This window comes from Ambystoma mexicanum, chromosome 4p (genome assembly GCF_040938575.1).
Source record: "Ambystoma mexicanum isolate Mex_15411 chromosome 4p, UKY_AmexF1_1, whole genome shotgun sequence".
Classification (NCBI taxonomy): Eukaryota; Metazoa; Chordata; class Amphibia; order Caudata; family Ambystomatidae; genus Ambystoma; species Ambystoma mexicanum.
This window is the reverse complement of record NC_090927.1, coordinates 615,037,016-615,325,373: the sequence shown is the minus strand read 5'-3', so window position 1 is coordinate 615,325,373 and position 288,358 is coordinate 615,037,016.

Below are 288,358 nucleotides of genomic sequence, written 5' to 3'. Positions count from 1 at the left end.
CACTTGAAGTCATTAGGTAAGAACCTTATCTTCAGACAAATGGCCTCATTACTACTCACCCGGTATGGAAACAATGGTGGCGGTAAACCCGCCGCCACCGTTGTTTCCATACCGGGTGATCACGACTCCTGCAGGCGGAGGCGTCAATCCCGCCAGGTCTGACCTGGCGGGTTGAACACCGCCCGCCTGCAGGCGGACAAGGAAAATGAGATGGTGCCGGTGTTTCCATGATCCCCAGTCCTATGGGACTCAATAGGAATGGGGATTTACACCATTCCGCCTCCGGAATTCCCGGGTCACCAGGGTTGTAATGCTCCGGTAATTCCAGGAATCACGGAGGCCGAATGGTAATACGAGTCCGGTGGTAACCAGACGGTTTTACCGCCTCGGTTACCGCCGGACTCGTAATGAGGCCCAATATCTTAGATACAGACAGAATTGCACAAGTCTGCTGGAATTTTATTGTCAGGCTATAGATCTTACTGTATGTGTATTAGAAAGGGGTTATTCAAGAGAAATATTGAGAAAAGAGTACACAAGTGCTTGGAACATACTCTGTGATATCACATTAAAGCATTTTAAGGTAAATGCATTTCAGAATGTAAAGGGAGAGATTTTGAGCTAGACTCTACTGTTTCATCCAATAAAAAAAGGATCCATCAAACTTAGTTTGTAAACGTTGGTACACAAACATTACCAGAATCAAGGTTTGCAGTAATACAAAGATAAGACTTAAGATATGATCTTGTATACTCGAATAGCAGTCATTGGGGTGACAGCACATAAAATATATTGTGGTGTCAGACATCAATTATTGACCATTCTGCTTGTGGATCATTCTCCTTATTTGTACAAACCAGTCACACTAAGGAAATGCACTTAGATGGTCCACATCATAGACAATTTAACAACCACAACTCTAGTAATGTGATATGTGGGGATGACAAAAACGCCCATACAGAGGAGGCCAATGGTTCACAATGCACCACTAGTAAATCATGTTATGAAGAAACAACATGTGCCAGACCAACTATGATGGACAATCGTAGAGAAAGTACACAACCTATAGGAGGCAGTGACATTATTTCTTGTTCCAGCAGAAGCAAGAGTTGGATTTCCAGGTTACAAACCAACAAAAGGACTCCAAATGAAGAAATATAATGGCACCAATTGGTGACCTTAATATCATTTGCCAGTCCTTTGTTGCTTACTGGGTTCCTGAGAGAGCCATGGTGATATGAAAATTTGGGATAAACTTGTTATCTCAAACCACTGGATTAGGCTTGAGCAAGATTATCACAACTACAGCATATTCCATTAATTTCTAAACATTTCTTTATTTCTGTCAGGTTCATGTGCAAATATGGCACATATGTGTGTACCAGAAGGAACGATTAAATTGCAAAACACTTCTGGGTACTAAATGCCACCCACTATATTATGCTTAAGTAATACAAACTATACATGATGAACATTGGGCAAAGATGGTGACGGAAACATATAGAGGGCACAAATGATACTTAGTAATGTGAGTGCACTAGGCTTCAACACAGCAATGGCATTACAGACAGTAGCATTTCATTAGAAGCTCTATGCCAATGAAACAGAATGCCACACAAATATGACACACATTAATGTGTGGAAAGAGCTGTTGCTCTAGAGCAAATGTGTGCGCTTAATGTGCAATACCACAACAAAATCAACAGCTCTGAAACATCAAGTGATGAGCCCAATGTGGGACGTCAGACAGGAGTAGTCAGATATTTTTCAGGGACCTGAAAAATGAAGTAATAATGGAACTCGGGTCTAACAAATAAGGTGCAGGGGTATACTAAAGGGTTCATCATGGTCATAGGAATATTGATCATTTGATCATGTTGTTCCGAACAGAGGAAAACATCAGTATCCAAAACTTTGCACCTACTCCAACAAGTTGAAAATCACCAAGTCAACGGCTGACGTTTCTTTGAAGACTTGGGGGCTGATTCATGGAATTATATGCGCCAAAAACGGGCTGTGTGCGCCATTCTGCTCGCAAATCCCCATTTGTGAAACAGGGATTTGCGGGCAGAATGGCACACAAAGCCCATTTTTCAGCGCACATAATTCCATGAATCAGCCCCTAGATTGTTTGCGATGTTGAGGTGAGCTAAATTATATCAGTGCTCAAATTCAAGTGAGAGATTTTTCACATACTTAAAAGTGTTTCATAATATCTATTATTTAGTTTTTTCAGGTTCATGTTCCTAGAAGTATAGCAGTCACACATCTTAACAGCAAAATAATAGCATAATAGTAAGGGCTACATTCTGATGTCTGAAATACTTTGATAAATCCTGCTATAATTTAATAATCCCTGGAAGGTTATACAGTCCTGCAGAATGTAACACACTATCGAGAATGAAGAAGCCAGTTAACCATGTGACAGGCATATGCTTTAACTGCTTGGATACTCTTGTTTTAGAATTACATTCTAACAAATTCACATTCTCATGAATTCATGACTATAACTGTTCAACATGAAATAAAAACGCAGCAGTATTTGGGTCAGATACATATGAATACAGATAAAGAAAAAAAAACATTGCATAACATGGCCAAATTCTTTAGATAGATGGAATGCTAACACTTTCCAGGGTAAGTGCAACAGAAGTGGGGAAAGCGTATGATGCATAAGTGATGAATGCACAGTCATGTATTCAAAGAAGTTTCCCTTCTTTGCATGATGTTTGATTTATTGAGATGGGGGTGCACTCAATACTCACCAGGACATTCTTGATAGAGGTGAAACAGAACCATAAGGAGGAGGAAATAGCAGCAGAGGAGAAGGAATTATAGCAGATTGAAAGAGGGGGAAGGGGTGGATGGAGGTAACAACATAGTATTTGGAAAAGGGTGAAGAAATCAACAGAAAAGTGGTGGCCAGAACCCTAAAAATAAATAGCAGAGGAGACCCAGTTGCAAGGCATGATGATTTAGCAATGGGTAGAAGACAACCTAGGAAAGGAGGTGGACCAGAGCAGAACATTGTGAGATGTTGAGGAGGAAAGAAAGGGGAACACACTTGAAGAGGGTAAAGAGGAGACAGTTAAGGTGGAGGAGGAGCTGTCAATGTCAAATTGGAGAGCAACATGAAGTACATAGTTGGTAATCCCAGGGACTAACATGATCTTGAGAAAGATCAACTGGAGTCTGATGTCTGACCCATTTACAAAGGACTTCAATCAGCAAGGGTGGTGGTGCCTGTGATGCTGGACATGTCCTTGTCCCGTAGTCCTTTTATCATGTGTGTTCTCTGTTATTTTCTGCACACAGGTCCATGTGGAACTCCTGGTGGTGCAGCTCTTCCTCTTTTTGGTTTGGTGAACAGACCCTTGGGATACCCCTAGGGCACCCATGGGTGGGTTTACAACCCTGTACCCCTAGTGTATGTATTCTGGCACCTCTGTGTGACCCACAGAGCAGGGAATGGTCTGGTGGCCGCTCCATGCTGAATTTGACAGGTGCTCTGAGTATCCTCCATTTTGGTATACCCAGGCCCTGCCATTGGAATCAGTTGATTCCTGATAGGAGACAAGATGGCCCCTGTGGCCTCTTGCTTTTTTATTGCTTATTACCTTGTTTCCCCAAAGTCATGGGAAGCCATGACTCTGTCCCTTCCCCTGACTGGCAATTTGGTGGAAGTTCCATATATGTCATAATGGGGGCTGCCCGGAGCCTTCCCAAGGACTGTATGTTGTTGGTAGGACCTTGGGGTGGGACCTAGGTGAATGGAGTGTTTGACCAATATGCATTTCATGTTATGGGTGTCTGTTTTCTGGTATGTGACACAAAGACTGAGATAGCACTGCCCAAAACTGGTATGAATGCAGTGTGGAATGCTGAATGGCTGGGTTCTTGTCCCAATCCACATTCCTTGTGTGAGTGTCTGGATGGAGAAGAATGGCCTTCTGAATGATTGGTTGCCTGAGTGTGACCCAACAGAGTGAATGAGACACCGAACAGTACATCTGGGGCCCTCTCACTGATGAAAATCGTTCAGAAGCTAAAGTCAAAACTTAATGCTTACTCTCGAAGCGGAGCTGGAAGAAGAAGGTTAACTGCTGTTTAACTTTGACAAACTTTGACACAATCTGTGCCTTCAAAAAACTGATCCAAGAGAGGACCTGCTAGGAGACCTCTTCCCAAGATTCGAGGGACCATCCTGTACCAGCTAACCTTCACCAAGGCTCCATGGAAGTAAGCCTTTGAAAGACTGTCGATCGGAGATGGGGACCGCTAAAGAAACTGAAGAGAAGTGCCCGTCCACCATCGTCGACCAGGGTTCAGAGGATCGCTGTAACCACTGGAGGCCCATCAAAGCCGTGTTGCCCAGAAGCGGGGACAGCTTGATGGCGTGCAACCGACGACCGGAGCCGCAACACTCCAATGCCTAAGACCACTTTGAATCAAGGACTCCCTTGCTCATCACCGTCGACCGCTTTGTCCCGCCAGAGAAAGTCAAGGTTGCCGAAAAACCGAGGGGAATCTGCCGGTCGGTGTCCCGCCACCCGAAGACCACAAAGACGCTGACGACCCGACACCCTTGCAATCTATCATCATCGATTTGCACCGCATGCCTCATCTTCGCAGGACTTCCACGACAGATTGTCAATGAGCACTGCCAGGATCGAAACTGCTGCCTCTATGCTGTTGTTCATCTTTTATTCAAGGGATCTTGATGATCCGTGGCTCCTGCCTTAAAGGTTATTCACTCAAGAGGGATCCATCGACAACCCGACGTCAAACTCTGCTAAACCAGGTACATTGGGGTAGTAGAACTTTTATAGAAGGAAATAAGACTCTTATAAACAATATATGGACTGGGCTTTTCAATATTCTTAATTTACAGGTTGCACAGGTGAGGGGATCCTCACACAGAACTGTGTCTATTGGTAGGGGCCAGAATTCTGCCAATTGTTTAACTAACTTGTTTTCCTCTTGAAGTCTATTGTTGGTTCACTTTATTCATTGATTTGTTTGCCCTTTGAAACTGCCTGCAGCGGATGCATTTTAATGGAATTAAAGAAGTAATTGTGGTACCACATAGAGATGGTATATATTTACCATTATTGTAGTACTGTGTTATTATATGTGTACATAAACAAAGCCTTAATCATATGAAGAACTGTGTTTTCACTAACATAGTGTGTGGACATTCCTTTGTGGTTGCTTGAGGACTACACTGTACTTAAGGACCAGCCTGCATCACCTCCTGAGAGCTTAAGCCTTAATTGCTCGCCCATAGCTACCGAAAAGAGAATCTTGGCTGGAGTGCTCTGTGCTTCTACCCTGTCATATAGAGTGCAGGAATACAGATAACCTCCCTCCAGGCTTTACAGGGTCACCTACAAAGGAGGACAGCATCCTGACAGGTGATGTCAATGGCAATAAATAAACCACAAAAGCCAAAAAAGAGGTATTTGGAAACTTCTAAAGACTGAGTGACTAAGGAAAGGACTGAATAATACAGTCTTCCTGAAAGCTTGATTTACATTATTGTTTAAGTGACCCACTGTATTGATCCAGTTCTAGCAAATCACTTAACTTTTATATTGCTTAACAATGTCCTTGAAACTTGAGATCAAGGCTTTAAGTTGTCTGTTGATTACTCAGAAGTGACAGTGCCAAACCTCTATGAGCGGGTCTTTCCTATCCCAACATTCGCAGAGCAACAAAGTCAGTGGTGATCACTTTGACATGCTTCTCCCAGGGAAACTCTCATGTTGATGATCCACCAAACACTCAAGACATCCCGTTCATATTGCTGGGCCTGGCCTCAACCTGTGCTGCATCACGAACATCAAAGTAGGCAAGTCATAACTATGTATGGCTACATCCATGCAACATACACACACACACACACACACCCACCCTCTGCCCATACGAATGACAGCTAGCTGCAAGACGTCACCACTGGATTTTTAGAAGAGACAACTGGTAGGTTGATCCCTGAAGAACAGCTGTCCTGCATACTGAACCCACTAACAAAGGTATCCTTCCAGAATGGAATTGTCACTGCCAGTCATCAAAGTTTACTGGGAACCAATGTACAGTCCCTGGTGAACTCAACAAGGACATCAAATAAATGCATTGACACTTATGCAGAGTTGCAGATTAGGACTTTCAGTTTTACAGTGGGTAGGTTGTGAGATAGTGTTTATTTAGAACATACAAGCCAGAAACTGTAATCATTGTTTCCTGTTAGAACATTAAGAATGATACCTTTCTGATTTCCAATAGTAGGGTGTTTAAATGGGGCGAACATTAAGACATTGACCACTTTGGGCTGTGTTTGATAAGCACACTGGCAGATTTAAGGATCACATAAGGAATAAAGCCAGTCCCATAGATGACGCCAAGGAGATCGACCCTTGTGTTCTTAGACCAGTTAAGCTGTAAATAACCTTTAAATGTGTCTTGGCCTTCTGCAAAACCTTACATACTTGCATTTGAGTCACTTGCTTCGTGCCAAACTTACGTTTGCACCTTTGGAAGTATGCAAGTGTACACACTTTAACACTGTATCTGGGCTGCTGCGTTTACACCTGGGTTCCTGATTTGACTTAACTAGTACATACAATACATATAGATCAATATTTGCAACATAAAAAGCTTGTCAATTGAAAATGAGTTGATATTGTGGTGCACAAATGCATAGACAGTGAGCAAGTGAGCAATACATTTTATGAACGAATAGTGTTTGAACAATGAATACCTGATAAACACCTTACCAGACATGTGCATGTTCAGGAGGTAATATAAAGTATCAATCCCATCACCAGCCACATTACTTTATGGCCAGCAATGCGTGTCTTTTCTCATTAACTCATTATAAAGTTACATTTTCTATTGAAGCATAGCACATTGGATGCACAAGTTGCCATAACCCACACATATTTTTATTTGATTGTAACAAAACGGGCATTGCTCTTGTAATGTAATGTAGTCTTCTATAGTGCCGGTAGCCCGCAGGCATCAGGGCACATTGAGAAAACAGGACACAAACTATCTGAGGATTTTATGGAGACTGCTAGTGTAACAAATACTAGGGAGTGGGATTACTTAAAGAGGTGAGTCTTCAGGAGTTTTCGAAATTGTAAGTGCTCCTCCTGTAGTCCCAGGATCAATGGAAGAGAGTTCCACAGCTGAGCTTCCTGCACCACAAAGGATCTGCCCATTGCTGATTTAAGGTTATGTTTGGGTACTGCAAGCAGATTTTTTCCAGCTGTGCGCAACTGTCTCTTCTGCGTATAGAGTACAATGCGCTTCTTCAGATAATTGGGAGCTTTCCCAAAGAGGCATTTGTGCACAAGAGGGAGAGATTTAAACTTCATCCACTCCAAACCAGTGTAGCACTTTCCTAGCCGTATTAATGTGGTCTCTTTTTGTAAGGTGCTTCACTTGTCTTACAGTATCATTTTGAATGATTTGACAGATGTGCAGATCTTTAGCGCAAGCACCTATGAGAAGGGCATTCCCATAATCTAACCTGGACAACACCACAGCCCTGGCAATGGTGGCCATATTGTTTTCACACAAAATGGGTTTAATAGACCTCATAAGCCGCAGATAGTAGGCTGTGTTCTTTTGCAAGAAATTAGCCTGAGCTTCTGAGTTAACAGAGGAGTTCATCAACATACCCAGGGTTCTGACCTGACTGTATACTGTTATGATGGCGTCCTTGATTGGAAATGATTTATACTCTCCCCCCAGTTTGTCTAGAAGGTGGCTGGATCCAAACAGCATGAGTTCAGTCTTAGTATCGTTGAGGCACATCCAGGTGGCTTGCATCCAGTCATCGATTTTGCTGTATATTAGTCCTATTTTATCAATGTCTGCTCTGTGAGATCCTTCTAGCTCTAGTATTAGCTGCGTGTCATCTGCGTAGTTGGTGAAAAAAACTCCGGATTCCATCAAGATATCACACAGTGCACGCATATACAGATTAAAGAGTACAGGTGAGAGACTTGCGCCCTGGGGCACTTCAAAGAGTATTAGAGTGGTATCTGAGAAATTGTCTTCCCAATGAACTCTAGCTTGGCGATTTGTGAGAAATAAAACTAGCCACTTCTGTGCCATATTCGAGCAGCCCACAATATCTCGCAGGTCTTTAACCAGTAAATCATGATCGACCAGATCAAATGCTGCACTGAGATCTAAAAGCATCAGAATCCCAATTTTGCCCTTATCCATAAGTCCTAGCTTATGGTTCTGGAGATCCAGCATAGCCATCTCCATGCTGTGTGCCATTCTAAAACCGGACTGCTGGTGGTGCAGGGATGCATGGGTTTCTACATGGTCCTGCAGCTGCTGGGTAGTTGGTGATGGGCCGTAGCTTCCCTGGGTCCTTGGGATCCAGCCCAACTTTCTTCAGTAAGGGTCTGATGGTGACCTTTTTAATTTCATCAGGAACTGTTGCCCCTTTGAAGGAGGAATTGAGGATTATTAGCAGAATAGGAGCAAATTGCTCCATATTTTGCAGAATAAAGTTTGGTGGTATAACATTTTCCACACAGGACGTGGGCTTCATATGACCAAGCACCTCCAGTAACTCTGTTTCGGTTATGGGAGTGAATGTAAACGTCTCCTGACCCTGGTTTCTATCAGTCACTGTGGTGCTAATGTCCTGTTTTAGTTTATTCCTGGCATTAATAATGTTCTTCCTAGCTTTAGCTATTTTGGCAGAGAACGTATTTTGCATGATGTCACAATCTTCTTTTGAGGGTGACAAAGGCGAGGAAAGATTTTGCGGTTTCTCTACACTCTTAAGTATTTCAAAGAGTTTGCTGGTTTTATTATCTGCTAATTTAATTTCCTTATTGAAATAGTTGGCCTTGGCTAATCTTATTTTATCTTTATACTTCTTGTTTGCTATTTTCCATCTCTCTTTATTTTCAGTGGTCCTGTTTGAATTCCACTTCCATTCAAGTGCTCTTTTTTCGATTTTAGTGGTTTCTATGTCCGAGTTATACCATTTCTTTTCATTGCTGATTTTCCTGGTTAACTTAGATTTGATTGGGGCTATTTCGTCTACAAATTTTTGTATTTTTGTATGTGTGTGGTATATTTTTTAAGCATTGCATCAAAACTATCCTTCTCCTGAAAGGAGGCGAGTATTGTATCTAAGCATGGCTAATGTCACTGAAGCAAACTGCTATATTTACTTTAGGCTTATGACCAGGAACAAGGTAATTCCTTCTAAAAAAAAAATCTAGGAATATCAGGACACTGAGCCTTAAACCTCAGACTATAACAGGGCCACTACCTGTCACATTCTATGGAGTAAGCTACCTGGATGCAGTGCACCATCCATGAACTGCGCAAACACTCAGACATTTCAACGCCTCTTATTAATTTAACCCAAAACAACATCACATAGATAAATGCTTCCTCCACACTCATGTGTTGCAGCACCAGTAATTAACTCAATAGCAAATCCAAAATGATGCTCCATCGTAGGTGTCTTCCTGATATCCAGTCGGTCTCTTTTGCTCAAGCTCCCCAGATCGATATGCATTAGTACATTATCACATGGCAAAACTGCTAGAGATTTTTTTTAATCTACAGTGAAGTCATTGTGACTAATCTGTTCAATAAACTTGCCCTGGTTTACAATCCTAAACACTAGCACTATAATCGCCCTAAAAAACACTGGTTGAGAGAGGAACTCCGTCAACTGAAATAGAGGGCAGAGAACTAGAGCATTTATGGAATAAAACATACCTCCTAGAAGATTATAAGGAGGGTCAAATCCACAACTAGTGTTGTAAGCACACGTGTTGCACCTCAATGAAGTTAGTACTATCCTCAAATAACTATTAAAGATCTGACTGCACAATAGCAACTACTGTCTGTCTCAGCATCAACCAAATGCCTTTGTGAGATCTAATACTATCCTTCAAAGAGAAAATAAATCATTTCTAGCAAACAAGACCAAGAAAACTAGATTATTACTTAACCCATCCACTCCCCACACCATTGATATTCTAAATACGTGTGCCTTAGTTTGATCCTGTAACATCTAAAACATTATGTATTATTTCACAATTAATGTCTGGCATCTTTCATATGCAATGCAATGGTTCTCAATTTAAACTTACTACATTTGGCCACTTACATTTCAGAATTCATCAATGCTTCATTCTCAACTGGAAAGGTTCCTTCTAAATTAGACATTCCATTATAATGTCACTCTTTGAAAGTCTGACTCTTTACTCTGAGACCTCCAGGCCAAGATTGACATTGCCGTATATCATCAAACCTCTGAAATTAGCAGTGACATCAGGGCTATCATGACACCTTAATGAGCATAAACAACAGATTCCAATCTACGTTCCAGCATCTCTGTGGGACTGAGACCCCCATACTACTCAAGATCAAGACATTGATTATGCATGTTTGCCTATTCTCCTGGATATGATTACCACTAATTATTGATTGGTTGGATAACCATTCTTACTGGATTCAGTCTCCCACCTCCAGGTTAGTACTCATCCTTACAGAAGGGTCATCCCTACGAAGTCAAATTAGCTCAACACACATTGGTAGTCACTCATATCATCTGTGGTGTTCCAGACAAATTGGGCCCTCAACATATCAACATATGAAGTCGTACAAACGCGATATGCACATGCATGCCTAAGGTATTCATTGCCATATAAATGTGCAGAAAGTCTGGTTACCAAGTACTGACAAGCTTGAAACTTATGCAACATTGGTTCAGAACTGTCTGTGTCTGAATGGATACAAGTATAACATTCTTCCGATGGGATGGGTTGATTGACACCCAAGCTTCTTACATTAGTCTGGGAGAATTCCCACAAACCAACTTCTAAACTAAAACAGAATCTCTGATACTTTGGCACTCTGTCTGATAATTATTTGTAGTTTGTGCCATAAGTAAAAATAATGACCAGTCATGCGGTTCATCATCTCCAACTTCTGTGTGGGATTTTAATGCCAATACAACCTTCCCACAGTATCAAAATGATCCTAGTGGGCCATGACTCTGAGGCGAGATTTTTGTCATCTTCACAGATTTACCATGTAGGGTATTCCTCAAACTTTAAACACCACAAATTATGCTACCATCCTCCATTTAGTGGTGTGATGCGCAGGTTTCATCAGGCACACTAATACACACTAAAAACCTCAAATGGGTCAAATTCAGAATTTGACCAAAATGTAAAACTGTTTACATTTTAGATAAGTTTAGTTTATTTATTTGTACTGCGCACCAAACCCTCGGGTAACTGGGCGCTTGAAGCTTATACAATAGTTACAGACAATTTAGAGAAAAGCAGTACAGGAAAAACAGTAGGAAATAAGTGCTGGTCGACCGTGGTTACATAAGGGTCAAGAGGTGAGAGAGACAGTTACAATACCAAGAAGTTAATGCTACAATAGGCAGAAGAGAGAGTAAGCATGCAGGTGTACAACGGGCAAAGTAGCTGATCACTACTGTTTCTTACTGAAGAGCCAGCCCTTTACTTAGGCTCTAAAGGTCCAGAATGATTGCTCCAGTCTGAGGCTAAGGGTAGGGCATTCCACTGTTTGACTGCTAACACTGGGAAACCTGCTCTTTTTAGAAGAAATCTAGTGACGGTCAGGCAGTGTGAGTGCATGGCTTTAGTTGGTCTGGTTGGTTGACGTTTGTTGACTTTATCTGCCAAGTATTTGGATGCAGAGTTTCAGAGGCACTTGTGGGTGATCATGAGTGTGCGAAAGGCGATTCTGTCCCGCACCGGAAGCCAGTGTGCGTCTTGCCTGAAACAGGAGATGTGGGCAGATTTCGGTATGCTTAATGCTGTTCTTAGGGGATTATTTTGAAGGACCTGGAGTTTGTTCTTTGGTCACTTTGATTGGATTTCCATCGATGTTGATGGATGCATAGTGGGGGTCTAGTTTGTTGAGGCGGGTTTGGGAGCCGAGGATCAAGGGCTCAGTTTTTCGTTGTTGAGGCAGAGGCAGTATTCTGCCATCCATGCCTGGATTTCCAGGTAGATCTCATCAACCCTTTTACAGTCATCTTCATAGCATCCTGAGACTGTGATGAGAACATGGGTGTCATTGGCGTAATTCGTGTATGTGGCACCCAGGCTATCAAGATGGTCAAACAGGCTTGGTGAAGATGTTGCAAAGCGTTTGCGAGATGCAGGAACTTTGCGGTACGCCGCAGTGGATGGGAATTGGGTCCGCTGAGGCAGACGGAGCGAATACCCTGGTGGTGCAGTTAGACAGGAATGATTGTATCCAGGTAGAGACATTGCTGGAGAAGGCAGCTGCTGTGGCAAAGTGATCGCTGATGATCTGGTGGTTGAAAAGGTTGAATGCTGCTGATAGGTCTAATAGCAGGAGCATGGAAAGCTTACCCTTGTCCTTGGCCTCATCCATTTGGATTGTAAGGTCTAGGAGGGCTGTTTCCATTCCATGTCTTGGCCTAAGGCCCGATTGTCTAAGGCCAAGTAAATTGTGGTCCTCCAGGTATTTCTGAATTTGCAAGTAGGCCACTGTGTCTGGGATCTTTAGGATGTAAGGAACAGTGGTGATGGGCCTATAATTAGTGGGAACATTGGGATCTAGGTTAGGTTTTTTTAAGAGGGCCATGACAAGGGCCTCTTTGAGGTTATCGGGTACTGTGCTGGTCTCAAAGGAGGAGTTGATTAAAGCCGAGATGAAAGGGACCAAGTCCTTGGCACCTTCCTGGATGATTGTCGCTGTGCAAAGATCTCCTTGGAATCTCAATGGTTTGAGGCTTCTAATGATTTATTTCTACTTCGTAAGCCGAGACAGACGAGAAGGAGTAGGGTGGGCAGTCAGGGGTGCTGATTGGCGAAGGGCAGGTGGGGTTTGGATTCTTGGCTAGGCTGATCTATTTTAGCTCCATTTTTTATTGCAGCATTGCAATTTTGTCAGCAAGAGCTTTCTGTATGTTAGCACACCAGGCTGCATCTTTCACACAGGTTTCTGCATGTGGTGCGGGGACTCAAGTTCCCTGAGAATACTGAACAGCTCTTTAGTCTTGGATTTGGCATTAAGGATACGGTTGTCATAGGTTTCCTTTTTAGCGTGGAGGATAGCCGATTTGTAGGCTGTGGCGGCTGAGGTGAAAAGCTCCTTGTCAATGGGTTTAGGTAATTTTCTCCAAGCAGATTCTGCCACTCTTTTGACAATCCGGAGGCTTTTTAGTTCAGGTGTGAAACATTTGTTAAGGTGGGCATTGGTTTGGCTTTGGTAAGTTTAATAGGGGCAATGCTGTTCACAGCACCCACCAGTGTTTTGTTGTATAAATCAACTAGCTTATTTGAGCACAAATCTTTGAAGTTGGCTGGGTCTAGGAGGTTCTGGATCAGAGGACGTAAGTTGTGGAGCGTTAAGTTTCAGTTGTTTCTGGTGAGGACCTGCGGTGCAATGTGCTGCGGAGTAGGAGTGGTTGGTGCATTCCCCTGGATGTTGAACAAGATGAAATGATGGTCTGACCAAGCAGTGGGAGTGTTTTGGAGGATGGCGGTAGAGCAGCTGAGGTCTGCCAACCAGTGTTCTTCCTTTATTATGCATCAGGGCTGTGACGCGGTGGTTAAAGCCCAGCTGGGAAATGGTGTTTTCCAGGGATGAGGCATTGACGTTGTCGGGATCAGAGAGACCTAAGTTAAAGACGCCAAGAATGATTATTTGTGATCCTGGTTTGGTGTTATTAGACAGTAGGTCAGAGATATCTTCCTCAAAGGAGGGACCTTGACCTGGAAGGTGGTAAATGAGGTGCATGAGGATAGTTTGTGTCGCTGATAGGGGCATCTTGACTGATAACAGCTCTGCCATGGATGTAGGTCTGGCAGTCGGGGGGATTCTGAGGCCTAGGGACCTTTTAGCAATCATTGCAATTCCACCTCCTTTGCTGTCCTCTGTATCTTTCCTTATTATTGAGTAGCCAGCTGGGATGTCAAGAGATAATACAGTGCCTTCTGTTTGATACAGTCAGGTCTCAGTAATTGCCAAGAAGTGGAGATTGTTGCTAGAAATTAAGTCAGCAATGTCTAACGCATGGGCAACTAGGGATCGAGCATTAATGAGTACACCTTTAATGATAGGTTATTTAACTAAGGTAGGTGTTATGGGTGCTTCAAGTGTGGCCGGAGGGCATTGAGGTGAATTCATAGGGGTAGGGGGTGGAGGGTGTATTATTTAGATCTGACCACTCTCCGTGGGTGTGACATGAATGCAACAGAGAGAATGGTTGCAATGGGGAAAGGCTATCAGGTGGTAGGATTGCATTGAAAGGCGGGAGGATGGATGCCATGATTAGAGTGACGCTATACAGGCAGGCCATATGGGCAGGAACATCTCAGAGTGCTAGTACAGTGGAGCAGAGGGTAGCTCAGGTCCTGATTTGGGGCAGTTAGTGCACTAAGGACGTTGGACACGTTCGGTAAGGAGGCTGATTCACTTGGCTGGTTTGAAGAATAATGCAATGCAGTAGGTTAGTTCACTTATAATGCAGTGCTGTAGGCTAGTTCACTTGTAATGCAGTAGGCTAGTTCACGTATAACACTTATAATGCAGTGCAGTAGCCTAGTTCACTTGTAATGCAGTAGGGAAGTTCACTTATAATGCAGTGCAGTAGGCTAGTTCACTTGTAATGCAATTGGCTGGTACATTTATAATGCAGTAGGCTGTTTTGCTAGAAGGCTAGAGCAGTATAGGCGCTACTAGTTTGATTTAGGCGGTGGACAGGCTAATGGAAAATAAATCAAAAGGTGTGGATGCAGTGATTGCCATGGGCAATCCAGACAGAGCATGTGCGCTAAACGAATACAGGTTTCGACATATTATAATTGCACAACCATGGTGCCGAAATCAAGATTGACGGTACATTGGACCATGAGCGGGGCATGTATCGGAGGTCAGGAAAGTATGGCATACATAGCAGTGGTTTATCTGCACATCTGGGGTTGTTCAGTGTCTCGCGAGTGTAGTGGAAGTATGTGGACAGAGTCAGAGAGCGTCTGGATCCTAGAGGGGACCAACCATGTGTGGCAGAATGCAGATCACAAGCAGCAATGATTCGCAGGGGCGCTTACCCAGTAAGGCAGGAGGCGGCTCACCGTGGTGAACAGGGGAAAACAGGGCCTTTTTCAGGCCTTCTTCAGGGCCGCCGACGCTTCCGCCTACCGGCGGAGGGGATTGGCGAACTTAGCTTCTCAGTTGCTAGGCAACATGAGAGTAGCCTCAATTTCATCCTGAGTTGCGCCTGCTATTTTAGAATCAGGCAAGGCTACAACCAGGAAATCAGGCAATCTTTCTTTTGTATATGACGGTGAACAAGGGAGGATCACGGCCGTAGCACGTTGAGGCAGGCAAAGGCAAGTGCTGCCACTGAAGTTGATCTCAGCGCCGAGGCTGAGCTGTGCAGTGCAGGGTGGTCATCGAGTGTGCATGCTGCATGGGAGGTCCTGTGGGTGTGTTGGTCACGGTCGCTGTAGACTGTAGTCTGCTGGGCCTTCTGTTGGTGGGGTGGGGGCTCCTGCCCTCTCCACCGAGGGGATTGTGGAAGTGAGGCTCTGGTGGAGCAAACTGGGCCTTTTTCAGGCCTTCTTCGGGGCTGGCGGCGCTTCCGCCTGCCGGCGGAGGGGATTGGCTAATTGAGCTTCACAGTTGCTAGGCAACATGAGAGTAGCCTGAATTTCATCCCGCGTTGCGCCCGCCATTTTAGAATCATGTGAGATGCCAACCAGGAAATCAGGCGTGCTTTCTTTTCTATATGCCGGTGAACAAGGGAGGATCACAGCCGTAGCACGAAGAGGCAGGCAAAGGCACATGCTACCACAGAAGATGATCTCACCGCCGAGGCTGAGCTGTGCAGTGCAGGGTGGTCATTGAGTATGCATGCTGCACGGGAGGGCCTGTGGGTGTGCTGGTCATGGTCACTGTAGACTGAAGCCTGCTCGGCCTTCTGTTGATGGGGTGGGGGCTCCTGCCCTCTCCACCGAGGTGATCGTGGAAGTGAGGCTTTGGTGGGGCAAACAGGTCCTTTTCCAGGCCTTCTTTGGGGCCACCAGCAATTCCGCCTGCCGGCGGAGGGGATTGGCTAATTGAGCTTCTCAGTTGCTAAGCAACATGAGAGTAGCCTCAATTTCATCCCACGTTGCGCCCTCCATTTTAGAATCAGGCAAGGCTGCAACCAGGTAATCAGGCGCGCTTGCTTTTGTATATGCCGGTCAACAAGGGAGGATCGCGGCGATAGCACGTTGAGGCAGGCAAAGGCAAGTGCTGCCACTGAAGATGATCTCAGCGTCGAGGCTGAGCTGTGCAGTGAAGGGTGGACATCGAGTGAGCATGCTACATAGGAGGGCCTGTGGGTGTGCTCATCATGGTCGCTGTAGACTGTAGTCTGCTGGGCCTTCTGTTGGTGGGGTGGGGGTTCCTACTCTCTCCACCGAGGTGATCATGGAAGTCCATTAATTACTACATGTCCAGGCATATATTACCTTTCTAGAGCAGAGATCTGCAACATGTGGCTCTGCTGATTTATTTACCCTTTCCCATATACTATGTTGTTACCTCCATCCATCCATCCCTTCCCTCTATTTCGGTCTGCTATAACTCCTTCTCGTCTGCTGGTATTTCCTCCTCCTTATGGCTCAGCTCAACCTATATCAAGATGACCCTGTCGAGTACTGAGTGCCCCCCATCTCGATAAATCAAACATCACTCAAAGAAGGGAAGCTTCTTTGAATAGATGACTGCGCATCCATCACTCATGCATCCACATGGAATTGCTACGCTTTCCCTACTTCTGTTGCTCTTACCCCGGAAAGTGGTAGCGCTCCATCTATCTAAAGACATTAGCCATGTTATAAAATTCATTTTTCTGTACCTGTATTTATCTGTATCTGTATTTATCTGTATCTGACCCAAATACTACTGCTGTTTTACTTCATTAGAAATGTTGAACTGTTATAGTCATACATTCAGGGGAATATGAATTAATTAGAATGTAATTCTAAAACAAGAGCATCAAAGTAGTTAAAGCATACGTCTGTCACATGGTTAACTGGCTTCTTCATTCTCGTTAGTGTGTTGGATTCTGCAGGACCGTATAACGCTCCAGGGATTATTAAATTATAGAGGGATTTATCAAAGTATTTCAGACACCAGAATGTATCCCTTACTATTATGCTAATATTTTGCTGTTAAGATGTATGACTGCTATTCTTTTATAAATATGAGCCTGTAAAAAGAGAGATAATATATATTATGAAACACTTTTAAGTAAGTGAAAAATCCCTCACTTTAATTATGAGCGCTGAATATCACTCATCATTCACTATTATAAAAGGGCTGATGGGAGTTGTAGTCCAAAACACCTGGAGAGCCACAGGTTGCAGACCCTTGCTCAAGAGTGTTTCATACGTGCAACCTTAGGTCAGCAACTACCACTGTTCACTTGTATTGAATGACAATTTTGAATGGTCAAAAGCGTAAGACTCACCACTTGCCCACTATTTTCTATTTAGCATTTGGCCTACGGCGCCCTTGTGTGACGTGTTCACTTTGCTTTCTTCTTGGTTCCTAATAAGACTCCCTACTGCAGCTCCTTGTTGTAGAGCCATCTCCAGCCACAAAAACTAGATTACTATCCCGCCCAAAAAGCTGGGTCTTTGTCCTGATTATGTACAACAGCATCACTGTTACCACATTTTACTTCTTTTCACTCTCCTTTATATCCCTTTTGTGGAGCTTAGAAACTTTGTCTCCAGCGGCATACAACACTTTATGAAAACTAAACACATTTAGAAAACATTTCACACCCTATCTTTTAAATCCCACTGAGGGAAAGGTAATGTTAAAACACTTGTTAGGGAGAATTCTCTGTTTAGGCTGAATTTCCTAACCTAGTGAGTCCCCCAGCAGCTTTGCTGGATTTCTGGAGTTTGTTTTTTTTTCCATCCTGCCAAGAGTGGGACTCTTTTCCTTCCACTCTTGGACATGAATGTGTGTAATTCCTTTGAATATCAATGTGTTCTATGGGCTATGGGGTATTTTACTCCATAGGGTCTCATATGTTTTTCTATGTGTGTTACACCGCACCCTACGTGCCGTAACACTGGGGCGTCCTAGCGGACCTCCACCATAGACTCCATACCCGGGGACTGACTACTGTCTCCCCAGGCATGTAAAGTCACCAGTGGCTTTACTAGACCTAAATTTACTAACAGAACTAGTACAAACCATCTTATTGTGGACGTGCTAGTAGGGGTAATTCGATTACTCCTAGATCTGTTACTCGAGGGGGCACTGTCCCGTCCCCCCTCGTCGAGTTTTGACTGGTGGCAGTGGAAACTAGTTATGCTCGACCCCGAACATAACCCTATGGGATTTGTCCCATTGTTGGAGATTGATACTTTTCCTCGTTAATCTCTAACGTACCATCGGTCTACTTATCTTAAATAAGTTTATCGGATGGTATTTTCTGCCAGAACTCGGTTTGTAAAATGGCGTCTGTGTTCGTCTCTGTGACTCCTAAACCAAAGGTTGAGCCCTTTGTTCCACTTTTGGCGGGCCTCTGGACAGAGACCCTCCAAAGTGGTGCCATTCTGTCTGGGTTACCACAGGAGTGTGGGAGGGGGTTTAGGCACCCTGGACCGAGTTGCCTTGCCAACTCCGGTCGCACTCTGGTGTGATTGGCCCAAGTGGTGAGCCTCCCCGCTCACCACTTAGCGTGTGTTGATTGACAGGTAGGCTGAATGAATGGGGGTTTTCTGCATAAAAGCAGGGCTTTTGGGACTGGATCTTCAGAAGTCGCCACAGGACCTAAGAATCCGACGAGGGTAACGCTGAGCCGACCTGCACGACGACACTCCCGGTTGAGCCCTGCGGAACCGACTCACCACTTCCCGACGACAGAGGAGATCTCCCTGCCGGAGAGTCTCTTCCCCTGACTGATGGGAACAACCAGTCCCCTTTTCCTTTTTCTTCGCCTCAGGACGCAGTGGTCGAATTGCCCGTGCAGAGCACCTCCGCGGCTGGTCTCTTCCCTGGTGGTGCACCGGACTTCACTTTTCTTCGACGACGAGATCATCTTTACTCTTGGCAAAGACCCGACGTGCATCCACCACCAGGAACAACTGCCCCCGCCGGAGCTGTCTCCCCACAAACAAGGTACCGTGTCCGCCTGGCTTCCCTTTCTGCCGGATCGAGTGAGGTGTCTTAATCCTCGCCTTTCCATTGGGTCGCCTCCAAGCTTTCTTTAACGTATGGTTCTGAACTGGTTCCAAACTTTCCAATAACAATTTGCTATACGGGCTCGAACGCATTTCCACAAAGAGACTTTTTGGGACAAATCGCCTTCCCTCTCTCCGAGTGGGCCTGGCCTCTGAACTTTATGATCTATTGTGGTTCTTGCATTTTTTTTCCCGTAAATTATTGAACTGTGTTGACTTCGTAACCTGCCTATTTTTCTCTCCCATCCTAACTGATATTAGAGTGCCATCTAGGTTGAGGTATACACCTCTGTCTGAAAATAAGTGATATCGGTAGAACCTAGACTTGTCAAAATATTGTTAGGGGGATTGATCGTTTTCTTCTTCGTAGAGTAATTGTGATTGAAATGTTTGCCGTGATAGTGCCATAGTGTTTTCCATAGATGTTCCGTTATAAATAAATACCTTAATATCTTTACACTGAGCCTCGTTGCGTGTTTGCTTGTCTTACTGTGAAGAACTGCCCTATATTGTATACTCCACATACTGCTTAACTCTTCTTGAGGGAAGTCTGACTGCTCAGCCACAGCTACCAAGTGAATCTGTGTGGTACAGACTGCTACCAAGTGGGTTTACTGCCAAACACCTGTAGTCCTAAATCTTTTGCAGTGGTCCCAGAGGGAACTGCACAGGTTTCCGCCTAACACTGGTGGCAGCGGTGGGATTTGTATTGAGTATACAGTTTAGAGTGCTTTTCGACACTTTAGGATATCTAACCACGAAGCTTAGCACTAAAAAGCAACTTTCAAAAACATGTCTACGATGGAAACTTACAGTCAAGAATCCTTGTCAGGTGAAAATACTGAGAGTTTGCGAGCTCTCTGTAGGCAAGAGAATCTTTCTGTAAGAGGCAAGAAGTTAGAACTAATAGAGAGATTGCTGCCGAACCAAAGTCTGGGTACTGGTTCAGAGGAGCCAATTTCTCAAGCAAATGTAGATAACAGTGATGGTGTTGATCTGAATCATAATTCTGATGATAGCGATGAAGAGGCTGACGAGGACGGAGAGCCTAACAAAACTGTCTCCCCTGCTCCTCTACCTGCCTTACCAGCTGTGCCTACGGGGCCCATACCAGGTCCCACAAGTAACCCTGCTTATTTTGAACTTGAAAAAATGAAGCTCGAATTAGAATACAAACGGTTCTTGGCTCAATCTGAAAGAAACCAAGAGCTCAAGTTCAGACGGATGAATGCCCAGGCTGAGCAGAAGCAAGCTGAGTTAAGACTCAGAGAAATAGAACTTAATCACGAGTTAGAGATGAAAAAGTTGTCTATAGAAAATGCTTCTCTCTCCTCTGGTTCCTCTAGGAGCTCCAGTCCCAAAAGACTCTGGATGCCGAAGGAATTAGTGGGTATGAATGAACCGAGATTGGATGTGTTGGATTGGTTAAAACTGTTTGAGTACAATCATGGGCTGCAGGACATTACCGGGAATGATTTACTTCCCTGGTTGTTCTCTAGGCTCCCTCCTGTTGCGACTGATGTGGTAATGGAGTTGGGGGAGGCGGATAAGACGGATTACGAAAGTGTGAAACTAGCTTTGATAGCTAGATTCGGGAAGACCCCTTCCCAGTATCTTAAGAGGTTTAGGACCCTCAAAAAGCATGATGGTACTCCTTGGGCTACCTGGGTGAGTGAAGGGTTGAACAACTTAGAGGGATGGATTAAGGGTTACAAAGTGAACACTTATGAGGGTATGAAGAATCTTTTTATGTTGGAGTCTATTTATGATGCCTGTTCTCCCGATCTCAGACAGCACTTGGCTGATTCAAAGGAATTGGATTCCCGGACGCTAGCTAAGGCTGCTGACTTGTGGGTTGCCAACAGGGCTACTCACAAGGATTCTGGGGTAACTCAGAAGAAGGATGAGGGAAAACAGCCTAAAAAAGACTCAAAAGAGAATTCGAATAACTCAAATTCCAAAGAGGGCCCCAAACAAAACCAGAAGGGTAAGCCACCGGGAAAACCACAGCAGCATAGTGTGACTTCTGGTGCCAAACCGGAAGGAGGTCAGAACAAGCCACCATTCCAAAAAGCATTCGGTAAATGCTTTGTTTGTGGCTCGACTGACCACGTGAAAGGAGATCCCAGATGTAAGGGTAAACCTTCAGGGGTCCAGCTTGTCTCCTTAGCCTTCGCTCCAGAGGAGGAAGTCCAAATGGTAAGTGGAAACTTTCTACTGCTAGCTGACGAACCCATTGGAGTCTCAGCCAGCGTTTCTTTAGTATCTCTGGGGTTGTGGGAACAACAGAATTTAGATGTCTATAATTCTATCCCCGATAATACTAAAGAGTATTATAAGGACAGTGTCCAGGTGAATGGTCAGGAGACTCCTGCCATTAGGGACAATGGGGCCAGCATAACTGTGGTGGACACATCTTTTTTTCAGGCTGAGGATGTTGCTAAGGCACCCAAATGCCTCACCAAGTTAGCTGGAGGGCCTGTGCAGATGCTTCCCCAATTACCAGTTCTCATCCAGTGTAACGACATGACTGTGAAGATACCTGTCAGCATACAGAGTGAGGTACCAGGACGCGTACTGTTGGGTAACGATTTGAAAACTCTCGGAGTTGTATCGCATACTCCCAGACCTCTTAGTAAACGGTTACAGGAGCTAACCAGACCCGCAAGAGAGAGGACCATGCACGGTACTCTCCAGGAGATGATGAAGAAAGAGATCACTCCTGCTCCAATGGAATTGTCGGCAGCTTTCTCGAAGAAATCAGAAGCGAAAGGGAAACCTAAGACTTCTATCCCGAAACCAGCCGCCAGCATTTCAGTGCAGCCAACACGGATTCCCCGCGGTTGTCCAAAGTTACACCCGTAACTCCACCTCCAGCTGAGGCTGAGAGGGAGGTACAACCCTGTGTGGTAGAATTAGACTCTGAGGAAGAGCTAATGGAAGGCCAGGAACTCATTGGAGATCTGGATCCTGTTCACCATCCTGAGCTGCAGTCTTTACTGGCAGAAGGTGGACCCAGCATTGCAGACTTCAGTAAGGGACAGAGAGAATGTCCAACTCTGGAAGGTCTTCGCCACCAGGCAGAAGCTCAGGCTGAAGGGCAAGAGCCTGGGAAATACAGGTTGCACTGGGAAGATGGCCTCTTCTACAGTGAACTGACCGAGTCTGCACCTGGAGACTACAAACGACTTGTAGTACCCCAAGAGAACAGACCACAGTTCTTGCAGTTAGCCCACGAGATTCCTTTGGCTGGTCAATTGAGTTTCAAGAAGACTAAGGAAAGGCTCTCTCTATACTTCTATTGGCCGAAGATGGGGGCCGAAGTAGAAAAACACTGCAGGAGCTGCCACACCTGCCAGACCTCTGGTACGGTTGGCTCCAAGAATGTGGCACCTTTAGTGCCTCTCCCAATTGTGGGAGTCCCGTTTGAGAGAGTAGGGATTGACATAGTTGGTCCCCTTGATCGTCCAACCTCCTCAGGCAACAGGTTTATACTTGTTGTAGTAGACCATGCTACTAGGTATCCTGAGGCAATTCCTATGAGGACTGTTACAGCTCCGGCTGTGGCTAAGGCCCTCCTTGGTATTTTTACTAGGGTTGGGTTTCCTAAGGAAGTAATCTCTGACAGGGGGTCAAACTTTATGTCCCACTACATGAAAGCCATGTGGAAAACCTGTGGAGTTACTTACAAGTTCTCAACAGCTTACCACCCACAAACCAATGGGTTGGTAGAATGGTTCAACCGAACCATGAAGAGCATGATAGGTGCTTTAGAAGAACCCCTTAAGCGTAAGTGGGAACTTCTACTGCCATGCCTTCTCTTTGCTTATAGAGAAGTCCCTCAGGAGGGAGTAGGTTATTCTCCCTTCGAACTTCTCTATGGTCATCCAGTCAGAGGTCCATTGGCCCTGATTAAGGAGGGGTTGGAGAGTGCTCCTTCCCCCATGCCAGTCAGAGTGACTGACTACGTGATAGGTCTCCAGAGGAGAATGTCGCACATGATGACGGAAGCAAGCGATAACTTGAAAGCTGGACAAGCATTGGTCAAGCACTGGCACGATCAAAAGGCTAACATGGTTGAGTTCGCTCAAGACCAGCTCGTTCTCGTTATGATCCCAACAAGGCAGAGGGCCTTGCAAGATAAGTGGATGGGACCCTTCAGAGTTGTGGGTAAACTCGGAGAGGTCAACTATCTGGTGGACTTGGGCAATCCCAAGGAGGCTCTGACAGTCTTTCACACCAACCGATTCAAAGCGTATGTCTCAAGACCCGATGTAGGGGCATTGCTTCTAGCATCATCCGAGGAAGAAGAAGAGAGTGAAGCTCTTCCGGAACTCCTCAGAGGCTTACCTTTAGATGAAAAAATTGAATGAGTAAATCTCTCCTCCAATCTGACACCCGAGCAACAAGAAGAGTGCAAATCCATGTTGAATCAGTTTGCCTCTCTGTTCTCGCTTTCGCCAGGCTTGACCCCTTGGGGCCAGCACGACATACTCACTGGTGACTGTCTGCCAGTCAAAAGCAGAGGATACAGAATGTCAGAAAACGTACAAACTCACATCAAAGGTGAGGTCAGCAAGATGCTTGATCTCGGGGTAATAGAGCCCTCTACTAGTCCATGGTCTAGCCCAGTTGTGTTAGTACCAAAGGCCGGATCTAAAGAGCTTAGATTCTGCATGGATTATAGAGCTCTGAATGCAGTCACCAAGACTGATGCCCACCCTTTGCCAAGAACAGATGAGTTGGTGGATAAACTTGCCGCCGCCAAGTTCCTCAGCACATTTGACTTGACGTCAGGCTATTGGCAAATAGCCCTGACAGACCATGCCAAGAAGAAAACTGCATTTTCTACCCCTGCTGGCTTATACCAGTTTAAGGTAATGCCTTTCGGATTGAAGAATGCACCTGCTACGTTTCAATGGATGTTAAACCAGGTTCTGAATGGGATGGAGGACTTCTGCATGGCATACTTTGATGACATTGCAGTGTTCAGCAACTCCTGGGAAGAACATGTAACCCACCTGAGAGATGTTTTGCAGGCTCTTGGACGAGCCAATCTGACCATAAAGGCGAGTAAATGCCAAATTGGACAGAGTAAGGTAGTCTACCTTGGACATGAGGTAGGAGGTGGAAAAATAAGGCCTTTGCTCAGTAAGATTGAAGCTGTGCAAAATTGGACAACACCTACTACTCAAACCCAAGTGAGAGCCTTCCTAGGCCTCACTGGGTATTACAGGAATTTCATAGAGAACTATGGGACCATAGCTTCTCCACTGAATGTCATCTCCTCGCCCAAATTTCCTAAAAAGGTTAAATGGAACGAGGAGTGCAATCAGGGTTTTGAAAAGCTGAAAAAGGCTCTTTGCCAAGCCCCAGTACTCAGAGCTCCTGATTACCGCCAACACTTCATTGTGCAGACAGATGCTTCAAATGTAGGGATAGGTGCCGTACTCAGTCAACTGGATGGGAAAGGTAGGGAGCACCCCGTTTGCTTCATCAGCCGCAAGCTGAAGGATCCTGAAACAAGGTGGGCAACAATCGGAAGAGAGTGCTTTGCTATCGTGTGGGCTCTGAAGAAGCTTAGGCCTACTTGTATGGTTCTACTTTTGTCATTCAGACTGGCCACCAACCCTTGAGATCGTTAATGCAAATGAAAGGGGAAAACCCAAAACTATTGAGATGGTCGATCTGCCTGCAAGGGTTTGATTTCACCATTGAGCACAGGTCAGGATGTCACCACCAAAATGCTGATGGTCTCTCTAGGATGTATGTCATCGACTAGAGGTATGAGATTCATCCAGGAGTGGATTAAATCCTCCTGTCCCTTAGTCTGGGGGGGCGAGTGTTAGGGAGAATTCTCTGTTTAGGCTGAATTTCCTAACCTAGTGAGTCCCCCAGCAGCTTTGCTGGATTTCTGGAGTTTGTTTTTTTTTCCATCCTGCCAAGAGTGGGACTCTTTTCCTTCCACTCTTGGACATGAATGTGTGTAATTCCTTTGAATATCAATGTGTTCTATGGGCTATGGGGTCTTTTACTCCATAGGGTCTCATATGGTTTTCTATGTGTGTTACACCGCACCCTACGTGCCGTAACACTGGGGCGCCCTAGCGGACCTCCACCATAGACTCCATACCCGGGGACTGACTACTGTCTCCCCGGGCATGTAAAGTCACCATTGGCTTTACTAGACCTAAATTTGCTAACAGGACTAGTACAAACCATCTTATTGTGGACGTGCTAGTAGGGGTAATTCGATTACTCCTAGATCTGTTACTCGAGGGGGCACTGTCCCGTCCCCCCTCATCGAGTTTTGGCTGGTGGCAGTGGAAACTACTTGTTATGCTCGACCCCGAACATAACCCTATGAGATTCGTCCCATTGTTGGAGATTGATACTTTTCCTCGTTAATCTCTAAAGTACCACCGGTCTACTTATCTTAAATAAGTTTATCGAATGGTATTTTCTGCCAGAACTCGGTTTGTAAAATGGCATCTGTGTTCGTCTCTGTGACTCCTAAACCAAAGGTTGAGCCCTTTGTTCCACTTTTGGCGGGCCTCTGGACAGAGACCCTCCAAAGTGGTGCCATTCTGTCTGGGTTACCACAGGGGTGTGGGAGGGGGTTTAGGCACCCTGGACCGAGTTGCCTTGCCAACTCCGGTCGCACTCTGGTGTGATTGGCCCAAGTGGTGAGCCTCCCCGCTCACCACTTAGCGTGTGTTGATTGACAGCTAGGCTGAATGAATGGGGGTTTTCTGCATAAAAGCAGGGCTTTTGGGACTGGATCTTCAGAAGTCGCCACAGGACCTAAGAATCCGACGAGGGTAACGCTGAGCCGACCTGCACGACGACACTCCCGGTGGAGCCCTGCGGAACCGACTCACCACTTCCCGACGACAGAGGAGATCTCCCTGCCGGAGAGTCTCTTCCCCTGACTGGTGGGAACAACCAGTCCCCTTTTCCTTTTTCTTCGCCTCAGGACGCAGTGGTCGAATTGCCCGTGCAGAGCACCTCAGCAACCGGATAGCCACTACCCCTGTACTGCGACCAAAAGGTGGTGCCTTGTGACGGAGCACTCCGCGGCTGGTCTCTTCCCTGGTGGTGCACCGGACTTCACTTTTCTTCGACGACGAGATCATCTCTACTCTTGGCAAAGACCCGACGTGCATCCACCACCAGGAACAACTGCCCCCGCCGGAGCTGTCTCCCCACAAACAAGGTACCGTGTCCGCCTGGCTTCCCTTTCTGCCGGATCGAGTGAGGTGTCTTAATCCTCGCCTTTCCATTGGGTCGCCTCCAAGCTTTCTTTAACGTATGGTTCTGAACTGGTTCCAAACTTTCCAATAACAATTTGCTATACGGGCTCAAATGTATTTCCACAAAGAGACTTTTTGGGATAAATCGCCTTGCCTCTCTCCGAGTGGGCCTGGCCTCTGAACTTTATGATCTATTGTGGTTCTTATCTTCTTGCCTTGCATTTTTTTTCCCGTAAAGTATTGAACTGTGTTGACTTCGTAACCTGCCTATTTTTCTCTCCCATCCTAACTGATATTAGAGTGCCATCTAGGTTGAGGTATACACCTCTGTCTGAAAATAAGTGATACCGGTAGAACCTAGACTTGTCGAAATATTGTTAGGGGGATTGATCGTTTTCTTCTTCGTAGAGCAATTGTGATTGAAGTGTTTGCCGTGATAGTGCCATAGTGTTTTCCATAGATGTTCCGTTATAAATAAATACCTTAATATCTTTACACTGAGCCTCGTTGCGTGTTTGCTTGTCTTACTGTGAAGAACTGCCCTATATTGTATACTCCACATAGTGCTTAACTCTTCTTGAGGGATGTCTGACTGCTCAGCCACAGCTACCAAGTGAATCTGTGTGGTACAGACTGCTACCAAGTGGGTTTACTGCCAAACACCTGTAGTCCTAAATCTTTTGCAGTGGTCCCAGAGGGAACTGCACAGGTTTCCGCCTAACACCACTGCACTTTATACTCAGCAGATCTTTTTGACCTGCAGTTTGAAGATGCTCGTCTTGTTGCTTCAAATGTGAGTGCCTCTATGGAACACTTGTCTGCCTAAATATGTAAAGCCAAGTAAAAGGCCCAGTAGATAACATATTGCCACTTGCCTTAATGTTTATGCCTTGGAATGTATTGTCAAAGTATCTAAACATCATATAGCACCCCTTGGCATAATGCCTATGAATGATATCGCTTGATGGCAATACATTTTGATTGAATGGTGTGGAGGAAGGTATGTGGTCATTACTTATCTTGCCTTTTGACCATGTCATTCCTATGTTGGTCACTTCGTGGGTTTATGGATTGAAAAGCCACCTGGTCTGCCATTGTTTTACCCGTTCTTCTACATTCGTACAATACAGTCGGTGACATAGTATTATCCTCGATTCAAACCTTGTGTTTGTCCTACATTTTGCAACAACTGCACGTTGGTGTGGCTGTGATGTACGGACAATATTCCAGTTTCCATTGTAGGAATACTTAGGTAAATGGATAAACTGGTGGGTGTTCCTCGATCTCTCCTGGCAGAATCCTGCGTTTCTTTATCAGTGTGCTCTGCAGTCCTTTTAACAGGGATGTTATGGCATGATTTTATGCTATGTCATGTTAATGGATTTATACTGTGCACCGCTACCGTTTGCATCCACAACAATATTGATGCATACAAGTCGTAGTGTTGTAAGGACTATGGACTTTATACTGGTGGGTGAATGATTTTTGAAATTAACTGTAATTAGTAATTGTAGACACTGAATGGTTATGAATGACACAATTAGAAAATAAACGTCCACTGAAAATTGCACACACATTCCACCCTACACGCACACAGCACACCAAAGCATAGTCCTCTGTTGTTTCTATACATATTATTCTTGTAAAATACACACATTTTTGAGAAATCAAGGCTGCAAGCAACATCAACATTAACAGCTTGTGCCACTTTAAACATGATTGTTTAATCAAAGGATTAACATCTCTCAAGGCCATACATCAATCATAGCTGCATGGTCCCATGTTGCATACTCATTACCCTTTAAGCCAAACGAAGTGAACGTGTTTCTACTAGCCCACGTTTCGTTGGCATGACAAGCGAAATACAAAAGAAATGTGGTGTTCACATGTATGAGAAAACATGCAAAATGACCAGCAGTCTGGGCATATTGTTGTTCGTCTGCCACACATGATACTTGCTCTGAGAACCGAAAAAAGGGAAATATGTTGCCAGGTAGGAAAACGTCAGTGCGCAAATGGCAACTGTAAAAAAAAAAGAAAAAAAAAAAGGTTACACATTCTTTATTCTTACAGATTACCAAGGTAGCAGTACATGTAGCAACAGAGGCGCCCACGACCACTACTCTTCATACACCTAGCTTTAAAAAGGATACATTAGCAACACGAATTCACACCACACCACCACATCAAACTCCTGAAGATTTAGTCCAGCATGCACATGAAGCTCCAGTGACATGTACGTTTACACACAGAAAAATATATAACACATCTCCTGGGAATCTGGAATACGAGAGGTCATGCACATCTGTTTAATACATCCTCAGAATGTTTACAAGCATTGGACGTGGTGTGTCTACAGGAAACGTGGTTGACAAAATCACCAGTGGTGGAAGACTATGCATTAGCATTCAATCCTGCAATTGAGAACAAAAAAGGACGTCCAATGTCTGAGCTAATAACATGAATTAAACGAAAAAGTGGGTTTCGGATAACAGAAACATCCAACCCCACACCATACATTCAAGTAACGGTTGTACATCTACATGAAAAAAATCTTAAAGATGATAAAGATCTTTACCTCATTAACCTTCATTGGCAGCATATGGCAGTCGGGGAAGCAAACTTTGTAGATAAGATATGCGACATACTGGATGAGATAATGAGGAACAACTCACAACCAAAGATAGTAATCGGTGGAGACTTGAATCTGGAAATAATACCAAAAGAAGAAAAAAATACAGATTCAAAACAGAAAAAAGCCAGAAAGACAGACATAAAAACTCTTAGGATGGAAGAAATTGATGTTAGATGTATTTGTCTGGTGAATGGAAATATACAGGGTGACATCGCACCGAATGTAACATGGGAAAGAGGTGGACAAAGCTCCATTCTGGATTACGTCTTTGTGTCGGAATCGGTGGCACTATGCACCAACAGCCTAGAAGCAATGAAAACAAGCGAGAGAGACCACAATCTGGTGAAAATGAGTTTGAATGTTGGAAGACCTACCATGGACCCACACAGCTAGAACCATGCAGAAATATGCTAAGACTGAACAACACTGAGGTCAAGAACATAACAAAAGAGCTGAAAGGGTTGTGTAAGGTCCGTGGGTACCTGGAGTATGATTCAAATCTGCAAAAATACACTGAGCTGTAAAGAAAGTGGAAAGTCAAGCTTCAAAAAACATGCATACAACCCAGCGATCCTATTGAAGATGCGAGAGTTACGATAAAAAATATGTGCCCTAGGAAAAATGCAGTCAATAGAAAAAAAGAAGGAAAAAACAAAATAAAGATGAAATATAATAATTGGCTCCAGGGTCACAAACAAATAATGGAACAGCAAGACGCAGAAAAAATGATGTCAACTCTAAGAAATAAAAACACAAGAGATCTTTGGTCCATCATTATTGACTCAGAAGGACTGCAAGGAGCTACCTTGACAAATATGGTAAGGGAAGATCAATGGATCGAACATTATACAAAGCTATGTAGAAAACAAGAAACAAATAAAGAATCATCACTTCCCACTCTAAAGAACTGGAACTTCAAGATCTTAAAAGATGACATACTATCAACAATGAAGAAAATAAGTTTGTCTCGGGTGCCTGGCCCGGACAGCATAACAAACAAAATGCTGAATTGCCAATCAGGTTTTGCGACACCTAACACCATGGATTGTATCATCAAGAACCTTTGATTACAGACAGATGGGCTTTGTAAGGGAAGTCGGGAGGTCTGAACCTTTTCATACTAAATCTTCTTAGGATGGAGGCTATAAAAAAAGAACTACAATCTACTTGGCCTTTGTAGACTTGGCACACACTTTTGATGGGGGCGATCGGGAGCAATTGTGGGCAAAAATGGTAAGGATGAAGTGCCCTCCAAGTTTGCTTATGGCGATCAAAGAGTTGCACTCAAACACACATGTAAAATTTCATCAGGACCAAAGAGGGAGCCTGTCGCGCCCAATAAAAACATCACGTGGAGTAAAGCAAGGGTGCCTCTGGGATCCATCCTATTTAATCTCTTCATCTCGGATGTGGGAGACGCGATGGATGAGGTGGTATTGTTCCCTCTGAAACTAATTGGCCGACGAATAAGCTGGATCATCTATGCGGATGACATTGTCCAGATAAACAAAACTCTGATAGGTCTTCAGCAAAAATTGACGGCCCTAAAAACATACACGGATACACATGGTTTTGAAATAAACGCAGAAAAAACAGAGATACTACAGCGAAAAAACATGAAAGGCAACAGAGGGAAAACGAAGAAAAAATTCCAAACGAAAATGGAAGAGGAGACATTAAAATGTGTAACTAAGGCACCATACTTAGGAGTCATAATTAATGCCAACATAACAGATGATCCAATGGCTCAGAAAATTAAAACAAAATGCAAGGCCTTGGCAAATCAAGGGGCAGTGTTGCACAAGAAGTATGGACAATTTTCCATAAAACCTGTGGGGCAGCAGAGGCCATGTTGGGGGTGCCCATATATATTGTGGTGACTATGTGAAAAAAAAAATTGGAAGAGGATTCTACAATTGCCACAAAGTACACCAATGGCATGTATACGCTATGAACTAGGGCTATCGTCAATCAACGTTTATCATTATTATTGTTATTATTATTATTATTATTATTATTATTATTATTATTATTATTATTAACGTGTGAGTGATGGCAAACACCTTGACACTCTATAGAAAGGTAATGGGAGCAGGTGATTTACATCAATTTGAAATTTTGAGTACACCTGACCCACTTTACTCAGTTGGGGTACTTGAGGAATGGAAAAAAAAATGTGAAAAGATTCTATCACAATTTATGAGCAACTAAGACACACTACTAAATAACCCAAATGAGGTGGAGAGAAAAGTGTGAGAAATCAAATGGATTGAGACATCTGTCCAGAGAAGTCAACATGCTTGTATGAGATCACTTGCGAGCAAGACTAAAGCTTGTGATGAACTGCCAAAGTATCTGGAAAAATTTCCATGCAAAACATGCAGGAAAATCTTTCAAAAATTTAGATTGAATCTGTTCCCGACAAAGGAAGTCGAAAGTAGGAAAAGGAAAAAAGATGAGGTGAGAGATATCACGTGCCGTTATTGCCAAAAAAATGATGTGACACTAAAACATCTGGTGACTCAATGTTCAGAACTAAAAGACTTGAGAATGAGATATCCGGGAGAGGAATGTAAGAAATATGTTGCAATGACGGTGGAAGACTGGTGGAAAAGAATGTTGGAGGGAAAAGAATAGAAGCGCTCTTTGCCTTAAACTTCTTCTTGGAAGAAGGGACAACATGCTGGAAAAATAGTGAGGCTCAAGAGGAAACTAATTGACATAAACATAAATAAAAAAAGTAGTGTTCAGTGGTAGTGAGCACGAATGACCAGGAAGAGTTAGACCTGAGTAATATGATGTATTTTAAGTAATGGTCGATAGTTTGATTCATGAACGATTTACTTTTGCTTTGGTGTGTGGCTCGGATTAATTGGTGTATATTTTTATTTTTAAAAAGTTTGTAACAAACTGTATTAAATAAAAATAAAAAATAAAAAAATAACACATCTCTGCCTTTTCAGACAAACGACAGGAAAACAACAAAGGAACAGAAAAACAACAAAACCAAAAGAACACAACAGGACACACCCCAAAGTCCCACTTTCCCAAGCCTCTAAGCCTCTACAACAAACCAGTGAGCATGGAACATGGCGCAGAACAAATTAACATACTCCTTTAAACAGAAGGACACATAACATTACATAATGACACCGCCCCCATCACTTGTGACCACACCCTGCAGTCAGCCCCCTCCACATGGTACACCCCAGTCCCTATCATCCGTGACCCCACCCTGAAGACAGCCACTTCCAGATTGGACACCTCCAACCCAGCCCCCATCACCTATGACCCCACCCTGCAGGCATCCCCCTCCACATGGTACACCCCAGTCCCTATCATCCGTGACCCCACCCTGAAGACAGCCACTTCCAGATTGGACACCTCCAACCCAGCCCCCATCATCTGTGACCCCACCCTGCAGGAATATCCCGCCAGATGGGATACCCCAGCCCCCATCACCCATGACCACACCCTGCAGGCAGCCCCCTCCAGATAGGACACCCCAGCCCCATCACCCGTGACCCTACCCTACAGGCAGACCCTGCCATACGGTACACACCCACCCCAGCCCCCATCACTTGTGACCACACCCTGCAGTCAGCCCCCTCCACATGGTACACCCCAGTCCCTATCATCCGTGACCCCACCCTGAAGACAGCCACTTCCAGATTGGACACCTCCAACCCAGCCCCCATCACCTATGACCCCACCCTGCTGGCATCCCCCTCCACATGGGACATCCCAGCCCCCATCATCTGTGACCCCACCCTGCAGGAATATCCCGCCAGATGGGATACCCCAGCCCCCATCACCCATGACCACACCCTGCAGGCAGCCCCCTCCAGATGGGACCCCCCAGCCCCCATCACCCGTGACCCTACCCTACAGGCAGACCCTGCCATACGATACACACCCACCCCAGCCCCCATCACTTGTGACCACACCCTGCAGTCAGCTCCCTCCACATGGTACACCCCAGTCCCTATCATCCGTGACCCCACCCTGCAGACAGCCACTTCCAGATTGGACACCTCCAACCCATGCCCCATCACCTGTGACCCCACCCTGCAGGCATCCCCCTCCACATGGGAAATCCCAGCCCCCATCACCCGTGACCCCACCCTGCAGGAATATCCCACCAGATGGGACACCTCCACCCCACCCCCCATCACCTGTGACCCCACCCTGCAGGCAGCCCCCTCCAGATGGGACATCAACTGCATGCTGTACCCTGACATAGTGACACATCATCAGTCCATCGATTGTGTATCATGCACCTTGACTGCTGTGTTGTGACACCATATCCACCAGAACATGTATCCTGCAAACCAAAATGAATGCATTCACCTGGGCCACATCCCAGCATGTGGCAGCTGATCAAACACAATTGTTGTCTGCAACCATCTCCCAACATACACATGTAACAAATTAATGTTAAAGTGAGGCCCTACTGGCCATGTGACAATGTCATGTCATCAATCGCCATGGCCAAATAGTCCTACAATGACAGAATTAAAACTACCCCCAATGTGTGCCACATTCACAAACAGTGGCCAAGTGTCTCAGAGCCTGAGCCTCACTGAGCTGCTATTTCTAGAAGAGATTTCCTAATAAATGAATCACTGGTTCGCCCATGTGGGAAGGACATGGCAATCCGACAGTGCACCACACACAGAGACAGCTGCATTGGGCAGCCAATGTGTAAATACAAAGAAATGCCAATATTGTATCCCAGTGCAAGAGGTCGACCAACACCAGAGATAATGATAAGTGAACAAACACATGCTGGTGAAGGGGAAAGCACTACATGTGTGTTACATAGCATCAAGCAAATCTTGTGGCAATATCCTAAACATGTAACACTCCCACAGTCACCCCAGCCACCTCCCTCACAAACACAGTGAGGGCTAATACACAGTGATGCTGCACATGTGAAAGGAAATGCCATTTGTCCGTGCACACCCAAACTCCCATTTCACACACCACCACCAGTCAGCCACATGGGTTTACTCACCCCACAAATAAGCCCTGAACATGACACATGCATGTAAGGAACCACCCACATGACTACAATGGTCAGTATCAGGTCTACTAAATGGACTAACAAACATCCACTCTGCAAAAATATCTGTGAAAAACAATGACTGAGAGAAAAAAATGTATATATTTAACAGTTGCATTACGTGCATACAGACTGTAAATCAAAATGTCAACAAAGTCCATGTAAAAATTAGAAATCTAAAAATGTTCATGTGTATAAAAATATTTACAACAAAATAAAATAATAAATACCAATAACGCATGGTAAACAGGATCAATAAAACGCACACTAAGCATGGACCTCTCCATCCCCTCCCACTCCCTGCAAGTATCCTCGAGGATGGCAGCCCACCTTCTTGCCCAGCGCAGTGCAATCTCTGCCTTGGCCATGGTGACTCTCGCCTCCCGAGCCTGCTGCCTCTCTGCAACAATTTGCTGCCCGTATCGCACAAATACAGAAGATATCCTCGATCTGAGGTCCATATTTGCATTCTTCCTGATGCCGAATACCTGCCCCTTTGGGATGGTATGCCCTGAGTACATAAGCCTCCTCCTCAGAGCCTGCTGCTGCCATAGCACCTGGTCCCTGCTTCGTATGGACACCCTCCAGCCTGATGACACTATCCAGGGGTGTCTGACCCATGCTCTGCTCCTGGGCGCCTGCTCTCCCTCCATTGTCGTTGGCTGGATCAGCATGGTGATCACTTCAGCTGATCCACTATCGACTCCCAACTCATGCAGGGATGTTTGCCCCACTAGACGGGCCAACATGGGTGGGACTGGTGCTCAGCAAGCCCTGGTGGTATCTGGACAGGAAGGTGCCTGGGAGGATGACTGGAGCACAGAGGAGCAAGACGAGGAGGGGGTCACAACTGTGGTCAGCCCATGCAGCACACTTGAGACCAGGAAGTCTGCTAGCCAATTCAGAAGACACCAGACGTCATTGTGATGATGTGCAAGCACACAAGTGCAAGCCTGTACATCATCACAAATGACGCGGTACGCTTCCCAATACCGACTAGCAGGGGTACCACTCTGTCCTGAATGGCAAAATCCACATTGGGGTGTCGGTTTGGGTGGAAACATCTGACACCTGCGGATGGTTACGGCCTGGGGCATGCCAGGAGGTGCATACTACTGCAGGCGCTGACACAGAGACAGGATTTAGCACAGGCACCTCCACTGTGATCTGCACAGCCTCATGGCCCTGGATCAGGACTGCAGCATTCACACCCACCATACGTGAACATGCACATGCACTGTGGAGCCCAGCAACACATGGACACTGGCTTGACAACTCCAGACGTTGCTGCAAATCTCTGACCTAGGTGTACAGCACTGGGTAGACCTTCTCTAGGACCTGCATGTCCATAGTGTTAATCCGGCCTCTGCGCCCCCCCCGTTTGGCACCAGCCTGGAGGAAGTGCAGGGCCTTGCAGTGCGTCCTGGATTTCAGGTGCTCCCAGTGCTTGTGCATGTGGTGGTTGTCACAGGATGCCACCCCCTCTACGTTGATGGCATCCATGATCTGGTCCCAGATCAGCTTCCACCCTTCCTTGCCGACTTGCATTGGGGAATTGAAGAGGGCATCATAATGCCCCAGGATATGCTCCACCAGGATGTCAACTTCCCTGGCAGTGAAGTTGACAGCCCTCTGCCTCGCTGCCATGGGGTTGCCACTCTCCTCAGAAGATGTTGCTTGAGACGTGGAGGCCCCTGAGGCAAGTGTGGGTGGGCAAGGTGGTCCTGGGGCTGGGCTGTGGAGCGGTCATGATGGAATGGCACATTAGGAGTCTTAGGAATCAGCTGAGGTGGTCACAGGCCCAAGGACAGGAGAATTGGCAATGACTGCACAGCAGGCAGTCAAATTGCAGGGCAGGTGGGCAGCAGGCACACACAGTGGGCATGTATCAGAAGATGGCTTGTGGGAGGCAGCTCAGGGCAGTTGGAGGTAGGTAAAAAGGCTCTTAGGCAGGAACGTGGGTCTTCCGTGTCTCTCGCCTGGGCAGCCAGAAACAGAGTGATGGTTACTTTGCACGTTCGAAAGTAGCGCATACAAGTGAAATTAGAGGAAAGGGCCTCATCATGTAAGTTACGTGACACGCGTTGGGTGTTGGGCGTTGGCGTTCAGATTCGGGATAAAGGAGTGCGTAGGAGAACATTAAATCGCATGTGCCAGTTGGAGTGGACAGACGTGTGGACTTTTTGGGGTGCCACACAATTTGTTCACTACTTTGACAGTGCAAACCTCTTATATTGGTGGGTGATTTGCCTCTGTGCACATGCGCATGTACTTTTTTTTTTCCGAGGCTAGGTGAGTTGCATATGTATTATTCATACTCTGGGTGCTCCTGTGTATCGCATACCCCCATTATTAACATCACTGTTGCTTATCTGGGCTTTGCATATTCATTTTTTGTGTTGCATACCACGTAACGCTTTTTCTTTTCACGGGAGCTAACGAGGGGTCATGTACATGCATTTTTGATATTTGGGGTGCCTTTGCGTTACGCGTCCAGTTCATTATTTCACTCGGGGTAATATTGAGCCTTGCTGGACCACACTAGTATGTTTTACATCACATGCTCTGCCCCCTTACTCCAACTGCCCAGGACAATTGCTTGGTGTGTACAAATCCATCTGTACCATTAGTGGGAAGGCCACAAGAGGGAAAGGTGGCAGAGGTGGCCGGGGTCGGGGACATGCAGAGAGAGCTGTGCCCCACCCCCAATAGGGTCCGGGAGCTGCAGGGTCATCTGCTCTCTCTACCACCCGGGGTTAGGCACCTGCAGATGCAGCTGCTGTCTCCAACACCCAGGGTCAGGGAGCTGCAGGGTCATCTGCTCTCCCCACCACCCATGGTCAGGCACCTGCAGGTGCAGCTTCTGTCCCCAACGCCCCAGATCAGGGATCTGCAACGATAGCTGTAGTCGTCCCAGCCCAGGTAGACGGGCACGCAGAGGCAGATTATTTCTGTCCCTCAAAGGTGAGGGGATGTCCGTGGAAAACACCTGTCCACAGCACCCAGGGTTAGGGAGCTTCAGAGTCAGCTGCTGTCTGCAGCACCCATGTTCAGGCACCTGCAGCTGCTGCCCCCAACACCCAGTGTGAGGGAGCTACAGCAGTAGCTGTTGTCTTCCCCACAGGTACATGGACACGTAGGGGCAGCTGATGATTGTGTATCCAGGGGGTAGGGACATACAGTTAAAGGACCTGGTCCCAGCACCCACGTTCAGGCAGCTGCTGTTCCCAACACCCAGGGTCAGGGAGCTACAGCAGTAGATGTTGACCCCCAGGTACATGGACATGCAGGGGTAACTGTTGTCTGTGCTCCAAAGGGGAAAGGACACCCAGGTAAAGGCTCTGTCCCCAGCTCCCATGTTGAGGACCTGCAGGGCCAGATACTGACCCAACAGCAGTGGGTGATGGCATGGCCCATGCCGCTAGTGGTCCAGCCCCTGCTGCCCTGAGTGGTCCTAGCCACACACGGTCTGTTCCGCATGCCAAGAGGCAAAAGTGTGCAGAACAGGGAAAGGCGCAATACCAAAGCATGGCACAGGACACCGCCACATCGAGGAAGAGGAGCTTCAATGATGAAGAACTCCAGATCCTCGTGGACTACATGCATGAACACAACTGTGACATGTGCACGCAGCCACGGAGCACACATATGCCTGCTCAGCGTATGGTCCACTCGCAGTGAGTCACGGATGGCATCAATGCCTTGTGGAATGAGAGGCGCACTGCTCGTGAGGTCATTCCACTCAGTATCACCCTGTTTCTAGTCATCCCCCGTACCTCTGAAGGAGCTCGCTCCTGCTCCCTCACTGGCACGAAGGATCCGCAGGCCACTCAGATCTCTTTCGCACCGGCCACTGACATGTCGCTGCCGGTGCCATTGCCCATGCTGCTGCCCGCCACACATGGAAAGGCATTGGTAGCCTCCATGGCACATGGACTTGCAACGCCGCCACCTGGGGTTGCCTACATCCGTACACGTGCATCACTTCGAAACGGCCATTACTCTGCACAGACCTTGACTATACCTCTCAAACAGATCCTGCACCTAGGCACTCCGTCATGCCTCAGTGCACCTAGACTCACAACTGTGAGCTTTCACCAGCACCTGCCCACTGCCCATCTCACTACAAAGCCCATATTCCACAATTGCCATGTGTTGTCACTGATGTTACTGTACCTATATCTATGCCTGCTGCCATACACCACTATTGCCATGTGATGTCACTGATGCTACTGCATCTGTATCTATGCCTGCCACCCATATACCACTAGTGTCATGTGATGTCACTGATATGAGTGCACCTGTATCTGTGCCTGCTGCCCATATACCACTATTGCCATGTGATGTCACTGATGCTACTGCACCTGTATCTGTGCCTGCTGCCCATATACCACTATTGCCATGTGATGTCACTGATGCTACTGCACCTGTATCTGTGCCTGCTGCCCATATACCGCAACTGTGCTGCAATGCCACTGTGGCTATGGCACTTTTTGTCAGCCATGTCCTTCTCCTGTCCAAGACCATTTAACCTGACCCTCAGAGCACCGTATCCCCTCCAAGTGCCACCCTGTTTCCCTCACCAGATTTCTCACTGAGTGTGCCTTGGTCAACTCCCGCTCCTTACCAGCACACGCCCAAGATGTGCAAGACCTTATAATCAGGCACAACCTTGACCTACTGTTTCTCAGTGAGACTTGGCTGAATGAGACTTCTGGCACCGCCCTCAACCTCGCCTTAGGCAGGACCGGTCATAGGGGCAGTGGGGTAGCTGTCATCGCCAGGGAGACTCTCTCCATCAGAAGGATTCAAGGGGAACTTGCTCAGAACTCTGACCACCTTCTGCTCAAATTGAAGCTCTCCTCCAACGGTACAACCGCCCTCCATGCCGTCATCCGCCCTCCTGGCCCCACCGCTGATTTTTATGAGGCCCTAATCCATGCCCTATCAGACAACCTAAAATATGCATCCAAAGTCATGCTCCTGGGTGATCTCAATTGAGGGCTTAATGACCATAACGATGCCCACGCCACATCCCTGCATAACGTCTTATCTTCCCTTGGATTTACCCAATCCATTTCTAAGCCTACTCACAGTAAGGGTCGCACGCTCGACTGGGTTACGACCACAATTGTTTCCTCCTGGTCACTGATATTACTCCTATCCCCTGGTCTAACCAGCATTGCATTAAATTTGACCTCAATACTTCTAAAGGGCCTCCTAAGCCTACCATCCCTCTCCTGCTGCACTTTTGAGAAGCTCTCGAAAGCTCACTAAGGAGAATATCACCCCCTACCTTGTGGTGCCCACCCTCCTGCCCCCTTTCTCCAAGGAACCTGAGTTATTGGCAAATGCATTCAAAAGGGTTATTACCCAAGCTGTCGATAATGTTGCTCCACTTTCACCCAGGAGCTCTTGGAGTTTCGTTCCAAAGAAAGGGCAGCGCTTGCTACTTGGAAAAATAACCCTAATGACGCCTCTAAAGCAGCCTTCAAGGCTATGTCCATAGATTATAAAACTTCCATCATTAAGGCTAAATCTGCATCTTTCAACACCAGGATAGAAAATGCTAAATCCGGTACAAAAGACTTCTTTGCCATCTTTAGAGAGTTGGAAACTCCCTCCTGAAGATTGAGACTTGATGTAACAAAATTCAATCTGCCATTTTTGATAAATTGGACACTTTGCATACCAAAATCTTAGCCCAACAACAGGCACTTTCTAACCTGGTAGCTAACAGTCACACTAACCCTTCCCCAGTAACCTACTCTAGCCAATCCCCTAAGTTTGAATTCAAGGATATGAGTGAACTTGAAGTCATTGCCCTCCTCAAATCCATCAAACCTTCCAATTGTAAAGGGGACGCCTGTCCGGCCCAGGTCATTAAAGACTGTACCCCTTGCCTTGCCCCATTTATCACTGCCTTCATTAATTCTTCTTTCCAGTCTGGCCATGTCCCAACTGCACTCAAGGAAGCGTGGGGTTGACCACTCCTTAAAAAGCCCTCCCTTGACCCATCGGTTCCAGGGAACTGTAGGCCTATTACCACTGTCCCCTTTTTGTAAAAAATCCTGGATGAAGCAGCCTACCTCCAAGTCCAAAAATACCTTGAAGATAACCATCTTTTTGGTCTGCGGCAGTCCGGGTTCCGGCCACGACATGGCACTGAAACAACCCTGCTTGACCTCAAAAATCAAATGGACTACCTCAGAGACGCAGGAAAACCTGCGCTCCTTCTTCTCCTGGATTTATCCGCTGCCTTTGATCTAGTGGATCATAAGACCCTTTGCCATCACCTCTCCACCTCAGCCAATTTCTCCCGAGTACCTGTGCCTGGATAACTTTGTTCCTACAGGAAAGAGCGATGAAGGTCTTCTCTGAATCCTCATGTGCCAACCCTAGTCTCATTAAATGTGGGGTCCCGAAGGGCTCGTGCATTGCTCCCACCCTCTACAAACTTTTCACAAGGCCTCTGTTAAAAATTCTGGACACCCTAGGTATCTCATACATAAACTATGCAGATGATACCCAGTTGCTCATCCCCCTCTCGGGAGATTATTTGTCTGACTTGAACACCCTCAACTCCATCTACTCAACGATCCAATCCTGGATGGCAGAAAACTGGCTATGCCTCAACAGCGAGAAGACGGAACTTCTGTTAATTGGATCCCGGGACACCTTGGGTAAATTGGACAAGCAATACAGCTCCTTCACCATTGGTAACATCCCCATCACTGTCTCCCAAGCCGTTAAGACGGTATCCAGTCAATTCATTGAATACAAAGCATTGAATGCCAAAAGCATTGAAAAAAATGCATCGACATAAAAAGCATTGAATGCATTTTTTTCAAAGGTAAAGGTTTTATTTTAAGTATATTGGGTTTAAGGGCTAAAAAAACAGGGGTTAGGGTACCCCATATTAAAATAAATAAGAAAAAATGCATTTAGGGGGCGCTGTTGTGCACGATGGAAATGGCCGCCTGATTCCAGAGCTCCCGCTCCACTGAGATATCCTGCACCATATAATCCGCTTTAAAATTGCCTGCGTATCCTAAACGTTCTGGGAAGGTAGCCCAGCCATCCGTGGAGGGTCAGTCGAACTCCTGTGAATTAGAGGCCAGGAACGCCGGAGATACAGCCCCAGGCAGATCGGCCGACACACGTGGCTGAATATATCCTGAACCGAGCTCCAGAGAGATCCACGTGAGTGCCACTGCGTGACTGAAGGACCGAGGCCCCTGATGGAAGGAGCCTGAACTGCGGCCCAGGCCCTACGCCCTGCTGGTGATACCCTGCGGTCTCTGAGTTGACCGTGACGCGGGTGGTTCAGTCGGACGAACCGACTCGCGTTCCAGTTCTGACCCGGTGTGTGGCGGCCCGTGGCCGTTAAGCTCCAAAAAAAGCCTCTTCCGGAACCTGCATTACAACACGGGGCGAGGCATGTGGCGGGAAGGAGACAAGAACGTCTGGTAAGGAGTTATGGCTGGGCGGCGGATGAGTGGCCGAAAAAGGACACATTATTTTCCGGGGGCAGCGGCTTACAGACCCGGCGACAATCCTCACTGAGCCGATCTACTTTATCTGCTGTCCCGTTGAATACGCAGCACGTCCCGCGTGGGGGACCAGGCTGGGTGGAGACCCCCAACATATACAGCAGCTGCGGACCGGAGCGGCTCAGAAAGCCCCCATTCGGACCAACAAGTTCCGCTGGGGGCTCATTGTGTAACCTTCATAACGCCTCTAGCCCCTTAATCTAATCCACTCCCAGGGCTCGGACACTGCATAAGGAGCAAGGAAGGACGGCGAATAAAAATTCGGCTAACAGTGTACTGCACCGCTTCGGAACACGATTCCAACAGTATCATGGGCGACCCACAGAAGTCGGGGAAAAGTTCCAAAACTCCGGGGAAACCAAAGAAAGGCCCAATGGATGCTTACACGGACAATTCAGATTCTGGCTACGTCGGCTGACGAGGCCCCCACTACTGAGCCTAGTGAGAATTTAGACAACTTAACCACAATAGTGCAGAATGGCTTCCGCACAGTCAACACGAAATTAGACGACATAGTGTCCACCATCGGCTCCTTAAAGGCTAGAGTGGAGAAAGAAAGTTTGTGTATAACAGAAACCGAAAGCAGGATAAGCACTAATGAAGACACTATCTCGCATCACAGCCGTGACATCACCCAAATCAAAGAAAACATGGCAAAACTACAGAACAAATGCGAGGATTTAGAGTCGCGCTCCAGGAGAAACAATATCCGCGTGGTGGGCATAGCGGAATCTTTTGGCAAAGGCCAAATGGAGAAACAACTCGAGATACTGCTTAAAACCTGGTTTGGACCGGAGACATTCTCTGAACATTTCTTGGTGGAACGAGCACACTGTACATTGGCCCCAGCACCCAAACCAGGCGCACCATCACGTACTATAATCGCCCGTCTCCTCAACTACAGGGACAGATTATGCAATCCTACGTAAGGCAAGAGAGGCGGCACCCTCCAATATGAGGAAAGTCACATTCACATTTACCCAGATTTATCCTCGGGGGTGCAGACAAGCAGAATATCCTACGAGCCAGTCAAGAGGCTCCTAGAGAAGAGAAGAGAACGCCAGATCCCATATGCTTTGATGTTCCTGGCAAAAATGATGATTCAGCATGCGGGAAGGGCCCATTTCTTTGAATCTCCGGCCGAAGCCACGCAATATATTGAAACGTCCATACTCCTTCCTCCTAGAGGGGGCATACCGGCACAAAACAACAGACCCAGACATGCAGACTAAGAAACACTTGCTAGTCAACCCTTTCTAAGGCTATATTCAAGATAAGTATCGGATCAAGCTGTACCAGGCAATTTGGTTGGTGGAGTTGTTGGACCTGATCGGCGGCCATGTGAAGAAACATGGCCAACCGCGGAATATTCCATAAGTTTTGTTGGACACATCGTCGAGTTGGGGGTGACGATGAGGGTGGGGGGGTGGCACAGGGTGAGGGGTTTGGTGAACTCAGCTCTTGTATTGACTTATGGTGGCATCTTGTTGGGGGTTGGTGCCACTCTACGGAGCCATGTTCATGTGTGAAGTGGTTCGAGGGGACTTGGTGGTTGAAAAGTAAAATTATGGTGGCATCGCAGCTGGCCGGATTGTGTTGCACGATTACTGTAAACCTGTTGAGTTTGACAATGTCTAATGCTCCATTTCAGAGCCCCGGTGTTGGGCTTACGGTTAAATTCCTGACATGGAATGTGCGGGTATTAAATAATCAGGTTAAGGTCAAGAAGATTTCCAACTATGTTGCCAGGCATAATCCCCAAATCCTGATGCTACAAGAGACCCATGCGGTAGGATTGAGCAATGCCCACATAATGCCAAGGTGGGGTCCCCTGAGGTTCTACACTGACTATTCATCCCAGTCCAGAGGGGTGATCATCCTTATTCATCCAGGCCTTGGGTTCAGGGTGGGTGGTCACAACGCTGATCCCCTGGGAAGATATGTCATGGTCTGGGGGGAGGTGGCTACTCAACAAATACTCCTGGTCAACACGTACGGGCCTAACATTGATGACCCTGCCTTTTACATGGATTTATACCAGATAATTATGTCACTTGAAGTTCCGAATGTGTTATGGGGGGGAGACTTCAATCTGGCCTTGGACCAGGTTCTTGATAGAGCCTCGAAGGTGGTTAGAACCCCACGTAGGGCAGTACTTAATTTGAGACATGTTTTGTCACAAGTTTTGCTGGCAGATGCATGGCGTGAAACTCATCCTGATTGCAGGAGATATACGTTTTATTCCTCGGTACATGACTCGGAGTCTAGGATTGATTATTGGTTTGTTTCCATGTCTTTGATGGCTGTGGTGGGGGAGTGCGAAATCCTTCCTCGAACATTGTCAGATCATTCCCCAGTGATGTTGGAACTAGTGTTCCAGAATGCCCCATGCCCTGCTAGGAGGTGGAGGATGCCGGGTGGAATGTTGGGGGACCCGGGAACAGTAGAAGCACTCCATGATGAGATCACAGAGTTTCTATCCAACAATGTGGGATCAGTTGACAAGTACTCAACAGTGTGGGAATCCTTCAAGGTCTGGATAAGGGGTGTGTTGATGTCCAAAACTACGGGTATGCTGAAGGCTGTGAGAACCGAGTTGTCAACTATCGAAAGCAAACTAGATGTTCTGGAGAAAACATACACAAACATGCAAGACAAAGCAGTATTAGCCAATATACACACGTACCTTCAAGAGTTTGATAAGCTCGTCATAAGAGAGGTCCGATACGTGGCGGCCCCTGTACGCACGTGCAGATACGGGGATGGTAACAAGGTTGGCAGGATGCTTTCCAACTTACTCAAGCACGATAGACAACCTACACAGATCACAAGTATACGCACTGTACAGGGGAGGGTACTGCTCAGAGATGAAGACATTAATGCGGAATTTATGGAATTCTACAAATAATTATGTTCAAATAAAGATAAGGAAACACTCGCAGAAATTAAGATATACCTTGAGGCTCTCTCCCTCCCTAAACTCCCCGATGAAGAACGCCTAGCGCTAGATCACCCGGTGACTGCTGAAGAGATTGTAGAAGCGGTCAAAGCATTGGCTTCAGGCAGGGCACCAGGGCCGGACGGGTTGGGAGCTGAATTCTACAAAGAATTTCACAAGGAGCTTGTTCCGATACTTATGCAGGTGTGGGAGGAGGCACTTGAGTCCGGCAGGTTACCCCCAACTATGAGAGAAGCTATTATAACCGTACTCCATAAGCCTAGGCGACAACCACAGGACGTTTCGTTCTACAGGCCCCTGTCACTCATAAATACTGATGCGAAAATATTTACAGAGGTCCTGGCGAATGTGCTTCTGCCGGCAGCCCCTACCCTGGTATATCCTGATCAGAACAGGTTCATCCCTGCACGATCTCCGGCCCTGAACCTCCAAAGACTCTTTGGCATAATGGCACAAATAGATCCCGCGAGGAGCGCAGTGGCCATATCCCTTGACGCTGAAAAAGCGTTTGATTCTGTCTCGTGGGTCTGTCTCCTTGCGGTTCTGGAGGCTTTTGGGATGGGGCTCAACTTCATTAGATATGTGAAATTACTGTTCACAGAGCCTGGGGCTCGTGTCCTGACCAATAGAGCCATTTCCCTGATGTTCCTGTAGGAGAGGGGAATCAGACAGGGCTGCCCGGTTTCGCCCTTGCTGTTCGCATTAACTATTGAGCAAATGGCGGCCGTGGTCCATCTCAGACATGCGGATAGAGGGATCAAAATGAAGGGATCTACCCAGCTCATATCGCTCTATGCGGATGATACTTTATTATATGTCAAGCAAACGGAACTCAATATAACACCCATTATGGCAGAGATGCAGGAGTTTGCAGATTACTCTGGGTACATGTTAAACAAGGCCAAATCGGAAATATTTCCGCTTACACCGGCCACCCAGTGCCCCACAGTGACAGGTGTACTCAAATGGTCTGAAGACCATAGCAGATACCTGGGAATTCTCGTCTCCAGAAATAAGCTTACATTATATTCAGATAATCACGAAAGCGCCCTGCAAAATCTAACGGCCAAGCTCCAGATGTGGGGGCGGCTCCAGATCTCTTTAGCCGGTCGAGTCGCTATTCTTAAAATGGTTATCCTACCTAAACTTCTTTATCTGTTTGTCAACATCCCTATATGGCCTGGTTCGCCAAACTCAGGTCCATGGCGGTAACATTTCTCTGGAACGGTAAGACAGTGAGGATAAGCTGGGAAAAAATGACAGAACCCTATTCTTCGGAGGTATATCAGCCCCTGATTTCGAGCTTTACTATTATGTGGCCCAGGCTCAATTTGCTAAATATTGGTACAATGACGAGTACAAAACACTCCATGCATGGATAGAAGAATATACTACACACCCCACAAACATACAATCAGTCATTTTTGATCCACACTATAGAGACAAGTGTGAATACAATCCATTTCGCTGCACAGTCAGGGCATGGGAAGCTATATACAAAAGGCTTAGACTTGCGGTCCCCTTTAACCCTGAGTTACCTCTGTGGAACTTTCTGGGAATCCCTCCTACATATTACACAAGCATACAGGAATCCTGGGACCCTAACTGTGAAATGAAGCTTGGTGACATGTTTGTCAATGGCACTTTTTCAGACCTGGGTCTGTTGCTGAGGGCACTGGGAGATGGTCCACTGAAAACACTGCAATATTACTGTATGAGATCTACATTTCAAAAAAGGTCGCCTCTCTTCCCGGACGAACATCCACCACATCCATGTATACAACTAGTGACAGCTTAAAATGGCCTGGGATTCTCTAGGCTGTACACTGAAGTCCAGACCCACACCCCCACAGCGAATCAGATAAGGGAGCGGTGGGAGGCAGACTTACAAGCTCCCATCGAAGAGAAGAAATGGGCCAGATACTGTTCACTGACTAAAAATATTTCCCTTAACTCTGGCCTGAGTTTGATCCAATTTAAAATTCTAAATAGATTACATTACACGCTGGCCAGGATCGCTAAGCTCACGCCGGATGCCTTGGATGCCTGCCCCAAATGCAATGCTCCTCAGGCCGGTTCCTTTCATATGTACTGGGACTGTCCTGTGGTTGGGGGGTTCTGGAGGGCAGTAGCAGAAATGTTGGAAGAAATAACTCAGGGTCCCCCGATTTGACCCCCCAGAAATATCTGTTTGGGGACATAGGCAAGCACTCAGAAAAAATCAGAAGACTATTTAACATTTCATGTGCGGTTTCCAAAAAATGTATTTTATTGAAGTGGAAAAGCTCTCTGCCACCCAGCATGAACCAATTCCTACACGAATTGACACATGTCAATGAGTCAGAGGAGCAGTTTGTTTTGACCCAACCTTCGACGTGCAGACCCAAAGACATTTGGGGCCCGTTTAGAGTTTACCTGTGCAATATGATAACTGATGATGACCTGTCACCATGATACTGTTTTGTTAAACTGCATTGAACCAATGTATTCCTGTTGTATCTGTGAAATGAACTGTGCAATGGTGCTGTTGGCCTTTTTGTTACCACTAATAAAAAAGAGTTTAAAAAAAAAGAAAAGAAATGCATTTGATGCTTTTTTTCATTGCTTTTTAAAAAAACCTAACCTGACTATGAATATGCAGGTTAATGCCATAGCATCCTCCTCAGTGTGCCATTCCAAAATGCTTAATGCAGGTAGACCTTTCTTAACCCAACAGAACTGCCTCACCATTGCTAGGGCAATAATTGGGCCAAGACTGGACATCTGTAATGCCTTCTTTGTAGGGACCTCCTGCAAGAATCTTGCTAAACTTCAATTAGTACAAAATAACTCCCTCAGGGCTGCTACAGGTATCTACCGAAGGGACCACATCTCTGAGGTCAGGAGGCAGGTCCACTGGCTTCCCGTCAAGGAAAGGATTGTTTTCAAAACCCTTGCCCAGATGCATAAGTGTGTCCATGACTTGGCAACCCCTTAACTGGTCCAATGGATTTCCAAACCCATTCCATCCAGGCCAACCAGAGTGGCACACTCCAACAGGATTACCGTACCCAAAACCTGCAGATTAATGCGGGCGGTACCAGCTTCCCAACTATGGCCACCACTTTTTGGAACCCCCTCTTTTCTCATATCAGGGTAATTGACCCTCATGCAGCCTTCCGGAAAGCCATCAAAACCAGGCTCTTTTTATGACACTGCACATGTACTACTGTATGATTATCTGTATATGTAACTAAATAACCTGTACCAAGTATATTTTTGGTTGCCTGCATTCCTGTAACCCTGAATTAAGCCCTCTTACGCTCGTGTTATAGTGCATCGATGCCTGTGGGCTGTAGTGCGCTCTACAAATCCCAAAAATGTAATAAAATAAAGTAAATGAAGCAGTGGAATGACCACCACCATTGAACCAAACACAAGCTAGGTGCTAACCTCGCCTCTGCTCTGGTGACTGGAAGTGGGTCACCACAGGAGCAGGAGCTCACACCACATGAAGAGGCCATGAGTGAGTTGATTCATGTGGATCAGGTGCAAGGCGTGGGGGGCCTGCCAGATTACGAGGAAACGTCCGGTGAAAGATCAAGCGTGTGCATCCTGAACATGTGTATGTAGATTTAACAAATGTGGATGATTGTGTAGCACTTCTCCCTGCATTTGTATGATTGCCATGGGTGAACCATGTCATGGTGTACTGACCCATGCTTGGAGTTCTGCAGAGTGGATACAAGCCATGTGCTGCACATCTGTTGAACATGGCTTTGGGACAGTAGTAATCAACAACCATCAGATACTAAAAGACATTTCCGGCATGCCAGCACAACATGCCATCTGGGTATTTTTATCAGTGATGTCAGTGACTCAGCTATGCCAGTCAAGTGCCTGTGTCTGAAGCACATGCTACACATCATGCACTTCATGTAGTAGACAGTCCATCCACACATGTCTGTAGGTGGTTTCATGATATGATATGATATGATATGATAGGTTATTTATAATGCGCTTAATACCTAGAGGTTTCTAAGCCGGACCCAGGGATCGAACATGTGGTGCTCCATCTCATCTTGCTTCCAGTTCGAGCATGTTACTCCTGAGCTATCCTCCTGAGATGGATACCCATACCATCCATGAGCACTGGCAACAACCGTGACATTGTGCCATGAGGGACATAGCATTTTGTTACACTGTGCAAATCCCAGTCGCAGCTATGTCACTGACCCCCTTGTGAATTATTTGTCAGGCGTCATCCCTGTTGACCTGCCACACACAACACACACTTCATGGGTCCATGGCCCTGTCCCTCTTGTGTGTCACTATCCCCTCTTCCTATCTCCCAGTGCATGTGATTACTCTCTCCACATCACAGACCTGGGACTCCACGCTCGGGGCATTTCCACATTGTGTGCACTTACTGTGCCAGTGGTACACTGGTGTTAGATGTAATTGTAGTGGATTTGTTGTGATTATGTGTGGACATTTTCTCATGTACCTTAATGGCACATTGAATATCCACTTGATGAGTGACAATTAGCATGTTACACTCTACTGTTTGCTGTGCCATGGAACAGGATGTGTGTCCACAGATACATGTGTGTTGGCAATGTGCCAGAGTTGACATGGTCAGGGACATGGCATATAGTGGCAAGTCTGCATACGCCAGGATCTCTGAGCTTTTTGTACATAGTGCGTGTATGTAAATAATGGCATGGTAACATGCATGGCAATGTGTTGCAGTACAGCATTGTGATACCTATGTATGTACGATGCAATTACCATGATTCTTCATGTCCTTATATGTCCATGTGCAGGTGATGAGCCACTAGATGCAGGGGAGGAGGGTGAGGAGGAATGGGATCCTGAGCCGGCACAGAGCACCAGTGTTGTGGCAGCACATGAAAATCCACTGGTGCTACAGGCCATTGAGGGCATGTCTCAGTATGCATCCGATTCTGATGAAGAAAAGTAGCTCTGGTGGTGAACCAGAGGTCCATTCCTCTATGCTATTGGAGGTGAGTGCATCAAGTGGTTGAGCTGTTGTAGCCGGTGCGTCTGCAGGGGGTCACGTCCCCTCACAGGGCCAGTCAGTGTTGTCACGTCCATCTGTGGTGGTTATGTCTGCAGTGTCATGCTCCTCAGTATTGGTTTCTGGTCCTGGGACAGATGACCAAGGGAGGGATGCAGTCCTGCAGCTATAGACAGCAGCATCACATCAAGGGACATGCTCCCTTGGGTCAGGCAGGTGTGGGGCCCGAATGAGCACCACACACCGTGGGTAATAATAAGCAGCGCTCAGATACCTCAGGGTTCGTAGCGCTATATAAATGCCAAATTTATTTATTTATTTTTTATTTATGTGGTGGACGTGTGGCGGCTGGGGAGACAGTGTGGGAGCAGTCCATGTATAGTATTGCACAACAACAGGGTGCTTTTATGAGATGTTGGCTCAGGGCATGGATAGGGTGGCCAATTCCATGATCACCCCAGCAACACAGGTAGAGCACCAGGTGCAGGCATTGCGGTCCACAAGCCACTCACACAGGCTGAACATGGAGGCCAGCAGCAGGAGCCGACGGGCTGAACTAAGGGCTCTGAAGACATCCCTGCTTGCAGAGTGTCGGGCCCACAGGGAAGCCCTGAGGCAAGAGCTTCTGATCCTCAGAGATTCAATAGAAGTGCTAGAGGTAGCCCACAGTACACAGTACTAACAGCAGATGCAACTTTTGAGACATGCCATCTCGGAGGAACTCTGTGCATCCCGTGGTGTGCTGCATGCGGTCATCCGAGACTTCATGTTGCAGATTCATTCATCTGAGTCCTGCCTGGCCGCTGCCATTGAGGAACAGGCCAGGGCTCTACGTGGTCAACCTCCCGTACCACTACCACCTTTGGATTCTACACAAGAAGGTGGCCCCAGCAGTGACAGGCCTCCCAATCTAAGTTTGCTGTGTGGTCCATGAGCCCATGGAGGGAATTGTTTTTTTCAATGTTCAAGTGCACCATTCCCCTCCCCCCTCCTGGGTGTGCCCCCAATCCCCCTGGTCCAACATGTACATTTATATTTTTTTTTATTCCCACCCCCCGGCCAGATGTTGGCATATCATATTTTGTTTTGCCCTTTCCTGGTTGTGTTCGTATTAATTTGTGTATTGATTGCCCTTGAAGTGTGCCATTAACTCCTCTTGGACTATACATGTGCAGTGGTGTACGTGCAAGCATGCCTAGTGAAGTCATCTAGCATGTTTGCATGGGTGTGCACAGGATGGAATGTGCAGGTAATTATAGGTTTGTTGTTCCATCGCATGTGTGTGCTGTGTCTATGATACTGCACAATTGGTGTTTTAATATGTTCTCCCATGTTGTCCCACTAATCCGTGATGTAGCAATGACTGCTATCCCAGGTGAGACATCCTGCACCATTCGAAGTCCGCACTCCTTATGCCCTCCACCAGACACGGTCCTTCCTTTGACGTTTTAGGAAATACCCTTACTGGTGAAGGTCATGTTGGATTTACAACATGCAGACACAGAAATTTGGTAAGCATTTGCACTGTCTTGCATTTTGGGCATGCTTCATTTTTGGGCATCTTTGCTGCATGTGTCGGTAGTCATATATGTCCTTTGTATGCTCACATGGCGTTGTGGTAAACTGATTAGAGCTCATGTCACTGTGTAAGCTACCTATGTGGATACCTCAATAGGCGCACCGACTGTGCTGTGCAGCATGTCATTGTACATCGTTAAACCAGGCCATGGACTCCTTGATCTGTCATTTCATTGGTATTCACTCTCTTTGTCACTCTCTCCCCCTCTCTCTGGGGTGGTACACTGTACTCCCATACAAATCTATTTCTATGATCATTCACCCTGTGTCACCCTGTGTTGCTCCTGCACTCTGTGTTCTATGCATATTTTCTTTCAGTGAACAATTTTGATCATGTATGTGCATGTAGTTTGTGCTGTTACTCTGCATTGCATTCCATTAGGTAAAGCTTCTCCTGATGGCGTGCATCGTATGCAAGTCAGATGAATTCCATTGACAGGTGAGTGCATGGCATTTGCTGACACTTGGGTGGTGTTTGCATGGGCGCCGGGCGCTATGTGTGTTCACTGTGGATGTACTTACCTTGGCCTCTATCACTATTGCTTGAGGGTGAAATTGATCACCCAGGGGTGATTCCAATGATGGTTATGGTCACATTAATTGGATGGATGACTGTGCTTTCTAACTGTGTGTCCAGATTTCATGGTTGTTTGGAAGTGTGCAGCATGGTCAACAGTTTGTGGACTATGTCAGGTGCAGATGTCTGAGCTGAGGTGTGCCTCATTCAACTTTTATCAGGTCTAATGAGTGACACATCTGATCCCTATCAGGGTTTGTGTGATTAGGGATGTTTCTCACATTTACTGGGTCGAATTTATAATTCAACTATTTGTGTGTGCTCACGCATTGTGAATCTACAAACATGTTGCTACGTCTGCTGGTATATGGGCTATTTGGTCTTACAGCACATCAGGATTCTTATTGTTAGCAGGTTTTCTTCCTTTTCTCAGGCATGTCTCAACATGGCGTGTGCAGCTTCTGGTGCAACGGACCTAGGTGTATGGTGGTGCATCATTGGAATAGATGCAGCATTACACCATTGGTATGTGGTGACAATTAAGTCTGCATTGACCATATTTTGGTAGTTTATAGTGTACTTTTACCATTATTTGAATGTTTAGGATTTTATATGTTTGCTTGTTGTTATTGGCTTATGTCTTCCCTTGACGCTCCATCGGTGTGCAGTAGTACTTTGTGCCATCAAGCATGGTTCTGGCGGAGGAGCAAGCGGTGAGTGGCTGATTAATTGTGGAGACATCCACTGTATATTCTCCAAGACCACCATCACAGTACCTTTGTTATGCGCTCGCACCACATATGTAGTGATAATACACGTGACTGAATGAACCAACTACTGCTCGACACTTCAAAGACAACCCTCTGCACTTCGATGCACCCTGACACCCACCATCATCATTATTAATTCTCCTCATTCACTCATGTCTCCCCTGAAGTACTCAACCATGTTGACAAGCACATGAACGTGTCATCCCTATTGGTGTACTGCTGCTCCCACAGAAGCATCATTGCAAACTTCTCTAGATCTAATCCTCTTGCTGATCTACACATACTCTCCTTTACTGGTGTTTAGTTTCAATCCTCCATCAGGCACTCACTTCTGCACAACATTGCTAATATGACATATGCACCGACTTCCTGACCACCAAAATACTGGTGAATAGCTTGATAGCCTTCCGGGAGACACTGCTAGTGAAGTTGGTCCACACACAAATGTACGCACATAAGGGCATTCTTGAGGATGTACGTCAACACCAGTGTGCATTGTAACAGTCCGGAGCAACAGTCACTAGGGTCATATGATGAATGGTGGCATCCCTCCATTCATAATACCCTACTGTCCTCATCATCCTTTGCTTTTCACACAGTGATGCATTTCATCCTCATTTTGATGATCCATGAATGGACATTGGACTTGCTTATGTCATTCATGAAAATATATTCCATGAAAACCCCATACTGTGTCCTTTCTTCTGCCGTACTTCAGCCGCCACCTGTGGCATCATGCAGATGTCAATTCCTTTTCCATGCATCTTTGACATATACATTTGCCTGCTGCAACCCATATTTGGAACATTTTCATTATGATTCATGTGCTATGATGAGGACAGAGTAATCTTCAGCACTGCTCCTACACTTTCATATTGCTTATCTATTCCCCCTGTAGCGTTGGCAGACCCCATCCCGACACGCAACATTCTCAGCCTCGGGAATTGATTCTAAATACTAAAGAATATTGTTTATTTGCTCTATTTTCTTTCTATGTTGAATAGAGGTACAGTTGTACTCATCACTCTGTAGATACTTCTTTGCTTTCTGATTTAATCAAGCATCCCAGTGATAAATAACTGGGTTTTTTGTTTTTTGTCAATATTGAAAATTGCTTTATGTCATTTCTGTATATGTTTTCTCTTTGATGCACTAATTATCATTTTCTTTTTTGATTGTTTGAACATTTCCATCCTCAATTCACAAATGGAAGATCTACATTTATGTTTTTGATTGTATATGTCCCTCCAAGTTGGATTTTATTACATGTACTATTTTTTGATATAAAGTTTTTACATCAATCTTTCCAAATATCTGTTTATTGTTAAGGAGTGTTTCAGTACACATATGTGCATGCAAAATTGATAGCCATCAAGATTATGTGGGTTGAGACCGGGTGAACATCTCTAATTCACTTCTACTTCACATTGGCTAACCCACAACATACTAGTACCCTTTTCTGTTGAGATTATATATTCCGCCCCCTACTGGCATGATAACCTCCGGGGCAGACCACTGTGGCCACAGAGTGGCCCCCATTCTGTACATATATAACCTAGTGACACACTGGCACCCTTATTCACCATATCTGCCACACAGCCATCCTGGAATGGTGCCCACAAAATGACCTTGGCTTGTGCGCCATTTATAAATGTGCATGTCCCTATTGACTCCACTGCAGCCTACTTCTGCCATTGGCTCAGTACTCCTACATGTTCTCACTCCCTGCACACTCATTCCAAGGCAGGAATGCTGCCTTAATGTTCAACTAACCCCTTCCATTACTGCCTCATATTCGTGTGATTGTGAAGGAGTCCAACTTGCAGGTCTTGATGCACACAGTTAATTTACACTTCCACAACATCCCACAGAGGTGCAATGTTACACGTTCTGTGTTACTCTCCAGGCTACACTACAGCTACTGCCTATTGCACCAAATCCATGCTTCTCATCCACACCCTGTGTAATTCATTCGGGACAAGACCGCAAGCATTATGCTTGACGTAAAGGCCAGGGACCACATCTGCATGCCACTGATTGTCCTCCACTGGCTAGCTGTGTCAGACAGTGTCGAGTCATGGGAAGTATGCATAGTGCACTGGGATTTGTGAGGCCTGCTAACTTCCTATCTGCTAATGTTCATTCCTCAATGTTGTCCCTCCCGAGCCCTTTCATCATGCTACTCCGACCTTCTTCAGGTGAAGCAGTTATTGATGGAGATTTTTTCCAGGGGATCTTTATCGTCAGCAGGGGCCAACCTCTGGGATACCCATCCTGCCGCCCTCTGTTTGGGAACTCACATCCTTACTTTCCATGAACTACCCATGTGTTTCATCTTCCATCTTCCTTCTCTCTCCCTCTTCCCTGCTAAGCAATCCCTCTGCTCTCTCACTCTCTCCATTCCTTTTGTCCTTACTGCTTGATGACTGTCTGATGTGTCTCAAGGTCTCACATGCCCCTTACAACCCCAGCAATTTGTGGGGCAGTTGCCTCCGTGACCTGGACTAGTGTCATCATCACTGCACTTGGGGAATGACCCGAGAGAGTTGCATCTCTCTGCACTTACCCGAGCATCCACTGACACTTGAAACACCCCTGAACTTGTTATCACCCTCCGAATACCACACCCCTCTAAACATCTGTGACTTGCTCCTTTTGATTGCACCATGCAGGTACGGTGTCTCTCTGTTCCACCCTGGTCTCTGTCCCTGCATGATGGCACATTGATACACTAGTGAAAATATGATGAATCACTGTCCGACAGATACACTGTTACATCCACGGTTAATAGTACAGTATAGTATGCAATTACTGTTCCTGTCCTGAATATTATGGATTTCTATGAGCGGGTGTATTTTTGTACTTGTTCCATACATTGTTGAGCACTTTAAGACACTTGTATTATGTATTGGCCATTTATCTGTCTCCTTTGACATTACATATCATGCCACAGTCTGGTGATAATTTTACATGGCATGTGGGACGGTTTATGTGACACGCAGGCGAACTTGATGTCTAGTTTGGCATGGTGCTAGTGGCATACTCACTCTTCGATGTGTTTCTTTTGGAAACCCTACATTAAATTAGCTTTAGTTATGAGGGATGCACACAATGTTACACTTCCAGAAACACATTCTCAGGGTGGTTTGGTGGACTTAGATGATTGGCCTTTCGTCATCATTGAATGGCACCTGCAATCTGCCAGGGCTGTGTGCACTCCACAGGGGTTGGATTTTAGGTGACAAAATGTAGCCACAAGCTGGGTATGGGCAGCCTTGCCACATACCCGTTGACCTACCATGCGCAAGCGGCGTGCATGTGGTTGGGGATGTGGGGGCACCACCATGTCCACAGGTACACCACGCCGTGTTGCAACATTGTGCAGGACACATGCTGCCACAATTATCCTGCACACTAGTGGTGGTGCATATAGGAACTCACCACCAGAGTGGCCAAGGGCACGGAAACGTGACTTGAGCACTCCAAATATTTGCTCCACTATGGCTCGAGTTGCAATATGGGCTTTGTTGTATCTTACCTGGGGCGGTGTGGCAGGGTTCTGTATCGGCGTCATCATGTAGGTGCTCAGAGGGTAGGCACTGTCCCCTGTAGAGGTGATAATGTTTGTCATTGGTGTGTATCTGTCTGCGTGTGACATGCATGCATGTGCAGGGCCATTTATACTCACCAATGAGACATGTGTTGCCATGCCTCCCAGCTTTTAGGGCCCGGTGTAGTGGTGACATTCTTAATATGAAACTGTCATGGGTGGACCCTGAATAGTTTGCATAGTCCTGGGAGGATAGCTCAATGGCAACATGCTCGCCTTGGAAGCAAGACAACACAGAGCACCACAGGTTCGATCCCCGGGTCCGTGCTTAGAAACCTCTGGCTATTAAGCGCATTATAAATAACCTATCATATTGTATCATATACAGAAGTAATGATGCCCTTGGCATCACATATAACCTTCACATTGATGGAATGCTAGTGCTTGCGATTGTGATGTATGTGCTCTGTAGCCCTTGGTGGACGTAGAGCCACATGGGTGCAATCAATGGCACCAAGCACTTTTGGGAAGTACACCACCCCATAAAATTCCTGGACCATGGCCTGCCTTTCTGCAGGTGTTCTGGGCATGTAGATGTGCCTGCGGACTGAGGGGCATGCAGTCATTATTGCCAACACCTGGTGTAGGTAGCGTGACTGCGTGGGTTGTGTAATGTCCCCAACTATGGCGGTTGTCTGCTGAAATGACCCAGTGGCCAATAAATACAGTACATTGAGCACCTTTTCCAAGGTGCTCAGTGCTTGGTAGCACAGGGTAAATGATGTAAGGTCATCTCCCCCAACGTGACCAGGTCTAATATGATATGAGGTGGAAACCTATAAAGGCCATAGACCTGGTCATCAGGCATCCCAAAAAGGCTGTTCTTAGGTATATAAAATCCTGGCCTTGGCCTTCCTCCTCCTGCGGTGTCCCACGATCACTGCTGTGACAAATGGTACATTCATCGTAGCTGTATCCGTGCGTTGGTTGATCACGCAGGCTTTTTATGCATTTGTTTTTATTCACATTTATCGCGTGGCGTACGTGTTTCAGGATTTGCACATATTTTTCCACGCGGCGGCGAGCCCTTTTTAGCGCGTGTATGGGCGTTGCAAGGATTTTACTGTGGTACTTCCCTCGTCAAGCCCATATTTTCCCTTGTTGGTCCCCATTCCACGTGTTCCGCCCCCTTTTTAGGTGCCTGGCCTTCGCTTGGAGTCTCACGCAAGGCGTTTGTGGTGTTGCAGTAAAGGCTTGGACCGGCGCGGATTTCTCGCAAGTCCCTGATAAGCCCAGCGCATTGTGTTCCATGAATCGACAAACGGGTACTTGAGCGATTTTGCGCGCACATCCCCTGTTTTCTGCCAAATAATTCCATGAATCGGGCCCATAATGACCACTCCTGCCTTTTAGACTTCTCCATATCTAAAATCACATACACTTCAGGCATGCCTGCTTTCTCTTATTTAACAGATCCACCATCAAATTATCACAATTTTAGTACAATGTACTTTCGACCACCAATCTAGCTTTGACCAGCAATACAGAAACCGTCACCAACAACCCCAAATATTATACAAAAATGTGAGAATAGGGAAATCTTAAAGAACTCTTTCCCTCCCCTGCCCAAGCCAAAGTGACAAGTGTTGTGAACCATTCAGCCAGCCATCAATAACATTTGTCTACATGACATTGGGCCTCATTACGACCCAGGCGGTAAGGGGTTTACGGCGGCGTAAACAGCGCCGACCCTTACCGCCTGATTGCGAGGTCCCTTAGCGCCATGGAGGATTTAACACCTGCTTTTAGCAGGTGTTAAAATCCATGGCGCTAAGGGACCTTGTTGTTAATTACGCCACCGTAATTTACGGTGGCGTAATTAACGCCTTCCCCACTCCCATTATGCCCTATGGGGCAAAAATGGGAATGGGGAAGGGTAAATGGGTTAATGGGGACTTACCGCCCCGCCAACCTCGGAATGGGGCGGTAAGTCCGCCAACCACCACGGCGTAAACGTAGTTGACGCCATGGTGGTAAAGGTACGACCCAGGCGGTAACTTACCGCCTGGGTCATAATGAGGCCCATATTATCTGAAATTGCTTGGAATGTACCTCATGGTGTCCCAGTCAGCATAGTTATCCTTTTTGCTGTATTCTTTGAAACAGGGATCCCCGCTGTCGTTCTTTGGGATTATACAGACAACTCCATCTCCCCTCTTCCCTCTCCCAACTTGAATTCTAATGACTTATTTGGACTTTGTTTTCACAGCATTCCAACCTTATTTCCCTCTACGGTGGAACACCCACACTCCACATCCGCCCCCTACACACACACTGTTTTGTTTATTCCATTGACTCCTATCCTTCTATATACTTATCAAATCCTCATACTCCCTATTTTTCTCTGGGGGGATGGTGGCTGTTTGTCATCAATCTTGATGAATGAATTTTCCGGTACATGTGTCCTGGAGAGGTAAATGTGTTAAATAATTGTGTGGACTATGACAGCTTCTTGTTCCATGGAAGCATCTTCATAGATTTAGCCTTTTCAATCACTTCCAGTTTTTCACTTTGTAGTATTTAAAATGAGCAAATGAGTTTGGACATATGCTCACTAGGACTTCTGCCTTGCATAGCTTGCTGTGTAAGATCAGGAAAGTTGGTTGAGAACAAATTTGAGCAGGTTAAGCACCTCACAGTCCCTTTAGAATACATGGCAAGGAGAGGGCAGGCCCCAAATAAAGCAATAATGTGCTGTTACTTCAAAGCTTACTATTAATGCACCCAGTCTTCATTTAATGAAACATCAGTCCGACTGCACACCTCTCAATGGCATTGTCCTTGAATACTTGTCATGCAACTGTCTCCCATCATTTCCAAACTTTGAAATGGCCATGAGAGGATAGTGCTCATTATTTAGTATTGTGGTTTGTGGTATGACCGGCAACAGCTTTGCAACTGATACAGTGCATTGTTCCATCTTATAAGTAAAGCACATGGTAGAAGGCTGCTCTGTAATGTTAACAAGCAATGTAATTCCTTCTTCTCTGTCGGTATCTGGTAGAGCTTCACTCCACCAAATTTCTAAGGTGCGAGTCTTATTCTAGCACACCAAGCCAACTACGACAGACTCTTCAACAATGGTTGTATTGTTTGCTTCAAGCCTCTTTCCAGGCAGACTCACGCAGCCACAGGAATATAGCAACTTATTTGAGGATGATTGGTGTGATGAAATGAGAATTTCCATGCAGAAGTAAAAAGGTGAGTAGAGGCTTGACTGCTTTCTCGGCCTTCATACTGCTATAAATCAACAGTGATTTCACTCATAAAGGAGAAACAGGCTGTTAGGGAGAATTCTCAGAAATGTGCCAATTCCCTCTACCTTAGAGACCCCCAGCAACTTTGCTGGATTTTGAGGACTTGATTATTTTTTCCTGGAGAGAGTGAGACCCTTGTTCCCATTCTCTCATGTATTTTAATGCAATTTCTTTTGTACTATGTGTGTCTTTTGGTAGTGGAGTCTGACAAACTCCATAGGCATCATCTTTTACATTGTGTCACACAGCACCTTTAGTGCAGTGACACAGGGAAGTATCTTAGATTTCCCCAGGTTTAAATACATTCTCTGGGATATACTACTGTTTCCAAGAGCAGTAAAGTTCACTCCTGTGCACAAAACAAGGACATCCCGAGATGACAGTCCCAAGTCACCCATGTGACTACTACACTAGATGAGGCTCAGTGTGAGAAACCACCAGAGGATGGTGAGTCAGCTACGGATGATACAGAGCTGGAAGAAGACGTCCCTCCTGTAGGCTTGTTGCCTAAAATGCAGAAAGAACGGGATGGAACCCTTTAATGTTCAGCTATGAAATAAGGTTACAGAAGCCACTGACAGCTGGTATTTTCGTTTCTGGCGATTGGGAGCCACACAATACGTTTTTGGCTTAAAGAAAGAAGCGGTGTACAACTGAGAGCTTTATCGAATATATACTGGTTTCTGCCAACCACTGTCTAATTTGGAAGACCGAACTGAAACCCATGACATTTGACCGAGTTGATAAGCTGAGTCCAAATCAATTAGGATTTTCTGTCCAATCCATAAAGCTTTACTTAACCAAACAGATCAATTTACTCGCCTTGAGAACAACCAGTGGTCGAAACATGTGTCGGCTGTTCACCATATTAAAGAACTAATGAATACTGGAGTTTTTTTGGAATAATTTCATGGCATTCAAAAGCCGTTATTTGGACTTTATGCGTTTCTTTGGTTTGAGCGCGGATATCCGATAACCCCCCCCCAGTTTCTATTTGACTGTTTACCCGATACAGAACTTTGTGGGAGGCTTTGTGGGGGCGGTTTTGTCCACCGCCAACAGTCTTTTCCTTATATGTACCAATAATACTAGAACTAATAATTAAACAATTTTAAGAGTGGTCACGAGCGCAGACAGATATACGATCCCACGCTACATACCTACCAACTATATTTGTAGAGTCACTGTTTCGTCCGGATTGGTTGCTCCTTTGGCAGGAAGGTGAACATCACGTAGTCCGGCTGTCAGCGTCCAGGAGGGGTGAAGGTCAGGTTGCTGTGAAGCGGGGTGGCCACTAACTAAGCTAACATAATACATCTTTGTGAAGCATGCACTAAATAATGATCATTGCAACTCTTTTGAACAAGTCATTGTAAACCTATAAACTTCATTCATGTATTTACATCATTACTTATTGAGGCTTATATGGGGCATCAGGTTAAGGGCTTTGACCAATATGATAACATTGATTGAAGCGAGGGTCTGCACTCGTAAAGAATCTAAGGCAGGTTGGCATTTGTTAGTAGTAAGAGACACTATACTGCAACAGAGGTCTAATGTTAGCTGGGGGCCTGCTAGGTGGGCACCATGGCGAGGTCGCATATCTGGTACATCAAGAGAATACCTTGCAGGGACACAGGGTTACACTGGCAGTCATTTTCCAATAGCAGGGATGAGGGGGTATGGACAGATTTGTGGGTATGGATGAGTTACAGAGCCTGGCTCAAGCCGGTTCACACGCGGGGCAGTGATCTCAGAGGAAGAGTGAGATGTTACATTTATTCTTTGTTGCAATTACCTCCAGCTTGAGCGTGAGAATGGGGCTGCAGTGCTTTCCAGACACAGTGAGAGAAAAGGTGGGGGCCATGGGTGCGGCGTGCGCGGCGCTGCAACGGGGAAAGAAGCCTTTTCGTATAATCGCAGTGAGGCCTAGTTTCCAAGATGGAGTCAAGGGGGCACAAAATGGATGCCCTGTGTCCTGCGCAACAGCCCCATCTACGCAAGTGCCAGCCGATGCTGGTATTACATAAGGGCGATGGGGGCACTCCCCACCATTGGAGGCACATGGTCTAAGTTTGTGCTAAAGGAAGGGAGGGACGGGGGGCCTACTGGCCCCTCACTCCCACACATTCCCCACTTTCGTTACATGTAAAGTAACAAACTATTAGTTCTTTTGTTCTCTCTTCGATAATACTCAGCTTCAGCTATTGCTTCATCGCAGGCTGGTGTACCTTTTATGGGAATCCATGCCCTACATACGCTCTTCAGACTGTGCCCATTCCTTGAATACTCATCAGGGGTGATTGTCATATATATCCCTCCATCCCCATCCAGGTCCACCCATACTTCATTGTACCATTGCAGCTCTCTTGGTTCTTTTATGGTGGTGTGATACAAATTGTCAACCCTATCCCCATTCTGGCGGTATATCGCTGTCATGCGATATTTTGGTCGGTTAGGTTCACCAGTTTGCATTTGTGCATCTATCATAGTGGTTACCGTTGCCTGTCGGCCCATCGTTACCATCATCATAGCTGAATTAGGCATACATTTTGCACAACATCGGATACCTAATTGGCACACAGAGAAAAATAGCATTATGAGGACGATGACAGGAACAAAGATTTTCATCATTGTGTTGAACCAGGACGGTATCCAGTTGAACATGTTGTCAAACCAAGTGCTCGGTTATACTCCTTCTTCTTTCGACATCCTTTCTCCCATGCTGTGTACTGGTGAGATCACATGGGAAAGTGTTCCATTATCTGCATCTTCAGAGGGCACAAATGTGCAACATGCGCTCCAGATTTTTTGGCAAACACCGCCGTCCATCGCTGTGAGGAGATCTAGGACGTACCGGTTCTGCATTGTCATTAGGCACAAAGCAGACTTTTATAACATTGAACCCTTCTTCAGTGTCGTTGGCCAGTTGGATCAGCTCCTAGCGGACTATTTGTAACCACTTGGCGTTAGTTCGGGCCCGGAGCCCTGGTGTTAGGAGCAAAGCAAAGAACATCTCTGCGGAGTTAAAGAGCTTATACTTCGCCGGGATCTCAGCAAGAAGAGCAGATGACTCGGAGGAGATGTAATTGGATGATCTTCTTTTGCGAGAGATTCTGGCCCTCATTAGGACTCCGGCGGAAAACCATGGTGCATGGCGGAATGGGGAATTACCATCCCATTCCAAGGTTGGCGGGGCGGTAATTCCCCATGCCACCATGGCCCTTTGCCATTCCCATTTTTGCCCCATAGGGCATAATGGGAATGGGGAAGGCGGAAAGTACGGTACCGCAAATTGTGGTACCATACTTACCTCGAGAGTCCCTTTGCGGGCCTCTACTTTAACGGCTGGTCTTTAATAACCATTATATTAAAAAAAGACAGTCACAAGGGGGCACGGATGGGGTGGTGTTCACCAGCCGTTAAGGTTGGGTCCCGCAAAGGGACCTCGTAGTAAGACGTTAAGGGTTTAACGGCACCGACACCTTTTATGGCACCGTTAACCTCTTAACGCCTGGGTCCTAATGAGGCCCTCTGTCTTTTAAGTCATTTTCTGACAACAGTTCATATGCTGGAGGGTCTTTTACCACTGGTTGGGGCACTGCCGAAGTGCAGCCGATTGCCCTGCCACCGATATGCCAACCGATTCTCCTGCTGCCGATTTGCCAGCCAGTTTCCCCTTTCCACCTTGGATGTGGCTTTCTGGGATTACCATCAGAGCCGAATGTAGGGTGGCTAGGGCGCAAGTGCCCTTCCACAACGCCGGGAGGTGCAGGTATGCTTGTTTGCCACAGATCCAATGCATAACCATGAGGTCCGCTGTTCCTTTCGTCATGTCTGGGATGATGATTGTCTTGTTGCATTGTTTATTGGCACCCATGGGCACTTTTCCTTCTCTGTGAAAGCATAGTTCATGTGGTATTTCTTTTTGCGTCTTGATTGGCTTTTCTAGCGCAGTGAGCCACGTGAGTTTGGAGATGTGCTGGGACCAGACGTGGGTACATGTTTCTTTTACCCATTGAAAGTTCTCTTCAGTGAGTCCTCTAAGTGCCTCAGCTTTGCACTCGATTGTATTGTCATGCCATTTGTTTTCCGCAAATCTTGTTCCTTTTATAACGAAGAATGGTTCTTTGATGCAAATTACTCCTTGGCGTCTGCTTGTTCTCTCGTTCTGCAGCATCTCTATTGTAACTGTTTTTGCCTGGAAGGTGCTCAAGATGAATTAAACATTGGGCGTCTGACAAGGTTACCTCTTGTGGCACCAGTATTTTGGGCTTCCCTGATGCGCGCTGTATGAGTGAGCAGACATAGCAGCTCTCATTCGTAGCTTGTTTTGCTGTGGCACTCATGTCTTAGTACCATTTATTTGACTGGTTGGGGTGGCAGGGGTCTTCTATTTCGTCTAATCCCAAGCCATGGTAGATGTCATATCCTTTCCCACCCACCCCCCTTTTTCCTCTCCTTTTTCCCCCTTTGCGGTAACTTCTAACTTTTCGGTAGTGTATTGGGAACACCCCTGCCCATGCTGTGTTATTAACATTATTCACTGTGTGTTCAGCTAGCGGTTCTGGTGACTCATGAGTGGCAGCAATATAAAGTGAGGTAGGGTCTCTGGTTGTCTGTGCATTAACATTTATTTGGTTGAGTTTATTTGGCCAAAAATAGTCACCATCATACTCATTAGTTTCATTGTCATTATATGAGTATTTAGCAGCACTTGGAAGGAGGGGGTTGCTGTTGTGTCATTAAAGTGCATCATAGTGTAGGTTGTATTAGCATCATAATCATTAGCAGAATAGTTTTCTTTCCATATTGTTTTTACCCCCCGTCCATATTAGTACCGACCCTTCTCGTATTAGCTGTGCCCCGCTTTCCCCTTTTTTCATATCATGGACAACACACAGGATGGTGTAGTACCAGGCCATGAAGAATAACATTACAGACAACAAGACAGCAGAATACTTCAAAGCACACTCGACATTACTGTGCTTATTGGCTCTATTGGAAATCCTATCGCTAACTAACATTAAGCCATTATCTGTGAGCGCGCTCCTTTCGGCCATTGTGTTACCTGGAGGGGCGATATAAAATGGTTAAGTGATAAGCATACATTAATTCTTTACATTACATAGTTCATTGCTGTTTGTGATATTTTCCTTTTTATTCTTTTACTTGTTGCTATAAATCTTTCAATATAATACTGTTCTGCTCATCCTACATTTTGCGTATACTGAACTACTGACATCATTTCTTTATGTACACAATTTATTACCTTTTATTCAATTTGATGGAGAGTGCAGGAAAAGATACTATAAGGAATGTTGTCGAGAGGACATAAGAGCGAGAGATAGAAAGAAAGAAAGTGAGAAAGCGAAAGAGAGAGAGAGAGTCATGCAAAAACATTCAAATTTATTGTCTTATTTCACTCTTTTGCAATTACTTTTCAACTTCGTCAATGATTTCAGTGTTGCTTGTTTGCTCACACTGAGGGAGTGCACTATCGCGTGCTCTCCTCACATCTAAGAGGTGCACCCAATATTTCAATCCCTTGATTTTTACAGTTGTGGGTGTGCAATAAATGACCTCACAAGGTCCATGAAACCTCAGCGAGTTCCACCGCCGACCAAAACTCCTTACATATACATTGTCGCCTGGCATTAACGGCCCCCCTGGACTGTCTGGGGCCACCATTGCAGTGCCTGTCGCAGTATTCTCATTGAAGGGTGGCGCAACCTGTCACGCTATGCTACGTACTGCGCGCGTCAACTGGGTGAGGTATTCCTTAAATTATTCCCCCAGCACTGTGGCAGTCCGGTGGGCATCTGATGCTTTTCTTATTGGGGACAGTGGCGTATGAATACGCCTGCCCGTCACAATTTCATGGGGGTTTAAATGGTGGTCTTTGCTTGGCTGCGTTCTGAGTTGGAACAGTGCTAGGGGCAGGCAATATACCCAGTTTTTCTTAAGTGTGTTGCACAACTTTGACAATTTAATTTTGAGCAGGCCGTTGATCTTTTCCACCAGCCCGTTAGCCATTGTATGATAAATAGAACACAGTTTGTGCTTAACCCCTAGGAGCGATGTTACTTCTTTGAAAAGGTCATTCACAAAATGTGTGCTGTTGTCTGATCTTATTACATTGCAAATTCCCCACCTTGAGAACACCTCCCGTACCAAGAACTTTTCAACACACTTCGCATCCGGGTGGGGACATGGTCCTGCCTCCACCCACCTTGAGAAGGGGCATACCACCACAATCAAATACCTTGCCCCTTTACACCTCTCCCCCATGTCCGCATAATCAATGTGGAGCTCTCTGAAAGGCCCCACAGGTCGCGGTAAAGTTCCTCACAATGTTCTTAGCGTCATCCCTGAACTGTATGTTTGGCATGTGGTGCATTCCATGGTGAATTTTGACAGATGTTCCTGCAGGTTGGGAACGAACCAGTGCTCTTGTATGTCTGCCGCGATATGTTGTTTCGCTACATGGGCCGGGAAATGCAGCTGCTGGAACGCTGCCGCCAATAGTTCCACTGGCATAACTACCTTCCCAGTCACTTCCTGTCTCCAGATCAGATCTGTTGGTGATTGCTTGCACCCTCGTTTGGCCCACAATTCTTGTTCTTCTATTGGTGCTCTTCTCTGTAACTCTGTTATTTGTGTTATTGGTGTATTGCTATACCCTTCTTCTACTGGCTGTGCGGTGGGCGTTCACAATGCATTCAATTGTGGGAGGTACATTGAAATACGAGGCATCTTTTGCTGCTGCGTCTGCTGCCGCGTTTCCCAGTGAGATTGTGTCTGTGTTGTTAGTATGGGCTTGGCATTTCACCACCGCCACTACTGATGGTTCCGCTAGTGCTTCTATCAGTTCATTTAGTAATGCAGCATGTTGTACTGATGATCCATCTGCCCTTCGAAACCCTCTTCGTCGTCATTGTGATAATCCTGAATGTACTGTTGTTGTGGCATATGCTGAATCCGAATATATGGTCACTGCACATCCTTTTGCTATATGCAGCACTTCAATTAATGCCACCAGTTCAGCCGCTTGTGCGGAGTGATGAGAAGGGATGCGTTTTTGGACAATCGTTTCATAGTTGTCTTCTTCCATACTTACCACTGCCATCTCCATGTGTTTGTCCCCAGTTTCAGTATCTATGGATGCTGACCCATCTATGAAGTATATTTCCCCTTTATGTAATGCGTTCTCACTTTCTTTAGGTATATCATCTCCCTCTCCCTCGTATGTGGCACAGTCGTGCTCCTGCATGTCTTCTACAGTGCATGGTTCTGTAATGAACGTGGCTGGATTTACTGTTTTACATCTGACCACATGCACATTTGGGCTGGATATTATTATTTCGTAAGCTGTTGCCCTCTGTGTTGTTAATGTTGATTTGGATCTTTCTAAAATCGCAAAGAGTGAATGCTCCACGTACAGCGTCACTGAGCAGCCCATTACAATTGTGGTGCTTTTTTTTCGATGGCGAAGGCCGCCGCAGCGAGAGCTTCTTCGCATGCAAATTGGCCTTGCATTACCGAGTCCAGTGTTCTGCTGTAGTAGGCCAATGGCATGTGGCCTAGTGACATTTTCTGTGTCAATACTGCAGTCATCAGTGTGCCACTGCAGTGTGAAAATAGGTAAAATTCCCTGTCATAAACTGGGTTCGCAAGAACCGGTGCATGTGCAATCAGGTCTTGTAACTTGAAATATTGCTTCATCATGTCATGTGTCCATTTTATTGGGGCATTATTCTTTTGGGACTCTTTTAGTGCTTGCAGCAGTGGGCGCGTGTATGCCGCATAATCAAGTATCCATGCACGGCAGTAATTACAGATGGTGAGAAACTTTTGCATGTCTTTTACTGTTTTTGGTATTACCATGTGGCGTATGGCAGCTGCTCTGTCAGGAAGTATTCTTTTGCCATCTTTAGATATTAATTGCCCTAGGTACAGGACCTCGGCTAGGCAGTATTGCAACTTTCCTTTATCTACCTTATATCCTTTTGTAGCTAGCAAATTCAACAGTGTTACAGAATGTTCTCTACACTGTTCTTCACTTTTGCTGAAGATGAGCAAATCATCTACATACTGTATTATCGTGCTCTTTACATCAATGTTTCCAAGATCCTCGTGTAGGATCCTATTGAAAATGCTGGGGCTTTCACAATATCCCTGCCGTAACCTGCAATGTTTGTATCTGTTCCCCCCTAGCGCGAATGCCGTGAGGTACTGAGAGCTTGGGTCAAGTGGGATTGAAAAGAAAGCGTTTTTCAGGTCTACCACCGTAAAACATGTGGCCTCTTTGGGTATGCTGCACAGTATTGATGCCGGGTTAGGCACTAATGGAAACTCTTTCTGGATGACATCATTGAGTGGGCGGAGATCTTGTATCATTGTCCACGCCCCTCCTTTTGCTTTTTTGATCGAAAAAATCACCATATTACATGGGGAGTTGGATGGAACTATTATTTCTTGTTTTAGTAGAGCACTTATTGTTTCTCTGATCCCTTCTTCCACTTCTTTTGATAGTGGGTACTGCTTAACCCTTGGGGGTATGGCACCTGGCTTCAATTTTATCTTAATGGGTGTTACTTCATGCAATAACCCTACATCATGCCGGCCTGTTGTCCAAATCTCAGGCAGTACTCTTTCCATGTCTTCCTCAAATATTGTGGGCGGCACATTAACACTGGCCATGAGTGGGTTGTGTATCTCTCTGTATTGGATCATGATGTTGCATGGTATACTTATTTCCATTATTATTTCCCCATCACTCTCATTGTCAGTGAAAAGCTCTTCATCAGTTAAATCGTGCAACATTATGTTTGGGTCTATACACAGTACTGTTCTCCATTCGCATCCATGTGTATCCAGTCCTATCACCGCAATATGTTTGCTTGAGACCTGAACCCCCTCTAGATCAATAGAGAAAATGGTTCCTGGCACAACGTCTGTATTTACAATTGGACGAAAGATAAAGTCTGAGGGCATCCTCCATTCCTTTTTTGTTATTTCTGGCACGACTCGAGCTAACACTCTGATGCCATAAATGAACATGCCCATGTCAATGGGCACCCCTCTTACTGCAACTTGGTTTGTCTTAATACTGATCATCAACATTGCTCATATGGGACATATTCCTGGGGTTGAACACACTATTCCCTGCATGTCAAAAGAGATAGTCATATTAAACTTACTCAACAAATCTCTTCCCAGCAAATTGATTTGCGTGTCTTCGTGATACAGTAAGGGTGCGCGCACTGTTTTTCCCCCGACTGTTACGTCAAGATCTTTTGTGTAAGGAACTATTAAAATAGCCACAGAGAACCCCTGTGTTTCCAAATTTCTTCCCGAGAGTGGAAACCGCCCTTCCATGAGACATGATTTTTTCGCTTATGAGTCTACCATGAAGATAAACTGCTTTTTTCCTATCTGTGCTCCCACTAGTGGTTCCTCTTCTGCACATAGGGCAGTGGATAGGACTGGACACACAAGTGCTCTCTGTGGGCTGTCCTATTCTGCATAAATCTCAGTTCCTGGCACTGAGAAAACATTATCTCCGACCACCGCTGCACCGCAAAAAGGTGCAGGTGCACCATTAGCTGATGTTGCAAAAATGTTATTGTTCGCATTCCATATTGTATTTTGTCTGGTCATAGGCTGTTGTGCTTCCCTCTGTTGTGGCTGTTGTTGGTGGGGTAGCTGACTTTGCTGCATTTGGGGCTCATTATAATATTGATCATTTTGCCCACCCCCTCCCATAGATAACCCGTAAGGGCTACCTTGGTGTGGATGTCCGTATTGCTGTTCATTTCCCATAGGGGGCTGTCCTTGAAAGTAACCCACGGGTCGCATTCTAGAATCTCTTGAATAGTGCCCCAATCTTCCACAGTTCCAACATGACCCTTGTGGTCCTCCTCTCATCCCGGGCCCACCAAATCCTTGGTTTCCCATTCCTCCGAATCCTCTTCTTGGTCCCCTGTACCCACCTCGTCCTCATGTTCGTCTCCCTTGCCATTGGGGCACTCCGTACTGCTCCTCTCCGTCCCACTGTTCTTGTCCTCCTGCATCCAATGTTGCAGCCATTCTGGCTGGTGTGTTTCCCACTCCGTCATCCCCTTCACTGCTTCTATCAGTTGATGTGGTTGCGTTCAGCGCTGCGACCTAACTTATTCTGTACTATTTTCACTTTGTCTGCCAACCTTTTCTGCACTATCTCCTTTTCTCTTTCTTTGATCCTCCTACAATGGTGTACAATTATGCTGTGAATCTCAGGCCAGTCCTTGGCTTCTATCCCAGCTATTTTATCCAAGGCCTTCTGTACCTCCTTCGGAAGCCCTTTTTTAATTATAAAATAGAACAGGGCGGTGGATTGATCCCACGCCGTACCCGTTTCACTTCTCCACAGGTCTTGCACCCGGAGGATGAATTGCATAGGCTCCTCCTCCTCTCCCATCGTGCACTGCATCACTAAGTGTAAATCCGGAATGTCTGGAAACGTTTGCCGCAATGCATCCCATACTTGTGCTCTAACGTTATTGAATGGCGATCCATCATGGCAGTCACAACTCATGGTCACTCCCGGGAACCATGCCTTCACCCACACTGTGTCTGCTTGGTCACCAACAGCAGACACCAACAAACGTTTCACATCCCCTATTGCTAATGGTACTCCTGCTGTGTTCTTTTCGAATGCATGTATCCATTTCCCCGTCCCACCCGAGAGTGGGGGGAGAAGTTTCAACAGGTTATTCTTATCTATTTGGGCCCATGGAATGTAGTGCGGCCTACCAGCCCCTTTGTGTATCAGTGGCATTTGTAATTTGTGATTTCTTCCTGTTTTACTTACTGTCCCCTTCTCTGTCTTCCTCACCAGCATGTTTCCTACTCGTTGTCTTAACCTCCCTTGCCATCTTGGTGGCACCCTTTCATCTAGTTCATCGATTTGGAATGGCAGCAGGGATCCCACCTCCGCTACCCCTTATTCGTATTCATCCAAGTCGTTCCATACCACATCTACCTCTTCTTCCTGCTCCCTTTCTTCTTGTCCTTCCCCACACTGGCTGTCTGGGGTTGTTGGTCTTATTATTCTCACAGGCTTACCATTTATATAGAACAGAAACTCTCCCGATTGGCACTCCTGCTCTTGCCCTCTTGTTATTGGCGTTGACTGTGATAGTGCTGGTGTCACTGATGCCGATTCTAATGCAACACTTGGTGGGGGCGTGAGGTTTGCCACTGCCAATGGTGGCATTTCCACTCCCCCTGGCAACATCTGGCCCCTATCGCATAATGCTCTTAATTGTGTTATTTCTATATGCGCGTGTGCAAGCTGTCTGTCTAGGTCCCCAGTTAGTCATGCTAGATTCACTGGTGGGGCGCTAGTGGGGCCGTAAAGCCCCCTTCTGTCATACGGTGGTGGTGCAGTGGCTGCTGCCTCTGCTGGGGTGGTCGTGGTAGGGCACGTGGGCATGTAATGGGGCTCATTGTATCCTACTGCAGGCCTTGTCATCAATGGGTATATTTTAGTAGTATCACTCTAAGTTGTGGTTGTCGTACATTCTCCTCTTGCTGTCCCACCTATCCCCTCTGATGCCTTGTCTTTCTCGACCATTTTGTCTGTACTTACCTCACCTGCGGGCGTTATCTCCTAAAACATTCGCCACAAATCTAACACTTCCCTCCTGTACTGTAACTGTTTTCCCTTATATCTCGCCAGCAAATGTGTGGATAACAGATCCAGCACTCTCTTATCAAAAGACCCTCCTTCTGGCCATATGGGTGTTACGCTCTCTCCCTTTTTCTCTGTCAACCACTGATTATGGTACTTCTGTATCTTCTCACTATACAATGCGCGATGTTGGCAAATGTGCGCTAATGGCGTTATTCCCCCTCATGATAAACCAATTTCCTGCGTGCAGACAAAACAGACGCTTGGTTGACACTCTTCTCACTTCAATGTTTTATGCAACCTTCTTCTTACCTTTTGGTACCAACACTTTTTCAACAACCTTTCCCCTTTTCACTACTTATTGAGACCGTAAATTACTTCAATTCACCATTACTTAAAACACTTTCGTATACATTGCATTTTCAGTTTTCTTAATCAACCTTAATTTTCTTTTTCAACTTGTATGCACATAAACGGTTACTAGCAGATCAACATGTAAGACCTTGACACACGTGAAAACATGAAACGTGAAAACATATAACATATAACATATATTACCTGCGCGCTTTTACTCCCCTTTTTCCCCTACTTTAGTTTGTTACCCACTGCTCTAGTTTTCTAATGCACTCCCCAACTCTTTGTGGGATGTACTGACCCACTAGGCTCTGCCCTGCAACATCACTGTGTGCTGGTTGCACCAGAACCAGCAAAATGGCTGCAAAAAGCCCTGTGCGCGCTAAACCTAAGAAAATTGCGCTGTGAAACCGAAAAAGATGGCTGCCAATCTACTTGGCCTATGTCACTGGTGGAACAGGAGACCACACTGCTGAAACCTGTCACTGGGCTGCCCACAGAGTGAAAATGGAAACTACATGAAAGGCAGTGTTTTATTGCAAGGAAAACCAGAAGTGCTCTGAAATGCTTTTTTCCTTGGTTGCTGAAATTACAAAATAATGATTCAAAACCTCAGAAAATATCCAGCATCCTTGCTGGGTGTTAGCCATCACTTTATTTAAGGAATTAACATGAGCACACGATGTCAGGAAAACCAGAATCTATCATAAAACTATCCACATTAAAAAAATGTGCTTGTTTGTAAGAATCTGTCAAATATGGGCGCAGTACCACCGGCTGCCTGTATGACAGCTGTCATTTAATTGTATTAGAGGCTTAAACTTGTGCAGTTAAAATCAAATGGTTGGAATTAAGTGACTTGCTATGAAAAGTAATATAGGTTGCAACTATTTAATCTCTATGTTTTAAAAGACTGGAATCAGAGTCCTGTTTTCCTGTTTTCCTGTTTTGAAATTATAAAGTTTATTTTAATCAAAGAAAAATTGAAGCAAAGTGACTTTTAAAGTAACCAATGCAAGCCAAAGAACTACAAAGCAAATTCCACAGCTTGCCCCCTACAAAAGGCACCTTCCTTCTGCTCTCTGGCCCAGATACTCACATTCAGGTGTCAATGAAGAGGGGAGGGGATTTGGGCTGCTGCTCTGGGAGAGACAAAGGACTTCCTTGATTGAAGAGATATGCAGATGCAAGTGTCAACAGAAGCCCCTGCCAGAGGAAAGAGGCGGGGATTGATCTTGAGCCACCAGAAACTTTGGGGCGGGAACAGACAGTTTTGTTTATTCGTAAAGCACAGAAAAGTATATTTTTGAAAAGGACTGACAAAGGACTGTGTGAATTTGTACAAATTGTAAAATTACAGTATTGTTAATGTGACATTTTTTGTCACGTTTTAAAAGTACTCAGAACTCTGTGCGATGTTCAGGGACATAACTGCAGAAATTGTGGTTTGTAGCAATTGTATTGATGCCAGAAACATGAAACTTCATATGATTATGCCCAGATATCATGCGCACATATGGGTAAAATTGTGGACAAATCCGACATTGGGTACCAGACCAAAAGTGTGAAAAATTGCCAAATCTAGACTCAAGCTCTCAACGCGACGGGGCTTGGATGAATACTTTCTCCACAAAATATGGGATAGAAATATGCTATTGCTATCAAGTTTGTAAAATTGTAAATATGTCTTGTGTGAAAAGTAGATTTCACGTGCAGAATCAAAGGGGAGGCTTTCCCTGGATCATAAAACACATCGTCATGATGACACTCTGCTTTCTTCTCAAATCAAGGGAGAGGAAAGACCCTAAACAATAGAATACCTAGGGGTTTGCCTAGTATAATTCAGCATACCCACCCCTTTAAGAAATACGTAAATAGAGACAGCTTAGGACCTAAAAACACAAACACACACATTCACCCACCAACCGATTGCTGGCGGAGCACTTTGAAAGAGAAATCCATATTCCAGACTCCAGACTCCAGAACTTTGAAAGCAGAAAGGCCCATTTCTAAAGCTGAACCCTTCTCAGCTTGGCCTTTAAGAAATCCAGAAACCAGATTTTACCCCAGACCTCTAAGGGGAACAAAAGAACAACTTTGCTGTGCTGTGCTGCTTTCTTGCTAAGGATTATTGCCAGAATACAAAGATCCAACCCAGTAGAACCGTGCTGTGACCAGATAGCTGCGAACCAGAACTTGTCAGATCCAGTCCAGTCCCACCGTGCGGTGTCCAGAGTGCCTTGCTGATTGCAGAACCAGAGCGCTTTGAGTCCAGTCTGGTGTGCTAGCAGAATTCCTGTCCAGAAAGTGTCCCTGACCAGATCCCTGACGGGTCCATTCCTATCATTGGTAGTGAGTATCCATAGCATAGGTTTGTCACTAGTATATGTATTATCCAGACGTAATCCTATCCAAACACATTCTCTTATATCCAGAACTGTATTGCTAAAAATCATTTTATCTTGCCTGAACTCTTTCTCTGACCCTATGGTCCTTTGTAATAGTAGTGTTAAAATCATCTTTGCGCTGATATATTTTCTGAAGAAAGGCGAGCGTCTCGGCAGGCCAAACCATCCAGTGATATCCTGGGCTGGTGGCTGCGCTGTCATGTAGTTTGCATCTTCATAGTCTCCCCTAGTGTAAAGAAACCTTGTTTGTTAATTTTAAAAAGCGCATTCTTGTTTTGCTATTTTGACTCTCTCTGAAAACAACGATGCTCACAAAAACCTTCATAACTTCTTCACCGTTTATGCTAGGAACAAACTTCAAGTGTCTAATTGAAGCTAACATCTCCAGCTTTCCAACAAACCTAAAACTCCTTATAATTGTCCCGTAATCGCGCTTACCGTGCGCATAAAATTTTGCCGCAAATTTTTCGTTTGGCTCAAATCTATCAGGCGTGAAATGGCTGTTCATTGCATCCGAATTCAGAATTAAGTTTTCAACCTGCTAGTTACTCAATAATCATTGCTAGTGTTTGTCTGATACCATACAAAGTGGCTCCCACTAATATTGAAACCATTTTAGTGAATTAAATCCATTTCAGTGTTTTTACCATTCATGCAAAGCCAACTTTAAACCATTTTGACAAGTTTCAATCATTCCTGTTTTTCTCTGTGTTTGCTGGGGGGAAATTGGGATTGATCCTATTTTGTTGAATTCTGTATTCCTGAAACCTGTTTTCCCCCCTTCCATCTCTTTATATTGCATATTGGGGGGATTGAGTAGTGTGGAGGGGGAAAGAATAATCACATTGCATTTTGATTGAACCCACACCAAAGTATTATTCAATGCTGCATTACTTTTCCTATCATTACTCCGTGTGATTAAAGAGATTTATTGTGACATCACCCCATTGGTGATCATTGTATAACTATTAAAGTAGTGTGATATATATATTGTGAAATACCTAAAATAAATATTCTTAACTTTGCAAAACAGCCTGCTTCCTGGTTCAGTGTGACCGGCAGGGATTCAAAGAGAGGGGCGTGATATAAGGGTACATCATTCAGAAATAAAATAACTTATAGGCATAAATAAATAATTAAGGGTTTCAATTGTGCATCCCACCCTAGGCATTGACTTAGGCGAAGTGCCGGGTTAAAATCACTTACATCTTACTCCCTCTCATTACCTTACCAAGAACTCTGTTTACATGGAAACAGAATATTCTAAATTACTACTCCGAGTCTACTACATATACGAGACTCCTACTATTCTCTCTTTATCTTCACTTATTTATCTGCACTGGACGAGACAATGCTACGTGGCGCCGCCTTCTACCCCATTGGGGCTAGGCTTTCTCACTCTTCTCTTACTTCTTTGTCTCCATAAAACCTAATGGCCATATAAAGGATAGATCAGAAAAGCCTCAGTATCATTCACACAGACCCTAACTTCCTTTTTGCCCACTCTGTTACTTGTTCCCTTTCTTCCTTAACCTTCTCTTATCTCTTGTGAACTTTCGCAACCGGTACTCACGTGTTCAGTCGGGTGGTCCGTGAGTCACCATTCACGGTCTATCCAAAATCTGGTCCGCACCCCAACCAAGACGTGGCCCGCCTAGGCGAGCAGCTTTTACAGTTGGGTATTCATTAACTGGGAACCCTTGGCCCCTTCTCGTTGTGCGCACAGGCTGGTCGGCCGCGGAGGCAATGTTTTTGCTGGGGGGCATCCTGGATATCGCCGCATGGCACGGGCCTCGAGGCACCTGTTCCAAATCATGTCGCGGGGGTCACCAAATGTAAGAGCCCCGCCCGTCTTAAACGTGCAATAAGAATAAATGAGACACACCCCAGACGGGCAATGGGGCTAAGAGAACAGGTTGTGAGAGTTCAAAAATGTTTTATATAGAATTGGCATCCAAAGAACTCTGCTGCCTGAGAGCGCTCTGGCAAACGTTTCAATTACATCACATTATAAAGAGAAAAATCGTCAGAGATGATGCAATCAACATATGATAACATTGATTGAAGCGAGGGTCTGGACTCGTAAAGAATCTAAGGCAGGTTGGCGTTGTTAGTAGTAAGAGACAATATACTGCAATATAGGTCTAATGTTAGCTCGGGGACCGCTAGTTGGGCACCAATGGTCGAGGTCGCACATCTGGCACATCAAGAGAATACCTTGCAGGGACACAGGGTTACACTGGCAGTAATTTTCCAATAGCGGGGTTGAGGGTGCATGGACAGATTTGTGGAGATGGATGAGTTACAGAGCCTGGCTCAAGCCGGTTCACACGCGGGGCAGTGATCTCAGAGGGAGAGTGAGATGTTACATTTGTTCTTTGTTGCAATTACCTCTGGCTTGAGCGTGAGAATGTGGCTGCAGAGTTTTTCAGACACAGTGAGAGAAAAGGTGGGGGCCATGGGTGCGGCGTGCACGGCGCTGCAACGGGGAGAGAAGCCTTTTCGTATTATCGCAGTGAGGCCTAGTTACTAAGATGGAGTCAAGGGGGCATAAATGTATGCCCTGTGTCCTGCGCAACAGCCCCATCTACGCCATTGCCAGCCGATGCTGGTATTACATAAGGGTGATGGGGTACTCCCCACCATTGGAGGCACATGCTCCAAGTTTGTGCTAAAGGAAGAGAGGGACGGGGGGGCCTACTGGCCCCTCCCTCCCACACACAATTGCAACCAATTAGGCTGTTTTACCACATCCAAGTGAATCTGTGTAACAAAGTCATCAATGTTCTTCCCCTGTCTATAGGTTAACTGGGCTTTGAATGCAGGACTATTTTTTAAATCAGTATCCTTCAAAAGCAGATGGCAATGTTGACTTTTTATGGACATCTTTGGATTGCAGACCGTATGATGTAATTAACCTTATCCTATCTGGTGTAGATGAAGCACCTTTATTGGACTTTAAAAGGTTTTGTCTAGGTCGCAAGTCAGCTTTATTTGGGATTTTGTATCTTCTTAACATGGATTGAGAGTATGCTCTCTGTCAAAATCTGGCAGTCATGCAATCACAAACAGTTTCAAGGTCCGAGACATGTGAACACGTTCCACTCTCAAAAATACTGCAAATGGAAAATTATTGACAGTACTCGGGGGATGACACAATTTGGCATGCGAGGTGGAAATACCTGCAGTAGGCATGTGGTTAATGGAAGGATGACTCATACCTTCTATTACAGATAGTTTAGTATCCAGAAATTCAATACTCCCCAGACTCATAGAGATAACGCATTTCAGATTAAAATCATTCAAAAATTGATGGAATATGTGCAACTCTTCCAGACTACGCTGCCAGGTTAAAAACAGGTCATCTATATACTTGAGCCAAATATGATGCCAAGGTTACAAACAGGTCAAATATATAAATGAGCCACATAGATATTAAATAAAAAGAAAATAATTATGCTAAAGTGCAAACTTATAATTTCTAAAAGCATACCATTATGCTGATAAAAAGTGACTGATGTGTTTTTTAGAAGAAATGCTGCTGCCCTAAGGCCATTTGATGCAATGTCACACATAAGGTAACTAGGATAAAGTTGTGTTCCCATGGTATGTCTTGTAATCTATTGGGAATGTCCCCTGTGTCCTTAACATAAGAGGGTAAACTGGTTACTAGGGGATGAAGGACGGAATCAACACAATTTGACATAGGTTCAGTAAGCGACTGAAAACTGTAAAACTCTATATACTGTTAGAAAACACATCAATGTGCAAACATAACTGTCTTTAAAACACTAACATTAACCCATCCATGTGGAATGAACACACAATATGCAAAAGTAGGTGATGCAAGCACTCTGGGTCACTTAGTAGGGGTGAAAAGCAAGAAATCACAATATCACCCAAAACAATACGTCTTGTTGAAAAAAGTGCAAATAGGTGACTTAGACGTTAATGAGTTGCAAACGTGTGCGGCCTTTCTGCAGTACCTATCTCAGTTCTTTGGTGGTTTGATGACACCAAACCAGCCTTCGGGATATTGGGGCTCATTACGAGTCTGACGGCAGGCTGCTGCCGGACCCGTAGTAAATTACCGGCGCCGGACTTGCTGAAATTACCGGGGCTTTAGAGCCCCGGTGGAGTGGTAATTCCGACACCAACAATTCTGTAAATCCCCATTTCTGTGGAGTCCCATAGTACTTCATGGGAATGGGGACCGCAGAAACACTGGCACCATGTCGTAATGGTGACCGTGTTTCCGTGCTTCTCTGTGGATGGGTACCGTTCTGCCCGCGGAACTCGTAGTTTGCTGGTCCGGAAAACGGTGCAGGTACGGTTAGACCGGCACCGTTAATTCCGGACTGGCACATTTTTAATGAGGACCATTGTCTTTTTGGGCTGAAGAAGGTTTGGAGTCAGCGATTCATTGTGACCAAAACAGCAAGCTGGCAGTGACTCTGTTCAAAGCAGAGCTCCATGCTGTTCGAAGGTGGTGCTCGATGGTGGTGCTCGATTGCTGAGGCTCGGAGAGCTCACCAGAGTTGGTTCATAGGTGGAGCCAGTTAGAGATGTTGGTTACCACTGGTTTGGTTCAGTGAGTGATGCAAGGCCTCCAGCGGTCCGAGCCAAGGTCTGGGGCAGTCTGAAGCTTTGATCCTACAGGTGACATGCTCTTCTTGTTACGATGTGACTTCAAACCAATTCAATAACTGTAGTAAAAGAGGTTTGAAGATGGATCAAAGAAGTGCCAAAAGCAGCAACATAAGTTCTGGTTGTTGAAAGGTATTCAGAAGTGATTGACTCTGGTTCGATATTGTTTTAACATTTTAGATCTAATCAAGGGGATCGGGAGCAAGATTGGTTCTTGTTCTCTTCACTCCCAACTGGGGGTTGCTAGCACCTGAATGAGACCATTAGGTGAGGAGGCTGGGTAACAGGCAGAGAGTGCAGGTCTTTGCCCAATGGCAGTTGACCAGCATATGCTCCCTGAAACAATAGAAAGAGTGGATGGCCATTTTCAAAAATCCTGTACAGCTGCACCCCTCCTCTGTGCCCCTCCACATCGTACCTCTGGGTGTATATCTGTTCTGTTGTTACCTCTGAAAAGTGCTCCTTTATACAGCTGTACTGTTGTATACCTGTGTAATATGTGCTGTGTATCTGTATTGTTGTATATCTCGTGGGAACAGGAATCAAAGGGCACACCCTTCACAATAGGATTAGCCTCACAACAGGGTACTACATACCAAAAGGGCCTTTGATATTATTTATAAGGGAAGAGGGTGGGGTTAGTGTTGACAGAGGGATCTCAGACAAGCTGGTTGAAGATTCCACCGTCTTTTTGTCTCTTGCTATCGCTCTTCCTTCCTGTCCTCTCCACTTCCTTTAATACAAAGCACTTTGCCTGTGATGTAAGAAGGCTAAATCCACATATTCGTAGAATAGTTATTGGACCCTTAATGTAGGTGTTCTTTTGTCTAATCACATTTAGAATGTTGCCTTTAAAAGTAAGAAGTCTGCCACTCCTTCTCAGAATCATCTCTGAACATCAACCCTTAAAGAAGACTTTGTTTGGACCCTGTTGGGAGAGTAGTCCTTTCCAAAGTCCTTCATTTGTGAGGTGAAGGCAGGTAGTCCAAGGCAGAGGCAAGCTCTGTCCACTAACCATCCCTAGGGCACTGGGTGTTAACTGCTGCTGGAGCAAGACCAGCCTCTCTGCCAGTAACACTATTACCCAGGACCTCATCATGATGAAGGACTCCTGATTGTGTGTTGCAGACTCCCCTGTGTTTGGGAGCCAGAGAACAAGGACTACTCTTGCCCTTGAGACCCTGGAGTGGTACTCACAGCTCCTGAGAACAAAGACATACATGATTCCTGCACCTTCACCATTGACCTGTTGGAAGCCATGATCCATTTATTTATTGTATTTATTTGTGTAGGGCATTTATGTAACACCCAGATCCTGGGGTATCACAGTGTGTGTTACAGCTATAGCATTGGTTACACATATGTTAAGGCATTAGTAAAAGAATAGTAAACATACAATGAGTTATAGCATTGGTTACATGTGTGGCATTAGGTTACAATAGTCATCATTCATACTTATTGAATAGCCATGTTTTGACAAGTTTTTTTAATACATATAAAAATGTTTGCTCATTTCTGATGTCCATCGGGAGGGTGTTCCAGATGGTATGTGTAGTAATCTTGAAGCTAAAACCTCTAGCTTTTTTACTCCGGAAGTGTGGGGAACCAGGGAAATACTGGCGTTAGATCTTAGGAGTCAACCTGCAGGTTTCTGTGTGAGTGTGTCTTTGAGGTAAGTGGGTTTGTTTGTTTGTTTGTTTGTTCATTTATTAAGCGCACCAGACTTGTAAGTAAAAAGGCGCAACGACAAGGAGATGCAAGGCTTACATAGTTACATATACATAGGTTACAGAATTTACATATCAAAGGATGAACAATTTTGCATGACTACAGGATATATACAATATGAACAATAGGTTACATATACACATGCTGCAATATTTGCCATTTACAATATTTACAAAAGAAAGAATATAGCAGGATATACTGTTTCTTAATTGCAGGATAGTGTCCTCGGGGAGAGGGAGATGGGAGGCTAAGGGTTGGAGGCAGTGATGTGTTTTATTAAGTTTTTTCTGAAGAGTGGATATGGTTGGTCAGCTCTCAGCTCCTGGGGCAGTGAATTCCAGCTTCTTCGTAGATACATTTATGTGCCAAGGATAGTTTTGAACTCAATGAGTGCTTTCACTAGCAGTCAATGGATCTTTCGTCTGATGGCAGCGATATGATCCAAATCGCTTGAGCTCCAATGCAGCTCGCAGGGCTTTATTCGGCAGTATTTGTAGTTTGACTAGGTTGTCGGCAGATGTGCCTTTGAGGAGCATGTTTCAGTAATTCAATTATAATATGGTGAGGGCACGTGAGAGTGTGAGGCAATTAGTAGGAGTCAGGAATTGTCTACTCAGTGAGATGAGTTGTGAAGTATGGCTGTGGCTGACAATACTGCATACATGTGTTTTGTCATTGTTAGTGCCTCAAGATGTACTCCCAGGGTTTCTACCTGTTTCATGACTGGGATCATGGTACCATCTATATAGATGGAGGAGAAGGATGGATTCAGGTTTTTTAGGCGAAAGGGAGAACCGACAATGAGTAGCTCGGTTTTCTCATCATTCATTCAAAGGTTGTTTGAAGCCATCCCGTTTGAATGGTACTGTAGAATGAGTTTATTGAGTGGGTGTCCTGGGAGAAGTTACCTGTGATGGGAATAAGTATTTGGGTGACATCAGCAAAGTTGTTGTAGATGGCACACAAGGAATCCAGCAAGTCAAAGAGGGGTTTGGTGTAGGTATTGTAAAGCGTAGGTTAGAGGCAATATCCCTGGGGTACGCATAGCGGCGCCAGGATAGGGTCAGCAGCAGCTACACCAATGAATACTGGAGTGGTTCGGTCAATGAGGAAAGAGTGTATCTAGGCAGTGGTGTCGGATGAAATGCTGGCTAAGATGCTGACAGAGCCTTCTATGGTCGACTAGGCCAAATGTAGTGGATTAATCTAGTAGTAGGAGTATGCCTAGGTTTCCTGAGTCGCTGATGAGGACCATTTGGTTTCTGAGATACAGTAGGGCCGTTTCTTTACTATGATTTTGATGAAAGCCTGATAGCCTCGTTCCAAGCAAGTGGTTCACCTCTAGGAAATGCTATTCTTAGAAGTAGGACATGCGGGCCAGTATCTTGTGGAGAAAGGGTACTGCAGTGACTGTTCAGTAGTTGGTTGGAATGGATGGGTCATGAGTAGGTTTTTTTAAGTAGTCGGGTGATGCATGTTGATTTTATATTGAATGCAACTTTGTTGGTAAGAAATGGGGCATTGACAAAGCTTGTGATTATGGGGTCCAAGGTGGGTGTACAGAGTTTAACTAAGCAAGCATTTCCTTTGCAGTTGGATGGTTTCAATGCAAGGATGGCAGTAAGCACTTCCTCTTGAGTAACTATATTGAATTTGAACGGGGCAATGCTGGTGGTATGATCCTTAGAGGGCAGTTGAGTGTGGTGACGGTGGACATTTTGGAAGTGAGATTGGCTTTTTTGGTGCTGATTATCACTTGTAGTGAGGAGATTTTGTGAGCTAGCACATTCTGTATGTTGGTGCACCAGGTTTTGTCAGCAATGGTGGGAGATGCAGTGGGGTTAAAAGTCTCTAATTCTCTAACAATGGCGGTGTTGGAGCCAGCATTGTTGATGAGTTTATTGAATGCATTGGCTTTGGTGGTGATGATAGCAGTCTTGTACTTTTGTACTACTGTGGCGAGGGCAATGCTGTTACTAGAGGAGGGTTTTTTGTGTGGAGGTGTTCAAAATCTCTTTTGTTCTTACTCAGGGAGATGAGGTCTATGTTGAACCACATGTTGTTTGTTGTACAGGATTTAGGAGTTTTGGCTCTTTTGGGGGCATGTTTGTCAATGGTGGTAAGCAGGCAATTGTGATATTGGTTAGCAATATCATAGGGGTTTAGGATAGGGCAAGGTGGACCTGATTCTAGCGTGGCTGTCTGGGTGGGCTTTAAAGCCTCATGTGACTAGTTGTTGGGGCTTTTGACAATTATGGGACTAGTCTTAGGATTCTGGGTGTTAATGGGGGTGGGGGTATAGCTAGGTTGAAGAGGATTAATAAGTGGTCTGACCGCAGGATTTCATAGTTGTCGGTGATGTCCGCAGAGACATTGGATGTGAGAAGCCAGTTAAGTATACAGTCTTTGGTATGTGTAGGAGCATCTATTATTTTGGTGAAGCTTAAGTCTTCCAGGGCAAGAGATAGGGCAGTGGCTTTGGTGTCAGCTGTGTCCTTAAAACCCAGGTTGATGTCCCCAAGGATGATGCATTTGGTGTTCGGTTTAAGGAGAAATGTTATCAGTAGAGGTATGTCCAGGTCTGTGTGACTGGCCTTTTTACCCTGCTTAAAGCAAAAGTATCCTCCAGAGCTGCCATTGACACACACCAATCTTCGAATGGCAGTACAGAACTTTCTAACAAATTTTCCCAAGGCACTGTGCAGGTGAATTGAATCATTGCCTTGGCTCCAACAAAGAAGCATCACTGCACCACGTCAACTGTCATTCAAACCTCTAGCCTCATCATCACTCATCGAGTCAACAGCCTTACCGACCCTGATGTTCTTTCTAACCAGTGACCCTCAAGCACTACATCGAACTGACTTAAGCCCTTAAGCTCCTGACTTAAGCCCATCCTCTGTGAAACCTTGACCGTTAAACTCATCCCTGTGATCTCCACGATCCCAACCGCTTGAGCATCTCTTCGAATGACAGCAAGCTACCGTTTGACCCTGACTCAACATATGTTTGCTGCTTGAACTACTACAACTGCCTCATTCGACCCATAACCAAATGACCAGCAATACCACTAAGAAGCCTGGTTCATCGTTGTTGAATCGCCAAGATACAGGAAAGGTATTATTGCCTGATAACTGCCCCTAGGTCGAGTTCTGGCCCATATAGACTGGATAGGTCACTTTAATTCCTTTTTGCGACAAGAACATATCATTGTTCAAGACCAAAGTGGTTTTTATAGGCTTTTCTGCCTTGTATCATTACCCAGTATTCTGCATCTTGCTATCTTCCATATCTTGTGTTCTTTCTACTGGTGTAAATTTGTGTGGAGTTTTCTATTTAGTTATTATTGCATATAGTTTGTTTAATTAAAGCATTTATAGTTTTTATAGAACCTTGATTGGATAGTCCTTTATTTTGAACAGTATTACCCAAACTTCGCTGTTTGGGTTACTACTGTTTCACATTAACACCCCCCCTTGAGCGTATTGCCTTCCCTCTGCCCACGTTAGCACAACATTACTGTACAAGTGACTTCCACAACCTATGTCCTCGGATCTAACTCATATGGTCCAACATGCAAATGCTCCCCCCTGCTGAAATGCCCAAAACATCAAGCCACAGCATATTATTATTTATGTTGGAAATGTCCTCGTGCACCAAAAAATATCTGATTTATGAAACTCAATCAGTCTTGGAAATCCGAGGCATTTTCTGGCTCTTATATCAAACAACTATTGTTTTTAATACATGATATATCTTTTTACATTTGTCAGAGAATTAAATTCCTTGGGACAGGCCATATACTATGCTAAACACAAGAGAACATTGAATTGAAAGACATATTTGTTTTCTCTCCATCACGTCCAACTGCAGCATCCAATTTCACTTTAGTGAAAAATAGGAAGATACCAATTAATTAAACCGTGAGCAGTGCAGGTGTTTCTTGTTGAGCAGGCGGGGGTCACATGTGCTGAAAGTGATGGGGAAGCGTGTGAGTGTTTTAACTTTTAATAGTCAGCAGCCTAGGCTTTCTTTTTGGTAAACACAAATGGATTCGTTTAAACATATTTAAAATTATCTTGTTTGTCTTTTGGCCAAGCTCTTTACTGACATTTTTAGTATAATTGTATGATTGTGTCATTTCTTCTACAATGTGATACCTAGAATCAGGTAGGAAGGGAGAAAAAAGAACTGAATCCATAAAAATTAGCACCTTTGGCGGGGAAGCCAACCAATCAGGAGGTACAGAACACTGGCTAACACTGCAAGTATTCGCCCATGTTCCAAGCCGTCTGATGGGCGGTCCCCCTGGCTGCCATCTTTCTTCTCAAAGAACCTGCTTTTTTGTTCACCCTCCCCAATCCCACTTACCTGATTGCTGCAGCTGCAGCTCCTGTCCTCACTCCATTTGGCCGCCATGTAAATGGAAGAGGGGCGCCTTCCTATTCCATGGCCATGTTGGTATAGTATTTTTTCTCTGTGAACGGGACACGGTGAGGCGTCGCTTTCACAGAGAGACAATACTCAATCAGATTACTCATTGAGATAACCAGTGCCAGTGACAAGTAGCATATCGCCAATGTGTAAATTAACAATTTAGTGGGATTGATGCAGAAATAATATATAGACCACATGCCTTGAAAACAATGATGCTTATTGGCCCTGACATGTTGCTGTTCCATTGGACCCTGTGCAATCATGATAGATGAAAATAAACAGGTGAGGGGATTTATGGATACGACTAGATCCAGGATCTAGTTGTTGGTAAAGGATGTTCTCCTGGTTCTTGCAGCCAGTGTTAATAAAGTTGAAACAATCATGTTGTTTCCAGTATTTTCTCTAAGACTATGGAGTAGAGAATTAATTCAACAATGCATTTTGATTTGGATTGATATCTCTGACCACTAATGTCTAAACATCTGCCAATTGGCTGCAATGTCATGATATCCCTGTGGGAGTGAATGCACCTCTTATGTTATGTTAAGTAATTATATAAAGTTGTAGTTGCAAACATGTTTGCGAGAAATTGCAAGGGTTGACCTGACTAGTGATTTTTATTGATTACATGTGAAAACATTAATACTGACTGATACCAAATGGAAAGAAATGTGCCTTTTATGAGGATGGATCAATAATGATTTAAAGAATTAATTTCTGCCCAGTATTTCTTTTCAAAAAGTTCATCTTCCTGTCTTTGTGGAGATAAATAACAGTGTCGTTTCTGTTACTTGGGCGATTCATAACAGCTGCATAATGGGTGATTTGTAGGCCGAGCATTTGTTGCTGGCTAGTGGTCCTTACTATTTTGATGTTGTGGAACTGCGGATTTAGCGTCAATCAATAGCTTGGATTGACTGTGAAATATGGAAGATATGCCTTCCTAAATTCTATGACTTACAATTCTGCGAGAAGGTGAGCTTCCAGGCAATACAGATACAGAAATAATGCGGTACTCATTGCACGTTTTAGTCTAGCCATCGAAAAATTGCCTACTGTAAAACCCACAGGGCGATACAAGGAATGGCTTAAATCTGCAGCTGCCAGGTGCGTGAAAACCAAGGTATTCATTTGAATTCAAGAGCATTTTGGGAATTCAAACTCAACATGTCTGTGTTCCAAGGCTGTTTTCTCAAAGTAGCTTCTGAACCTGAACTAAAGCAACTCATCAGATATCTCATGCATACACTATTCAGAATGGCAGGCCAAACTCACTCAGTCCCAAAAGCCTTCAGCCAAGGATGGAGTCAGTGCGATCCAATATACTGGCTTTAATGTACTCCTGAACATCTGCACACTTGAGTAAGTAGTAGATGGGAAACTGGGGTCATTTAATTTTGATTCAGGCCGTCTCTCAAATGGTAAATTGCTGGCGCAGCGGCATCCTACACTTGCTCTCATTTTGCTCTTTCCTTGTTCCTCCCTTGGTTGCTCAGCAGTGGGAGAATGGATGCACACAGAGGAATGCGATCTGAGGTGATGGCAATGGAAATGGCACTGCATACCAGGAACGGGGCAGCAATGGCATTTGAAGATTTCAAATGTCCTACATCTGCAAAATTTGGAGAGGTTTAATGTCAGAAAACAGACGGAGATGGGCAAAATCGCCCTTTTTCTTTGATGGATTTGCCACTTGTTTGCTTTAATTGGGTGTTCGAGTCCCCAAATCTGCATCTCTCTCCAAACATATTACCCAATTCTTTATACTTCATGTTAAGCCTTTGTCATGTTACTTGGCTTTATCCCTCAGCAGTAAAATTAACATCAGTCACTAAAAGTAATGTCGGCAGGTGAGGGGCACAGCGAACCTTGTCCAAGTTCAGGCACTTGAACACACTTGCTACGGGCAACTACCCAAATATTCTACAAAATGCAGCCTAGACGTGCCAAACTAGGGGATGGTTGGAGCCTTGGAAGAAAAGGATACCCACACAAATATGTTGCCAACAAGTGTATGACTTGCTCTATTTAGTTAAAGTGCATGCTTAGAAATGAATCGAGTAATGCCCGCAAGCTATATACGAGCAGGCATCATTACTGCATTGATGACTCTTACAGTCATACGACTGAAAGATAAACATAACAACGCCTCCTTCACCCTGGCAGAAATTATGCCAGTAAGTCTGTTCCTCAAATGAGACTTTAGGAGCTCATGAGGAATCTTAAGAAATGGCAGTGCCTTCACTCTCGGACCCGGTTTCCTTTCAGCAGTGAACAGCGTTAAACACCATCCCAGTTGTGTGTGAGCATGGTTCCCCAAACTCTGAAACACTATGGAACACTGTCAGCGTACTGGATAGGACTCCTCCATAACAACTCCCCCTTCCATGTATACAGCAAGCCAGGGGCCTAAGGGGCACCTAACAGAACACTGTCTTGTTCATACACTGATCACCTGCCAAGTGCATGTATTATCGAACAGGCATTCTTGCTTGCGACACTTCACTCATGAAAACACCTATCCCAAAGGGAAGGAGGAGCACATTTGAAGATATATGGGCATATTTCAAGGCCAAATCTAGTGAGCGAGCAGACAGAGGGAAACAGATCTCTCACTCTATATTGAGCTTGGATTGATCTATCGAAAGCCTTCGACCAAGTCGATAGGGTTCTACTTTGCGAAAAACGGAGGCAATGGGGTCTAGCAGAAGCACTGTTAGCAATATTAGTGGAATTGCATAGAAACACCAAATTGAGAACTTGTAGAGGTAGAAAGGGGGGTAAGACAAAGGTGCTTAGGGCCCCCTCCCTATTCTTTAATCTTTTCTTAGCAGACATGGGCTTCTCTCTGGAGTCGCCTGCATTGGTCAGCCCTATGTTCAATTGGAAAAAGATCTATTGGCTGGCTTATGCAGACAACATAGATAGATAGAACACCAATTGGGCTCCAACACTTTCACAATATTGAATGAGTAAGCAGGAACCGACAAGCTCTCAGTCAACCCTGCTAAGTCATATATCATCATCTTTAAACATCCTAAAAAAAAAATCCAATATACAAGCTGGGAGCTGGGTGGTCAAAAGATTAAAAAGGTAGAGATGGTTAAGTATTTGGGGTATAACATCCATGCTTTTCCATCTCTATGTAAAGTTGTGGCAGAGGTGTCGGAAAAGATAGTCCAAGGTGCATCACAAATGCTCAAATTGAACCACAAGTTTTGTAAATTCTCCATCTCTCCATTAAATAGATATCACCTAGCCAAAATAGTTCCAGTTGTCATCTATGGACTGGAAGCTAGACCTCGGCTTTGGTTTATAAATTGGGAGATATTTGAAGGTCGGTTGTGGAAAAAGGTTTTAGGACTTCCTACCTACACGCCTAATTGGAGCTTTGGATTCTAAATGGGCTTGAAATCTCTAAGATGTTAGGCAGATTGGAAATGAATGTCTCTATATTGGGAGATCATCATTGGAAAAGAGACTAGTGTAGAGGTGGTCCCAAATTAAATCTGCACTCCAGTTGCCCATTTTGAAGTACCAGGAACGTTCACACCAAAATATGTGATGTATGGTGAGCAAATAAACCAGCAGAGAGCCGCAGTAGGGCTCAGCCCAGTGCCTATCAGCAGAGCAACACCTATTGATGTACAGATATCCAGAAAACCATGGACAGCAAGGTATCCATTAAGGAAACCTTACCAACAAATGAAACGAAAGGAAGACTGCCTAAGTACTGTCCCGGAAGAAACCAAAAAGTTCTTAATGGAAGACGAATGGTGATATCACTAGGACCCGGACAGACTCGCAGATAGAAGAAATGATGACCCAAGAATGACACAAAGAGACGAAATGCCATGAGTAAGGATATCGTGAACTTAAAGTGATAAGACGATGTCAAAATGCAAAGAAGTTTAAAGCTGTAAGCAAGATGAAGATATTGACCAAGTATATGCCTCTAAATATGCTTGGAACCACAAGAAAGCTAAGAAAACAGTCCATCTTGCTATGCTAAGTAGAAGAGTAGTGCGGTAAGCACCAATATACATAAATCTACCTCAAACAAAGTACTTTAGTATTATAAAAATATTTCCACTTTGCAAACGAAGTAGAATCAACCCAGGTTATTAAAAGCCAAATGAGCAGAGATTCATTTTTAGGAAAACGAGAAGAGACGGCTGAATTGAAACTCAACAGAAGCAACTCGTGCCAGGGAAGCTAAAGTGATATCAATAGACAAGGCGAACAGTAGCTACATTTTAATTGAAACGAAGAACAGAATATCCTGCCTCTGAAAGGTCGAGATAAGAAGGAGAAGGCAGGTGGCGGGTGAAACGAAAATCAAATACACAAATTGAGAGAAATGAGACAAATTTTCAGTGTGGGAAACACGTGACCAGCCGAGCAAGAAGAAGCTAGGGTTCACACCACGCTTGGCACCTAACCAAGGCAGATATATCATAACTTTTCCAGACAGAAGATGCAGTTTTGAGGCCAACCACAGTGAAATAATTGACACATGGATACTAAAGTGATGATTGATTGTAACCATAATCGGAGGAAGGCCAGGTAACTAACGGGCACCCCAAACCTGCCCGACCATTCTGCGTGCTGCTAGGCGAAGTGGAAAAGTACGCATGGGGTTGGTGCCAACCCAATCACAATGGACCTAATAATCTAGGGTCCTATAGTTAGCAGAACCAATAGGACATTTTACTTTTAATGACGTCTGCAGTAGTCATTTTGAAGGAAGGGCTTAGATGCCCACCTGACAGTGTTTTATCCAAACCCCTCACTCCGTTACCATATACAGATATAGTACCTATATTAAAATTACCTTTTCCTAACCAATAGAATTGCATGTTAACTTTTGAGTGTTACACATCAATTATGAGTTTTGAGTATAAATGTTACAACTTGTATGAAGTTCATTGGAGTTGAAGCGAGAAGGACGATCGCATCACTGCAGATATCCTTGACTCCACGTTTTCTGTACTTGTCATTAAACAGACTCCCTTTGCCAAACCATTGAGTTGTCCTTATGGATTAGTGTTGGAGTAATGAATCTGCACCCCCATCCATCTCAAGGGTGCAGCTGTCTCGTCTTAAAGTGCTTCTGAGAAAACCCTGACTCTATGGGCTGGACGGGGGTCTCGGAGTACACTACTCTCCATGGCGACATAAGGTGTCATATGTGAATTCTAAATCATCAATCTTGTCATCATTGGGGAATAAAGCAAGGAAGTCTCTTTCCAAGATTGACCTTGATGTAGAGACTCTCATCTCCAATCTTCTTAAGATTAAGAAAGAATTAGAGATACTCGACTGGATAGAGACAGTTGAGAAAGTGAGAATGGTCTCTGCTGAAAACCCCTTTTTAAGGGGGGAAAAAAACTTGGCTGCCTTTCGAGTTATCTTGTGAAATTTAGATTGTTGCAAAAAAACTTCCTTGGAATGAGACTTAATCTGGTCCATTGTGGAGAAGTATTGGATAAACGAAAGCAAGGTGACAAGGCAAAGCAGTTATGTACAACTTGAATTAACCCAGCAAAACAGACACTAAGGCACTTGTTGATGGACTGTGAAGTACATGGAACCAACGCTCAGTACTCTTCGGGAGTTTTGTGCGTCATGAAGAGGATCTCATTTCAGAACAATATGTAAAATAATCTCTTCGTACTGTAGTCTTTCTCACAGGAATTTGGGAATATAATGCTAAAGCAAACTATGCTATTTTTAATTCATTCTATCGACAAGTAGGAGTTTAGAAAGATCGGTTTCACAAGTGCCTTGTTAGGTTTTTGACTTAATGTAATTGTTGAAATATTTTTATGAAGAAATGTGTCAGTTTAAGAAACATAATCTGTTTCATATGTGTATGAACATTTTGTAAAGACTCATTATAAAGTCATAAAAAAAGAAGGCTGAATGACTTTTAAGACCTAGCAAAGTTTAAAATAGTTAGTAGGCTATTATGGAACAGTAGAAGGACATACATTCTAATGAAATGCTTAGGGGGCTGTGGGCCGTACACCATTTGAGAACTTACATTGTGAGGGCATGATTAAGTGGGCTGTACAACCCTCACCCTCTGAGAACACATTCTAGACCTTAAAACTAGATAACAGGGTGCTATGGTTGGAAAAACCCATTAACAATCACCGAACTAATGACTCGTTTTTCTGTCAGTATTGTAGCCATCACATTCCTGGACCCAAAATCTCTACCTATGCTATTTCGCAAATAGTCTCCAGCTTGAGTGGCATTCATCAGAATCTGAAAACCATTCAATCCAGGACAGGTCTAGGCTTGTATATTAGGGGACAACATAAGCTTTCACAAGAGAAAAAAGCCTAGTTTTGAGATGTTATCGTTTTTTTTAAAAAAAATGTTTTTAAAACTTTTATTTTTGCAGGCGGAGGTTCACAAGGCACATACATCAAAGCAATACATGTGTATAACATATTATTCTTGAGCAACACAGTAATCACAGTACAGCAGTCATAGCAATAGCATCAGGGCGGACCTTAAGCAGAGGATATAAGGCCTCATGATGCGGGGAATGTCCCTTGTGGGGCAGGGGACAAGTCAGTTGTGGGTGTACTTTCACTATGGATGTTAAGATAGGTGTTAAATTCAACCCAGGTGTTCTTGGGGCAAGAGTGGGCAGGGAGCATGGCCAGGTATTCCTCCTCGCAATTTTGCGACCAGGTGAGCAGATTCAGCCATTTCTTAAAGGCCGGAGGGGAGGAACTTTTCCAACTCTGGAGTATGCATTTCTTGGCTATTATACAGCTTATGTTTAAGAATTTAGCCAGACATCTAGTGTCCTCCGTTCTCCAGGCCCCGAAGAGGACTGCTAAGGGATCAGAGTCGACCTCAGTTCCGATAATCTCGGTGAGTGTATTTAGAATACTTTCCCAGAATTCAGATAGTCTATTACAGGACCAAAACATATGTAGATGGTTAGCTCCCTCTGCTCCACAGCGAGGGCAGGGGTGCACCGTGGTGCGGGTGAACTTCGAAGTCTTGTGCGGGGTATAGTAGAGCCTATTTAGGAGTTTGTATTGCATGGCCCGGTGGCGTAAATTGAGAGAGACCTTTTGGGTGTGTAGGCACATTTTCTCTCAGACTCTGTCGGATATTTCTAGGCCCAGTTCAGCTGCCCAATCGTCGCGTGCTCTGAGCGCTGGGATCGGAGTGGTGTCTTGTAGGATCTTATACAATGAGGAGACGACGCCGCGGGCGCCGCCCGAGTTGGTGATATATGCGATCGCCGGATTGAAAGGGGGCTCATCTGGAAATGAGGGCCATTTAGTGCGAAACGCTGCTCGGAGCCTATAGTATTGGAGGGTCTCTAGAGCGGATCTGGTGTGCCCCTGTTTCCATGTTTGGGGGTTAATGAACCGGCCTTCCGGATAGAAGTCCGATAATGCCTGGTATCCCAGTGCGCCCCAGTGGCGGGCCAGAGCAGTGTCATGCGTGGGTTCTAGGCCCGGGAACGCCCATACCGGGAGCCATTTATAGTAAGGGAAGGAGTCGGATGACAGGCACAACAGGCGTGCCCAGGCGGGCAGGGTTACACTGATTGGATCGATAGGGGAGTCAGATATATAGTGCTGATGCAGTATGAGGGACAATATGTTAGTGCCAGCGGCTGCCAGTCGTTCCAATTTAACATGTGGGCAAGCAGGAGAACCGGGGTACCAATGAGTGGCGTGTTGGGCCTGGGCCGCAGTCCAGTACAGCATCAGGTCCGGAGCAGAGATTCCCCCTCATTTGTATGGAAGCACCATATCTGTCCACTTCTTGCGTACCGCACCGGAGTGCCATAGGAACTGTGCACATAGTGCATGTAGTTTGGAGAAGTATTCCACCCCGGGCCATACGGGTATGTTGTTGAAAGTATAGAGGAGCTTAGGCAGCAGAATCATTTTAATGAGGGAGAGACGACCTGTCATGGATATTGGGAGGGTGCGCCATCGTGAAAGCTTGGTTTCAACTAACTGTGCTACAGCTGAGTAATTATCGGCGAGCAAGGTGGATTTGGTTAGGGATATTTGCACACCCAGATATTTGACGCCATCCGGGGACCAACGAAGGGGGTATTCGGTGGTGGGTTGTGTAGTAGATTTAGTAAGAGGGAAGATCTCAGACTTCGAGTAGTTAATTGTGAACCCGGAATGGGTGCCAATGCGGGTGATATCTCTTAGTATAGGGTCAAGATGGGCCATGAGTTCCCTGATGTACAATAGGACATCGTCGGCGTATAGGGAAATGATTTCAGGATCATCAAACAGTCGTATTCCTTTGCGGGCATGGCGTGAACGGACATAGTCCGCCATCGGTTCTATCGCCAGTGCGAAAAGGATCGGGGAGAAGGGGCAACCCTGTCTGGTACCCCTGAAAAGTGTGAAGAGGTCAGATGTAAGTGAGTTAGCTCTTACTCTTGCAACAGGGGAAGTGTATAGTAATTTGATGAACCCGATCATGTTCGGGCCAACGCCCATTGTCTCAAGTACCAGCCACATATAGTTCCAGGAGACCATATCAAAGGCCTTTTGAGCGTCCAGAGTGACTGCTACAGCCTGGGCGTCCTGGTCCATACGGGACATAACGTTGAACAACCTTCTGATATTGTGGGAGGTGGACCTACCGGGGATGAAGCCTGCCTGGTCCTCGTGAACCAAGTCTGTCATAATGAGTAGAAAGCGGTTCGCTATGATCTTAGCAAAGATCTTTGTGTCGAGGTTCATAAGGGAAAGAGGTCTGTAAGACCCGCATTCGTCGTCAGGTTTACCAGGTTTAAGCAGCACCGTGATGACAGCTTCGCGCATGGAAGGGGGAAGGATGGAGACACGTAATGCTTCGTCCCAGATCTCGAGCAGCCTAGGGGCCAGGATGGCGACGTGCTCTTGGAAAAATTCAGTGGTAAGCCCGTCGGGGCCCGGTGCTTTCCCTTTGGGTAGGTCTGAAATGGCCGTCACTATCTCATCCAGTGTAATCGGGGAGTCCAGTTGGTCCCGGGTGTGAGGGGATATCTCATTGGTGGGGATCTGGTCAAGGAGCTCGCGCATGTGTTGTTCGGTGTGTTCGGTAGGTTGGGAGTAGAGGGATCTATAGAATTCGGTAAATATGTCTAAGATACGTTGGTCCGCCCATTGTGGGTTGCCATGTTGATCTTTGATGGAGGTAATCTGCGTCCGGCCAGATTCCCTTTTAGCTAGTGTTGCTAGCGTTCTCCCGGGTCTGTCCCCCTCCCCATACTTCCTGGCGGCCTGTGGGCGGCTGAAGTATTGGATTTCGTTGATAGCAAGTGTATTATATACCTGGAGTTCATCACTGATTTGGGCGAGTGTACCGGGGTAAGCAGCCGTGGGGCATTGGAGCTCTAGTTGTTTCAGTTTGGCTTCGGAGCGCCCAAGGGCAGCTCTTATCGCTTTCAGTACTCCGGCCTCTCTGGAGATAGACATTCCCCTAATATACACTTTGAAGGCGTCCCACCTCACCGCGGCTGATGTATCTTGAAGAGAGTTGCACTCAAAGAAAGATTCGATGTCAGCCAATATTTCAGCTTTGAAGACAATGTCTCTGAGGGCCTCGGATTTAAAGCGCCAGGTGCTGAACGTCGGGATGGGCATCCCCAGTTCCACCGAGACTGTAATTGGGGAATGGTCTGATAGTGTGCGGGGTAGGATCCAGGAGCCCTCCACCCTGCCCATAATTTCCTTTGACACCAGGAACAGGTCTATTCTAGATGAGCTGTCATGCACAGAAGAGTAATAAGTGTACTCCCGTCGCTGGGGGTGCAGTGTCCTCCAGACGTCGCAGATGTTCAGTATCTGTATATGGCTACGTAACTGACGTGCAGCACTGGACAGAGCTCTGGTAGCAGTTCCAGTTCTGTCCAGGACAGTGTCCAAAATAAGGTTCAGATCACCTCCCCATATAATTGGTACACCCACGAAGCCCAGTAGTATGGTGGCTACAGCGCCGAAGAATTCGGGAGAGTCTATGTTGGGGCAGTATGTGTTGACCAGAAGATATTCTTTATTAATCAGAGTGCAATGTAATATAACATAGCGTCCCTCCAGATCTATGTAGCTTTTATGCAATATGAATTTGATGGATTTATGGATCATCGTGAGTACGCCCCTAGACTGGGAGGAATAAGAGGTGAAGAATCTGGCGGGGCCCCATGATGGGGCTATGGTCCTTGGGACGTGACCATTGGAGTGTGTCTCTTGTAGAAATAGTACCCTACAGCTATGCCTAGTAGCATAGGCCATGATTTTACGGGCCTTGGTGTGGTTGCTTAAACCCCGGATGTTCCAGGACATTATGACAGTAGCCATTTCATTGGTGGATATTTAATCGCACTATGCACGACTGTCCAGTGATAGTGTGAGCCCAAGAAGTCAGGGTTGAGAGTGCGCTTGCTGCCCTTCAGTACGTGTGCCGCGAAACCTTGTGTGCCTTTTTGGAATAATACCCCATTCCCGCCCTCCACCCTCCACCCTCCACCCTCCACCCTCACCACCCTCACCACCAACCCAAGATTAGTAGTGTGAACATCCCCCTCCCCAAGCTGTACGCAGCTGAGCCGTCCCCAACTTGGCTCAGACTGTCCAAAAGCCCAACAGGGGCTAACCCACAACAAAGGTGTATCCAAGAACAGTGCAATCGCAGTGGGGTGCGCCGTTGCTGTGCGCTAGCACGCTTGGAACCAGGTGGTTCCGTTACAAGACGAGCAGTGTTGGCGGTCACGCAATGTATGGCCCCGCCTGTCTAAGTGGGAAACAGGGACCAGCATATGCGTCGTAGCAGTTCGGTTACAATACAAACATTTACAGCAGTCATGTGGCGGATGCCCCATCATCTCAAGTGGGGAATAGGGGCCGCCGCAGAGGCATCGGAGCATTGCGATTTAAGCAACAAGTGCCAGTAATTATTAAAGGGCAGCCCGGATCAATGATGCATTGGCTCCATGGAGTGTATCTCCGAGATGACAAATGAAGTGTGCTTGCCAGAGCTATGTATCCTGGTGAGTGCAAAGACGAGATTTACGGGGGGTGCCAGCCTTGCCTAGTAAGATTCCTGGGTCTCGTGTAAGCAAAGCCCCTAAAAGGCACGGGCTGTGGTCTAGCATTAGTGGGATGAGTTGACACTACTGAGCCGTGAATCTAAGCATACCAAAGGCAGCATGTGCAGACCGGGACATGTTACTGCAACGGGCGGATTATAGGGTCGGACCCCGGAGCCCGAGAGCACCCCCCATGTCAGCTAAGGCCGAAGGCCGGGGCGGTTGGTCAGCCCCCAAGTCTGGCAGGAATGAGTGACCAGCACCTACCCTTCAGGAGCCAGGCCACGACACAAATACATGCAGTAGCGAAACACAACATCATATTAAACAAAACCATGTTGCCTATAGCATATCACAAATCAGGGATCAGCAGACTCAGTAAGTTCCGTTGGGCCACACAGTGCGTGTTCATATGCCGCCAGCGTGGGCGTCCCCCGGATTGTGGAGCGGTATTTGCATCTCGATGAATTTAACCGCCTCATCTGGGACGGTGAAAAAGTACAATTTGCCATTATGGGTGATCTTGAGCCGTGCGGGGAACAGGATGGCATATGGGACGTTGAGCTCCCTGAGCAGTTTCTTAACGCAGAGAAATTGACGTCTCTCCTGCTGCACCGCCACCGAGAAATCTGGGAAGATTCTAATGGTGTGGGCCTCCAGACGTAGATCACCCTTCTCTCGTGACAGGCGGAGGATGAGGTCCCTGTCTCGGTAGTTGAGGATTTTAGCGATTATGGGCCTAGGGCTATCGCCCGGTTTAGGTCGTGGTGATAGGGCCCGGTGGGCGCGCTCCACCGTGAAGTATGGGGAGAGGGCCGGATTGTCAAGCAGATCTTTAAGCAATTTCTCCACAGCGTCTTCCATCCGCCCTTTGAGGGCGTTCTCGGGGACCCCGATGATGCGCAGATTATTCCTGCGGGAACGAGATTCCAAGTCGTCGCATTTCACCCTTACACTCTTCATGTCCCGCGACAAGGAGGCCACAGTGTCTTGGAGCGTGTGTATAGCATCTTCATTAGTGGAGATTCTATTTTCGGCCTCCGTGATTCTGGATCCCGCCTGATCTACCCGTGTTTTAAGTGAGGCAACGTTTGCATTGATGTCATCAAGCTTTTCGTGGAATGAGGCAAAGTTTTTGGCCATCGATTCCATTAGTGTGGTAAGATCTGGCGCCACAGCCCCGGGAATGATTTCATTATCGAGCTCCTCGTGTGGGGGCGACATGTGGGCCGCTTCAGCTCAAGGAATCGCCTTAGCGAATCTGTCCATGGTGCCCCCTTTGGCAGTTCCCTTGGAGCGGCTCGACATTGCAGGAAGTAGGAGTCTGGGTGCGGTGTGGTCGCGCCGTGGGGGGAGATGGTGGTGAGGAGGAGCGGGCCACTGTGGAGTGGAGGGTCTGCAGCGGGTATGACAGCATCGGCAGATTGCACTAGGCGTAATGAGGGCAACCAGCTACTGTGGGTATGCAGTTAACCGATCATCCAGTTGGTCGAGTTATGGGGGGGTCCCAATTTCGGGGAACCCAGTCACGCAGTCACCGGGGGGGCAGGGGCCCTCTTTAACGTGAGCAGCTCCAGTGGGTCACAGGGGTTGTTATTAGGCAGTCGGGGGGGGAAGCAGCTGCCGCGGGGACAGGGCCGGCAGATGGACCCGCCGCAAAGCTCCTCACCTGTAGGCCGCAGTTCCGAGCGGGAAGAAATCAGCAGGGAGCCCCAGAGTTCCGGCGGTGGGCAGAGGGCCCCAGGCAGGAGCGCCGCCGCGCACCCCAGCGGCTCAGCAGAGTCGGAGCACCAGCTCGTAGTGGCGGGATGAGCTCCGGTCGTAGGGCGCCGGGCGCGGGCCCCCGCCGGCGGTCAGAGCGTGATCCTCGCTGCAGGTCCAGAGAGCAGGCAAGGAAGTGCAGGTCATCGCAGCGGCCCCCCTCGCCCACTCCAGTCGGTGCAGGACCGGAACACCCCACCGCCAGGGCGAGCAGCAGCCGCACGCCACACCCGGGGGCGGGTGTCTCCGGCGGCCCGGGTCCAGTCGGGAAGGCTGTGCGCGTGGAGCGAACCAGCCTCCGGGGCAGGCGTTGGGTCCGGAGGCTCCAGAGGGCGGCACTCAGCCGGCTCGCAGCGGTCACCGCGGCACCCCGCAGGCCCGGAGTCGGCCCCCAGCGAGGCGCAGCGTAGTGGACGGTTGGGGGCCTTGGGGGGTCCGATCCGCTTCGAGATCAGGCGTGCAGGTAGCCCAGGCAGTCAGCAACACAGGGGGCCCGATGAAGAGGCTGGATTATGACAGGAACCGCCGATGTAGTCGGATAATCAGCGGCTAGGCACGGAGCTTCCGAGCTAAGCAGCCATTTTGTAGGCTGCTCAACAGCGCCCCCCTATGTTATCGGTTTTAACAATACCTGAACTCAACGGTTCCGCTCATGCTCCAGTCACCAAACCCCCAAGGAATCTGTCAGTCCCAACTGTCAAATTTTGATGAAAATGCTATATTCAGGAAGGCCTTCAACATGCTTTCACAACACTTAAATGATTGAGTCATATGAGAAAGCACCCCACAAACAAATCATCATTGAAAGTAAATGCATAAAAACAAAGCAAAGTAAATTGAACAGAATAATGCAATTGAAGAGCCAATTTATTTTGAACACACTAGGACTGATTTGCAAAAATCTTTTGCAATAGGACGTTTCCATTTAAAACCATTTTTGTGAATCAGTTCCCCTGCATCTTGCAGAAAGCCTAATCAGATACACTAGTGTAAAATACAATGCATGATAATAATACATTAACATCACAGATGTTTGATTGCAATTATTAGTCATTGATCGTCGAACGAATAGCTTAACATCCAGTCTTACAAATGATATTCAGATAATAAAATTAAAAAATTACTTGTTCAGCCTCTTTCGTCAGTAACTCAATATGTTGCTGTCATAAATGCTGATTTCATTGGTTGGCAAGCTGTAAGCAAGCTGTACCACATTGCCTGTCTGTTTAAACAGGGTTTACGCTATTTGATTTTTACCATTCTATAAAAAAGGGCAAACATAAATATAGAGTAATTGATCTCTCTCCCATTCAATATTATGAACTATAATGAGTCCACTAAGCAATAAAGTCATGGAGTAGGAAGTTGTGCATATGAAATGTTGTATGTTGACAACCCAGGTTAAGTATGGTTCATAGCCCCAAGCTTCCTTTAATGTCAAATAACTATGTGTTATTTGCCTCATACATCAATCTAACAATGAATGGGCCATGGCTCAATCATTAATAACAACCTTTACATCAAACATTCAACAGGTAAAATTCCAGTTTCAAAATCAAATAGAAGAGATTTCACACAGTTGAGCCACTTTCAATTACTCCAAATCTCTTATAAGATTCTGTGGAATCAATCTTTTGCACTGGTGCAATACAGGCTGAGGAGCTAGAATAACCCCTGATGTGAACCCTAGCTCAGCTTTGCAGTAGAACACTGGAGCCTTTATATTCATTAAAGAAAGGTATTTCACTGAGAGATGTGATCAATACTTCTCATTCGATGATTCCCTATCTTTATGTCAACCTCAGTGACACCTTTGATAGGTATTTCTTCACCATTAAAATTGTGCACACGGCCTTCATTTTGTCTCACCTTTACATGATTTTGTGGGGATCTCCCTTCATTGATACTTCTTACTAACTCTTTGGACATGATCGTGGCCTGTGCACCACGTGTCAATCATTGCAAATGCATTACATTTTTCTTCCACAGTGATAGGAGCATAGCACCTGTCTTCAACTTTTATAAACAAAAACAATCACACTGCACCAATCACTGTGAGTTTCATGCATAGATGCATGTGTGTTTATTCAGTCCAGAGACAGCTGACACATGTTTCAAGCCTAAGCTCTTCCTCTGAGGCTGAGTTGGTTCAAACCATATAAATTCAAAATTAATTATTGACAATGGTATACAAATAAAGGCCAAGGTGGCACAGACACAATGTTCAACAAGGGGTGTCATAGGTGAAGTGAGTTAAATAAAGGCAATGAGTACCCATGTGTCAAAGCGTGATTATACAAAACATACATATGCATAATAGCAAATCCAATTCATTAGGACACAATAACACAGAACATGCATATAAGAAAACAATGGAGAGACAATACAAAGGCACAATTAGTAATTCAGTATCATTTATAGTAACAGATTATATGGAATTGTGTAGCTATTTGGGTGGTGTGTCAAATCACCTATGCCTATCAAGTAAGATTGGGTATTATTACTTTAGGATGTTCTTGTGTTCGCTTAGTCCTCTAAATAGAAAATTGATCGAAAAGATAGTAAGGATAATAAGTATTGCTCCCTGAGTTAGGGGTGTAATCATTAGAGGATCATTTATTTTGCAGCTAGCTAAACTCTGCCACTTACCAATAGGCTTTGTTGCCATAAATTCAATTCTGAATTCCTGCATGGAGATATTAAATGTAATAGCCCGTCACCATACAATCCACGCTATATTGTTAAGAAACCCATTAATAAAGAACCAGGTAATTATCTGTCTGTCCCTTTGCTGTTGCATCTACATAATTTAATTGCTGTACATCAAAGGAAAGACCCCATGAAATACCGTAGTCATCCAATCACGCATTCATGTTCAGTATTGGTAAGAAATACGGTCAGGTTGAGGAAGCCGATATTAGAAAAAGAAAACCGAGCAGGATATCTAAATGAGTATTGCTGCATTAGTGCTTCAATCTACTTCAATTAATTTGATAGAAGCCCCCCAGGGACTGTAGCTAAAACACCGGGCATTGCTGCTTACCTGGCCTTTCGGCACCAGTCCATTGTCAGGGGAGTGGAGTCGCCATGTGAAGCATACATAAGGGCACTTGAGAGTGACTGGTATGCTGTTAGCTATACCGGCACTCATCTTGCTGCGTCCAGCATCTTGGATGGATGTAGTGCACGTATTACAGTGCATACTGAATCCACATGAGCACTGATTCAAATTAAATAACCGCCATATTTCTGTATATGAGATAGGTATGCTGCATGCTATACGTGCATACTTCTTGGCAACCCAAGTATTTGCAGGATAATTTCCTAGAGTCCTGATATTAAGGCTCTGATATATCGAGCCTCTGCATTTTCTCTGAATGTTACAATAATGTGCCCAGGTGCATGCATGCATTATAGGCTTCCCTTGTACTGACAAAACCATTGACTAAAGAAGCCTTTGCTGATCCAACTAAAACCTCCACAGTGAGCCAAGTGGCATTCTTGCATCCATATATTCTAAAGCTAGTGTCAAGAGTACCGTGAATCTCTTACATTGTAATTCTGGACTAATATGTAATCACCTAAACTCAATTGTCGTTTACTTGAGTGCATACCTGATGTGACACAGTCAACCCAGATGGCTATTACAGACATCACTTGACAATATGATAAATTCGCAGTTTGCTCCAATATGAACCAAGTGCAACATAACATAAGGGCACTGGGTTTGTATTACCCCAAACAGATAATCTTAGAAATTATAGTACGTTTGTCACTGAAAAGAGGTAGTCTTGCAAACACGTGTACCATTTTGTGCTGCAATTGTCCATTATGACTTTGGGTTAGCAAATCAAGCTAATGAGCAGTGCTCAATCTTAGATTCAATATATCTGTACATGAGTCAAATGTTCTTATTGATACATATTCAAATCAATACCACATAACTGGGTTTAAAGGAGCACAGAGAATTTGTGGTCGGTATTTAGACCCTTGTCAACCGTCCTGTATTGGCAAATAATTCTGGCCTCAAATTGTCTCAGTTTTAATTCTAGGTTTCCACCTCTTTGTGGTAGGCTAACCTTTGTAATTACGGCAAACTTAACATCTTTCTTATTGTCCATCTGGTGGACATTCTGCCAGTGTGTTGCTAAAGGGTATTTGGCTTCTTGATTTGGGATTGTAGATAGGTGCTTTCTGATTCTGATTTTCAAGGGTCTAAAAGGGCCACCAATGTAATATAAACCACAAACACAGATAATACAATACACCACAAATGTGGAGTTGCAGTTAATGAATGAGTTAATAAAATATTTGCCCAATATTCCAAAATCCACCAATGCTTTTTCAAGGGCATAAGCACACATACTGCAACACCCACATTTGTGGAATCCTTTCTTCTGACCCTTTAGCAGCCATATTTAGCTGCTGGCTTGGTTTGACATGAATGAGGGACAAAGTATATTCTTAAGTGTTGGTGCTTTGCTCTATATAATACTAGGGTTTGGTTCAAGCCATCTCCCTAGATCTTGATCCAGCTGGAGCAGATGCCAATGCCGCTTAAGAATTGTGTATATCTGTTGGCTGTCAGCATTATAACGTGTAATAAATCTTAATTTGTTGGATTGGGTGGTAGCAAGTCGTATTTTAGGAGTGAGTAGATCGATTCTCTTCATACTAGACACTTCTTGTTCCGCTTTTGCTAGTAGTTGATTCTTGTATCCTCTTTCACTAAATCTCTCATTGATCATCAATCTTTCAGAATGAAACTCCTCAATGTCAGAACAATTTCTCCTTGCCCTAATGTATTCCCCCTTAGGGATGTTTGTAATCACTGAATTTTGATGGCAACTTTGTGCGTGTAGCACCGCATTGACAGACATATGCTTGCAAAATGTATTTGTCTTAAATCCTTGGTCCGTGATGAAATCGTTAGATCTCAGAAGTTGATATTTGAGTCACTAAATTTGTGTGTAAACTGTAAACCCATATCATTGTCATTCAAGAATTTTTCAAAATCCATCAAACAGTCCGCAGTACCTGCCCAAATCATAATCACATCATCTATGAAGTGTTTCCAAACATGTATGAAGGGAAAAAATAATAAATTCATGAATACATATCGCTGTTCAAACTGGTGCATAAATAGGTTAGCCAGGGCAGGCGCAAAACTTGCCCCCATGGCTATACCTATTAGTTGTCTATAGTAGATGTTGTTAAACAGAAATATATTGTTTTGTAGTGCACACAATTATAGTTTCTTCAGCATTTCAATATGTGAATAAAAGGATGCTGAGTCTTTACGAAAGCTGTAATTAACACTATCAATTGCTTTAACATGATCAATAGACATATAAAGGGACTTAACATCAAGAGTGACCAGTAACAAGTTTGAATGGTATGTTAAGTTCTCTAGAATCTGTGGAATATGCATTGTATCTCTGACATATGTTGGTGTTTGAGTCACTAGGGGTAATAAACATTCATTGATGTAAATGGAAATTGGTTCCATAATTCCCACTAATAATAGGTCTTCCTTTTGGAATAGTATCAAAAGCTTTATGACTCTTCGGGAGGAAGTACACGGTAGGCATAGCTGCTCGTTCTGCTAATAGAAATAGTTTTTCAACATCAGTAAGGATCCCTTTTGTGTGCCATTTTTTTAATCAAGGCTGAGACCTTAACTGTCAAGCCCTTGAGTGGGTTGGCAGTCAAAGCCTCATAGCATCCAGCAGTACTGAGGTGTTGTAACCCCATAGTAATGTAATCTACATTATTCATAATTACAACATCGCCCCATTTATCAGCTTCCTTGATAATAATGGTATCGTTGGATGCTAGTTTGTGCAAGGCTGTTGATTCTAGTTTATTGAAATTTGAGATAAAATGGTGTTTCTCTCATTTACTATTATCAGCCAACGGATGAATGTCCTTAGTCACTACTTGATAAAAAATATCGATAATGTTGTCATTGGAAAAAACAGGCATGAACTTAGATTTCTTTGTAAACTCTTTAATTTTCAAGTTTTGTTGTTGTATATCAAATTCTCTCAATGTATCCAATACACTAAATTCCTGCTGGTGCTCTACCTCTTGTAGAGACATAAGTACAGGTGTATTCATCATTGTTTGTATGGACTATTTTGATGGGGCAGGTATTGGGATTTTTGCTGAAGATTCGTGTACCTGTGTTGAGAAAGTTTTAAGTTTTAATTTCTGAACAAACTTAAACAAGTCAATCTAAATTGGTACAACATTATTGACACCTGATGGGGCAAAAGAAAGTCCCTTGTTAAGAACAAAGTGTTCTTCTGGAGAGAGTTGGTACGTACTCAAATTGTACACTAAATCTACTTGCTTTGGTTCTGCAGAGATTTTTGGTAGAAGGCTCTTAGTAGCCGATGTGATAATATTGTGACGTCTCCGCCAGCCATGTTGCCCACCCCTTGTGCCCCTTCATTTGTGCCTGAAGCTGGTATATTTGGGCCTGTGGGAAGTTGAAATCTGACTTGTTTTTTGGTTGCTGCCTGCCGGTTTCCCTTTTCGAAACGCCTTATTTGTTCTAAGAAATGTGTATGTATGTTTGCTAAGCCCTCTATTTCTGTGCCACCATTTTTTGCTGTCTTTAACTTACCCTAGAACACACAAAAAGTGTGAATTTTTGCTGATTTCAGGACTCACCTTTTTTAGCCCCTTTTCACTCCTTGCTAATCACATGGGCATGTGAGATGATACTTTTCCCTCCTTTTTGCCCGCTTCATTTTGGATTTCATGGCCTATTTTTCTGGGCTCAGAACCCACCTGAACTGTGGCAACTGACTGCCCCTCTAACCCGGGACTTCCAGTGTTCGCACCAAAGCCTTGTGAATGAGCCTTTTCACAAATGTCACATGGCAACTTGCCATTTTCTAGAGCATGAAACGTATCTGTGCTTTGTATAGTGACTGTCCTTTCCCTCTCTTGGAAAATGTGTAGCTCAAACTGCTCCCCAGATGAGTGATCTGCACCCTCCTTTTGAGCTACTGTTTTTTCTGTCTGGAGTTCTACAGTACTCTGTCTATCAAGGGAGGATATTCTAAGAACTAACCCTACGTATTTATCAGGTGTTTTATCTTCATGAGCACCCACTTCAATAGTCTGGTTCAACTCTAATTTGAACCAAACCCCCTTTTTGTGTTTGTGGGCATTCTCTGTCTCATTTTCATTCATTTGTATTCATATTTTTGGATCATCAAGCAATTCAGGACCGTTACACAAAGATGATTCACAGGCTTCTGTATTGTTACCAGTGCAAGGGCTATTAAATAGTAACTTGTTGTCAGAACACATAGGATCACTCGCATGGCATCCTGCCCCTTCACTTAGCTGCTGTTTTTGAACTGCACAGAGTTTTCCTATTTGCTCAGACAACATTTTAACTTGGGCCTCTAGGCAGTGAAATCTGTCCATGTCCCTGGATTCCTCTCTTTGCAGCCTAAGCCGATATTGAGTAAATTCACCCTGGGTGGGCCTATTCTGGTACCTCTCAAGAGATTGTTTTCTATTTATGTTGTTTCAGAATTCATGGGCCATAGGAGATGGGGAACACAGTGTGACCATTCTTTGACTGTGGTCGACTGATGGTGGTGACTGGTTATAATGACGCGGGACATAATTCATATTTTGTCTTTCATTTGATGGGAATTGCCCCCTGTGTTGATTTCCATTAATTTTCAATGAATCTATCCACATACTGTAGTCTTTCTTGGTGGCCATATACCATTGTATTAGGGTCAAATCTGCTCTGTCTCCCCAGTGTCTGGTACAGGCTATTGTATATTTGACTTTGATTGTTACTCATCCCTGACATATCAGGGCAAAATCCTACCCTAGGGGTTTGGCCCATATATCTAGGGCTAATGTAAGTCTCTCTATTGCTTAGATCACTTCATTGGAACATAGGAGTTTGGGGTGGTGTCTTCTGTGGTGGCGTGCCCTTCTGATTAGCTGTCATGTTGTTCCTGGCCTGAGTTTGGGCCGATTCAAGTGGCATTTTTGCAGATTGTATCTCCATCACTGTTGGTGTGGATTCCTTAGATTTCAATTTTCTCCCTCTATTCCTTTGTCCACTTTCTGACCAAAGATTACCTCATATAGTTTAGTCTCCTGTTCTATTAATCATTCCAATGATTTTTCCCTGTCAAATTTGCAAATAAACTATGATATTATGGGCCTCATTACACGGACGGCGGTGGACCAAGGTGCTATAAGCACCTTGGTCCATGCCGGTAAAATACCGGCACCGCCTTGGTGGAAAGGGGAATTACCGCCCTATTCCAAGGTTGGTGGGGCGGTAAATCCCCCTTCCCCCATTGCCCTTCCCCCTTCCCATTTTTGCCCTATAGGGCATAATGGGAATGGGGAAGGTGCTAATTACGGCATAAAATCAATATCAATAATCAATATGATCTACATGATGTATTTTGGGGTGCACTATTCTGTTGCTCATTTCTTTTCTCTGATGGGCAGGACTGATGGTAACCACCGGTGGGTGAATCTACCCCCCCAACGGGCTATAATCAGACCTAGCTACAGGTATAGCCATTGGTACATTGTTCCCTCGGGCAGAGTTGGGGCTAATCATAGCTCCATTAAATGTAGTGCCTTTTCGCTTTTCTTTAGATTTAAAACAAAATATTTTCTGTTCCAAATCGTTGCACTGCCTATGAATCGTTCTGCCTCCTGACAAAGATTAGAGTTCTCATCACTAATTTTATTTATCGCTGCCTACCGTTCACTTATTTGCATTTAGCACTGGTCAATCACTATGACCTTCTTGTCATTCTCCTTTAAGATTTTAACCATTTCTTGTTCTATAGCACAAAATTCCTTATCTTTCTCCATATTAGTCTTTTGAAGCGTTTGCAATTACAAAATGGTATCATCCTTGTCTTGTCTTATTGCATCTAAGACCCCTTTTAAGTGCATCAATTCCTGTTCAATCTCCTCAAATTGTTTCTTCTTCTGAGTCAACTGATTATCCATACCACTACATTTACACTGCATTTCTGTGTTAGATTACTCTAATTATAATTGTAAGCACTTTATTTGCTCAATTGCATCATCCAAACTGGCCTGTAACTTATTAATTACTCCAGAATTATTCTCCTGCATTTTTAAAGACTGGTTTAGAATAAACGATAACTTAGCGCACAATCGTATTATGCACTCTTTTTCCCCATTCCAGTCTGGAGCTCTAAAAAGTCTCAGCAGGCATACTTGTATGATGTGCCCTTCTTAAAAAATGCCCTGCAATGATTCTTTCTGCGCTTCTTCATATATTTGGTTCGTCCATAAAATTGCATTTTCTGATGACCACACTGCATGGGCAAAACATTTTGCCTCAAGGTAGTTTGCCAGCTCAGAAAAATCTGCTCCAATTTGGGACATGGTGACACTGTGCACAATGCTGCCCTATCACTTCACAGAATTAACTAATTTCTAAGTGCACTAAATGGCTGTGTCTAGTGCACTGCCACGCCCAGTAATTGCTCAAAGTTCCCACATGCCAACGCACCAAATTATGTTAGAGATATTTTCCTGGAGAAGATACACCTTATCTTGTGGTATTTTGTTATTGTGTTAAAATGGTGATATATCTGATTGTGGTAACACATTGGTGCCTTCCCTACTTATAGTGGTAATGCTCCCCTCAGAATATACCCTAATGCCTGTATTTCATCTACGGGCCTCCCAAAATAAAAGTTACCAGATTTATTACACTTATATTTGACAGTGTCACTGTTTTATCTCAGCAATTTATCTACAATCCAAAGCTATGTTCTAGCAGCCAAACCACAACATTTCCATCATGAATGGTTCATCATATACACATGCATCACAATATTCTAACCTATTTGCTATGATTACCAAAATTCACTTTAGTTTTTTACCACCTATGGTAAAATGCCTTAATGCCTGCAGTATATTGGGCTATTCCTTGAGCGCATTTATGCATAGAAAACTCTACCCAAATTGCCTTAGTTGTAGAAATGTCTTTTATATACACTGTTATTTGTATCTATTCATAAAACATGTCATGCAGTATAAACTTGGGTACAAGAAGAGAAAATCTACATAATATCATATGGTACAGTTTTTATCATGCTACCAACCTTGTATTTCAATGCATTTGGCAGTAAACACAGTCTGAGAAAGAAATGTTGTTAATTTTTACATCAAAGAACATTACACATGAAAAACCTGCCGGCCCTGCATCCATTGAGTTGCTTGCCTCACTTTTGACTGGCTCATATTCACCTTGGAAGCTGGTGAGATTACTGCGCTGTTATCTTTGGAAAACCCCTCTCTGTTGGCTTGGCAGCAAACAGAAGTATTGCAACCTCCGCACACCCGGGCAGCCCACAAGAAAGACACAACTTGTATGCCAGGATCTCTGCACCCCAGTCTAGCACCTGCCTCCTCGAACTCAGCCTGACATCTGCCAAGAAGTTTCTGAATCTCTGCTCTGCCAGTCCTCAACACCCCCTGTCTCTTTTACTTTTAAAGGGTATCCCTGTCAATCAACAAAACCTGCCCCTCTTCCTGACATGCTCACATCACCGAAGCTGCACAGTACTTTTCCAAATGCCCACTAAACTTTAAATGTATCATCTCACTTTCTGCTTCCTGCAAAACAGTGGCCTTTTAGCAGTGCATATTTCATATTCCGCAGCCTGCCACACAAACTGCTGTTAGTCTGATCTGCCTGCATGTTTTAATTCTATTGCAGAAAAACACACTGTAAGGATGAGGCAGGAAGGCAGGGATGAAGAAAATTAAAATCCTTTATTCAGGTGGAAGAAAATAAAATAAAATAAAAACTAATTCAGTTTTCTTCAGTATGGATGAGTCTTCAAATTCTTCCTTTCACTCTTCATAGGCCCAGAGCCACTCTGGTGTGACTCTCTCTCCCTCAGGTAGAATGTTCTGAAAGAGCGTGGAAGAAACACACACAGTCCTTTGTCAGTTTCACTCTTATATAGGGAAAAAACACTAATCAACCAATCAGAGGCATCTATGTTGTCACGTTTATAAATATTCACCGAAGCCCCGCCCCCTTTCTCTCTGGTCGAGGGTTGCTCCGCTACACTCTCCCATGTCCCTCCTGTCTGGTTCTGACTGTTGCTGGGGAGAACTTCAGGTGAGTGTAGTAAGTAACAGGCCCGGGGAGCGGGTATTATTGCTGCCTCGTGGTCGGGGACCGTGCTATCCGACCAACCCCAACTCTGTGTGGCCGTATTGGGTGTGTTATGGTTCTTATCGGCTTCATCCAACATGTTGCCTAAGTGCGACCCGCGGTTGAATTCCTTACCGCGGGCGCTGTTTGCCTACTTGCCAAGTTCTGACACGCGGTCAATTTCTGAACCGTGGACGCCTTTCCTTTCTGAGTCGCGGCCAGGTTTGCTTGTCTGGCGGTCTCGTTCAAGCAACTCGCGGCCACGGCCGCATTCGGGTACTGACTCGTGACCGCTCTCGTCAACAGGCTGCCGGCTGTTATGAGCTAGAGGTCCTTCCTCTTCACAAACCCTCCCCGAAGAATCGAGCCGGTCGGGACGATCAACACTTCTGGATAGATAGTCTGGGACCACTTGGAAGGCAGCTGGCTTATGAATGGTTTTGAAACAAAACGCCTGTAGAGTCAAGAACCACCGCAGAGCACGCTGATTTGAATATTTTTGAACTGCTAGCCACTGTCAGGGTGCGTGGTCCGTAAAAACTGTGAATGTTCGGCCCAGTAGATAATATCTCAAAGTCTCCACTGCCCATTTGATGGCTAGACACTCTTTCTCGATTGTAGAATAAGTCTTCTCATGTCTCAGGAGTTTTCGGCTTATGAAAGCAATTGGATATAAGTCCTCCTCAGTGCCCTGGGAAAGTACTGCTCCTAGACCGGAACCTGAGGCATCTGTTTGTAAAAAGAACTCCTCTTTAAAGTTGGGGCACCTGAGAACTGGTAACACCGAAATGGCTTGTTTCAATTGTTGAAAAGCTTGGAGCGCTTTAGGATCGGAGTGAATATCCTGTTTGTAGGATGATTTTACGGCTTCTGTCAAGGACGTTGCTATTGATGAAAACATGGGTATAAACCTCCGGCAATAGCCTACGAACCCTAGAAAGGCATGTATCTGCGATTGTTCGGTACAGGAAGTTTTAAGATGGCATCCACTTTGTCCAACTGTGGTCTAATTTTTCCTCCCCCTATCAGGTAACCTAAATACCTAGTACGTTGTGCCCCTATAGTCATTTTCTTGGGATTGATTTTCAACCCTGCCACATCAAGGTCTGTTATTCCTTTCTGAAGATGTATGAGATGGTCGTTCCAACCAGTGCTATATACAATTATATCATCCAAGTAGGCTGAACAATATTCACCATGTGGTGCTAATATTTGATTCACAAGGGATTGGAACGTAGCCGGCACTCCATGCAGTCCAAACGGCAAGACCGTGAACTGGTATAATCCTGATAGTGTTGAAAAGGCAGTTTTGATTTTGTCCTCCGGTCTTAAAGGGATCTGCCAGTAATCTTTGGTAATGTCTATTGTAGTCAGATAATGTGCAGCGCCCAGCTTTTCCAACAACTCGTCTACGCGGGGCATAGTGTAGGCTTGGTATGTTGATATGCCGTTCAATTTTCTGTAGTCCATACAATACCGAGTGGATCCGTCCGGTTTTGGAACTAGAACGATTGGGGATCACCAGTGACTTGTGGATCGTTCAATGACTCCCATTTTCAACATTCCGTCCACCTCCTTCTGGACCGCCTCTCTTTTGCTTTCGGGTAACCTTTATGGTGGTACCCTCACGAACTGGTTTGGGAGGGTCTCTATTTTATGTTCTATTAGGTGGGTTTTTCCAGGTACAAAGGAGAATACATTTTCTACCGGGGTAAGTACCTGCAGCAGTTCTTTCTTTTCCTTTTCTGTCAGTTTAGACCCCCATTGAACTGACTGAAGGGCTGTTTGATTGTGCATATTACTGGCCTGCATCACATTCATGGTTTTGACGTCCATAGGGTTGTCCGAGCCTTCTTTCCACTCTTTTCACAGATTTATGTGGTAGTTTTTTGATTTCTCCTTTCTGTCAGGTTGTTCGATCAGGTAGTTCACTGGGCCCAAGACGTCTAATACTTTATAAGGTCCTCTCCATTGGGCCAACATTTTGTTGTAGGATGTAGGTAACAACACCAACACCATGTCCCCTTTTTTAAAAGATCGTACTCTGGAGTTGCGGTTGTAGTATTTCTCCTGGGTTAGCTGGGCTTTACCCAGATTATCTTGTGCCAGGTCCCTTAATTTGGACAGGTTTTCTCGTAATTCTAAAACATAATCGGTAAGTGGTATTTCCTCTTCCTGGTCTTCCCACTCACTCTTTGCAGTCTAACACTGTTCTGGGTTTGTGACCAAATAACAGTTCGAACGGAGAAAACCCTGTGGAGGATTGAGGAGTGTCTCTGAGCACCATGAGTACCCATGGTAGAACTCTATCCCGATTTGCACCTGTTGGTTCAGTGATCTTCTTTAACATATGTTTAATAGTTTTGTTATATCTCTCTGCGAGACCATCTTTTTGAGGATGGTATACCGACATTCTGAGTTACCATATTTTCAGTTGTTTACATACGGCCTGCATGACTCCAGAGACGGAATTCCTTCCTTGGTCAGTGATGATTTCCGCCCGTAACCCAACCCGGGCAAAGAAAGGTACCAAGACGTTGCACACATTAGTTGCACTGATGCCTCTCATTGGGAAGGCTTCGGGGTACCTCGTGGCATAGTCTACAAGGATTAGGATGTACTTGTGGCCGTGACTGTTAGGTTCCAGAGGTCCCACGATATCAATCCCAATCCTATAGAAGGGTTCCTTTATCAACGGCATAGGTTGTAACGGGGCCTTAGGAGGTAGCCTGGGATTGGTCTTCTGACATACTGCACATTCTTCACAATACCGCCCAATGTCCCTATAGCGTCCTGGCCAGTAAAACCTTTTTAACACTTTCTCCAAGGTTTTTTCTCTGGCCAGATGGCCTCCCGTAGTGTTGTCATGGGCCAGTTTTATTACGGTCTTTCGGTAACTCAGGGCACTAATAATTGTTCAAGTTCGCTATCTGGTTGATGCTTAGTCACTCGATATAATAAACCCTTTGCGGATTTGAACCAGGGATAAGTTAGTCCCTTCTCGGGATAGGGAATAGATTGCTCCCATGCCACCTTCAGGGTAGGGTCGGTTCTTAATTCACTGCGGCATGTGGGACACTTGGCCTCTGGCATCCACTCTATGAACCCTGTATATTTGGTTCCTTCAGCCAACTCCCTTTTCCCTCGTCTGACTTCACTCCTGCTTTTCTTGGGTCTGTAAATTGGATTACCCCCGATGTCTACATGGGAGAAGGGAGAATTTTCTAACCATTCAACTTCTTGAAAACACTCTTGGAAAGAAGGGAGGTCTGTTCCTAATAAAATCGGGGTGGGTAAGTGGGGCATGATGGCAACCTTCATCTTGTTTTCAACCCCCTTTACCTCTATGACTACCTCTTTCGAGGGGTAGGTATTAATATCCCCATGTACACATTTGATTGGGATTTGTGACACAGCCCCACCCGCTGACCCACTTACTTCTGGTCGGACTGCGGTCTGTTCACTTCCGCTGTCAAGGAGGGCTTGTCTATTTGTTCCGTTTACTCTCACATCTAGGAAGTATGGATCTCGACTTCTGCGATACTCTTTCCCTTGTAGAAACCCGATCTCCATAGGTTCAGCCGGCTTGACCTTCCTGGGGCAAAACCTTGCAATATGTCCCCAGTCACCACAATCGAAGCACTGTGGTTGTTGATTTATGTTAGGCCAGGACACAGTTTTTGGATCTCCCCTAGAGATTTTCAGTTCTCCGACTCCTGTCCCCTTCATGGGTGTAGCTCTGGGTATATCTGGTGGACCACCCTTGGAAGTACTGGCCTTCTGGAAGGCGGAGGCGATATCTATAGCTTTTGGCAGGGTAGGTCGATGGTGTTGCTTTACCCATCGTTGCATGGGAGGTGGAAGTGCCTCAGTAAACTGTGCCAGTTTTATTTTGTCTACTACCTCTTGCACACTACTACTGGTGGGTTTCAACCATTTGTTGGTGATGTCATGGATGCGGTAGTAGAGTTGTCTGGGGGTTTCCCCCGGCTTAGGCTTGGTCTCCCGTAGTTTTATCCGATAAGCTTCATCATCCATTCCCATCCTTTCTAGGATTGTCCTTTTTATCTCTGTGTAAGATCTATCTCCTGCTGGGTTGGCTGCCTGATAGGCCCCTTGCACGCTTCTGGTTAGCAGTGGCGCTATGAAGTCCCCACTTCTCAACTGGCCACTGAGCATTCCTGGCAACCCTCTCAAAGTTAGTAAAAAAAATAGCAGGGGTCCTCGCCAGGTTGGACTTTTTGTAAGCCTGCTGTTGGCGCCGTGGGGTTTCCTCTAGCAACCACCGCTTCTGTCACCTCTTTTAAGGCATCTTCATTGGCGACTTGTAATTGCAAACCCTGCTGCAACGCTTGGTGATCAGTTTGGGCTTGGTGGGAGTGCACTTGTATTGCCTGCTGCAGTTGTTGTTGTCCTTCCGCCAGCGCTTTCAAAATAGCCTCCATTGCGTTGCCTTATCCCACCGCTGCCACCAAATTTGTAAGGATGAGGCAGGAAGGCAGGGATGAAGAAAATTAAAATCCTTTATTCAGGTGGAACAAAATAAAATAAAAAAAAATGAATTCTTCGGTATGGATGAGTCTTCAAATTCCTCCTTTCAATCTTCATAGGCCCAGAGCCTCTCTGGTGTGACTCTCTCTCCCTCAGGTCGAATGTTTTGAAAGAGCGTGGAAGAAACACACACAGTCCTTTGTCAGTTTCACTCTTATACAGGGAAAAAACACTAATCAACCAATCAGAGGCATCTATGTTGTCACGTCTATAAATATTCACCGAAGCCCCGCCCCCTTTCTCTCTGGTCGAGGGTTGCTCCGCTACACTCTCCCATGTCCCTCCTGTCTGGTTCTGACTGTTGCTGGGGAGAACTTCAGGTGAGTGTAGTAAGTAACAGGCCCGGGGAGCGGGTATTATTGCTGCCTCATGATCGTGGACTGTGCTATCCGACCAACCCCAAGTCCATGTGGCCGTATTGGGTGTGTTATGGTTCTTATCAGTTTCATCCGACACGTTGTCTAAGTGCGACCCGCGGTTGAATTCCGTACCACGTACCGCGGGCGCCGTTTGCTTCCTTGCCAAGTTCTGACATGCGGTCAATTTCTGAACTGTGGACGCCTTTCCTTTCCAAGTCGCGGCCAGGTTTGCTTGTCTGGCGGTCTCGTTCAAGCAACTCGTGGCCGCAGCTGCATTCGGGTACTGACTTGTGACCGCTCTCGTCAACCGGCTGCCGGTTGTTGTGAGCTAGAGGTCCTTCCTTTTCACACACACATTTTCAGTTAATCTCATCTGAGCCCATTTTGCACTAATTTGAAATGGCAGGTTACAAGTTATTGGGAAGGGTTTGCTAATTGATTGGCTCATGTTAGTATTCATGTACATAGTTCAAACTGGACAGATGATCTGTTACACTGAAGTAGATCATTTTAAAATAGGTGCCATTGGCCTAATGCGTGCATTTCATTTTTAATGTGCACTGGCCATTCATGATGTTTGTACTTTCTACATGAACCCCCTACCACTACTTATTTGGGACTCCTGTGCTTCATTGCTCTCGGCGTTCCTACAGTGCAAAGAGGTTGCCCCGATCAAGGAGCGTAAGCTGAAAGGGCAGTAATGTTGAACAAAGTACAGTGGCCCGGAGGCAAGTGCAAAAGACTAACGAGGTAGCTTGGGACCTGCCGCCTCTGGAGGTGAACGAGGCAACCAGTCAGCAAAAACTGAAAAGAAAGGAGGTTAGCAGAGGAGAGGGAGAGAGAAGGAGGAAGAGAAAAGGAAGGCCTTGAGGAGATTCCAGAATTTAAGGTGCTCCGGCTCAAGATACAGTGAGGCAGGGAGGCTGTTCCAGAGGGAAGCACCTGCAGAGGAAAAGGATCTACCCCCAAATCTCTGTTTGTGAAAGCGGCTCACCTGCAGAGAGTTAGAGGGGGACAAGAGGAGGACGATAGAGGGATAGTATTTAGGAAGAGAGCGTTGTATATAGTGTGGGCCCCAGCTCCAGAGAGCCTTGTTGATAATGCACAGGGTCTTCAACTTGATCCTTGCAGCCACAGGGAGCCAGTCATTTCAGTGCCAGTGAGATGCAGCCCTAGGGCTTGAGGTCAAGTATAAGTCTCACAGTTATGTTCTGGATGAGTTGTAGAGGACAGAGAGTAGAAGTAGGAAGATTGAGAAAGAGGCTGTTGCAATAGTCCAGTCTAGAGAGAACCAGGGCTCTCGAGGTGATGAGCCTCTGGGAGAAAGTGAAGGTAACTCCACAGATTACCATTGGGGTACTGGAATGACGTAGATGCAGGTGGAGTTAATGCAATGAATTGTTATTAGGTAATGGAATAAACAAGAGGCAGTTGGTGATAATGTAACGGATTACTGATAGGGTAGTGGCATAAGGAAGAGGGGGCTGGGGGTAATTCTACAGAATAATATTTGGGTAATAGAATGAGGAAGAGGGAAGTGAAGGTGATGCAATGGATTACAATTGGGTACTGGAGCCTGGAAGATGGAGGTGGGGATAATCCCACATACTGTTACTGTGGTACCGGAATGAGGAACAAAGAATTGGGGGATTTGGAATGGTTTGCTAATGGGGCCCTGGGACGAGGAAGAGAGAGTGTTAAGTCTTGGAGTACTGTGGTGATGAATAGGGAGGTGATGATAATATAACAGATTACTAATAGGGTACTGGGATGCATACTATTAATGGGGTGCTTGGATAAGGGCCGATGTGGGGGTAATGTAATGAATTACTTACTTTTGGAGTACTGCAATGAGGATAAGGAGGAGGTAACAATGTAACAGATTCTGAATGGGGTACTGGAATGATGAAGAGAGCTTTCGGATTAAGGTTACATATAACTAATAGGATAGTGGCACAAGGAAGATGGAGGTTGCATGAACGTAAGAGAGTAATATTGGGACACTATGTTGAGGAAGAGGGATGTGGGGTAATTGCACAGACTACCATTGTGATACCCGGATGAGGAAGAGGGAGGTGCAGTAAATTCAGTAGATTATATTGGGATACTTGAATGAGAAAGATGGATGCAGTGATAAAGTACCAGATGTCTAATGAGGTAGTGCGGTGAGGAAGAAAGAGTTGGGCTAAATGTAACATGTTATCAATGGGATAGTAGCTCGTGGAAGTAGGAGGTTATTAGCATGCAATAGACTGCAATGGGGATATTGCCTTTAGGAAGAGGAGATGGGGGTGATTCCACAGACTACTATTGGGGTACTGGGGTGAGGAGGAGGGAGCTGAAGATAATGCATGGTCATTCAATTGATTACTATTAGGATACGGGAGCCAGGAAGTTGGGGTGGGGATAATGCCTCAGAGTACTAATTGAGCAATGAGATGAGGTAGGTGGTGTGGAGTTATGTAATGGATTACTACGGAGGTACTGGGATGAAGGAGAGAGAGTGCTGAGTCATAGAGTACTGTGATGAGGAAGAGGGAGGTCGTAATAATGTATAGGATGTCTTATAAGGTAATGGATGAGGAAATGGGAGGTGGGGTAATACAACATGTTACTATTGGGCTATTGAGATGAGCAAGAGGGAGGTTGTTTAAATGCAACCAACACCATTGGGGTATTGTATGCAGGAATAGGGAAGTGGGGATAATTTCACAGACTAGTATTGGGGTACTGGGATGAGGAAGAGAGAGGTTGTGGGAATGCTACAGACTACTACTGCGGCACTTAGATGAGGAACACCAATGTGGGGGTTATCTAATGAATTACGTATGTGGTACTGGGATGAAAACGACAGTGTTCAGTTTTGGGGTACTGCAATGAGGGCAAGGAAGGAGGCGATAATGTAACAGATTCAAAAGCGGGGACCGGGATAATGAAGAGAGTATCAGGGTTAATGTAACATATAACTAATAGGATAGTGGTAGAAGGAAGATGGAGGTTGCATGAATGCAATAGGCTAATTCGTGGGCACTGTGTTGAGGAAGAGTGATGTTGGGGTAATTGTACTGACTACTATTAGGGTACCCGGATGAGGAAGAGGAAGGTGGAGGAAATTCAGTGTATTATATTGGGATACTTGAACACGGAAGTTGGATGCAGTGATAATGTAGCATATTTCTAATGAGGTAGTGGGTTGAGGAAGAGGGAATTGGGGTTAATGTAATATCTTACCAATGGAATAGTAGCACGAGAAAGAGGGAGGTTGTGAAAATGCAATAGACTATCATTGGGGTATTGCATTGAGGAATATGTAGGTGGGGGTGATTCCACATACCACTATTGGGGTACTGGGATAAGGAAGAGTGAGCCGAAGGTAATTCAGTGGTCATTCAATGGATTACTATTGGGGAACTGGAGCCACGAAGGTGGGGATAATGCCTCGGAGTACTAATGTAGTAATGAGATGAGGAAGGGTGTGAGGTACTGGGATGAAGAAGTGAGAGTGCTGAGTCATGCAGTACTGTGATGAGAAAGAGAGAGGTGATAATAATATAACATATTACTTATAGGATACTGGGATGAGGAAAAGGGAGGTGGGGGCAATGCAACATATTACTATTGGACTAATGGGATGAGGAAGAGGGAGGTTATGAAAATGCAACTGCCTACCATTGGCATATTGTGTGGAGGAAGTGGGAAGTGAATGTAATTTCACAGACTACTATCGGTGTACTGGTATGAGGAAGAGGAAGGGGGCAGTAATGCAATGGATTACTATTTGGGTACTAGACCAAGGAAGAGAAAGGTGATGATAACATAACAGATTACTAATAGGGTAGTGGGGGTAATGCAATGGATTACTGGGAAGAGGAAGGTGGGGGAAATGAACAGGTTATGAATGGGACAGCAGGACAGGAAAGACAGCTATGGGGGTAATATAAAGTAGAATTTTGTTAGGAACATTATACTGGCATATATATATTGCTTATACACATATACTTACTTTTGTGAAGGAATTCACCTTGTTGGATCTATATTGTTCTGCAATTTTCCATCTAGAAATAAAGACAGAATGCTGTTATGGTTGTACAATTTGATGAAGTGTACTGGAAATTACTTTATTATAGCTGTGTTGGGGGCTCCAGTCAATAATGCTTTTGAGTGCAGAGCATAGTTTTTAGTTTAATTCATATTATAAGCAAGCTTATAGATTATTTTGCAGGATGGTTTGAGGTTTGTAGTTTTCTGACAAGACAGTATATTTGTGAAGTTAGGTTTGTTCTTTCTACTATATCTTGTTAATTATGCTATTTGGAAAGGAGGGAATTGTGCACTGCCACATGCAGGAGGACATGCAGCAGTCACAATTGTGCTGTGTACATGTAAGTACATGAAAATAATGGTAGCAAAGGAGGTTTTAAGTGCACTATCAGCCATTACTAATTGACTGCCTTTTATATGCAGTTTCAAGAGAATGGTGTTTTGGAATCACATTTTATAATTTTGAAGAGATACATTTTGCCTACAGTAAAAATGTACAGTTGTACTTTGTTATACATTTTAAATGTAGCTGCTATATTGTTTTAGCATGCTTGATTACTTTTGAAAATTAAGGCATACCTATATGATGTCTTCTTAGAGGTTGGTGGCTGTAGCTCCCTGAAGAAGAAATCTGTAAAAGTTTGAAAGGTATCTTGTGATAGAGCAGGCACTGCATCATCGCACAGATGCATTCTTAGAGTTGAAAGGTACATCTGAAACTGTTGGGAAGAGGTGAGAAGAGCATTTATTGTGGGCCTGACACAAGGCTACATGATAAACAGAGCACCACAATCTGGTTGCTATTCGTTTGGCATCAACGCAGCCGTTGGCCACGTTATCATTTAGGATTCAAAGCTACGAATCCTATGTAATTAAAACTACATTAAGTTAAGCCAAAAGTGCAGTTTAGCTATGTGACATTTATACAGTATGTTATTTTATGTAGTCTCTCTTTATCACAGCATTGTCATTTAATCCTATGCGATGTATTCATGTGAATGGAAGATGACACTTTACATACCTTAATAGCCTATTGTCTGCCATGTTTCCATTATGTTAATAGCAAGATGTGGACCCAAGGATAGCTTCAAACTCCGTTTTAAGATGGCTCCCATGTTGACTGCTGCCTTACTTTCTTCCTGAATCTCTGCAAGTGGACAGACAAATTGACTTTATTGTCATGCGCAGATGCAATTCTCAGAAATCAGCACCATTTCATGACTCACATGTTGCACTGCTGCACTTTTTGCTATTGGGGGATGCTGATTCCACGGAGCCTCTCCCTAGGAGCAGGAGCTCCCTAGCGTCGCCGCATGTCTCCAGACCCCCTCTACACCCGTGCATCACGGCCACGACGAGGAGGTAAGCTGCAGGCTCACGATCAGCTGCCCACAGCTCCCCCCTCGCTCTGCCGTCACGAGAGCCATTAAGAGCGCCCTCAAGCAATATATGCCTTTAAGCAACAGAATTATCCTGCACCCTGCTTAACACGAAAACTTCAGGTGCCCACGGCTTTCTACCTTTGATTTAACGTGGTCACACTACCACAAGATGGCCGCCGCTTCGGGTCTTCCCCGCGCCTGACCCTGTCCGCCCTAGCTGCCTGACTTCCCTGCTCTGCCTCACTTCGATTGGCTGCCCACTCATAGCCAACCACAAGCCACCGTCAGGCGAGAGCCGGCCTGCGAAGTAAGGCCAAGAAAGAAGGCTCCACAGCTGACGGAGCTGACAGAGCGCGATAGGCGCCTACATGCTGTCCATAACCCTTCTGCCCCCAGAACATACCAGGCGAGTCCCCCATACCAGACAGCCATCCCCTCCTGAAAGCTCCCTCGAAACATTGTCACGACCTGCCACTCGCAAAGTCCTTTGTTGCTTGCTTGTGCCACCTCCCTAGACTTATAATCATAGAATGACTCTGAACCCTTTGATTGCTACCCCACCAGATGCTGCTCCACTGCACCCTTGTTTTGTACCTTAGGGTCACGGACGCCATTGTTGCGTATCGTGTCATTTGGTCGGCAAAAAGTCCATACCCGATCTGTTTTATGCACCTGGTTGTGCCACACTAACCGCTTTTGTACCCTTTGGTCGCCTACAGACCACATTGACTATTGTGTTGTGCCTTATGGTCGCCTACAGACCACATTGACTATTGTGTTGTGCCCTATGGTCGCCTACAGACCACATTGCCTATTGTGTTGTGCCCTATGGTCGCCTACAGACCACATTGACTATTGTGTTGTGCCTTATGGTCACCTACAGACCACATTGCCTATTGTGTTGTGCCTTATGGTCGCCCACAGACCTCTTTGACTACTAGTGTGTATCTGCTTCACACTATGGTCGCTTACAGTCCACTTTGATTGTTGTGTCGCGCCTTATAGTCGCACACAGACCACTTTGACTGCTGTGTTGATCCATATGGATACTCTCTGATCACATTGAACCGACCTGCGTTGTGCCTCAGGCCACTAACAGACCACACCCGTCACCCTGAGTACCAGCGACGCCATCCATCATGTATTGGTGCCTTTCGACTCTCATCCACCTACTGTATACATATAGTAGACACTGGACTAGCCAACCCAACCCTCACTCTAATCAAGACACATTCACTTGCTCATATATGGCAACCACTACCCCCTCCTCGTGGCCCAGCACCATGACACCTGCAAATCCGTACTTGGACGATCCAGCACTCTGGATACGCCACTTTGCCACAAGACCAATACCTAACCAACCTTGTACTACCGCTAAGAGAAACACTAGACTGAATACCAGAACCAGCCCACCTACCGCCCACGGCTCTCGCCAGCCCTTCAGTCACACCTGCCGAGACACTACCAATACCTACCCTTGCACGACTCTCAATAGAAACGTGAGGCTTGGTTCGCGGCTGCGCCGCGCACCCCAGCACTAAAATGTTTTAACCATCAACACAGACACACACTCTAGCCACCTCACTATACGTTCGACCTTATCTCTGGCCTACAATCCCGCCTACGACAGCACACAGTCTCACTACGCTACGTCATCTGCTGCCACCCAACCTAGTCTACCTTGTGCCTTATCAATCAGGAACCAAAAACTAGCATCTAGATGCACACACTGGTCATACCACACTAACATCCTTGTACCAGACAACATCTGCAACATCAGCTCACACAAACCACATCTTCCTTCGACACCCACCCCCGACACACAACAAGACAACGCCACTACGGCCCCTAAACAACAAGACAACGCTACACTCAAAGGTGCTCTGATCAACGCACGATCTATCCAAGCGCATGCCCTTGATATTGCTGATCTCATTGTCTCAGAAAACTTGGACTTACTTGCAGTCACTGAAACTTGGCTGCACGCGGCCTCTGGTCCCTCTCTGATACTAGCCATCCCAGACAACTATTCCATAATCAGATGCGACAGGGACACAAATCAAACTAAGGGCGGCGGCCTAGCCGTCATATTTAAGAGCGCGCTCAACATCAGAACTGCAAATAGCCTTCAGTTACTCTCAGCTGAATCTCTTTCACTTAAACTGCCTATCTCCCCTAATCATACAGCCACAGTCCACCTCATTTATAGGCCTCCTGGCCCCACATATTCATTTGTTGAAGACATTTCCTCTCTCCTAGCATCTTGTGCTAAGCCTAGCTCCCAAATTTTGATCATGGGCGACTTCAACCTGGGTTACCTGGACAAGAATGACACCAAAGCCACCGATTTAGCAAATGTCCTGTCTGATTTCGGCTTCACACAACATATCATGGAGCCCACCCACATTAAGGGCCGTACTCTTGACTGGGTTGCAGACCTGAACTGCGCCCTCAATGATATTTCTGTATCCCCCTGCGCTTGGTCCGACCACCATTTAATCTCCTTCTCCATGAACACTAGCCCTCTTGAGGACTCGCAATACCTCGCCCCATCCACGCTTACACGGAGTAAAAAAGACATCACCATTGAGAAACTTCTACCACTCATCCTCTCATTGCTGAACGCGGCGTCTGAGTCGTGCTCTGACCCCACAGTGTTAGTAGACACTTATAACCGTGTTATGATAAAAGCCCTCAACACTATCGCCCCCATCAAATTGCGTAAACAAAAACCGCGGTCCCATTTGAACTCCTGGTTCACACCGCAGCTACGTGACCTACGCAAAGAAAAAAGAAAAGCCGATGTCTTATGGAAAAGTGTCCCGTCCCTAGACAACAAAAACAACCTTACGTCTGCCACCCTTGCCTATAAAGAAGCTATCCTCTCGGCAAAAAAGGAAGCATACAACAAAAGAATCATTCAAGCCCGCTCTAACACCAAGGAACTCTTTAAGATACTCAAGGAACTTGAGTCCCCTATTGCTCCTCTCGATAAGTGCACCCCGGACACTGAATGGTGCACAAATATCCAAAAAGCTCTACTAGACAAAATTACCACTCTCCAAACTAAAATCAATGCAAAAAAAAACCACCTCTTGGGCTCAACCAGCGCCACCTCGAACTATAAAATCCAGGCGCCTAAACAAGATCTTAAACCATTCAGCTTCTCTCCCCTTTCTATCAAGGAAGTAGAAAACATTATATCTAAACTAAAACCTTCCAACTGCCAAGGTGATGCTTGCCCCGCCGTCATCATTAAGGAAGCCGCACCTAAGCTCGCCCCATTTATTACCTCCTTCATAAATGCCTCCTTTGAATCAAGTACCGTGCCAGACAACTTCAAGGATGCATGGGTCATACCTTTAATTAAAAAAGCCAATCTGGACCCTAGCAACCCTTCAAACTACAGGCCCATCACCACCGTGCCTTATCTGCTTAAAATCCTCGATCGTGCAGCCTATCTCCAAATCCAGGAGTATCTCGAACGCAACAATCTACTAGGTCTGAGACAATCTGGCTTCCGTCCCAGGCATGGCACTGAGACAGCATTACTAGATCTAAAAACCCAAATCGAGGACCTGAAAGACAAGGGCAAAATGGCGCTCCTACTCCTCCTTGATCTCTCAGCAGCCTTTGATTTGGTCGACCACCAAATCCTCTGTCATCATCTCAAAATTGCCGCCCACTTCTCAGACGCAGCCACTTCTTGGATCAGCTCGTTCCTTGCTAACAGAACCATGAGGGTTTTCTCTCCACTAGCAGCGGCTGACCCATCCCACGTCCCTTGTGGAGTCCCACAAGGATCCTGTGTATCTCCCACACTCTACAATGTGTTCACTAAACCACTCTTTGATATCCTTGACTATCTGGGTGTCTCTTACACTAACTATGCGGATGACACCCAGATACTCATCCCTATCACAGGTGATTTTGTAACCGACTCAAAATCTCTCAATACAGTCTACACCGTCATCCAGGCCTGGATGGCTAATCACGGGCTCTGCCTTAACGACGAAAAAACGGAGTTAATCATCCTGGGCTCCCAAACTAAACTCTCGAAACTCGACTCCAACTATAAATCCTTCACTATTGACGGGAATGACATTAAAGTGGCCAATGTCACCAAAACTCTAGGAATCTACCTGGATTCCACACTGTCCCTCGTTCGACAAACTAATGCAGTTGTCTCTGCTTCCTCTTACACCTGCAAATTGATCACAGCCTGCAGACCATTCCTGACTCCGGACAACTGCCTGACCCTCGCGAGAACCCTCATCCTGTCCAAAATCGACTACTGTAGCGCCCTCTACCTTGGGACCAGCCAAAGAAATCTGGACAAACTCCAGGTCACGCAAAACAACGCCATAAGGGCAGCACTCAACATACCTAGATGGAACCACATTTCCAATTTTAGACGCAACATCCAATGGTTACCTATTTCCCATCGCATATCACTCAAATCACTTGTGCTCACACACAAGGCTCAGAACAATGCAGCTCCTGCTTATTTAGTATCACGTTTCTCGCAACACACAGCCATTAGACCCTTGAGATCTGCCCAGATTCACACACTGGACATCCCCAGATTCAAACTACGCTCGGCGGGAGGGTCGAGTTTTCCTGTCCTTGCTGCCAAGCTCTGGAACTCACTTCCTAATGCCCTAAGGAACATTCCGCACTGCCTCGAATTTAAAGCCAAAGCTAAACATTGGCTACAAGAACAAGATATCGCACCTTCCACCCCTGCATCCTTCAGCGGCTAGTATTTGTCTCTGCTCGGCTGTCTGCACATTGTCACTCCGGCTCTTACATTTGCCTAACGCGTTTAGGCTCGCCTGCCTGGCGATTCTACTGTAATTTAAACGGATCTAATGTATACTTTCTTGCTACCTGCAACTGCTCACAGCTTGTACCCTTCTCCTGTAACCGGGTGCCGCTACTTTGCTGTTAATATCTATGTTAATATCACCTCTAACAGTATACTGTATCACCCCTTCTGCAACCTGTAACCTCCTTTCTGTAACTTGTAACCTCCTCCTAAACATGCGCCCGCAAGCCTCTGGGCAAGGTGCGCAATATAAATAAATAAATACAAATACAAATACAAACATTGACTATTATTAAAAATGTAGTTTAAAATCGAAAAGTAAAGACGATGTTGTCTATTTTTGTTCTAAGCTTTTAAAATACCTTTTGTAAAAATTGATAATAGCATACGGGGGACCTAACAGCATGCAACTGCTAACATTGGCGGTGCCCTGCATGCAATTTGCACTTTGTGTAAAATTTCCCCCTTTGTTGTTTTTTTTTCAAATATCCACCCAATCTCGTTCTATATCTAAAGGGGACTGGGTGAGACCTTGAACATAAAATGTACAGAAATGTCAACATCCTTCACCCACGGCACCTCCACTATTATTTAAAGGTTGATACACAGGTGAAGAGAGCAGTGGCAGGCCAATACTAACTTCCTGCATCTCGTACAAGGAATAATTGTAATTCTCCTTTGCAGACAGCATTTGCAAAAGATTACTGTTGAAAATGCATGTTTTTAGCATCTATGCAGGTCTAAAGGGATACGCACTTTGTGTAGGGAGGTGAAATGCTCAGTAGAAACGTTAATTTCGCGTTGTGCCGCTTCTCTAACGTGAAGGTGATGGAAAATGTGCTGGAAAAGTAAACTAAATCATAAACACATTAGGCCTAAATGTTATGCATTTATTCCCCACTGCACCAATTATAAAATGAACCCCACAGTGTCTAGAATACTTTGGGGCACTGCTTTCATCTGCACCTTAATCAAATCTTTCTACAACTTCACATGCGTAGGCTTGTATGAATGAGGCGTCAAGCCAGAGTCAGGAAACGGTTGCATTGGGAAAGGCAAAGTTGCTTTCTTCACAACACAGGCAATTGTTGACATCCAACGCCATTTTAATGTCCCCTCCAAAAGCTGTCGAAGAAAACACATGTTCTCTGTAGTCATATCTAAACATGATATATTTGTTTATTCGACCAACCTATATTTGTTCACATGTGCGTCCTCTGGTGACATAACATTGTGGATGGTTTGTTCACTCAGTGCAGTGCACTCAGAACACACTCGCCAGTGTATGTATAACATGCTATCCTCCAGTAGACAGAACACAACCACTAATCCATGTTTATTCTGCCACCTCTCTGAGTCATTCTTCCCTCAGCTGCAATATATTGCTCTGAAACATTATATTACTACAGAAAAGGCAGAAATATCTAAATTGCATCACGGTTCCTGCTGTATTTTACTCTCCTTCAAATTCTGGCGTGGACATAACCCTGAATACATTTCCAGACCTTGCCGTCCACCTTCTAGTTTTCACCCATATGTTCCTTGACCTTTTGTCCCTATCTGCCATAAACATGTCATTATTACTGGCAGAACAGTGTCCTCTTTGGCCTTTACCATTTGTACCTGCCATCATCTGCTTCTCCTTTTTTTTTCCTCTCACTTATGCTTCACTTCTTCAATGAAAAGAAAAATATAGCTTTACTACTTGTTTTGGGGTCCAATATCATGCTCTCAGCGAGATATTCTGAGAACAGCTACGTTTTGATGTCACTATTTGAAGTTCTGTTCCTCTTTCTGCAATGTTTTTGTAACCTATCAAAGTTTGCTAATTTACATAAAAACAGATAAATATGTGTTCATATTATAATTAGATGCATACAAATGAACTTTACGACATGATGTTTCGTATTTTAAACACAATGGGCCTCATTACGACCCAGGCTTTAAGGGTTAACGCCGTTGTTAACCCTTAACGCCTATTCTGATTTTAACGGCTGGTCTTAGCAGCCGTTAAAATCCATGGCGCTAACCTGCCATGATGCTAATTACGCCACCGTAATTTTACGGTGGCGTAATTAGCGCCTTCCCCACTCCCATTATGCCCTATGGGGCAAAAATGGGAATGGGGAAGGGAAAATGGGAAATGGGGATTTACCGCCCCACTCACCTTGGAATGGGGCGGTAAATCCGCCATCCACCATGGATGGCGGATTTTTAAACTACGTTTACACCATGGTGGAAAAGTTGGCGCAATTAGCGCCTGGGTCGTAATGACCCCCAATGCCAAGAGCATCACATTTGCATATAATCATGGCTGTAAAAGTACAAGACCTGCGTGTGCTTGTATAAGGTTGTTGTGTGTGCTTGTACACGAAGTGGCTTCTGGATCCACATTTCACCCAGGCGTAATCTGTACTGGATCAGTTCAGTGAGATCTTCCTTAGACCTCTGTGTTGCTTTTGTGATCCATAGCCCAGGTGCATGGGCACTGTAAGCGACTTCAATTCAACACTACAGCTAAGTCAATGCCTAGTCTGGGATGCTGATGGAAGCCCTTATTGATGTATTTTTATGTCCAGTTCGTTTACTCTGGATGACAACCCTTATATAACACCCCTCTCTCAGAATCCCCCTGACCCCTCTGAGCCAAGAAGTAGGTTTGTTTTGCAAATTTAAAAGGTTTATTTGAAAATTAAACAATATATATCTATCACACTTTTATAGTAAATTAATATTTGATAGCACACTTGTGAGGATGATAGTGATCAACAATGGATAATGTTACAGGGGTACACTCTTTTTGATGGCTTAAAAGTGATATAGAGGATAAAGTAGCTGAGAATGCTTTTATGGCTTCAAGGACAATGCAAAGATGAATGAAAATGCAGTACAGAAAATAAACTTGATATGACTTCAACAAAAGACAATGCAATCACTTTTCTTTGACAATTCACCCCCCCTTTATGCAAGGTAAAGAGATGGAAGAAAAGCACACAGTTCTCAGGAATGCAATCAAATATAATTCAGTTCCCCTCTAGCAAGCTTAGAAGAAAACAGGTAGGAGTTTGAAACACAGGCAATATACATTGATGTGGTATGCAAAGAAGTGAAAAATATGCTAAAATAATTTTAATTCCCTCTAGAGGTTCAGGGTGGGTGACAGCTGCTTTGTATTAGTTCAGGATCACTTTAGCAATGCTCTATGAATGATTGTCAGGTTGCAAACGAATTTCAGCGAAGGAAAGCAAGGACAAATCTTTTTACACATGGCTGAAATTAAGCAAAATGTCAAATCATGGCAAATGTAGTTGCGTGCGTCGAGCGCAATTACGGCGGGTGTATGAGGTTCCGGAGATACGGCCGATTTAGTAAAGGTAGTTTTTCGGATTTGAAATTTTAAAGCTCAGAATGACAGATGACAGTTTTCAGGTTTAAAGATGACAGAATGACACAATTCTAGGAGGCAGTTCTAAAGATTGGTTTTGGCACAGTGCTAGCTGGGTACTCACACTAGATTTTGGACAGAAATGCGACTTCGTCACGGATTGGGTCAACCAGTTGGACTGGACTCCTGCGGTTCTCTCGCCACGGACTATCTCTGCCTGGTTCTGCTCACAGCGATTTGGGTCAGCTCTGCTAGCGGCACTGCACAGCGGTCTGGATCTCTGGTTCTGACAAAAGTTCTCCGCAATGCACGACGGTCTGGTCTCTGTTTCTGACAAAAGTTCTTGGCAAAAATTCAAACAGCTCGCCTGGCTGTTGAATAGTTTGCAAATGATTTGGAGGCCTGCTGAAAAAGGATTCAGCTTGTGGATTCAGGCCTCTCTGCTACAAATTCTGGAGTTAATTTCTGGTCTCTGGAGATTGATGGATTTGAAGTCTGGATCTCTGGATGTGAAGTCTGAAGTCAAAATGCTCCACAGAAAGTGAAAAAGAAAAGTCCTATCTGGCTTCCAGTGGCTCTTTTTATGTGTTTAGAAAGTGGGTGGGTTGGCTAATTCTGCAAGCCGAACCCTCTCAACTTATCATTGGCCAGTTCCTCCTCTCTCCCTTGATTGGGGGAACTGGGTTGTACGTCAGAGTGATGAGGTAGGTTTATGGTCAGAGGATCCTCCCCTTGTCAAATTGCACACAAATCTATTTCTGATCCAAATACATATTTATCTATGTACCATTTTTCTAATATTATACGTCCAGTTAACATATTTTCTATAACATCAAACCATCCGATCCCTGTCTTTGTAAGATGTTGTGTCCACTTATGACAGAATTCTGCCCTTTTCATCCAGATCACAACCTATAAACCTTTCCAGATTTTACACAAATGTGCACCAGGGATATGGGTTTCAGATGATAAAGTGTTAGATTTTTAACATGCATACATTTGGAGTAACAACCTTTTTTTCCGCTACTATCCCCAAGAACATACCACAGGGTCCTAACACCTCTTAAAATGTGCACAGAAAAATCACAAGAATGATGATGTTATTTATATAATTTTTACAAGTCCGCACTATGAATTATCCATCTTTTTAAAATTATGCTCTGGCCCCAAAGGGGTGTGGTTTTCCAAAGCACATGGTGGAATTTCTGGTTTATCCACTTCCCCCAAGCTCAGCTTGCTCACAGATGCAGTGCCCCTCCCAGTTTCTCCCAAGAAGAAGCCATTTTACGACCCCCCCCCAATATAACATTTGCCTGAGTCCAGGACAGGGCTTTGTTCAATTTCCTGCAGTCTGCAGGTACCACTCCCCTACTTCAATCAGAGAGGTGTCATCTCCTTTTGGCAGGGGCAGCAGGATGCAGCCAGGCCTGGGAACACAGCTGCTGAATTCCCTCTCCTGTCGGGGGTAGTTGTCAGGCAGAATCCAGTTTCATTAAGCCAGGCTTCAGCTAAATGTCACTTTTGTTCCCAGTTTTTCTTCATTCAAATCAAACTCAGAATTTTTACACATGCCGCTAGAATGCTGATTCTAAGTTCAAAACTATGACATTTAACAGCTGCTAACTATGTGACACTCAAAAGTAGGTCACTCATTTAATTTAAAAAATTTGATTTGAGTGGCTTTCTGTCCATTTAACTTAATCTGCTGACATCCACAGCTCAGCCAGTTTTGTTATAAACATTGTTTTGGGCTCTTCATCTTTCCACATTTTGTATACACACAAAACTTCATTCTGCCAGATGTCTGCTGGTGTTCAGTAAGATTTTTGAATATCCTGCAATGTTTGAAATAGGCATTTTGAGCTTGCATTCAGGGAAACAAAGGTGATTTTAAAGCACATTTGTTTTAGCCAACCGGCGCTGCAGTTTTTCCTTTGGCACACATTTCACTCATGGCACTCCTGGCCTATCACGTTTGTACTGGTGGGTGGCAGGTCAGGGGACCATTTTGCTGTGCGCAAAACTGCGTGGTTCTCCAGGATTCTGGCGCAAATGTGGGCGGCGACAGCTCATCCCACATCTACCCAGTCTATTGATTCAACATGGGTCAAAACCCTTAACAGCACCAATGGAAAGGAAGTGTTACTTCAGGCTTTGGAAAAGAGAATCTATGCCCACATTCAACTGTGGGTAGTGTAAGAAGGAGAACAGAACAAAGACGTATATTTAAAACACGTATAATATATAGCAGAACACGTTGCACACGAAAATTAGGCATATGTAAAATACTAGCTACAATTTACAAATTCTACTTAATGCAAGTTACAATGCTCATCACAGCCTGAAAACAGTGATAGAGATAACCTCTCCCCTTATTCACACATTGAATGAGTGTGTTGTGGAAGGGCCGTGCTGCTAACCTAAATTGACAATCTGCAATATTGTCACAAGGAAAAACCTAATTTTAATCAATTATTTTTAATGTGAGCTAACACGTGATTACTTCTCTCTCAGTCAGTCTGACCTGTAATAGCAAATATGAATCTAAAAGATTTGTATTTATTTAATTTATTTCATTTTTTTTTAAATACAAACAAAATAATTCCAGCATTTCACTATGCATATTCATAATACAACAAGTTACAAACATGGAAGGCTTCAAAAGTGTGCCTTGACTATACAGTTCCTCTCACATGCGTCTACTGTCATTCCATCATTCAATCATTCTTTCTCCAATCAACCGTCCAAATGCGATTTACATACAGTCCAATAGATAGACAGATTTGTAGAATTCAAGTATATGCAGATCACTCAAATTTCCAGTGGCCACGTGTGAAAAAGCCATACAGTCCTGTATGTTTCCCCTTTGTATTTTTTTCTAGCCTATTTGAAATTTAGGAAAACTGAAAGTTCCTGAATTCCTTGCAAAAATAGGAATGGATGGACTTCTCACGCACGGCCACTGGAAACCTAAGATCTCTGTATATGTTTGCAAATTTGGATTCTAATCTTATATCGGGGGGAAAGCAAACCCTCAGGTTTATTTGCTATTTAAAAAAGAAACTTCAATTTAATTTATCAAAACCAAACCGGTCTCGGCATACAAGTCATCTACCTAATGCTTTTTGTTCAGGCCGGTTCTTTATCAACTAAGACATGTTACCCACTGAACGTTTGGAGAAAATTCCTGGAAACCAATCCAGTGCTCAATAACTACTAATCTCTTATGTGTCTGCAATGTACGTTAACATCTGAAATATTCACACGCAGACAACAATGGAAAGAAAAAGAAAAGGAGTCAAACAATTAGTCCCAATTATTTTTAATGTTCTCATTCCTATCGTCCATAATATCTTTCTGACTATCAATACATTCTTAAATGCCATTTGAAGGAAGAAATTGGAATGAGGTGACACTGTACTGTACTGTAGTTGGATGCCATCTTGATTAGTTGGGTGATATTTTGACTTTGCCTGGCATCCATTCTGTATTGGCATTCATTTTGTATGAAGGGTTACATGATGTTTGTATAGGGTCGGGGAAGAGGACGGAGAAACAAGGTCTTCGTTTCGCAAACACAGCTGTATTGTCTAAAGAAGAGTTGACTCATGAAGGGTCCTTCCTGACAAGGTTGTGCAAATAAAGGAACTGACTTTTGATTGTTAAACTAACCCCAAGCTGATGATAAGGATGTATAAACCTGACGCTGCTTATGTGTAAGATCTGCTGCCCATCGTAAAGTCAATGTTGCAGCCCTGGGAGGTTGAACAAACCACTCCCAGCCGTGGTTAATAAATAAGGGACCTTCCTTCTTGCAACTGTCCTTGTCTCATATTATTTTTTTTTCCATTAAATCCGAGAACATATTTAATTAAATAACATCTTTATCAGGAATCTAGCCGTTCAGAACTGAATCAATGTGCCTCATTACGAGTTTGGAGGCAGCCATGCCCTTAAAAAGGGCATGGCTGCCTCCAAACTCGGGTCCGGGATCCCTGAATGGGGAAATACTAGGCCATTCCGACCGTGGAGGGTCCGGTATTTCCCCATTCAGGGAACCCGGACCCGGACCATCCCCATTCCCATTGCAATGGAGATGGGGAGCATGCTAACAACGGGCCTGTTAATGACGGGCCCGTTGTTAGCATGTTGGACTACTCGCAGGACCCTCAAGCATACCTCGTAATAGGGTGGTAAGGGGTTAACGGCTCTGGCGTCTTTACCGGCACCATTAACCCCTTACTGCCCACCTCATAATGAGGCTCAATATCTCTTATCTTCACATATTAATTTCACTCAGTGCTTTGGTGTCATAGATCACACATCACATCCTTGTCTTCTCATGTTTCTCCATTCCATAGACACCAAGGGCCTTATTTACAAAAGCATTTTCCAATAGGATTTTCCCTTGAAATATGATTTTGTAAATCAAGCCCTATGTGTCACAATTGTATCCGCCTTATCCTAAAAAACGAATTTAAGGGGCGGGGCATCAGGCTCATGCACAGGGGCAGGGAGTACATAGTCTAATGCTTAATCTGCATGATCGTAATCCACTTTTTAGTGTTATTGGGATTTGCCATTTATTTTACTGGGATTTACCACTCCCCTTACCTTTCATCTTTGTTAATACCCCATTTCCCCAGATACATAGTTTCCTCCATCACTTTAATCTTGTGTCCTTTTTTGGAATTAACCAGTCAAACATTTTCATCAATGGCTGATAAAGAGCAATATTAAGGCCAATTTAAGTACTCACTCTATTTTCGTTTTCAAATAAATTTTATTAGTAAATCAACATGGTTCCTTGGTAGAGGCTAGTGTTCTATTCACTGGGGCCCGCCTGCGTCAGGGCCCCTTCCCACCTCCTCCCTTCATCTGTTAGGAGTCCACTTCCATCCTTTTCTAACGTCTCCCTGCTGCCCATTCCAGGGTCTGCTGTGGGGTCCATCCATGCTTACTCTGCGCCCAGTCTTCTCCCATTTTGTCTATTATGATGCTCTCCTTCTTTTCCCCGCACTCGTATAGTTCTACTCCCTTGCCAGACCTCTGTCCGGGCTTCCAGGGATAGTGGTCCTCTTTTCCCTGGTGCCTCTCTGGGTCATATTTTCCCAGGAAGGGAGCACATTCCATTTCCCTTGAGGGAGTCTGGCCATGTATCTGTCGGGTGAGTTGCTCCATTTGGTATATATCCAGGGCCTTAGCCGCCCATTGCCTTTCACTAGGGAGTCTGCACCCTTTCCAACCTCCTGCGATACATGCCCTGGCCACCAGTAGCAGAAAGTGTGGCATATGTGGAAGCCTGATCCAGTCCCCCTCTATCACTTCTATCCGAAAAGCACCAGAAGAGGGTCCAGCTGTCTGTCAACCCCGTCTATGTCCCTTATCCCACCCAAGACCCCCTTCCAGTATCTCTGCACCTTACCACAGGCCCACCACATATACCGATAATCCGCTCTCTGTCTGCAATTCCTCCAGTAGTGCAGGTCTACTCATGGGTACATCAATGCTACCCTCACCGGGTCACTTTGCCATGTGTACAAAAGCTTCAACCCGTGCAGTTTATATTGACAGCCCACTGAGGTGCGGTGGGCATTCTCACATAATCTTTACCATTGGTTGCTCTCCAGTTCTATCTCTAAATCCCTCTCCCATTTTCTCCTATACACCTCAATGTCTCCCCCTCGTGCCTCCAGTAGGGCCTGGTATAACCCTGAGATAAACCTTCTTGTCCCATTTCCCATGTCCAACACCAATTCTGTATGCGTCAACTCCCTTTGCAGGTCCTCCGTCCATTTCTCAGACATCAGGACCCCTTTGAGCGGTAGGTATTTAAAAACCAAGATTCCCCCACCCCCTCCTATCTTGTCTGCAAGTTCATTCATCTTTATAAACCCAGCTTTCTTCAGGACTTGCCCCACCCTCTCCATACCACCCTCAAACCAGTCCTGGAACCTTTCATGACTGGGGATCCGGTCTCTTATGGGGGGTACCCAGATGTGATGGCCAGGTCGTCACCCTTACCATTTCCCTCTTAAGTCTCCACAGGGACCAAAGTGGCCCTAAGATCCTATACCTCAGTGATTTACTTAGGATCGCTTCTCGCGGTGCCCGGAGCCACTCTCTGAGCGCTACAAGGTAGAACAGGTGGTTTTCTATGGCTACCCACTGTTTTTGTGTGTCAACCCTCAGGTGGGGGATTAAAGGTCTGAATTGTGCTGCCCTATAGTGCGTATGCATCTCAGGGAGCCCCACTCTCCCCTTTTCCTTAGGTTGTACCAATAGTCTGTAGGCTACCCTGTGTGATTTCCCCTCCCATAAAAATCTTATAATCTTCCTCTTCAGTTCCCCAAAGTTCATGTCGGGTATTTTTATTGGGAGTGCCTGATAAAGGTAAAGCAACCTCGGTAGTAGGACCATTTTCAACGCATTTAGGTGTCCCAACCACAATATAGTTAGTTTCCCCCAACTTTCTAGGTCCCTAAAGAGTCGATACAGCAGGGCGGATGGGGGTTTTTCCTTGAATCATTTGTCCAGCTCTCTTGGGATCCTAACTCTGAGGTATTTAAAGCAAATATCCTCTATTTGTATGCCTAATCCTCCCCAACCTCCTCTCCGCTCTTCCGTAACCTCTCCTATTGGGAGGATGATTGACTTGCCTACATTTAGCTTAAAGCCCAATAAGTTCCTGTATTTCTCTATTACTCGGAGCACTCTCTGCATTGACTATGTTATCTCTGAACGGTAGACCAGTATGTCATGGGTAACGTTTCCTACCCTTAGTCCCCTCAGCAGCCTGTCTTTCCGAATCTTCTCCCCCAGAAGTTCCATTACCAGGGCAAAGAGGAGTGGGGACAGCGGGCAGCCCTGTCTGGTGCCCCTGCTCAGCCCGAATTCCCTAGATCTAGCCCCATTCACCACCACCCTAGCCTTGGGCCCAGAGTAGACGGCCTGAATAGCTTTGCACATCCTCTCACCCACCCCTATTTTCTTCAGTACTGCAAACAAAAACCTCCATTCCACCCTGTCAAATGCTTTTTCAGCATCTAGGCTAAACAGTACGTGGTCACCTTGGCATCCAACCACATGTTCCATTAGGTCCAGGGTCTTTCTCACCGCATCAGGGCCTTGTCTGCCTGATATAAAACCCATCTGATCTGGGTGCACTATCCATGGTATCTTTTCCTGAAGGCATGAAGCTAACATTTGTGTAAATATCTTCTCATCTACATTTAACAATGAGATGGGACAGTAAGATGAGCATTGCATGGTGTCCCTTCCCTCCTTAGGTATCACTGATATCAGAGCCTTATTAAAGGTGTCTGGGGCCTCCCCCGTTTCTAATATGTGGATGTAGACTTTCATCATGTGCTCAGATAGGATGCCTGAGAATTTCTTGTAAAATCCTATAGTGTAACCATCTTCCCCCGGGGCTTTACCGCTAGGGAGATGAGATATCGCTTCCTGTGCCTCTTCTGTCGTTATGGGATTCCCTAGGTTTCCCTTCTCCGCACTGGTCAATGTTTTTAATTCTATCTCATCAAGATATTCACTTACTGCTGTCCTCCCCCTGCACCTCAGCTGTGTCGAGGGCCTCGTAATACTGTGCAAATCCCTCAGCTATCTCTTTAGGTGTGCCCTCATGTGTCCCCTGGAATCTTTAAGGGAAGATACCCACCTCTCCGCCCTCTGCCCTCGGAGCCTTGCTGCCAGTAGTGCGTCTGCTTGATCTGCCTTTTCGCAGAATTTTTGCTTAAGATATCTCAGCTTCCATACGGTTTCTCCCATTGACAGTGCTTTCAGTTCTGCTCTTTTGGATTGTATCAGTTCCCTAGCTTCCTCTACATCCCCCTCTGTTGCATGCATCCTCCCCTCCGCTTCCACTATCTCTCTTCTCAGTTGCCCTTCCCTGAGATTTCTCTCCTTTTTGCGACTCGCCCCCTCTCTGATTAGCGCCCTTCTCCAAGTTGCCTTTCCTGCGTCCCAGAGTACCCCCCTGCCCACTTCCCCATTGTCGTTCAGCTGGAAGTATTTGGTGATCCCATCCCCCAGCTATTTGGCAAAGAGGGGGTCTTTCCAGAGTGTTTTGTTGCAGCACCAGCTACTGTCTGGCCTGTAGAGCCCAGACACATCAAGGGATATGAGGACCATGTCATGGTCGGTCCAGCCCACCAGGGTCACTCTCGCCCCCTGATCTCTATTAAGGAGAAGGTAGTCAATCCTACTATATGTGTGGTGTGGGGCGGAGTAAAATGTGTATTCCTCCTCCCCCGGATGTTGTTCCCACCATACATCGATTAAGCCTCGGGCTGCTAACGTGCGTTCCAAGTGGCCAGGATTTTCCACCACCTCCCTCCGCTGTGTGGTTCCTATGAATTTCCTGTCTCTGGTCTCAAGAGTTGAGGTCCCCCCTATTATATAGAGGTCTGCCTCCTGCCCCTGTGTTGCATTAAGCACATCTGTCATAAACTTCACCTGCCCTTGATTGGGAACATATAGTGCTGCCAGGAGTACACTTGTCCCATTCAGAATCCCCTTAAGTATCAATAATCTCCCCTCCATTATGCGTGTGGCCGTGCAGCCCCACAGGGGACATCGTTTGCAGACCACAATCCCTAGTCCCCCGTTCTTGACCATCCCAGATGCCCAGTGCACTTGGCCAATACCTGTTTCTCGTATTGCCTGTTCTTCTCTGTGGATTAGACGTGTCTCCTGCGGGAAAAGTACATCCAGTTCTGCCTTCTGGAACTCTCTGGCAACCAGTGATCTCTTGGTCAGGGAGTTGAGGCCTTTAACGTTCAGTGTTCCCACCAACAGACCTCTTGCCACATCACCCCTTCCCCTCATTAGCGATTATCCTCGATTGTGCACATGGTTCCTTTCTCTTGCTTTAGTCGGTGACATGGTAGTGGTGTTTAACTCCAATTCTGTCTCTGTCAGAGTAGTCATGACTTATATGCAAACCCCCCAACAACTTTATAACTATATACGACTGTTGTTTAAGTTTTTTTGGGATTCTGGAGACACCCTCCTTCGCTCGGAGGGCCACCTTGGAGCGAGTTCTTCTACCCCCCTCCGACTGTCAGTTAGTTATCTTGCGAGTGTTTGTTCAATCCCTTTTGTTTCCCTTTTAACTATCAAATGTTCTGTTCCACTGGTTCTTGCCCAGGTCTTTTGTCCTGTGAGGCTGGCTGCTTGGGGGTAGAGGGACCGTTGAGCTTCATGTATTTCCTACCGGTTTGTCCTTTTTTCCTTCTCTGTGGGCCGTGAGAGAATCTTGGCCCTTCCCCACTCGTGGACGGATCTGCTGAGTTCTCTGGTTCCACCCCCATGTCCGCCGTTAGGTGGCGGAGGGCTTGTTCAGCTTCCTCCGCTGAGGTTAGGCGATATTCCACTCTCTCCACCTCGAACTCTAAGGAGAACGGGTAAGCCCATCTGAACCTGATCCCCTTGTCCCACAGCCATGTTGTGAGGGGTCTACAGGCTCGGTGCCTGGCTAGAGTGAGGTTTGAAAGGTCCTGGTATATTGCTACTTTGGAGCATTCAAATGCAATTTCTCTCAGCTGTTTGGCTCTGTTCAAGATTTCAGATCTATCAGTGTATCTGAGAAATTTGACCATGATTGAGCGGGGGCCGTTCCATTAGGGCCTGCCGCCTCTGTGTGCCCTTTCGATTTCTTACAGTTTTACTACCTTCAGCTGCAAAGAGCTGGTTTACCAGCGCCTGGACTTTTTCCTCAACCAGCCTTGGGGTCTCTCCCCCCGTTCTTGCAGGACGAGTACCCATAAGTTGTTGCGTCTTTCCCTGTTCTCCAAATCATCAATTTTTAGCCTCATCTCCTCTTCCCAGAGTTCTCTCTCTGACATTCTTGCATCTAGTTTCATCTCCACCATATCTATATTCATTTGGTTGTGTTCCATGTTCTCAAGTTTGTTTTCAGTCGTGGCCATTCTCCCGGTCAGGTCCGTAAGTGTGGATTGTATATCCACTCTGAGGGCTTTGATCTCCACCAGTATGTGTCCAATATCTTCTTTGGTGGACAATCGATCTGTGTCCATTTTGGCTCGCGTTTCCTTTCCAGTTTTGCTAGCTTTCTTCAACATAACTTCTGCTGTCTCCCAGGGAGGGTTCCCTGCTTATTGCCTGGCCTTGGAGATACTCTCAGCGTAAGTTGAACCACCTGTTCACTCGATTAACTGGGCCGTGCTATGCCCGGTTGAAGGCTCTCGCTGTGTTTACTGTGCCTCAATTTTGTTTTGTGCGGAGAGTCTGGGTCAGGTTAGCTCTACGAGGGGTCAGGACCTATCTGCGGTCTTGAGGGGCTAGTTTTTGCTCCCCTATCCTCTTCTCTAATGGTGTACTTGTGTCCCTTACCAGTCAATATCCGCAGGTGGGCTCCTCAACGTTCTTTGCTAGTCCGGTACCACCGTGGGGGCAGTGCTTCCTCCGCCTTGGCCCTTCTATGTGCCTTTCTCCTCTTGGAGCTGTGGGGGGGGTTCAGTGTTCGGCGTGGTTCCAAATCCCTGCTGTCCCTGTTCCCTATTTCTACTGGTGACTTCTCTGGATGGGTGTCCCAGGGGACAGTGTGGGCCTTCTCTAGCTACAGCCATGCGTCTTCAGACTACTGCTGTACTTTCTGCTCGATTTACCTTTATGCATTCGTGCTTGCCTTCACTGAGACCCGGTTTTCCACCAGTCCTCACTGTCTTTTTCTCCCTGTGAGCACTTCCACACCCAATGCTGAAGTAACCTCTCAATTTTCCTGCGGTGGGTAATTGGGGATGGGGGGCACTTCTTGTGCACAGTGCTCCTTTCCCCTGTCTGCCTACGGACCTCAGGGGTCTCCCGGAACCTTGGAGCATCTGCCCTCTCCCCACATGTGGCACTCTGTGTCTTTCAACTGTAATATGGCTGGCATTCCTCTTAGCGTGGAGTCCTCAGCTCCAGCCCACTGTACCCCGGGCCTCAGTAATACATTTGCCCACTTACTACTGTCCGTTCCTATGGGGAATCCCCATGTGGTTTCCGCATCCCCCTTCGAGCACACTTCTTGTCCATGCCCTGGATGGGGGTTCATCTGTGCTCCCTCACCTCTGTCTGGCCGCGGGGGGAGGGGTGGGATGGACGCACCTGGCACTGTCTACGGACGGGGTTCTACTCTGCTATGCCGGTCCTTTCACCCCACTCTCTTCGCTCTCCCTGCTGGCTTGTGTTGCGGACCCACCTTTGGGGTCGGCAGCCCGGGTCGGGTCTCTTCTCGGGTGCCTCGGCGGGGAGCTTCCATCTCCACCGCAGTTTCGGGGGGCCTCCGCTCCTCTGAGAGTATGTCCCAGTATTACTCCACTGCCGTCAGCTGATGCGGCACAGGGATCGCTGGTGTCACCAGCCGGCCCAGTCCCCTATCTTTCTGCTCTGGCCCTGGTCCAATATTCCATATGGGTGCAGCCTCGACCTGTCTCCATGTATGCTACGCAGGGGGACCGCCCTCGGTTCGATCTTTGGATCGTTTTATTTTCTGCTTTTCTGGTTATCCCACACAACCCAAAGCTTTCTGCTTCCTTTTGAGGGAAACTTCTGTAACTTTGCTCATGAATTCACCCGATCTCTTCTCCGCTTTGTCAGAGGGAGAAGGAGCTGCAAAGTCTAGCAGCCATCTTGTCTCACACCCCCTGGTGGTCTCTGTACTCACTCTATTTTCACCCAGTACATATGTGATAAAAAGGGATATTAAGAGAAATAATAAGATACTGTTAAGCTTTTACTCTGTTTTTACTCAATCCATATATTTATTTTTATTTTGCAAAGTAACATCCTGTCTTATATTTACCTTCACTGCCATCCCATTCATAAAACAGGTTCTATGTTCATTCACACCCAGTTTTTCTTTTTCATGTGGTGGTTTTTGCCTTAAAAAAACAAATTGAATGTTTTTATTTTTTTAATTGGGGTGTTCCCCCAAGCCCACCCTCCCCTGTTATGTATTTGATACTATCCACCCAAACCCTTGTATTCCCTTGCCCCCTTCCACATATTTTTTGGGCAAAAATGCAGCGAAAAAGAAACTGGCGATGAATAAACGTCATACCATAGAAGATATTATGGTCATCAAGTTGGTACATGAATATCAATTACACAACTTCCAGGAAGCTTTAAACATAGATACATTCTCAAGATATTACTCCTTTAAGTGAAGGGGTCATACATTTGTTGTTCTCATTTAGGTAGGCATGAACAGAGACATTTAAACATTTTTTTTTTAAGTGGTTAGTGTTTATCAATGCATCCCTGGGTCTCAACACACCATTAATGTTACTTGTTTTCTTCATAACTTAAAAAAGACATATTACGGTCAGTCATTTGCTGTTATGGAGAAATGTTGTTTTACAAGTGATCCCACTGCTTTAAAGTTGAAATAATGTATTCTCGCAGAAGCAAGTTTGGCTCCATAACTACCTTCTAATTGAATCAAGTTGCCCGTATTCAAACAAATATTAATATCATGGGAATGATGTGAGATATTTGACAATGTGTTCATAAAGTCTAATGCTTCTTCATTTGCTTCCCTCACCACTGTGAGACCCTTAGATATATTTATTTTGCCTTGTGATGAAGTCAAATTCGTAACTACTTCCGGGGTATTTTTTTGCGGATTTATCATTAGGTGGAGCTCCCCTTGTTTACAAGCCGAATTCAACGCTGAATCAGTAATTTTGTTAGAATTGTCGGACACATCGCCTAACGTTTCTATTATGGGGACAATTCCATTACGCTGGACATTCTCATTCACATCAGAAATACGAAGTGAAAACGGAGGTACTGGTTCAAAATTACTTGCCATGCCTTCTTGTTGCTCCCAGCGTGTTTGTCCCTCAAATAGAAAGATCTGATGTCTAGTGAAAATGAGGTACGTGTTTTATTGAATTTCGGCAAAGCCACAGTGTTTGCCATCGATCTTGATCTTAAAAGATTCCTCTGTATTTGCTCTATGGCCAGCAAGTTTTATCTCATGGTGTACATATGCAACTGTTACCACAATAAAAAATATGTTAACAGGAAAAAGAAAAAGAGAGGAGATGGTGCCCCCCTCACACTCGATAGAACGCCAGACAGCGAGACAGCACCACTCAGCAACCACTCCTCAAAGGTGCGTGCTAAACGCACATGCGCTGTGGTTTTTGTTAAAGTTGATGGGAGAAGAGGCGGGCTTAACAATGCCGCAGCTGGTCCAAGAAAGACAAAAGGAAGCAAGGAAACCGTTAGTCACGTTAGTCACGTTTGTCCTTTGATTCCAGGTCACTGGCTGCACTTGCTGGTGTAGATCGTTGCACATACGAAATCAGCTGTCAGCATATGAAAAAGTTCAGAAAACGCTGGATACAGAGTAATGCCAGCGAGACAGCACCACCTAGCAACCACTCCTCAAACGTGCACGCTAAACGCACACGTGCTGTGGTTTTTGTTAAAGTTGATGGGAAAAGAGGCTGGCTTAACAATGCAGCAGCCAATCAGCTGTCAGGATATGAAAAAGTTCCCAAAACACTGGATACAGAGTATCGCCAGTGAGACAGCACCACTCAGCAACCACTCCTCAAATGCGCTTCATAACTTATTACTGATATCGACTCAGACATAGGTAAACACAAAACCTTTTTCCAATATTCACTCTCCAGCTTCGTCCAATAGGCATCTGGCTTCCATGGTTTGGTTTCAGCTCCGTAGAGCACAATTGGGACAAACTTCTGCCTATAATAAATGATGATAGGAAATGAAGAATTATAATATTTTCTGCTAATGATTTTGATTTGCGAGACAGCTGTAAGTAATTTATTACATATGCTGTTCTCATATGGTTTGTCCTGACGATGGTTATTAACGACTACTACTAGATAGGTGTACTGAGGAACAATTTGCAAATTGCAATCCTCTATTTGCATTGTACTAGAAGACATTTTGTGATTAGATTGACCAAATTGGATAATCTGTGTTTTTCCGGTATTGATTGCTATATAATTTTTCTTTGTATACGATTCTAGTGCAGCGAGCATCATGCGTAGCCCTTTGGGGGTCTTTGCAAGAAGAATCATATCATCCGCGTACAGGAGCCATTTTATTGGAACTCCACGTACGTGCAGTGAATCAGTTGTAAGATTTTTAAAGTGAAGTGCAATATCTGAGATATAGACGATATATAAAGATGATGCAAGGAGGCATCCTTGCTTGAGTCTGTGGCTAGTTGGTATGGTGTCGGACAGGAGACCATGCCTATTTAAGTGGATATCAATGTGGCAGTGGCACAAATCCCATTTGAAATGGGTCTCTTAAATTGAATTTGGTTATCCATTTGTTGAACTCAATTAGTACAAGCAGCAAAAAAACTTTGCCTGTGCAGTCTAACAGGGCGATAGGTCGGTAAGATTTTGGGTCTGTCCTATCGCCTTTTTTAAATACTGGGAGGATGATGGACTTCCTCCAAGACACGGGGATCATGTCAGAAGTCATGATAGTTTGAAATTGATTATATAGTATTGTCACCCATTGTTGTGGATTTTGTTTTATGATGGTGTTATGTAACCCATCAGGGCCACAAGCACGAGACCGGCTTAATTTTGTAATGCAGTGTACAATGTTGTCTCTTTCAAAGATTAATGCATCAGAGCTATTTAGATTATATAAGCTTAAATTCACATCATGGAAGGGTGTCTGATAGACATTGATATAGTACTCCCGCCATGCATGTTCTGAGATGGAGTTTGACTGCATAGCATATTGAGTATTACCTGTAGCTGTGTTTAGTAACAACCATATGCCGGATGATGTTTTAGTAGTGATTTGTGTGAGCATCTGTCTGCCATCATTATGGTGCTATATAGCCCTACAACCTCTAATCCAGTTCTTGTAGACTGTCTTCAAATGTCTGATTTGGAGGGCAGCTGGTGGTTCCATCGGAGATTGCAGAATTCTAATGCTCCGATGCAGATCAGATTTACGTTGTTTTAATATTGGATCAAAGGCATGGCGAGGTTTCTGTATGCATTCTCCTCTGGGACATCCCTTTAGAAAGGATGAATGTATTGTTAATTGACAAATTAAGAATAATTTACAGCATAATGCTTGCATTTGCCTTTCATAGAATAAAATATAATGATAATGCCATTTTTAGGGTATCAACCCATTACTGCGCTGCATAAAATACCAAAGCTGAACATGCCAAATTGTCAAGCGTGCATTTTAATGCAATTTTATGTGGGGGTCGGTCAAGGTAATAACTGATGTGAGGGGAGTATGGGGCAGGGATTCTCCCCCCACATATCATTGTGCTAAAATGTGAGTGAAAAAAATGTAATTCAAAATTTTTGGCTTCTGTATTTTTTTCCACAGTACTCACACAAATCCAATTTTTAGTGGTCAGCATATCATTTCAGTTGCCAATATCTCACAATTAACATGTGTTAACTGACAACTTGTATGTAAAACAATCACAAGAGAAGTTAGTGAGAAATAGAATCAGAATTATCAGTAATGTATTGGGCTATTTCTCATACTTTACATTACGTGAACGTAAGAGCTAGAGTACACATATAGAATACACTCAAATACTTCCAGGCATTTGATTTGGCAAAGTCACCAGAAACTCTATTCCAATACTACACACATGACTGATTGAATTGTTGAATAGAGATGAAGGGCCTGATTTATAAAAGCATTCTATAATGGCATAATCCAATTGAAAACCTTTTGTAAATTATGGCAAAAGCATCAGCAGCTAAAATGGATTGTTTATTATAAAAAAAATTAAAACAACATGTGTTATGTTCACTTTACCTGACTGTGAAAAATGTATTGTAGAATGACTTCTGAAGAAAATCTAACAATAATATAACTTGAACCAATTAACCAAGTGCAGCAGTATGGATTTACTAAAACGATGCAAGACAATTAAAAAAAAAGATTAAAAGGCTTATAACTTGCAGTGTCAAAAACTGCAGGCTTTGATAGTTATTTTAATATTTGTGTAAATCAAGAGTAGTTTCAAAAAGAAATGTAAATGATGAGTTTGGCTTAACTAATGGAGCAATAAGTTACTTAATAGGTTTTTTTAAAAGTTGGTAGCTACTTATTTATTAAATATAACCTAATAAGATGTGATAACAATAACAATGTTAAAAAACAAGTGACATTCTGTTTTCAAATATTTAAAGAAATATATGGTACCCTCAAACAATTTCAAATAACACCTGCATATGCAGTTCTAAAAAATCTCAATGCTTATATTTAAACACAGCATCAGTAGATATAAGTATTGACAGGTGGCATGGGCTATGTAGATTTATACAGTATGAGGACATTAATGGATTATATATCACATACATGGATATATGAATAATTACAGTTCATATGGCATGCCTAATTGAATATACTAGATTGCATTCAATGTATTCAAAGCATTAACCAGACAATGAAATACAAACAAAATTGAAAACATTAAAGTCAATGTAAAATCAAAAGTATCAGAAGAAAAACTAGAAAAGTTTTATTAATAAGTACCAAAAAAAGGATTGTGTAACAAGACTTTATAAAATAATACAGTGCTTCACATACCCACTCCCCCAGCTTTCATTAACACTACTGTAGTAAATTGCTATGCAAATGTTGCATTAAGTATGCTGTTACAAATTGCACCTTTAGTTGTAAAAAATGTAAATCTGTTTGTTTTCAGAATAAAATCAATATTTTGTAAAAACACAACACAAAAGATAGCTGTACTATTATATTCACACAATATATACACAATTAAACCTATTTTGAAAAACAACAATCCTTTTCAATTATTGTTGTCTAGATTTCAGTTTATTTCAGTTGAGTTCATTCTTGCTCTAAAATATTTTCTACAGTAATTGGCATACATTATACACATAATAAAGATTGTAGGCCTTGTCATTTTCCAGAACTTCTTCAACATATTAATGATGAACATATACTACTTATACAAATTCCAGATGTTTCAAAATTGACATGTATAAACATGTTTACTAACAGTAGAACACAATATTAATGTACGCAATGCCACCAAGACATTAAAAACTCATTCAAATTAGACATCTTGCAAAATATCTTGTGCTAGTTTTTCTAACATAAAGAGCAAAAAGTATAAGACAAAATACTTTAATTACTATTTAAGCCAATGTGAGTGTGTCTATTTCTTAGTATACCTTAAGAATTGTATATTACAGTGGAACATCAGCAAATACTTGACACTACCATAGCATATTTTAGAATCAATTCTATGTGGGTTGAATGTAATGATGAGAACATTGCCATGAAAGAAAGACTACCATACAATTTAAAGGATGTTCAGATAATGTTATTAAAAAGAGCTCCTGCAAACTTAATGTACGAGTTAAAAATTATAATGTGTAAGCAATACTAAAAGTGTAAAAGCCATATGTTTAATCAATCAACACATAGATATTTTCAACATAGCTTTTTAAATGTAAAATATAATGTTTTTTAACAAATGCATCATAAATGCTATAAACTTAAAATAAATAGTAATTATGACTATGCTGTTATTCGTGTTCATGCTTCCTCAAAGGGGTAGTTTACTCAAAAATGAAATGCTTTAAAAACTTTGGCCATAATAAAAAAGATATATTGGCATTGTTTAAAAAAAATCCTAAGGAAAATAATGTTTTAAATGACCTTTCTTTTTAAGCACTTGGGGGCAGCCATTTTGTAAGCTGGAGCTCTTTCGTGTTTGAAAGTTAATGATGTGCTCTCGCTGCAACAATCAAGCATTATTGCTGCTGGAGAGCAGAGAAGTTTTCAGCATCCCTTTGATGAGGAAGAGGGAGGCAGGAATAACGGGGTATTGTGATGAGAAAGAGGGTTGTGGGTTAATGTGACAGTGATGAGAAAGGGGAAGGTGTGAGTAATGGGGCACTATGACCAGGAAGGGGCAAGTAGGGCTATTGTGGTGCTTTGATAAGTAAGGATTAGGTGGGGGCAATGTGGGACTGTGAAGAGGAAGGAAGAAGCAGGGCTTATCGAGGTCTGTGAATGGGAACGAGGAAGTGGGGGTAATGGGAGTGTATGATGAGGATGGGGATGCAAGGGTAATGAGGGATTATAATGAGGTAGAGAATGGCAGGCGTAATAAGGGACTGTGATGAACAAGTGGATGGCAGGGAAGGACAATGATAAGGAACATGGAGGCCAATGTAATGGGAGATTGGGATGAGAAAGAGGGAGGGTAGGGTTAGGAGGGAACTGTAATAAGACAGAGCATTCTGGGGTAATGGGGAATCTGTCCATATGGAATGTACATACCTGAGAGTATTCTAGTGCAAGGCAAGCATTATTTGACAGGATATGATAATTTTCACTAAATAGCAGGCCATTGTGGGCGTCCACTCTCCCGTGGACCTCCGGCATTCTGTGAGTACTCCGGTGCCTGCAGCTGGAGTGAAGGATTATGACCGCGAGAGCGATGGGCCGTGATGTTGCCTCGCTTGCGACTCTCTGCATGTGCACCATGCAGGGGGGCCACCCGCCACGTCACCAGTGTCGGCTCGGGGTATGCCTCACTCACTGCACACATGCAATTAGGCCCACACATGGAGAGCCGCTGAACACATCTGCTTTATTCAGTTACAGGATAACTCTGCCTGACCCTCCTCCCACCACCCGTCACGTCTGTTTCCCCAACGTCACTACCCCCTCCTTGTAACCACCCCCCCAACTACAGAGACATCAACGTGACAGATGCCTCCATTTGGGAACCAGCCACATTAGCACTTGCTCCATCCTGGTACAACACAAAGCAGTGGCAGTGAAACCTACTTTTAAACTCAGAACTGGTACTGAAACAGTGAACTTCAGTGCAGGATCATGCACACGCAGATAAAGTAAAATACAAGGTATTGCGTTGTTTTGCCGGAGTAAATTACAACATGGTAATTTACTTTAAGGACATTACTTCGATGGGAGTACATATGTCATTTTAGGGTACTTTTACAGGTCAGGTGGCGAGGTTGGGGACAGGGTGGCAATGTTGGGGAATGAGGACATGATAGGAAACCCCATTTAAAAACAACATCAAAAAATGGGGACGTAACACAAAGTAATTACCACTTTGTAATTTACTTCGGCCAAAGGACATAGAACCACTTACAGTTAGTCGCTGTGCAAGGTTCACTTCCAAAGTGTAAATACAGTACAAGCAGATTGCAAACTTCCACCTACACACACAAGAGAATGCTTAGGAAACAACACGAGTGCAATTGTTGATCACACACAAACGGAGTATGGCGCAGGGCATAGCAGTGCACTCATCCTCAGATATAATGCAGGTGCTGCACAGGCTTCAAAGAGGATGAGGGCAGTCTAGTTGTCAGTGGATCAATGCAATGATGTCTATTGTGTTGAATTGTAAAAGAATAATTTGAATTACATGATACCAGAGATGTTGGAAATAGTGTACCGCCATTAAAGTGTATGAGTTTTTGAGGTCTAAACGAGTGAAACTAAATGTAATTGTGTTATGACATGGGGTGTGGTAACGAACGGAACTCTAATGATGTGCTGGAGGCTACCCACGTTCCATGGAATGTCTTGGTTGAAGTGAATTAAGACAGTTATGTGGAAGTGAGTGAGACTCCATTGGACAGAGAGAGACAATCAATGGAGCATATATGCAGTGTGCATGAGATCAGCAGTTGGAATCAATTGAACTGCCACTTGAATTCAAAAGATCTATTCATTTTTGGTTTGAAACACACTCCATAGTTGGTTTTAAGGCAAGACATTGGAAATTAGTAAAGCTGCATGGAATTGATGTGGGAGAAAGTGAGATTTCAATGAAATCCAAATAATTACAAATTGTTAGCCTTTCTTCGAGTTTCTAGAAAGATTTGTCTCTTCTTCACTTTTGAAGGAATTGTTGGGGTGGGTAAATGAAAAAGACATTTTGCCAATATATCAGAACATTTTCAGAAAAAGCATGGTCTGATCTCAAACACACTTGAAGCTCCGGATACGAGGAAGGCGGGCACATTACCTTTTTACATCTTTCAGCAGTGCTTGACGGTGTCAACTACTCAATACTGTGGTAAAATGTAATTCATGGCGTAAACATGAAGATTATAGCTAATGTTTCTTCTACAAATAAATACAGGATTGAAGATCGGACTTAATGACAATGGTGCTTTTTCGAAAGGATTAATGACTAACGTCGAGTTTAAGACAGGTTGTGCACTTGCCCGATGTTAATACACCCACTGAGGATAGTACATAATCCATATGCAGATGCCGTCGCTTTACTTAACTACACTCCTATTGGTTTACAGAACAGATCAAATACCATGTGGCAGTACACTACCACCAAAGCACTTCAAATAAATATTGGGAAAATAAAAGTGCTGAGGTTTACAGCAGTCCACTAAAAAGACACATTGTGCTTGGTTTTAGGCACTAATAAACGTGAGATAGTGGATGAGTGTCTGTGAGTGTCTGTACTTAGGCTATTGGTTAACCTCAAGCCTTTCCCTGTACATTAAAAATGAAAACATTACAAGAGGCATTTGCCTCATTGCCAGTATGGCGTTGCAGTAAAAAAAAGTGGCAGTCATTTTATTAGTGACACTTCTTTTGCCCGTAATGGAATTACTGCCACATTTACTACACTGCTGAATTCTGACTTTGGAGAGTTACTGTGTTCCAGATGTCCTGCAGTAGGAGGAAGGGTTTGATTTTGCAAAGCTTGGAGATTTAAAGGCAGGGCGTTTGGGTGTTCTTGGCTATGTATTTCTGAAAGGACAGAATGTTGGCAATGTTCAAGCCTACGGATTTTCTTGAATCCGAGAGTTGCGGATCGAATCCTTCTAGACGCATATCATTGAGCCATTGCAACTGCTGAGAGGACTGGCAGTGGTGCCGGGGACCTGTGAGACTCTGAAATGCATCAGGGAGCCAGTCAGCAAACTGTATGGAAGAGGAGGGGGAGATAGAAAAAGCAGAGAGGTAGGTTAGCAGGGTAGGGGAGAGAGAAGGAGGAGGAGAAGAGGAAGGTCTTGAGAAGGTTCTGGAACTTAAGAAGATCCTGCTCAAGATGGAGGGTGGCAGGGAGGCTATTCCAGAGGGAGGCGCCTGCTGATGATAATGGACTCCCTCCACATCTCTGCTTGGAGAACAGGCTCATTTGCAGAAGGTTGGAGGTAAATGAACGGAGGGCTTACGAGGGACAGTATTTAGGAAGGAAATGTTGAACGTAGGTAGGTTCCAAGCCCCAGAATGCCTTGTGGACAATGCAGAGGGTCTTGAATTTGATCCTTGCAGCCACGGCGAGTCAGTGAAGGGATTTTAGTGCCAGAGAAATGTGCTTCCTGGGCTTGAGGCCAAGGATAACTCTTGCGGTTCTCTTCTGGATGAGTTGCAGAGGCAGGGAGGTTGAGAAAGAGGCTGTTGCAGTAGTCCAGCCTAGAGAGAACCAGGGCTCTGGAGACAGTGAGACGCTGGGGGAAAGTGAGAAAAGATAGAGTGCCTCTGAGGAGGTGTAGTTGGTAGTTAGACTTTTTGTATATGTCAGAAATGTGGGAGGAGAAGGAGAGAGTGGAGTTGAAGATGATCCCGAGGTTTTTGGCCTCACAGGTTGGGGGGATGTGGGGCCACGGGAGGCCGGCAAGAGTGAAAGTGAAAAAGCGGGAGCAGGAGTCCCAATGTGAACAATCTCAGTTTTATTCCGTTGAGGCAGAGGTTGTTTGCAGCACACCATGACTGAATAGCGGACTGACAGTGAGGTATGAGTGAGGAGGAGGAAGCGGCTAAAAGATAGTTGCATGTCATCTGCATAACATTGGAAATTAGACGTGAAAGTGGCAATCACATGTGCCAAGGTAGCCATACAGATGTTGAAGAAACGGGGGGAATAAGAGCCATATAGATGTTTATCCCTGGGGAACGCCACAGGTTGAGAAAACGATGGTCGAGAGAAAGGCTCCAAGTTCCACCTGGGATGGGTGGTCACAGAGAAAGGAGGTTAACCATGACTGAGCCTGATCTGTGATTCCCAGGGTGTCTTGGAGATGTGCGATCAGGATGTTGTGGTTAACCGTATCAAAGGCAGAGGAGAGATCAAGGAGAATGAGGACAGAGGGAGTGTTAGTGTCAATATTTGAGAGCAGGTGTTTGCAGGTGTTCAGAAGAGCAGTTTCTGTGCCTCTGGATGCTCTAAAGCCAGACTGATGGTCATGGAAAAAAACAACTGATTGTGTGTGGAGGTACAGCTGAAAGAATAGGAGTGATAGAGATAGTGCAGTAGTTTGCAGGAATGGAGAGGTTAGCATATGTTTTTTTTTAGCAGAGGGCGCACAAGGGAGTGCTTGAGAGCAGTTGGGAAAACTCCAATGGAAAAGGAGAGATTGCAAAGTTGAGTCAAGGCTGGGGTGAGGGAGTCAATGTTGTCCTTAATGGTTTTGGAGGGGCAATGGTCCACTTGTTTACGATGAGGCCTTCATAGACCCGACTTGTCTGGCGACCTCATCGGGTGTGACGGGTGAGAGAGAGGAGAAGTGGAGGTGGGGCCAAGGAAGGCATCGATGTTGGTGTGTGCTGTGCTCTGGGGGGAAGGGAGGAAAGGATGTCTTGGGTTTTTGTTGCGAAGTGTGCTGCCAGGGCAGGGCAGATTTCCTGGGTGGGTGTGACAGAAGAAGAGGCTGCTGCAGGATTGGCCAGTTCCTCGCAGACTTTGAAAAGTTTGGCCGCGTTGTTTGATGTCGCCGAGATACAGGCTTGAATAAAGACTCTTTTCTTGGAGCGGATGCAGAGTCGATATTGCCTTTGAAGGAGGCGGCAGGCCAGTTTGCCAGATGGTCCATTTCCGTTTAGCAGCCCTACACTTGTGTTTAAGGACAGGCAGATCAGAGTCGTACCAAGAGTTGCATTTTTTGGAGGGTTTCAGTCAGACCCTCATGACAGGGGCAAGAGTATCAATAATGTTGGCGATAGAGAGATTAAGGTTAGTGAGGGCTGGGTCAGGGTGGGAGTCAGTCTTAGAATGGGAGGAAGTGAGTAGAAGGAGGCAAAGGCAACCACTGTCACTTTTTTCTTGGGTCTGGTGACCTTGAAACCGAGTGGTTGTGAAGGATGTGTCGCTGCAAGAGGAGAGGAGAGCTTAAGGTGTGTAGATAGATGAGAGTGGTTGGTCCAAGAGAGAGAAGTATTGAGAGGGGTAGAGATTGGGATGTCAGTGGAGATGAGAGCATCCAACGTGTGGCCCACTGCGTGGGTGGAGCCAGAGGGTAGGATAGAGAGGGAGAGAGAGCCACAGAGGTTGCAGAAAGGTCCTGAGGAGTCAGGTGAGTCCAGATGGATGTTGAGATCACAAAGCAGGGGGAGTTAAGAGGAGGACGAAAGTAGAGAGGAGGTCAGGTCAGCCCATACGAAAGGATGATAGTGGGCTGTCCAGGAGGCCGATGACATGAACAATATACAGTGTTATCCCACCACCTTCATTGGCTACCACCTATTTACATAGTAACAGTCCCCTATATTCCCTTGACCGATTGGACACAACCTAATCTACCCCTACACTCTAACATGTGGACCCGCTAACCCATCACCTGGGCTCCTAGCTTCTGGATTGGGGATTTACCTGGGATGTTATCTGCCCCATCCGCTGAGTAACATGGTGTATACCTGGCCATTAGCATGAGCTCAGTGGACAACTCTGAGGTCAAATTTGCCCTTTGAAAAACAATGCGCTCCTCTTGATAACAGGCACACAGGCGCCCGAGCAATGCCTCCCCAGCACTGAACTAGATTTGTTGGCATCACCTCTCGCTCTTCATATCACAAATCACCGGATGTTCTGATCCTCACTTCCCTGTATCGGTTTCCCACCCGACGTAGACCTCCCTGCTTTCTCGAGGACCACATTAATCAGCCTAATTCTTATGAATGTATGTACACTGTTAACCAGTCACCTAGTAGTTCAAATATGGCAGCCATTCTCTGATTCCCAGCCATCTAGTAGTTCAAATAAGACAGCCATTTATTCGGGGGCAGCTAGCATCTAAACCTGCATTTTGACAGCTGGAGACCTCTAACCTGACTCCCATGGATGTGTCCTTTGGGAAGGCTGCAGCCTTACCCTCGCTCTTCATTCTCATTCCAATTTTGGTCTGCCAAAGGACCTCAAGCTGTATACAATGAAACGGCTATCTATTCAGCATGAATGCCACTGTTCTCTGCTTCAGTACTTGGGCTTGGGAAAGGTAGATACTGTTACATCTTCATTCTGCCACACTATTGCAATTGCAACATGGAATATTTATTTATTTATTTATTGGGTATGAATACAGAATGCTAGGCCTTACTTCCAATATGGTGGTACTTCATTGTTTCCATCATTCCGGGCCTGTGTCTGCACCACTATTGCAACACATTATCACCTCTTATTACAACTGTAATTTCACTACTGGTAAACAATACCACCTGTTCCCTATACCTGGGCCTACCTCATCCTCTAAAACTACCTTAAAGATACATTTGATGCGTACTCCATATTTTTATATGCAAACCTGTAATATGGCCTGCTCCCAACTGTTATCCCCGAATGCCTGCTGCCGCGCACTTTCAATTTCTCATGCACTAATAGATTAACCGTATTCTGAATCTTGTGGTCATGCTTGGACACAGTGGCCATATGAAAAAAAAATGGTAAACATCCTCAAAATAATTTTAAAGAATAAAGACATGCAGTTAGCTTGTCCCTGCCCCAGCAGTTCGTAAATTCCACCAGGGAGTATATAAAGGAGCAGTTTGATTTCCCTTGTGGAAAATCCAGATATCTTTCAAAAACGAACATGGGTTTAACTTAACTTGACACACCCACCATGTTTTGTATATGTTTGAACAATGTAAGACTTGTAGCACCTCGGCACTCACGAACATCACATAATGCATCACAGAATACTTTTAATTCAGAGGTATTCCACAACTTCACCCAGTACAAGAGGAGTGTTAATATAATTGTGTAGTTAGTGTCCACAATAACAAGTACATGTTTCATAGGGGTTGAGGGAACATTAAATGGTAGACTCAATGACCACTTTAAGATATATGTTCTCCTGTCCACAATGATATTTGTGTCTATCTCTGCAGCAATAACCCAATAACTTATTGAAAAAGGGAACACAAGATGGCTACGACACAGCATAGAAAAGGGCACATTTCTATGTCGATGATGACCATCGTGGCAGCCTCGAGTGGGCACCAAGGGACCTGAGAGATGGGTTTCAGGTAGTAAGGGAATGGATAGTTGAGGAGGGGTGAGAGAGAGGTAATGGAGGTGAGAGGGGTGGGGACATGGGTGAAATCAGGATGGGCCATGTGGAAAAAAACAGGCAGCACTGGAAGTGTGATGCAGGAGGCTGGATGGAAAGAAACTAGTTTATACTGGTAATGCATGCCCACATTCCTAGCCTCCTGATTGGTTGACGCTACCTACCTGGATGCAACAGTACATAAGCAATAAAGTTAGACATGAGAGTATGTTAGAAGTGGGCCTCAACTATCCTTAGCACCCTGCTGAAGGGGAGCCAACCAATCAGGACACTAGGAAAGCAGGCTGAAACAGCCGATCTAGCCCACATTCCAAGCCACCTGATGGCCGGTTCCCCTGTCCACCATTTTCCCCCCATCATCTGCCCCCTTTTTAACAACCCCCCCCTCGCTTACCTCATTGCTGCGGTGGCCAGAAATGCTGCTACGGCAGCTGCTCCTTCCGGTCTGCTCCAGGAGAACACCATGGAAATAGAAGAGGGGCTCTGTACGGAGCCTGCCTTCCCAATCCATGGCAGCCATCTTGGATTTGTGTAAAATGTAACAGCTCTTCTCATTATATGTACTAGTGATACCTTATTCAGAAATGGAAGTGGCAGGGGTACTCATCCGTGTGTTGGAAAGGCAGAAACACATGTTCCTTTCTTTTTTGGGTGGAATGGCACCCTGTGCATTCTAAATTTATAGGAATGCTTTTCAAATTCAAACATGCATAATTCAGATGCAATTCATATTAGCCTGCATGTTAGCCTGCATTTAAATCTCATGCACAAATGTTAGAAAGCCACAACCCAGTCTCACTATAGGGGTGCCATTTATTTGGATGTGGTTATATCACAGTCAGTTGAAGTGTTGGAATATGTTTCACAATATTCAAGTGAAATGCAATATTTGAATTGAATAAAATATGTGTGCATAAATGTAATTTATCTATTCAATATGTTCTCTAGTACCAATACTCGTATTTGATTTTGAAGAAACTAAGTAAATATGTCGAAATGCCAATCTATTGACTGAAGCTGATTTTGTAAATTGAATAAATTGGCTAAATAGCGACAATGTTATCATATAATTGAGAATGCTGTTTAGAGACAGCCTTCTAAATTGTTCAGGATAAGAAATATATCTATTTCACATTTTAGTGTGACTGCACATTTGTGCTAGTAAGATTGTCCCCGGAAGGAATACTCTAATTTTGTATATAATTTCTCTTATCCTTATAGTTGATTGCAGTGACTTCCCCTGCATAATGTAAGGGGATCACCTTTGATTTTATTTTATTAAATTAAATTAGAGTCTTAACCATAAAACACAGCCTGTTTCTTGTCCCAGAATTTTGAGGTGGGAATGTATACTAGAGGTTGTTAGATCAAAGGCGTTCACTTACGTGAAGGACCATACATTAACCAATATATCTTACAGTGTCTAGCTGGAAGGGATCCTCTCTGGCTCTAGGGCCTAGGGTCAGGGGGGGATATTCCCCTCTAGCTCTAGTTGCCAGGAGGTTTTCTGAAAGTTCTGGTGCTATGCTTGAAATAGTTTCTTCAGTTACAGGTTTGATTTCATTTGATTTATTTATATAGCGCACCTAACCCTAAGTTGTCTGGGCGCATTTCGTAACATTACAGGATGAGTTACATATAGACCACAAAAGCCATGTATAAAACAGATACATCATATATAAATCATATATATAAGTACACAAATAGGCGTGAAGCACTTAATTACAGGTTTCCAGTCAAATATACAGTTACATAGCATAGACGTTTTAGCATTTAATCACAAGTTAGCAGAAGGAACAATACAATTATAGTGAATCTTGGGTAAGGAGCCAATTCTTAGTGTTATTCCTAAAGTGGGGGAATGAATGTTCGGCTCTTAGGTTTACAGGTAGGGAGTTCCATAGTTCTGTAGCTAGAAGAGGGAAGCTGCTGCTTCCTGATTTCTGTAGCTTAAATCTAGGGACTACAAGACAGTGTAGTTGGGAGGGCCTTGTGGGTGGGTCTGATTGGTTTCTAGTAAATGTGCAGGTCAAATATTGAGGTGCTAAATTCAAGAGGCATTTATGGGTGAGTCCTAAGGTTTTGAATGTTATTCTATCCTTGACTGACAACCATTGGGAATTGCGACTAGCCAACGATATAGGATGAGACCTTGGTATGTTTAGGGCAGTTCTGAGTGCATTATTTTGAAGTACCTGTGGTTTATTTAGGTTGCGCTTATTAGTTCCTAGATAAAGTGCATTCCAATAATCCAGTTTGGATAAAATTAGCACTCTGGCTAACGTAATACAGCTAGCTGTCCACTAGAAAGTTCTGCAGGAATTTATTAATTTGCAGGTATAAGCAGTGGCAGAAGAAGTCGCATTCACTTGTCTAGACAGAGTCAATGATGATTCGAGATAGAAACCAAGTGTTTTGACATCCTTACGCACCTTAATGTTAAAGCCATCATTATTAAAGTAATTGAACTGTGTGTCTAATTTATTTAGTCTAGATTGGGAAGCAATCAGAAGTAATTCAGTCTTATCATTATTGAGGCAGAGGCCATGTGTGGCCATCCATGACTGGATGATAAGGTACATTTTGTTCAGCATTTTTGTGTCGACATCATAGCCACCCGTGACGGGGATCAGGATTTGGGTGTCATCTGCATCGTTAGTGTAGGTGACACCCAAATGGTCAATGACATCAAAGAGAGGATTTGTGAAAATGTTTAAAGCATCAGTGAAACGCAGAATCCCTTTGGAACTCCACAGGTGACCTGAGCTGCGTCAGCCGATGCCGTAGATGCAAAGACTCTCATAGTTCTATTGTCAAGGAAAGATTGTATCCAAGCAGTTGCTTTATCTGAAAATAAGCTGACACTCTTAGATGTTTACATATGACTTCATGATTGACTAAATCAAAAGCCACCAAAGTCTAGTAGAACTAGTAGAGCTATGTTACCTTTATCTTTTAGGTCGTCCATCTGAGTTTTCAAGTCTAGAAAGGCGGTCTCAGTACCTTGTCTTGGTCTGAACCCTGATTGACGGAGGCCAAGAATATTGTTAGTTTCTAAATCTGTTTGTTTTTGTAGGTAGGCAGCCCTATCTAGGATTTTCAGCAGGAAGGTACTGTAGTAACTGGTCTATAATTTGTGGGAATATCTGGATCAAGGTTAGTTTTTTTTTGATAGCGGTAGGACCCAGGCATCTTTCAGATTGGATGAGACTGTACTAGTTTCAAATGATGTGTTTACAAGTGTGGTGATAAAAAGTGCTCGATCTCTTGCTGCCTCTTTGATGATCATGGCAGGGCAAATGTCCCCTTGACACCTTGAGGGTTTGAGGCTAGTAATTATGTTTTCTACTTCGCTAGTGGATTGCAGGGAGAATGTGAATGGGCTACACGGTGTAGCATGAGAGGTTGCAGGCAAAGGTGGAGGTGAGTAAGTGGAGATACTGATTTTTTTATTTTCCATTTTTACTTGTACAAGTGATATTTGACTTTTTGTATATTAGTACACCAAGTAGTATCTTTGGTGCATGTTTCCGAAGACGATATGGGGGGACTCTAAATCTCTCATGATGGTGAATAGTTCTCTAGTGCTAAATTTGGCATTGTTGATTCTATTGTTGTAAGTGTCACTTTTTTCTTGGAGAATGGCCAATTTGTAGCAGTTAGAGGCTTTTATGAATGTGTCTTGGTTTATTGTTGAAGTATAGCTTTTCCAGAGGGTTTCAGAACTTTTTTTATTATTGCGTAGAGTTGTAAGGTTATAGGTGAACCAAGAATTTTGGTGTGCTCGTGGTTTGGCTTTGCGTAATTACAATGGTGCTACAGTCTCGATGGCTTGGTGGAGCATTCAATTGTATAGCTCTACTAAAGTTGAAGGGTCTCTGTCCATGGTAGGATGATTAAGGATAGGTTGCAGTAGAGGAAGAAGTCTCTCTACGGTGATGTTCCTTTTATTCCTAGTGAGGGCAGGCAGTGCCAGGACATTACACTGGATAGGTTGAGTTCTATTCTGTACGGTAAAGGCTACAATGTGATGGTCTGACCAGGCACACACACATTGAAAGGATGCTGATGTTGCAGATGAGGTCTGCATTCCAGTCTAGAGTTGACCCTTTATTATGCGTATGCTTGAAGACTCGATGAGAGAAGCCAAGTTCAGTGATGGAGTTAGCGAGGACAGTGGCCTTGTCATTTTTAATGTCTTGGAAGCCTAGGTTGTAGTCACCTAGCAGTAGGATTTGTGATCCTGGTTTGGTGTCGGCAGAGAAGAGTTGTGAGATATCTTCCTGGAGGTCTGTACACTAGGTGGATTTTTACTGTTTGTGTTGCTGATAGCAGCAGCTTAATAGGTAGGTGCTGGCGAGTAAAGAACTAGATGGTTGACAGTTAAACAATGTGGATAAGATTGTGTTAGCAGCTAAGAGCAGATAAGGCAGTCACTGGATCGATGGAGTGAGGGATGAAAGTCCAGGAGGAGGAGGCAGTAAGATAACATGTGTCTATTTTAACTTAGAACAGGAGCACCACTAGGCATGTATTTCTACTTCACCATCTGGTCACAGACTCATTTACACAAATGATGGCTGAGGCACATGTTTAGAAAACAGGATCTAGGTGATAGAGAGAAGCACATGAGCTTATGCAGGCTGTACAAGACAGGATTGGTACATGTATCCTGTTCCTGTCTTTGCTAAGAGCTGTATCCTTCTAATGTGGGTCAGTTAAGAAACTGAGAATACACAGATTTTAATGCAAATGCTGACGAGCGCTCGACTGAATCGCAACATGTGAGAGAATCCCTCTTCTTCACTACCAGGTTTCATATAAACGTACAGTATCAGATTGGATGTTCTAATATTATGAAGTCTATCATTTTAGTTATCAATGTAGTTCAAATATGACTTGACCTAAAGCTTCCTGAATTCCCAGGCAAAGTCGCAGCACTGTGTATCACACAAAGGGGGGTGAGTGTGGCTCTTATGCAGGGAAGCTGTCATGATCACTGCTTCCAAGGAGCCAGGGCCAGCCCAACGTCCTTGGAAGCAGGCCCCTAACCCTAATCCTAGGCACCAGCCGGTCCCCACGGGGACCTTTTGGACCTTGTCCTGGCGCCGGTGGCACCAGGCTCATCAGAATCATCGGTCCCGGCACTGGAAGCACCGGGCTCATAATATGTGTGCAGATGTTTGGGTGGACTTACCTGCAGCAGACCATGCTGCTTACTTACCAGCCACTTAGAAGTCCTCTGTGAACAGGAACGACATTCTTACCTGGGTGGGGCAGCTCCATTCCCTGGATTCAGCATGGGGAAAGCTTATAGAACTGGAACTCTTTTCTTACCTAGGCGGGGCCGTGGAGGAAGACGCCTCATCACTCCAAGGCTATTTAAACCACACCCGATAGAAGAAACGTGCTTTGCGTTATTCTGCATCTGCAGCAGAACGCTCACCGAGTCTGTTCGAGCCTTTCTTCTTTCGATCCTGAATCTGCAAGAATCATACTCACCATTCCTGTATCCAGTCGACAGCAGCACCTGCAGAGACAAGAAACAGCAGGTTAGCAAGGCAGTCTTAACTTGCAGTGCTTACTCACCTGATCCATCGGCTGCGGTCATTTCGGCACGCTGTATTTTCGCCTGTGAAGACAAAAGCATTGTCATTACTTACCGGCACTCCGTGAACTCTGCAATTCTTCACGCTGCATCGCCGCCTGTGGAGATAAAAGCATTGTATTTACTTACGGGCATTCCGCGGACTCCGGCGCTGCAAACAAACTTCTGAAAGACAAAAGAAGAGACATTAGACAGGTATTTACTTACGCTCATCGCGCTCTTCACAATAGAACGCCTGCAAATACTCCGGTGCCTCTTCAACACGAACTACGCTGCAAGGGAAAAAACAGCTAGAGCGCTTGCATTTACTCACGCATTTCCAGGCGCTTTATTTCATCTTCCTCAAGAGTCCTGCAAGCAAAAGGGGAGAAAAGCATCATACGAAGTCCTGCCTTGCACCTAAAGACTCTAAAGACTATAAAGACTAAAAAGGTGTCTGGAAACTCACCGCTCGTGCTATTAACGACGGTAACGGTCCTCTGAGTCCAAGAGGCCTATGTTTCACCAGTGAAGGAACTGGCAACAGCGCCCTGCATCAGACGCAGATGGAGAGTCCAGCATTCACCTATCTAAGGTGAGCACGTTGACCAGGGGGCTCTACGGAGAAGCTGGGGAGAGAGAGGAAGAGAGGCATTACACAACCCAGACCATTAACCCCTATATTCTTTCACCTGCAGAAACCTCACCCTACGAGTTCGTCACACAGTGCGAAGAGGTTCGACCCCAGAAGCCCATCGAGTCCTGCACATCACCTTTCGAGTCACAGACACCTTCCTGCCACGACCTGCGCCTCCGTGGGAATCAGGTGAGCGTTACAGAAGCATTGTTGATACTTTAATAATGACCTCCTTTGTAATGTACTCAGTGGACATGTAAAATAGTAGTTTGGTTCGATTTTCTTGTCTGTATGAAGCGTTTATTTTATTTACTCTATAATGCGGTGAGCAACATGAAAATAATGCAGCAGTTTTAAATATGATTTTATTCTAAAAATCAGCTACCAAGATAAAGTTTCAAAGTATCTTTTTCTGGATTGGGGAGGAAGGCACAGTAACTTAAAACCTAGCTCTGCTGGCAGTGCATTTTTTATGCTAATTGTACGCATTTGATATAGTTGATGGAATTTTTAGGAGGAAAGCTTCGACCATTTAATTAACATAGTGAAAAAGTACTAGATTTCGACTAATGGTTTCAGTAATGCAGCACAGCGTAATTGGAACACGCTTCTACATCACATTTCGGTCATCCATTTATGTAAAATGTGAACGATTACACTTAAAAGGATTTTTGTGAGATAGCCGAGGTTGGTAGGACAGAATTCAGAGTATGCTTCTGTAACGTATCATTCATTATGGCTTTATTCTTTTATTTTGCGAAGCAATGTCCTCATACGAATTCTGAAAAACCGACTATGCACTTTGAAGTTGCAGTCTTCCAGCCTGGATAGAGCGTGGCATTCGCTTTAAAAAGTGTGGTGATATTGACAGTGGTACAACGGAGACTTAGTATGTTTACCTATACCTCACGGAATATGCCACTACTAATAACAAAGTGGCGGCAGTACAAGGAAAGTGGAGGATTTCATAGGCCCACATCGCATTAAAAGTACATCAGAAGCCAGAGAAGACAACAGAGTCAGGGTTAGCCAGAGCCTGACTCAACCATGCAGTAAAGAAGGGGTAAGGGAACGCCACCACAGACTTGTTTCACCCCAATGAGCAATGCAGGCGGAAAGGAAAACGTCTATGTGCATTGCTCACAGATGCCACCTTCAGAGTAGATTCAAGTTAATAATATTGGATGCACCTACCGTTGAGGGAACATTCAACCCATTAAGATGATGTTCAGAGCAGCCCCGGCCTAATGGTGCCTGTGGGAATTATACTAGCAACCACAGTGAATGTACTCCTGTGTGCAGAGTTGTTTTTTTTCTGTTTTGGATAGATGGTTCTTGTTAACAAAGATGTTGGCGCTTCGAGAACATACACGTATATTTCACATGAAAAACTATGTGAAAACGACTCGCAAAAATCAAGTTGGCAAGTGTCTGAACTTCATAATAATTCAATGTTCTTATTGAAATAAATTATGAGGACATTAGGGCATGTATCTGGCTAACACAAATATTTTCATCCGAAATACATAACTAAATATATCTACGAAATTAAAATAAAACAATGTTAATAAAACAGTTCCTCGACGATACCTCAGTTGTTTTAAACTTTTAAACTTAATGCATTTTCATAACATGGCACCCTCATTGTCGAAAGTATGTTGTATCGGTTTGGCCAGCCATTCCAAAGTACAGTCATGACTCTTGTCCTCCCATCCCTGTGGCAGCACACACCTTGGCGACTTGTCTCAGTATTTTTCACTATCTATTGAATTAGGACAGTGGGCCTCATTACGAGTTTGCCAGTCTGGATACAACGGACCAGTAAACTCTGAGTTGTGCTCGTGGGTGCCTTTCATTCCACCCGGTCTGACCTGGCGTAATGAAAGGAACCCGCGAGCACAGCTAGCCTGTAGCCGGCACGATATTGAATAATATACCTGCTTCGGCACCCGCGAAAGGGCAATTACCGGGTCCGGCGGGCCGGAATACCCCGGTAATTGCCCATTTGCGGGTGCCGGATTTTCTTGCCGGTTTGGAGGTAGCCTTCCGGCAAGGCTACCTCCAACCTTGTCATAAGGCACAGTGTCTTTTTCTATGTGTTCGTTTGGAAGCCTCACACCCGATATGTTAGAGATATTATAGTAAGGATGTTTATATACCTTCACTTGGTACTCGGATGCCATGGATGCAAATGAGAGCATTGCCAACCATTCGAGTGTGATACTCATTACACATTATGCTTTTGAATGTGGATGCCAAACCTGATGCTATGAACTCAATACAAGTGTTACAAAAAATCCCTTTAAGTACGGCAACGCTTGGTGTCACACATACGTGTGGTGTCAGATAGCACAAGACTCAAATAATCTCAGTCAGGTATTTCAGTACTGGACAAACTCTTTGGCTATTGGCAGACATGACTGCATTCCTTTTAAGACTAAGTCCCAAGCCCTCATTCCAAATCCTATTGGACTTTTTCATTCTCCTCACTCCGCGTGCTTTTCTCATAATTACCCCATGCTGGAGTGGAGATGCTGCCTTCATAATTTGAAACCATGTTAGATCAATGAAAGTTCAACAAATGTTTTCCCACTGTGGATCTCCAATCATCTGACCAAATTGTGGTTTTCAAGAGGTTGCTTCTGTGCTTGGTTCACTGAGTGTGTTGCATTAGCTTCACTGAGGGTTGTATCAAGTATCCTTTTGGCTAATCCACACGTTTATGATACCAACTTTGTTGGAACGGGTGCATCAGCCTAAACATGCTCTTTCAAACATGGCGTTTTTGTAGCAAGTGCAATGAATAAGTAACCCTCACTTGGTTATTTATTTATTAAATTTATATAGCGCGCAGGCAGCCCAGGGGCATTGTGGCACTGTTACTTGCAAGGAAGACTTAGTTACAATGTGAGCAGGTTGTGCCTTGGGTTACAGTAAGGCAGTGACCTGTGATCAGATATATCACATAATACATCATACAATACAATTATGGTTATGCATCAATGCTATTTGTCACATATTATCACATGCTGGCCATTGTGACACAAACAGTGGCATTCAATAATGTAGATTAAACAGTGACATCACATTGACGGGCACAATTTATTGCGCCAAGAGCAAAGAACGTGCATAGTTTAGTACGGTAAATTAAACAATTGCACAGTTCTATAAGAGGCACACTTCTCAATGTCTTTTCTGGGCTTCAGTAGCAATGGAATTATAGCTTGTTTCATAACCCTTAACAACGTGGGTGCGAGGTTTTCCAAAAAGGCTGTCTAGAACTCCACCAGAAGAGCATCACTCCTGGGATCTTAGCTGCTGTCAATTATCCCATTGATTGCTCTATCTCTCATGTATGGCTCTTCCAACTGGAACCTGTCTACATCCGGGATTCATGATAGTAGCCAACACTGCTTATACTGAGACTTCTTATTTTTGTCCAGTGTCTGGTACAAGTGGCTACCTCTTCAGCTGCATATAGAAGTACATACACTCTTTGTTAATCAGTTGCTGATGGTACATCTCCACTATTGATATGACATGATATGGCATTCATAACGTGCCTATACACAAGTGTTTCAAGGCGCAATGAGGCAAGGGAGGGGGAACAAAGGGAGGACAGACAACGATCCTACTAGGCCAGGTGTCATTCAGATCACGCAAGTGCATGGGATGCGGGAATGGACAGTGCAGTACATGGGAACAGATAATAACAATAAGTAAAATAACGGCCAGCAAGTGGCAAGTGCAAGGGTAAGTGCAGATATCAGGTGTCAAGTGCTGGTAGGGGGACTGTAGGGATACAGAATCAGTCCCCAAGTGCGGGGGATGCCATTGCTAAATATGCCTATTATCATGCACTGTTTCCGGTGTATGTCTCCTAACCATAGTCACAATAATGAGAGCACATACGTCTGTATTAAGTGTAATGTGAGCTACTGTTAGCAATGCCTTTATTTCTAATCCTCCTATCACATTTTTGGCTCTTGTCTACCTCTCAGACAGTTTATTTTGAATGTCTCCAGGTGTGAAAATGCATACCCACTTTTGGCCTCCTTGTCTGCTTAACCATTTTGACCCTCCCCCAATCTCTCTATCACTATCTTTTTTCAAAGTGCTCCTTTTACTGTTTATGCATAGTGGATTTAAAGGTTGCATCCATCAAAGACCCCTCATTTAACTTCCACGTTGCAATATGTGCCCTACAACTCTCTACGTCCAACACTTACTACAGAGGGGAAATATCAAACTTTGATCAACCCAGTTGTTTGCTCTGCTGATACAATCAGTATGATTCAGTCCCCACTAGCCACATATGAATCATTGTGTGTAAACTATGGACCAATGAAAAACATGAGTAATCTCAGTGTGACATGTTACATCCTCCCAAGACACAGTAGTACATTGTCCTCCACCCCCACTCTGAGAGAATCCAGAGTGTAATGTCTAGGGTGTTCTGCATGACCAGACCTATCCATCTCTGCATGAAGAGTGCAGTTAAACTTTCCCCAAAACACAACATTCCCATATCTCTAATTCAGAGAAAACATCAGGCCCTGCAAAACAGTTCTGATTTGGCTACAGAAGGTGCATATGTATTCACAGAGGTTATATTTTTACTCTGTAGCTTGCCAGCTACACACAATATTCTCCCTAGCTTCATCATAAAAATGAGACCCCAACAACAGCGGTGAAACCTTTGATATCCAAATGATAAACCATTACCTCTTTAGAGTATGTGAGGTACACTGCCACATGAAAATTGCAACCTCTTTGCCTTGCAAGGGTATCTTGTTTATCTCTCATTAAGTGCCTCTTTATGAGGTAAGGCCTCACTCTACTACCTTTACTCAACTCAGTTAGACCCCCTCATCAATGTTGTGTACTTGTGCTTGTCTGCCTACTACTGGCACTAATGCACATTTGTTACTTTTCAACATCCCTTTGAAATTGAGTAGAACCAAAACCAATATTAAGTAAACCAGCTTTCAAATATAATGGAGTAGTAAGGGGCACACCAACTCCCTCTAAACGTAAACACCTTAGTTGTCAGCAATTGGATATATCCAATTTTACTAAAGTGAGACGGGTATATATACTTTACATTACATACACGACAGGTATTTCTCCAAGAGGCCGCTATCTGCCATGTCCATTAGAAGCAACTCAATATGTGTACAGTACTGTGTTATCTTCTGTGCAGGTGCTAACTAGTCAGCCATTATTATGGAACCTTGAACACAAAGAACACAAACCCAGCTTGCCCAAAGGCAACTGCACTACCCATTCCAGCTCATTTAGTCAATGAAAGGTGAAGTTAGCTTTGAAACCTGTGAACTCTGGCATTCCATTTTGACAATTTCTTTCATTCAACTCTACTTTGAACAGTCGCATTTTGGATAACATTCAACCATCCGCCTTGAAGAATAACAGCCAGTCCCATTTCATATATGGTTGCTCAGCCAGTCCATAACTGTCAGTTATTCATTATTATGTGATCCTAATTGGATTCCAATAGCATCATTTCTGGAAACACATTTCTCATTGGTTCTTCTCTGGGCCAACCAGCTAAGCATTGTTCTAAAAGTGCTTTTGTTTCGGGACACCAATTATATAATCTGAGAATACCATGACCAGGGACATACATCCCTCTGCATAGGCCCATTTGTCCTTGCTGCTTGCATAATTATGGTTCTGTCCCTATAATTCATTATCCTGCCACACAAAATTAAGGTGGTCCCCCAGGCAGCGAGTGGCACCCCAGGACCTGGTGTGCCCACTTGTTTAGGAAGCACAATAACAATAGTAAATTGTATTTCTGTAACTTCCACATAAACTGTTCAACATTTGCATTCCCAGAATCCTCTGGCAGGCCTACCAGCAGTATGTTAGGTAGGAAGTGTCCTTAGCATAGCCCCATTAATGAATCCTACACCCCATGAGGTAAATGTGCGCAAGTCCTGCCTGATAATGTTGACATCACTTTTCACTAATATCTTTTTCGCTGAAGTGACTCCCGAGTTGTCTTTATCGCATTCTGAATATATGCATTGGAGAGGCGTCATCCTCTGCTCTGCCGGAACGTGTGCCAGAGACTTGCAGTGCTCCCCGTTGGGAAATGTATCTATTTTAGACTGCTGATTCATGTGTGTCTGCTTGTGTTTTGTCACATTCTCACCACAGAAGGTTGTGCTACACCAGAGCCCAGCAAGACTTCTAAACTCCTCTCTGGTAGTTTTTATATATTTAATTTATATCACGCACAATTTATCTTGAGCACAAGTCACCCTTCCAGCTGTCCACACAGGGTGAGAGAGTTTTGAGGACTGTCTACTCTAGTTTTCACTCCAGTGTCTGAAAAGGTTCATGCAGTCTGTCTGATATCAAATGTTGGTCTGCTACTGCAGAACCGCTCCAGTTGGCTGTGTGCCCATTCACACTAGCAATGCAGCTCTTGGAGCTGGTCAGGGCTCCTTACTTTCACTACCCCTGGCATGGCACACTGTCAACAGTCCCACCCTCCTCCTTTCTCGCCTCTCCTGAAAGACTCACCAGCAGGGGTGGACTGGGAACTAAAAGAGGCCCTGGAAATAATTACTGGGGACCAAAAGAGGCCCTGGAAATAATGTTCAAAGTGGCCCCATATGACACATTTTCAACAAGCCCAATGCTTTTCCCATGAGAAAATTTGGAAATACCACACAAAAGAGGCCCAGGGTGCAGAGGCCCACCGGGAAATCTCCAGAGTTCCCTATCGGCCAGTCCACCCCTGCTCACCAGAGCTATTTGTGTTCTCTGAACACTGGCGGGACTCGACTCAGGAGTTTGCCGCTGCACTTCTACCTCTGCTCTACCGTCATGCGCTCGGGTACTGTACCACTTGCAGTGACCTGCTGCCTTCTACAGCTTCTGTAATGGCTGGGATGCACCAGCCACGTCTGTGCTTTTTAGTCAGTCACAGGACAACACCAAAGTGCATTCAAAGTCTTTTACCAAGGGAAACAACTATCACTGGTGGCACCATTTTAATACGTTTGCTAGTAGACTATTTCGCTCGAGGACATCTACATTGGAGAGTTGCTTCAGGATGTTTTACAGGAATAAACAGGGGATAAGCTGTGAGACCACAGACTTCACCTCTTTGTCTCTTGTATCCGTGTGATGCCAAAAGGCGCGGTAGAAGCCTTGTTTACTAAATGCAGAGGCTCTCATGTTTGCTTGTTTCGTCGATTGTGTTTGTAGAGCTTTAAAGACTAGTGCGTATGTATAAGGACAAGTTAATCCAGGTTCTCCAGGAATACATCCAAAAAAGCACATCTTGAAACATTACCCGTGAAACTATCCGGTATGTGAATAAAGTTGCAATCGGAAGAAGGCATTATATTCTGGTCAGAGTTTCATGGGGCAGCTGAGAAAAGGACATTACAACTGAAGTGTCCAATCAAATAGCTCACATTGAAACACTATCACAGGGGCTCTTGCAAAATCTATCAGATATATAGTGGCTGTCTCTAGAGACACACATACAGCGTAGACAAGAAACAAGCCTTGCTTTCTCCTTGCTCACAAATGATAACAGAAATTGTGACACAAAAGATTTTTGCCAGATGTCATTTTCAAACAAGAGAGTTTGAGAGCATTGTCAAGTTTATCACTGCTATGAGGTGTATTTTAATGAAGGGTGAATTGGTATCATGTCAAGATTAATATGTTCACAATCAGTCAATATTTAAGTGCCACAACCACAAGATCAGAGAGGAAACGTGGCACAATCTACCGTCCCATTTCCCTGCTTCATTCTCCCTCCTCCCCCCTCCTCTCTCCCCGTCCCATTTCCCAGCTTCATGCTCCCTCCTTCCCCCTCCTCTCTCCCCACCCACCGTAGCCCCTTTGGCCAGTAGGCCAGGTGTTTTGACATGAGCGAGGGTGAAGGACCCTCTCTGTAGCCCCAGCAGCGTTTTTTCAGTTGTAGGTGCTTGGGGTAAGTGTTGTCCCTGGTGGCCTTAGCCACGCATCCTTTTTAAGCGAACAAATACATTCATTGTGTGCATTTGTACGTACTAGCGAACCTGAATTCATCATCCCATTTCCCCACTTCCTGCTCCCTCCATCCCCACCCTCCCTCTCGGCCCACTGTAGCCTCATTGCTCAGCAGAGTGTTTTGTCCTGAGCAAATGTGTAGGACCCTCTCTGCAGACCCTTTTATGTGGGCCTTGTCGGCATCGCTGTCCCCTGTCCTTCGTCCTGTTCCTCTTTCTTGTTCCCATCCCCTTCGCAGCCCAACCCCTGATTCGGCTGTTCTTCCCCACTTATGTGTGCATAGTAGGGCACCCCCACTGCCCGTTGCACCCCCTGTTAGTGAAGGGCCCCTAGGCTAAGGGCAGCTCCTACAGAAGCAGCTCCAGATTGTGTCCGTCAGTGTCAGCCAAGGAAGCACGAGGAAGGCTGCAGCCGGCAAACAGCAGTGACTGACAAGGTAGGTGTGGTGCAGAGAGGGGGACAGCAATTACTGCACCCCGCTGAATTGCCCCACCACTCTTATTCCCCTTATCTTGTTTCATCAGCCGATAGTCTAATGCATGCACCCACACCTGTAGACGACTCTGTTAACTTTCCCACACCCAGGCAAACTGTGTAGTTTATCCATTTCTCAAGTCTAGGTGAACTGTGCTACTTAGCCATTCCTCGCATTGAGCATGATTGTGTAAGTGAGCTATATCTCGCATTCAGCCTGATTGTGTAAATTAGCCATATCTCACATTTAGCCTGCTAGTGTAAGTTAGCCATACCTCACATTAACACTGACTGTGTAATTTAGCCAGACACATCCCACATTTAGACAGATTGTGTTAGCCAGCCATATCTCCTATTTAGACAGACAGCTTTGATAACATATCATTTCAAAAGTGTTATTCCATTCACTGTTGTGCCCCTCATTAGGCCTTCTCCCTCTACCCAGGTGTCCCAAATCGAGTGTTATTGCATTGACTGTTGTGCCCCTCTTTAGGCCTCTCTCCTTCTATCAAGGTGTCCCAATTCAAGGTGTCACTGCATTTACTGGGGTGCCCTTTCACAAATCAAAGTGTTATTGCATCAACTGTGTAGCCCCTCTTTTAGGCCTCTTGCCCTCTAACAAGGTATCCCAGGTCTAAGATTGCTGCATTGACTGCTGTGGCCCTCTATCCAGGTTTCCCAAATCGAAGTGTTATTGCATTTACTGGTGTGGCTCTATACCCAGGTGTGCCAAATCGTATTGTTATTGCATTGACTGCTGTGCCCACTCTTTAAGCCCCTCCCCATCTGTCCAGGCACCCCAATTCTAGGAATGGATGCATTGATTGTTGTGCCCCTTCTTAAGGCCCCTCTCATCTTTCCAGGTGTCCCAATTCTAGGTGTGACTGCATTGACAGTTGTGCCCCTCTTTACACTCCTCTCCATCTGCCCAGGTGCCCCAATTCTAGATATGGATGCATTGACTGTGTGCCCCTTCTTTAGGCCTCTCTCCCTCTGAAAAAAGTGTTCCATTTCTAGGTGCGACTGTATTGACTGTTGTGCCCCTTCTTTAGGCCCCTCCCCCTCTGTCCAGGTACCCCATTTCTAGGTGTGACTGCATTGACTGCTGTGCCTCCTCTGTAGGCCCTGCTCCCTCTAGCCTGATGTCGCAAATCTAGGCGTTACTGCATAGACTGTTCTAAACCTCTTTAGTCCCCTCTACCTCTTTCCATGTGTCCCAAGCCTAGGTGTGACTGCATTGTCTGTTGTGTCCCCTCTTTAGGCCCCTCTCCCTTCTATCCGGGTGTCCCAAGTCTAGGTGTTACTAAATTGACTGTTGGACCCCACACAACACCTGGGAGTGCAATCACTGTTTCTCCAACCAGACACTTACACCCACTGCGGGTTTGTACATTGGAGCCAGAAAGAAAAGACCACTAAAACAAACAAACCGCAAGGATTTACCACCCTTGGTACAACACAACCACAATCAACGGACCCTCAAGATAATAACAAAACCACATGGGAGCCAGAAAGGAAAGAGCAATATACAAACTGAACCACGAAAGTGTTTCCACCAAGTTGTTAACTATCCACAACGCCACCTACTACAAGTAACAACTAACTACAAACAGCAAAGACTCCAATGACCAGGAAACACACTAATCCACAGAGGATGCCCACTCATTCCTACAACCCACAACCCAAACACCATGCTTCGCCACAAGAAAGACAAAGAAGCCAGAACAGACAAAAGAAATAATAAGAAAACCCAAACCGCTCAGGAAGGTGCCAACCAGCATAATCCCACAACTCTGAACGGAGCAAAAAACAACCCAGATGGCCCGAAGAGACATACAAAGAACAAAGCAAAGACAGACTACTGCCTGCTACCTCTTCACATACGGCTGTGCGGTAAGCAAAAACAGCCCTGCAACAGCCAACCAACAGGCAATAAATGTTACAAATACAGACTCCCACCAGGACACCAAATGGAACATAACAGCAAATAATCCATCTTAACCCAGTATACACCTTGGACAATACCACAACCAGAATCAGGGACAAGCTAGAATCCATCTCCCTCGACATGCACTACATCACCAAAGTGTACCACCCGGAACAAACCGAAAGCAACCAACCCCGCTATCTGACTTCTTATTCTACTCGACAAAGAGACTGATTACCAAAGAACCAGACCGCCCAACAGGTTCAACTAGGTAAAATCCACCAGCAATGGAAACCCAACCCACAACACAAGGGACTGAACAAAACAATGCAAACAACAACCCAAAAGGAAAATCAAACAAACTGCGCTGCAGCCTTCTCAATGTTAGATCCATGGCAAAAATATTAGCCTATTTGACCCAAAAAAATGACCTAACGACCAATTTTGTCGAATTTGACATGGGTCATTTGGCCTTTGGACCAATATGACCGCATATATTGCTAAATAGCAACCCTGGAGAGTGAGGGTTGCAGGGGTGTCCCCGCTATTCATGGTTGGTATTTATCAACTTTAAGGTGTAGGGGTGTCTGCTGCTTCCGTAAAATTGGAGGCGGGGTCAAAAAAAAAAAATACCAAAAGAACATTTACATTAGTTCTCGTGTGCAATTACTTTTTGGTCAGATTGCAGCGAAAGATTTGCATACGGTCAAAACTACCTAAACCATGGCAAAACACTTCATCGAAATCCATGACCTTCTAAGTGAAGGAGGCACAGGCGTGCTCTTTCTCACAGAAACCTGGTTATCAGACAACTATAAAGCCATCGCGAACAAAGAAATACCGGACGATTATAAATGAATACACGCCAACAGAGGAAACCAAAGAGGAAGCAGAATTGTAATACTATACAAAGAACGTATTTGAGCATCTTAACTCATCACAACCAACACAGAAGACTATGAATCCCTCCTCAAGATATAACTCAATGTCCAAACCAACAGAGTATTCCTCCTGATCTACAGACCAAATTCTTACAACCCCAACTTTGCAACGAAACTAGCAGGTGCGGCCACCATTTTTATTTCAACCCACCAACCTAGGCATACTGGGAGACTTCAACATATGGTTTCCAAAATCGACGAGTCCACAGCAAACTCACTCTGCACACTCCTGGAAACCATGCCTTTCAAGCAAATAGTAAATGGATGAACTCACGATGCCTTCCATCTCCTGGATGCAATTTTCTGTAGGGAAGGAGTGTGCGCATCGGCTTCACCTACACCAATGGTATGGTAAAACCATTCTAGATCACATCCTAAACCCGCTCAACAGTTAGAAAGGAAATATTGTATACCTGCAAAATAAGAAACTGGAAGTACCTAGACTTAGAGGCCCTAACAAACCTTCTAGACTCAACCCTCCCAAGCAAAACAGAACCCATCAAAACAACCATAGACACAGCAGAAGACACACTTAACAATAGGATCGCTAAGGCCCTTGACAAACTGGAACCAGCTAAAACATTCAGAGCAGCACCCAAAAAACTGTCAGCAAAAAGATTCACAGAAGAACTGAAAGAACTATACAAACAACCACAACATGGAAAATAGTTGGAGAGAACAATACACCCAACAAGACAATATAAAAAACCAAAGACAACTGACACTATACAAATCAACTGTTCACAAAGCAAAAACGTTCTACTAGGCCACAAGTATAGAATCGGCAAACAATCCACAGAAAGAACTCTTCAATATCATCAAAGAGATAAAAAATCATCTTCCTGCAACAATTCCATTATCCCGACACAAGCACTTTGTGAAAACATCACCACCCACCTGAGATCAAAAGTGCAAACAATCCAGGAGACTATCAACCTAGCCCGGTGAAACACAACCACGACGCACAGACCACAGACATCCGGCTAAAAACAGATTACAGCAAAACTCACCTGCCTAGAACCAATCACAGAAGAAACCTTCACCACACTGATTAAGGACACCAACCTTGCAGGAACCCCAAGGGACGCCTGCTCCCTTGACATCTTCAAAGGAATCCTCAACTACAGAACCTCAGGGACAGACTTCCGGAACCTAATGAATCTATCACTCAAAAGAGGAAGAGTAGCATCCTCCTTCAAATCAGCATGCATTAAACCATTGATAAAATCAGAAAGCACAGAAGACCCAAGCAACTACAGACCAATATCCAACCTGCCATACCCAACCAATATACTGGAGAACCACGTGTACAAAATACTTCTTAAATATGTTGAAAAAAATTGAATACTCAGTCGGTCCCAAGTTGGCTTCAGACCAATGAGAGGAACAGAATCAGCACTCCTTTAAATATGGGATGTTCTGAAAATGAACGCAGATGAGGAGGCTGAATCGACTCTCATACCATTATACAAATCAGCAGCATTTGACACAATCAGCCATGCAATATTAATAAAATGATTGCTGGAACGTGGCATACAGGAATCCACACTAAAGTGGCATATCTCATTCCTAACAAACTGAATCAAAAGATCCTACCTACCATCGTTCACCTAAAATACCAAAAATATATCCTGCGGTGTCGCACAGGGATCCAGCCTCTCTCCTCTGTTTATAAACATGTGCCCACTGATGAAAATCATTCAAACCCACAGACTTACAGCCTACAGCTACGCAGATGACATGTAGCAGATTGTGAAAACAAACAGAATCCAGGAACAAAATTAAAGCGTCAACAACTGCCTCACAGACATCTACAATTGGATGACATGAACAACCTTAAATTGAACCCAGCAAAAACAGAAATAATGGTCCCACAACTGGACAGACCAGTCAGCCTGAAAACATAACCAGAGATTACCAACATAGTAAATAACCTAGGAACACTCATGGACCACAGACTATACCTGGAGCTGCAAACCAATGCAATTGCCGAAAAATACTTCTTCCTCTATGGGCTGCTCAGGGGTTTACTCCCCTATCTCTCTTCAGAATCATATCCCTGATACTCACAAGAATTGACTACGCAAACCGCCTCTACCTTTGAATGCCGGAAAAACTCAAAAGGGTGCATAATACAGCAGCCAGGATCCTATTAAGACTAAACAGAAAAGACCACATCATTCCAGCAGTGAAAAGCCTGCACTGGCTGAAAGTTAAAAAGCGTTTCAAATTCAAAGCACTCTGTATCGCCCACAAAGCCTTGCACAGACAAGGAGCTCAATTTCTCCAAGACAAGACTAGCCACTATTGCCCAGGAAGGAATCTAAGATCCCGCAAAGCCCTACAAATAGAGACAAAACATTACAAGAAAAGGAAATTCAATGGATCAGCATTCTCACGTCTAATTGCTAACATCTGGAAAACCTTGCCCAAATAAATAAGAATCACAGAAGACCACAGAACCTTCAGGAAACTGCTCAAAACCTGGCTATTCAGCAGACAATGATAACCTCAAAGGGACACCAGCAACAACAACACTACAGACAAATTACTAGAGAGGAGACGAGATGGGCAAAATAACCACAAACTAGAACCTGACCAGACACCATCAAGCGGCAACCAAAGAGCTGTGCCAGAGACTTAAACAAACTTGCCCTTCAAGCTACTCCAACATAACTAGGCCAGACCTAGGACTAGCCACACTACACATAAACAAACCAAGAATCAATACTATTTCACACTCAGCATCTCTAGATGCTGAAGCATACCTAGAGTGAACCACCCTTATAGTCCACAAACCATGAACAATGCAACTACACACCAAGATACCAGATTATCTTATAACTACACACACCTGTGGCTCTGGATCCCTTATGGACTCTATCTAACCAGTGCACACTACCAAACCCACCAGAAACACACACAACACACTATCGATTATGGAGTCAGAGGCACCCCCTTTTCCATCAAATTTTTAAAAACTACTCGACGGAATGACCCCAAACCACAAAAGGGCGGCGAGTCAATGCTTCGTGCCCAAGTTGTTTTGAAAGTGGTCGAAATCCATCCAGCGGTTTGGAATGTGCAGACAAGCAAAAATTGACCTTTTTTATTAATTGGAAAATGAATGGGGACTAGGCCACAACTTGTTTTTTTTTCTTAACATTTTTATTCTTTAACATATCATTCCCAAAATGTGCAGTCTGGGGGACTCAAATCCGTCAAATGAGTCATATGTTATTAGCTATTGAGTATCCGCGGATGCCAGTGGACCAATCAGCGATCATCGTAACGTTTGCAGACATAGTACACATCCACTGATTGGTCAATTAAAAATGTGAGGTGCGTCAAAACTTTTGAATCAGACGCCATGTTGGATTCGCAAACTGCGCCCATAGTCCGCGGATGTCTCATTCAAAACATGTTAAAAAACACAACATTACACTTTCAACCTAATGAAACTATCTCTGGGGATGAGAGGAGTGATGAGGATGGGATGAAATATGTTCAGAAAAAGCCAAACATTGGGTGTTTTTTCTTCTCCAAAGTCAATGACCATCTCAGATGTTTAGGGACATTGCTAGGATGTTCGCGAACTTGACAAACGTTCAAGGACATCCTTGCATATTTCTGCATTATAGGGTCAGTGAAGAGCAGTTTTTGGATGGCTTATAACTTTGGCCCCATTCAATTAAAGTGCATGAAATGTAATTTTAGAGACTCAAGATCGGATGCTTTTACAAAGTATGGTGCCATTTCACCAAGAGGGGGCAACATTAGGCAGGGTTTCCAAAATGGTGAACGGCTTATAAATGTGGTGCTATTTGACAAATCTGTGGACAAATTTGCAAAACGATCTGAGATCCACCTTTGAATGGTTTTGCAAAGTTTGGATGGGCTTTGCCAAGAAGGAGTAAAATTATGAGGGTCTCAACATCTCTAGATGGCTTATAATTTTGGTGCCTTTTGATGAATCTGCACAAACATTTGCACAAAAGAATTGTAGACCCAATCATGAATGTATGTGCACAGTTTGGATGGATTTTGTCAACTGGGGGCTACGTTTTATGTAACCGCATGTTGACACTTTCCAAAAAGTAAAACATGGACAGATTTGCAGCAAATTTGTGCGAGGAGCATTGGCATAATTGTCATAATGTAGGCCCAAAAAATAGTGATATACCTATGGTGACTGAGGTATGGCCTGTGGCCAGGGCCAGTGGCCAGATTGTCCGGGTCATGGCCGAAGTCAAGATCAAGGTTTGCACTAATAAAAACCTATGAAATTCAGTGAAAAAAGTTTGTTCAAGGGACATAACGGTTAAACTGCATTAATAAAAACTCACGAAATTCAGTAAAGAAACATTGTGAAGGGGACGTTATGGTTAAATTGCACTAATACAAACCTATCGAATTCAGAGAATTGTTTTTGTCAAAGTGACGTTATGGTTACAAGTAAAATTGAAAAACCCATGCAATTCCCCAGTTATGATAAGCTATGCACCCATAACTCACGCTACCCCCATGCATTGCTAAAACAAACACCCAGGACATCAAAGATAAAATCACAAATGGTATCATTGATGCATTGGCTTCTGCGCTGCATACTGCATTTTTTAAAAGATGAAATAAAATACCTATTGAGTTTTTTTTACCCATTGTTAGTTTGTAAATTAATATGTTGTTGAACTTAGAAACGAACCAAAGCATCTCAAATATGATGATAGTTTAAATACTTACGTAATGTCAGCAACAGGTCGGACAAGGGTTGTTCAATGTTCCTAATTTTGGTATTTTGGTATTTTTTCATCATTGAGGACACTGCCATAGGTTTCTATTAGTGCAACTTAACCATAGTATCCCTTTCACAACTTTGTTTCACTGAATTTCATAGAGTTTCAATGAGTCTTGATGTGATGTATAGTCAAATACAATTATTCACTGCAATAACTCAACCCCTGAATAACCCATTAAAGTCCACAGTGTCCATGAGCGGTTAACTAAGAACATCTTAAAAGCAATCAAGAGCTATGGATACACATTTCAGGTAAATAATTTTAAATTCCAATGCACAGGGTTCGTCTCTTCCATCCTCTGTGCTTTTATCGATCCACTGTTCCTGTCCAAAGAAGTAGGAGGGCAGCAGAGGCTATCTTTCTGTGGTGTGCTGAAAGTAAGTGCCACGCTAAACTCAATGGGCCTGATTCATGGATTATTTGTGCCAAAAGAAACGGGATTTCTGCGCCATTCTGCCCGCAAATCCCTGTTTAACAAATGGGGAATTGCGGGCAGAATGGCACACAAATCCCGTTTTTTCAGCGCAAATAATCCATGAGTCAGGGCCAATGTGTCACCAGCACAGAGGTAATTGAAAGGTTTACCTAACAAAAACACGTTATGGCATCACCTAATGGTGTAGCCATTGAAACAAAATATTATTGGTTCAAATGGCAAACCTCAGCCCCCAAAATTTTGCAAGAGTCAAAAATGTAATGGCACGGTGCAAAAATTTAGCCCTTTGATTTTATTGTCTCAGAGTCAAGGTAACAACAGCTCTGTAATTCAGTTTAGCATCATTCATACTAATGAAACGAACATTAAAAAATCAGGATTTTGGAAACCTGTCAAAGTGCCAATTTATAGACCTATAGGGGAGAACTACAGACACGCTCTCTGTCCATGAAATGATTTGTTTGTTGCTCACCCAGGCAGTAAAATCTTGTGGCATCAGCTGGGTCCTCTCAACTCTGCACTATCGAGATAAGGAGTGATACACCCTCCCACTTCTACCATGAAGGGGTCTCTTGTATTCTTCTACAGCTGAATTTTAAAGGATTCACCTCCCTTCAGTTCATTTGCTCCACCCTTTTTCCTTGTAAACCAATCCAATAATAGCAGGTCAGAGATATTCATTCAGTGAACTGTACATGTCTTCATGTTCATTTTATTTGAATTAAAGCTAATCTTACTTTGTCAGTTGCACAAATGTATTTTGACACCTGGACCAGAATATAAGCAACACTTGTCTCCGAGCTGTAAAACTCAAGAACAGTGCCACCCATTTGAGTCTTGTTCTGGCTGACCGGACAAAGTGAACAGAATGGAAAATCTACTACCCGTAGAAAATATAATTTCAGACTTCTTCAGTTGATCTCAATGTTTGAGTCATTCAGTTTCACTTCCCGTTAGCTAACATGAAAATCTACCATATCATATCTACTTATAATAAAAGGACAGATGTATGTTTGTCTGATGCCGTCATGTGCAGTAGAAGGTGCCGAATGCCCAGTATGCTCCACTAGAGGGAGCTATTGCATAACGATATACAGTGCTACAACTCACATAGATTTGCCTGTTACAGTGGTCCAATTTGCGTAGCTGCACCTGTTGTCACCGCTAGAGGGACCTGTAGGATTAGGATATATAGTGGTCCTACTGTGTCTATGAAACCCTGCACTTTGTTTAGTGACAAAAATGTGCAGGTAAGATGTTGTTAACATAGATTTCTTATCATACACCTAAGGGTAATAATCATTGGTAATCATTGGTTTCTAGATACTCTAAAGGTAGACCCATGACTATAGTACTGTAGAATAGGAAGCGTGTAAGGTGCTAAGTGCAGAAAGCCAGTTTCCGATGCATCATTTTTCTCTGCTGCAAAACCTGGGACAGCCCTGGGGCCTTATAGACCACATTTGGGGTCGAGTGTAGGCTCTGACATGAGGGTATGATGAAATCATGAGATCTCATTTAGAGTGTGAGTGACTTTGTTGGATCTGAAACTTTGCTTTCAGGAATGGGGCCCAGGTGTTGGGATAAATCGTATTGTTTGAGGCCTCCTGGGCTTTTGTTTCATTTCTGAAATCTCATCTCAATCATTGTGTGGAGAAACCTCTATGTCCAAACAACCTTACTGTTTTGGTGTCCAGGCCAGCAGGCTGTTGGCAGATCGAACCTTAGCAGGGAAACTGGAAGGTGGATGGAGCCTTTGTGTATATTACTACCCTGTTGCCAAGAGGGCCATCTGTTTACTTATTTCCTTAGATGCGCATTGGCCCATCCCTGTATACATAAATTGGTTTAGGAACTCAAACTGGTGGTCTTGCTAGGCCATAAAGACTGCATATGGAAACTAAGGCACAATAACCATACACTAAAGTGAGGCGTCAGACACAAGGTTTGTTTTCCAAACAAGTCTGGTTTGTTTCAAAGTATTCTCAGTCGGCCGACTGGGTCTCAACTTCTCACGACGTGTGTTCCCAAACACTGTGAGATGCGAGAGAGAGCGAACAGCGCTCAAGCAGCAATATACTTGCATTTTACATAATCTGTGTGAAGGCAATTTGATCCATCCATATTCATGTCATTCAGACTAGGGTTCAGTGATTGACAATCATACAGTTATGACAATTATTACACGTTCTGACAAATGTTCATTCATCCTAAACATAGTTATTTTAGCAAAGGCAGCAGAGACAGTTTTCTGTTATGGGGAACATTGAGCTTCTGGCTCGGCAAAGATATCGGGCCTCATTACGACCCTGGCGGTAAGGGGTTAGCGCCAGCGTTAGCTGCGCCGACCCCTTACCGCCAATTACGGGGTCCCTTAGCGCCATGGCGCTTTTAACACCTGCTTTTAGCGGGTGTTAAAATCCATGGCGCTAAGGGACCATGGAGTTAATTACGCCACCGTAATTTACGGTGGCGTAATTAACGCCTTCCCCACTCCCATTATGCCCTATGGGGCAAAAATGGGAATGGGGAAGGGTAAATGGGGATTGGGGACTTACCGCCCCGCCGACCTCGGAATGGGGCGGTAAGTCCGCCAACCACCATGGCGTAAACGTAGTTTACGCCATGGTGGTAAAGTCACGGCCCAGGCGGTAACTTACCGCCTGGGTCGTAATGAGGCCCATCATGTTCTTAGCAGGGAAACATTCCTTACTACGTTATCTGTGTGACTTGGGTCATGAGCTAAGGGTCAGATAGTTCTGAAGCAGAAAATACTATTCTCCGCGAAGGAGCACCGCTAGAAGAATATAATTCATGTTTTAACTGCCTTTTACAACAGCGTTTGCAAGACAACCCGGCATCTGGTCTGCTGATTAGATGCGGCTTCTGCTCGCCTTCAAGGAGTTAGTGGGACATTCCTGTCTGTGTTAGTATTTCAGCATTCAGGCTGTGGCCTCGCACTGTGCATGAGTTCGAAGCATAGAATATATTTGCAAAGCATTTTGACAGAAAGGAAAAAGCAAATGGCTGACATTATACAAAATGGACGCCCTTTGGTTACATTGACGATTCTTTGATCTCAATGTTTGTCACATGATATGATTGGTTTCAGGCCAACATATTAAACATATCATTCAACTATGGGGTTACCTTTCTGGTCTAACAAACCCTCCTTTTGGCTGTAAACCAATGGCATCATCCATACATTGCGTCTTCATCTGACCACGTGTCCGATTCCGAACTACTCATGCTGCCATAATCTCCATCAGAAATATTAATTGCCATGAATTGTTTAATTATTTAATTTTTGTGTTGTGCCTCTTCACTTAACATGTGAGGAGGTTTTGTTCTAATTGCATGTACACACTCATTTGTAATTTGGGAGCAGAGGACTGGCAGGCATTGTATGCAACAACAGCAGAACATGAGCATTCCAAATATCATAACCAGAATTGCAATTAGCTTCCATCCCCATGATCACAGCAGTTCCCAAAACCATGAACTTAGATTCAGATTCCAATCACCTGTGGGAACATGAATTTCGGAGCTTAGGACATGCAATTTTTTAATTGCTTCAAATATCGTGTGGGAGGAGTCACTTACGAATACACAGCACGCTGACCCCAGCAATTTGCATACTCCTCCACGATCAGCCAATATTATGTCAAGAACCATTCTATTTTTAATTGCAATTCATCTGATTGCTTTTTGTTCCAGTGTCATATTGTAGAGTACATCTGTTGTTCCATTTATTGTTTTTTCTAACACCCTGAACAGTTTTCTTGTATTCCATGAATTTATTGCTTTTCCCCAAAATAGTATAAATGATTTTGCTATATTCCCTACAATTTGACCTGCAGTATCATCTTGACGTGGCCGAGATCTAGATAGTTTTGCTATCTCAGAAGTTTTGGAAAGAAATACACCAGGTAAAAGTATACCTAAATAACAGGTCCCTTCCCAAGTCCTAGGTAACCATGGGTAGGCCTGATCTCCGCATGTAAAATAGACAGAATCCCCTATATATAATGTCTTTTCTTCTTGCTCAAGCACAGCAATGTTCATGCTTCTAGTAAAGGTTCCCACTCAGTGGGAACCTTTTTTCCGTAAGCAAAATGGGACAGAAAGTGGACTATGATTAATAGTATAAGAGGGAGGCACAGCATCTTTATTTCCTACCGGGTTCATCTTAAAAGTGATTAGGGACTTGTAAGGCTTAGAGAGCCTATCTACTGGACTTGTTCTTACCGTGTTATTTTGCTTCTGCTTGTAAAAATGGAACAACCCAACGGTTCCAATACCAATCTTTCAAATTCATTTATGTTTGTTCCATCAAACTGACCAGTGACACTATCATTCCATTTTTCGAAAAATAGTGCTCTTAATGATGCATAATAGGCGGTATTCAGTGGCAAAGGATGTACATACCAACCCATTCCTCTTTCCCCGTGCTGGGGTAAATGGGAATAGACCCAACAATTGGACCTATTCAAGATTGCATGGGACATATTCATAATCAGTAGCAATGTATTATTGTCATACCCTTTTCTATGTTTCACTTCTTGTGAGGGGAGAGTATAAGAGAGCACATGTACTGGGCCGCTCATAGTAGGAGCAGTGGTAGCATTCAAGAGAGAGTTCAAAGGATGCACAGTTTCTAAACAGCAGAATATTGGAGCTAGTGTAACTAAAATGCAAAGCGGTATCATAATCATTAGCATATTATTCTTTCCGAACCAAGTCTTTCTTGCAGTAGGCATAATCTCTATCTCTATATAATCAACAGCATCGGTGCAGGAGGGAGCAGAAGCAAATATAGGCATTGTCTGTAATGTCTATGTCAGGAAAATGTTCAGTGTCCGTCAGGGAAAGTTCTCCACAGCAACACACGTTAGCAACCAACGTTCAGGCCAGTCCAGGCTAGCCTGCTTATTGATGACAGCAAGTTGATGTAAATTTGCACAAAGCTCCAAAAAGGCGGGAGCATGTATCAATTTGATTGTGTCGGTACCATATGCCCCCGCTTGTTTGTGCTAGGTTGCAATGGTTCTTCACTTGTCAATGGTAGCACTGGGAATCCGCGTGTCAGAGCTTTCAATATGCACTTGATACAGCTCATACGCTCCTTTTGCCTAGGCCTTCATTCCCAGCGTCATCCGTGAGCTAGGAACAAAGGTGAAACAAAAGCTGATCATTTCGATTTTGTGAATGTAGATTGTACCTCACAGCTCCAGGCACAGTATGGTCGATGAATAATGCACTCTTATTTCCAGATGCAAGATCAGTGCCAGTTTGGGATGCACTCCGTGATGATGATGAGGCAGCAGTCGGACAAAGTTGAGGCACCTTTGGCCTTTCGATCTTCATTGCAATTTCCCCAGGCCCTTTCTCAGGTTTAGGAAGCACTTCTGACAGAGGACTGGCGATGATAACTTTGTGATCAAGTGCAGCTGTCTTTCTTTTGGTGTCAGGATCATCAAGCTCTTTCTCATGTGGCAAAGGAAACAGAACTCTTTTCGTGTGTGTTGCGTGGATCCAATGCTTTTGTCCATTCACTCGGACTGCAGTCTGCGTAGCCAGTAATACCTGGAAGGGCCCCGTCCAGCATGGAGCAAGTGAAGATTTTCTTTCAAAATGTTTGACCAGCGTCCAGTCCCCAGGCTGCAGACAATGTCCTGGGCCGGTATATCTGACCGGAAGAGCCTTCTGCACCTGTTGATGAATCAAACATAAGTTTTGAGTTAACTGTTTAAAGTAATCAATAAGTAATGGGTACTCTATGTCCCTCAACCGTTTCAGTCGAGGGGCATTCCAAACATTCGCTGGTCTCCCCATCACAATTTCGTAAGGGGAGAGACCAGTCCTCGCTTGTACAGCTGTGCGCATACAGAGTAAGGCTAGCGGTAGTGCATCCGGCCATTTCAAATTGCTCCCCGCACATATTTTACTCAATTTGTTTTTTAAAATACCGTTCTGACGTTCTACTAAACCGGCACTCATCAGGTGTCTGGCCGGATGGAATCGTTCATCAATCTGGAGACCTGCACAGATTTGCAATATCACGGCCACAATAAAGTGTGAGGCGTTATATGACCATATGACACGGGGCAGTCCAGAACGGGGAAAGTATTCCTTTAGCATGGCTTTAGCTGAGGACATAGCAGTACAATCTTTCAGGGGATAGGCTTCTAACCATTTGCTAAAGGCGCAAACTACCACGAGAACATACTTATAGTTTTGGCAGCTTTCCATTTCTATGAAATCAAAATGGATTACTTCAAATGGCATGGACGGCGGGGCGAAGCTTCCTACTGGTGTCACTGTTCCCTTTCCAATGTTATGTGGTGAACAACTCATGCAACTTTGAACCAATCTTTCAGCAGTTTTTCTAATGTGTGGATTCTGCCATACAGAATCCAGGTGTTGAATCATTTTTCTAGCACATATATGTGTCAGACTGTGGGCCATAGTGACCATTGCCATTAGTTAGGCATTTGGTAACATCCAACCGTTATCTTGCAAGTACTACCAGAGGTTTCTTCAATAACGTTCCTTTTAATCAAATCTGATACAATGCATTTCAGCGCTTTTTCTCCTTCAGCCAGAATGTAATTACTTCTTTCAAAACAATTCTTACTGGCTCTAATTTTGAACAACCAACATCTTTGTCGTTCACTGCCCATAGCTTAGATACAAATTGCGATTCAGGAGTCTTTTCTGGCGAGATTGTCAAGTACACTCCATCAGGAGACCAATAAATGATTGCATTCCATTTCTAGGTACTGGTTGCGAAACTGGACTAATTACTGGCATACCTGAGAACCCTACTGAGACATTCTTATGCCCTGACAGTGGTATTTCTGCAACCCGCTGATGGTCAATTGAACATTTTTGTGCACCTGTGTCCACTAAAAAAATGTGCTCCCTATTCCTAACCTTCATTTCTACGTAGGACCCTTTCTGGTCTATGGGAAGAGATACTGGTTCCAACCCCTGTCTCGGGCTGTCCTAGTAGAACAGTACATCGTCAGATATAAAGTCGCCAGAGTAATATGCATTGGACTGATTGTCAAAAACATTTCCACCATTTGTATTGTTTCGTTGTTGATTCTGATTCTGGTTTTGGTTCTGATTCTGATTACCCTGGTTATCCTGAAATGGTGGCGCTCTTTGGTTTCTATTCTCTCCTTTTATCCACAGACAACCTCTATTCTGTCTTCTCAGAAAAGTCCCATTTCTATTCTGTATATGCGGGCACTGTGCTCGCCAATGGCCTCCTTGTCTACAATAGGCACATTGATTAATCCCTATTGGACCCCCTTGCATATTGGACGTTAATGCAAATTGGACTCTGGATGGTGCATTCCCACCACCTCTATTAGTATTCGCTACTTGTTGTAACAATACTCTTATATTCAAATTCCCTTTGTCCCTTAGTTCCTTATCCTTTTCCGAATTGACTCTGTTCTCATAATACTGGGCCATATGTAATACTTCACTTTGTGTTTTTGCTTGCCATGCACTTTCAGATGTCATTATTAAACTTTGAATTTTCGGCAACAACCCTCGCACAAACTTATCAACAAACAATCTCTTCCCTGGTTCAGTGCTTAGATCTTGACCACTAAAATCTGCAAATACTTCTTCAAATCGATTAAAATAATCCGTCGCTCCTTCCTCTATTCATGATGGTAAAGCCAACATTACCTGTGGTGGCTTCTCTCCAGCTTTTCTCTCACTATCAATTCTGGTAAAATTCTCCCATGTATCGCCTAAAATCGGAGCGTCACTTATATTTCTAACCTGCTTCCATATGTCTACAGGAAGAATTATGAGAAACAATAAATCAATGTCACTCAATGTAAAAACAGATGAATTCAAAACAGATTCAATTTCCTTATAGAATCCTGATGGGTTTTTCCTAATATCAGGGATCATCTGCTTTATATTATTTACCTCTTGCCTCGAAAAAGGGACATGTACAGACTGTGCGATATAATGAGCTTCTATCACTCGCGCTGGAGTTCCTTCAAAAGCAGCAACCTCTACTTTCAGGACAAACGTGGGAGGCACCTCCTGTCATGCATTCTGATTCCCTTCTCTCTAATGCCCCTTCTGTACTTCCCTCTAATGCCCCTTCCGCACACATACTCACTCTTACTCGATTAGTGCGGCAGCAGTTTGGTGCCTCTTGGCATCACCCATGGAAGCGGACAGGCATCAGTGACAGTCACCCGAATCGCCTGCGCCCGTTTCTCCTCCCTTGGTGACTCGTCACCGGTCGTGTCGGGCGCCAGCTCCGGTCAGTTCCGCATCACGTGACTAAGAGGATCTGACCAGGTGTTAACACTATGGAGCAGGTGACGTGGAAGACACAAGTGCGTGCTGTAGGCATGAATCACGTGACACGGAAGACTCGATCACCTGACAACTTGGCAACAGGTTAAAAGCGTTGAGTACGTGCCTTTCCAGAGCTGCACAGCTGTTCCACCCAGCACTGTTTGGCGTACTCTTGACTTTCGACTCGTGGCTTTTTGGACTATGGATTTGCTTAACGGATTCCCCTTGCTTCCTCCCTGGATTGGTTGCCCACATCTCGTTACTTCTCGAATACCGACCTACGGACTGCCATACCTGGATTTCTTCTGATACTCCTTTCAGCTCTGTTGTTAAATTGATCTCTCTCTGGAAACCTTCGACCACGGAACTCATACGGACTGTTTTTGGATTATCCTGCACTGTTACCACACTCCAAGTCTGCACCCGCAGAGCTCTCACAGGTATTTCCAGTGTGTGACCTAACTTCCAACAGAGCAGTGCCTAACCTTCTCCACCCGAATGCTGCTGCCGTTTACCACACACTGAGGGTGCTCTCATAACGCTCCCCACATTGCTCACCCCGAGGCCACTACTTGGTTGATGTCCCATCCTCCTCCCATCTAGGTAAGCCCTCTAGTGGTTCATAGCTTACTTTTCTGATTACTGCTTGTTTTGGCTTTATGGTAATTACCTGCTTGCCTTTCAGCAGTTGGGGGTTTCCGGCGTTCCTGGTTCCTGGCACTCCAGCAGCTAATACCTGTGGCTTCAAGGATCGCACAGGGAGTTATTGAGTATCTCCCTGTGTGGTACTTGGGGACAGAGGCTTTCATAATCTTCACGACCATCAAGTTCTAACAGACTGTGAAGCCTGTTTGTCATCCGGATTATGGAGGCCTCAGCCGGAGGCACTGTGGCCGCGTTTGTCCAAGCTGTTACCGTCCTAAGGGCAGATATGGCTGCAGCCACCACAGCTATCCACCACCAGCTTGTCTCCCTACAGAGTGCATGCCACCCCTTACCCACTGATCCCGAATTTGGGGATACAACCCCACAGGCTTCGGCTCCCGTCAGAACACTGTCAGAACAATGCCCTTTATGTTGTGCCGTCGTTACCTGTGTTGTACCTTGATCTGGTTGATATGGCTTTATAGGTAAACTCTCAGAGAACCGAACGGAAGGCAGAGGCTGGGTTTTTCGGGACACAATCCCATCTTCAGCCTCCCGAGTCTCCTGGTGAACCTATGCAGGTCGGGGGAATTCATAGCCCCATAACTACCATGAAAAGGGAACGTCGGAGAGCGGACAATGCCTGCTTTTACTATGGTCTTAACGGACACTATGTCAAAGACTGCCCGTGCCATCCAAAGCACAAGAATCAGGGTTTTCAGAAAGCTTGTCCCCCTCCGATACAGCCCCCGCGTTCGGTTGCATAAAACCAGTAATAGTCCATGCTATTCTGAAGCCAGGCTCAGACACCTCACACTCAGTTCAGATAGTCATCGATTCAGGGGCTACAGGCAACTTTATTGATATAACCTTGACTAATACCCTCAACTTACCTCTGGTAACCAAGAAATATCCAGAACTGGTGCAAGCCGTGGATGGGACATCCCTTACTTCAGGCCCCACCAGGCAACAGACCGCGCCCCTTGAAGTGGTCCTGCAGGACACACACAGGGAGACACTTACATTTGATCTTATATCCACCCCTCAGTTTGGGATTATCCTGGGTATACCCTGGTTAAGACGGCACAGCCCGCTTATCAACTACGGGACAGGTCAAGTCCTATTCGAATCTGATATCTTCCAACACTATTGTCTCATAGAGCCCAAGGGGTTGCCTACACCATCACGAGCACTAGGAGTTATCGCGCTTCTTGCTGTGAGTGAAGCCGATGAGCCGGTCGCACCAATCCCACATACGGTAGGCGCCATCACAGATGGTGTCCCCACAGCTTATCTTGAATACCAGGCAGTATTTGATGAAGGGACTGCGGTGGGTCTACCCCCGCATCGGCCATATGATTGTCCCATAGACCTGGTTCCCAACTCCACGATACCCAAGGGACGGGTTCATTCCCTTTCCCCCTCTGAAGACCAGGCTCTAAAAAACCACATCCTAAAGGCTCTATGTTTCGGCCACATCTGACCCTCCACCTCACCCGCAGCCAGCCCAATCTTCTTTGTCCCAAAAAAGGAGGGTGATCTTCGACCTTGTGTTGATTACAGGCGATTAAACGCAATCACGGTTAGAAATCGTTAGCCTATTCCACTCATCACCCTGTTGCTGGATCGATTGACTCACGCTTCCGTCTACACTAAACTCGACCTTCGAGGGGCATATAATTTGGTCCGTATTCATGAGGGAGATGAGTGGAAGATGGCATTTTGCACCCGACACGGTCTGTACGAATATACAGTCATGCCCTTCGGACTGTGCAATGTACCGGCCATGTTCCAGCGGTTTAGGAACGACGTGTTCAGTGATATCTTGAACACTTATGTCCTTGTCTATCTGGACGACATTCTCGTGTTTTCTTACACTCTAGAGGAACATGTGTCACACATAAGAGAAGTCTTGTCTCGGTTGCGCAAGAACTCTCTCTTTGCCAAACCAGAAAAATGCCAGTTTCACACGAAGGAGGTTGAGTTCTTGGGCTTCCATATATCACCGGGAGGGCTGGCCATTAATCATTCCAAGATCCGTGCTGTCCTAGATTGGCCTGTTCCTGTGAATCTCAAGTCCCTACAGTCGTTCCTTTGGTTCGCTAACTTCTATAGACGGTTCATCTCAGGGTTCTCTTCTGTCGTGGCACCTCTTACAGCCTTGACTAGCCCTCACGTCCCCTTCACATGGTCGCCAGAGCATCAAGCTGCCTTTGAGTCACTCAAATCCGCCTTTACCACAGCGCCGGTTCTCCAACATCCCAACCCGGAATTACCCTTTGTGGTGGAGGCGGATGCTTCATCTTTTGCATTGGGGCTGTACTTTCTCAGCCATGCCCGTCCTCTGGCCGTCTACACCCTGTGGCATTTCATTCACGCAAATTCACTACCACTGAGTCTCACTATACCGTCACAGAGAAGGAACTCCTAGCTATCAAAGACACGTTCCAAGTATGGAGACACCACCTTCTAGTGGCAAGACACCAAACGACTGTGTTTACGGACCATCGTAACTTGCAGGACCTGGCTTCGCTCAAGTGCAACAACAGCCGGCAAGTGTGATGGCACCTGTTTTTCGCTGCATACGACTTCCAGATTAAACACAGGCTGGGTGTGACGCATGGTAAAGCAGATGCATTGTCCCGCTCTCCTGGGGGGGTGTCCCTTCCGATCTTTCCAGAAACCATACTTGATCAGGGTCACGTGGTCTGCCTTTGCACACCCCCGCAGCCTTTGTTGTCCGCCATACGTCTCTGGGTTTCCCAACATCCACACCAGCTATCTGAATGGGATCCTGTATATCGCTATGGACTGCCCTTCGTACAGGAGAGGTTAGTGTTGCCCCCAGTGATACCCGTAACCTACAGCTGGAATGGTCTCATAATTCCATCATCAATGGACACACTGGTCAAAGGCGTACCGTAGGCTTACTTAAGCGTTGGTGTTGGTGGCCTTCGATGAGACGTGATGTAGACAATTATGTAAACACATGTTCAGTATGCGCCCAATGTAAGACCCGCAAGGGTCACCCTTTGGGTAGGCTTCAACCACTGCATATACCTCCGGAACCCTGGCACACCCTCAAAATGGATTTTGTTATGGATTTACCCTGGGTGCAGGGTTATGACACAGTTTGGGTGGTGGTTGACTCATTCACAAAGATGGCTCGCTTTATACCTTGTTCAGGGATACCTTTCGCTCCCGTCCTGGCCAACTTGTTTTTCAAATCCCTTTTCTGCTTGTCTGGGCTGCCTTCGGTCCTGATTTCTGACAGGGGTTCGCAATTCACATCCTGATTCTGGCGAGCTCTTATGAAGCTGCTTGGTATTGACGCCCATTTTTCCTCTGCTTATTACCCGGAAACGGACGGGCAAATGGAGAGGGTGAACCAGGCCATGGAGCAGTATTTGCATTGTTTGTCGTTACAGCATGAAAAATCATGCCTCATCTTGCTGCATCTCGCTGAATTTTCGCTTTCGTTGTCTAGTACTCCGAATGCTTCTGCTTGTATCCGTGACCTTGCCACTGTCCATGTCTGCACCCGTGTCCACCTCTGGGAAGCCCACTCATCCATAAAAGCTGCGGCGGACAGGAAACGGGCTGTGGCTCCTGTGTACTCTGTTGGGGACCGTGTGTGCTTGTCTACTCGTCACCTACACCTGCCTGGTTGTCGCAAGCTCATCCCTCGATTCGTTGGTCCCTATCGAGTGTCCAAGGTCCTAAACCCGGTGGCATATCGCCTCTCGGTCCCTGCTAGTTGGCGAGGGCACCCATTGTTCCACACGTCTCTGCTTAAGCTCTGCCCTGGACAGAACCGTGTTGTGTCTCCCCCTGCTCCTGTATCTGTCATTGCCCCCGATGAATACGAGGTTAGCACCATCCTGGGTTCCCGCCTCTGTAGGGGGCTGTTACAGTATCTGGTGGACTGATTGGGGTATGGTCCTGAGGACCGATCATGGGTTCCTGCTTCATACGTCCATGTCCCTCGTCTTGTTGCTCGGTTCCATCGGGATTACCCGTCCAGCCCACGGGGTCATGGGCCATTGGGGGGGCTCAGTCATGCATTCTGATTCCCTTCTCTCTAATGCCCCTTCTGCACTTCCCTCTAATGCCCCTTCCGCACACATATCCATTCTTACTCGATTAGGGCGGCAGCGGTTTGGTGCCTGTTGGCATCACCCATGGAAGCGGACAGGCATCAGTGACCATCACCCGAATTGCCTGCACCCATTTCTACACTGGCAGCTCCCTTGGTGACTCATCACAGGTCGTGTCGGGCGCCAGCTCCGGTCAGTTCCGCATCACGTGACTGAGAGGATCCGACCAGGTGTTAACACTACGGAGTATGTGACGCGGAAGACCCAAATGCGTGCTGTAGGCATGAATCACGTGACACGGAAGACTCGATCACCTGACAACTTGGCAACAGGTTAAAAGCGTTGAGTACGCGCCTTTCCAGAGCTTCACAGCTGTTCAACCCGGCACTGTTTGGCGTACTCTTGACTTTTGAATCACAGCTTTTTGGACTACGGATTTGCTTAATGGATTCCCCTTGTTTCCTCCCTGGATTGTTTGCCCACATCTTGTTACTTCTGGCATAGCGACCTACGGACTGCCATACCTGGATTTCTTCTGATGCTCCTTTCGGCTCTGTTGTTAAATTGATCTCTCTCTGGAAACTTTCGACCACGGAACTCATACGGACTGTTTTTGGATTATCCTGGTCTGTTACCACGCTCCAAGTCTGCACCCGTAGCGCTCTCACAGGTATTTCCAGTGTGTGACCTAACTTCCAACAGAGCAGTGCCTACCCTTCTCCACCCGACTGCTGCTGCCGTTTATCACACACTGAGAGTGTTCTCAGAACGCTCCCCACATTGCTCACCCCAAGGTCACTACTTGGTTGATGTCCCATCCTCCTCCCATCTAGGTAAGCCCTCTAGTGGTTCATAGCTTACTTTTCTGATTACTGCTTGTTTTGGCTTTATGGTGATATTGCATTGAGCATCAAAGCTGTCAGGTGACAAAGGGTGAAGGAAGGGCGGTACATCACGGGACTAGACCAGCTGGTAAGAAGGTTTGATGGTCTTGAATACTCTCCCTTGGCAATGGTAGAGCTTATTTGGAGGGGTTAAAACTTTGAAACAGGACTTCAACATCAAGGATAAATTGGTTCATGCCATGTACCATAAAGGTCCTCACCGAGAACCATTGAACAAACACTTGGAATTAATACACCCCGACCTACAGGACTTCATCCATGTGGACACTGTGCAGCATATCGATTCACTTGTAAAATAACATGACAACATTGAATGATGTACTGCACACCTCATCATTTGCCAAACTAAAAATGTTCTTTGCGCCATTTCTTGTCCATGTGAGCATGTATTTTGACATAACCACCCAGACCGTATTAACCAGAATTTTGGAACACCGGTCCAGATCTATAGGACCCCTGGTTAAACATTTTAGTATTTTTCATCACACTGAAGATTATCTTTCGTGGGTCATCTTTGACTGGCTTGTTGCAGACGGAAACAATTTCAGGATCTCAATCAACTCCTTAAATTGGTAGAAAAATTGATTTATAGTCTCCATACTCATGTAAATGGCCTTAGTGTTCACCTGCAATGGATGTTAGTAATTACAGCTCACAACTGTCCCCTAGTCATATCTTGTTCCTTGCACAACTGGTATTGATTGCATATGGGTGCACGCTAGAAAACACATCGAGGTGTTCCCCTTTTCCCTCAATAGTCGCTATTATATTTAACCCAGCAATGTTTTTTATTTATTACATGCAATTACTGCTCATACTAAATGCTGGTGTATAGCGCAACACCATCATGGTGCCCTTTATTCACAAATTCTTTCCTTTTTATATTTCAGTCTCTTTCTTTTCCTACCACTCCAATGCATACTTTGATAAGTCTCTTCCCTCTTCACGATGCATGCTAAAGCTTGCACGTCTGTGTGCGCTGACTCTATTACAGCATTCATTCTCTTTATTACTGCAGCTTAAAGATCAGCAGCTGCGACTAACCTGCATAATGAATGTATGCTAAGTGAAATGTTACTGCACTGTCTTCACCAGGTAAGAAGGACTTTTAATACCTTACCATTTACTTCACAATGACTCACACTAAGGCTCTAAACTTGACACCTTTCCTCTGTAAAGAACAGAACAATGACACTATGACCTTCTCTTCTCCCTCAAAACTCAGATAAAGATTGGGTAACTCTTTGGCCATGTATTTGCTTTTACACACCACAACCTGCTCCAACACATTCCTAGTCAAAGCTGTTGACACAGTTTTTACTTTTCCCCACCCCATTTTTCTTCCCAAGATCAACCAGTTATATCAGACAGATCTTCTACAAATAAAGACAGCTCTTGGACGTGCATAGGTTGATCTGCAAGAAATGTAATGAATTGTATGGTTATGTTGCTCTTGTTGTTCATATGGTGGGACAAGCTCTTTCGTGTACAATTGTGGGGCTGTTTTATATATAATTCAACACTCCTTCCCCTATCCCTCAAGCACTCCCTTGTGCATCCTCTCCTAAAAGATCCAACTGCAGACCCCTTATGCCTGGCTAACTATCACCCTATCTCTACTACCCTCTTCCTGGGTAAACTCTAGGAAAAGTTGGCCCTCCGCTAAGTGAACCTAACACTGATCTTTTGGTTGCCTTCATGACCATCAATCTGGATTTTGGGCATCCAGAGGCATGGACACTGCTATCCTGAACAGCCCTGAAACCATTCGCGCCGGCAGGCATGGTGCACAGCGAGCAATCTCTGTCTCAATGCCAGTAAGAGGGAAATCCTCCTCATCGGTACACCTGTGTCCTCTTTTCCTCCTACCATTTGGCCACCCTCCTTGGCCCTCTACCCACACCATCTCGTGAGGCCAAACACCTCAGGGTCATCTCCGACTCTACTCTCTCATTCACCCCTCACATCATGGACCTTACCAAGAAGTCACACTTACAGCTCCACCTCTCACCTTCACCCAGAAGCTCAATATCTCCAGTATTCTGGTCCTCTCCATGCTGGACTACTGCAACAACCTCTTTTCAATCTCCCTCTTTCCTCCCTTCGCCACCTCCAGCTAATCTAGAACAGGGCTGCGAGACTGATCCTTGGTCTCAAGACCTTGGACCCATCTAAGCCCTACAATCTCTCCACTGGCTCCTGGTGGTTGCAAGGCTCAAATTCAAGACCATCGGCATCATCCACAAGGCCGTCTGGGGCCTTCTGGAGCCTGGAACCACACAACCTCCAACTTCCCCTCCATAAATACTCCCCTGATAGAGCCCTACACTCCTCTAATTCCATCTCTTTGACTGTCAAACGATTCTCCAAGCAGAGACTGGGAGGCAGGTCTCTCTCCTTGGCTGACGCCTCCCTTTGAAACAGCCTCCCTGCCCCTCTCATACTTGAGCTGGACCTCCTTACAATTATGCTGTATAATGCGCCGTACAAATGCTCAATAAAATAAACAAATACAAATAAAATGTCCTTCCATTTTCATCTTCTCATTTGGTGTTTGCCCTGTTTCTTAGTGTAGGTTGTTTATTACTCTTTTTAATAGTTGACCATAATGCTTGCCATGTACCATTCTTTTGCGCTCATTGGTATTGTATGACATATATGATTTGCTAAACAGGACTGCACTCCTGTTTATGTAAAATTAGGACACTCTACCATTATGCATTATCTATTTCAATACAAATTGATTTTAAAATTTTAAAATAAAAGAAATGAAAATGACTATCAAAGTACGTTATCTGTGATTTGCACAGTTATTTGTACACCATGAGTCAATTAAAAAATCATAACGATTTGGTTGATGGAGTTCCAATGGTGCTCTACAGATTTCCCTAAAGCAAGATGGTGTTGCAGCAAATTATGCAGTTTAACAGCCTGATGGAGCAGTATCCTCTAGTTTTGTACTCACATGAGAACAAAGTAAAAATTACAGCATGTGTCGGGTGGATGGTTCATAATGGGCAAGGGGGTGTTGTCCCACCAAATCCCTGCACCATTATGGTGTTGCCACATCAGCCCTGGAGCGCACCCTCAGCTGCCAGCTCTTGGCGGTTCGTACCCCAGCCATGCATGCCCAATTGGCCAAGCAAGGCTGGGGTGTTTTGCTTCCCGAGCCTTTCATGGACCATTTAAGATGCAAGCCGGGGTATTGAACATGCGTTTGTGTTATGGACACTGTTGCACCTCCCTGCATATTCAAGTGTGGAGCGGGGCATGCCCCATCACCACTCCTGCTCCACATGAGCAGGATCCAGGAAGCTGTCTGCTTCCTTTTCATGTTCATGATGTTCAGGAGACGGAGAGCAGGGCACGGCAGATCTGAATCTGCATCGGATCTAAGATAGAGTAATATTTGTATTTCTTATGTGAAATATGTGTGTGGATGAGTGTATGTTTTTTGGGTGCCTGGGTGGATTCTGTGTGTGCATGTATTGTGTGAATGTGTGCATGCATGTGTGTTTATGCTAGGCTGGCCAGCTGGTGGGGACGGTGGGTGGTAGTCGGAGTGAGGCAACAATGCATTTTACTGGGCATCTATAATAGATGTCCAGTAAAAAATAATCATCCATTCAATTATCAACCTGCTGTAAATATAAGAAATGATTATGGCTCTCATTACAAGCTGGGCGCAAAAGGGATGCCGGGCACTGGTAATGACACTGGTGGCGGTAATCCCTTTGCGCCCTATTCCGAGGTCCCTTTGCGGGTCCTTCCTTAACGCCTAGTTGGCGTTAAGGACGGGACCCGCAAAGGGACGTCAGAGCTAATAACGGTACTGTTATTAGCACCCTCCCCATTCCCATTGAGCCCCATCGGGGCTCAAAGGGAATGGGGATTGACATTTTCAATGGGGACTTACCGGTCCAGCAAAGGTCAGACTAGACCGGTAAGTCCCCATTGAACCAGGGCTGACAGGGTACCGGTAATGGTGCTAGTCATGGCGCTAATAGAGCCATGACAAGCACCAACCTCGGAATGAGGCCCTATGTTTTATTATGTGGCTAGACTGGCATTTTGGAGCAGCCGGTCTAGCCATCTATTACTTTGGCATGACATTTATTATTGGGCATCAATGATAAGCCAAGCATGGTATGTGTTACTACTTGGCTAGACTGGCGTTTTGGAGCAGCCAGTCTATCCCCTTTTAACTGGGGCATGGTATGTATGTATGTGTGTATGTATTAATGCTTATATAGCGCTGGTAGCCCAAGGGCATCAGGGCACTTCGACAATACAACACAAATCAGCCGTGGCGTTGGAACTATCCTGTTCCGGACATTATTATTAACCATGGAGATCTAGAGCCCTGGTTCCTTATCTGAAAAGAAGTGTCTTAAGCCGTTAACCTGAAGACCAAATGACTGACTTCCAACCTCAGTGCTTCTGGAAGGTTATTCCACAACTGTGGGGCCAGCACCAGGAAGGATCTGCCCAGCCCAGATTTCATTTTAAACTTAGGTACAACCAAAAGACACTTGCCTTCAGATCGTAATCATCTCGAGGGTATGTAAGGCACTAAACTATTCTTCAGGTACTCAGGTGCTTTCCCGTACAGACACTTGTGTAACAATGAGAGTGCTTTGAACTTTATACGTTCCTCAACTCTTAGCCAGTGGAGGGACACCCTTTCAGTTGTAACATGATCCCTCTTCTTCAGGTTTCTAACTAGCCTGACCGCATTGTTCTGAATCACTTGGCATTTAGATAGATCCTTAGATGGTGCCCGTATCAGCAGGGCATTGCCATAGTCAAGCTGAGACAACACAATGGCTCTTGCTATAGTGGCAAGGTTACATTCATTGAGGAAAGGCTTAATCGATTTCATTAACTTGTGGTAGTAAGGCATGTTTTTCTGAAGGTAATTGGTCTGGGCGTCCGAGTTGACCACTGAGTTGACCATCATGCCCAGGGTTTTTACTTGCGAGGCCACTAGAATAGTGGCATCCTTGATTTTGAAGGATTTATAGTCCACCCCCAGATTAGCCAACTGGCGACTGGAACCGAACAGCATCAGTTCCGTCTTTGTGTCATTCAGACACATCCAGTTGGCCTGCATCCAGTCGTCTATTATCCGATAGACTGTTCCAATCAAAGCACTGTCGACGGCATGGTGACTCCCCTCCAGCTCCAGAATGAGCTAGGTCTCGTCTGCATAGTTCGTAAAAGACACCCCGGACTTGACCAGGATGCTACACAATGTACGCATGTAGATGTTGAACAGCATCGGTGACAGACTGGCCCCTTGGGGAACTCCAAAGAGAATGGGACAAGTGTCGGAAAAGCTGCTATCCCAATGAACTCTGGCTTGGCGGTCCGATAAGAAGGACAGTAACCATTCTATTGCCCCTTCGAAACAGCCCACATTCTCCCTGAGCGCCTTGATGAGGAGTTGATGGTCCACCAGATCGAAGGCAGCGCTTAGATCTAGGAGCATCAGTATCCCTACCTTGTTCTTATCCACCAAGCGCAGCATCTGGTTCTGTAGATCCAGCATAGCTGTCCCAGTACTGTGGGACGCTCTAAAGCCTGACTGTTGTTGATGTAAGGCCTCATGGTTCTCTACAAAGCATTTTAGTTGCTGCGTGGCTATTTTATCCAATATTTTAAGGATGAAATTAGAATTTGTTATTGGACGGAGGTTCGCTGGATCCTTGGGATGCAAGCCAGCCTTTTTTTACTAAAGGGGTAATTGTGACCTTCTTTAATTCCTTGGGCACTGAGCCCTCCTGAATCGAGGCATTCACAATTTTCAGGAGGATGGGTGCAAACATTTCTTTGTGTTGGAGAACAACACTAGGTGGTAGAATACTTTATGCGCAAGTTGTGGGTTTCATGTGTTTCAGCACCTCTAACAGTTCTGCTTCTGTGATGGTATCAAATTTAAAGAGCTGTTCTCTAATAATGACTTCTACTTCTATTGGTAGCGTAGTCTGCTTCATGTTGGCTCTAGCGTTAATGATGTTCTGTCTGGCTTTTTCAGTTTTGGCCAGAAATGCATTGTGAACACTATATTAAAATCCACCTCTGTGGGCGTATACGGGGGAGTTAGGTTTTAGGTTTTTCAATGCTCTTCAATATATCGAAGAGTTTATTAGTTTTATTGTCTGCATTTTCAATTTCTAGGTTGAAGAAGTTGGCCTTAGCTGTCTTATTTTTTTCTCTGTATTCCTTATCCTTGGTTTTCCAGTTGTTTTTATTGTCCTCTGATTTATCTAGGATCCATTTCCTCTCCAGAGTCCTTTTTTCCTTCTTGATTGTGTGGAGCTCTGTAGTAAACCATTTTTGGTTGTTATTGTTTTTTCTAACTAATTTGGTTTTTAGGGGGGCATCTAACTCCACCAACTCTAACATGTGCTTATTATATTTATCTAACAGGATCGCCCAATTGTCCTGCTCCTGAAAGGAGCACATTATTTTATCGAGGCAAGACTGAAGCTTTACCTTATTCAGATTTTTAAAATTTCGATTGTCTACTCGAAATACTGGTATTGTAGTCTGGGTATCTATAGGTATCTATGGGCATCTATGATAAAGTAAGCCTAATAAGTGTTATTATGTGGCTACTAGACCGGCATTTTGGAGCAGCCAATCTAGCCATATCTGATTGTAGTATTGCATTTTATTCTGTGGAAATGTATGGGCACAGCAAGTGTGAACATGATTTTATACTGGCGTAAATTGTGCGTGAAGGCATCATGAAACTGTGTTGGGACCTGATCCTCTGCACTTTTGGCGACTGTGTTAAGTATTTCAATCAGGCGATATACCCTGGTCTCAGCCTAGTATGCAGCACACAAATTAAATGCTTATTTTGTTATATATATAGATTCAATATTTGAGAGATACACCAATCATATCATACCCCTTTTTCAAATACACCGGGTCACGGTGGACCACGAACCATGCTGGTTGGTAAAGGTAATATTTATTTATTTATTTAAAATTCAAGCAATCATACACTTTTTAATATGGGGCAGCAATCACCAATGTGATGATAATACAATAGGAATGTAGGCAATGCCCTTAAATTAACCCTTTAGCCACACAGATAGAAAACACCCAAGAATAGAAACACTTTTTGGCTTTTGGAAAGATAGCACTCAAGTTAGGATTTCCCCCTGCAATATTCCTCAACCCACAAAACATCAATTCTAAATAGATGTAAGGAAGCAGCAGGTAAACAGGAATGAGTAATAAGAAACTAAATTCAAATCCAACCTTCCCTCTCCAAACAAGAGAGAAAAACGGATCTGAACCCTTGCAATGTTAAAATGACAAACGGAAATGGCTGAATAAAACAATGAATGTGTGCAAAAATCCCTAAATCAGTACAAATCTTTACTGGAGCAACATTGGAAAGATATTAGCAATCAAAACCAACAGGTTGAGCAAAAGCATACAATTCAAAATTTAATGGAAGATTGAAAACAATTGATAGTAAAAATAACATGTGGAAAACTTTGCAAAAATGTTAATTCCCGCCAGAAATTAACCAGACGGTTTTTGATTAAAAAAAACTGTTGAAATTCACTGATTTGAAGTGCAGTTTTTTGGTTCGGGTGTAGCTAGGTACAATCAGGAAGTGAAATGAAGTCTCTAGCGATTAAACTGAGGGAGATATGCAATGTAGAATAAGAGACGTTTTTAGAAAAATTGGTTAGTGAAAACAGAAAAGAAACTCCCTTTGGACAAGAACAGTTTTACTCTGTACTAGAGCAGTCAGGCTAGAATACCAAAGAGGGACACAGTAAGCTCCAGGGTTGATTTCATGAGTTCAACCCTAGTTCCCCAGTGCCTGCCCTGGTGGAACCAATCCGATCACTCGAAATAGGATTGCTAGTTTAGGATTTAAAAGACAAGATAAAAATGACTAAAGAAATGGCGTTTAGCAAGATAAATCAATGACAGGGTTGCAATAAGTAATATGAAAATGTTACAAGATATTAAGGTAAGGAAAGGATGGGTTAGCGATTGGGATAGGACAAGGCAAGGCAAGTTATTCTGTGGTTCTGTGGTTCCTATTGATACTCACGCTCCACTTTTAATTTGGATTTTGGACAGTCAATCCTCTGGATCACCACACGGATCTTGTTTTACACAGGACAGCCGGACAAACTCAGCTGGCATGGACTGGATACCGGGTAGCACTTCTGGTTACTGGATAAGATAGATCATCGGGATGGCATATTTGCAGCAGACATGCATGTAGTGGCAGAAGGCCAAGCTGGTTTGGGAAGCTTCCCACAATTTGAGAAATGGGATTTTTAGAATGGAGGTTTCAGATTGAGGCCTTGCTGGGAATGAAATCAGCAATGCATAGGCCTTGGCTTTGCTCGGAAAATCTGGAATCAGGATCAAAACAGGATGAAGGAAAAAGGAACCGGACGCCAAGCAGAAATTCAGGAAGAGAGTCAGGAATCAGTTAGGAATCAGTGTCAAGCCTAGTCAGGTACCCTTGTTTATAATGCCAGATGACATCATTACAGTATATGACAGGGGCAGGAATCACTATGCCCGCCTCTAAAGATACGATAGGACAATGGTAGAAGTCTCTGCCTAGCTCTTTGCTGATTGGATTTCAGGAAAAGGATGTCAGGGTTGATTTTTACTGTATCTAGAAACTCCCACGTTTAATTTACTGAAAATCCAATTTTGCCAAAAACAGATATGTATGCAGTTGCCACCTCTTAGTAAATCAGATACGCAGGTTACATATTTTGTGCATCATAGATAGGTACAAACCTCCAGTCTGTGCAACCTTGTTTTGCCTTTCTGACACATTTTGGTAATTTTACATATTAAAGATTTGGCCCACAATTCCACTTTTACGCTGTGAAAATTCAACATTTCTACCAATGTTGACAGCTGAAATATGTCTTTTTAAAGTTCTTTATAAAATAGTCTTCAGACAAAAGGGAGTCATTGTCTGTCATATTTTTCTTCCCAGCTAACACCAACTGGCAGTTTCTTCCAAGCAGGATGGGGAGTCTCTCTCTTAATTGAAGGTTTTATTGCCCTTCACACTTGACAGGTGAGTGCCCCAAGGCTGCTATTGTCCCAGCCTGGAGCACAGATGAATGTCTGATGAGCTTGTGAACTCCCATTGTCCTGTCCCATACAAAGTTTTTCAAACTGGCAATTAGCACTTTTGGTGTCCTGGAAGTTTATGGTGTGCCTCACTTCCTAAAGGAAGTTACAGGGCTGGAACTTGAACAACTGGAAGACCAGGTTTTTTTTAGAGCTTGCCAACTCAGCTCAGTTGATTTTAAAGTCTTTATTTCCTGATTTCTGAGTCTTGATTTAACAAACCCGTGGAATAATAGTAGCCTATGCATGTATTATCACCAGCCACATAATCCCTTTACATTTCTAAGAAAGCAAGCCTTCCCTCAACAATTTACTTTGAAATAGGCCATTTTTCTTCAGTCAGTAAAGCCCCTTTTTCTACGTGTTTAAAAACTGCTAACATTTCTTTCTTCTAAATTTCGATTTTCATCTCCAGCAAATTCACACACTGCCATACAGCTATGGTTATTCTCTTGAATGCTGGAGTTGTTCTGCAGCATGGATCATTTAAACAGACATGGCTCAGCTATTTAGAGTCTTTCTCTGAACAGCTGAGTTTTAGATACTTTTGCAAAGCAAATAGATGTATTTCCCATGTAAACTGAAAACAAAGCCCGTGGTTGATTTCTTTCCAAGCTAAGATGACGGGGCTTGTCATTCAGGAACTAGACATGCGTTTGCTAATGCACAATGACTTTGCCTGGCCTGGCCTTTTCAATCACAGCAGTTTCTTAGTACATGGATGGATTTAGCCTCAAAACAGCATTTTTCAAGGTTGGAAAAGGTGCTATTTTAAAGGGAATTTTGGGGTTTTCAGGAAGGCAATGTTGCCTATTTAACTTAATTCAATGTTAAATGTTGCAGAACACACTCGCACACTTTTACGGTGTGTACTCTTTTCCTCCCAGTCTGAAATGTGTGTGGAAGGGTGATGCAGCCATTTCCTTTGTTGGTTGTAAAAATGCAATTTTGAGATCCTGGCGCACACCAGGAGTTAGTGCAGCCATTTTGCTGTTTCTTGCACCAATGCAGCAAAGTGATGTGGTAAACCACATCTGAGTGGTTCAATATATCCCACACATCCCCCCCAACTTCTTCTGGACTTCCAGTCGTGCGGGAGTTGGGCAAGTGGGTTTTCTTTCTTTGAAAAATCAGGTTCAGTCGGGTATGAGTCCTTCTTCCATCAGCGATTGATGTGGCACGCTCCGCTCGCTGCCTCTGTTTGGAACGTGGAACAATACCCCCAGCCTTCTCTCAGGTCTTTCTTTTCTGGTGTGGAGCGACGCCCCAGATTTCCTTGGGTTTTTCCTTTCAGGTCCCCGAGGAGATTCTCCTTGGTAATGATGGTGCAATCAGTGCAAATCTAGAAATGAAGCACAAACAGGTTATTACAATTTTCCCACTAACTGCCCCCAATCAGGGTGACAGCAGTGGGATACGCATGCATTCTATGACAATTGAAATATTCCTATGTTTCAGATATACCCCCCATTGGGTTTTCAGTATGCTTCTCTATTTGTCTCAAAGTGTGCCTGAGGTGGCAACTCTTTAGCTGATTGATGTGGACCCACTTCTCATCTGTCAAGTCACCTTTGTGGATGCAGATTCTGTAGGCAAGGTCTGGGATGGTGACCTCTCCTCCATTTCTGAACTTTAATTTCCTACCGTAGCACTGGGGCTGACCGGATGGCTTTCATTAGGATTGCCAGGGCCCTGAGATTGACTCTCCAGTTGGAACCAGGCTTGGCAATAACTGGGATCCAAATTAATCCCGACCCGGTTGAGGATGTGACTGTCCATGTAAAAGGCGGAAGGAACACCTCGCACGACCCAACAATTGTGTTTTATGCTTTTGTCACCTCTAGATATTTTGATTATACAACTGCTAAGCATAAGATGTTTGGAACAGGCAATTTCCAGGCCCCATACCCATTGATAAACTGACTCTACAGCGGGTAGGGTCTGGTCTTTTGGGATTTTTGTGAATAATACTTTGCTGATGAAGCTTTCTTCGCTATTCAAGTCAATTCGGTCGAGGACAGACTCCTTCCCTTCATTTAACTGAATCGGAAAGAAGAGCTGTTCGCCCTTCTTCTGAATGCAAGCTACACCTTGTGCTGGTTGGTTATCAATTTTGGCTATAGAATTGGTATTTTCAGATTGTGGAATGGTATAACATTTTAAAGTATTTCCTTCCATTGTGGAATGTCACTTGAGACTGGAAGGAAGGTTGATTTTCAGAAATGGAGAGGAGTTCCCATCACCAGTTTGTTGTCCCACAGCAATTATTGTAACATCAGGTATTTCATTATTCTGAAGGTGAAACTTAATTTGATCTGGTTTTTGCTCAACCATGTGGCATGTGCCATTTAGACTAACATGGCTGACACTACCTCTGGAGCCATGACTATGACCGGGTGCTTCATCTTGTGTCAACCTATTTTAATTTCCAGCTCTGCAGACCCCTCAACAGGAATTTCCTTCCCATCGAAGTTCTGGAGTTGTCCAGGAAGAGGGGTGAGAGGGATATGGTATCTCTCCTCCCTTCCTGAATTTAGCTGCTCAAAGGCCCTCTTTGACAGAAGAGTGCCTTGCAATCCAGTGTCCACCAGCGCTGGAATTGCACATTGCCCTTGCACTTAGACCGAGGCATAGAATCTACCTTCGTTCTCCTCCAATGGGCAAAGGTAGTAGGCATTCTGGGCAAGTTGTGTAGTTAATTTCCTTATTTTTGACTCTGATACAGGGATAGTTTGGTCATGATTCAGTGTTGGAGTTGGTGAATCTGACAGAAAATTTGGACACAAGGCTATTTGGGGAGTTTCGGGCTCACCTTTTTCTGATTCTGGGCTGCCCAGCCCCCTTTTTGGAGGCAGCCAACAGAAGTGGTTGGTGATGTTTGGGGTTTCTCTTGTGCTGGTTCTGGGCTGCCCCCACTTCTAGGAGGCGGTCCCCAGAATGGAGTGGGATAGTTTGGGAATCCTCTTGTGCTGGTTCGGGGCTGCCCCCCCTTCTAGGCAGCAGTCCCCAGAATGAAGTTGTGTAGTTTGGGAATTTGAAAGGAACATTTCATACTCAGGGATTCGAGGAGTCTCGGGCTCCTCCTTTTCTGATTCTGGTCTGCCTCACCTTTTTGGAGACAGTCACCATAATGGCTTTGGGGAGCTGGAGAATCCCCTTTTTCTGATTCTGGGCCGCCGCACCCCCTTTTTGGAGGCAGTCCCCAGACTTAGTTTGGACAATTTGTTTTCCTTGATCATCATTCTAGGGTGCAATCATGAGAGGTTCTAACTCAGTCCCCACATTCACCCAGTCTTCATTCGGATCTCTTGGGACCCATTTTTCTTTGGGAGGAGTTCCCCCATCCCTGAAGGAGATCTTTTTCCCAGAATCCTCTAAGGATTCTTCCCCTTCAAATAGCAGGACACTGACTTCCTCCACAAAATATGCCTTTTTGGATTCTTTATTTCTCCTACCTGCCCTATGTTCCTTGCGTGGCAGATTTTCATGGGCAGGAGATTTTTGTTCTGGTTCCTAGCTGTCCAGGGGTTTTTCACGGGTGAGGAAGGAAGCTTCATATGGGGCTTTACACCTCCCTTCCCTCGTGCCTCCTCCTCTGGAACCGGTGAGTTGTTGGGGTTCCCTTCCCATCATTGTTCTGGAGTACCCGACCCTTGGTTTGTGGGGTTCGGAGCCGCCATGTTCATCTGAGGGTTTTGTTGAGTCTCAACATGCGATCTAGATCATGGGACAGGTTCTGGAACTGGTGCTCCAGTTGAGACACCCGTTCCGGTGGTACGGGGATCTCTGGTCAACCCTAGGTGAGTCATGGGAAGGGTAACTATCCCTTCTCCCATAGTACCCTGGGTATTGAGAATTCTGGTAACCCTCCACCCTTGGCCTCCCCTCTCACGGATTGGTCCGTCTGGGCTCCTGAAAGCGGGGAAAGAAAGGAGTTGTCCTGCAGGTTGGGGTTTTGTGGGTACCGGGGAAAGAAACTCAACCCAGCATTTGGGGGATTACTGCCCTCCTGGGGATAGTTAGGAGGGAAGTTTCCTGGGGCGGTACCTACCTGGTTGGATCCCCCCTTGGGCTGGGGAAGACCAAACATACCCCAGGATTGGTCTGTTACCCTTGTATTGGGGGCTAATGTAATCAGGGGAGTTAGAGGTCCCATTTGTGGGATTACCTCCCTGACTAACACCTGTCTGGAAATGGCCTGAGGGCCTTCTGGTTCTTTGATTGGATGGATTTGGTACAGGTATATTTTTAGGCCCCCCCATCTCCAGATCTAGAATGGGGGCAACCTTCACCTCTGCCACCTTAGCAGCAGCACGGGTGATGGCTGGTTAAGTTTTTTTGTTTGGATTTTTATTATCCGCCTGTTTTTGTACATCATAAATGCGGGTCGCCTGTTCTATGACCCAGTCCAGTCATCTTTTCTCATGAAAGTCCCTCCCCAGCTGGGTCATTATATATTTTGGGAGGGCATGAAAGAAGGTGGTGATGAATGTGTGCAAACATCCCTAAATCAGTACAAATCTTTACTAGAGCAACATTGGAAAGATGCTAGCAATCATAAGCAACAGGTTGAGCAAAAGCATTCAATTTGAAATTGAATTGAAGGTTTAAAACAATTGATAGTAAAAATAACATGTGTAAAACTTTGCAAAAATGTTAATTCCTGCCTAAAATTAAACAGATGCTTTTGATAAAAACAGGTGAAATTCACTGATTTGAAGTTTGGTTATTTGGTTGGGGTGTAGCTCTAGATTTTAGGTACAATCAGGAAGTAAAATGAAGTCTCTAGCGATTAAATTGAGGGAGATATGCAAAGTAGAATAAGAGTCGTTTTTAGAAAAATTGGTTAGTGAAAACAGAAAAGAAACTCAGTTTGCCCAAGAACAGTTTTACTTTATACTAGAGCATTCAGGCAAGAATACCAAAGAGGCACACAGTAAGCTCCAGGGTTGATTCATGACGGAACCAGTCCGATCACTCGATATAGGATTGATAGCTTAGGATTTACAAGACAAGATAAAAATGACTAAAGAAATGGCGTTTATCAAGATAAATCAATCACTGGTTTGCAATAAGTATCCTGACAATGTTACAAGTTATTAAGGTAAGGATAGAATGGTTTAGAGATTGAGATAGGATAAGGCAAGGCAAGTTATGCTATGGTTCTATGGTTCCTATTGATACTCACAGTCCACTTTTAATTTGGATTTTGGACAGTCAGCTCTCTGGATCACCACACAGATCTGGTCTGACACAGGACAGCTGGACAAACTCAGCGGGCATGGACTGGATACTGGGTAGCACTTCTGGTTACTGGATAATATAGATCAGTGGGATGGCAGATTTGCAGTGGGCATGCATGTAGTGGCAGCAGGCCAAGCTAGTTTAGGAAGCTTCCCACAATTTGGGTAATGGGATTTTTAGAATGGTGGTTTCAGATTGAGGCCTTGCTGGGAATGAAATCAGCAATGCATAGGCCTTGTCTTTGCAACAAAAAAATCTGGAATCAGGATCAAAACAGGATGAAGGAAACAGGAACCGGACGCCATGCAGAAATTCAGGAAGAGAGTCAGGAATCAGCCAGGAATCAGTGTCGAGCCTAGTCAGGGGCCCTTATAATGCCTGATGACATCATTACAGTATATGACAGGGGCATGATTCACTATGCCGCCTCTAAAGATAGGATAGGACAAGGATAGAAGTCTCTGCCTCGCTCTTCGCTGATTGGATTTCAGGAAAAGGATGTCGGGCTTATGAGGTAATTATTACTATATCTAGAAACTCCCACATTTACTTTACTAAAAATCCAATTTTGCCAAAAACAGATATTTATGCAGTTGCCACCTCTCAGTACATCAGATACACAGGTTACATATTTTGTGCAGCACAGATAAATCCAAACCTCCAGTCTGTGCGACCTTGTTTCGCCTTCAGACACATTTTGGCAATTTTACACATTAAAGATATTGGCCCACAATTCCACTTTTACACTGTGAAAATTCCACATTTTTACCAATTTTGACAGCTGAGATATAAGTCTTTTTAAAGTTCTTTATAAAATAGTCTTCAGACAAATGGGAGTCATTGTCATTTTTTTTCCCAGCTAAAACCAACTGGCAGTTTCTTCCAAGCAGGATGGGGCCCTCTCTCTTAATTGAAGGCTGTATTGCCCTTCACACTTGACAGGTGAGTGTCCCAAGACTGCTATTGTCCCAGCCTGGAGCACAGACGAATGTCTGATGAGCTCGTGAACTCCCATTGTCCTGTCCCATACAAAGTTTTTCAAGCTGGCAATTAACACTTTTGGTGTCCTAGAAGTTTATGGTGTGCCTCACTTCCTAAAGGAAGTTACAGGGCTGGAACTTGAACAACTGGAAGACCCGTTTTTTTAGAGCTTGCCAACTCAGCTCAGTTGATTTAAAAGTCTTTATTTCCTGATTTCTGAGTCTTGATTTGACAAACCGGTGGAATAACAATAGCCTATGCATGTATTATCACGACCCACATAATCCCTTTACATTGCTAAGTAAGCAAGCCTTCACTCAACAATTTACTTTGAAATAGGCCTTTTTTCTTCAGTCAGCAAAGCCCATTTCACAACATGTGTTTAAAAACTGCTAACATTTCTTGCTTCTAAATTCGATTTTCATCTCCAGCAAATTCCGACACTGCCCTGCAGCTATGGTTATTCCCTTGAATGCTGGAGTTGTTCTGCAGCATGGATACATTTAAACAGGCATGGCTCAGCTATTTAGAGTCTTTCTCTGAAAATCTGATTTTTAGATACTTTTGCAGAGCAAATAGATGTGTTTTCCTTGTAAAATGAAAACAAAGCCCCTGGTTGATTTCTTTCCAAGCTAAAATGACTGGGCCTGTCATTCAGGAAGTAGACATGGTTTTGCTAATGCACAATGACTTCTCCTGGGTATGGCCGGGCCTTTTCAATAACAGCAGTTTGATAGTGCATGGATGGATTTAGCCTCATAACAGCATTTTTAAAGGTGGGAAAAGTTGTCATTTTAAAGGGGATTTTTTGGGTTTTCAGCAAGGCAATGTTGCCTATTTCACTTAATTCAATGTTAAATGTTGCAGAGCATACTGGCACACTCCTGCGGTGTATACTCTGTTCCTCCCACCTGAAATGTGTGTGGCAGGGTGATGCCGCCATTTTCTTTGGTGGTTGTAAAAACACAATTTTGAGATCCTGGCGCGCACAGGAGTTAGCGCAGCCATTTTGCTGTTTCTTGCACCACTGCAGCAAAATGATGTGGTAAAGCACCTCTGAGTGGGTCAATATATCCCAACACTGGCCTATATTGCATTTATGGATTGGAATTACCATGCAAAAGCAATTGCAAGCTATCTGGCTTTTTACCCAGTTTTTACACAGAAAGTATGCTGCTTAATGGACCATTTTAACCCAATATTAAAATAAATATTCTCTGGGGATCAAAAGCACCCAAACCCCCTTGGGTTGGTTTTGGATCCCTCGTTCTAGCATATTTGTTGGAAATATTTATGCTCCTCCAATTAAATACATCACCAGCACAACTGGCATGTGCTAAAGTACTTTTAGAATAGGTTTTGGTGACATATGAACTGAGGATTGAGCTATATGAAGAGTTCACAAGGACATTCTTGTTCGTCACAATGGATGGGCCACCTAGACTATCACCTTGTTCAAAGGGGAGATCTGACCTCTATAATCACTGAACTACTGGCAACTCTGAAGCTAGGCTACTTATCATGCAAAAATATTGCTCTTTCTAGTTTTCCGCAGTTGCCTGGTGGGTTTGCTCCCCAATATCCTGAAAGAATATGGAACGGTCAAGATTGAATAGTACTTTATAATGTTGCTGGTATTCACTGTTGGTTTCTTCAGCAGACAAGTTTAATCCCATGCTTAATAGTTCAAAGAATTGGCAATTCTGTGAGAAATGTTAAATACCTCAACAATATCTGGCAATGCACACTGTATTCACCACTACAAACTGTGTTCTGGACAACAAGGTCTACACTCCCCACCCCTTTCCCCTACTCCCCTGCCTGTTGCCTGCACAACACGATGTGCAGGGCTGGGTGCTAAAGGCACTATTATCTGAGCAGCATCGCTGACATTATGGGGCCCCAATTTACTTGGGCTCATAACTTGGGAAGCAAGATACTGTCAGGTTCAGCCCAGCACCATGGCTAATACCACCGAGTAGTGTTCACAGCAGTTTTTTGACAGGGGCGGCTAAACATGGCTCAATCTGAATATTGGGTATGTTGACTGTTGCAGCCTGAGCCCCTCCTGGGCTCTTGTGGAAGGCACATGTTAAGTGACATGTGGGAGACATGTCATGGTCTCAATAAAGAGCCAAGTGGCTTCCCGCTCGGCAGCTAATTACTACTGCAACTCTGGCTGCTTTGTCTCATTACAGCCCCCCCCACATGGCCCTTCACCCTAGGGGCCCATTACCACTGGCCCAATACATCTGGCGACGAGGATCGGATGCGGCCCCCCACTGATCCCTGAAGAGAAGGGGCACAACCGGCCCCTGCAGTGCTGCAACACTGCCCAACTCACTCCTGCAGGAGCTTAAGTGGTGCAAAGGATGCTGCGGGGACCCTGCCATGAATCAGGCCAATGGCATTACAGAAGCTGTGGCGTACCACACATAAAGAAGGCCAGAGTGGTGGCCACAATGAGGGGCGCAGCCTCCCCACAGCCTGCCAAGAACAAGGCCAAGATGGTGGCCACGCTGAGGGAAAACAGGTCCCTGCCAACAGCATAAGTGTAGCCATGGCAAAGTGTGCCAGCAGCATTAAGGAAGCTGCAGCATGACGTGCATGAAAGGCCAAGATGGTTGCCATGATGAGGCGCGCAGCCTCCCACAACCCCAACAGACCTGTTGGCCTCCCTGGTGCACCAAAAGGTCTGCAAATAACCCAAAACAAAGGATGATGAGAAATGCTCCCACATGGGGTAGCCCAGCACTGTTCGAGAGGGACGCCTGCCCGTCAACAAACTCCTGGCTGTAGATCCTCGTATTGGCGTGGTCATGGCCGTCACCTGCCATTTCCCTGGCCTGGGGGGAGCGCATGGACGTTGCACAACCTGGACAGGGGACCTGGCTTTCGCCACCCCGGGGAGCCCAAAGGCAGCGTGGCCCACCCACCACACTGGTGTGGTGTGCGTCACCATTGACAAAAAAAGATAAGAAAGAGTATGAGCATCAGCCACCTGCTCCCACCTGGGGGAGTGACAATGCAGCAGGGCCCTGCTGCTGCAAGGAGAGGGGCCCATGACCCAGTTTGCCAGGTCCTGCTCCCGCTGGCAGTGAAGGCACGGTGGACCCACAGCCCTCCCGCGATACCTGCTGCCGGGAGGGAGAAGGTGTGTTGCAAGGCGTTACCGCTGCAGCAGTGATTTGAATGTCTGCTGCCTGGGGAGAGAAATGGGAACAGCCTCCACTGTATGGGGGGAAAGCGCGGCCTGCTGCCGCATTAAGGGAAAAACTCCCAACTGGGGGAGACAGAAGGGGCCTCTGCCATTGCTGCAGTGTGGCAGTTAGATGTCCCACCAGCTGGCTGTCACAGCTCCTGAACTGTGCCCTCCTCATACATATGATATGGGCATGCCATTGCTGCACCACCTCTCCCAAGAAAACTGGACCTTTCCCCTGCAAGCCAGCGACACAAACTGTTGAAACATGGACTGAGGAAACCTGCTGTTGCTGTCAGCCCTACCCCGCTTCCCCAAGGACAAAGGTGTTGATGTGGCCATCAGTAACCCTGGGTGTGGCTTTGCCGGCTAAGGGGACACATTCCCCAATGTTTAATGGACTAATAAAGTGATCAGTGAAACTGTTACCCTGTTACTGTTACCCTGCATAGTCCTGAGTGCTTAAAGTGGTCCCAGCAACTTGTCATTTTACTATAATGTAATATATGTGTTGTTGTTTTGGTTATACCCCTGGCATGGGATGTTGCAGCCTAAGACCCAATTGGGCTCGTGCAGAAGCCACGTGTTAAGTGACCTGTGAGAGACATGTCATGGTCTCAATAAAGGGCCGAGCGGCTTCCTGCTCGGCAGCTAATTACTACTGCACCTCGGGCTGCCTATGGACCTCCCCCACATGGCCCTTCACCCATGGGGTTCAGTGCCAGGGGGACCCATAACATTGACCTTTGATCGCCAGAAAAATGTTCATAAATTATAAGTGCTAAAAATGAAGCGTGCAATAAAATGACAATGGTCGCATTAGCACACAGGAGCTCTGTTATATAAATAGTGCCTTCCCATTCCCCTCTTCTTGAATCTGAGTTTGTTTTTCGTAGCAGCAGCTCTTCCGTACAGGAGGTTCAAATTCTCTTAGATCTGTTTTTGTGAGATCAAGAAGGTGCATGTAACAGGACCTCAATATCTTCAAGACAAGCTAAAACCCTACAACCCCCCACGCACCTTAAGATCAAGCTCAGCCGGCCTCCTAATCATTTCGAAGACAAACTCAATTAGGTTAGGTGGATCATCATTCTCAGCCGTAGCCCCCACGCTATGGAACTTACTCCCACCCCACATCCGCCAGACTGAGGATTTAATGGCCTTTCGCAAACTGCTGAAAACCTGGCTCTTCCCCTAAAATCAACCTGTACCAAGCCAACCCAAACAGACCAACAGCAACTCAATGACATCAATCCATCAAACCACCTGATGCAAGAAACTGGCAACTGACATCCCCCAATAATCTAGAAGGGCAAACAGAATTAAATTAATATAGATCAAAGCAGTGAAATGATTAATAGGAGTAATAAGATTTAAACTCCCGAAACAAATAGAATGCATGCGGAATGAACAAAGTGAATGACATAGACGAATTACTTAGAACTGATAACTATATAGTTTGAATGAATGTGGGATTCGAATGAATATGTAGACCGGATGAGTGTATGGACTGGATGAACATTTTGAGTGGATGAGTGTGTAGAGCGGCTGGATGTGTAGAATAGACAAGCGTGTAGAGCGGATGAGCACGTAATACGGGGAAGCAAGTAGAACGCAGAAGCGCATAAAACAGATGAATGTCCAGAACAGATGAGCGGATACGGGATAAGTGTGTAGAAATGACGAGTATGTGAACCTGATGAGTATGTAGAGTACATTAATATGGACAACGCATGAATATGGAAGTGTGATGAGTGTGTAGAGCGGAGGAGTATGTAGAATGCAGGAGGGTATAGAATGCAGGAGTGTATAGAGCAGAGGAGTGTATAGAGCGTGACCGAAATATATGGAACAGACTAGGATGCCTGGAGTGGATAGAAGTGCAAGGAACGGACGTATATAGTATGATTTGGAGTGCAGAGAATTTCTGAAAGGATATATAACCCATCTTTTCCCACCACCACGCTTACTCTCTCCTTACATCACCACTCAACTAGAACACAGTGATACTATGACACCATTCGGTATAACTGTTCTCATACCAACACTGACCGCTCACTCCATGTCATTCTAAGTAATTACTACTGGTAGCACACCCCCAGCCACACCTTCTCCTCAGGCCTAACGCAGCCACATCCGTTCTGGATAATTCCTACCAGAACGAACATATACTCCTGACCTCACAACCAGCACACCTACCGCTAGAATGCAGCTATTACACGGATACCGCATGAGCTGCACACATACCCGGTGCCCACACGCACCCTTTTGACTCTCTCTTCTCTCTCTACTGATATGAACTTCGGTTCCCAAGGGCGTTCAACCTACCAGCGCCTTCAGACCATACCAATGGTATATAAGGCGCTATATAAATGCAAGTTAACAATAATAATAACAATAACAATGTATTAATAAGTCGTGAATTATGAGAGTTTTTCATTGTTATGAAGGAAATTATTAATGTAATTTTGGACATTCACTACTTGGGGTGGTGAGCGACCCATTTGGGGCAGGGTGATGGGCATTGTACAGCTTAGCAGATTGTCACCTATTTTGAAAGTCTTGACAGGTTGGGTGTTTCCCCCCACCACTGAATGCCTGCTTTGGGCGCAATGTCTTCTGAAACATTTAGGAGTTTTTCTGACGATGAGAAATGACTTTGTTACCTCAAGGAACTGATGTGGTCAGAGTTTGGACAGTATAGTGATGAACAATATGGAGCTATAGTCAGATCTTGCTAATATGGTGGTGGAAGTGTAAAAGATAAAAGAAACGCTCCTACAGCGCAAACGTGTTCCTTTTCAAGCAAAGGAAGACAGGCATGGGTCTAAAGAGACATCTGACTCGATTGCACTTTAACCAGTGCCTGGCCCGAGAAATGGCATGCCAGGCGCCAGGCAAACAAACGTCTAGAGGGACAGTGCATCCCAGAGGCACTCCCTTTTATAATAGTGAATGCATTCCAGTATGCAGGTGCCATTCCCCAGCAGAGCATTTTAGCGAAAATGTTGCGTATTCCTGCACATATGAACAATTTGTTATTTTTGTTCACGTGAATGAACATGTGGCACAGGTAATTGAGAAAACACTGTTTTTACTAGCCCCCAATTCTCCCAACTTTGTTTAAAGGTTGTGTTGCTCCTAGACAGGATACTGATTGCACATTGGCAGTGTTCATTGAAGAGATGCACTGCCAATGCCAAACATCGCTATGGCATTTTATGGACATCTGAAACGTAATTTAGTAAGTATATGTTGGAATAAGAATAAAGATTTATCAGAGGGAGCCACTTAATTGCACTGGGACATGTTTACTATTGAGTCAAGACAGATTAACCTTTCTCAATCAAGGCGGCCAAATTAGCAAATGTGGCTTTTGCATTATTAACATGGTTTAATGAAAACATGTCAGGCTAAACGAATAAGATGTAAGCCATACTTTGCAACTATTGATGGAGAGATTTAACTCACCATGCAAAATGGAAAGATCAGTAGCATGGAACTTTCAATGAAATGAGAGCAGGTATTCTTTACCCATCATTCTATAGAATTGTAAAATGTGTTATCTTAATACACTCACATTGAAATATAACTCTCACTATAGGTGAGCAAAAGGACATCACTCTCATCTATGATAAAGTAACAAGGTTGGTGGATTCAGTAAATAACCTTAACTGTGAGGTATATCTCCTTGCATTGAGTAAGGAGAATGAGGAAGGGGAACAATATTGGGGGGTCATTGGGAGTACAAATAGTCACTTGCATGTGTTCAGATATGGTATGTATTGTGCACACACCTAGGTGGGAAGCAACAGTGGTGCGCGTGAGCAGGTATGCTTTTTGCCTCTCTGTAGTTGTGCCTTTTAACTGAAGAGAGTAGTTAAGCGGGGTGGGGGGGGACTTTTTTCCAATGTAACAATGTATTTTGACAGGTAGTAGCAACCCCTGGTTGTCCTTAGTCCCACCCACTTTTGATATGGGTTTGATTTCTTTTTTATATGGGATTTGATATCAATTAATTTTTTATATAAAAATGTGTTGATATCAAATTGTATATCAATTTAATATCCTTTTTATATAAATGGCTATATAAAGTGTGTTTGTGTACTTTGATACGGTTTGATATCAAATGTACATCATAATGATATAAAATGTATATCAAAATGTTTTTAATATGGGAGAGCGCGTGTGCGCTCTTGCTTGGTCGAGGGCAAAGTGAGTTGTGAGGAGTTAGACGGCGAGTGTGAGGGTTTGGTGAGGCAGCAATGATACAGGCGTGGGTGGTGCTGCATGTGTGAGAGTTTGATAGAGATAGAATACAAAGCTAGGCAGATTGAGTTACATCACCCCATGCTACGGGTTTTATGAATATACATCTAGGCGTGCTAAATTATGTCACAACTTGATATGGGTTTTAGAGAGTTTGAATACAATCCTAGGGGGATAGCAGACATGATTTTACATGAATTTGATATAATTTACAAAACGTATAGCTGATTTTTTTATATCAGATATTTTTCTGATACCATTTTTTATATAAAATTATTATCGGTCATTTTATATCACAATACTTTTTATATCAAATTTCTCAATATCAAAATAATACCTTTTATATAAACGTTATAAATTTGACTGAAAGGGCCGATTTAAGACCGGAATGGTGACACAGGGGAGAGTTGGACAACCCGAATATATACCGCTCTGCGATGGGCTGGAAAATACTGCGCTTTTAGAGCTTTGCAGGGACTATTCCGGAAGCAGCTATTATGAACAGCTATAGCTATGGTGAGGGGCGAACACCCCCAGGAAGTCCTGTGGATTTGCTGGTGTACGAAGGGATGGAGGATGATCAGGACCTAATGGGCGGCTATGAACCCAAAAAGTTTTGGGACAATGACAAGGCTGTTTTGGAGCAATCATATGCAGATCGACGCAAACCCTGAAGATGAGGACTGCAAAGTTATGGCAATGTCCGCGGATGCAGCAATGATAACGCAGACTGCGGCCGTTCCTGGGAACCCTGATGAAAAACAGGGCCAAGTGCACAGAGGTGGGGCGAACCAGACTACAGCAGAGACTATTCATATTTATTGCCCTTGCTGTTCCAGCTTGTTTGAAACCCCAGGGTCTTTTGAAAGTAGCCTGTGTAAGGCCTGTCTATTGCTGTTGGAGACTGACAGCCTTAAAGACAAGGCCACTACTCAATGCATTTGTTCTTCAAAACAAATGGAAGGCCCAGCGGATATCAATCAGTGTAAGGATTGTATTGTGCTAACGAAGATCGACATGGACATGCAAACCCCTCTTCACGCTGATATTCATGCCACCCAGGGGATCATGGCCATCGTAACGGGGGCGTGTTTAAAACAACACTTTTACAGGTGGTGCTATGGACATAAAATTAATGTTCCCCAGCAGGATGCTCACAAGTGTTTGGAAAAAGCTTACGTGGATAATTTGCTATGTAAAATATATTTTGTGTTGAGCCAAAAACACATTATAGATCTGACTGACAAAGCCGCTGCCATAGGTAAGGATCAGGGCGGGAACTGAACAATGTGTATCTAAAACATTATGGGCTATTGAATCGGCGAATAAACCGCTTTTGAAAATGAAGCAGTTTAGTCGCATGTGTACAATGGGTGCTATAAACATCATTGAAAAAACTGTTCTCAATTGGGCGGGGATAAAATATAATGGTGTGTAATGTGAATGTTTTAATGTGAAAACATTTTCAATAAAATTATTGTTTTTAAATGTAAATCAAAACCATTGTTTATAAAAACTGACTTTGTCTATATGTTGAGTTGTTACGGGCAGACATGTCCGGCCTGAAGCTGTCAAAAATATATCATGATGAAGGAGGCGTCTGCAGTTATAATAGGGTTGACAGCATGTATCGTAAACTGCGAACTGATGGTGAGAAGGTGTCATGGGGGGGTGTTAAGTCGTGGCTTTCAGGGGAGCAGACCTACACATTGCATAAGCCGGCACCGGTAATATTTTAAACAGAGAATGACCATGGAAGCCAGATATTATGGATTTGAGATAGTTCTGTGAAGACAACAAAGGTTTTGGCTATAGTCTAGCCATCATCAATGTTCTATCAAAATATGCGTATGTTGAATCTTTGAAGAGCAAGACAGTACACAGTGTAGTGACAGCTTTTAAGCACATATTTAACAAGAGCAATGTCCATGCTAAAGTACAGACAGTTGTGGTCAAGAGTTTTTAAATGACTGCTGCAAAACCTTCGGAAGCAGCACAGTGTACACCACTTTGTAACACACTCTGAAGTTAAAGCCTCTACTGTAGAACATTTTATTCGCACCTTTAAAACACGACTCTGTCAATTTTGTACAGCTGAAAACATCTGCAGATATGTTGAGTTGCTACCCGCATTTATAAATGTGTATAACAACACGCATTTTAGATCTATTAAAACCACACAGGTGGGTGTAACAACGCAGAATTCCCTGGATGTCTGGAAAAAAACTCTACTGCGAAAGACTTTTTAAAAAGACAAAAGATATACCCCTTAAAAAGGGGGATCATGCACGGATCTCGAAACACAAGGCCGTCTTCACAAAGGGGTATGAGCAGAACTACAGGTACAACATCTCTCTTATCGACGGTGTGGTTCAAAGGGAGGGTGTTTATATATATAGATTAAATGATTCATCTGGGGAGGATACCCAGGGTGTTTTTCATAAGGATGCGATCTAGAAAGTCAGTAAAAACCAGCAGCGCATTTATAGAATCAAAAAAAACCATAGAAAGTAAAGGTTGTGGAGCCAAAAACAATATTAGTTAAATGGCAGGGATGGCCTGATAAATTCAACAGTTTGGTACCCGCCTGACCCCTAGAGACCACGGGCGTGTAGCTGCAGTCAAAATGGAGTCTGCATCTTTTTATATCATGCTTCCTAGCAACACTTCATCCAAGACATTTCCAGGGAACAAAATATTCAACTTTACCATGAAGCTGGCCAAACCCGTAAATCTGGCTGGTCAATGGACGGTGGCGCTCAATGAGGTTCAGTATTCCCGATTGTGGGACACTTTAGCTCTGGAGGAAGCTATGTTTATCATAAAATGAACAGACCCTTGGAGGCTTTGGCCAGGCAGATTTCCAGAGGGACATTATCCAGACATACAGGAACTTGTCAGAGTCATCAACAAGGCTGTAAAAAGATTACCTGAGTATGAGGACAAAACGCTAAACCTAGACCCGCACCAGCGGAACGTTTTTCTACAGGGCCCAGACCAATTTGTTAGGTTTTCAACAACTGAGAGACTGTGCAACATATTGGGAACTGTGCAACATATTGGAAGTAACGAACCATGGGACAAAACACGATATTAATGGATGTTTTTATAGCTTATTGATTTATAGCGACATTGTGGAGTATCAAAGGGTGGGGGAAAGCTATGCCCAGCTGCATAGAACCATGGAGATTAAAGGAAACAACAACGATATTGTGAACATTCAATACAGCCAACTGAGTATGTATCTGTGTGTAAAAAACACTTTGACACCATCAACATACAGATAAGAGACAATCAGGGGAAGTTTGTATCATTTAAATACTGAACTGACTGTGGTAGCACTTCAGACTGTTCTGGCTAAATGACTAATTAAAGCAATGCTATAATGGCAGTGGTGAAGAACTATGTACGCCCAATGGTTTACATGGAATATTTTCATGAACCAAGCTGGTTACAGCGATCAGCCGTATTTTAGTGGAGTCCCCATCATGTATGTGCCGGGAGTCGGCAGTATCTTTAAAAGTCTTTTTAGATGTGCAATGCCCTTTCTACGGGGTGGCTTTGAATTATTTAAACCGCACGTGAAAACAGCAGCCAGCAATATTGCAAAATACATTGTGGGAAGCGTGACAATGACTGTTGCTGAGTGGCTACCCAGACAGAAAAATGAGGGTCAGGATGGGTTGGGGCTCATTTATAAATCACGTAGAAGAGTTAAGAAGAACAGATTGGCGTCCGTGTTGCGTGGTCCACCAAGACCCAACAGGAAAAACAGATCAAAGCCCCGGTGTGCACCAACTTGTGGGAAGAAGAAATACGTAACTCCTAAAAGACACAAGGCCTGTGATGTTTTCTAAAGAACAATGGCCTTCCTACACAGAGCATGGGGGAGTGTGTTAAATTGGATCTGGATCTCTTTACCGTGCCCCCGACCCAAACCAGCATCAACAACAGTTTCTTTATCGAGGTCTCGCCACTGCTAGCCCTCATAAGAAATGTTGTATCGGATTCGACCGATATGTATCTGGATATGAACAATACGCTGCTACATCTAACCTGTAAAATAAAAAAGGCTGATGAAACCGACACAGTTGCTACAGTACGAGTGGGCACGATCGCTTTCCCCATAGCCAGCATGTTCAACCAGGTGGACGCGATGCTCGGCGATCGACTGCTAACTCAGAGCAATAACATGGACTCCTACCAGGCCTATTTAGAGAGCCTGTTCAGTTATAGCAGTGATGTCCAGGACAAACAGCTGTTGGCCAGTCTCTTTTACTGCGATAATGAAAGGCATTTTGACAGCACCGCTCTGGACAGTGATAACAAGGGATTTGTGAAAAGAGACTATCATGCCAAGATCAGCAGAGTATTTGATTTACGAGGCCGTCTACACGCCGACCTATTCTTTCAGGATAAACTAATAATGAACAGCATTGATCTTAAAGTAAAACTATCCAGAAAAACAAATGGTTTCTGCCCCATGCATGAGCGGGGACGCTGAGCAATACAAACATATCGGCCAGTTTACTTGTTAAGCGTCTAAGTGTCTGACCAACTGTTAGACTGGTGCATGCAGTGGTGTTCCAGATATCTAATGTGAAATACCCTGTGGAGAGAGTTGTTCTAAAAGACTTCAGCATTCCTACTTGTAGCAGCGGTAGCAGTCAAGACAACCTGTTTCTAGGGCAGCTCCTAAAATAACCATGATGGGGATTGTTGAAACAACAGCCATCAAGGGGGCATACAATATAAACCCCTCTGAGTTCAAACAAATTAACATCAACTGTGCGGCGCTGCACAATGATGGTGTTTTGATCCCCACCAAAGCATATACCCCCAACTTTGGACTTCCGAACACAATCAAAGAATACATGGAGGCAGTGGCTGTCACAGGGAAACAAATGCTCAATGTGGTGGTTTCATTTACAGGCAACAAATATGCTCTCAGCTATACCCTACTGGCCTTTGATCTAAGACCCGATAACGTGTCAGTGGGGAATTTCAACCTCACGAGAACCGGAAACCTACGTGCTGAGATAAAGTTTAAAAGAAAACTAACCGCCACACATTTGCTGCTAGTGTGGAGCATTTTTGATAGCATTCTTGAGATCAACGTGCAGAAAAACATACTTTTCAATATTTAATGGACACTCTATGGGTAAGAGGATTTCTGCGCAAGCATAGACACGCATGCAAAACATTTAACGGTGTGTATGCCAGCAATACATGTCCCAGCCGTCTACCTATAAATCTCCCTGTGAGCCTGATGGTGAACACCAACCCACAGGACCGGGGTGGAAAACACTGGCTAGCTCTGTGGCTGAGAGGTGGAGGGTTGGTGTTAACAGTGTTTGACAGTTTGGCACGCTTCCTGCACCACCCCATATACGCCAGAGTTTTAACAGATTATGTACAAAGTATCACAAAGTATTTACTGTACCATTTCAAGACTCTAAAGCCACGACCTGTGGTCAACACTGTATATTCTTCACCACTCAAATGTCAGAATGGAGAGCTCTGTCAGCTGTTTTGAAAATGTATTCGGGCAACCCCATGCAAAATGTTCAAATGGTAACAAGATTTGTTAAGAAGACGCTACACATCGTGCATAGATCTCACAACATGTTTACACTGTGTCAAAATGTAAATGTGTATCATCTATACACTGATACATGTGTCAATAAAATAGCTTTTTTTAAACCATGCAGCGCGTGTTATTCTACATACTAGATAATATAATGTAATAAACAACCAGTCATGTTTATGTATTGAAAACATTTATTAATAAAAAGACATATTTAATACTGAAGGAAAAGTGTTGTAGCAAATTATAGCGGTTAAGAATCATATAAATTCAATAAGGGGTGCCCTGCAATACTCTGATAACTATATAGGCCTGTCACGGCCTTGTCAGGGTCTAGATGTTTCAGAGTCACGCATGCCGGAGGTGGCTAAAGAATCTGTAAGCCAACTGGTATTCCACCACCGTTTGGGGCTGGGTGAGTGGGGCTGCTTATGGGTGTGCTTAAAGGGCTGTGTTGTTGGTGAGGAGCTGCAGGAACCCCAGATTTTAGCCGCTCCAGAAAGAGGCATTGGGCAATATTACCCACAACCAAAGTTGGTATATTTAAATCAGCCACTACCTGCATAAACTCTTTCCATCCGATGGGGGCATTTATTGTAGAAGTGGGGGGTCGGATTGTAACACTTTGTACTAGATCGTGCAAGTTCAAACCCCTTAAAACCCTGCCTTTATAAACAAACTCTCCCCTATCGGTCCACGTAAACACATCCTTTGCAAGTTTCATCTTATGTAGCAATAGTTCCATGTTCAGTTTAGAGCATTGGCTAAGCATGTTTAACACATCAGCCACAATTGAATTGGTCCCCACCGGGTCCCTAGTATCACTAGATTCTTTGGGCAGCATGTATAAAGTTAGTTTATTTTTCTCTGCATCGCCATGTTTGGTATGATTTAAGAATTTGTGTAGAATATTGGCATACACTGCCGCTTTATCATGCACTAATAAATCAGATCTGCTCAAAACATCCTTAATTTCTGAGTCGAGACACATTCTAGCAGCTTTTCGTATATCCTGATCCGGCGGGGCTGTGGGAGTCATCATGGTTTCTAACTGACGCTTGTCCATGAGATACATTTTATGAGTGTGTTCCATTATTGGCCCCTGAGCAAGCTGGTGACTAGCGGTAGGGCGATGCCTATGAGCGACCCTATGAATCCACCGGCCTGCGAGACCGCTTTTCTTTTGGCACTTAGTGATATTTGTGATTGGGGGACGTGTCCCTTTAAAGTGTTCTGAGCAATCTCTGCAATAGCGGAATCCATATCGTCGGAGGAAGCAGATAGAATGGCCTTTTTGTTGTTGAGGGGTGGCAATGCAAGCATTTTCAACAGCAAAATGTTTCTTCGTATGTGTGTCGAGATGATGATAGCATGACAGGGTACTGATGCAATATTGTGCTTAATGTTGTTTTTTAGATGTCTTTCTCAGGATATAAACAGCTGGTAATCTCGGCGGAAATAGATTGGTGAGCAATCTATAATCCTCTAGAGTGGTTGTTTGCAAATCAACCAGGAGATATCCGTAGGGCTCACTGGTTGTGTATCCAAAAGCTTTCATGAAAAAATGCATTTTGGTGGGAAACATCTGGAGGGCTATCACTGTTAGTTGCTTTTGATCCCTGGGGTTTATTAAATAACAGTATATAGCTTGCGTTTAGTGTTATCAATCTGTCACTTTTCCCCTTGTTAAAGAATGTTTGCACGATATAACAAATGCTCACATTGCAGGGATGGGAATATTGAGTAAAGGCTTTTTCTAGTTTGTCATTCTGCCCCCCTTCGGTCATCAAATCGTCCACAATAATCATATTCACCACGCTTGGTGGTAATAAGCTATCATTGATAAAGGGTTTTAAAGATTCCAACCACCCCTCAGCAGAACACCCCCATCTGGCCTATTGCCCGTGCGGGCTGCCGATGTCCTTTGAAAAGTCACAGGTGTTTAGAACACAATGAGTCATTCACATGGTCTTTGAGGAACAGCAGTCACGTCCTGAAGATTACAGGTACCTTGGGGGTATGCTTCCTTTAAAATTAATGGATGGGGCCGTGCAAATACCGTTTAGTCGCACCAGGCACATGGTGGCGCGTGATTACAATAGCCTCGGGGATTCATTGCAAGGTTGGATCATTCTAATGTGGCTTTATATCATTTGTAATAAACAGAGAAACCAAAATAGTTGAGTCAGAGCTCCAGGGCTCATGTGTGTGTCGTCATCTGTAAATTCTCTGCCATGCCATGGCATTTTCATAAAAGAAAGCTGCGGCTGTGTTGCTTGAACACTGCTTCATATACAACAGAGAATGGTAGAATCCATTGTCCCAGCATGGTGCATGCGTTTGCCCGTGTTTTTTTTGTAGACCTGGAATTAGATCCTCACTTTTAATTTTGATATATATTATAAAGTATACATTCACAGGCACTGTATCCCAGCTGTTTTTTTTGTTTTTTTAAAAACATAGCACAGCTTTTGGCATAATATGTTTCCAATGCTATATTTTTTTTATATCAAATTTTTGAATTTTGATATAAAGAAAATGTATTTTGATATACATTGTTGGTAAAAAGAAATTATATAAAAATTTCAATACGATTTTGATAAAACCTTTTGTTAAATCACTTTTTTTAAATGTAAAAAAAATGATATTATTTTGATATTTTGATACAAAAAAAGATTGACATAAAATGTTTGTAACCAAAATTGTTTCATTCAGGCCAGTATCTCAGTGGCAGCAATGGCGTCTGCCCCTGTGAGGGATCCACCAGCTGTAAACAGTTTGGCTGTACCCGCAAGGTGGTCTCTTATTCACATGTTTGCAGAGTCTGCAATTTCTGCTGCTATTCACCAACTTAAGTCAGCAGCCCCATCTGGTTCAGTGACTCTGGCGCTGATGAAGGATTTCTCCTTGGATTTACCGAGTGAGATTATGGTGGCCATAAATTCTTCTTGCCAGACAGGCTTTATCCCTCAGGAATTGAAGGTTTGCAGTGGTGATTCCCCTTCTCAAAAAGCCCTCTTTAGTCCCTGCACTTCCTTCAAATGTTCGTCCTATTTCACTTTTGACCTTCATTATGAAACTTCTGGAGTCTTTGCTATCAACATGTCTGTCATCTTTTATGGAGTCATCTGATCTCTTTGACCCCGCTCAGACGGGCTTTAGGACTGGCCAGGGTACAGACAGTGTTTTGGTCGGTACAGGACGATATGGCTGGGCTGGTCGATGCAGGCGGGGTTGGTGCCCTGATTTTACTCCATCTATCAGCAGCTTTTGACACCGTAGACCACCCTACCCTGCTGGCCCGCCAGCACAGGTCAGGATTTCTGGCCAAGTATTGGCCTGGTTTACCTCGTTCCTGGTGGAGAGAACCCAAACATTTTCACTCCCTTCTTTCCTTTCATGCTCTTGCCCCCTTGGTGTGGGGTTCCTCAGGGCTCCACCTTGTCTCCTATCATTTTTAGCATCTAAATTTTGCCATTGGTGTGTCTCATCCGCTGCTTCAGAATCAGGTGCTACTCATAAACCGATGACACACAGATCCTGATTTGGTTAGATCTTGAGCAGACTGAGATATCATTGTGCCTGCATCAGTGCCTGTCTGCTGTGGGAGATTGGATGAACCACAGTTGGCTGAAGTTAAATGGAGACAAGACAAGGTGTTGGTGGTGGGTTCTCACCCTGACCCTGCACTCTGGGTGTCCTCTTTCCTACCCCTGAATCTTAGGCCGCGGTTGTGGCGGCTCTGGTCTTGAGCCACCTGGACTATTTAAATGCACTACAATGCTTGCAAAATCTGGCTGCGCAAGTGGTGACAGGATTCCCTTATGGAGCACACACCTTACCAGTTCTGCATTCCCTGCATTGGTTGCCTGTGGGCCAGCACATTAAGTTCAAGGCACTCTGTTTGGTTCATTGTGCTCTGCACGATCTAGGAACTGAATATTTGAGGGTCAAATTCACCCGTTATCTTCCTAATTGGGCATTACGATCTGGTTCTGCCGGCCTTCTTTGTGTGCCATCTTTCTGTCGCTCAGGCATTGGAGGTCGGGCCTTTTCTTTGGCCTTTTCTTTGGCCATGGCCCAATTGTGGAATGACTTGCCACGCCCATTAAAAAATGTGTCTAATCATCTCGCATTCAAAAAGGCCCTGAAGACCTATCTGTTCTAGACGGGCTTGGTCCTTCTACCCTCAAGCGCCATGATACCTTTGGGTGACCCTGCGCTTTACAATGTTAGTTTTCTTAACATAACATAACATATCATCAAGGCTGCAACCCACTCCTGCATCATCAAAGCATCACCAACACCTCAGACTCACCGTCTAACTCCTCACAACTCACTTTGCCCTCGACCAGTCAACAGCACACATGCGCTCTCCCATTTAAAAAATATTTTGATATACACTTTATATCATTTTGATATAAACTTTATATCAAGCTAAATCAAAGTATACAAACACACTTCATATAGCCGTTTATATAAAACAGATATCAAATCAATATAAAATTTGCTATAAAAAACATTTTGATATAACAAATGTATTGATATCAAATTCCATATCAAAAAGAAGTCAAACCAAAGTCATTTCAAAAGGGGGCGAGGCTAAGGACAACTAGGGGGCGTTGACACCTGTCAAAAATGTTACATTGGAAAAAAGGGCCCCCCTTAACTACTGAAGAGTTATTTGGACAAGTCAGTTACTTCCTGAATGCTGGCAGGCTGGACGCCCAGTGGCATGTTCTGCCACAGCCATTGTGTGTAACCGGGGAAACATTTTACCTGATTTTCTCTTGGGAACATTTTCTTAACCTACATGTCGTTGTTGTCCTGGTTTACTGAGTGGTATACCTGAAACGTCAGGAAAATAGTTCAGTGCTTTAACAATAGCATGATAGTTCTCTGTATATCCTACATGTCAGAGTTTTATATTCCAATGTCTCAGAGTCAGCCTTTCATCGTTCCAAGATTAACAAAACAAATAAGCAATTTTAAGAAAGGTAGTAATAAGATGCAATATTAAACCGAGACATGCCACTTGATAGTGTTCCAAAAAGGTTCAGCATTAGATTGTACATTACTCTTTTATGAATTAATAGAAGGACGTGCACAAAACGGAAAAGAACAGCCATAATGTACGATTTCACAGAAAATAGTGCACAAGTGTGACGTTCATTCACCTTTCTAAATGAGGGCAACAGTAAACATTTTTGAAGGAAGTTTAATGAGACAGTTTGCTGATGCAGCACTGCTAAAAGGGACATGCTTGAGTGAGAAGTGGTTCACAGAGCCATCTTTGCGCCTGCCTGCTCAAATTCAGTTGAAACTCAATCCCTGCAAATGTTGCCATTAATGGCTACGACAATGTCTGTGCATTCAATTTTGTAATGATTTGTTTTTGTAATATGTTTTCCCCTGTGGTTCTAGTGGGCGGGAACGGTTGGGAGTGGTGCTCCTCTACTTTTGTTAATGGAATTTTTACCATTTCTATACTTTTGTTTTCAAAAGAAACCGTTCCAGAATGGTTTAGTTTTAAACCAAAAGTTTAGGTAGAAGTTTAAACGTGAACTTCAGTGCATTGCACTGAACGTTCCCTTAAACAGCAGGTGTGTTTGTTTGGGAGTTTGGATTGTGCGTGGGAGGGGAGTGGCAATGGGGTTTGCTGGGAGATGAGGCAGGCCAGCAGGGAACATAGTTCCACTACTTCTTTGCGTACACTTTGACCACTGGTTTTCCCATGACTTTAAGGTAGGTTTTTGCAAGCACGGCAAAAGATTGATTTTCACGCAGCTAAAAGTTGTTCGCTTTTTGTGGTGCAAAAGCCACAAGCTCTTTCATAATATCGTCCTTAATGTTGTATAAGTCAGCAATAGTAGGATATCTGTAGAATCAAGGTGATGCCTTGATAAGTTAAACCCTTATCTTATGTTATAATTAGATAAAGTTAGGAAATTGACATTAGGCATTTGACAGTTATATTTACTAAAGTATGTTTCATCCTGTTGGGGCATTCTTGGATATGATGTTGTGGCTGAGTATGGAGAGCCTCTAGCCAAGCATGCAAATAGAGTAGGTTGGATCCTTTGCCACCCACCTTGAGTCAATAGATAGAAGTGTGTGGGAACAGTTGGCAGCAGAGTTCCACTACTTTTATTTTTTTTATCGTAAACAGTTACCTATTATAACCACATTCACCATTCTGGAACTTTATATTTTAAAGTATACCTTTTCACTTTACCATCTTATTGCAGTTGCAGATAAACTAAAATATGACTGTCCATATATGAAGCGTAAATGACATAGCGTGTGTGGACTACATCCTAGCTACATCCTGATCAGGGGAAGATGGAGGGGGTCCTGTTAACGTGAATAAGGGATCTCTCCTCACGCTCCACCCCCCCTGTTTTTTTGGAAATGTTGTCAAGTTGTTATATATTTATTTATTTATCCATTTGTACAAGCATGCAAAGCCCTTCGGCATCTAGGCGCTGGTTACAGACATAATGAGAACAGTGAATGCATACAGATTATGGTTAATTGAACAAGTGAGTGTTGATCTTTTTCGTGAACAAACTGTAGGAGGGTTCGAGTCAGAGGTGAGGTGGTAGATTGTTCCAAAGGTTGACTGCCATAACTGAAAAGCTGAGCCCTCCAGCTCTTTTTTTCGTCTGAAGCACAGGCGGTGAGGCAGTGAATGTGGGACACTCTCAGGGGTCTGGCAGACGTGCGCATATTAAGTCTCTGAACTAGATAAGAAGTGACATTGTTTGACAGGCAGTGGTGGGTGATGGAGAGGATTTTGAAGTTAATTATTTCCCGGACATCGAGCCAGTGGACGCATCCCCTAACTTCAGAGATATGGTCATATTTGCTCAGGTCCAATACAGCGCAGAGAGAAGTTTTTCGCTTAATGGGGCATTGCAATAGTCCAGCTTGGATCTGATTAGGGCATGTGCAACAATAAGACAATTGTCAGTGGAAAGGAATGATTTGCTTGCATGTATAAGATTCATGGCGTATGCTGCTGTTGAAGTAATGTTATTGCTGTGGTTTGTCATGTTGAGCAAGGTGTCAACGTGGATGTCCAGGGTTTTCACTGGGATGGAGATGGGGATCTTGTGGCCATCGATATAGAAAAAGCAGAAGGCATGGTCAGGTTTCAAAAAGCAGGTTGGCATGCTGACTAGGAGGAGCAACATTGTTTCATTGTTCAATCACAGGCAGTGCTGGGCCATCCAGATTTGGATAGTTTCATAAATGGATTTCATAATATTGGCATTGTGGGCGCGGACCCCTGAGAGGGGAGTGATGATTTGTGTATCGTCAGCGTAGTTTGTGAAGGATATTCCCAATGAGTCAAGGTGGTCAAATAGTGGTTTTGTGTACAAATTATAGAGGGTAGTGGAGAAAAAGTAGCCTCGCGGGACCCCACACAAGTTAGGTGTGGGGGAGCAGTGGCATCTCCTGTGAAGACTCTCAATGTCCTATAGTCAACGGAGGAGGAGATTCAACTTGCAGCTTCAGGCAAGGAAGTAAGCAAGCTAGTTTAGATGGTGGCATAAGATCCTGTGGTCTATTTGATCGAAAGCTGCTGATAGATTGAGCAGCACAAGGATGGACAGGTTTCCTGGGCCATTGGTATCATCAAGTTGATTTTTTAGGTCGATGAGGGCTGGTTCAGTTCCATGTCTAGGGCGGAAGATGGATTGGTGGGGGATGAGGATGTGGTGTGTCTCTAGGAATTCTTGGATGTGGCTGTTGGCAATCTGTCAACAATTTTCAAGAGGAAGGGGATGGTGGTGATAGGCTGGTAAATAATGTGGATAATAGGGCCTAGTGTTCCTTTTTTTTAGCAGGGGGGTTATCCAAGAATATTGAAGAGGGCCCGGGACATTGCCTGAGGCAAAGCAGATGCTGACGATAGCAATGATAATTGGGAGAATGGTTCTATGTATTCTTTTACCAGCGAAGCTGGCCCGATATCCCCTTTGAGTGAGATGGTGTGAGCCCTTTCATGATGGAGGCAAGGATGGGCTCAAAAATAGGACTGAAGTTGAAGGGTTGAGCGTGGGCAGCAGAAATGGCCTGGCGGTTTTGTGGTAGGCTGTCCGGCAAGGATGCCCATTTGGCAGTGCTTTTGCATTGCAATTGTGTAATTTTAATAGTGAGGGCATCTTGGATGCTACTAGTGTTGTCTTTGGAGATGTTTGAAGGGGTGATGCAGGAGACTCTAATTGTCAAAGGATAGAGAACATTTCTCGCAAACTCGAGCAGGCCTCTACAAATATCATAAGTTGCTTTGGTTGTGTGGATGGATTTTTTTAAATTTCCATGACAGGTCACAGACACAGAAAAGGGCTTTTTAGAGATGGTGGGGGTTTTCCGCCAGGCAGATTCAGCTGCTGGCTTTATTGCACATAGTGCATGAAGTTTGGTGTTAAACAAGGTATTTATATGCCTGGTATTTTTGAATTTGTATGGTTTGAGAGAGATAATGTGATTGAGAGTGTTGGCTAATAGTGAATTTTAGTCAAGGTTGAAGGGTAGCTGAGTATTAAGCAGTGGGAGAAGACAGTCCTTAGTTGGAGTGTGTCCGCTGCATGCTTGGTTGGGGCGTAGAAAGAAAGGTGAGAGTTTTGGTCTAGGTGTCTGGAATGGGGATAATTAAAGTTATACCATGGTGGTCAGTCCATGAGTGAGGTGTACTAGAGTGTATGGAGAGGTTGCAGTTCTGGCCCAAGAGTCAGTTTCGGGTGTGGTCATGATAGTGGGTGGGGTTGAGGATGCATTGCGTGCAGCTGAGGGACGAGGTAGTTTTGGCGAGGGCTGTGGTGTCCATGTCTGATGGGTAATTGAAACCAAGATTAATGACCTGAAAGGTAGGTTTGAGGGTGGAGGAAATGATTTAAATGAGGCAATCCTCAAAGGTAGCAAGAGGTCCTAGTGCATGATAGTGGAGGTGAAGGGAGATGCTGCAATTGGGTGAGCAGTTACATTTGGCAGTGATGGATTGAAAATGCAGGATGGAGGGGGAAGTTACGGAGCGAAGGGAGATGGAGACCTTGGAAATACAGACAAGCCAACCTGCCTTGCTGGAGGTCCTGTATTCTCTGACAGGGGGTATGGCAATGGATAGAGCAGAGCCGGCTGATGGGTTAAGGCAAGATTCTGTGGTAGCCACAATGTCTATATTGTTGGTGATTATGAGTTCATGGATGTCAGGGGCGTGGGACACAATGGATCTGATGTCGATCAGGATACAAACAAATGATGAGGTTGGAGACAGGCTAGGTGTTCAAAAGTAAGTGGGCTGTGGTGGGCTGTGTGCTTGGGTTCCATAACTCTTTAATGAGTTGTGAGTTCTGGTACTAGGAGGGGCAGCCTCTTTCAGGATCACTTGGCCTGAGTGTGGGCTTTGTGGTGGAGCATTCATTCTGGGCCTATGTGTGGCACAGTGGTCAGCACCATGGTGGGCTGTCTGCTGAGGATAGTGAAGTGGAGCTAGAAGGGCTAGTGTAGGTGGGCGGAGCATAGGTAGAAATGGGGCTAGAAATGGGATCAATGGTGGTAGGTGTGAAATTGTGCCAATCATATTCAATTTGTGAATAACATAGTGTGGTGGGGGTAAGTTAAAAGCAAGAGACCTGAACATTGGCTTATCTTTGTGGACATTGGAGGGTTAGCAGGGCCAGAGGTGTGCACTGCTAGGAGTTGAGGCTTAGAATGCAGCTAATATTCTTCAGTGATGATGCATGGGTGAGCTCTGGTGCCTGCAGACGCCTCAGGCATTAGAGTAGGCAGTAGCCATCAGAGAGTGTACTTCAATGAGTGCCGCTATGACGCCTTTGGCAGTCATAGTTATGTGAGCCACGGGATTACAAGCAATTTTTCCCAGGTGGTGAATGGTGGGAGCCAGGTTTTTGTTGCAGGTGGTATTCTTGGGGTAAGGGGGCTGACCAGGCTGCTTTGCAAGCCCAGATAGGCACAGACAGGCTACAACCTTGTCCATGAGCCTTCTCTGTGAGGTTCTGCTGGCGCTCCGTGTTGGCTCGTAGCTGCTGTGGGAGCATGGCCAGCCAATCTACCGTGATGGTGGGCAGGGCATTGATATGGGAATCAGAGCAGTGCTTTTCCTTGTGGATGGCGGTGTCCATCTTCAACTGGAGCGCAGGCTCCATTGCCAAAATTGTGTGCAGATCAGGATTGCATCCCCCGCTTTCAAAATGCATGTGAATGCTAGTGACGGTCATTCCTACCAGCTTAGCAGATAGGATTGTGGCGGGGATAACACTGAGAGGCTCCACCCTTCTCTGTGAGCATTCTCTGTGAGGCTCGTCTGGCTTCACCTGCCGGCTCGTAGCTACTGCGGGAAGATGGCTGGCCAACAGACAATCCACTGAGCTGGTGGCGAGGGATTTGGTATGCGCATCAGAGCAGTGCTTTTCCTAGTGGATGGCATGAGCCATCTTCATCTAGAGCACAGGCTCCATTTCTGAAATGGTGTGCAGATCAGGATTGTATCCCCTGCTTTCAGAATGCGTCTGAATGCTAGTGACAGTAATTCCTGCCAATTTAGTAGACAGGATCGTGGTGGGGATAACACAGAGAGGCTCCAGCCTTGTCCGTCGGCCTTCTCTCTGAGGCTATTCTGGCTTTGTATAAGGGAAAATGGTAAAACAATGCCATTTGTAGAGGTTGTGGGAGATACTTATTTTAATGTTAGCTGGGTATTTATTTGTCCAATCATGAATTTTCAGTCAGGATTCTGGCCAGGGAGGGGCACAGAGAGTATACTTGTCTCTGTATTGACAACCTGGCCATGATGGTGGACAGTGGTCGAGTGGGAGCACTAATATTGTTGGACCTTTCTGCCACATTTGATACAATGGACCACTCCATTCTACTGTCCTGCATGGCCGTGGTCAGCCTTTCTGGCCCCTTCCTAGCCAGTTTGTCTTCATTTCTGTCCGATAGGAGTAAATTCCTTTCCCTGCCTTTCCGTTCCTCTTCTCACTTGCTTTCATGTGGTGTTCCTCGGGGCTCTGCCTTGGTCCCTGTGTTGTTCAACATATATGTTCAGCCTCTTGTCACCCTGATCCTCTCATACAGCTTCCAGTGCTACACCTATGCCGCTGACACTCAAATTCTGGTCGATTAGATGCTGACCAGCCTAAAGTGTCGTTGCACCTCTGTGTGTGCCTAGGGCTGTGAAGAGGTGGATGGATGACAACTGGCTGAAACTCAACAGGGACAAGACTGATATTCTGGTGGTGGGTTCTCCCACTGATTCTTTTCTCTGGGGTTCTTCTTTTTAGCCTTATGAATTGGGAAATCTCTGCACACCTGTTGCAGTAGTCAAAAACCTAGGTGTGACTTTTTCAGCTACTCTCTCTATGCACTTGCAGGTTGGTGCCACCTGTAAAACTGGTAATTTCTTCTTTAAAATACTCTGCAAGGTGCTGCTATTTCTGCCCTCTGGGCTGCGTTCCTGAGTGGTATCTTCCATGGTTATAAGTCGCATTAATTACTGCAATGCCCTCTACCTGTCCCAACCTGTTGTAGTTTTTCATGGGCTACAGCTTTAACAAAACCTAGCTGCCTGTGTTGATACCTCCACCCCCCATAGTTTTTCATGGGCTACAGCTTTAACAAAACCTAGCTGCCTGTTTTGATACCTCCACCCCCCATTGGGCCCCCATCAGCCCAGTACTTCGTGCTCTCCAGTGGCAGAGAGAGTGACATTTAAATCACTGTGTTTGGTGCATTGAGACTATTACCATCTAGGTGCTGGTTATTTGCAGGATAGGTTTCAGCCCTATGTTCCTCAACATACTTCGCATTCCACGACTTCCCATCTTGTTGTGGTCCCCAGGTTCTCCGCTACATACATTTTAGTGTGCAAACATCACATCACCTAGCCCTAGCAGCACATTACACATTTAGCTCAGGGGCTACACGGGCAATTTCTCCTGGCCCTCTGATTTGCCAGTCAAAAGCCCCCCCTTTTTTCAATCAAATATGCCCCGTGTGGGTTCTTCTTTCATTCCCCACGTCAGTACCTTTCTGTGAGCTTCATAACATACTCTCATAGCACTTCCGCACCTTAACAGCTGATTGCACTCTGGCTGCGGGCTGGGTCGTAGGCCCGGGCGCCGTTCATTTTATTAGGCTGTCTAGTATGTCCCCGCACTTACAGGCCCCCCGGGCAGGCCCCCCTGTTGTCCTGACAACCCACCGATGGTTCCACAGCTGTCTTGCACTACGCATGCGCACAGAAGTACCAGCCTGTTCTTCGCGAATGCGCAGAAGCTTCTTACCTAGAACATATACAGCTCTCTGCGAAACAATGGACGTGTTCGCGTCCGTGGTCCTGTGCGCCCACCTTGATTGAGGTAAGCTGTTCCTTGCCACTGGGCCATCGGCCGCTCTCCTCTCCATTCGAAACTCTGGCAGATATAGATCTAGCCCGGCACACGACCCATGAGGTTGTGGCTTTTCTTTGTGGATCCTCTCACACTGGCTCTCTCCATTTTGTTTTAACAGCACATTGTCCCTTACTACACTGCAAAGGCTCCTTCCTCCAACTGCTTCTCCACCACCAGCAGCAAGACAGGTGCTAGATTCTACTCCTGTCCCCCTACATCAATGGAGACGATAAGTGGACACCACCTGCCCGAAGCTCGGCGCAGTACTACCCTATGAAGGCTCCTCTTATTCACACAGGACCTTCTGGTAAACTACCCACTCTTTAGGCTGCACATGACCCTGCATACATTCTTGCAGCAGTACATGCCATACTCCCAGCACTGACACAGTGGTTCTTTTTCTTTATTTGTCCTTCCATTTGAGCAGCTGGTCCCTCGAGGATTTACTCCCAGCATGGCACCCTACATTCATGGGGCTGTCTTTCCGCTCTGATGCTTCAGAAGGGACCCGGTACTACTAATTAGAATCAGAATTCCTCTCCCACTTCCCCTGGACTCAAGCTCAAGGTTGGCTTGCATTTGTTTTTACATGAGAATGTTTACTCTCTTTTAACCACACAGCTTTTGTGCCCGTGCAGTTATCACCGGCACAAGCTGCAACACATCCTACACAGTGTTGAGTGTAACAATCCCTCACTTTGTTTTCACCACATATAGGGAGACATAATCCTCGGGCCCGGAAGAAGGCACCAGATCCTGGAAGCCGAAACGTCCTAGGGTCCAGTCGCACTCCTGGTAGCCCCAGTTACACCTTTGGGAATCCTCTATTCCTGATGTAGACCAAGGATTGGTCACCTACAGCTAATAGACTAATGTTGGAATGGACAGGACTTGTCTTGACTTTGCAAGGGGAAGCATCTTTTTCTTCACATTCGTGTTTTACACTACTAATTAGTTCTCACTAGACCTGCTCATGCTTCACTGCAGTCTAGCCCTATGTTTTACCGTACTAGGTTATTGCTAACGGATGCATTCTTTATGTTGTTTCTCTTTGCATACCCTTCACTTTATAACGACTGTGTTTTGATGAAGTACAACTACATATGAATAATTTAAAATTATGTAAAAACACTGTTGCAGAACACATTTAAGATTCATGCTTCAAATGTTTTCTGTCGGTTGTCACAGGTATTAAGATGCCCTACCTTGATTGTTGTTGGCCTTTTTATCATAGAATTGCTGTATTGAATTTGCATACCTAAATGCCCTCATTGTCAGCAGTGTATTTACATGTACAAACTAATGTGCCTGGAGTTTCTACCGTATGGGATGCTTCAGACTTTGTTAGAAGTATGTACCAGTGGTGATTCTTAAAAACACCACAATTACTTTTCTTCAAATAATGTCATATAAAACAATTAGTATGACTGAACTTTTGTTTGGCAGCTACCCCCTTTTCGTGATATAGGATGGGCGGTTGGGCCTTTTCAGTGCAGCTTGTGAACTATGGATGCCTTTCCTTCAGCCCTAAGAGGAGTCGAGAATCATCTTCATTTTCGTCACCTTCTTAAAACACTACTCTTCTAGTTCTAAGCTGTCTGCCTGAATGTGTGTTTTCCTCTGTGCCAAGATGCCTTAGGGCGTACGTGCGCGTTACAAATTTGGTAACAGAACATAACATAACATGCCCCTGGACACGTTGTTGTAGGAGCACTACTGACTAGTCACTTAGAATACATCAATACAATCCTAGGGGGTACTCCAATGGAAAGTTATGATGTCCAAGCTGTTCAAAGTAACTGAGTGTGATTTCCAGCAGGGTAGACAATTCAGCTTAAACATCTTTAACTCCTTTTCAAATGCATCCATGCAACTGCTTGTGCCTTCCTTCAGGATTGCATCAAGCAGCATATCTCAGGATGGAACCTTTTGTGCATGGGGGATCACATACTTTTCATCCCCAGAACTCTCTGGCAGGCCATAGGAGATAAGACTTTCATTCTTGGGACCCAGAATTTTGATTAAATTACCAAATTCTTTTCAGGATAATGAAAGCTTTTTGTAGTTTCAGGCCCTTATAAAAGTGGCATCTGTTCAAGTAGATGTTAAGTATAAGTACTAGTGGAGTTGTGATCAGAAAATCTAGGCAATATATAAATTATCCCACTGATTAACTGACTGTGAAAAAAAGAAAAACATAAAGTGGCACCGCCTTATTTCACCCGTTCCACCCATTTGGCTGTCAACCATCCCCAGCAGCCATGCCTTGTTATGTGCTGCACGATGGTCCACCTACCATGTCCCCTGCCAAGGTCATAGTTGATGGCATGGGCACCCTTGCCTAGTGAAGATAAAGTATGTTGCAAACCATCAATACAGATGCAGAAAATGTTTTGGAGATGCATGATAATGAGCCTCATTACGAGTTTGGCGGTAACCGGTTGGTACTACCAGCTGGTTGCAGCCAAACTCGTAACACCTTTCTGCCACCTGATATCCTTTGACCCGGAATGTCAGGCGGCAGAAAGTGTAAATCCCCATTCCTCTGTATTTCCATAGGACTCCATGGGAATGGGCACACAGAAGCACCGGCATTGTTGCTAATAGTGTCAGTGCTTCTGTGAAAACCATGCCTGCAGGGCCCATTGGCCTCGGCAGGTCAGACCGGCTGGGGACAATGGCCCCTGCTGGCATACTTGAAGTCTGGCAGTCCGGAAAGGGTGCAGTTACGCTGCTGGCGGCACCCTTATTTACCGACCGCTGGGCTTGCAATGAGGCCCAAGTAGTGAAACTGTCAGAAGTAAAACAGTGTGCAGTTAACCTATCCACGAAAGATTGGGTGGTGTCTAGGTGGGAAATGCGGCTTGAGGAACTCACATATTTAAATAGCAATAGGGGGATGCAGGGTCAGGTGATGCTTCAATTATTTGCATGCAGACTGCATGGCATCATTGTTTAACCTCTTTACATTACTTGTTATGCTGTATAAGTGACAGATTGACTCCTGCCCCGAGTAGTACAAGGATGAGTAGAGGCTAAATCACTTGCTTGGCCCACACACTTTTACAAATCACGAGCCAACACAACCATAAAGGTAAAGAAGGCACAGTTAAGAGATATTACTCTTTTGCATTTGGTGGTAATATGGGCTGAGCGAAGGCTGTACTCTCAATAGGGTGAATATTGAACAGTAGCAACTCAACCAGCGGAGAAACAGACCAAAATACAGGAATGTACAATCAATGTTCTATAACAATATATATACTTTAATTAAACAAATCATAAATAAAACACTACAAAATCCCACCCCAGACGAAAGATAATAGAATGTGTAAGATATCAAGATGCAGCACTCTGGGAATGAGACAGGGGGAATAAATACAATAAAACACCATATCTTCAAAAGGGATACGCTCTTAAGTTGCAAAAAGGCATTAATGTGTCTCTAGGGCCCAAAATGGACCAAAGGGGCGGATACACACGCTAGTAAGATAATCAGTGGGCTAAATGCTCACTGCTATGATCTGCAGGTTGTAGGTTCAAATTCTGTGATTCCGGCATAGTCGACTCAGTTTTTCATCCTTCCGAGGTAGACAACAATGAATACCAATTTCGATTGGGTAAAAATATTTGAATATACATGTTTTTTCTATGTGTAGCACTTTGTATAGAAACACCATATAAATGACACGTTTTTATCTGTCAATGCTACCTTTCAAGTGTCTTGGCGGTTTCACAATGGCAGACCAGGCTTCTTGGTACTGTGCTGTGGTTAGCTCAAAGGTGCGGTAGACACAGTTGTCCATTGGCAAGCAGATGCTCAAACGGGTTTATACAGGAGAAGGCTGCTGTTCGAAGCTTTACTCAAGTAATGCAGATCGTGGAGGTCATCAGGTGCGGTTTGGTGGTCGAGTTAGTGACGATGCACAGGCCAGTCATATTTGCAATAGGGATTTTGACTCATCATCTCTCAAAAATAATGAATTCAATATTTCTTAGGTTATCCAATTATAAGGATTAAAACATCAAGTTTCTTGTACCAGATTATAGGGTGGGATTGTTGCAGTGGAATGCATTAGAAGGGGGATATTCGTCTGTAGTAAGGTACCAACAAAAATAATAAATATACACATCATATACATATAACATTACAGCTGCCAGTCATCTTTAATTTGTAAGATCAAAAAACGTAAATTGATCCATGGTAAATGCTTTACAATTCGCAAAGAATGAATAACAAAAAGTGAACTCCTCTACCACTTCAATAAATAGGGTGACCAAACGGTCAAGACAAAACAACGTGATGGCCAACAACATGAAAGAGCTATCCCACTCACCCCTCCAACATCCCCCTGAAGCGTGTCAGTGGAGGCCTTTGTCACTACATTCTCTCCTCCTATGCCTGCGGCTGTCTCACACTCTGACACAGCCCTCTCTAGCCTGCATCTTTCTATCTCTAACACTCTTGAGATCCTTGCCCCTGTCATGAGAATTCGCCTGAAGTGCAACTCTTGGAGGGGCAGAAGAGAATTCCTGTTTAGGTAGGGAGAATAATGGCATTCCCTTTCTTTCCACATCTGCAGTTCTCATCTAAAGCAGAAAAAGGAAAGGTTGAGTCTGTTTGTTATGTTGTCTAATTCCCCTTTCACTTTGAAGGGTTCTCACACTCAGGCTACTTGAAATTTAGGTGGGTGCACTACATTTTTTGGGGATCACAAAGTTCAGCAGCTCCTGGGGATCATATTCGCCTTGACAATGTAGTTGTGTCCTTGCACAGGCTATTCTCCATTGCATATTCAACAAAACACTTCTCAAATAGCACACTCATCCTCACCCACTTGCCAGCTAAGAATTGATGCTGGGTCATATACTAAGTACAACACTGAATGTCTGATGGGGATGGATCATACATCACTTGTGATATAGCAACATTAAAGGGTGGAGTGATTAGGGATTTTGAATAGGCACACTGATGGGTCTAGCAGAGGGGGGGCTAAAACAAATCCACCTATTACACCAACGGTTCAGTCTAGTACTAAGACCTCACAATGGGAGCCCTCACTATTTCCAAACAAACTGACTCGGCACTAAACTCCTGCCACCTTACACTACATACACACATACAGATCATAGCTTGTACTACTCCGTCCCAATAAAACACACACCTAAGTGCCACTGAAAACTATATAAGGCCATACCAGCACTCGAGTACTTAGGGCTATCATTCATCACTACCTCAGGTTCTGCACCCACCTCCCCATGTATCCCACTAGAAAGCCCCTCTTTACTTTTGTTGTTTGCATAAGCACTTGGAACAAGGCAATGGAAATGGTAGTCGTGTACCTCTATATGTTACAAGCATCCTTTTAAAGAGTGTTTCTTTACTGATTTAACATGTGTCTCTTCCTTTATTGAGTACTCGCACCCACACCAGGCACCACTCACTCATTCAGACACCTACTTGGCCCACTCACTCAGACAGACTCCCATTATCCCTAACCAGACGTATATTCACCTGCATAATACACAGCTTGTGAGGATAGAAACTGTGAACTACCATGATGCGGGTCTCAGGACATGGCAAAGGGTTCATAAAATGGTTTAGAGATGAACAGTGTAGGTGATGCTGGCACTAACAGAGAAAAGAAGATGTAGTCAGCATGCAGAAGGAGAGAAAATAGAAGGAGAAAAAAGAGAGGAGGTGCAAGTGGTGAGGAAAAATGAAGCAGAAATATAGAGAAAAGAGTGAAGGTGGAAGAAGTTCAGAGAGAGGAGGAGGACGGAGAACAGAGAACGGTCAATAGAGGAAGCGGAATAGAGAATGGGAAGAATGAGCACTATATAGAAGGTTGATTGATTCACTGATTGTTTATTTGTATAGCACCTATACACAATGTGTTCCAAAGCGCTTCAAGGAGGGAGGGAACATGGGAGAAAACCATTACATTCTTACAGGTCCTTGAAACAATTAAAATGTGCAAAAATAACTATCACAATCAGCCTGGCGACATTTCAGATAGTACAAGTGCAAGGAACAATTAAGGAGAAAAGGGAGTGCGTGGGTGAGACAAAAGTAGCAGTAACATTACTATGTCTAACAACAATTGATGTAGTGCATGAATAACAAGAGGAGGAGGAGGGGGGTGTGGAGAGAGGAATGAGGAGAGGAAACAAACAAGTGACTATCATAATAGGTCAGACGATGATTTAAAATAGTGCAGGAGGGGAGTGGGAGGAGAAGACAAGGAGGGAAGGGGGTGAGACAAGCTGCTATCAGAGGTCTTGAGACAAATGATGGGAGTAAGTTCTAATGGAAATACAAATCGGGAGGTGGAGAGGGGAAGTGGCTGCAAAGAAAGGGGAGAGGAGAAGGAGAGGTGGTGAGGAGAGGGGAAGGTGGCTGCGAAAGGCAGGCGGCTATGATTACTTATGCCTGACGGCAATTGGGGTAATGCCAGACTCTAACAAGGGGGGGGGCGGCAGGTGGCTGCGAAAAGCAGGCAGTTACGATTACTATACCTGATGGCAATTGGGGTAATACCAGACTTTAACAAGAGAGGGAGGGGGGCAGGTGGCTGCGAAAGGCAGGCAGCTACAATTACTATGCCTGATGGCAATGGAGGTACTGCCTGGCATTAACAGGAGGAGGAAAAGGTCAGGGGAAGAAAGGGGCAACCAAGACAATCACAGGGGGCAAGGGGGTGGGTGGTGGCACAGGCACAATCACAGGGGAAGGGTGTTGGTGGGGGGCACAGACACACTCACAGGAAGCAAGGGGGTGGTTGAGGGGCACAGGAACACTCATAGGGGGCAAGGGAGTTTATGGGGGGCATCAGCACACTCATGGGGGGCAGGAAGTTGGGTGGGCAGGGGTTTCACAGGAACACTTACGGGGGTCAAGGGGGTTGGTTGGTGGCCACAGGCACACTCACAGGGGCAAAGGGTTGGGAGTGGGGCAACAATAAAGAAGAAGGTTGGAGGAAACTTCAAGTGAAAGAGGCTGATGAAGAATTCAGGGGATAATTGACTAGAAGAGTAATACAGGAGAAAGAGCAGATTGGATTAAAACCAACCATGGGGTAGCAAAGGAGGACTGGCACAAGAACATGGTACAGCATCAAGTAGGAAAAGGTAAACATTTCCCAACATAGACACAGTACTCGGTTTAGCGGCCCCACAAAATATGAAAGGGCTGAAGCTTGGATGCAGATTCCAAGGAACAAGAACGATAGTGGATAAAGTTTAGAAGTTCCTAGGAAGGTGCACTTGTATAAATATAGTCAGTGAGTAGAAAGGAGACATGGTTTACAAGAGGAGCTGCCCATAGTGAACCACGAAACACATGACTCAATGTATTGCTGGTCACTAACAGTATAGCCAGTTACAACATGAGTGAAGCTGTTTTGAGACTTGCCCCATGAAACATAAGTCAATCTTAGTGACTGAAATTGTTGACATATTGAGCGACTAGCAATTTGAATAGGATAAGCACTATGAAATTAACTGAGTTTCCGAAGATTACCATTATGGTTTAGTCAAGAAAATGTAATTTGAACCTAGTGTGCAATTTTGGCATTTGATTTATTGATGTCCATCATATAGCAAGCTTCCATCAGTTTTGAATATTTGACTTTTATGAACTAAATTAATATATTGCAATACGATGATTTGTAAAGGATCAAGGTAGCATAGTAGCAACTGCATGATTTAAGCCTCAAATTCCTGTTTGCACAGCTGCAAATGTAGCTGTCATTGGCACTGCAGAATAGCACATTTTGCTTTGTATTGGGGGTGTTTGCCCTGGTTTTACAGCCCTCACTTTTAGGACTAGAGTTCTCGAACTGTATAATACTGAATGCAATAGCTTCAATCTATGGAATATATATAAATGTCTTGCATTTCATTCTTTTCACAGAGAAATGATTGCCCCCATCTTGACAATTGGGACAACAAATAGGCTGTTATCAGTCTGAATATGCTGTTTTATTTGCAATAATAAAGCTAGAAAGGATAACTGATGCCCTAACTTTTAAGGCTTTCCGAGCAGGCACTATGGATCTAACTACAGATGTAAGATTAAGAGGAAAGTCCAGAAGGAACAGAATGGTATGCCCAGAAAACAACCTTAATGAATGTGAAACATTTTGAAAAGAGTTGGCTAGATGTGTTATGTTATTTACCTAGATTGGCACATAGATGTAACTGAAGGTGGTCTGATGAAACCTCACCAACCAATGACTATCAATTAATTAAATAAGCAAAACATCCAAATAATAATCATTGATTTATATTCATAGGCCTTCATTCCGAGGTTGGAGATAAGTACAGGTACTTTCCGGCATGGCGGAAAGCACGATACCGACCTCGTAATAGACCTCTATTTGCGGCCCATTACGACCTTGTGGGCACAAGCTCTTCGCCATGCCGGAAAAGTACCTAGCGGCATGGCGCTAAATGATCCGTAAAGCCCCCTACCGCCATGCTCTGAGACGTACTTTTCAACAACGCCACGGATGCAGCATCGTCTGTAATTAACGGTGACTGTAATTTCCGGTTGCCCTAATTTACGGTCACCGTAAAATAACGGATCCGGAAATTACGTCATCTCACAGGAACGGGAAGGAGCAAGGCGGCCATCTTTAAAAACACAATCCATTGCCATCCTCTTCAGGCAGCACCCTTTGGATCAATCCGAAGTACCTGAAAGGACCACACACCCTGGACCAATGCCGAAAGCCGCAAAGAAGTCAGAGGACCGGAGATTCAGCCCGGAAGAGTTGCAGACAATCGTAGACCACCTTGAGGAGCACGCCGATGTTGTTTTCAGCACAAACATGCGGCGAGAGTCAATCATACGTAAAAAAAAACATCTGGGCACAAACCACCCAAAGGGTGAGTGCAGTAGGCACCACCCCCCGCACCCCAGGGACTGCCGCAAGCGGTGGGATGATCTGCGGGTGCGGAGCCTCCTCTCCACCAACCGGAGTAAGGCAATGGAGACCGGAGGGGGCCCGAGTTCCCCATTGAGACTGGAGCCATGGGAGGAGACATGTGCTTCATTGATCGGGATGGAATCAATCGAGGGCGTCGGTGATGTGGAGTGTGGGGCTACGTCGTCTGCCGATGGAGGTGAGTGTCCAAAGTCAACACTGCCAAAGGCATTTACATGATGTATATTCCCCCAAGGCCCGTCTAAGGCACCCTCTCATGCTGCCTCCTCCCAATCCAAAATAATGCTGAGCCAACTGCCACGCATTCAAGGGCCAAGTGCAAGAACATAATGCATATCAATCGTAGTGCTCTGATTTGCACATACCATCATGCAAACTGTGCTGCAGGTTCGGCATTGTGTGAGCCAGACTGCACATTACCAGTCCAGGATGAGTCACTCCGAAACCTGCGTACATATCATACTCATGCACATGTACCACTGCTGTTGCTACACCCAAAAGGCCACAAACCCCAAATGACTGAAATGTGAATACTGCCATGTATGCTATTAGGGCATCATACAATCACTCATGTTGGCCCTCTCTTCTACCCCCACAGGCACTGAGCATGATAGCGGTGAGCCCCAGACGAGCCGTCGAACCAACTCCATGGGCAGTGGCAGGGTCAGGAGCATTCCAGCACCGAAAAAAACACCCACCCCGGCTCCAGAAAGGTCAGTGGAGGCTGCACCACCCCAATCCCTCCCTGCATCGGCGCCTGCCACAATGGCCACCCCAACGTCAGCAGAGCCCAGCATTGCTGGGGAGGTGGCACCTACGGGCCCCGAGGAGATTGTGGATAGCCCTTCATCAATCTGTGGGGCGTCCGAGGAGGTGTTCCATCCCACAGTCCACACCACGGAGCCCAGCAATGTCCCCCTGGCATCATGCAGTGACTCTGGGGATCCTGCAACACCTGGATGTAGTGCTTCAACAGACACACAGGGATACGATGATCGTGGGCCAAGTTCACCTGTTGAGTCCATGCCAGAGCACGTAGGGCCAAGTCACTTCAGTGATTAATTCCCATCATTTGGCACACGACGTGCAACTCAGCTCACTGATCTAATCACTGAGTTCATGGAGGACAACCGCCAGACCAGGGTGGAATGGCTAAATTAACTCTGTGAAATGCATCAGACAGTCACTGAGAGCACTAACAGGTTGTGCGACGTCCTAGGACGCATAGCTGATGCCCTTGAAGCTGCACATTCAAATCTGCAGCATCAGCAGGAGGATACGGCCACATCCAGTCGTGACACACCGGCCAGTCCTCAGCTACGCATTCGATGTTCTATGTGGCGCAGGGACATGCCTCCCCCGGCCCCCGGGAGCATGGAATAATCATCATTGCTGCCACATGTGCCCTTAATGTACTTCATTGGAGTACTGTTGTGGAGTTGGGGGGAGGGTGGAGGGGGGTGAGGGTTTCTTGTGGAGTTGGGGGGAGGGGGGGAGTGTTTGTTGTGGAGTTGGGGGGAGGGGGGAAGGGGGTGAGGGTTTGTTGTGGAGTTGGGGGAGGGAGGTGAGGGTTTGTTGTGGAGTTGGGGGGGGGGTAGGTGGGTGGAGGGAATGTTTACACTCATTCATTTAAAATTCAAATACACCCTTGGAGTTGCAAAGTTTAACCTGTGTGGACATTCATCATTCAGCATGTGTTTCATGACGTCAGACAGTGCATGGTCTACAAGTATGCACACACCCAGGACCCTGTGTGCCCATATGATGCGGGCCCTGCTGTCTTGTGTTTTGGTTGTTATGTCCAAACGGTGTTAGCCACACAACATGTCCAACCCATGCACCGACTCCATGATGCTGTCCTGCCCCTTCCTCCTCCTCCTCCTCCTCCTCCACTCAATTTTCATCTGGTGCTAGCAGTCCCATGTCAGGGGACAGAGCCACATTCCAAGGGATGCACAATTTGTTCAGCTGTACACATGACATGGGGGCCTTGAACACCACATTGCAGTAGATGGGTCCCCCACCAGTCCAGCTTCGGCAACTCATATGTGCCTTATGCAAGCCAGGTGTCAAGGGACAGCCGCCAACACCTGCATGTGCAGCCAATTTAGGTAAGTCTTTGGACTGTCATGTAGGAGAACTGCACTACTATGACATGGCAGAAGGTCATTGATGCCCATACGCACATGTCGATGGATGCATTTAGCCATTTCATGGCCCTAATATGTCTCCAGTGCAATGGAATGCTGCAGGGGGCAGTGTCTACGAGATGGTCCATGAACATTGTCACGCACATCTTGTGGTAGGCACTTCATAGATACATGCAGCAGTCTAGATGGTAGATACATGAAGTGCTGTGTACTGTGTGAATCCGTTGTTGGGTGTGTTGGCTCTAGTCAGTGGCTTATATTCATCATACTGCTCTGATCTATGCTATGGTGATTTCCACCACTCCTATGGGTGTGCCAAAACGGTGATGTGATGTGGTATCCCTGCTGCCCTCAGTTCAATCCACTCCCAGGGATAACTCTCCGGTGTGGTGAAATGCTGGAGGCAGGCATATTCTGCATATGCAGTGCATCTTCTTATATGGTCTTATGGTAGTGGGTTCCGCAAATGAGTGGTGCATGTGCTGTGGGATTTGGCCTTGTCAGATTTTGTTAATGCTGTGATTGTGGTGTGGCTTACACCATCGATCTGGGCATCTGTACTAATGTGCCGTTACACTGGTTCTGTGGCATGGTGTTTGGTGGGGTGCACTTTGTGCAGTGGCTTCATCGTTTCAACCAAGTTTGTTCATGCAGGCACCCACCTCATGGCACAAATGCACTGGCATGGCACAGTCAGACGACTCATCTAGCAGCCATGAACGTCATCTTGCATGTTGGCACATGCAGCACGGTAGCGTGGAGGTCAGCTGGCCAATTGAGTCATGAGTTGTTCCGGGATGTCGGGACCACCCCTGTGTGATGTTCTATCTTGCCTTGCTTTCCGTCTGCACGTTGGGGGAATGGTATTGCTTGCAGTTGTGATCCACCACATGCATGCTATGCAGGTCAACCTAATCCACGTGGGTGCTGTCAGGGGCACCCATATCATTTGGCATGCCTGCCAATGCATGGGGGCCAACTTTTGTGTCGTATATCTCCTGGGTTGTCCTTGTTAGGGATTTGTAGCCCGTTGTGTGCCTAAGGAGGTGCTCCAACACTTCGTTCTGCGTCCGTGTACTGGACGGTTGTGACATGCCATGCATGGACCCAACTGTGTGCTGATAGGTGCCTATGGCATGGGTGTGGGGCACAGGCACCACCTTCAATTGTGCCGGGAGAGCGGTGTGTATTTGTATGCTGCTCACTTATCTGGTAATTTCACCAACAAATTATGCTGGTGAGGCTGTCACATTCTAGCGGGTAGGTGGGGTGTCTGCTCATGGGTTTCCATGAGGGACAGGACCTGCTGCGTGGGGATGGGGGCTGCTGGGGTGGTGGCGGAGGCTGCACTGGTGCTGCATGCTGGGCCTGTCTCCCCCTCCGTCTCCTCCTATGTCTCCTGGTGTAGTTCTAGTGGTTTTGACCTTGCTGGCAGGTCCTCCTGCCTCATGTGCTGCTTCCACTATTCTCTTGGCGTGGGAGGGGGTGTGGTGTGTGGGTGTGATCCTTTTCTGCTCTGGCACACTCCGTTGCCTCCACCTGTGCTGATTGTGTGCACCTGTGGCTCTGTGGACCACTGCTCAGGGTTCTTTACTCCTTCTCTGAGATGCCAGTGTGTACTCCATGCCGGTAAGATACTTTACGGCCTTGATGAGGCCGTTATTTACGTGTGCTCCATGCTTTTGATCAGCTCCGGTTTACGCCATGTTGCTAATTATGGCATACAACCCACTAAGAAGAAATCTGGCCATAGATTTGGAATCTGCATTGACACAAGTTCCTGGCTCTATCCAGCTGGAGTATGGGCACACTAGTACATAACTGTATGTGCTGCATTTGTTCACCATATCAATATTATCGATGTGGAGCTCTTTCAATGATCCTGTAGGGCGGGGCGCTGTTGCCTTTAGTTTCTTGTGCTTATGTCCAGAATTAAATGTGTGGCATGTTATTCAATGTGCCACAAACTTGTCGACTAGTTCGGGCTGATTTGGCACAAACCAATCCTCACCAATGTCGGCAGCAATATGACGCATAGGTGCTTGAACAGGAAAATGGAGTTCTTCTAGGGCAATGTTTAAAACTCTGTGGGCTTCACTATTTCACCTGTGCTGTTTTGTCTCCATATAATTTCTGTGGGTGATAGGGTACATCCTCTTTTTACCCATAATGCTTTTTCCTCTGCTGGGGCTCTCTCCGGAAATTCAATGATATGCTCCTTTGATAATGCACTATAAGCTACCGGTAGTCTTCCATGTTAAGCTGCTGTGACAGGCATTTGGCTTACCTCTGGAAAGGGCATATATGCTGCCTGTTTCTGTGCAAAAGTAAATCTTTTCCTTTGGAGTGTGCTGCACACTTCACTATGGCTACATGAAAGGGACCTTTTAATGCTTTAATTAGTCTGGCTAACAAGAGTGCATGCTGGACTGGTGACCCATTTGCCCTTCTGTACCCTCTCCTCTTCCATCTTGATAGTCTGAAGTGTACTCTAGATATCATATAGGCAGAATCAGTATAGATGATGACATGCTTGTATGCTGACACCTCTATGACGCAGGTTCTGCTGCCTGTGCTGAATAGTGTGAGGGTTATCTCTGTTGCATTACTATTTGGAATTCTTCTTCTTGGCCTTTCACATATTTTATTACTGATGCACCTGTGTGTCTGTGGCCACTCTTGTGATCTATGCTTGATGACCTGTCTACATAAAGTACTTCTCCTGTGTCAAGGAGATATTCACTCATCCTGCTGTATTTGTCTGGCTCTCCTTCATACACTGTACAGTACAGGACTTTGTCTTGAGGCCCAACTGGCCAACCAATGTATGTTGCTGGGTTAGCTTTATGGCATCCTACTATGGTGAAAGTTGGATTTGTTAAAATTACCTCATACCCACTTGTGCTCTGTGTAGTTAGTGTTGAGTGTAATCTCCTCACCCATGGAGTCCTCTCTTCCCGGTCATCCTAAGTGTCCCACTTCTCTTCACTTTCTGCCTGCTCATCTTCACTTGCAATTACATCAGATTCATAGTCTACATCCTGCTCCTATGGTTCTTCAGTTTCTATTTACACATTTTTTATCACTGCTTATGCATATTCAATAATATTTCTCCTGCTGCTCACGTCTCTGCATCTACCACGGTGTAGGGCTCCTCCCTCTTACTTGCCACTCTTCGCAATTCTTCTTCTGTCCTATGTATCAATTCTTCTAAATCTTTGCATGCTTTATTTTATAGTTTTACTATTTCCAGATCTTGTCTATCACTAGGTGCACTCGCTCCCTTTACTGGGTTTATTTCTGAATATTCTGGGGTTATATATCGCGGTTTGTATATCCTGCAGCTGGTTTTAATGGATATGACCTGCTAGGAATGGGGCAGTCGGCTGCACAGGCACTGGAGCCTGTGCCGACTGTGTGCCTTTCTCTATTCTCGTCTGAGGTACCGATTATGCAGGTGTCAAAGCCTGTGTCGCTTTTGTGCTGTCTGACAGGGGTGAAGCAGATGCACATTTAGCATTCCCCTTATCTTTAGTGCTACTCTCATCTTTGTACAATTTCAACACTTCTAATATACTCTGTCTCTTCTTTAATTCTGTACCCTTGTATGTGGACAATAAATGGGTATACATGTGCTCAATGATACACTTGCAATGTTCCTAGTATCCAATACCCATTCTTGGTTATATTTTACTATGTTTTCCCTATAAATCGGTACGTCTTTACACATATGTCCTAATGGAGTACTCATCTTCCCCTACATAATAAAGCACAAACACAACTGATCAGTATTACTCTTTGCACAAAGAACAAAATCAAACAATGCCTTCAATATCACCTCAAAGGGTCGCCCCTCTGTGGTGAACCCCTGAAATGCCTCAAAACAGCAAAATGTAAACATCAATACAAAAAACAACACCTAAACACAAAACCGCAGTGCGCTCATGAGCATAAACAAACATTTCTAAAACCAACTGCACTTTCCACCCAAATCGTTTCCTTTCCCCATTCATAATCTTACCATAATTTGCCTCTGATCACTCAATACCAAATATATATATTTACAAACAATGCAAAGGAAAAAATCACAGTTCTACAACTTTTGTTTTCTGCCTCTCATCTCTTACTGTGAACGGAGGGAACAGTCCTCTCTAGTGCAGGACCTCCCACTCTTATTTCTAGAACAGCGCTGCCCTTCCCTTCATTACTGAGGATTGTGTACACTTCACTTACCACGTTTTAAGACTACGTGACATCACTGCTCCTCTCTACGGGAGCCCTGTTTAATTTCATAAAAGAAAACACAGCAAAACAATTCATGTGGCTCACACTGTCATTCACTCCACTTCCGCATTTATACTCGCTTCCCCTTTGTAGATCTCGGATCAGGTGCACTGGCTCATATAAGCATACAGATAGTGGTGTATCTGAGGTTCCTATGCCACCATCATCTTAAAATACAGGGTGAGGGTGCATTTCATGTGCTGGGCCCACCGCAACACCAGACCCAACTCTAGTCTGATCAGACTCACTGGGACTGCCCTTGGCAGGCCCAAAACTCTTTTCAATATCCTTCCCTCCATAATATCAAAGCACCAGAATTGCACAGAAGTATGCTGTTTGGCTGTCCTCGCTGCTTCGCCGTCGGCCAAAATGAATAGACTTTAGGGTTTTATGATTGCCAGAGAAACGTGTAGATTGTCTACTAAGGAGAACTGCTAAGTCTATTCAATCACAGACTACTCACATACTGGGTCTACATTTTTTTTTTTTTTTTTTTAAATGTATTTATTGGTTTTAACAGATTAACAAAAACAAGTATACATCGCTTGAGTATCAGACGAATAATCAGAAAGTAACGTAACCCTCCCTCCCCCACCCCCCCAACTCAAGACCAAGTAAACATTATTGTCCCATTACGATAGGCCAGATTGATGGCTAGGGAAGTCCGATCCATCCGAGGCATCGTCAGAGTTATTAGGATGCAGAAGTGGCTCAGTCAAGGCCACCCAGCGTTGTAGTTCTCCGCTGGAGTCTAGCCTTTGTTCAAGGATTGCCGTTTCCCACGCGCCAGTCTCCGCCGTTATCCATTTAGTCAGGTCCCCCCACCACAATGCCTCATGCGGGGCCCTAGGGCTCTTCCATCCCATGGCTATGCGCCTCTTCGCAGTTATGTAGATCAAGTCTTTGAGCTTGTTCAGAGGTTTGTTTTTGTGGTTGCGTTTGCATCTGCCCAGGATGCATACTGCGGGGCAGTTCACCTCTAGCTCGATGTATGCGTCCGCCACCCTCCCCTGAACCTGTGTCCAGAAGTGGCGTATCTCCGGGCAGCCCCAGAACATATGCGTCATACCCGCCTTCGGCTCCCTACATTTGGGGCATAGCTGGACCTCGGCTCCCCTGAAATTAGATATAGCCTCTGGTGTTAGGTAGGCTCTGTTAGTGATGTACAGTTGAATGAGTTGCAATCGGGCATTCCTGGAGACTTTTTTATGGTAATGGGTTATTTTCTCCCATTCGGCATCCGTGAAGTCTAAGCCAAATTCGATTTCCCATTTTGCTCTACATTTAAGCTCGGTGTTAGTCGTGCCCTGGAGCAGGGTTTCGTACAATCGCGAGGTTTCATGGCCGCCCTCGGCTGTGTTCAATAGTGTTTCTATGACCGTATTTTCCGTCATGGGGGTGGTAGCCTCCGGCCATCTGACCCTAATGGCGTGTATCACTGCCCCATGGAGCAAAAATTGGCCAGCGGGTAATCCCGTAGTTTCAGCGAGATCAGGAAAGGGCATGATCTCTTCATCCCGCATTAAGTCTCCCAGGGTGGCCACTCCGTAAGGTTCCCATTGGGTGCGTGATTCGTGAAAGCCCCATGGCTGATGAGCCATAATTGCTGCTATAGGGATTTGAGGTGAGAAAGGATCAGCTGGCCCCACAGTTTTGCACGCTCTGTTCCAGAGCTTTATACCAAGTCTAATTAAGTATGGAAGGGGCTGTGTGAATCTGCCCTGTGCCCACAGTAGGTCCCTCAGGAGGAGGTAGGGTAATGCAGGTTGGAGGAGCCGAGTGTCCGAGGAGGTCTCATCGGCCATCCATCGCATCACTTGCCTTAGCTGGCTCGCCAGGTAGTACAATTCGAAATTAGGGACCTTAACTCCTCCCCTCTCGTAAGGTCTTTGGAGCGTGTCCAGCGCCACCCTGTGTCTGCCCTCCTGCCAAAGGAACCGTCTGCATAGTTTGTTTATGTTTTTAAAGAAGGAGGGGGGGATATTGTAGGGAACGTTTGTAAAGTTATATAGTAGGCGGGGGAGAGCAACCATTTTGAGTAGACCGGCCCTACCGGCCATCGAGAGCGGAAGCTTACCCCAGAATTCCATAGATTTTTCTAGAGCGTCTTTGGCTCTCACCGTATTAAGTGTATGTTCCGTGAATGGGTCCCGGTGTATGGTGATTCCCAGGTATCTAAAGGAGGTCGCTTGCCATTCTAGATCAAGGGAGGGGAGGGATCCAGGGCCATCTTTATGTAGGGCGGCAAGCGGGTAGAGGCAGGACTTATCTTTGTTAATACGGATACCCGTGTATCTACTGAATCCGTCCAGTGTTTCTAGGATGTAGGGCAGGAGGTGTTCGGGGTTATGTAAGAACAATAGCGTATCATCCGCATACATAGAGACGAGGTGGGTCACTCCGTCGATTACAATACCCCCATCTCCGTATTCCTGCCTAAGGTACGTGGCTACGGGTTCGGTGGCGATGATGTATAGCATCGGGGAGAGTGGGCAGCCCTGGCGAGTGCCTCTATGTAACGCCCATTTGTTTGAGAAAGTCCTGTTCGTGCGCACCCTAGCGGTGGGGTTGGTGTAGACTAGCCGGGTCCATTTCAGGAAGGCAGGTCCTATCCCCATTTTAGCCATAGTGGCATAAAGCCATTCCCAACGCACTGAATCAAAGGCCTTGGTGGCGTCTAGTGACGCCACCGCGTATTTCTGAGGCCTCTGCTCCGTGCTGTACATAATATGGTGCAACCTACGCAGGTTCTCTGTTATGGAGCGACCGGGCACATAACCCGTTTGGTCCTGGTGGATCAGGTGGGGAATTACCCTTCGCAGTCTACTAGCTAGCAGGGAGGTTAGGATCTTGCAATCGACATTTAACATGGAGAGGGGTCTATATGAGCCGCAGTGCGATCCGTCTTTCCCGGGTTTCAGGAGAGGGACAATCACCGCCTCCCTCATGGAGTCGGGGAGGGCACCCCGCTCGTAGGCTTCGTTGAACACCTGTGCCAACAGTGGGGCCAAGGTCTCCTCGTACAATTTATAAAATTCCCCAGGGAGGCCATCAGTGCCTGGGGACTTACCGGTTGGGAGTGACCTAATGATTGCCTTGACCTCATCTGGGGTGATGGGTTCGTCCAAGGCGTCCGTCATATGGGGCTCTAGCCTGGGGAGATCTATGTCGTCCAGGATGTCCTCTATGTCGGAGACGTCCACGGGTGGGGGTTCGGCGTATAAATTGCTGTAAAAGTCAGAGAACACCGAATTAATTTCAGTCTGGGTGTGCACTAGGGAGCCATCTGGTTTGAGTACTTGGCAAATGGGTGTTCTGGGGGCTTCTCTCTTGTACAGCCAAGCTAGGAGTTTACCAGGTTTATCACCTAGAGCGTGGGTACGTTCAGTGTGTTTGGCATAGCTCAGCCTACCCAGGGACTCCCAGTGCGTGAGACAGGTTTGTTTGAGGTCAATCACCTTCTGTAAATGTTCTGGGGACGGGTCTAGTCTGCCTTCGAGCTCCCCCAACTCATTCTCTGCATGTTCTAAGGAGGAAGTAATCGACCTCAGTGCTCCGCCCATGGTTGCAATCATCTCCCCTCTCAGGACCACCTTGTATGCCTCCCAGGCGGTGCCTATGTGTTTAACACTGTTGAGGTTCCTTTCCCAGTAGTCTTCAGTCCTATCAGCAATGTGTTCGCGAAGGGCTATGTCTAGGAGAGCTTCAGCCCTAAGTTTCCAGGTGGGGACCGGGGGTCTAGGCGGGTAGATCTCCCAGGTGGCTACTAGTGGGGAATGATCGGACAGTACTCTGGGCTGGTACTGAGCACCGCCGAACGTTGCCTGTTGTTCTAGGCTCACGAAAAGGTAGTCTATCCTAGTGTGGACTGCGTGAGGAGGGGAGTAAAAGGAGAACACACGTGCATCTGGGTGCTGTTCTCTCCACAAGTCTCGGAGTTGTAACTGCTGTATCAACCTTGACAGAATTTTGGCAGGCGGGGAAGGGCGTGTATGTTTATCGTCCGACCTGTCTCTCAGGGGGTCTAAGGTGCAGTTATGGTCGCCCCCCCATATCATGGTTTGGTCCCTGTAAGGGCCGAGGCGTGGATACAGGGAGTGGAAGAAGGTGGTTGCATCATGGTTGGGTGCATAAGTGCTGACTAGACAAACCTCTCTCCCTTCAATGGTGCCACATGCAATTGCCATCCTGCCCTCATTGTCTGCTTTGGAGCCGACCAACCGGAAGGGGACAGAGGGGTCCACCCAGATCAGGACACCCCTGGCGTAGGAGGAGTAGGAGGAACCTACCAGGGTACCACGCCAGGCCTTTGCCAATGCTTTCAGTTTGTCCGATGTAAGGTGTGTTTCTTGTAGCAGGGCTATTTTGGTTTTGCTTCTTTTAATATAGGAGAGTATGCGCCGTTGTTTCACGAAGCTGTTCATGCCTCTGACGTTCCACGTCAGGATTTTCAACGAATCGGCCATGTGAGATTTGGGATTCTGGTGGCTATGTCCAACGCCCCCGGGAGCACCACCAGTGGCCGGAGGATCGTGGGGGTCTTGTGGTTTCCTGGAGATTCGTGCATGCGGGTCTCAGCCGGGTTACTTGCACCCCTGAACTTCTGCTTCAGTGACTGCCAGCCTATCCAGCGGAGGGTAGGTGCCTCGTCCGTGCTGACTGAAATGGATGTTGGTGGTCTTGGTTGTCCCTGATTCGGGCACTTAACAACTGTGCCAACTTCCCCTATCCCTCCCCCCCGTAACTGTGAACTTCCCCAACATAAACCAGGTCGAGTGAGGAGCTCCTCACTATGACAGACCCGTTTCCGCTCCTTTAGACCGAAGGACGGTCGCATGGTGCCCTACGGGCGGGTAATGAGTACCCTTAACAAGAAAGAACTTCCAGGGGTAGGAGAGTGTTCGTCCGGGCGCCTCGTGTTATGAAATCCGGTCAGCTGCGGCGTAAGTGGCCGTTCCATGGTGGGGCCTCCGAAAGGCACCGGGGCCCTGAGAGACGGGGCTCAGCGGGGTTGTCGTTTCCTGACTTCGACCTCTGGGATCTGCTCCCTGTCCATCCAGTCTCGGGCCTCTGCCGGAGTATCGAAGAGGTGAGTTCTGTTGTTTCGTATCACCTTCAATCTGGAGGGGTAGAGGAGCATGTAGCGTAGGCCTGCAGCCTTCAGTCTTGCTTTGGTGTGTATGAACTGTGCCCTCTTCATTTGAACCTGAAATGTATAGTCAGGGTAGATGGATATCTTGGCTGAACCCCTGCAGATCTGGCCGCCTGACCGCGAGAAGGTGAGGATGGTTTCCCGGTCTCTGTAGTTAAGTACTTTTGCGATCACGGGTCTGGGTGGGCTGCCAGGAGGGGGTTTCGATGTGAGGGATCGGTGAGCCCTTTCGATTACAAAGCCCTGAGAGAGTTTTTCTGCTCCAATCTCCTGTATCAGGAGATTCTCTACGAAGTTCGTGGGGTCCGATCCCTCGATGCCCTCCGGGAGCCCCAGGAGGCGAATGTTGTTGCGGCGTGCGCGCCCCTCTGCCTCCTCGACCCTGTCTTCTAGGTTTTTAACTTTTTGTTGAAGTGCATCGACATCTTTGAGGAGCACTGTCTTAGCTTCCGTGTTCTCGCGGACCTGGGCCTCCAGCACCTCTGTTCTGCCGGCCAGGGATCGGACGTCTTGGCGCAGGAGGTTCAAGTCTATGGCGACAGCGTCTATTTTATGCTCCACGGCTGCCTGGGAAAGTTTGATAGCTTCAAGGATCTGTGTGTTACTAGGTTCCGCTGAAGGCCCCAAGGGGTCGGGTAGGTCTGCAGCAAGAGTCTCGCTCATGTTATCTGGCGCTGTGGGCCCCGCCGCCGTGAACGTGTCGATGGTGGTCTGACGTTGCTTAGCCCTTGCTCCTTTGGTAGACATGTCGACTGAGCCTCCGGGCTTCGCTGTTACCGAGGTGGCCGGGGTGAGCCGCGATGGAGTGGCCGAGGAAGCCGTATCGGGTGGGCCGCGATGGCGGATCGCTGTATGCTGTGGGCGGCTCCGTAGGCACAGGGGGGACGGATAGTGTGCGCCGGGGCCGCTTCTTCGGGTTACCAGGCCGGGCACGCCTGTATGTGTCGGTTGCGTTAGTCCCCCCCGCTCACCTCGAAGGGCCTCCGAGACCCTGGCTCCCGGTTCTGTGGCTGGCAGCGCCCTCGTCCGGGACGTTCCAGGCTGGTCGTCCCGTTGGCACCGTCGTTCGCGCTCCAAGCTTCACGGGTGCCCCAAGGCCCCCCTCGTCAGTCCAGCTGGGCGTTCGTGTGTCCTCGGCCCTCAGCTGAGTGTTACGGCGCGAGCGGCTTTAGAGTGCGGGCCGCCGCATCTTGCAGGGCTCGGGAGCCGCCATCTTGGCCCTGGTCCGCGGGATCGTGTCGCACGGTCTATAGGGCGAGACCGGTCCTCCAGGGCCACAGGAATCGACCCGCAGGTGCAGCAGGATGTCGGCCCTCGATGAGGCGGTTCGTGGGGTTCGGAGCCCCCGAAAAAAGTAGTTAAAAGCAGCTTATGATGGTCGCATCAAGCGGAGCGCAAGGAGCGAACGTCCTCTTCACATGGCGGTTAGCCACGCCCCCGTACTGGGTCTACATAAAGCGTGTCAAGCAGGTTTAGATATTAAAGTCCTAGGAATAATGGTGTTGATCTAGAACTCGTGAACGGGGTCCCTAGTGTCAAGTCTCAATCGCACACACATGATACTCTGGCAACATGTCAGAACTCATACTGAGAACATTACTGAACTTGAGTCAATTGTACAGTCCCTTAAAGACAAAACAAATAGTGAACTAAATTCTGAGAAACTAAAAATGATGACTGAAAATCCAATAATCTTAAAAGACCTTGACAATTCCAGCAGCTGTAACTGATATAATCGACCAAGAGAATGCTATTACAGCTGCAGCAGTATCTACGGTGGGTAGCTTTTGTTTTTTTCTCCCTCGCAGAAACAAACGGCTCCAACTTAGAGCAGCTAAACATAGCGCTAATAGGCAAAGTTTGAATGACACTCAAGTAAAAAAAACTAAGAACGTGCCTCTCACTAAAATGAATGGACACAACTTCAATATTAAAAGTTTCTGTACAATCAGCAGTGAGGACGCGCTGTTAGACCTTCAACAGCTGAGCGAGGAGAGTAAATTACATTTACAGCTGAAAGGAGGTCACAAGTCCAAAAAGTCTACTGGTTCTTATGCAAGAGTAACACTGAAAAATGCACGGAAGGAATTAAACTAGTTACCCCCATCTCTAGCACAGTAAAAAGTCCATCTATTAAACTCATAAAGTAGATATAACTTTTGTCTTCCAAACTGGATGAATTAGGCTCCAAAAAACTGTCTGTAATGTCAAACTTCTTTGCAATTACTGGCACTATAAAGTCTTCTGGCAGGGCACAATCGACGCTTGATACATGTCAACCCTCTCTGTTGACCACTGAAATGCCCATGTCATATCGAACTGCACCTGAACCTAGTATGAAGTTTTTATTTTATGCTGAAGTGGTTCGGGTTTTAGCAAATTGCACTTCTTCTATGGGTACCACACTTAGTGGCCTCACAATTGGTATCACATACCCAGCCCTTGCGTCAAGTTTGCCAACGACAAATACCAGCAATGGTACTCTTGTAACTGTGATCCAACTTCCTGGTCATAACGGGGGCATTCAACACACTGTTGATGTCTCATTGCCTCTTGTAAATTGTTTTCCTTCTACAGGTTTTATCAATGTACCTGCTGTCTCAAATTCATCAACTTCAAGCTTGTGTAACGGCCTAACCTTAACTCCCATCAATCCACCACAAGTGGAACCTAATATCTGTGACCTATCCCAGCAGACCCTAAATATTATGGGCTGGGAGATTGATCCAAAGGTTTTCGGAAATGCTCAAATTAATTGTTCCTTTCTATTGGGAATAATAAATCAAATTCCCTCCCTATGAATTTTAAATTCCAAGGACATTGACTGGATTAGCTTATCTCAGCATAATAATTATCGGATGATTTGTCAGGTCCATTCTGCTCTTATATCAAAAGAAATCTGGCAGCACAAACTTGAATTTTGTCAACTAGGGTTCTTTATGACCAAACAGGATGCAAAAGAATTTGTACAAACTCAGACTATCCAAGAGGCCTCAAGGGAAAGTCAAACCACGGTTGACAGTGAGTAGGCCTCAAACAAAGACACCATTTTGAAGTTCTTATCATTGGCAGGCTCAATAAAAGATTGGACGAGGGTCAAACCCCTTATCAAAACCATTCTAGCACCTAAACTTGTGGTAGCTTTGGCAAAGCCAATGTAGAGTAAATTACTTGACTGTGACCTTGTGGCACCCGTGTGGCTTTAATAACTTCCAAAGATGGTTCACCCTACTCCTTCCTGAAAATAAACCTAATATAATGTTCTTACAGGAAACCATGAAGGTTGGTAAATACTCCATAGATGGGTACACAGTCTACTTTTCATCTGCCCCCATAGCACTAGCAGGAAGACCCTCCGGAGGACTTGTGATTGCCATTGATAATGACTTAAGTACTGTATCTAAACTAGTATTTTGTTCAGACCATTTCTTGGTGGTTGAATTATGTCTAACAGAAGGGGTGGAAATTGTATTATTGCTTGCATGCTTATATTGGAATCCTGCCAAAATCATGCAGGAGAGTTTGTTCAATCAGATTGAAACAAATCTAGAAGATGCTCTTTTGCACAATCCTAATTACACGTTAATTGTGGGCGGGGACTTTAATTCCAGGTGCTATGAGGATTGTTACTTTGATTCCTCTGGAGTTCAAAATTCTGGTGAGTCTTTGTCAACAGATAGAGGAAAATGTTGGGCATGTTACTTTGATGATTGGGACATGTCCTTTGTCAAACCTGCACACAAATACACAGACTATTTCTGGCAATGTGGTAAAGTGTGCTCCCTAATTGATTTCTTCTGTGTCGCCAACATAATTATCAATCGATGTGTCCATGTTCATGCTCATGACACTGAACTGAGTGATCATCTATTAATTCAGTTGAAGATCCATATTTCACTGTTAAAGTCTTGCACAAATCCAGCGCTGAGGCTCTTGGAACTAGATCGTCCACACATTTATTTGCGGTGGAACAATTAATGATGTCAACAAAATACTAATCTGGTCTCCCAAGTGCTTGAAAAAGTTGAAGCTGTATTCAATCAAAATGACAGTGCGGGTTCAACAGAAGACTTTTTGAGTCATATAATTTCATCAAAGTTAAAATATCTAGCCAGTAAGCAAAAACCTGTCATTTGTAGACACAAGTTCTCATTTGATTTGGAACTCACCATGATACAACGTAATAAAAATAGAGAACTGAGGAAATTGAGAAATAGCAGTAATTACTCAATCCAGTACACAAGCAACAAGAAACACATTATTCAGCTGTATAAGAATAGAGTAAAACAAATCAAAATTAAAATGCATAATACACAAAATCAAAAAATGATTAACACTTTTGTAAACACAATACAAAATCCATTTGGTCTGTGATCAAGCAGACAAGTTGTAATCAGAAAGGGAGAATTCACTCTTTTATCTTTGCTGAAGTATGGAGGAATCACATTGCAAATGTGTTTCAATTACCGTTGTCTTATGTGAGTGTCCAACTTCCAAATATACCTAAATATACCTATAGCTTATATGGGGAAAATGGAATGGAAGCTAATTGACATCAAATGGGCAATTTCGAAGTTAAATTCTTCAAAAGCTGCAGGGCCAGATGGCATCCCTCCCTGTGTGTATAAATCCGACCCTAGCGCATATATTGAAGGTTAAATTTGAACACATTTTCAAGGTACACTCTATTCCTGAATCTTGGTTGCTTTCTATTATTGTGCCAATTCTTAAGAAGGGTGACCCTGCACTTCTTGACAACTATCGAACCTTTGCTTTAACAGATGCATCTGCCAAGATATTCTCTATCCTAATTCTTCATGCTTTGGAAAAACATATGGCGGCACATGTCATTCTTTCCAAATATCAGATAGGGTTTTGCAAAAAAATGTCTACTGCATTAAATGCCACCATCATATCACACGTTCTGGCATCAACAAAAAACAAAGGCTCAAATCCAGTCTACATGGCTGCGTTAGACATGACAGCAGCGTTCAACGGTGTGATTCATAATATCCTGTGGAACAAAATGATCATATTGGGTATACCGCCTTCGATAGTTATTTTAATTTCCATGCTATACAGGAATACCTACTATAAAATAGGAATCAATCAGGATTGTGCCTTGACTGATCCTATACCAATTTACATCGGAGTCAAGCAAGGTTGCAATTTAGCATCCACCTAACTTAATTTATATTTATGTGACATGGATGAACTTCAGTCTGAATACAGTACTGTTCCTGTGAGACTGGGTAAGAGCCGTACACATTGGATTGCATTCGCGGACGATCTCAATCTTCTGTATACTACCCCATTTGGCCTTCAAAACAAATTACAACATAATTTACAACCGAATCCCAATAAATCCAAGATCATGGTTTTTACAGGTGGGAAGAAATCAAAGTCGTACAAAAGGTGTATTGAGGGCATATTTATCGAACAACCTACTCACATTGTGTATCTGGGATATAACTTGTGCAATCTATCCTCTCTGGAAATGTGAAAAAAAAACATTCTAAATGTGAAACTACGACCACCTCTTTCAAAAACGAAAGTGATTTATTGTACACATTGTAAATTCACAATTCTACCTTTATTAGATTTGTACATGTTAAATGTGGAACATGTGGGGGCGTGGCTAAGCACCAAAGAAGATGGCCGCTTCAATGAGCCGCTCCGCCTCATCTCAAAATATTGTCAACTGTGGTCGCTCTTTTTCCTTTTTGGCGACCCAGTAGGTGTTACCTATCCCCGTTAAATGTTTCCCTCCTGTTCGTTTTCCCATGTCCTGTTTGATCTCTATAGCAATTCTTACCCTACTGCATATACTTTCTCAGTCTACGATCAAACTCCCTTCCCCTATCCCTTATCCCCAATGTGTTATCCTTCGGTATCATTCTTTGGGTATATATGTCTTAAGTTACATCACTGTTAATCTGACATTGATATGGTACTATAGCTTTGTAATGCTTGTCTATTATTATGCATATGATTAAATGATGTTTAAGTGTATTACATGGACCATCAAACGATGTAAGAATCCCATTAAGAGATGCAAAATTCTATCTCACCTTAATAAATTTAAGCCATCGGTAGCATGTTTACAGGAAACTCATTTAAAACAATGAAACAATGAAGCTCACATCCCTTTTGGTAAAGGAGGTTATCTCGATTCCAGCAATATCCAAAAAGAATGGTGTGGCCATTTTGATAAGTACAAGACAACCCTTCAAAATTCTCGATCAAGATGCTGACACAAATGAAAGATGGGTTTGGGTAAAACTACTAATTGATTCAACACAAGTCTCAATATTAAACATTTATGGTCCCACTTTACCTGATCCCGCCTTCTGGACCTCAATCAAATGATACTTAAAAATAATTTTACCAATTTAATTATGTCTGGAGATGTAAACCAAGGCCTGGACCCATTTTTAGATCGTAAATCCAGTTGTAGATGTAAAACTAACAAAACCCACAAGTCCTTTGTGAATTGTATAGCCGAAACTGGACTTATTGCCACCTGGAGACTCATCCCACACAAATAGATTATACCTTCCATTCACCCCCGCACATACATTATCACGTCTGGATTATATTGCAATCAAAACCCTATCTGGCTCCATTGTTGATTCTAAAATCTTCAATATTGTTAAATCAGATCATGATCCCGTAATTACATCCTTCTTTTTAGCCAATATCAACAAAACTGCAGGCCGATGGAAACTTAGTAGTTTTCTCCTACAGGATTCACAGTTTACTCAATCCATTCAATCATTCATCCTACAATATTTCACAAATAACATAGATGGTGATACTTCAGTTGTTAACAACTGGTATGCGTTTAAGGCGGCTCTAAGATGTCACATTATGGCCCTCTCACGTAAAAACAAAAAACTTAGAAAAAAGCGTTTGGGCGACCTCTATTCTCAATTTACCCAAGCGGAACAATGCTATTATAGAGACTCTACCATGACCAATCTCCGAAAGGTCATGCCGTTATGTTTCAAAATCAATAAAGAAATCACAGAGCTAGCCACGGGGACGATACTCAAATGTAAAACAAAAATATATCAGACAGCAAATAAAGCTGGTAGAATGCTTGCCTCTTATTTAAAAACTAAAAAAAAGTTTCACATATCCCATGTAAAGGATGCTCAAGGCATATCTCACTATGGATCCGAAGATATACTTGATTGCTTCAGGAGTTCTATGTTGATCTTTATACCCCTGAATGTCCTATTCCTAATGATAACATAGAATCCTTTTTTAACAACATTAGTCGGACAACATACCCTCAAATAGACCTCTCCCACCTTGATAAGGAAATTACATCCTCAGAGATCATTAAAGCCATCAAGGGCTTGGGTAAAGGGAGAGCTCCCAGTCCTGATGGACTTTCTACTGAATTCTACATCAATCTATCCAACATCCTAACTCCTAAACTTAAAACACTATTTTCATATTTCATATCTCAGAAATCTTCATCTGGTTCTTTCACAGAAGCTCTACTGATTATATTCCCTAAACCTGACCAAGACCCTCCAATTCCCAGTGATTATAGACCTATATCCCTCATAAATATTGAAAGCAAAATCTTTGTGAAAATATTAGCCAATGGAATTGAATCCTCACTTCCAGTTCTTGTTAAAGCAGACCAAATTGGTTATGTGAACGGACGTAACATATCCTCAAATGCTAAACTATTACTCAAAGCCCTTAGCTTAGCAGCTAAAGACAAACAAGGATACACAGCCACCGCACCAGATGCAGGAAAAGCTTTTGACCCTGTCAATTGGAACTTTATGTTTCAAGCCCTTAAATGGCACGGTTGTGGTGAAACATTTATTTCCCTTGTCAAACTTCTATATTCATCCCCTAAATCCTCTATCTATCTAAACGGCAAAACATCCTCCTTATTCCCTTTACTTATAGGAAAATGGCAAGGCTGCCCCTTTTCACCTTTACCATACATTCTATCTCTAGAACCTTCATTGGAATTAATACGATCCAATAAAACATCTCGGGTATTTCGGCTGGCGCCTCATACACCAAAATAGCAGCATATGCTGATGATATCCTTATTCTTATCAAGAATCCCAAATGCCACCTGCCAAATCTACTTGATGCTTTAGCTCAGTTTGGTCAAGTATCAGGATACGAATTAAACAGAGAGAAATCAGAAATTATGCCCCTAAACTCTTACTGTCTCAAACATGACATTGATATCTTTAGGCTTAAATTGTTTAGTAGTTCTATAAAATACTTAGGAATTCAATTCACCCCTACAATCCAAGATACTGTTAAAATTAACACAAAAATCATATTGGACACTCTTAAAGACCTAACTTCCAAATGGTCCCCCCTATATCTTTCTTCGTGGGGACATTTAGATACTATTAAAATGATGTTGTCCCCTATTGTACTATACCACCTGCAGCTTCTATCGGTTCCATTTTCTCTTTCCTTTTTCAAATCTGTATACTCTATTTTACAAAACTTTTTATGGGGAGAATGAAAAAGTAAAAGAACAGCTTTAACCAAGCTTAAAGCTCCATATGAAAAGGGTGGAGTTAAATTTCCAGATTTCAGGCTATACCATTCTTCATTTCTACTAAAACAATCTCGCCACTGGTTTTCTGATCCCATAATTAATGATATTCCTACATGTTGTACTTTAGAAAAACTTTCAGTCTCCCCTTATAACATCACAGACCTCATTTACATATTTAAACATACATCTATGAATTTCCTAGATCCTATTAAGGCATCTGTCTCAGCCCTGCAAGCCTTTCTCTTCCATCATTTCAAAACCCCAAATAAGTGCCTTTCCCCTTTAATATGGCATAACAAGAATATTGTAATTAACAGCAAGACCTTAAATTGTAGATCATGGATAAAAAAAGGTATTAGATTCATTCAACACATTATAGATGGCCCATCAATCCTCACCTTTCAGCAAATCATATCCAAATTTGCCATTCACAAAGCAGATTTCTATACTATAATAAATTAATTAACTCCTGTCTAGATGCACTAATCATTTTTCTAACAAGATCCTTTCTCCGGATCCCTTTAGACTGTTGTAGTTTCCCATGAGTAATGATGTAAGGGCTTCAAAAATGTATAGTATGCTTACCACCTCAACATTTGATGTTTGTACTATTTGGCTGAAATGGGAAGATGACTTAGGATACAGATTTGATGATCACCATTTGTTTTCGAAATCAAAAATATATCTGTTTCAGCAAACATAACGCAACATGATTTTTTCTTTATTCATAGAGCATTCATTACTCCTGCCAAACTAGCTAAGGCCAATCCAAATCACGATGCTAAATGTTGGACATGTGGTATAACTCCTGCTTCATATTTGCATATGTTCTTTGAATGTTCATTTACTTTCAGATTTTGGAAAGACATTTGGAGGATTATTAAGCTCATATTCTCTGTTAATATGTTGTTGTCCTTTTTGAATGTCTTCCTAGGTAGCATAGCCTTAACAACTAATATCTCCCCGGACTCAGCCAAACATTATGATTTATTATCTGCACAGCCTTGAAATGCATTACAACCAATTGGAAATATTTTCGATCTCTCTCCACCAGAGGATGGTGGAACTCTATTTGTAATTTACATAAAATGGAATTATGTATGGCTAATGAGTTGAATACAATCCGTAAATTCAATGCTAAATGGTCCCTTTTCATCTGCTATCTTAACTATTTCAATGTAACTGCACATGGTACCTGGACCTATGTACCTATTTTGAATCCATTAGATATTGGCTGATAATCTCATCCATATGTTTATCATGTATTATTATTATAACTGTAATAACAGTTTGAACAAATACAACATTATACCCATCTTCCCCCTTACTCTCCTCCCTTTTGTTTCATGCTCATTAGCTGTTTGTCGACCAGTTCGTTTCCCCATCTTTCATTTTCCAATTCTCCCCAATTTATTTCCATTGCAGATTTGATATAAATGTTCCATTTTCTATTGCTTCCATAACATAAGCTCTGAGAACTTTGCAAAATAATACAAATGGTTTATTGAATGTTTTATACATCATTAACTTCTTTGCATGTTATTATGGTTATCCTATGTTTATTTGCAGTAATTAGTTCCTCTAGATGTCTGTAACTTCGATCACATGTGTTATCATTATTAATTAAAAGATTAAAAATTATTAAAAGAAAAAGAAAAGTGGAACAGGTGCTATTGTATGGCTTAGACATGTGCCTGTTGGACATTAGACCATGCTTAAACATCTTACAAGGCTGTGTATGGAAGACTATATTCCATCTTGCAACTTCTATTCCCAACTCAGTATTATGCCATGAATTAGGTATAAGCTCCCTAGCTTCCAGATACGAATGGGGTTGCTAAGCAATTATGATAGAATATTAAATCCACCTTCTAATTTATTGTACATTGATCTTCATGAGATGATGATTGGTGATAGCTTGATCTCTATTGGGTCTTTCTGTAGAAATGTTATTGGCTTATATTGATGCTACAAATGAAGACTTAATTGCCCAGGGTTAATCAAAAAGAAATTGTATGATATGGATTGGATGGCGACAATTGACGACTTACAAAAGCACAGTACTTATAAGGAATATGCTAACTTTTTTAGAAAAAGAGAATTATGTTGTGCCTATTTAAGTGTGTTTTAAATTGAACCAATTTAATACACGAGAAAGAATTGCACACTGGTCATGTAACTCTGATATCAAACTGTGGCAGTGTAGATTCCCGTATTGTCATTTACCAAAGGAAACCTTGAAACACTTGCTTTTAGAATGTCCTTATTTCAGAAATGTTAGATTGACTATACTAAGTAAATTTATTAGCAATTAATCAGAATTTGCCATGAAGTCACTGTGGGCAAGAATGATGCAAGGTGCAAGGTGAAAACAAATCTTTGATTATAGCTTCAACATGCCTTCTGAGGGTGATTGACAACAACAAAAGAATGAATGTCATTCTTCTAATGTTTGGTGATGATTCTGTATTTTAAATAATTTTGCTTGTGAACTATGTAATTCAACTCATGTGGTATGTTTACTCTCATATGGTGCTATTATTCCCTCTTATACGTTAGTGTATTTTAATTGGAAGATTGGTACACTTTCAATTTTGCACAACTGCGCTCATTTGCACTTGGAATTGGAGAGTTTTTATCCTTGAATTTTAAATTTGATTATTTGAAATTGTTTTAACTTTTGATATTATCTTACTATTTCTTAATGAAAATGTATAGTATTTGTGTAGAACAAACTGTATATAAATTATGTGATACTTCATAAAGATGTTTTTTGTAAAGATTTAACAAACCAAATACAAATAAAAAAACTTCCTATCCCTGCGATGTTAATTCGCACCAATACAGGACCAGAGCAGGTATCCTAGCCCAGTAAAATGTGATGAATAGAAGAAGGGAAAACTCACACAGGGTTGTTTTGACTCTCCTGGCCAGTGAAGCACAAGCTGACACCTTTCCCTCCATCCTGCTTTCTTCAACTCTCCTTTCCATTTTGAAGGCCACAGGAAGCCCCAAATATTGCAGACAATCAGCCTTTGTGATTGGGGAGGTCTTAATTCTCCATGTGAAGCTTGTCTGTTTCCTTTTCTTGGTGCGTGTTATAACCATAGGTTTGGCTGGATTCATATGCCACTGGTTCTTGTGCAAATAACTACCCAGCCCAGTAATGCAGCATTGTAATTCTGCCGGTGTAAAGTCCATGAGTATTATATTGTCTGCATATGTGATGCACCCCACCTTCAGTGGTCCCCACCTAGGAGGAAATCCCCCCAAGACTTGGCTTCCTCCCAGAACTCCAATGGGTATAGATTGAACATAGTGGGCTTGACTACGCAGGATTGTCGGACGCCCCTTGCAACCTGTGTGTCCCTAGACAGGTCACCTTTGTGATTCAGCCTAACTTTTGTAGTGCTGTTGGAGTATAGTATCTGAATCATAGACAACAAACCCCCCCTCTATATCCCAGTCTGTGAGCTTCTTCCATAAGCTTTGTTGATCAATGTTATCAAAGGCCGCCGACAAATCGACAGAGGCCACATACAGGGTTGGGTGTGAGTTGCCGCCAACCTCTGAAAGGCAAGCCTGGAGAACCATTTCACTCTGCAGGGTACCCACCCCCCTTCGAAACCATTCTGGAGCGGATGAAGGCGATTGATCTTCTCTGCCCAAGATCTCAATTCCCTAAGAACTATGGAGGTACAAATCTTGGAAGTTGTGTGAATTAGGGAGATAGGTTGATAGCTCCCTTGGGATGCCCTGTCTCCCTTTTTAAAAATGGGTATCAGGATGGAACTATGCCTTGACTCGGGATAGTTGCCCATTTGGGCAACCTGCCTAATTAAAGTCACTAGAATAACCTGCCAAAGGTGAGGATTATTTTTCATAACAACATTTGTAACGCCATCTGGGCCACCCGCCCTGGACTTATTCAGATTGCTGATGATCAGTTCAAGATCTTCTTTCTGAAAAGTGACTTTGCACCCCTATTTTTGGGTGCCGGAAAATTTCACATTGGTCTGTTGTCCCAAACGGTCGCTAAATGTATTTTTATAGAGGGCTACCCAATCTTCCTCAGCCACAGCTGAGAATTTCAGAACAGATTGCAGTCCCCTTTTTAATTTAAAATCCATCAAATTCCCTGCCTGCCCTTTTTGACCAACTTCCATAACATGGAATGATTATTATGAGTGTATTTTTTAACCCTATGATGTCTCCTCCATAATCTGTATTTCTGCTTGGTGAGCATAGTAATCCATTGCTCCTGAATCTTGCCCTTCCATGCTGATCTTTTTATCATTTCAATATTTCTAGCTAACAGGCGCTTCCTCTCACTGACCTCTCTATTATATTTGTGGGCATGTCCCTCTATGCATGGCCTAACAGTTCCTCCCTGAGCGGTGTCCCCCACAATTCCCAGTCTATCCTACACGTTTTGGAATGCATGCAGAGTGCAAGCCCTTAATATATCATAGGGTTAGAACCTCCCACTATTGTGCAAGCTTCTCATTAATCGATCCCACATTAGAACTTCTCTGGGTCAGTCTCCCCCCTTCTCCCTCCATGAGAGGAACTCTAACACTCATGGATTCAATAGGATCCCAGGGAAATGGTGTAATCATATCAAGAAGAGAAGGTCATGATCACTGCAATTAGTTTGCAGAATTTGCATGTTGTGCAAAGCCTTACGAGATATATTTTTGATGAAGATATTGGGCCTCATTATGAGTTTGGAGGTAGCCATGCCATTTTTAGCAGCATGGCTACCCCCAAACCGGGTACCAGGTCCAGGTCCCGCAAAAGGGGACTTACTGGGCCATTCCGACCTTGGAAGACCCAGTAACTCCCTTTTGTGGGTCCCGGACCCGGTACATCCCCATTCCCATTTGAGCCCCCATAGGGCTCAATGGGAATGGTGAGGATGCTAACAATGAGCCCATTAATGACGTGCCCGTTGTTAGCACCCTGGTCTGCTAGCGGGTACCACTCAGCACGTCCGGTCTGACCAGGCGTCCAGAGCGGGACCCACGGCAGACCTTGTAATGTGGTGGCCCAGAATGAACGGTGCCGGTGCCTTACCAGCACCATTCATTCCGCGGCCACCTACGTTGTAATGAAGCCCATTGTCAATAATTGCAGAGGAGAATGCATTGGCCCAGGTCGTAAAATCTTTTAACTGACCATCCCACAGTAAATTGCATTGATTAAAGTCCCACATTGCAAGAAACTGTGACAATTCCTTCCCTAGATTGACTCTACTGGATACCCCATTGGCCCCACCTTCAGTTATCCTGGCATCCGGCTCCCCCGCATCACCCTGGGTGATCTTGCAACTACAGTTGAAATCCTTTCTTAGGATGATTAGGCCTCCTTCAGATTCTCTCTCCCATTCTAGTATGAAATTTTCAATTTAATCAGCCACTCTTTGAAAAACACTAGTTTGTGGATTAAAGTAGATGTTAATTATGAGGAAATGAACCATGAGAGCCCCTCACATATCAGTGACTTTGAGAAACATCACACCTTCAATAGCCGTTTTAATTTGGAGGATATACCTACACCTCTACATTTTTATAGCTATCAACAGCCCACTCCTACCACCCGCAGGTCTGCCTTTAATGCCCTTCTTTGCATTACTCACAAAGGACACATATCCATCTATTTAGAATGTCTGCCTTAGCCATGTCTCCTGTTAAAAAATAATGTCTGCTCCCTTAAACAAAGTGTTTGAGTCAGTGATAGGAATGACTTCTCTCCTCCAGAATTCCAGCTGCAGTTTCTCAGGGAGGATTGATTAGAACCCTGGCCTTGGTCTTGAGTGGATTAGGAGCGAGCTGGATAACCACCCTTATCAGTGAGTGTCATCATTCAGGGTCGACCGGTCTTGGAGGGTCAATTTTCAAAGAAGCATTTTAAAGTCAGATTCACCTTTCCTCTGAGGAATTCTTCTGTGTCCTCCATTTTCAAATGGTAAGTTTTGAAATCATTGAGCAGGAGTTCCTCTTGGCAACTGCTTACTAACTCTTCGACCAGTTTGTAGTGGAAGAAGACTGCACATTTTCCTAACTTTTGGCATTCAAACAAATCGTATGTCCACTGAGGATATGGACTTTAGGCCTGGAAAAACACTCAGAGGGTAAGAATAGGCCTGTTGAGAGGGATGATATCTTCCTCCTCAAAAAGGGATTAAAAAATAATATGTTGTATTCCCCAATTCTGCCCTGCTATCCCCTGGTGCCTGTTTTTCCCTTCTTCCCAGCTAATCTGATCCTGTGTTTCAGCAGTACACCGAGGGCTTCGAGCTACAGCTACAAGTTCTTGTCTTGAGGCCACTGGTTACACCCGGCTGCCGCTGTTGTGCTCTTCAAATATGGCAGACCTTCCTTAACTGGACTAGCAGCTTTAAGAAGGGATGCCATCATTGATGCTGAGTTTGCATCAAGATCAGTTGCTCCATTGGACTTCCTCTGTAAAGCTTTGATACCATGTTGTGCAGGGTTCTTTACCACGACTGTGTTGATGGAAGAGTGCACAGTGGCCGACCCTTCTGCCGGTTTTGAGGAGGTAACAATGCATTTGTTTTTGGAGCCACCCTTTGGTCTCTGGCTCCCCTCCCTCATTTTATTGTCTGTAATACTTCCATTTTTCTTTGAGGCCACTGACCACTTTGCTCCTAGGATTTTCTTTGATACCATGTTGCGGTCTTTGCCCCGTTTCTTCAAATGTTTTGTTTTCTTCTTTTCTTCTTGTTCACTTAGACTCTTCCTTGGGGGGGAATGTGTGTTTAGCCGTCCATCATGGGCATATGTTGCCAGAGCTATGGTCATCAGCTAACAGGGCAGACTTCGGGTCGGGATGGTATAATGAGCACCCCACAGGGACTTGCTCCCTACTGGTCTGTTCCTCCTCACCGGCCCCCGAACCTCGGTCCTGAGGATGAATGGCACCCTCTTCTCCAAGTTTTTTATTTATCCTATCCAGGGTGATGGTGTTCACTTTTACTTCCAGCGCAATGATGTAATAAAGACTGATAAACGCAAGGAGGATGGTATTTAATGCCGGCAGGGGGCTGGATTCTGTGTCATAAAAGTCTGACCCTCGAATCTCATTTCCCCCTAGAACAGAGGGAACCTGCTGATTCATAGTTTGAGAGTGCTCTTCCCGTACTGGCAGGGGCACGTTTTGTGAGCTTGCCCGTTCTTCTCCTTGAGTATTGAAGAGCCCCAGTGACATGCTTAAGCATTCATACACCTTCTCTGCCTCTCTGATTTCTTTCTCCAAGCTGTGGCACATTTCCATGATGGGTAGGCTTGCCCCAAATTCTACCTGGAAGAGTACCATCCCTGAAATATCCAAATCTGTCCTTGTACACTCCAAGTCCTTCAATCTGCTGCAATCATTATTGAGCAGCTCTGCCATTAGGTCTTCACTGTAGGCTTTTGATTGCTTGTGCAGGAAAAATCCAGTAATTTCCACCTGTGCAGAGATTCACCCCGTTGCACCCCTCACCGCTAAACCAGATTCCCTTGTCCTTGGTGTAGCGAGTTTTGTGTGGAGCCCTAAACTCCTAAAATGATATTGTTTGGTGTTGGCTTTAAGCATTCCCTAAACACCTTTATTGGGTTGGCATGCAATGAAATGCAGAATGTGCAATAAAAAATATCAAAGCAAAGGTAGTCACTGTAAACAGTTTTACTCTGAGAGGCTCTGAATGAACGTTTCTTTGTTGCATTTGCATGGTAAATGTATTCTGGGATGCAAGCCACAAGGGCATAAGCTGGTATTGTAGATAAGCTACCACAGTAGGGGATGAGTTAATTAGAGTGTACTAAGGCCAGTACTTGCTTACCATTAGTGACCATGGTAAAATAATGATTAGGCAGTGTTATGAAGTTAGTTTCACCACTAAAAACATACCCCAATAAGCTTACTAAAATATATTACCAAGAGCTAACAAAATACCACTATATGACAGAAATACCACAAGATATCAAAATATTGCCAAAAAGGTTTCTTACAGCACGCACTCAAAATCTCTCAGACACATGCTCCCTTAGAAACTCGCAAATCCATGCACTCATTCTCTAATGAAAACGTGCACATTCAAAAGCCAAAACATGCCCACGCATATTGTCTCTTGAACACACACATATGATATATTTTATTTGTATCGCGCTCATACACAGGTGTTTCAGAGCACAATACAATATAGAATATACACTCATCATCTCTTGTACACCTTTATTCAAAATAGCAGAGACACAAACATTCACTCTTGCAAACACATATTGCATGTTAATCAACATGTGTTTTCCCTTGTTTTTTAAGTTACAATTTCATGGTGCTTGTTATTCTTGGTGACATACAAGACATAATATGAAAGGGGTGGTGTTGGATTTAAGTTCAGTTCAGAGATTAAATACCAGGAAGGGAAAATAAACAAAAACCTCCTCTTCCCGAGAATGGATCGATTGGCCCATTGAACATGTATGGTTAATACGTTCAATTGCCCTGAAACAAATGACTTGTGAAAGTACATGGGACCAAGGGGCCGATTTATGGAACAAACGTGCACCAAAAATCTTGGCGCAAGCAGGCGCAAGCGCGAAATAAAACACGTGCGATTCATGGAAGTCCCTGTGCGTGTTTTCCTCGGGATGTGCGCCAAACCCGTGCATGGCGCACACGTCACTGCAACATCCTGAACGGCGTGCGCGATGCACACAGTGAAAGCGCACAACCTCAGCGCATACACCAGAAAGTGGGCAGAACACAGGGCGTAACGCGCGGAATGGGGAACAATGCGCGAAAATAAGGGCGTAACTGGGGATGTACTGCAGGGAAGCAGACGGAACGCCCACACGCACTCGAACCACACGTATTCATGGGAATCGAATAGGGCAAATCCGCGCACAGCCAAAGACACGCACAAGCCGAAACACGTCCGCCACACGAAGGCAGGCGGTAGCGTCCCTGCGCATGACAAAAGTGGCAATATACAGCAATGATGAATGTCCCATACTGCGATTGGGCCTGTGCGAGCGGGGCACGTGTATTTCGGGGGTGCGCGGGAAGTTTCACACGCGATTGAGCGGGGTACGTGTATTTCGGGGGTGCATGAGAAGTTTCACACGTGATTGAGTGGGGTACGTGTATTTCGGGGGTGCGCGGGAAGTTTCACACGCGATTGAGCGGGGTATGTGTATTTCGGGGGTGCGCGGGAGGTTTCACACATGATAGGCCTTGGGCGAGCGGGGTACCACTCACCGTCTGCGTGTAGAAGAACACGTAGCCAACACCCAACCACTGTGAAGTAATAGCGTGTGAACCCCAACGCCTGGAAAACACACGCACCGCACCCCACAGAAAGCACGTACAGAGCAATGGAAATCCACGTGGGATCTTCAAGCCCTGCCAGGGCAACGCCCGTGCGCGATACGTCACAGACGCGCTTACGCACTAAGGGCCTTTGGTCCAATGAAATCGTGTATGCGTGCTGAAGCGCTTACGCGCTAAGGGCCTAAGGTCCAATGAAATCGCGTATGCGTGCAGACGCGCTTACGCGCTAAGGGCCTTTCCTCAAATTACACACTGACATGCAATTTTTTCACGTGCCAAATCACTCCGTATCAAGCTGGCCACGCGAAAACACACGGAAGACCACGCTCCTGCCCAAAAGGCAGAATCACTGCCCCCCAGAGACCCAAGCACGCTCCCACCTGCCATCTGCTGCTGCCTGACTGCCTGCTGCCCTCGTGCCCTGCCATTTGGTGCCTGCACATCAGCCATCTGCAGGGGTCCAGTTGCGGTGCCCACCCCTGCTGGAACTGAAGACTCCCAACTGGGATACCATCGCTCCACAGCCCAGCCCCAGGACCCAGTTGCCCACCCACGCATGCCACGGGGGTCGCCATGTCGGGGCAAACACCATTTGAAACCACTGGTGACCCCCAGCCAGAGGGGCAGAGGGCCACCAGCTTTAGTCAGAAGGAAGTTGGTGTCCTGGTGGAGCCTGTCCTGGGGTATTATGATGCCCTCTTTGGATCATCACGCGCCGACAAGGAAGGACGGGACAGGATCTGGGACGACTTTGTGGTTGCCATCAACGCGGAGGGGGTGGCAACCCGCAACATCAAGCAAGTCAAGAAGCGCTGGGAGGACTTGAGGTCCAGGACCCTCATAAAGGCCCGGCGCCTCGTGGAGGAGGGCCGGGGCAGCATGAGTACCATCCAGATGAGGGTCCTGGAACGCATACGCCCAGCGCTCCATGCCCAGATCCTTGAGAGGCAGACCCGTCTGGAGTCAAGCGGTAAGTGGCCAAGCATTGCTGTGTGAGGCAGGGCATGTTGCAGTGTGCTAGTTGTCTGATACTTGCCTGTATGTGTGACATAGGCCATGTATGCATGTGTGTTTGCAGGGACATCATGGTCATGCATGTGAGACCAGTAAAGTGTGAACCACACGGTTGGTGCATGTGTTTAAATGGAACAATGGGAGCCCTATGTGGAATGGACACATGAGAGCATGCCAGTCTCTGTTCCTGGACATGGGTGGGGGTGAGGGATGGGTGCTGATGCCATGTACATGTATCGTGTCCATGTATGTGTGTCTGACCTGCGTGTCTGTGACTTGTGAATGCCATGGATGCATGACACATGTCTGTGACAATGTTCAGATTCACTGATGCAGCCTAGTTATCCTTGCATCCACTGTGTCTGGGGTGTACGAGGCCAGATGGATGAAACTACGGTGAAGTGTGTGCATGTGATAGGCATTACCCATGATGCATGTGAGTTCCAAAACAACTTTGTATGTTTCAAGAGTCCATTGGACATGTATGCTAATGTCCATAGCATGCGCCATGCCTGTTACTGCATGTGTTTTGCCTGCACTGACCCATGTGTTGTGGAGGGACATGATGGAAGTGATCTTTGACAGTACCACTCATCTGCTATTGCTTCCTGCCTAGGGGACCATTGTACAGTACCCTGATGCTTGTGTTCTATGTCTCCCTCTACACAGCGCCAAGTGAAGAAGAGGGCGGAGACAGCGCTGTGGAGCAAAACGGCGGGGATGCCCCCACAGCTGCAGCGGAAGGGGTGGGTGAGCCCCCACAGGGACTTGCAATGGCGGAAGACGGTGTGGAGCCATCCAGGTTGGTGGTTTCCACAGAGGAGGAGGAGGCCGCTACTGAGCCGCACATGGGGCCTGGTGAGGGCATCCCTGCTGGTGCAAGTGGTGCAGTCCAGGGGCAGGAGGCAGCACAGGTCGCCGTGGAGGGGCCTGTGCATGTCACTGTCCCTGACAATGTGGCTGCACCACCATGCACCAGCAGGGATGCCCTATCCCAGGCCCGTCCGCAGGTAGGGGGGATGTCCATGTCATCTGACTCCCCTCCACCTGCGGACGAGGGGACCCATGGCCGTATGGAGAAAGTCCTGATTGGTGTTGCGTTGTGCACGGGTGTCATTCGTGATGAGGTGCGTGCTTCCCGTCAACATCAGGGGGGCAGGCATCGGCCGGAGGGCAGGAGAACCCTGGAATGGGAGTGTCTTCCGTGTGGGAGCGGTTGGGCCAGCAGATAGGTGCGGAGCGGCGGGCAGAGGAGGAACGGCTCACAATGGTCAGGACGGAGAACTCCATGCGGAGGGCGCTGAGGCAGGCTGAGTGCCTCGAGGGTATTCGCAGGGAGTTGGAGCTGGACACCGCATTATCCCTGCAAGACCTCGGGGCCAGGGAACATGCCCGCCTCCAAGCCATTGAACAGGAGTTCGATGATGCCCTGGCCCATGACATCAACCAGTGAGCCGTCGGACTAGCCCGCCGCCTTTGTATATAGTTATTTAGATTTAGGTTTAATTTCTTTATTAATATGATTTGGAGTCCACGGACTTTGCTCCACTTTTTGTATATAGTTGTATTTTAGATAGGGTTCTTGGTAGGTTTCATTTGCTTTTGGGATAATGGACCCTTCAGACTTTCGTTTTCAATTTTCAGGACATGTATATACTTTCTTTTAGTCATATTCACATGGAGTAATGTTTTTTTATGCTTTCCATCTTTGGATTTCGTTCTATGGACTTTGGGGATGCACCACTTATATTTTTCCATGTTTTGGATGTCTTTTCTTGCTTGGATTTGACTTTCTTTTTCTTATTTCAAATATTATTTCTTCATTTGCATGTGTGCTTTTCATTTTGACATTTGCTATACTTTTTAATACATTTCTTTATTCAACATTATTGGTGTGGTGTACAGTGATGATTTTTGTGCATGTCTCCATGAGCATTGGCACAGTTATGTGTTGCAACTGTGTGGCTCTGTAGGACATTTGCTGATGGGCATGCTGGTTCTTTTCAGACTATCATGGAATGGGTGATTTACTAGGGAGTGGGTGCAGTGGTTCGTTGGGTGTTTGCACTGGGGGGTGCAGGGGTGGCATTTGGGTTGGCATTAGGGCCATGGGTCTGTATAGTCATGGTGTGGTGTTTGGGGGACATGTGTGGGGGCCTGCTGGCAGGTGCCCCACACTGCTGGGGGGTGGGGGTGCAAGGGGACATGAGTGGGATATGAGTGGGGGCCTGCTGGCAGGTGCCCCACACTGCTGGGGGGTGGGGGTGCAAGGGGACATGAGTGGGACATATGTGGGGGCCTGCTGGCAGGTGCCCCACACTGCTGGGGGGTGGGGGTGCAAGGGGACATGAGTGGGACATGAGTGGGGGCCTGCTGGCAGGTGCCCCACACTGGTGGGGGGTGGGGGTGCAAGGGGACATGAGTTTGTGATCAGTAGTGCAAGGAGACATGTGCCTTTGCTGGGGGGCATGCCCATGTTGGGTGGGCTGCCTGCGGGACATGGCCAGGGGTGCAGGGTAGTCACCTGTGGTGTGAGCTGCCTGCAGGGGCCGTGGACGGTGTACAGGGAACACCTGGGAGGCCTCACACTGCCAAATCACGTGTAGGACTCCCCAGCACCCCCGAAATACACGTACCCTGCTGAAATCACGTGTGAAACTTCCCGCGCACCCCTGAAATACACGTACCCTGCTGAAATCGCATGTGAAACTTCCCGCGCACCCCTGAAATACACGTACCCTGCTGAAATCGCGTGTGAAACTTCCCACGCACCCATGATATACACGTACCCCGCTCGCACAGGGCCAATCGCATATGAAACTTCCCGCGAACCCCAGTAATACACGTGCCCTGCTGAAATCGCGTGTGAAACTTCCCGCGCACTCCTGAAATACACGTACCCTGCTGGAATTGCGTGTGAAACTTCCCGCACACCCCTGAAATACACATACCCTGCTGAAATTGCGTGTGAAACTTCCCGCGCACCCGTGATATACACGTACCCCGCTCACAGAGGGCCAATCGCGTGTGAAACTTCCCACGAACCCCAGTAATACACGTACCCTGCTGAAATCGCGTGTGAAACTTCCCGCACACCCCTGAAATACACGTACCCTGCTGGAATCGTGTGTGAAACTTCCCGCGCACCCCTGAAATACACGTACCCTGCTGAAATCGCGTATGAAACTTCCCACGCACCCATGATATACACGTACCCCGCTCGCAGAGGGCCAATCGCGTGTGAAACTTCCTGCAAACCCCAGTAATACACGTACCCTGCTGAAATCGCGCGTGAAACTTCCCACGCACCCCTGAAATACACGTACCCTGCTGAAATCGTGTGTGAAACTTCCCGCTCACCCCTGTAATACACGTACCCCGCTCACACAGGGCTAATCGCGTGTGAAACTTTCCGCGAACCCCAGTAATACACGTACCCCGCTTGCCGTGCTGGTGCAGGGTTAGCGCAGCCCTTTGCGCTGGATTGGGGATTTTGATGGCTTTTCCCTGCGCAAGGGGCGTTCTTGGGGGCGTAACTGCCGCTGCTGCAGGATCGCTGCGCCACTGTGCGCACGGCTGGTTTTGGTAGCTGAAATCCATGAATACGCTGTGCGCGGAAATGGATTTTAGCGCACATGGCTGGCGCAGAGATTCGCTCGCGCACACTGTGTGCCAGCCGCGTGCACCACTTGTGCGCTAAATTCTATGAATTAACCCCTAAATCTTGTAGATGCTAAATTTGAAATATCCTTTGTTCATGGCTTTATGAGGCCATTTAAATTTCCCTTGAGGTGCACCCTCAGCATTTCGATCCCATTCAGGTCTGTTGGCTCAGGCAAAGTCTGAAACCAAACAAAATTGTCTCGCCATACATATTGCAAAAGAAAAATGTTCAGGACTGTTGTCATGTATTATCCTAAGTTGTTTTGAGGAATGATAATGATGATGATAATGATGTGTTTATTTATGTAGCTCCTTATTCCAGAGCACAGATTTACATACAATATCACCCAACCAAAATTGGTACTCATTTATCGACCTCGGAAGGATGAAAGGCAGAGTTGGCCATAGAAAATACATATGAATGCATGAGACTAGCTTCCCACAGACAATATGCACTTTGAAGAAGGCTATGTCCACTATTCCCTCAAACATGAATATTTGGCTTTAGAAATTCTTTGAGGTGACTCCTAGGTGTGGAATTCCACCAGTTACTTCAGCTCTGACCTACTATACAGAAACCCTCACTTCTGAAATGACACTCCACTGATCTATCCAAGGATGATAGAGGTCTAATCTTTAAACAGCATGTCACTGAATTCCACGCCTGTTAGCACCACTGTTTTCTTAGCAGGCCATGCTTCTCGATATCGGCGACATGCATCCTAGATTAAAGCTTGTCGTTTTCTGCAATTGGGACAACAATGGTTGCACAATGGCACCTAAAAGTAATGTATTGTGAACTAGCCATGGCCTAGCCATTAAATGCATGGTTTGCTCTCCTAAACAGGCAATCGTCATGTGGCATCAGCTAGCTCCTCCAAAATCTGCCCCCATCTGGATGTCGAGTGGGGTGGACAATGGCTGCTACTGCGAAGTAGAGTCTTGCTGTCCTGTTCAGCTGGTTTATAAAAGCTTCTGACCTCCTCTTTAGACTGATCTGGTCCACACCTGTTGCCCTGTTAGCCAATCCAAAAATAACAAACGGGTGTCATTAATTTAATCAGCTGCACTAGCCCTCCTGTTTTTTTCCATTGCATTGAACCTAATTTGACTCTGCACACCAATAATATGACGCCTAGCCTAGAAACCTAGGCATGACTGTCTTGCAACTTGGAAACCCAAGATCAGAGCCTCTCCTCTGCTGATTAAAAAGGCATATCTAGATGTATCTCATCTCAATATATGCACTGTTCAGTTCTCATTCACTAACATGGCAGTCCGCCATATGTTTACATAAACAACTTCACAGTGGGACATGTGCAACGCCTAATTAGAAGTGTAGCCTATTAGCTTCTGCTTCTTATGACTAACAGTGTGTGAGCAATCATGTTCTCTTTGCATGGCATCATATTTCAATATGGTGACTTTCTCTGATTTTGTGTAACATGGCCCTTTTAACAATATAACTATTTAACAATGTACAAAAGCATGCTATACGTAAGAATATAAATAATGTTCTATTACAATGTGCAATCAAGCCTTTTCAAAATAACATTTTTTATTTAACAATAAGTTCTTATTTTGAATGAATTCCAGATACAAGCAATTACAATGTTCCAAATTTCACTAGCAAATACAAGAGACACATGTACTTTCGTTTCCAATATTTAAATAAATGTATTCAATCTTTTCCCACTATGGCTTTACTAAAATCTTTACTCTCTAAAAATTAAAGAAGCTCTTTTTGCCATCATCTTTATGTGAGTGAACCAGCTGCCACTCTTGATAAACAATTGGCCTAGATAGTTTTATGAATTCAGCACTTCTATTACAACCTTATTGATGGACCTTGAGTCCTTTGAGCAGATAAGACTATCATTTGTGTCTTTAAATGTTTCAACTCCAAGCCATGGTCATCAAAAATGTGTGTAGATCAATCAGTGCTGCCATGTTATCGATATACTTTAGTGCACCGTAGCTAGCACCATGTAAAATGGGTGGGTTATTTATAGCTAATGAGTTATTAGGGTTAAATCAGTAAGGTAAAGAATTATGGCATGGCTAACGGACAAGCTTATCTCACTTCCGCCTTTGCTCGAAAGTCCAACAAGGAATCTTTACCTCCAGGAAAACATCCCACAGCAGAGGGTTCTGCATACATTAATTGAATTAGCTGCAATAGGACCTCAGGGACTCCAACCCCACATACGTTGTGCCATAGTGTGGACTGATCAAAGAAGTCAAAAGCTTAAACCAGGTCTTTAGCCAGGTTGTGCTAAGAAAGTGTTGCAGGAGTGGTGTGACCTAAAACTTCAACAAAGATTGAAATAAATAAAAGTAATATGTTTTTAAGTTGGTCTAAACCACAGTGTACATTTCAATGAAGGGACATTCAATAGAATATTCAATGGGATAAAATCCTGCTTCGAGTGTGCATACACTTTGCACAATATTTTAAGAAAATCCAAAAGAGGTCATTTACTCAAAGAAGCATGTATTTTAATTATTTCATTCAGCAATAGAAATGTGCAACCGTTTGTACAAAGTGAAATACACAAAAGCAATTGGGATGTCAAGGGTCGCTGTACCTCTGGTGTTTGATTGCTGGACAGATTGATACCCCAGGGCGATTATCTAAACCTGCCCAGCATTTTAAAACATGTTGTTACAGGTCACCCTAGTGAAATTGTGAATTCCCCCATAATCATACGTATATGGACAAGGAGTAAATACAAGAAAAGAAATAAACTACTAAAAATATGACCAATTCAAAAAGGTGTTGAAGGAAGTAGGATATGAACTCAGCTGTCACATCTGAATATTATTCAGAGGTTAGTGTCCCAACCACTTTACAACCAATGCTATGCACATAAAGACAGTTGAAGCACAGATAAGCATAAGAAAATCATCATATGTCACTGTGCACTCTGCTCAGTCAACACCTACCTTGCCCATGGGCAGGGGATTCCCCAATAACTCCACACATGCAGCGTTTGGAGAAGTGCTGTTAGTTTCGCTCCAGGCCATTAAGCTATGGGAGGAAACTAATAAATGTGTGCATTTTGTGTCGGCCTATATTTCAAATGTCAAATCTGTACTTTATTAAGAGATAATATAATAGCAAAAACATAGGAGCTGTTATTTTTATCCAACTTAAGCTTACTCAATTTATTGAATGAGTCACTTTGGTTTGATTTGTATCTACTGAATTAGGGTCACTGTGGCTGCTTCCATTTGGATTTTTCATTAGGTGCTAACAGATACAGATTAGAAAGGGAGATAGACAGGTGTGTGCTCTTGCACCTATCCTGTTTAACTTGTTCCTAGTGGATTTCTGTAGTATATTTCTAGAAAAGCGTAACGCATTCCCCAAAATACGAAGGAATAAAGTGGGATGGATTGCTTGTGCAGACGATTTAATAATTATGGATAATACCTTTATGGGAATTTCCTATAGTGCTCAGGCTGTGTTTAAGTATGCAGAACTAAATGGTTTAAAAGTAAATCTGGAAAAAATTAAATGTATGGCAGTAGTTAGAAAACGTACTTGCAGGGTTTGCGTTGGCAGTCCATTGGGAGCCCTCAAAAGGGTAAACTGCTATAGATATCTGGGATACAATCTCACAACTGAAATAAAGAGAAATGAAATAGTGCAACAAAATAAGAGAGCTGAAGCACTATCGACCATGTGGACTTTAATGATTTTTTCAAAAAAGACAGCTGGTTATAGCCTATTGGGTATTCGTAATATGTATAAACAGAAACTGTCCGAAGAATTACTATACGCTTTGGACACGTCATGTGAAGAATGAGTATTTCGGCAGACCACCTTGGGGGAGGTATCTAGGGAAAGATTTTGGGGCTCACAAATTATACCCTAATTGAAGCCATAAGACTTGAGCTGGGCCTGATATCTCTGTCTACGCTCATTGAAATAAACAGAGGCAAATTATATATAAAGATCTTTTTCGCTAAACCTAATTTGCTATTGTACATGTTCAAAGCTGCATTAGATCAGAATTAATACAATACACTGCAGAAATGTAAAATATTAAAATTTTAAAAGAGACGTTCTTTGCTAAGATAGGATGGAAACCCCACTGGGAGTATGGAGGAGGTGCTGTCCTATCAGCTATGAGGTCATTAAGTACACTCTCTAGGATGTATTTTGTTTATAACAGCCGCAAGCTTACCTCAGGATCCTTCCCTCTCCAGTAACACGGAAGATGTTCAGCACTATTTGAGTTAAACAGAATGGCGGGCTTCGAGGTTTGGGCTGCGTGGCTTGGCCTATCTAAGGATAAGCAGACATGCAATTTGTAATGATACCTAATGGATTGAGCCAGCCAGGCATGTCCTTACCTCCTGTCCAAATATGAGGGTACACTATGAGCACTATTTGAGTAAATATGTTGAGAACTTTGATGATATCACTAGAGAAATATTCTGGCTTAGATGTGTATCGGGTTACAGCCGTGGTTTTACTGTTGCAATAACACAGGTGTGGAAATGGGCCAGAATGTACCTATTGAGCTTCGAAGACAATGTAACACTCTTGGCAAATCTCTAGTACTTGGAGTGCAAAAGTAGGTGTAATGCTATTGTTTACCTGTAATCATCTCTCCTTTTCTTGCGTTTCAATTTCTATACTGCTGTCTGTATCCTCTATTTTAAAGTTGTAATATGTTGTAAGGAAATCAACTGAATGCCCTATTTTATTTGTATATTTTATAAGTCTATCTGCTTTTCTTTTGTACAATGTGTAAAGGTTTGTTTGAACTATCTACACAATAAAAATATAAACATTTGAAAAATAAAAGAAATTAGGTGCTTAAATGGCCATCAGAGCGATTTTCAAATATATGGAAGAGAGTGAGGTTATTGTCAATGATGATTACCCATGCAGCAAAGTGCTATTGAGCTAAAGCGGTACGCCTTGATTTGGCACATCACTGTTTCTTGAATGCACTGACATCCAAAATACTAATAAATGCATTGTTCTGGATGTCAGTGCACCGAAATACTCTGTTTTGGATGTGATTATAATGTAGGAATGCACGTCCTGTTTAACAAGTGAAACAGTGCTGTCAGCCTCACTTGCTGAGTGGGCAAGTGAGGCTGACAGCCTTCCTTGAATATATATATATATATATATATATATATATATATATATATATATATATTCCTTGAATATACTGTCGTCGAGAACACTGCACTTATTCAGGTTTTGCATTATAGAATAATTAAGATGCGGCATCCTTCATCCGCGTGCCCTGCTGGCTGCGGCCAACAGGGCATTTCGAAGGAGGACTGGCTCCAAATACGCTGCGGGCAAACGGACAGAGCCAAAATGTCCTACTTCAGACCTAAATACCAGGGGCACAGTGCATGGGAGATATCAATTGAGAGGGAATGGAGGGATATCTCCAGGCATAGACTCCTCTGGTTCATTTTCTAATTCACGTAACACCTCTTTTCCCTTACATGGTAATCAGGTACACTTTTGCCAGGGCTGTTCAAAATAAACCTGAGAAGCATGTAGTGCATCATTAGCTGAAAAATACACTTGGGCACTCGGGGTGGGTAAATGACTTGTACATGTACTCCAACGTTTTCACACACAAAACAAACAGGTCTGAGATTTTATTTATGTTCATTCATTATTGTCTCAAAGTGTACAACCTATGTTTCCCTCCAACCATAGTAACTCGTTTTCGGCGCCGTACAGGGGGGTTAGCTCTGGGTTCCTCCCAGGGCTACGCCTGTCTGAGGGTCGCTTGAACGTCAATCGTCCCGGGGTTCCCTCCCCGGGGCGCAGTTGGGGCTGTCGCAGGGACCCCGTTCCCTTCGTCCCCCTAAGGACAGACCCCGATCAGCACCGGCACGGGATCCCTCTGGACCTGGCCGCGTGGGCCCCAGCGTTAGACGGTAGGAGGCAGCGGCGGGCCTTGAAAAAGCCCTGCGTGCCGCCGCGCCTGCTCCGGGGCACCGGGCCGTAATGCGTGTGGCTGTCTGTGGTGTCCAACGGATGCTGGCACGGGATGCCCCGGGAGCGTGGGCCTCACCACCCGGCGGGCCTCGGCCTTAGCGGATCGGACAAGGAGGGGGCAAGAGGGGTTGAGAGACAACAACATAAGTGTTAATTATGCAGCCTTACCCCAATGTGAAATGTCAGATCATGCTTCAGCTTCCTTTGGGGCGTTTTAGTGCCTCTTCAGAAAAGGGGGACTAATAAATAATCTGGGATGCCTAAATACATTCAAAATCATATTAGGCTTTTCCGCACTGGGGAGGGATATTTTCTTAAGTTTTCATTTACAGCGCAAAAGCGCAGTGTTTCTGTGCAGGTTGTCAATCCAGCAAGAGCAGGAAAAGGGAAGTTACCTCCCGCCCGCTCCGCCAGACGATTCATCTCTTACCTTAAATCTGTTTATGTAATGAAGTGTAGGGCGGAAAGGTCTATGACGCATAGTTGTGGCAATTATAAATCCCTTCTGGGATATTGTTACTATCGTGCATAAGTGCGGGTGATGCGTAGCACTGGAGTCGATAGGCGCTCCATCTTGGAGAGTCCACCAACTGCATGTGTCATTGTCTGTATGTTCGATACAACCATTGATCGAGGCCACCCAGGTCCTCTGGTGCTTCTATGTGCCCATACTATACACAACAATATACATTTCAGAAATCAGATGTATTTTTTAATTTATATTAGTGAGGGTGAAAACAAAGTAATTTCCTTAATTATGTTTATGCTTCGTACAGAGCATAAAGGTTCATGAGGGTTCATATTCCTTTAATGGTGTCCTGACCTCTGCCTAGGCTGGTCTCGGTGAATTATCAACCTCTACTTTAACTGTGTTTAGACTGCTATGCGGTATGCTGCGGTCGCATCTCTCAAGGTAACCATGGACATACTGCTGGAGTGCACCTATTGTTAATTGCCCGCTTGTCATTGTGGTTTGGTTTCCTACACCTGGTATGTTGATCTAATCCTGCTCAAGACATGTAGCTGCTTCCCTTGTTTATTTTTCTCTCTTTCTGGGGTACTTTCTGTGTAGTGTTACAGTACCTAAATCTCCACTGTTGTGGATCATATTGTGCATCAGTCCAGGGGTTCCAGGTAGATGACCCTTCACCATTGTTGATCTGTGCATGTTAGGGCCCAAAATGATCAGATCTCTTACATAGTTGTCAGGGTTTGCCAGCGAGTGTGTTCATTTAGGCCAGGGTTATCTGTGCCAAGGCAGAAGGATTCGTAAGCGTACAGGAGCAGGAATAGTGCCTGTCCGTAAAGTTTTGCAGCCATTAATGTGGTTCAACTCTAATCAATAACTTCCGCCTGAAGTGATCTGGGCATGAACAACTAGAATCACCTTCAACTTCAGACGAGATGCCCTTGACATGGGCAACACCCTCTGAGGTGCTTTCTCCCTCTATAAGAAGGAGTTCCAGAAATGCGCAACTTGAGATGCGTTCAAATTTGGAGACCTGTCCTTGTTCGGTTCATCCAATGAGATGACTAATTTTGGGGTTAGAAGATTAAAATCAACACAAAAAATAGTCTTTTCTGTCCTGATGAAGGCCTGTTTGCAAAATCAAGGGAAGACCATCGCATGGATGTGGACTGTCTCACTTCTAGAGGCCGAAATGCAGTGAGTCGAGAATATAACAAACACAATTGAGAAGTGTGCCTACTGTGAATTATCAGAGTCCAGTATACTTAAGACAAAAAGATTGTATGTGATTCCATCTGTTCTTTATGTACACTGCGGTAAGACACCACTCCCAAAAGGGAGGTCTACACAGTTATCAGATGTCCTGAAAGAGATAATAGGGTATGAAAAACTTGATGGCATAACAACACAGGCCATAACTGAACTAACCCAGATTGAATATCATTGTGTACCTTGTAGAAATAGTACAAACAATGTCTTTTTTATGTTTAAACAAGGATGTATAGGCAACTAAAATGTTCATGTATATGTATAAAAATGTTTATTTGATTAAATATATCTTATGTGAAATATACAATATGTTTTGTGTTGAATAAGAAACAGTTTCTTATATGAAGTGGTGTGGTTTAGAGTGATACTATTCAGCAGTCCTCCAGGGTTGTGTGAATTGGGATCTGACTATCATTAGTCAGTTTAGTAACAGGAGCTGGAGGAAGACTGTGGTCCACTCCTCTTTTTGTCCAAGGCAGAAGCTCTTTTCTAAATATTCCATAGGTCTACATCCATAGATGTAGGCTGGAGAGACCAAAGGCAACAAAGGTTCTTCACCAATTACCATAGCAGCAATGTTATCTACATCATTACATGTCCGTGCAACCTGAGATATGTAGGTATGAGTACCCGCCCAGTGAAAATATGCCAGAGGGAACACTGGTCCTGTATCAGGACTAAGAAAATTGCTGCACCCCTGGTAGATCATTTTATGCTCAAAGGCCATTACCTATCTGATTTTACCTGAAATATCCTGATATCACGAAGAGGAGGCAACCTACATGCGGCACTATTTAGAAGAGAGCAATTATGGATCTTCCGCATTGACACAGGTAACGCTGGCCTGAATGAACACACAAGCTGGCAAACCCTGGCAACTTTTTAAGAGATCTGATCATTTTGGGTGCTAACATACGAAGATTAGCAATGGTGAAGGGTCATCTACTTGGAACCCCTGGACTGACGCACAATATGATCCATGACACAGGATATTTAGGTATCTGTAACTCTATATACAAAGTAACCCAGAAAGAGAGAAAAATTAACAAGGGGGTGGCTACATATATTGAGCAGGATTAGATCAACATACCAGGTGTGGGTAAACAAACCACAATAACAAACAGCCAATTAACAACAGGTGCATTCCAGCAGTTTGACCATGGTCACCTCGAGAGATGCCTCCATGGTACAACCCATAGAGGTCTAGATACAGTTAAATTAGAGGTTGATAATTCACTGAGACCAGCCTTGGCAGACAGTCAGTAGACCACTAAAGGAATATTAAACCTCATGAACCTTTACGCTCCATACCAAGCATAAACATAATTAAGAAAATTACTTTGTTTTTGCCCTCAGAAATATTGATTTTTATAAACATCTGATTTCTGAAATGTATATTGTTGCATATAATATGAATACATAGAGGCACCAGTGGACCCTGGTGACCTTAATCGACCGTTGTACAGAACATACGGTCAATGGCACATGAAGTTGGTGGATACTTCAAGATGGAGGGCCTATCGACTCCAGTGATGCGTGTCGCCCGCACACATGTGCGTCAGTAACAAAATCCCGGGAGGGATTTACACTTGCCACAACTATGCGTCCTAGACTTTTCCGCCCTATGCTTCGTTACGCAGACAGATGTAACGTAAGAGACGAATCATCCGGCCTAGTGGGCGGTAGATAACTTCCCTTTTCCTTCTCTTGCTGGATTGACAACCTGCACAGAAACACTGTGCTTTTGCACAATAAATGATGAAAACTCAGGAAAATGGCCCCTCAGCATGCGAGCAAGCCTAACACCATTTTCTGTATTTATTTAGGCATCACAGACCATTTATTAGTTCCCCTTTTCTGAAGAGCCACTAAAACGCCCCAATGGAGCTGAGGCACTATCCGACATTGCACATCGGGGTAAGGATACATAATAGAGCGTCCTAAACGGTTGAACACATCACACATGGAAGTTCCTGTAGGGAAAAGTAACAATTATGTCGTCTTTCAATCCCTCTTCCCCCTACCCCGTTTCCTTCCTACACAGGCGCCGTGATCATTTCCAACCCAGCTTGTTTTTTTGGTTCCCATCATGATACCGTGGCTGTGAAGAAAGTGGTTAGATCCACACATACAACTGAAACTGGTAAACCCAGTTTGTGGTTCCTGTGGTTGTCCTAGAATTAAAGAGACCACTTTGTAGTAAAACTAGTGTGCAACACACGTTGTACACAGCTCTTGAATCTCTAAGCCTTTTTTATTTTCTCACTATTAGTTCTGTTGTGGGGTCCCTAAACAGGATAATTAAAATCAGTTACGTCTTTCCTGTATGACCTCCATCACTACTTGTTGCATAGAATATAGCACCTTTGAAGTGTTTTTTAATTCTGCTATTTAGCAGTTCACTTATTGCCTAAAACAGAGAGGGCAAACAGATACTTGCAGACCACCGCAAGCTAGGGTCTAGTCATCTCAGGAGGGCATAGTTAATATGGTTGGAGGGCAATATAGGTTGTAAACATCGACAATACTGAATGAAAATAAATTAAATCTCAGACTTGTCTGCTTTGTGTGCATCATTAGCTGCCTGCCTGGGCTACAAGGCGAGCATCCCCTCTGACAGACCTCCATTTTCAACTGGACATATTGACGTTCAGTATAGTGTTGAAGACTCACTATATCTCCTCCGCCTTCAATCGTTGGCCTCTGCTCCATTTGGGATCTGTCGGTTTAAAAGCAAAATATGCAAATATATTAAAATGACTATGCCCATCGTCCCATGGCCCCTTCAAGTTCACCCCTCCCTCCCATTTACATACACTGCTCCCAGTGTCATGCTTCTACAGATGCATCACTCAACATTTGGTGATTAACCTATTTGTAACAAAGAGCAAAGTAACAAATGTGATCTATTTTTAATATCTGTTATACCTTGGTTCGTCGAACATTTGTTCTAATGACTTGGCATTCTGTTCTTTCTAAAACGTATTTTATAATAAAACCAGCTTCTTTAATGCAGACTATTAGTTTGTATGTACCCAAAAAAACGCAAAATAAATCGGTTGCATTTTGTTTTTTATGTGCTACATATTTTTCTCATTTCAGAGTCCATGATCATCTAAAGCCGGGGCTTTTATTCAGGGAAGATACAAAGATATCCTTAACAATGTGTCTTAGATTGTCAATGTAAGTGCCCATGTCTTTACGGTCATTCAAACGTTTGTGACTTTCCAGTTCATTATTCTGGAGTACAGAGGCCTATTATGGCATACGCATATCCACTGTTTCAACTTTGATCACATGGAGATCCCTTCATTGTGTATTTTTCTATTGCTCTTTTCTCAAAGACATCTACAAAATCATAACAATAACATTTCTATTGGATTGTGTCATTATTTTCTTTAGCATTTGAGATTTTTACCAAGGGAGGAACATTTCAAATATGGAAAATTGAAATTCCAGGCAAGTTCAGAAGTTGTAGCGTTTCATTGGGTATTGTTACAGCCTTCACGAACAACCCTGAAGAAAGGTCAAACTTCAGTTGAATACCTTAGGAAAATTATATTTCAAGAGACCACAGTTCCCATGTTTCATCTTTTCTGTCAGATTTTCATTGTGATGGTGTGGGTCGTGTCGGGCTCTCAAGTGTTTTCATATTGAAAAATCATGCCAGGTTTCTGAATATGCATTCTCACAATCTTTGTATAGACAATAATGTTGTATCCCTCTGTTATCATCATCATTATTATTATTATCATTATTATTATTGTTATTATTATTAATAATAGTATTATAACTATTTTTATTGTTATTGTTATTATTATTATTATTAATATTATTATTATGATTCTTATTATTATTATTATTATTATTATTATTATTATTATTATTATTATTATTATTATTATTATTATTAGAAGAAGAAGATATGTTTACAGTGCAAACCTAGCTCCGGAGCAACAGGGCGCTGTACATGGCATTGAGCAAAATACACAGTCCATCAAGTAAACTTTAGTAATAATTATTACATGACAAGACATACATGGTGTTGTGCAAAATATACCCAGAATCTAGCTGTTGTTGTAAGAGTAAGATCTGAAAGAAGTTTGGAACAGTCCGGATTACCATCAGAGCATACCGTTAGAAGGATTGTTTGCTAGTTTTCTCCTTGACAGCCAGTCTAGTTTTCAATCTGGTGACAGTTTTACTGCAAAATGATCAAGTGTTGCCTGGTGTTTTTTTTTTGGTTTTGCCATCATGTAGGATGTGTTACTGTGGTTGTTTCCTTGTAGGTGAGGCACAATGTTTTGAAACAGACCCTATGCAGAAAGTGGAGCCACTGTAATGTGGGCAATGTGAAGGTAGGTGATGTCAAATTCCCTAGCGCCAGTGACGAAGCGAGTTGTGGCATGAGTTTCTGCTTTGAGGGGCACCAGGTGGGCAACTGGAAGCCCTGAGAGGAGTGTGTTAACCCCATCAATGTGCAAGATCATTAGGGCCCGCACCACTGTTTGGAATTTCTGGGGTGGGAGAAAGATGCTTATCTTGTGGAGTAGAGAGATAATCAGTACTTTGAGCCTTATTCGTGATGTGCTGTTGAAAGAATATATTTTGTCCACAATGAAGCCGGTAGATTTTGCTAAGTGGGTGAGATGACGGCTGAATCTGTAAAAGCACATTTCTTCCAGTCACTTCTGAGTGGTCTCCCACGTGGCGCAGGGGTGACCGAGGAGTGCACATTCTGTCTTAGTGGGGTTAAACTTTAGGTGGGTTCTTGTCATCAACCTCTGAATATTTGCAAGGCATAAGCAAAGGTGAGTGATATCTTGTGGGCTCTTAATCTTTAGGTACACCAGTGTGTCATCTACATGCTGGTGGCTGCAATATTAGGGTAATCTAGGAGTGAGCCCGGTGGTTCCACATAGAGGTTATAGATGGCCGGGGAGAGACTGGAACCCTGAGGGACCCCACAGGCAACATAGCAGTGTTTAGAACAGTGGGAACCCTTTGGGAAAATCTGTTGTCTGCCAGATAGGTAGTATGTAAACCATTTCAGAATATTGACAGTAAAGCCCATCATGTGTGCAATGAGGATGAGTAGTGTTTAATGGTCAACCATGTAAACTGAAGTTGAGAGGTGTACAGAGAAGTCGCTTTGTTGGTATGCAGAGTTTGCGCAGATCCACATTTCACTTTATCTCAGACCTCCCACCAACCTGCTTCAAGTGTGCACGTAAGAGGATGATCAAGGAATGTAACAGCAAAACACCTCTGACCGCTAATGCCTGCCTGGTCCCTGGCTGATTCTCTATGTATACACATGGCTATCCTTTCAGGTACTTTTCTGGATTTCAGTCTAGCAGGACTGGTTTGCAGAGAGGCATTTCCGACCTTCTTCTCCTGGTCTTGACTACAGCCATTTTCCCTTGAACTTGGTTCCTGATCTTCAGGGGGCAAGTACAAGCTATACTTAAGGTGTTTACAAGAATCAAGGACAATTGGGCACATATACCTATTAACTATCCTAGTGCCTCAGAGGGCACAGACCATGGACAATACATCTCCCTGTAGCCATGGTTATTAAATTATGGGGGCTGACCACTTTGTGCATGTGAGACCCTAATCTGGTCGAGTCCTAGTTGTATGAACTACTCCATACTGGTGCTTAGAGCGATGTGCCCCTCAGAGAGTTTGCATGCAGGGTGTCTTTCTCCCTTGCAAGTTGCCCATTCCATTGTCCTATACCTGGAAGTTTGAGGAAAAACAGAGAGAACTCAATAGGCTGCAATAGGTCATTTTGAAGTTGCTATCTGGAACAGTTAAGGGTAGAAAACAATGAAGTTGAACTCCCACTCGCCCTCTGACCTGTGGATACATGACTTCTCAGAATTCTCTGGAGGATGTTAACCTTCATGTGACAACACAAACTTGTGTCCCACAGAAATGACCCACAGTCACTCTAAGACGTTTAGCCAAAAGCAAACCATGCTAATGCCAATGCAGAATCTTTGCACTAGAAAAGTGGTCTGTACACAAGGGTATCATCCCTCTATCGCTGCACATGTGTTCCATGGTATGTGAAGCCAAGCATAGGTTGAGGCAGCGCTTGCCTCTTCATATGAATAAATGTGGTTTTATCAAACTAATTACAACATAATACTTACCCTTTGCAGGTTTCATTCTTAGGAATTGTGGCGACCTGTAGACCTGATTGAAGCCCCCCTCTATACACCCTATCCTTTAGGGGCCAGCTTTCGTTCCATTACAGATCTGCGTCTCAGAAGCTGAGCAAACATCCTGGAGGTCACTTATGACTATGAGTCAATTCCCATAGTAATGTTTGCACCACAGATTCCAGGCAATAGTTGGAGGTGCTGATGTCTCTATTCAGTTTTACCTTCCAGACTCATGGGGGACCTCCCATGCCTAGACGGCCTTTCCCCCAGCCAATGACCAGAGCATTAGTGGCAGGGCAATATTAGGAACGCTGTTTATGGAGCTAGGTACACCAAGGTCCTCAGGACTTTAAGTGGGGTAAGAAATCGAGGGGGGGGCCCTCGTTTGGGGGCGTGGCTTGTGGGAGGGGCGTGGCCTAAACAGTACGCAAATCGTAGGGTATACACACAAATATATATAAATGTTATATATTTGTGTGCGTACCTTACTATGCAAGCCATCTTTTATAAACGTAAAGATGGCTTGCATAGTACACAAACCATAGTAAGATGCGCACACAAATATATAACGTTTATATATATTTGTGTGCATACCCTACGGTTTGCCTAGTTTTCAGGCCATCTTTTCTAACATTTCAGGTTTATAAAAGATGGCTTTGAAAGTACACAATTCAAGCCATCTTTTATAAAGCTTTGACTACGGACAAAATTGTCCGTCGGCAAAGCTTTATAAAAGATGGCTTGAAATGTGTACTTTCAAAGCCATCTTTTATAAACCTCGAAATATGTCGAGGAATCCCCAGGTTCGCGAGGGTCTGACACCTCGGCGACCTGGGGAAACAAAGGGACAGTAACTGCCTCTGGTGACCTCTTGCGCGAGGGGTCACCAGATGCAGTTACTGTGACTGACGGAAGTGGCAGCCAGTCACAGCGTCGCTGTGGCTGTCTGCCACTTCGGTCAGCTTGCCTGACTTCATTGCAGGCGCATTATCCCGCCAATGTTGCGGT